Raw genomic sequence first — 255967 nt, 5'->3', positions numbered from 1 at the left:
CTACATATGCATAACAGCTGAGGTAGTGCAGAAATCCAAAGTGAAGTCCAAATCCCACAAACTATGTTTGTAACCATCTTTCTGCTGAACTAAATAATGCTACCAATAAAAAATAGCCCCTGGGATTTTTTGGGAGTGGGAAGGAGGATGGTGAGGAGGCTGAAGGGGGGAGGATGAGTAGAAGGTAGACGTAGCACCTCTCTAAGCAGTCAGAGTGCGTGTTCTGACACAGCATATGAACATGGAATTTAAGAATCCTTTAATGTCTTCAGAATGTTAATATGAAATGCAAAACGTCATGCTTTGGATAGATGGGTAGGAACAAAATGTTCAGATGCAATATGGTGCATTAAGAACAGTCTCCATTCTGCATTCCTGGCTTTTCCATTGGTTTAAATCAGGCTTGCTGTTTCTCCAGCCTCTCGTGTCATGTTGAGTTACTGCTGTAGTCATCTCTAAAAATAATTATGCTGTCATTCCTGGAATCTACAGTTGAGGCTTTGGTGTAACAATCTCTGGTTATTTTTTTTTTGCCACACTGTTGGTGTAACAAAGTTCTTTAAAATGCACATAGTTCTTAACGGGTTCCAACCCTGCAGAGCTCTCAATTTAAATCAGATCTTGTAGAAATGAAGGGAAGAGGTGTCATGTTCTACCTTCTTTGGTGGTTTTCCAGGGGTCAGAGGACAGACGAAACAGTGTATTTTCTCCTATATAAAGTATAATATTGATGCTTTTTAGCATTTTCATGGCAAAATACTGGTCTTTACTAACATTTTATAATGAGAGAGTGAACAACTAGTAATTATCTTCTAGTAAAAGGAAAGCTCTATTTTCAGGCAGTACTTTCCTGCATTATACTGACAGAGTGATGGAAGCTTAGATGGAAAGCAGGTTTTCTAGTAAGCTGGCTTGAAGGTGTTGGGAAAGGAGACAAAAAGAGAAAACAGTTTTTTACCTGTTTCATAGTGTTTTGTCATGACCTTTTCTTCTCAAGCCTTGCTTCCCTTCTTCTGTGCCAAAACTTGATTTGAATTTGAAAATTACCACATTGTTTCCTTCCTAAAATTGTAACTGGCATTCCTAGAAAACTTGCTTTCCCAGAAAAGCCACTGTGCGTAGGCTTCAAATTCAGCTTTTCGCAAGTGAGAAAAAGACATTTTCTTCAATAACCTCCACTGCCAACCTGACCACAAAACATGGGCAAAGTCAGCATTGGCCTGTTTAAATCAGGCTCCTCATTTGGCTGAATTCAGCATCACCCAAATGCATTCCTCCAGGTGTACCTGTTGTACTTACCTGAACAACCTCTGGAGCACCTCCGCTCCTCCACCACCCCTCACAAGGAGGTGACAGCAGTGACCAAGCACGAGCAACTCAAAACTGAATGTAGCATTTCAGCCCATTTTGTTGTAACCCTTTGAGTGTGCAGAGCAAGCTCTGGGCTCCAGCAGTTGAGGATTCAGATCACATGTACCAAAAAAAAAATAATCAAAGGATAGTTGCAGTGACTCATGTAATTGAGAGTCCCATTCAGATGCAGAGCATTAAACAGGACATAGAATTAGTAATGCTGCAGAAAGAACGGAATGTAATATATTTCCAGGGTAGAAACAACCTGACATTTTGCATAGTGGACTGCTTTAAGGCGTAGTGGTGCTGCTTTAAAGCCTGTGCTGTCGCTGACTCAACAGAGGGTGCATTTAATGGGAGGTTCGTTCTTGCAGAATTCTGCACTCACAGGGTTGCCTGGGCCTGCTGGGAGTTGTGTGTATTTTTAATATATTTTTGAGTGTTTCTGCAGCTGATTCAAACTACGAAAAAGGAAAAGGTGAGCTGCTACAAGCACCCCAGCCAGGTGGGGTAGGAGGAACAAGAGGAGAGACCTGTGGCCTGACAGCAGGAGGCTGTGAGGAAGAATGGTCCAGAAAAGTTATTCACCTAAATAAGTATGGTACTTCTGTTTCTGGAAGAAGCTGTATCAGTTTGGGATGCTGATGTGGGTGTAGATATTCATGGCAGGAGTCTCTGCAGGTTGGTTGAAGCACCTTTTAGGTGAGTCTGTTCCTTCAGTAGCTGCAAACATGGCCTCAGGATTTTTCCTCTCTTCACTCAGGTTGGTCTACATGAATATTTCGAGTTTTACTTTATCTCTTTTTAGCCCTTTCAGAAGAGGTCTCACGCAACATTTTCTTGACATTTTAATATCATGTCTTTAAAACTCCGATCAAGACAATTTTCCTGTCTAGTTTTATGATTGCATTGATTATAGCATAAGAAATGTCATATTGGGACAGAGCAGGATCCAAGGGTCCTTCTTTTGGCACTGACTATGGGAGAAGCTTAGGGAAGAGTATAGGAGCAGGGCATCCTGTTCCACTGGATGAAGGCACACCCTTCCACGCATTGGTGCTTTAGAAACTTGTGGAGCCAAAGTATGCACCCAGACTCTGTGGTGAGTTGAAATCAAAGGACATGATCTCTGTGAGTTTTTCTAGTCCTTTCTTGACCTCAGTTGTGCCCCTGCCCACCCCACTATTCAGTGGCAAGAAGTTCTACACTGTAATTTTGTGTCATTGATTAACCCCAGCTGCAGTGGATACCGGAGGCTCAAGTTTCCTCATCTCAGAGGCTTTCAAGATCCTCAGCTTTGCTGGTTGCTTGTGTGTGTTGAGATGGATAACCACGAAGACACTGAGTTTTCACATACAGCAAGAGCAGCTGAGATCCAGGTAAGAGAGAGCACGTGTCAGTCTCTGCAAGACTGAGACACAATTTTCGCTACCTGCGTTGTTACTGTTTGTCATTTCATTTCATGCCGTATCTAACTTGGATTAATCCTCTGTAGCAGAGATGCATCCTTCAGTCTTTATCTGTGTGTCACGGGACACACACATGGCCCTGCCTGAACAGAAAGATACTGACAAAGGGAGGAAAAATGACCATCTTTGGTCTGTCAGGCAGACAGCGAATAGTTTACTATTCTAATCATCAGAGCAAATTTCTTTGGAGCATGTAAGTCATGAATTACCACACAACTCCGAGAGGAAAACTTTGCCCTTTGATTGTTTTCCAAAGAAATGTTCTCAATTTCTTTTCTGCCAAATTCATATTACAGATCATGCTAACAAATTTTCCCAAGCCTTCTTGACCTCCTCCCTTCTTCCCAGTAGTAAAAGAAATTTCACTCATTGCAGAGACATGCTGAAGATTGCTAAATTTTGCTGATTTAGGGACTGAGTGAATGAAACAAGTTTAAAAATATGTAGATAGGCACATTGCAGAATGCGGTTGGCTCCACTAATGAGGAAAATGGAACTTGTGATGTTTCTGCTGTTTGGCAGCACGTTAGTAAATGGCCTGAGAGTGCAGTAGTAGGTGGGGTGTTGCAGGCAGTCCCTTGTGTTGAGGGCAAAAGTGTGTGTATGGCACTGGGGAGGATAATGGTTTTGGTTTGGTATATTTTTCTCCTCATTTCTCCCAGTAAATCTGTGCCTGGTCTTGCCAAAGACAGACAAAGTAACAGTGATGCTCACTGCATTGCTTTGAATGACACGTTTTATATCGATTGGAGTTTGGGGTGCTCAGTGTTTAGTAGGACCAGTTCCTCTATTACTGACTTCATTTGTAAACAACTGACTGGGCATGCCAAGCCCCTAGCCTGAGGTAGGATTTTGGATTGTTTCTCTGAATGAGCAAGACGAGAGAAAGCCGCCTCTTTCCTGTACTTCCCTGCTGTTCACAATTACGCTTGTGTGTAATTGTCACCGGGCAGTTTTGCCACTAACACCAGCTTTTCACTAGAGTTTCCTTACCAGGCGGCTGTTTAGATAAAAGAGGGATTCAGATTTTTGTGTTGGTTTTGGTCTGAGATCGTTCCAGCCTTTTTTTTGAAATGTCACATTTCAACTTAACAAATGGCCGGATCATGCAGCTCCAATGCCCCAGAAACCATTTCCAGTGACATACTATAAAAGCAGGACTAATACAGATCTCTTGACTGCATTTCAAAGACATACCTTTGGATTATAGGCTTGCAGATGAGACTTTAATTCTGTAGAACTCAGTGGAGAGATGTTCATTCGCTACCAAAGACTCTTGCTTTAATTTTTTTTATTTTCTGCTCTAATTTTCTGAGTAATATAGATATGGGGGCTGATCTTCTATTGAAGTAGTCAAATCAATTATTCATGTGAATTCAGTTACTATGAATGCCAATATTTCTGTGAAATTATTACTGTGTAGGGCTACATGAAGGTATGTCTTTGTTATATATGTCAGCTTTCAATATTGTCTCCCAAATATAAATTACAGGGATGGTTTTTAAGCCCTTAATCTCGGTTTTACTAACTCCCTACTCAGACAAAATGCTTCTTGATCTCAGCAGGCATGTTTACCTTGGCATGACTCAGATATGACAGAGGTGTGCTTGAGCTGGAGTAGCAGGAGAAGCGTGTGATGAGCTGGGGGAGCTGAGTATGTGCTCAGGAACCAGGAGACCCAAGCTGAGCCCCCTGCTCCTCCCACCACACGCTGAAAGGTGGATGCAGGTGCTTCCACTCCGCAGGGGACTCTCACATCCGCTGGTGGTTTTCTCTGAGTACATACAGAGCTTTAAACACAAGTCCATCAGGCTCAAGGCGAGAATTAGGATCTGTTTGCACATCCCTGCATTATGTTCCAGATGGGTTAAACACGTATGTGTGTGATGTTATTGAGAAACAGAGTGATTTAGGTGGATGCACATTATTCCTCAGCTCTGTGTCAACAATCAAAAATGAGCTTTTGGATTTATTAGTTCCCAGTCCTGCACCTATCTTAAATCATTACCATATAATAAGGACTCTATATGGTGCATTGTCAATAAAACCTAATATTGAGAGGATTACCGATCGTCTAGTGCAAATGGAGAGCACTGTAAATGATTTAGAGAATACGTGTCAAATGTTAAAGCTATCTAATACCTTCTAAAGTAGGTTGATACTCATAAATCTAAGATAAACGACCTGTAAAACCACTTAAGAAGAAATAATACTCATTTAATCAGACTTCCAGTGGAAAGACTAGGTAGGAGAGCAATTCATAAGGAATTACGAAATCTCTTCTAATTCAGGACTTTGTTGATAGAGAATGCAAACCTACATTTGATAAGCAGTTTTAGTTACTTGAAACTACTGTTGTGGTAGCACTAAATTATGACCCCACTGAAAAAAGAAAAGATCAAAGGGCATCTCTTTTATGGTTTATTGAGCTCTCGCTCTTCCAGATTCAGCACTGTGTGTATCGGATGGAGATATAAGGGGTATTTATTGGAATTACTGTTTTGCTTGATCACTGAGATGGGATATTGGATTGTCTTGTGTTGGTGTGGCTGTCCCTGTTCACTGATAACTGTAGATTCCTTAATGCATATCCCTGGGAGGAGCAAGTCATTATTTACTGAGACAAGCCTGGTAAAAATTGTAGTGAAACTAACTCTGTGTTTACACGTAGTTGAGTGCTAACTTGTACAGACTTTGTCTGTTGAGATTGGCAGCATTTCCAGTGTTTCAATTCTGATGAAAATTTTGTTTCCTTTTCTACTTTTTTTGTTCCCCAGACCCATCTGAAAGGTGGCTAAATTTGGGTGGCAGAAAAATTAGGTCGTGATTTTCACTACCATTCTTCAGTTCTTGCACAGACAAAACTCCCATTCTCTTCAATATGTTTTTAAGGCCACTTGTTAATTCCTATTCATCCTTTTGGCTTTATGGTTGCTCAGAGCTCAGCATCACTGCCAGCATTTATTAGAACTTGACGCAGAGCTTTTCTTGAGGCGACTGTAATGGTATATTTAGCCATGGAGCAATCTTTCCAAAGAGCAGCGTGCTGTGACTCATGTGACTCTGCTGCTGCTCTGCTGACCCTACCAGACTTACTCATCGTTTACATAGTGGCAAACAAGATCTGGTTCTGGCTTGATGCCTTATTTCCCTTGATGCAAGAAACATGCTACTTGCACATGCATTTTACTTCAGTTCACATTTTTTAAGATAAACTGGGAATCCAGCTTCTTTTCTCTTACTGTGAAAAATAAAGGCGCTTAACTGCTTCTCTGCATGGAATTGGTGAATGAAATGCAAATGCATCTCATCCATACATAACTCATTTATACTGCAAAAATAACTAGGGGGTGGCATGGTTGTGGTTAAAACCTATTGCTGTCCCCTTCTTTCTTCTTCCTTGCCCTCACAGAGGGCAAAACATAGATGCAAGCACACCTATGCTTCCTATGCAGTGGCTGTAGTCACAACTGAGTCATAGCAGTGATGTTTGAATTGGTTGGGTTTGTAATAGGTCTGCAGCCTCAGCAGCACATTTCCTTTGGTTGTGAATTTTTGAGATACTGAATTCTATCTGAAAAAAGCTTGTTGATTTACTTTCTGCTTTCTATTCAGCTGGCATAAAGCTAGAGTCATTTTACTAAAATACCAGTTAAACTGAGCATACGTTAGAGAAAGATCATTTCAGAAATCTGTCAGCCTTGGGAACATGGCTTTTCCATTTCCTTAGAATACCTAGGAGTGACTGCATTTAGTACTATGAGGCAGAGCAGCTGTTGCATGTGTGTGTTGTACTTGCATTGTGTGCATTGGGGGTATTTGCTATTAGTTTAAAAATATTAAAAGTCAGATGCAACAGTTGGACTAACTTTTACCTGGTAGTTACAGGAACTGCAGTGTCTGGCTGTTGTTGACAGAGAGCAGGGGAAAATTCATATGTGATTGAGAGCTGGAGAAGCTTCTGAGAACTGGGAGCTGAAGCCTTCAATCATGTAAAATGGCTTGTGAAGGGTGAAATTGCTTGGAGCTGATCAATTTTTATTTAGATGTCAGTGCTTTTTAAAATCTACGCGTTCTTTTAAACAAACTCTAAGGGACAATAGAAGGAGGGTGATGCCCAATGACTGGTTATTAGTTACTTTACAGCAGTCAGGTAACAGGTATTTTGTGGATGTCAGGTAACTAGTTAACTAGTTATTTTATGGTAGTTAACCTTGACAAGTCTGAGAGGTGCAGATGGCTCAGGGGAGCTGGAATTATTGGGATTTGATTAGGTATCAGTTGTTTGCATTGTTGAACCATGAAGGGCAGCTCGACAGGCTGTGCATGGGCTGTGAACACAGCACCAAGGGAGCCTTAGGAGGGCTTAACCCAGCTGAGGACCTGCCCCCTCCTCTTCCATGCATGGGAGAGACCCCTGTTCCTCGCTCATAAGCAAGAAAATCAGATGTGCACTCCTCGCTTATAATTAAATTAAAATCTTGCTAATTTGGCAGCATACCTATCGCGTTCTCTTCTAGGAAGAAATTATTATTTCTTCTTTTATTCTTTTCTGCTTGAATCCCAAGCTATCAATGGCTTTCAAAGAAAAAGGAGTTTTTCTTTAGAAGAAAGTCTATTCAAATTTTTCATGATTTATATCAAGAAGGGACCTTTCCTCTTTCAACTAACAAAAAAAGGGGGAGTTTGATCTTCCTCAAAATCATTTAAGAACCTTGTACGTTTCTTTCCAGAACTAAAACTTTCTTACAAAGCTTCGGATATTCAGCAGGATAATGCCTATGACATAATTGAAGCTCAATACAATACCTTGGGGCTAATAAATGGCCTCCCGTTTCTATAGAAAATGTAACAAATCATAATAGTACTTATTGGGACTACGCCAGGCACAGATGACAAAGCTGCTTTTGAAAGTGAGTTGTGGCCAGAAATACTCTTGGACCAAAACCGTTCTCTTGACTGTCAGGGGGACATTTACTCCCTTTAATTTTCAGCCTAGATTTTATGTTGATCCTGCACACTGAATAAAATCAAGTCCGACAGAGCTGCTACTGCAGCTGTTACAGCTGTAAATGTGAAGAAGGCCATTTAAGATGACTCTGTTTCCTGAATATGTTATTTGGAAAGTATGCAGATTATATTAAAAATAGCTTGATATGTCCTTATTGTTTGGCTTTTTTTTTTTTTAAAGGAAAGAAAAGATGCTGCATTATCGAGTAGTTTATTAACATTTCTGATCACAGCTCTTATACTTAGAAAATAATTGTTCTGTTGTGTGCTGTAAACCTGCCTGTAAACAACTGGCAAAGGAGTACACTGCTTTGTATTCTCTGTGAAGGAAAAATCAAATTCAATTGATTAATCAAAGGGGACATTCTTTGATGGAAGGGAACCTTTTCAAACTTTATTAAAAATATTGAATAAACCATGAGCGATCAAAGTTCATAATCTGAACTCCTGCTCCTACTTGGATACAGTAAACCTTCAAAATAACTCATGAAGCAGGAGATGAGATGTCTAATAAAAAGAAATGCTCAGAGCAGCATATTCCCAAACCTATATCTTGATCTGGATCTTGGCTACACCATTGCAGTCCCAGTGATTTTACTGGAGTCACCCTGTGTTTCCATTGGAGAGATTGGTAATAAGAATTGAGCCTTGAACCTTTTTTCAGTGACTAATTCAGAAGCATCTTTGCACTCCCTGTCTTTTCGTGGAGGGCTTTTCCCTTATTCTGAAAGAAGAAATGAGATTGCAGTCAGCAAAGCTGCACAGTGATTAAAGATAATCTAGGTATGACCTGCAGGCTGAATGACTGTCCCCTCTGTTCCAGGAGGAAAGCAATCATGTGGCCAAATGCAGGACAGCTGGTGGGAATGAAGATGAGTGAAATGGAAATTCCCAGAGCTGCAGGGAAAGCAGGAGTCAAACAGGTGGGATGGCATGTCTCTGTCTTGCAATCAGCACTGAAATCATGGGCCCTGTGTGAAATACTACCTGTAAAGCCATTGTGCTGTTCAAAAGGTCAAGTGGATTTTAGCAAATAAAATGCTCATATTGAGCAGCAGGAAAAAATTATCGTAATGCTTCCAGGGATTTTGATGTGAAGAGAAAATAATTGCGAGAAAAAATAATCGAAGGTATACAGGCAAAGAGTGAACGAGAGGAAGCAAACACACAGATTGATCAGGGCACAGTAACCTGATGTTAGTTTGGTCACAAATCTACGAAGCTTGGAACAAGAAATATTGAGACAGCACAGAGCAGAGAAGGGCATCCTCTGGGGCTGCAGGGGCTTGGGTGTACAGACATGAGCAGCTGGCTCAGGTGGCTGTCCAGGACAGCAACGACACAGAATGTGAGGCTTGGATGGGGATCCTCGGCAGTCTGTGTTCCTTGTAGTCCCTTCCTGTATTGTTCTCTCCAGTCCATATTCCAAGCAGAGATGGAAGGATGGAGCTGATCTCTGTTGCCTCAGTCAGCACACTGGCTGGACCTTGGAGGGGGATTTTCTCAGCTGCACCAGACAAGGAGGTGAGGGTGGGAATGGTGCAGCTCCACTGCCTGAGGTACCCTCTAGCTGGAAGGTGGGATGGAGAGCAGTGGGGGGATGAGATCTGATGGTGCCTAGCAGAGCCTGACAAAAACCTTTGCTCTGAAAGGAGCAATTTGTAGCTTTTTTAGAGTAGCACCCCTGGCATAATGGAGAGGAAAAAACCCAACCCAACCCAACAGAAAAAAACCCAGATCAAATTAAAACTTCATTCTGAGAGCTTTTGGGCCAACACTCTTGCCAACAAGCGTTGGGGGTCTGTCAGCAAAGCCTCTGTCCCTGGTGGATTCCTCCTTTGCTCTGGAAATGAAGACTGTGCTTAGGAGCAGAGGGATTTGCAGTGAAGACCCTTTGACAGTCCCCAGCCAGGGTAAATACAAAAACTCTAAAACTCTGATTAGTTGTTTGGGTCAAAAGAGATCATACTCTATAAAAAGCTGCCTTCCTACATGTCATCCCATCCTGTGCAGTACTGCAGTTGAAAGAGCTTATCCTAAATACTCCATTCTGATACAGGAGCACATTAAAAAGAAAAAAAGACACTTTATTAAAAAAAGAAGCCCTTTCACAGAGTGACAGATGAATGTAGTGACAGATTAAAATAAATTTTAAAACCTGAACATTATCCTCTAAGGGGAAAAGGCTCCTAAATACATATGCAAAACAAAAATGGTAGAGCGAGATCTCTGACAGTGCATTGCACAGAATCATTTATTAGGTGTCTGTAAGTGATCATTTACATGAAACTTGTATTTAATCTAGTATTCAACCATTCCCTTTTATCTTCTGGCTCCGTGTGTTTGTGGGAGACAGTGGTCTCTCAAGCTGCTTTTTTCTCCACTGGAGTTTATGTGCAGGGGACATAGGGCAGAGAGAGGAATTTGAATAGCCTCATTTCAAGCTCACATCTCTCTCTCTGATTCTCGCTGATTCCAAAAGAGGAAAATAACCACCTCTGCTTTGGAGTTGAGCAAATTCTTTCAAAACCCAATAAACCCTCAGTTGTCCTGTTGGCAGTACAGCCCTTTTGGACAAAGCACAGGGGAGCAGTCTGTGAGCTGCAGTGGGGTCAGGGGTGCACAGAAATATGAGCTGTGTGGATAGGCTCTTACTGGGATGGTGGCAATGGCATGTGGGCTCACTGCAGCAATTATTCACTTGTGCTGCTATTGCCAAAGCACCCAAGCAAGGGATTTCAAAACTAGCTCCATGTATCAGCCACACAGTGATGTGTGGCCATCACTGACATAGTTGCACTCTGAACTCAGCTTAATATCCTGGATTTCTGCCGAACACTGTTGCACACCTGGGATAACATCTAAAGCCATCTCCTTGACCTGCCCCTGGGATTATCTTGCTCAGGGAGGTTGGCATGATATGAAATCGTTTCCCCTCTCACAAGAACATGGCCCACTGCTTCTCTAGGCTGTGTTGACACCTCTTGACAAATGTGGGTTGATGGCACAAGTATAATATTCGCTTTGGAGATGTCCAAAAATCTGAGTGCTTTTTTCCCCATGTATCCCCTTGTGGTGTGTTCCCAGCTGCCCTGCTCATCCACACTGCTGCTTTCAGTGAGTGACAAAGGCATTTCAAACTGGAAGGAGGAATTTAAATACAGTCAGGAACAACAGATAGAATGACCTCAAACAATTCCACATAAAGTCCTTTGTTATTTTCAAAGCACCTTCCCAGCTTGACACCTTTTCTTTTTTATATCCAATATAAAATTCAAAATGTTTTATTCCAGTGCAGTACCTGAATATAAAATATAAATACATCAAACCTCAAACTACCTTTTTTTGTGCTACTGCTTTGAAAAAAGGACCTGAAGTAAACTCAGTGTAAAGATGCAGAAATTAACCAAGGAAATTCCACTTCTCAAACTTTTGTTCTCTGTTGTCCCATGCATGTTTAGAACAACCTTTCTGAAGCAAGTGTGCTGACAGCAGTGAGGAGCAGCCTAGATGCGGATGGCTCTGTGGGCAGCAGCTCAGGAGTGCTTGGGGATGAGCACACTGAGATGCCTCAGGTATCCCTTGCATGGCTCAGCACAAGTCAGCCTTGCTGATCAGGAGCAGGGGAGAGAGCTGGAGTGAGGAAACGCAGTCCCGTCTCCCAGAAGAGCATCTTGGTTTGCACAGTGAGGGCCAATACAATGGTGCAGGAGCTGGCAACCCCTTCTGTTTCCTGACACCCTTTCTCTGGGATACAGAAGGTCAGTAGAAATGGTCTGTTGTGGTACTGTAGCCAAGAGGTTGATATCTGGTTTCTGCTTTTTCTTCTGCTAATTGCTGTTATTAAATGGCTTTGAAACTAGCTCAGGGTAACTGAGTGCAGGTTTGGGGCCTGTGTGTGCTCAGAAATTGGAGTGAATCAGTTCAGGGATGTTTGGAATAGGCATAGCTGGCAGCAGGCAGCAAAGCAAATGGTTGAGTGAATTTGCATCTTGTTTAATACATCAAAAAAAGTTTTAAGCTGTGACTCGTAGAAGTCAAGCCAGGAACAATAAGCTTGTCTGGAGAATTTTGGTATTAGAAAGTAAAGGATACAGAACTGTGTCCAAGGTAAATATTGACATGACTCAAGATGAACTAGTAAAACATTTAATGAAGCTGAAAATAAGGCACCTGGGATAGATGTTTATTGTTAAAAAATGAAACATTCGAGCAAAAGTAGCATAGTGATGATGGAGGTTATTCATAGAGAAGCCAAGTTGGGGAAACAGCATCATCTGAAAGAAACTGACTTAAGCTATTTGTGAAACATGGAAGAAAATCAGAATTATAACAGAGCTAAAAATGGACATGAATAGCAAACAGTTATTATGGATATTCAGAGTGGATTTTGGAGACTGAATCATACCAAGGGACAAATTACTCAGGTGTCCAGAATAACTCTATTGATTTTGACAGATTTCTTGGTATTTGCCTTTGTGTAATTGAGAGTTTACTCCCTTACGCCATATGAGGACAGAATATTAAGAAACTTGAAGATAAAAAAAAAAGACATTCATTCCCCTATCTTTCTCCTGATGATAGAATAAGTCACGTCAACTTCACAAGGCATTTCAGGAACCCCTTAGGGAGCTTTTCCCTTTCATGCAGCAGAAAAAAACCCCAACCCTTGGAATACTGTGAAAACAATCAGAAAGGTTCCATTAAATGGGGAATGGGAATAAATTGTGCTGCTGTATTAGAAGTCTTAGATGTAAGTTTATGGTGTTATTGGGATGCTCTGTTATAAAATCCCTTGAGCCAGGCCGTGGTGAGCCAACATTCCCTTCACATGTTCACCAGTGGTAGAGATACTGGGGAAGAGATGCCAAAAGTTGAAATTGTCTGCGTAGGTGTGCTTCATAAGCCAGCCTTTTTCTACCTCAGAAATGTAGCACTAATGCATAAGGATTGATTATGTACAAAAGGTACTCTTGATCTGTTCTCCTGTACCATGCCTATAGTTGCAGTGGCATCGCTATGTTATATATATATACCAAAAAATCTCAATTCAAAACTATCTGGTGATTCTGCACATGCAACTGCAGTCCCCCAGATGGCTTCACAGTACAGTACGAGGGCACACATTTTTCCAGCCCCAAGGCATGGGATAATCCACAGGGCTGACCATGTGGCAGAAGGAGTAGAGGCAGGGTCAGAGGAGAAGCAGGGAGGGATGCCTGGGGAAGACAGTAACTAGGAGAGCCTGCCATGCTGAGGCAGTGCCTGTGTCCTTGCTCCTTGGCTGCTTCTGATGGTTCAGTAAAACTGTAATTGTAGTGTTTGGCTCTGCTCCATCTCTCAAAACCTTTATCCTGGGAAGAAGTGAGTGCTACATTCTCTCTTTGTCCTCCAAGCAGTCTTTTGGAAAGCTGGGGTCTAAAATAATTGAAAACTTGAGGCATAACCATCAGCTTCTTGGACTAGATTTAGAAAATCCACAGTCAACTTCCTTCATCTCCTGTTCACTGAGGAGGTTTCCTTTGGCCAGCCTTCTTGTTAGGGCCATGACCAAAAAGTAGTTGATGGTAGATTTTATTACTAACATAAACAAATAGCAGGTTATTTTGTTATTGTCCCGAGCTTCAAAGCTGGAGCTGGTCTTTGCGGGAGTAAGTTCTACCAGTACTGACATGCAATTGGAATACAAAGGGGATGTTGAAAATACAAAACATGTGTTGCTTATGCAGATCACTGAGCGTCACTTCAGTGCTCTCTGCAAAGCACCTCGGCCTGTTGATCACCAGCAGCCTCAGCCAAAACAACACAAGAGCTGTGCATTCTTTGAGACACTGCACAGTGGCACAGTGGCATTCCAAAGGGTGCCCTTCCCAGTGCCACTCACCCCGGAGAAGGAGGTTGACATAAGCAACAGATATGTGGGATCACTGCTGGCGTTGCTCTCCAAAATTCAATGCAGCAAAGGTCTTCTCTGGGCAGAGCAAGGAGGATTTAGTGAATGTAAAAACACATCAAGAGCAAACAAGGGATTTTTAGTGTCATTTTCCCTCACACCATTTTATTGGTTTCATACTCGTAAAAACATTAGCTAATTTATTCACTATCAGAAAGGCAAAGCTGCTAACCAAAAGATGTATGCAAAACCAGATACATGAAGTGCCTTTGATAGTGGTAGGGTGAGATTTTTCTTTTTCCTTCTTCCTTACTTTTAAACCCCAGCCAATATAACTCTTTTCTGTCATCGTAACATTTGGCACTATTCCCATGTGTACAGATTGCAACATCTGCAAGTTTTAAAAATTAATATAAAATTCCATAATTGTATAAGCCTGGCTCATTTTAGTGTCCTAAACAAGCGGCTTTGATGCAAAGTGAGACTCAGTCAGCAGATGAAGAGCTCTGCTTGTACCAAGCAAGCTGCTCTAATGGGGCAGGTATGTCCATGTAGTTGGTGCTCATGTGGATGATGATCACACTGTAGGATCATACTGTGGAGGAACACAGCGTGGATTTAGGTTGCTGTCACACAGAAATTTAGTAGGTTACTAGTATGTGCAATCGTGGGTGCTAAACTGCAAAGCAATTGCATTTATTAGAGCTTATTTCTGTCACCTGCAGTCCATGGAGATCCAGTGTGAAGGTATTCATAGTAGAGGGTGAAGTGTTGTCTTCTGCACTGCTGAGATTTTGTCATCATTATGTAATGATCACAAGGTGATGCACAAGCAAGGAAAGGCTTTAGGAGGCACAGACAGTCATGCAGGAGGTGAAGGAGCAGGCTGGGAGCGTCCTGGCTCTGCTCATTAGCCCAAGTCAAGGCACTGAGCAATGTTGTACCGATGGCAGAGGAGCTTGCCTAACATGAAGGAAGAGAAACCTCATTATCCTCCTGTTCACAAGTTACCTTTTGTTATCTGTGCTGCTTTTGGCCACATGGATGTAGTGTGGAAAACTGAAAGTTAAACATTTAAAACCTCTTTTAATTGTGTCTAAAATATGATGGCCACGTTGTGGGTGAGAGTTTGCCACAAGAGAGGGATCCCTGGAGCTGCCTGTGTGTTTGTGGCTGTGGGCAGTTAGCATCCTACCCCGGGCAGATGGCTCTTACCATGACACATGCTCGGGCTGCAGTGTGAGGCTCGGCTTCCCAAAAGCAGCTGCCCTGAATCTGCAACTCTACTACCATTTTTGGTTCTGTAGTCCATGTACTTTCCTCCAGGGTCTTTCTGTGAAGAGGGGGCATAGTGTCAACGTGGCTGATGTTACAGTCACGATACTTCAAAAGCTAAATCCAACGAGAGCAAAATTCATGGGCCATGTGGGAGACAGCACAAATAATTGCTGCTGGTGTGTTCCAAGGAGCAAGTCACCCATGGCTTGGCTTCTTTTTTTCCTTTAATTCCTGTATTTCTAGGCATGGTGTGTGAGGTTTCATTTTGTCAATTTTAAAACAACATTGTATGTGGATATGTACTTGACTTTGCATGTATCTTATTGAAAGCCATAAAATGAATTAGTCATTACATACTCAGATATGTGGGAAGCATGGGTCAGTATTTCCAGGTTTATTGAAATAATGGTCCCTTGTTTGTTTTTCTAGTAGCGGGCAAAGTAGAAACAGAGCTGTGAACAATAACATAAACCTTACTGTTACCAAGCACTTGGCAAGCAGTTTTAGGAATGCTTTACTTTTCCTATGTGTATATAGAACCTTAGAGAACTCTCTGACTGTGGCGTATTTCAGCATAAAGGAAGCAGAAATAAAATCCAGGCCCTATAATTCACATTTTCAGTAATGGAGGACTGAAGCAGGAAGAGACAGGTGCTTTTCTGAAGAGAATGAAAGATCTGAGGAGCTGATTCATGGTGAAGTAATATGCTTTTAGCTGAGAAGGTTTATTGTAGCTGAACCTCATGCCATCCCTCGAGCCGATATCTTAGATGAATCAGCAACTTGCGAGCTTTATCTCAGCTGTACCAATAGAGTTTATAATATTGTTCTGTCAGTGCTATTTATACATCATCACATGGCTGACTACTCCAGGCTGTGCTTTTTTTTACACAGCCTTGGATGATGTCACTGTGAAGTAGGCAGTGGTACTGAACAAAGGCTTCCTTCAGAGTAGCAACAATTAAAGCTGATGGCAGAGTACAACACCAGATCCATGGAAATACAGAAATAAGCTCCCCTGTTTTAAGGTAGCTCTAGACAGGTAGCTCTAGACAGGGCTTTCAGTGCTTCAGTAGCTGGTCCCCCTGGGGAATGGCTTCAAGTGATGTCCTACAGCTGTCAGTGCCCACCTGGCCTTGGAAATGTATAGGTAGCAGTGTGCTCTGAAGCCTGGGACTGCTCTGCACAGAGGAGTCGCTAACTGTGTAATTATTCAGGGGGGAAAAAAAGGAAGAAAGGAAGCTCCTCCAAGAAGGAAGATTTTCTAATGTGGACCCATTCTGCATCTTCTCCTCAGTCATCCACTAACAGAGAAACAGGGTTTCTCTTTTCTTCTGCCTGAATATGTTCATCCACCTTAAATGTTTTTGCTGCAGTGGGAGGCTTTGAGGACCCTGTGTGGGCCTGACCAGCCTGGAAGCCTTCAGTCTTGCCCTGTGTGTCTTCCCAAAGCCAGGGGACTGATGCCCATTGCATTATGAAGCAGTGAAACAACCTACAAATGATTTGCAAAGGAAGAATTCAGCATCCTCAGTTGATTGCCCTTTCATTTGCGATGTTCCAGTGAGCCTGAAATTGTTCACTCCATCCCACTGCATCACATGCATTTCCAGCTGTTTATCATCATTCCATAAGGGCAGCAACATGTCAGCATCAACAGCTATGTTCTTCCTATCTGCTGCTTGTACTGGAGCTATTGGAGTTCTAACCACCAAAACTGTTGATCAGCCCTGTTTGGACATGGCATGTGTAGCTTTTGTCTAGAAGCTGCTCCTCAGGAGCTCCTTCCATATGTCCTTCAGCCAAGCCATGACAAATGAGTCCCTGGGTCACAGATGGAGGCGAAGGACCCCACCCTCTGCCTATGGTTTGCAGTGTGATTGCAATAACTAGGTGGTTTATTTCGAAAGGACTCATCAGTTGGACACGATAAATGGCTACTCCAGAGACAGAGCTGGGACATGCTTACGCTGCAGGTTTTGGCCTCCCTTGATTTGAAGACCTCTCCCTCCATTTTCTAATGGAGTTTCAGACTCAGGAGTGGAAAGCTGCTGTCAACAAGGTTAGTTTTTTCCCAGAAAACTTCACAGACTCTACAAGTATATTCTATAAACCCTCAGGGATCTGCATCTCCAGGCAGGACAGCACTGACCTAGTCCTAAGGACTGGTCCGGTTGCCTTTTTGCACTTGCAGGGGCCACCCTTTGCTCGGGAATGGCCCTTCCCAGTGCTCTGACACTTTTTATCCCCACTTAAAATGACTTCTTTCCAAAGCCTCCTTCCAAAGTTTGGCTCTGTGTAAGACATGTCAGCATCTCATAAAGGCTCAAAACAGAAACAGAATGGTATAAATAGAAATTAAGTAAATTAGGAAGATGTGCCAAAGCAGCAAAGCCCTAATGATAGCTGAGGCTGCATGTGCATGTGCCATGCCGCTTCCAGCCCTAGCCAGAGTGCCAGGCTGCCCCTCGGTATTCTTGGGAACATATGCATCTGCTCTGTCACTGGCAGCGCCTGCCCAGCCTTGGACCAGCATCCTCATCTTCTCACAGACTCTTTAGAAAGCTTGGGTTCGTGCAGCGAGTTGGTGCCAGAGCCCCAGCCAAGCCAGCAGCAGCCTCTCTGTAGCTGGATAATCTTTTCTCACTTGGTAAACTGCACTTGTGCCATCTGGTCAGTGCAAACAACCTTACTCTTTCCAGCCACGTTTTGTGGAAATTGTGGTCTACCTGCATCATCAACTCAGCCATGATACTATATGGTTTATTTCCCTCATGAACCAGAGGAAACCTGGGCCAGATTCCCAGCTGGTAAAAATCAACATGACTAAGGTGAAGTAATTTGGACCAGCCAGTGGTCTTCGTTATAGGCAGGGCTGCAAAGGTAGAGCACATATTTTGCTACTTATTCATTATTGATGCTGTTTTCCTGTAAGACCATTGATCGCAAGTGAACAGGAGATAGAGAAATGAGTGAGAGCTGCTCCCTGTAAGCAGCATAACAACAGTGGGTTCCAGGCTGACATTCTTCTAGGCTGTGTGTGGTGCTGGGTGTGCTCAAGTAGCCCTGAGCCCCTCAGCTGGGCTCCTGCCATTTCATGCTTTCCCACTGTGTGCAGCTCGGTCCCCCCACAGCTGTGCTGGAGATAACCCACCCCAGCTTTATGTCATTCTCATTTTTCATCCCCAGTTCTCTTTATTCCACAAATTAGGACATTCTTAGTTTGAAAATATAGGCAAAGTTTTAGAAAACTTTTGGTATGAGAAGAAAATGTGGAGCCAGGGGGAGAAGGGATGTAAGAAATGTCGCTTTTGGGCTGCTCAGCCTATGAATATACTTTTCACTCTGCCATACATTGACCTCTGGGAACCTGTGCTTTTGAGGGAGAAAACCTAGAAAGTGGTGTTTTTCAGGTCTTTATGTATTGAATCTTTCTTGCCTTTTGCTGTGTCCTGATGTCCTTCCTTGACAGCTTGGCACGCAGATCTGTAGGAGGGGCGGTTTGAGGGCAAAGGAGAGATAAAATTTGCACTTCTGTGAAGAGCTGTTGGTCTCCTGAAGCTCAGGGGAACTGCCAAGTATGAGCACAGTCAAACTGGAGTTGTTCTTCCATGCCACAAAACAAATGGTGAAACTCTAGAGAGGTGGTTTAGGGAAAGGTAACATCTCCTGTCAGATCAGCTGACACACTCAGGAAAAAGGGGACAATGTTTTGAGGTTTAGGTCTGTCTGATCAAAAGGAGTGAACTGAATGAATGGGCCTGGAGTAGGGGAGGCAAAAAAATAGAACCAGCCATTTGTCAGTGTGCTATAGGATGTCTGATTGGGAAGCCTCAGTGCTCAGCTGCTAAATGTCCTCACCAAGTAGAGACAGAGCAACCTCTCTTGACAGGCTGGGCACAGCTCGGTGCAATGGGGTGTCTGGGTGAGCTCTCCCAATACTTCTGCAGCAGGTGGGATGCTGCTGCACGTACCAGGAGACATCTCTGTCCTGAGGACCACCATCTTCCTGTGGTCAGGCAACAGGAGAAGTCCTCGTGGTAGAAAAGGTAGGGCAGGACTTGAAGCAGGTTCATATCTGTCCTCTCTGCCTGCTTGGGTGGGAGAATTTCCTTCACAGCAAACATCCCAGCTGCAAAGCCTGAGACAGAGGAGGCAGCCCAGCTGGGGCTGTTGGATTTATCCAGAGAAGATCCTTACATTACTTTGAAGTGTTACCTCTGCAAATGGCACTTGAGTGTTATAAATGTATATGTAACATGTACGTAATGATTGATTTCATAGTCACCACACAAGTTGGAAACATTGTTAATGCAATGCTTATAGATAGGAGTTAGTCCAAATTAAAGACAGGAAATTCCAAGGTATTGTTCTTATGGAAACTGTGACAGCTGAATTATATGGGCTTGTTAAGGAACTAAAGATAACCCCATTCAGAGTAGATAAAAGCATTATGTATGAGCAAGGAAACTGAATTACAATTGCAGTGGGAGCCATAAGTCTGAATAGCTTGACTGTTGTGTGCAGTAAATGGAAACTTCACCGTGCTGTTATATTAATTTGGTACTTTTTATTTAGGGACAAATCTTCAAATTCTTTGCCTTAAAGCTCCAGTGGAGGCAATGGAAAGTTTCAAATACAGAAGGATTCAGACACATGGGGATTCAGTGCCTGGTTTCGTATAGGTAGGATGAATTTCCATCTTAATTGTTTTTGCTGTCATGATTTGGTGGTGGGTGTAGCTGTGAGAAGCATCCTGTGTTGTCTTCAGACTCACAAGGAGGAGACTGTAGGACTTGTAAACAAATACTGGAATTAATTCCTTGCTGGTCACAGCCTTTTCTGAGACAAAAAACAGGGCAGGATCCTGGAGAATAGAAGCCTGATCTGACAACATCCATGGCATACCTCAAGGCCTCAGTACCCTTTCCCACCAGAGCACGTGTCTGCTCACCCACAGGGCGCTGACAGGCTGCATATCCCTTCCCACACCTCTCCATTGGGAAAACCACTGGGATGAAGGACCCACCGTGTCCAGGGGCCATCAGCCATGCTGCTGCACCCTGGCAGCTGCCAGGTAGTTGGCTTGGCAGAGTATCTTGGCAGAGCATCCTCAGTTGAGTTCACTGCTGCCTTTGTTTGGGGACCACTGAAAGAGGCCCTGGGGTTTGGTGCCTGTTGCCCCTGCTTAGTGCCCATCCCGAGGGAGCATCCTGGCAGCCACTACCCCCTGCTCCAGGCAGGCATAGGGAAGGGACGCCCCTTCTGGCAGATTTGGGAGAGGATGCTCTCCTTTTAGCATTAAGTCAGAATTTTACAGTATGAAAATATGATAAAAACCCACATACTTCAGCTGGTCTTCCTTCATCCTGGCATCTGTGTGCTGGCTGCACTTCTGAGACCCACTGGAGCAGCCAGCCAGTGGATTGGGCTATCAAGGATGTGTTGGGGCTGAACTGGGGCTCTGCCCCACATCTGGTAGAAAACAATGGCCAGGTTTTCCAGGGTGGCTGTGGGACAAGTTTTTCTGTAATTTTATTGCAACACCCCTACCTTGCCACTAGTTTTCGTGCTCCGAGACTAATCCGTCTAGGTTTTGTTTCCATAATGTTACACACCTGGAATTTGAGACATTTTGCTTCTGCTTTGCTTAGTTTTAATCAGGCTTGCTTGAAATGTCATACTGAAATGAGAAAAGCAGCAAGCCTGTAGAAATCTCAGCCATAGACTGCAAGGCGGTAACTGTGTACAGAGCTTGGCAGGAGGTACTGGGACTACCTGAGAGCTCTAATTGGCACATATAAATATCAAATATCACTATATGTAGAGAAGGTGAGTGCAGAGGACAGAAAATAGCTTTATTCTATGCTGTAGTATGATTCATGCTTTTAAGATCAAGATTAAAAGTCTCTGTTAGGTTCCAGACTATGATTTTATTTTCATTTACCTCAAAAGATTTAAGAGCCTTCAAAATCCAGCATTTTTAAAAATAACTTTAAGCATGCTGTCTGGCAATGTGAGTCCCAGTTAGCACAGAAGAAGCCAAGCGCTCCTCGTATAAAGCAAATAACTGAAAAATCAGAATTAGAGAAATACATTGTCCTCAATTTAACTCTGACAGCTTGTATTATATTTTTGTTTCAGGACAAAGACTTTATGAAACATGGGCCCTTGTAGCCAGTATATAGCCCTGGGTGATAAGCCCTACAGATCAGCAAAAACCATGCACCACAAAAGCTTGTGCTTTTATGCAAGATTCAGAGCCTTGATTTGAATTTTTGGGCTTGTTTGTATTTCAAAAGCAAAGCTACTGAATTGCATCTTGAAAACCATATTCCAGGGCAAGTATCCTCAAAACACAGCCCAGGTTTGATCAAAAGGTTCTCAAGTCTGCAAACCTTTTGACAAACCTGATGAATGTTTACACTTTCTAAATAAACTCCAAACCATGGGCTGGCATCTTGCTTTGGAGTTTTTTTAGATTTCCTCCCTTCCTACCCCCCCTTGCCCTCCCCCTATCCCGAGTTCTTGCCAAAAGCCCATCAATGCCCTGGAACTGGACTTTCAAGGTGGGCATTCTAGTATTTTTATTGATAAACACATGAGCAGGCTCCATAAATAAATATCTACACACAAGCAAAATATTGAGCTGTATTTGTAAAATGCCAAATAAAGAGCAATTTTGTATTTTGGCTTAATTTAATGTCCTTTCCTGTGGATCAGACTGCACAGTGCTCATTTGTCCAAACCACTAAGACAATCCTTACCACATATAGAAATAGATTTTAATTACAGAGCAATAAATACTCTGGGTTTTGGTTTTTTTTGTTGTTTTTTTTTTTTTTGCTGTATGCATTTTTCTATCAGCAGACAAAAGCTGACATTTATTTTACTGATAGCCCTATATTTCCCCTCCCGCTACCACCGCAGCAGAATTTCCCTTGCCCAAGGAAATTGAGAGGATCAGAGCACATCTGATGTTCCATTAATTTAAAACGGCTGCCAGAACTTGCATATTGTAGCAGCTTTAAAGTGATTGAATTTGGATTATTTCAAACTCTGGAAAGTCCTGCCTTGCCTGACAGAGGTGTCTCGAGTGACAAAATAAAATATGATCCTGGGATGAGAATATTTCGTGTCTGTACATCCTCGTCCTCGCATGCAGCATTGCAACAGGCACATTAGAAGCCATGGAAAGAACAACCCTAATTTTTTTTCCCTTTTCTTTTATTATTTTGGTAGCAGGCCCCTTTTTTAAGCTGTAGCCCAGCTAAGTGGAGACACCTGGTGTTTGTTGCAGCAAGTTCACTAAAAATATGTTGAAAGGGGGAGAGGAGAGTGGGGCTGTGTGAGGTGCCCTGTCTGGGGCGTAGCCAAAAAGTCCCTCTACCCTGCCAGGGGCTCCTCCTGTGAATATATACCTGCCCTCTGATCACAGAAGGGTTGTTACATGCCAGCTCTGAGTGTCCAAGGTGGGGAACCTTTGCTCTGTCAGGTGTTAAATAAAACACCAGCTTTTGGGCAATAACTGTTTTTTAATGCTTAGTGAGTAGCTTGTGCTATGTAGTCCCGAAAGCAGAAAAAGTGTATGCACGGCCAAAGGAATATTAAAGTTTCACTACAAAAGAAATATTGTGGCTGCCAAGGCCTGATTACTCATAAAACCCACAGCATTATCACCATCCATCACTGCCGAGCTTTTAATGACCAAACTAAAAGGAGAGACATCAAAGTGGGGGGGGTGTCGTCGTCGTTTTTCGAGAGTAAGGCTCCCTAAATATAGGACCAATACTAGAGGTCGACATATTTTTTGACCAAAAAACTCGAAAAATCATTTGAATGAATCACAAAACATATGTTATGTTTTGCTGTAAAAGCCATGAAGTTTTATGCAGTGCTCTATTATGGTGACTGCTTGGCTTTTCATGCATTCCTAAATTACCATGTAATCTAAAACCTTGTTTTCAGCTGCTCTATATTGGAAAGTCCCTTGCAATAATCAGGATGATTACAGGCTAGTACGGAGAACAAAACTTGTTTGTATTATTGCAAATAAAAATGTAGTTTATCAGAAATTTTACCTTTCAAGGGAAAAATAAAAATAATAATAATAAACTTTCTCTTTTCCCTGACTGGAAATATCTTAAGCATGGGATTAATTTTGGCCACTCTACGACTTAAAAACACATGGATACTTGGTGTAAAAATATGTTTCTTTCCTGTAGGGACTTGACTATAATTGGTGTGCCAAAACTATCTCACAGAGATTTCATTGTCTTATCTACTTACATCATCTTAATGCGATTTTATTTTACTTTGTCAAAGTCATATTAATGTAAATGTGTTCTTGATAGCAAACAGAGTTCTTTTTTATGCTAAACAGGATTCAGCTGACTCTAATAAAACAGCTTGCAATCCATTAGACTATAACTGTAATATAGTTATTTTGTTTCCCAAATAAAGACCGTGTCAGAAAGCTGTATAAGGATTTTTGTCTTGTTTTTCCACAATAATTGCTTGGGTGGGGTTACATTCTGATCTTTAAATGAATGGTATCGCTTGGAACAAACACTTCATATATCTTTTATCTTCCCCTTGCAATACAGTTCTGAGTTTTCTTTGAAAATGCAAAGCTACTTTTCCAGATAAGTCATCAAAATGTTTCCAAAGTATTTTAACTGCCAGATTAACTATATCTTGAATACAAAGATAGATGGCTTACATTCTTTATGCAGAAATCCTGCCAATGCATAGCAACTACCAACAAATTAATTTCTTTTGCAACAGTGGGAAGGAAATAAAAAAAAGAAACCCTGCTTTGCTATGCAAAGCTCAAAAAGGTAAATAGATATTAAAAAGAAAATAAGGTTACTCGCTCTGAAAGGGTAATCTGTAAGCAAAGAACAGAGGATTAAATATACATTTGCTCTCTTTATGGAATCTGTGTTCCAGCCTTCTCTTAATGTATTCAGCTAATTAAGGACTGCGGTGACCTTGTGGTAGATTCTGAAATCTAGGAATTTCTATTTTTTATTTTATTTTATTTTTATTTCTTTTAATGCTGCCTCCCCCACAGAGCTTGATGCAATCTGTTTCAGGTCAAAGTCTGTTTATGTCAGCGATGTTCATACTACACAACTAAAATGTTTTAATGCATTTATCAACTGAAAATATTGCAAACATTTCATTTCCTTTGATACAGACACAAAAACCCCTCTGCCTTCATTGCAAATTCTTGTTCATATGAATCACTCTGAGTAATATTTGCTTTAACTTTCGTGTGGTTCTACAAACAGCCTTTATATGGCTGGACTTCAAAGCTGCTAGAAATAAAGGTTAGAAATGTGATAGGAGTAATCTATTATTAGGCATGAAACATTAAACTACTTTTAGTTATAAGCCTTAAAACCTGAATAATATGGATTTTTAACTTGCTGCATATTTATTGTGTTTTCAGTTACTTAAGTCATTTAGTGTGGAGGGACTGTTTGGAACAGAAATATTTTCCATAGGAATACAGACCACAATTGGGTTTAATTTTTCCTAATATTTAATTTAGAAAAACTGCAATATTGTAACAGTCGTCTCATATGTCAAAGCTGAAATACTCTGCTCGGTGTTTCTTGTAGTGTAAAATTAATCTCTTACCAGCACACTGACCCGAAAGGCAGGTTTCAGTGGAACAGGCACTGGGTGACGGGAAGGGGGTGGGAAAAGGAAGATAAAATCTCACTCTTCAAATAGCAGGGAGGGGAAAAAAATTAACATAGAGGAATGTCACAGCCTGCCATTGACATCAAATGACATCAACTGATCCAAACGTGTGTGTGAGGAGTTTCTCACACACCATACGTGGTTCATCCCCACCACCCAGGTGGGATGTTGGGTGTTGGATCTACAGGGAGGCATTGCTGGGGAGGGATGTGCCAATGAGCCCTTGCCTTCACCCCTTCCCTCCACTTGGTGAATTCACAACATCATGATCCAAGAGGAGCTGGACAGGGGGATCTCCATGGATTTGGGGGACTTCAGCCTGTTCAGCCAGCAGAGGCTGAACAGTGTTGTTAACGCCTTGCTCCTGCTTAGGTTTGTGTACTAACACAGTAGAATAAAAATAAGCTGAAAACATGTAACAGTTCAAGCCAAACAGGTCAGCCAGAAATAAACTATCATTTGAAATCCAGAATTTTAAATCCTCGTGAGCCTGGGAAAGAACAGGGGTGCAGCCTCGTCCCAATCCTGTTCCCACCAGCACCAGTGGGAATTTTACCATTGACAACACAAGACACGTGGCCTTTTTCTAAAAAAATTCAATTTTGTTTCCTTAGGTCCTGCTGTGCCAAGTTACTATGACTGCTGGCTGCCCTGCACAAGGTGGGATGAAGGGATTTGCTCGCTCCTTCCTGTTGGGCTCAGCAACACCATGTGCCCAGCCTCTCATGGAGATATCGGCCGCCTCGGGTCATATCACCTGGAACACCTCGGCAATGTGCACAAGGAACCCAAAACATCATGTGGAGTGGGTAATATTCAAATTTACAGCATGTGCCTGAGGAAGGCGGCATCTCTGAGCTGCCCTGCTCTCCCCTGGGTGTCATGGCATTTTGAGAGATTTGGTGGCTTCCCTCACAGCTGCCCGCAGGGCAGGCAGGGTCCTACCTGGGTTGGTTCTGAAGGAGGGAGGGGTCTTGGGACCTTCAGACCAACAGAGCAAAGTCACCCACATGTGAAACTGGGGAAGCCAAGCAAGAGCCCTCTGCTGTGGAGTGGGGAATGTCTTGCTCAGCAGTGATTTGCCCACTGGGGAATGGAAAACTCTCACTATTTATATATTTTGGTCAGTGGAAGAGAGGGTTCACACCCACCCATCTCATTAGTATAAGAAAGCATTGACAACACCATAGTCCCCAGCTTCCCTTCTCCCATGCTTCTCTAGCAAGCCTGATCCTGTGCCAGGGGGTTTAATAGGTTACCCTGCAAACCCTGGGACCATGGTGCTGTGCAAGGTTGCACATTCCCAGGAAGTGCTTGTGCACAGAGCCGTAACAGATGCGGACTAAGGAGGGATGGCCCTGGCCAGCAGTGGCAAGAGGTGTTAATATTGCTGGGGAAGGTGAAAACATAATTGAAACCGTTTATTTTGGGGGCTGTGCAGGACTGAATGAGGCGATACCTTCTGAGCAACAAATACCTGTAATTCGCCTGTCCTGATCTTACAGACTTTTAATTTGCTCTACAAATTTGGCTTGTTGGAGAATGTGTAAACACCCAGAACTGTACAGGGCAACCCATTAAACATTAACTTACTGTCGACCCTACTCATGATATTAAAAACATAAGGGGGAAAGAGATGCCAAGCTGGTGAATGAAGCCAGCTGACTGCTGAGAAGAGGCTGTGGGGTTTGCTCCGTAGCTTTGCTGTTTTCAGTAATCTGACTCACTGAGATATTTTTAGACACAGTAACAACTTCCATTGTTAAGTAATTTTTCATTTGAATTTTTCTCAAATTATGCTGTCCTCTTGGCCCTCAAATCCCTTTCTTCAGTGAGGCAGTGCTGCTCTCCATGCCCCAAGGAGGAAGGGGAGCTGTGGAGGACTCTTGATGATTTGGACCACATGGTGGAACAAGATAGATCTCAGCGTCAGGTTGGCAGGATATTTCCCTTTCTTCAAAGGTCTCCAAACCCGGAAAGATTTTCTTTGATACCTTTCCAAAGGGATTTATCAGCATTGGGGCATACATTTGTTTAGATTGTTCCTGTAGGGTGGGACTTTCAAAAGAGCAAAAGGGTGCCAAGTGCCAAATTCTCACCAAGTTCTCCATAAAGATTTCCTGAGCTTCCTTTGAAAATTCTAGCTCTGCTCCCCATCACTCTGTGCATCCCTGCTGGAAAGGTGCCCATGGTACCCTCACAACGTGGGCACAAGGGATACAGGAAAGATTGTGACATTTAAAAAAGCAGGCAGAGGAAGAACTGGCTGGAGACAGAGGAAATACCTAAAAATGTGGAGGTTGGGAAGGAGACAAAGAAGGAAATAGAGACCAAATTCCCTAGACCCATCATCTCTCTTTTTTTTTTAATCCTTCCTCTCTGCCTACTGTTTCTCTCAGGTTTTCCCCAACATGTCTTAGTTAAAAAAAGAGGTGAATGTGTGCTGTATATTGAGAGCGTGGGCAGAACTTGGGTCCCACAGTAAACTTGTGCTTGTGCTCTGGGCTTGAGACACACTGGGACAGACACAGGTGACCTGATGGTGCCAGGTGTTAGTCTGGTCCTCCTCGGGGTTCCTACAGGAAAAGCAGAGGCTTTGCCCTAGGAGAGAGCTATAGGGAAGTTGGGAGGTTTGCCAACTGGTCATTTTGTGTACTTTTCATAAAGCAGTGGCTAAGTCCTCCCTGGTGGTAGTGCACGGCCGTAGAAGTGAGCGGGCAAGGAGTTGTGAGGAGACATTCGGGCCAGTAGCTCCCAAATAACAAACGCACTGATGTCCAGGTGAGGACTGCCAGAGCAATTTGTTCTCCTGCCCTGGGAAAAGGGCCTGATGAGCACTGTTTGGAGAGGATGTCAGAGAGGGAATTTTTATTTTGTGAATAAGGAGATACAGAAGCTATTTCTGATCTGTTATAGGTGTGTTAATGATTTGTGAGCTACAGTAGGATTTGGGGTCCTCTGGTTGTTTCGCAGACTGAGAAGATCCTTCCAAGTTCTCTAATACTATATTTGTAGTCATGTACCTGGCTGGTTTTTTTAAATGATAAGTACCTAGATGTTGCTGAGAGCCAAACAATGTGTCTTAGACCTAGTTTCTACTCACTTGTTGGTTTCCAGATAGAATTTAAGATGTTGATTTTGCCCCTAAACGCCCGTGGCTTGCTCTTGCAAAGAAAAGTGGTTCTGTAAAAGTTTGTCTGACATCACGAGCTAAGTAAACCTCAGCACATCCATTCTTGCCCCATGTTGATCCAAGGATTAGATGTCAGCTCCCTAATTCAGTGAGGGCAGACACAGATCTGCTGCAGTGGCTGTCCCTGGTGCTTCTGAGGAGGGTGAGGGCAGTGGGGTGCTGGGGCAGGGAGGGTGCAGGGGCCCTTGAGTCCTTTTCTCTCACAAAGAGCTGGGGGGCAGAGGGGAAAGCCTGGAGGGAACCCCTGGAGAGACTTCCAGTTTGTCACTGGGGCACTGGACAGGGCCAGCATCCAGCCTGCAAAGTCCTTGGACCTTGGCACAGGAACTGATTATTGAAAGGAGCTTCTTTAGGCCCTCCTGACTGTGAGTTTCGGAAATCAGACTTTCACTTTAGTTTATTTCCAACATTCAGCTACCAAGAATAAAATAAGGGTCTTTCTTATGTGTTTTGGAGATCTAATAAAACATATCTACAAGTCTGCAAAAGGCCTTTGCCATGTGCAATCAAATCAGCATTGCAAATCTATCCGAACATGGCACTCCGGTGTCTCAGCCTCCAGATGACACGTAACATGTTTGCAGTTTGATGGTCTTCACTCAGAAGGCTGGCTAAAATATTTTTATATTTAGATTTATATTTTGAGTCTATGGTTGAAAGATTTCAGCTCTGGGCAGCCTTTCCCATGGCTTTTAGACATTTGCAGTTGTGTTTCACGTAATTAAACAGCCAACAATACTTAATGAAGAAATAAATAACATCGATAAAGTAGTAAATAATTATATGCAGGCAAACACCAAAGACATTATCCATCAGGCAACAGCTGTGAGCATTAGTTTTGATTAATCAATAATGTTGTACAATAGGAGCAGGAATGCTGGCCAGGCCTCTGGGGGAATCACCTACGCTTTTCTGAGCAGCAAGCATTGCGATTTTAAGCAGAACTTTCAGCAGAATCTTTAATTAAATGTAACAGCTAGAAGCTCCTCCAGCAGCAATGCCACACTTCTCAAAGCCCACCGAGCAGCTGGAGTTTAACCAAGACCCATTTAAGGCATCATCTGTAATCGGAAAGGTTTCTTGGTACATCTGTGCTGGGGGACACCGATGGGGTACCACGTCCATCAGCAAAGGCGCTGTTGTGCCAAGGGCGCTTTGGTGGGGTTTGGTGACCCTCTTGGCATGGAACTGGTTGTGCCTGGCTTGTGCCACCTGGAAAAAACGAGCTGGTGCTTTTGGCTCTGCCTCCAGCAAGGTGGCAGCAGGGCACTCCTGCCCAACCTGCAGCTGGAGCCTGTGGGGCCTCCTCACAGTCTGGGCACCCATTGGAGCAAGTGCCTGTTCTGTAATTTGTTTCAAAATGTAAATACAGTTCAAATTTCCCACATGTGCACCAGCTCCTCTGGAACCTGGTGTGGGCAGGTTTGTGATGAAATCAGTTTGTGATGAATCTCTTTCAAGAGAAATGGATCTCCTCCCAGGTATATCCCTCTTCCCGTCGCTCTTGCCACCAGCCCCTTGATTTCCGTGGCACTGCTGCCTGCTCGGGCACATCCCTAAATTGTGCTGAGAGGTTCTGCTCCCATTGGCTAGCCAGAGTGTGGGCTTTTCCTTTTCGTTTCGTTTTTTCCCTTCTTTAATGGATAAAGAGCTTTAAAAGAATGCAAACATTGAGAAAGGCTGATCTCGGCACCAGATCCCAACCTAGATAAAAGGCACAAGGTTTTATAGCCCTTACCCTATTGAAAGGGAAGGAGAAGAAAGGACAGGAAGGGTTTCTGTTATGTCAGGGACAGGTTTCCAGAGCCTGTGCTCGCATCTTGATGGTTTGTTCCTCAGGAAACCAATTGCTGATGACTTCTTGGCATCTGAATAAGCAACAGCACCATGTTGCTTCTACTGTGAATCCAGTGCTGGGGGTACCTCTCCATGAGCGGAGATGGGAGCACAAGGAGAAACAGGGGAGTGAAGTGAAGGGCTTGTCTTGATGTGAACAAAACAGCTGTGTAGACCCACACCTGATGGGTTACTTCAATTCCGTGAGAATTTTGCAAGCATAAGGCACATGGGTTTGTTGAGCTAGAAATGGCAAACCTTCAGAAAGGGAAAGCCCTCAGCTCTTGTCCAAGAAATGGAGGTTTGCAGAAGGCAGTGGTGGAAACATCCACACAGCTTAAAATCCCAAACACTGCCGAAAGACCACTGTTGAAGGTTTTTTCCCCCATACCTTATCAGCGGAAAAACCAGGAACAGAAATCTCGCATGATAATTGCTGGTAGCACAACAAACCCCAGAGGGTTTCCTTACCCGCTTCTCAACATGCAGGCAGTAATAAACTTCTGTGATAGCATTAATATTCCTGATAGTCTCTATGGGCTCCTTCTCCCAGACGTGAATCTCATTATCATCTGCAAGCCCAAAGTAAATTTGTAGGCGTTTAAAGGTGTAGCCTGTGAATTGTGGTGCTGGTGCCTGCTCACAGCCCCTCAAAGCACCTGCCAGCCAGGTATGGTAGCACCAACTGTGCTTCCAGAGCCTGGCATGGAAAATAGGTAGTGCCAAATCTATATGGATCTGGTTCGGTCCCAGATAAACAGTACCAAGTGAAAACTGCTCACAGTTCCCCTTTCAAATCAGCAGATATGATTACGGGTCTCCTCCTTCCCCTGTGAAGTTTACTGGGTTTGCTGATCCCAGCACCATGCGGAGCCTGCTCTTCGTTAATCACTCCCTCGATATTTGGGGTGTACCCAGAGGCACAGGGCACACATGAACATTTCTCTGTGGACATTGAGGCTGGTGAGGACGAATTGACTACATTTCCTGCAAAAACAAAATCTCAGTTGCATGTTTTTAAATAATACAGTGTAAGTAACATATAAAACTCATTGCTTTTCCCTTTCCTAGAAGACTGGAAAGCATATCAAAAAGCCACAGGTAAAAAGCAGGGTTTGGAGTTCATTTTTTAGTTCTTTGTCAAATTCTTTCACAGAATACCCCCACTGGCTTCAGGGACAGTATTTATGGCAGGTATTAATTTGTTCAGTGAGATAAATTAAAAAATTACAGAGAAAGAATAAGCTTTTGGTAAGACATGGATCCCTCTCCAGAAAAGCAGCATCTTAATAACAGATAACATGTTGACTTGACTTTAGAATAAAGCCTTATTCTCAGTTCAATTGTAAAGTACCTTAAGTACTAATTTTTTCCTAACTGAAAGAAGGTTTCTGCAGACCTTTTCTTCCCAAGCAGACAATATTTGGCATCTTGTGCACTGTATCAGATAAGACAAGTGAATGATATTCAGGTATTTCTCTGCAGTCCTGTTATCCCTGCTTTGTTTTATTGAGATGAATCTCTGGATTCCTAAACCCAGGAAGGGCAGATCTCATCAGACCTCCTCCTTTCTGGCTGTCCTGAGCTTGTAGTTCCCACTGACTCTGCTCAGAATGGGTTTTCCCTTTGGTTGCTGTTTTCTGGTTATTTTGGTAGGGGTGGAAGCACTGCCCCAGGGCACACAGTAACCAGCAACCAGCTCTCACCTCCCTGTGTCTGCCTCTGTCCTCTGGTTTCACCAAAATTCAGGGGTTGGGAGTGAAATCTTTTTGAGGGATTGCAATTTTTCAAGCCCTTTTTATTGCTAAGCTAGGTAAAGCACCTGTCAAAGTTATTATTCAAATGTGGCATATGTTTTGCTGTGAATTTTCAGTAGAACTCTTTCCAGTGATTTCCAAAATAAATGAGACTTTGCATAGTACTTTTTCCATATTTAACATTGCCTTTCTGGCTTTGCAGCCAAAGCTTCCTTTTAAAGGCATGTGCATGAGATTATGCAATCGTAGTACTCCGGATACCCAGAGCAATTAAAATAAATCAGGCTAGGTATAATGAAGATGAGCCAAAGCATCTGTTTCTCAAGAGGATTTAAAAAAAAACCCCACCAACTCTATCATCCCCAGGGGCTTGGATTCGTGGTGGTTAGACCTCAGAGATTCTTATACTTCAGAAATGTGTCCAACACTCACTTGGGTAAGCAAAGGAGGAGCTGGAAAGGAGGAGAAGACTCTCTGGTATGGCAGCTATCCCTGCTCCCTGGAAACAGTGGCTGGATAACCTCATGTGTTTGGCAAAGCTGGACTTGCAGATCACTTCCGTTTCCCTTCTACTGTTTTAGTTTGACGTGTGTACCTGGATGGAGAGGAGGAGGAATGATTTCTGCATCCTCTCCAGGATAACTACAGATTATAAACACATCTTGTGTTTATAATCTGTAGTTAATGATAGTAGGGCTGGCTCAGTAGAAGGTGCAGAAAAGTCCATCCCCCCTGATGCCAGTGCCAGGGACCAGAGCGACCTGGGACAGAGGAGCACTTGCTTGTTGAGCCACTTGTCTTGCAAGACAAGAAGCAGCCTTAAGGCTGTAGAGTTGAGGTACCAGGAGCTATTCTGATTCGTTTCCCCCTGTGCTGCCACTTGGCACCGGATTCCAAAAGCCTTTTTCAGGCAAAACCGTGGAGGAGGCAAGGTGCAGGCAGTCCCCAGCAGGTTGTCTGCTGAGCTGCCTTGGTTACGTACTTAGGCGGGAATGGCTTGAAGACAGCTTAGGCAAAGGTTAAATGTTGCTAAACTGTACCAGATGATTGACTCATCAGTTTTGTGACATCTGTAACTCCGGTAAAGGATGAAGACATGGGAGTAACTGCAGAAGACACTGCTAGCACTTCCAGGGTAAAAATCTGCATGCAAAGGGAAGAATGAGGTCATGATGGTGGATGCACCAGCCCTGCAGGTACTCAGGGGAACTCAGGAGCCCTTTCTTTGTATCACTGCATCTCATCCTAGTTTAGGTAAAAAAGATCTCAATAACCAAGAGGTTATTGAATGTCCTTGCACAAACCAAACTGGGGAAAACAGGAAAACTCAATCCTAAAACAGGCAAGCAAGAGTAAGAGCTTAGGCATCAGCAAGGCAGGCAAAGTAAATGAGGAGGTGAAGTCCCCTGCTTTCACATGAGGGCAGGGCGGAAAAAGGCAAATTTTGAGTTTGGCTGGTGCATCCCCTGCCCGGGGAGCCCACCTTGCCCTGGCTTGCTCCCCAGCAGCACTGGCTGCTCCCTCTGTGATAGCTACATACCCTTCTCTGGAGTTCACCAAGTCTATTAAAAAAGAAGGAATTTTCTCAGAAAAAAACCCACAACAGCTCAGACTTGCTAAGTGGAAAGAGGCCAGCTTGTTTACTTAAACCGATTTAAATCTAGCACACCGAGAATAGCAACTTGCTTTGACCACTGACTTGGGTAAATATGGCCTGGCATTCTTACGGTGATATTTCCAGCCCCTGCTATCCCCATCATGCAGACGTATATATATATATACGTATGTATGTTTTCACTGAAAACCATTGAGGTAAATTATTTGACAGGAGCTGGATGTGAAATGGCTGGTGTGTGTGTTTCCTGCACGTCATTTGGAAACTGAGGTTCATCTAAAGTCCTACCAGGCAGCATCCCCTTTTGAGCCTTATGATTATAAAAGAAAGAGTTTAGTCGCATTTAGGAACATTTCCGGTGAGAAATTTTATTCAGGATTTGTTGAGAAGGCAGGTATTTTTTGCAGATAAATTAGCATGTTTTCTGAAGTGATCCAGGCAGAAGAGGATAGCTGGGGATCTCTGGCTGGACAGTGATGGTGTTTCAGCTTTGAAATGACAATTCAGCCCTTCCAACACAAGATGAAATGATCTCTATAGCCTCGGCTCCCTCTTTTCTTTCACAGCCGTCCATGCTACCGCTGCACATAACAAGGCATAATTTTACATAAGTAGAGGACTGTGCTCTGAGCCAATATACAAGTCATACCTGATTGAATATTGCCATTTCAGAGCCACCATCTAATCACATTTTTCAGGCTGTGTGAACAAAATAATGTTGTTATAATTACACACAGTGTTTGTGTGTATGCGCACATGTGTATTATATATGTATAATGACATTAGGATGATAATATAGCTGTTTCTATTAGCTCTGTGGTATTAATAAGGTATGACAGAAAGTTATTTGATACCATTTGAAATCCCACTTGCATTTTCATATTGCTCTCAGATGTAATTCAGGGACTTGATTTTTATGAGTTATGGCTCTGATGTCACTTGTATTTTTGCCTGTAATAGGTCCCACCGGAGCAAAATTCATCAGACTCAATTAACAGCATCTGAAAAGTGTATCTTGGTTAGCAACCGATCAGGCAGAAACGGTGTGGGTTTGGTTTTAGCTGACCCATCACCCTGTGCCTCTGCACAGAACCAGCTTTCCAGGCAGCAGGTAGCAGCTGCTGCATCATACTGTTACTGTGAGGGTTAAGCAAATATTTTTGGGGCTACCAAAGCGTAGCCCCATCCCATGGCTTCACTCCTTGTTATGGGTCTCATAATATTCTACAACCATTTGGGCATCTTCCTAGTTTCTGCATGTGGAGGTTATCTGTCCTAACACAGTCACTTTTTTATCTCTTGATATTCAGTGATGATAATTTTCCTTAAGCAGCCTGATCCAGGAGCCCTAGGGCAGTCGGGTGCTTATTCCAGGCGAGCTCCTAGCAGTGCTACAGGGGAGTTAAAAACACGATGCCAGGGTGACAAAAAGAAGTGCAAGGTAAATAAAAATAACTCCAAATGCACATAGGAATTGAAGGCTGGGTTTTGAAAGCTGATCTCGTGTAGGGTTTTCTGCTCAGTTCGGTCACTGATTTGGGCTGGTGGATCTTCTGACGGGAAGAGAAACGCTCTGACTCCTGGTATTATTAATCCTTTGAACTGGTGATTCACACATCTGATCTAAAGGGCTTCCAAAGTGAGAGACTGATCCCAAAACCTGCTAGAGTGAATGCAAGGCCTCATGGCAGTTTCACAGGGCTGTGCATCCCATCCCATGTGCTGAGTGGGAGCAGGGGCTGGCGTCGCCCTCACAGCCCCACCGTGACTCCATCTCCCACCCTGGACACTCCCTGTAAAACTCCTCTGTGTCTTAAAAGGCTGGAAGGGAAAAGCTCTGAGTAGAAAATCACCAAGTGAAGTGGAGCACCCCCCAGCACTGCTGGCTGCCCACCCCCCCGTGCAGGCACAGCCCCCTCTCAGCGTGGGTCAGGCTGCGTTCCCTTCTAAGCACAAAGCCGGGCTTGAAGACTCCAATTGCTTCCTGTCTCCCAACATGCCTGACCACAACTATTTTTAATTGTAAGGCACGAAAATAAAGTTATTTAATAAATTAACGCTTCAAATGCTTTTTTGATTTCAACTTTGGTTGTTTATTAGGAGCAGTCTTATTTTGGCTTCTATGCAGTCATTTCCAGCTACCGCTCTGTTTGATCCCTCTCTTATTTCCTTTGTAATCTACTGATCTTCTGTTGTTATCATTGCTGTGTTTTATGGTTTTGCATTACTTTATTGACTCAGTATACTGTAGGCTGCCTTTTTTTTTCCTCCCTCCACTGAAAATAGCCTTTTATGAGAAGCTTAAGCAAAAGCCTGGAATGTCCAAAGGAAAGCACAGAAACATTACAACATTTTGCAGATTTCTTTTGGCCAGAGAAAGTTAGAAAATATTCATATGAAGAAACCTATCCAGTGCCTGCAGGAAAAAATCCAGCATTTGATAATATGTGGAATTTCAATTTCTGCTATAAACAGGCTCTGTATTATTTTTATTTATTATTTTGAAGTATAAAGAGTTTTTCAGGGGGAGAAGGCTCCTCTACAGTTGATGTCAGAGCAACGATGAGTACACATACCCTCACTGCTGGGAATATGTACTCTTCCATGCTGCCACAACCTCTGTTGCTATCCCATTCCAAATGCTACCAATTAGAAAGCAGGATGCTGATGGTCCTGCCATCCAGCAGCACTGGATGAAGCGACACCAAGGGCTGGAGCTGTGGGGACAGAGGGTAAACTCTCCTTTTGCTCATGCTGTGCCCCCTCCCCTGCCCCACAGATACTGAGCTCCTCTAGAACTGGCAGTTAGGTGGCGTCCTGGAGGAGCTCAATGCATGGACTGGTGGCTTGGGTCATCCTGCATAACCCCTGCCTCCCAGTGTCCTTCATGGATAAGCAATCCCTGCTGAGAGGACCAAAACATGCCCTTGCCTGGTTATCCAGCCTCACCACCTTCTTAATAGTGGTTTTAACACCATGGCTTGGAGGGAGGCTTGGAGCAAGACTGTGGCTGGTGGGAAGAATTGGGCTCTGCAACTCTCAGAGCCACGAGTGATTCTCTGTGCAGTGGGTGGGAGCTCAGGGTCAGCACCGAAGCTGCCAGCAATGCCTGGGCCCCAGCTGCTGGCATAGAAGCAGAGGGATTTGGGCACAGAGGTGGGTAGTTCTCTTTGATTTGATTATATATTGTGAGAAAGGAGCAGCCCTACCTGCCTGAGACAAAGAAAACGAATTAACAAATAAAAACCTGTTTGTGCCCAATATATTGTCACAATCGTTTGAGGACGGTTTTATCTGTGTGAGAATATAACCCTGATTAAACATGCCAAGGTCAGTGGAAACAAAGGTGAATTGCTGAAGAAATGCAAGTTATTCTGTGCCAGAGTTCGCTGGGGGTGAAATGGAGCAGCACTCCCTGTTTTGTGGGGATGTGTCGAGGTGTGGGTCCCACTTGCATCACCTCCCATACCTACCCAGCCCCTGCCAAACATCCTTCCCTCAGGGGACTGAGCTCCCAAGCACAAAGTGGCAGACTTTAGTGGCCAAAAGGGCTGGTATTTGCAGCTCTCCTTAGCTGTTCTGCCAGTTTTGCCCATCCAAGCCGAGCTTATGCAAGGTGGAAGTCCAAGCACTGGTACCCACTGGCTCCGTGCCTGCCCCATCCAGCATCTCAGCTCTCCCCTGGCGCTCATGGCCTTTTCACCCCTGTACAGCCAAGAGACTGTGAGGCCACAGACCAGACAGGCACTCGGCGTATTCCAGAAGGATACAGGACAGGAAAGATGAAACCTCCAAAAACTGGAAGGATTTGGTAATTCCTCCAGGGGAACCAGTAGAAAAGCAGCCTCCTTCTGGAGAAGCACTCAGCCTCCCAGTGGAGCCTGCAACAGCTGCCCAGCCAGACCCCAGCGCAGAGGATGTCGGGATGAATTCCTCACCTGTGCGATGCCAGTGCAAACCTTGCCCAAATTCCCATGTTCCTCTGTTCCTGCTGCCCAGGGCCAAGTGACCCTTTGCCCACACCTCGCACAGGTTGCTCCTCATTCCTGGTCACCGAACATCACACCAGGGCTCACAGTGGGGTGGCCCCTCGTGCCCAGCAGGATTTGTGCACCAACCGTCCCCAACAGCCCTTCACTGTCCCACACCACTGCTCTGCTCTGTTGGTCCCACTGTCCTGCACTGCTGTCCCCCTGTTCCCCCACTGCTGTTCCCACTGTCCCTCTGTCCCACTGTTCTGGCTGTGCTGCTGTTCCCACACCGGTATTCCCACTGTCCTGCTGTACCCACTATTCCCACTGTTCTGCTATTCCCGCTGTCCCCGCACCTCTGTCCCCGCACTGCTGTTCCCACTTTCTCGTCATCCCCCCTATTCCCGCACCGCTGTTCCCGCTGTCCCGCTATCCCCGCTGTTCCCGCACCGCCGCCCGCCCCACAGCCGCCCGCCAGGGGGCGCCCCCGCGGCGCCGCCGCCCGCACTTGTTGCTGCCCCCCGCGGCGCGCGCTGTGTCGTGATGCACGCGGCGCTGACGTCACCGCCGGCGTCATTATTAACGATCTCATTCATCTGTTTATTTATTTGCTCGTCTGTTTATTTGCCTGATTAATTATTTGTTTGCTTCCCTTTCACTGCGCCCCGCTGGGGCTGCTCCGAGCGTGTGCCCGCCCTCCCTCTTCCCCCCCCCCGGTACCCTCCCGGGATCAGCGCTCGCGGAGGGGGCTCGGGACGGGAACGAGCCAAAAAAATGGGGAGAAAGTGCCACTACTGAGGCACGAGGCGTGGGGAGGGGGGGGAAACGGGGAGGGGGGGATCGGTCCCCGCTTCGCAGCGCTTTCCTCCCGCCCCAGGGTGCCGGGGTTGGCTGCCGGGAGAAAACGGCGATTAGGTCAAGGTTCCCCCCGAGTCCGGGGATGGGCGGAGGGTGCTCCGCGGGGGCGGAGGGGGCCGCGCAGCCCTCCGGCCGCAGCGGCATCTACCTGCGAGGCTGCGGCTCCCGGGGCCCCGATGGGAACTTTCCGCGCCCGACGCTGCGGGCGGACCTTGCGCCGGTGCGGAGTCCGGAGCGGAGCCTGCCCCGCTCCCCGCGGCTGGTGCTCCTGGCGGCGGCCGGAGCTGCCCGCGCAGGGACCGCGGAGGCTGCGCGAGATGCGCAAGGCCCGCGGCTCTCCCGACGTGCGGTGTGGCCGCGGGGGGCGGGCGGGGCGCAGGTAAAGGGGCCGCCCCGCTCCATCCCCTGCCCGCTGCCCCGGCCCCTCCGCGCCCGCCCCGGCACGTCCCGCTGCGCGCCCACCCATCGCAGCCGCCGCGCTCCCCCTCCCCCGGCCGCACTGCCTGTTCCGGCCGAGCCGCGTCCCTCCGCGCAGCGCCATGAATATTGATGTGTTTATATAATCGATAACCCACTTTCCATCCTTTCCCGGGGAAACAGCGATAAATAAATTAGGGACGCGCGCCGCCCGCCCGCCCCTCAGCGGGCAGCAGCCGGGAGGAGGGGGGGGCGGGAGGGGTGGCAGCCCCCGCTGTCCGCCCTGCGGTGCCGGGCGGTGGGATCGGGCCGGGGCTCGGAGCGGGCGGTGGGACCGCAGCGGGCGGCCCCGCCGGGCGCGCGCGGACGAGCAGCGCCCCTCGCGCCGCAGGAAATGGTCTTTATATTAGACATATACGGGCAGGTCCTGTCAGATCCGCAGCGCGCCCGCCCGCCCTTTCGGCCCCCCAAAAATCGCTGGGCTCCCGTAGCGCCCCCGCCGCCGTCCCGCCGCCTCCGCGCCACCCCCCCGGGGCCCGCCGCCGCCCCGCGGCATTTTTGCCGGGCCGTGCCGGGTGTCGGGGGGCCGGCCGGCGTCAGGCGGCGCCGGCGGCGGGACGCGGCGGGGCGTCGGCGGGGCGGTGGGGCGGGGAGCGGGCGGGGGGGGGGGCGTCGCCGCGCGCGGTGGGGCGGGGGGCGGTGGCGGCGGCGGGGCGGCGCGGGGGCGGCGGCGGCGGGGGGCGGCGGGCGGCGGGGCCGGCTTCGCCCTGCCAGGACCTGCCGGGCTCCATTCACGCCAACAAGTTTGGGAGAATGTTGAGTTCAATCGCGCCGGAGCCGCGATGGAGCGCAGCGCACTGCAGGTACCGCGCCGCCCCGCGCCCCCGCCCCGCCCCGCGCCCCCCGCCGCCGCGGAGCCCCCTCCCTCCCTCCCGCGCTCCCCTCCCGCCGCCCTCCTCCTCCTCCTCCTGCCCCTGCGCGGCGCGGCGCGGCGCGGCGCGGAGCCGGCGCTGATGCCGCTGCCGTGTTGTTGTTCCCCGCAGTGGGTCGGCGCCCCGTGCGGCTCGCACGGCCCCTACGTCTTCTACAGGGCGTTCCGCTTCCAGCGCCGCGGCGGCGGCCGGGCGCGGGTCCTCTCCCTCGGCGACTTCTTCTTCGTGCGGTGCCGCGCGGAGGAGCCCGCCTGCATCGCGGAGCTGCAGCTGCTCTGGGAGGAGCGCACCAGCCGGCAACTTCTCTCCAGCGCCAAACTTTATTTTCTCCCCGAGGACACCCCCCAGGGCAGGACCAGTGACCATGGCGAGGTGGTAAACGCGGCGCCGGCCCCCTCCCCTTTCACCCCCCCGCGCCCGTCCCCACCTGCATGTCCGGGCTTGGCTCCCCCCTTCCCTCCCGTTTGCTCCCCCCACCCGCGCCCCCCTCCCCGCCGTGCGTGGCGGGGCAGCGCGGAGGGGCCGCGCCGTCGGGGCGCACCGGTGCGCGCTGCCCGGGAACTTGTGCGGGCGGAGGGAAGGCGGGAGGGGGTCGCGGTGCGGGGCGCCCCCGGCCCGGCGGGCAGTGGAGGGTGTGCGGGGCTCGCCTTGTCCTTCTCCCGCATCGTTAACAAAAAAACAAACAAACAAACAAAAAAAATCCGAAAAGCCCAAAAGACGCGGAAAAGCGGGGAGAAAAACACATCGGGGTGATTTCGATATTGTTCGGGGCTTTTTTTAAGTATTCGATATGTTTAAGAGGGCGGAAATTACGAAATGGAGGCAGAGGGAGATCAAACGCTCTCGAGCTGGCAGGGACGTGTTGAATAAAGTGATAAATGACAGGTACGGGAATAATACATTCAAATAACTTGCAGATATGCCTGGGCGTATTTCGGAGCCGCCGCGCTCCCGGCGCAAACGCGCTGCGCGCCGGCATCTCCGCCCGCGGCCGCGCAGCCCGGGATGGGGCCGCGCAGCCCCGCACCGCCCCGCCCCAGCCCCGAACCCTCCCGTTATCTGCTTCGCTAATTCATTGCTTCGGCGGTCCCCGGTCTGGGGCGGGGGATGGAGAGGGTCCCCGAGAGGGGCTGGAGATCAGGCGGGAGGGGGGTGAGATGTTTTGGGGTAACTTGTGTTGTGGATGCCGGGGGAGTGTGGGTTCGAAGGGGGGCTGTCCGCAGGAGCTGTTTTCAGAGGCACGCGTGGCTGTAGGTGCCGGCGTAGCCCTGTCCCCGCACACATGCGTACGCGGCTGAAACGCGTTTCAGAGCCACCTTCGCTCGCTGCCACCTCTTCACTTTAATTTTCTGTGCGTGCCGCTGAGATAAGGGAGCCTTTTCCTAAGAATCAGGGAGATGACAGTGAGCAATGGATGCTCTGAAATTGCCCGTGGTGACTATTTAAAACTGTGCCTCTGTGTGTCTCGTGTGTGTGTAAAATGAAAGATATTTGGAAGGGGGGGGGTGGGGAAAGGGACACAAATCATTTTAATATGCCTTAATGATCAGCTCATGTTACTGTGGTAGGAACATCAGAGAAAATTAATCCTTCCATTACGAGTAAAACACTGCTCTGGTACGAGAGTTCTCAGCTGCATGTACCCTCCTAATAATACGCACAATTTTATTTATTTTTACATGCAAACACCGCTAGTAATTAGCCGTGTGATTATACTTGTGCATTTCATTGGGGCTTTAACTGATGTCATTCTGCATTATTCAACCATATGAAAACAATTTTCAATTAAGATAATGGCACGCCTTGAAATTATGCAAATGCCGGCCGTATTGTGTAGAATAATTATGACAAATGCAAAGCAGGTAAAAAGTTTCCTAATGCAGTTGTGTTTTACACCCTGGTGATGTCATTTCCCCTCTGGCCTAAGTTAGTCATTCATTAGCAGAGTAGCAGCAGCAGCAGCAACAGCAACAGCTCTGAGTGATACTTCTCTGGCAGGGAGCCTACAGAAACCGGCACTGAGAGCCAGGGCCTAGAGAGGGCAACATAACACTCCCATTAAGAAATGTACTTTGTTTTCACTTACTCCATTAACTTGTTTATAGACATCAGAATGATTTTTTATGATCGATTTTTAATAGTTTGGAACAATCCAAGCTGCGCTTGGGGATGTGCCGGTGGACAGGAGACAAAAGGCTGGGTGCTGGCTGGGGCTGTGCAGGGTCCTGGCTGGGGGGTGACCAGCCTCATCAGGGCGCAGGGTGGCTGTTCCCCCTGACCACCCCAAGGTCCCGATCCCTTAGGTAAATGACACCCACATCTGTCCCCAAAGGGGCGTCAGGGCCACTCTGGGGTCGCAAGGCTTCCTAACTCCAGGCTGAGCTCCTTCTGCGGGAGGAGATGCAGTTGGTGGGTCAGAGGCGGCTTGTAGCCATCAGGGTAGACTTTATTCGTGGTGTGGGACTGCTCATGGGGTAAAACACCTTATCTTGCATTCAAGGAACGAAGTGAGACGGTGCTTATACGTGCATTGCAAATCCGCAGTGTCCGAGGCAAAGGGTGAGAGGGGCGCTCGCTGTCCGTGGATTTGTCGACGAGGGGAATGAGAGGTTGAATCGCGGGCTTGCGATGGAGCCCACAGGAGGTTTAGGCACAGTCACTGGCAGCTACCTGCGCTAGAGGCATGATTAATAGAAGCAGCTGGCTGCCTGCTCTCTGTAATAGCAGCACTGACACTATGACAGTATTCAGCTAGTGGCTGTGAGGAGGAAGGAGAAGCGAGGAGGTATGTAATGCTTCTGTTAGTCAGAAATTTCTGATGGCATATTTTATCTGATTGCCAAATGTTTGAGCTAATCAGCAATAAGCGTAAATATAAGTCTTTTTATAGCTAGCTGAATTCATCATCCAGATTTAAATATAACCCCGACTGCTGCTAAAACCGGATGTTTCCACGCACTGGGGCCCAGACCCAGGGAAGGTTCAAGCCCAGATGTGCCTCTGCTGCGGTACCTCTCCCTACACCTGAGGCTCAGCATCCCCATCACCTCCATGGAGAAACTCCTGTTCACCCCCAGGAGCTGGCCAGAGGTTGCTTCCCAGGGAGTCTCAGTGGATGGTGAGCGTGGGATGGGGCTGGTCACATGCAGCAATAGAAGTGCTCCTGGCCCTGATGCTCATCACATCCCAAAGAGATGCCTGCTCCCAGGCATGGAGAGCCTGGCAGCAGCTCTGGCATCATGCTTTGGCCAGGGGTCTTGCTGCGCAGGAGCAGCGGAGACATCTTTGTAAGAGCAACAGTGCCTTTGGGAACACTGTTAGGTGAGGTAGAAGAGGTTTGTGCTACTTCGGTGAAAACTTTGTTGCTGCTTTTAAGACACAGAGGCCCGAGTGTGCTGCCTCCCACCTTGCCATCCAGCCCAAACACTTCAGCACTCTGGTCAAAGAGGTGAGGAAGAAGTGAGAAAGAAGTGGCTCTCCTCTGTTCCTGGAGAGCCATTGCCAAACTGGAGAAAAGTGTCTTCTTCTGGAGGAAATCACCACCTTGCCCCTATTTTCTCGTCCACTCCTGGTCCGGCACAGTTCCCTGTGTCACCTCCAGCATAGGCTGGGAAAACCTGTGTGATGGAAGGTGACTCGCACAGGGTTCGAAGGAGGATGCTTGGGGTGATGTGAAGATCCTGAGGGAGTTGGCCCTAAGAGCACACTGTTGCACTTGAAACAGTTTTGCAGGGTGAGTGTGGAAAGCAGCCCCCCAGCTCTTTTGGCACCTGACTGGGAGAAGTACATGCCGGCCGAGAAAACCCTTGTCTGGTCCCCTTGCTCAGTGCCCTGGTCCTGTGGCGGTCAGGGAGCACAAGGTGGGCTCAGCCCCCAAGTCCTCCAGCCCACAGGGTCTTGACCAAACCCTCCTCCAGCTCATTTATTCCTCTGTGCTCCAAGGGGTAGTGTGGGGGTGTGGAATGACTGACCTTTGCAGAAGCAGTTCTAGAGCAGAATGCTTGTTAGTGCCATGTGTTTTCATGTTTTTAAAGGTGTTGGCATTAATTAGACTAGGCTTAAAAATATATCTCAAAACTGGTACTCATTAAATCCAGAGATGGTATTTGATGTGATGCATACAATTCCTAAAGAAACCCAAACAACCAACTAATTCACTTTGCATGGTCTGACATTCCCTGCATTGCCCTGCATTGTGGTGAATGGTGCTTCCACTCAGGCTGGACTGTCAGTGGGGATCTGCCTTTGGTTCATTCATCAGCAGTGAAGTTTACTACGAACTCATGTTGATTTCATCTCTTCTCCCGAACTGGGGATCTGATGCAATGCTTTTCGCCTTGCAAATAATCCTTACTCATGCAAGTAATTTACATGAGTAAGCGTTGCTCATACAGAGGAGAGGAGAGAGCTAGTTTCCTGTAATTATTTCCCTAGCAGTATTTTGCATTTTCAGACTAATTGGGGGAAAGGAAAAAAAAGAAGTCACTCCATAAATGTACGTCACTTTATAATTTCAGGAGAGATTCTTCAAGAAAGTTAAGGGAGGCAGTGGGTTTTTTCTTCCTTCATTTCGGGACAGATGTTCACAACATCCCTCGAAAGCCTGATTTGTTTTGGAGGGGTTCTCTGTGTGCAGAGGTCCTGCCCCAGTGCAGAAATGTAGCATAGGCTGACCTGAGCGTGGTGTCTTACACCCGCAGTGCTTTATTGCCACCCCCCCTTCAAAAATGTGCTACTCCCTTTGCGCAGTAATAGATCTATTTTTATTTTTTTTAAAAGATGTAGGAATCTGTACGCTCTTATTTGAAATGAGAACAGTCCTGTTTTAGTCTCCACGGTGTGTACCTTATGCTCGTATCTGTCAACACTGGTAATGGCAACACGTTTCAAACATGCAGATTATGATTATTAAAGGGTGCTTTAAAAATCATGCTAATAGCATCAATCTCCAATGTACACTTGCTCAAATTAATTCAGCTTTGTAAATCAGGCGCACTGTAATAGCAGTGTTAGAGGAATGGCATTTGTCATAAAATATCGTGGTTTTGGTAATTGCATATCCACTCTGTATATTTTTATCTCTCTTGCCACCAGTAGCATATGCTGGCAAAGGAAGGAGAGGGCAATGATATTACTCAGAGAAGCCACATGTTGCTAGCCATTAGCCAGCAATCTGGCATATCTGGTCATTTAAGGCAGATTTCCTTTTTTAAAAAAAAATTTTTTTTTCCTATTCCCTCCCCTTCCCAGTGCATTCAGACTGTAAAATACACCCACTGCTCTCCAGAGTTGCTTTTCCCAGTCTGATCAGTGGCACTAAACATTAAACTCTTGTCTTTGGAGAATAATGGGCCTCACATGGTACACCCTCAAGCATGTTGAGATACTGTGCAGGCTGGAAAATAAAAATGTTCTAATTGTGTCTTTTAAATAAGCATAGGAGTGAATTAATTAGACTATATTTTGTCTTTAGTTGCTTAGTTACACAATAGTATTCCGAAGCACAAGTAAGATAAATTGGCTCTTTTTGTGCTGCTTGTCCCTTAATCATAATTACTGTATTGCTCAGGAGAGTAACGCATACATAGATTTTGCATTTTTAATAATATTCAAACAATATGCGAATGATATAGAAAGTATGTTCTGATTCAAGCTCTCGCATGCTTTTATTCGGGAAGAAGTTCTACTGCTATGGGAGCAATATTTGCATTAGTTGCTCAGAGATGTAGTTCTGGGAAATACATAATTGAAATATTCTTGCAATGCTTGTTCTGGCCCTTTCATTCGCATTCAAAATAACAATGCCTTAAGTCTCTGAACAGTCATCCACTCTTGATTTAAGAGCGTTTTTCTTTGTGTGTGTGTGCATATGCAGTGTGGGTTCACACCCAGCGTTAACCCTGCAGAGCCAAGGCGCTCGTGTGATTCATGGTGTCATATCAAGTTGAGCTTTTTATTTGTAGCTAAAATGCAGTCAGAAGGTCAGATGAACATCGGCATTTTATGGCATTAATCCAATGACCTTAATGCTTGGCAGGCGTCCATGTTTCTGTGCGAAGGTGCCAGGGTTATAGATAATAAAAGAGTTTGTTTTCATTTTCTGGGTATTTTAATCTTTCTTTGCAGAGCGTAGCCTCGGGTTTGGGGGGCTTGGGGCTACTCCCGGGGGCCAAAACTTTAATGTCTTGCTGGGTTGTTGAACGTTTGCTGCTAATGATGGGCAGATTGATACAGATACTGAACAATGGAAGGTTCTGGCAAGAAACCCCCTAGACATGCTCAGTGGATGTATGTGAAAATTGGCTCCATTGTTCTGCTGTATGAAAAGCAAGTAAATTATTTACAGATATTTGCTAATTAAAGCACATATTGTTTTACCAGCACAATAGAACACAATATAACAAAAGACAAAAGAATAAGCTTGCATAATTTAAACCTGCTAATGCCATGTACTCCTTGTTAAGAAAAATATAATTATGTAATCTACGAGGAAAGCTTTTCGTACTGTAACTGTAGTAGGCAAAATTAGGAATGAATTGCTTGTCAACTTGCCTAAACTAAAACAGCTCCTCAAGATCTGTGAGCTATCTGATGGGGAAACATTTTGACTGAAGCCTATTTTCTCTTTGGTCAGGACTTCTATCTGCAATGACAGATATAAATTCAATTTGAACCTCTGCTTGGGAGTGGGAGGAGGGAGAAAAAAACCCACCCCAGACAAAAAGGAGGAGGCTCACAGTAGAAATGTCATGTCTGGCTGCTCACAGCCATCCCTCTGTGCACTCCATCTCCACCCCACTTCTGGCCCAGATGTACCAGTGTCCCACAGAGCATCCTATAAAGACATGGTGCTGCTCTGCCCGAGGTCATTTGGCATGTCTCGCTTTGGAATTACGGAATCACATGGAAAAAGCTGCTTGCTAGTACAAGAGAAAGTGAAAACCATAGGATTTCACATGCTTCACTGATGTCCTTTATCTTGGTCTCTTCTCTTGGTTTTGGACCCTGGCAGAAGGGATGAACACATCAGTGTGAGTTTCAGACAGCTCTGTGCAGCTGTGCTTAGGCTGGGGAAATACCTGTCACCTGAATTTAACAAGATTATTATAGCCCTTTAAAGTAATTAGCAGAGGATTAACAGATGAAAGGTTCTGCCTTGGCCTCTTTAAAATTCTCCTGAGTGCCAGGTAAATTCCTGATCTGTGCCTGCTTCCGTTCTCAAAGCTTTCCCCATAGGTGGAGAGTGGTGGTCTCTGTAGGTCTCTGCACACAGCCACCCCAGCAGTCAGGTGCGCTCCACAGATCCTTTGGGATCCTTGCTTCCAGCAAAACCTTTCTTGGGGTGCTGCAGATGTGGGGACTGGGGCACAGCTCTGCCAGACAGGAACCTGGTTCAGTGATCCTGTTCTGCAGGTGGGATCACTGAACCACAGGGAAGCCTCATAAGAGTCTCCAGTGCTTGGCACAGGCAGGGGCAGCTTGCTTTCCCCCCAACCCTGCTTTGAGTGCCTCATTTGGTTGCCATCTCCTCGTGCATCCCCTAGCCCAGGGCAGACAGAGGTGTCCCAAAGGATCTGTGAAGTGCACCTGACTGCTGGGATCTGGGCTTGCCATGTAATAGGGGACTGTATGGCAGTGTTCCTTGCAGGGAGGCTGAACAGGGAACGTCCCAGAGCCAGACCTTTTTTACAACACAGCCACAGTTTTTCTGCTAGTTTGTGATCCTGCAGTCTTAAAGCCCCCTGCTGTGTATTCCCAATACACAGCAGGCAGCAGGGAGACAGGACCTTCTTATGCTAGAGAAAGTCTCTGAGAGCAAAGCAGTCCTGTACAAATGCCCTTTTAGGGCTGGCTATGGTCCCTGACGGAAGTGCTGCTTGTAGGGGATGACTGGAGACTTAAGTTCAGGTTCCTGAGTGGCTTCTAGTGAGTGGGCTAGGGCTGAATTGACATGACCTGGTTTCTCCTGCTGTCCCAGAGCCCTGGTAGCATCTGTATGGCAGAGAAGAGCTCTGGACTAAAGGCTTTGCAGTCAGGGCTTTCTGGTTTTACTGTGCTGTCAAGTAAGGGTTGTGGTACTTCCCTCAAACCCCCAGGTAAATGCATTGCTGTGGGAGAGGTGCTTACTGGCAACAAGCCCCCTCCTTCCCTTCTCCATGCCTGCAACATGACCTTCCACTCCTCAAAGGGATCTAGAGCAGGAAACCAGATTCCTGAGGTGAGAACTGCGTTGTTACACAAAGTATGGGTAGGTCCGTTTCACCTACATGGCAAAAAACTAAAAAATCCATGGGATGTAAAAAGACCCCCTAGAATAAGACAGGCCTTTATGGCCAAATGAAATATGCAGTTCTATTATCCCTGGTGAATACAGTCCGTAAGAGTCACACTGTATTTTTTACTCCCATGGATGAATGTGTTTTCATCAGGAATGTACTGGGTTGTAAAATATGCATCCCCAGCTATCTACTGTGCTAAAGATTTCACGAAAAAGGCTTGAAGATGTTTTCTAATGCAAATCATACTGATCAGATAAATGACACGCAGGGTCTCCTGTAATTATCAGCAAGAGTTTTTACAGTACGTCTCCTGTTTTTCTCTAGGCCACGTATTTGATGTTAGGAGACAGCCAAGCAGGTGTTCGACTCACTCGTGCCCTCCAGAATTCCTTAAATGACCTCTGGAAGCACTGGAGTGAAAACAGTCTCAGCATGTCAAAATTTTGAGATATCTCAGTTGCTGTAATTCTTTTAAGGCTGCCTGGACGTCTCTAAAATATAAATCTTTCCTAGTTATTGGCAATGAGTGAGGAGTTGTGACGTACCGTATGCGAGTGTGCAGTCAAGATGTACGACCTCCCTGTGCTGCCCTGTGACTCCCGGCCTCGTAAGAGTTAATATTTCTTCTAAAAAATAATTATCTGTTTTAAACTATTATAACTACCTGACCTCTTTCCCTGAATGTAAGTATTTCAACCATCTGCTGAGTCAGGCAATATAGCATTCTGTGCTTTTGGGAGGCTGTGATGGTTGCTTAGACAACAGTGACATAATATTTAAGCATAATGGCTCTCGAGAAGATGCTGTCCCCTTCTCCCTGGATGACTTCTCTGGAAATGCAAATCCAATATGCTCTTAAAAAAAAACAAGAGAGGGATGAAAAGGGTTTGTGTCACCATCTTTCTTAACCATCTCCCCACATCCCACTTGAGAGGTGAAAGTATTGTACTTCTCTTAGAATCTTGTAAGATGTGCTAAAATTACAGGCTGAGTAGATACCCGTTTTAGAGAAGCAGAAAAAAAATGCCTCTTTCAGTAGTCAGTGCTTATTTCAAGACTTATACAACATTGTGGCTGGGAACGTTGGTCCATTGGACCACTGACCGTTGATTGGTCAGTGTCCATTAAGGTCCATCCGAGATAGATCTGATTCCTGAACTGGGCTGAAATCTGTGCCAGTTGTTTTCTCATCCTGCTGTAGCAGGAAAAAACGGTAATTAAAGACTTAACCGTGCAATGGAGATCTTATAAACATATCACCTCAGAGCATAGCTAATACATGATGAGTTGATTTTTGTATAGATATATATATATGCTCTGTAAGCCATGTGGGTGGTTTTTCATGTTTACACAGAGATATAATTATGAATGACATGAAGGTTATGCAGCAGATTTCTTTAATCTTCTAAAGGTTTGTTAGTCATGTGTCACCGTGTACCTGGTTTTTATTTATTCAACATCTGTATTCTCTGGAAGGGCTGTGGCAGTAGGTGCACAGTGGTTGATACAGAATGGCTGCGGGGGCTCCTCTGGCTGGCAGAGCCCTGCAAGGTCCCAGAGCAGCTTTTGTTGTGACACAGGGATTAACCAAAAAGGAGAGGAACCCTTTTGTCACCTGCTGCTCAAAAAGTACGTAATGAAAATAAAAACCACAGTAGTTCAGGTCTGAGTGCTTGGAAAGGTTGTTTAGGAATGTGCGAAAGCTTGGCAAGGGACATTGAAATTCCAGAGCTGGTGAAGTAGCTGGGTGACCTCTTGTTTGGGTGGCAGAGGGACAGGTGACCTCTTGTGTTAGCAGACTGCCAAGATACGGGGAAGACAACCCCTCTGGAGCTACCTGGGGCTTGGGCTCCTCAGAAAGCAGGAGCTGTGGCCACCTACCATGCCTTGCTGGGTGGCAGTGTTTGTATGATGAGGTGTCAGGGTGGGAATGTCTCTGGAGATGCGGCTCCTCACTGGTGAGATCCGTATTGGCAGCGGCGCTCGGAGGAGGACTGCGGTCTGACTCGTGACCTCTGTGGTGTTTGAGGAGTTGGGAAGGACAACTCTTGTTCTCTCTGAATTGGGCCAAAAATGAGCAGAGAGAGAGAGAGAGCAGGTGTGTTCAGTCCCGCTATAGGACGGACGGGGAGACCCAAGGCAGGCCCTGAAATGCACTGGGTAATTTTTCCATTTCCCGGGTAAAAGTGAACTTGGCTGTGTTTCCCTGGTGCAGCCGGGGTGATCCCTGGTGGTACAAGGGGTGAACAGGGATTTGGGGACCAGCTGGTTCCCCCTCCATGGCAGCCCGGGCAGAGCCAGTGAGTGCACCAACATCGCTTCACCCTTGTTACAGTAGGGTGTTGTTTTGGTTTTTTTTTAACTCCTTTTTTTTCTTCCTGTGTACACATCATGTGCATGTGTGCGAAGGTTGTATTCTCGAAAACAAGTTTATTCATTGATGATGTAACAGTGATTGTACTTTTCTTTTGGTTAATAAATTGTCTGCTCAGCTTACTTTGTATGCCAGCCAAAATTAGTCATACCAGTTCTTGGAAAGGATATGAAGAAACTAGTAATTGAAATCATAATCATTTGATCATGAGAGCTATTTGGAAAATAATATTTTAACCAAAAACATGTCTGATCTCCAAGTCAGGATTTTTTTTTAAACTACTGCTAAATAGATTTCTCTAGTGTGGAGTATTAGAAATTGTATAGTAGCTGGTGATGGTATTCAACACCCTAAAAGAGGACTTCATCCAGAAATTGCCGAGACTGTCTGCAGGCAGTCTGATATTTATATATATATGTATTATTTTTTTCCATCCTGACAGTTAATAATCACCATGTAATAGCTATAAAATGCATAGCAACTACAGCTTTTTTATTTCAAGTGGATGGTGTAATGAAATTGGGTGAAACCATCCATTGAAATTGTGCTTTGTAGTACCCAGTGCTTGTTTACAAAGTATTGACGTTTGTCATAAACAGAGATTTAAAGCATCACTGTTATTGTTTGTTGTTTGGTGGAAGCTCTTATGCTGTGCAGCGATAAAGGAAAAGATTTTATTACAAGCTTGCTTAGCATAGAAGCATGCTGTTCATTTCTGACCAAATATTTGTTATTGCACTAAATGTAATGAAGGTGCCTGCTTATAAAACAGTTTTGTATTATATAAGGGAGAGTGGAATATCAGATCTGTTTTTTTTACTAGAGATATTTCAGTATTGTGTGCAACTTGTCACAATAAAGCTTTTTTTTTTTTTCTTTTCCATTGAGCAGTATTTTATTTCCTGAGGAATGTGTTCAGTGGACAAAAAAAACACACAGAGAGAATCAATCATGCTTTTCTCTTTGTTTAATAACGCAAAGAATTTCTCTCCCCTTTTCAAATACTTTTGTTTATTTGAGAGAAGAATTGGATTCTGGTTTATTTATTTCAAGAACCTGTAACCTTATTCAGTGCTAGAAATGCGTGGTGTGCAAGGTGTAGTGTGCAGCCAGCTCCTGTTACAACATAAATTATTTCTACTGTTTTAACCAAAAAATCTGGAGTGTATCTTGCTGGATATGTATGCTTGTTTGTTTATTTTTTGAGGCTTTCTTGATCCCTTGCTCACTGGAGTCAGCTGTAAAACATTCTGCTTATTCATCATGACTGAGAGGAGTTGATTGTTTCCTGGAAGGTTAAAATCCAGCAATTAGGGCTGTTTTATTTGAGTATATGTTCTGGAGGCTAAACTAAGTTTAAGTGCTTTTCTTAGACTGTATGTTTTAGACGGGAAAAAAATTACAGTTCTGATCTTGAAAAAGGTTTTAAGAAACATGAGAATGTGCAAGTTTCTTTTGGTGGGAAGCACATAACATTTATGTAGTATTTCTTTTGGGATTACATCACAGTTTTATTTAATTTTAAGGACAAAAGTTAAATTCAATATTTGTATTTAAGCCAAGGGAAAATGTACCATAAACACAGGAATTTTCTGGTGAGTCAGAGTTCCAAGAATCTGAGATTTACTTAGTCCATTTATTTCAGGACTAGCTATAACCATTAGTCATCCAGCCATGAATTTTTACATTTGCAGCTAATTGCACCTAAAAAACAAACTTTCCCTCAGGGCTTTGGGTTATACAGGATGTGATTTGGCAACCTGCATTCCAAATGCCTTTTAGGATCATTGCCCTGGTCCTAGAAATTGTCTTTAGATCACGTATATTTGCTTCCAGTAAACAACTAATATTTCCACTTTAGATGGCAAGAGAAATAAATTAAGTACTAGCTATTCTGTAACACAGAAAAATTAGTCAGCAGCAAGATATGCTTTTCCAGGAGTCAGTGCGGGGCGGTGTTACGGGTTTGTCAGTCCTCGTGGAGCCCAGAGTGACATGTTGTGTTCTCATTTCACTGCCTCTTGCAGGATGAAGTTATTGCTGTTTCAGAAAAAGTTACTGTGAAACTTGAGGATTTGGCAAAATGGGCACAGTCCGATTTCTCCAAGTGGAAGTGTGGTTTCCGGGCTGAGCCGGTCCAGCCGATGGATGTGGGGAAGAATGGGCAGAAAGAGGCCTTGACAAGATACAGACAATCCACACTCAACAGCGGCTTGAACTTCAAAGACATCCTGAAGGAGAAGGCTGACCTCGGTGAGTATCCCTTACTTTCTCCTGTGGGGAGGGGCCTGTGGGTGAGAGTCTTTCGAAGACGGATGAGCTGATCCTACCACGCCATCCCCGATTCCCAAGGTACGTCAGAGCCTGGGGCGGAGGTGTGGCGATGGGATACCTGTGTGGGATGGGTGGTGGTGGTGAGCTCATCGCAGACTCCTTCGAGACTGGCGTGGGGTAACTCTGTGATACCTGTCTGCTCCCTAGACATGTCCCCAAGCACTGTGGCTCAGACCCTGAAGATGTGCACGCAAATAATTGTCACGGGCTCTCCCCGAGGCTCTGAAGGCTGGGGATCAGATCAGAGCCATGCACTGTGGAGAGAGGAGGCTGGTACGTCTTCTCAAGGCCTCCTACAACAGGCAGGGGCGAGCAAAGGCCTTTTACTTTTCCTGTCCCATCTTCTGGAAGCTCAGAGATGCTCCTGGTGCTTACCCTGCTCCTGTACAGTTGGCTCTGTGTCTTGTTCAGTAGGGAGGTGGCCCTTCTATGGCGTTTCCTTGTCAGCTTTATCTTACTACACAACATAGGGCTCTGCAAGCACCCCACTGTTGTCTCCTGTACTTTCTTTCCCTGTCTGTTTTTTTAGGAAGGGAAACAGTAGCTCTGCTACTTTGGATGGTTGCAGACAGGCTTGCAGCTCTGGGGCTCCTTTGATGCATAGACACTCATATCTCTAAAATCTGTGGTGGGATCCAAGGTCCAAGGGAGATGGATCGATCCCCTGTTGGTAAAAATGCCTGTTTGTGGTATTAGGCCCCTGGATGCATAACAGCTGCCAGAGATGGCACTTCGAAGTGCGTACCAGGGACATTTCTTTCTTGTGCCAAGCTTTTAACAAATGTTCCATGTTTGAAACAAGTTTAGGCTGTAATGTGTGGAAAGGTAAGAAATTAAAAGCTAAGGCTGATGCATTTGAGGAAATGCTTTTGTACCTTCATGAACAGGAGGTGCAGAGCCAAGTTCAGTTTTGTAGTGTCATGACTGTGTTGGCATTGAGACCAAGTTACATGAAGCTGAAGATCTGTCTTGGAGGATTTATCTTCTGCATCTCATTTTTCTGATCTTATCAAATGGTGAAGTGATTTTGTCAATGTCACATTTCACCATTAGATATGTAGGTTGGGAGATTAAAGTACAATTGAAAGTTGATCTTATTTTTCATTACATGTCCAGGAATCAAAAAATAATCCATGCAATTATTTATCTTTTCCTTTGCTTTTCTGTGTGGTTTCTTCTGGTTCATAATTATGTGCAGTAATTTTCTCTTGCTATTGCCCTGGTATGTTCTTTACACACTACATTTATTTGCATTTGTTTGTTGTGTCAGAAGAATCTTAATGTTTTTCAGACAGAACTTTTGTGTGCTAATGTTTTCTTGTTTTTGTTTTCAACAAACAAAAAAACCCTTGTGGTAAGTTACGAAATTGCTATTATCTACTCTAGGAGCCAAAGAAAATTATCTTTAAGCCTAAAGCTTATAGTTGCATGTTAAGCCTTTCAAAGTATGGGTTATACTGAAAACGTTTATGGAATGTGAACTGTACGGTATAATTTTGATAACCCCACATTCTGATGTTGCTCATTTTCAGTTGGTGGCTCTGGCTTTATTGTTGGGTTGTGCTTTTTCAGTAGAAAACAGAATTTTGGCTAATGTTTGATTATGATTGTCTTTATCTTTATAATGACCGGTTGACGAGAAGTGAAACCAAAGGTTCAAGGAGACATAAAGCTGACCAGATATGTTGATATAGACAATTGATCTAGCCTTTTAAAGGCAGTAAAAGAAATTTCTTAAACTTAGTAGTGAGATGATTTTTTAACTATTTGAAAGACCCGAGAATTTAAGCGTATTTTGCTTCCTGGATCTGACAAGAATTCAAAAGAATGGTGATCTTCAAAGCTTGTGAAACAGCTTGGTTTGGTTGTGTCCTGTAGGCAACCCATGAGCTCTGGTGTTTGTCTCAACTGTGAGACGGAGGTTTAACACCCACCAGATGAAGATTTACTTCTCTCATTCTGAGTGGTTGGTCAAGGTTGACATTGTGCTTTGGGAATCGTCATCTCCCAAGCTGTAGGCACGGGCAGCAGCACAATGTGCAGTGTCCAAGGCACAGGGATTTGGGCTGCTGGTGTTGTCTCTTCCCTGCTGTCAGAAAGGCAGGTTTACTGCGCGTTACGACATGTGCCCTCAGACCTTTTCCAGTACTCAGCATCTTGCCAGTGGAGCAGCACTCAGCTGCAGTGTGATCAAAAGATTTATTAGCAATAACTTTTGCAGCAGGTCTCCAGCACAATCGGATGGGGTAGTTTTTCTCATACTGTGAGGGAGCACAGTGCACTGTCGTGCAAAGGTCCCTCTGGTGATGCTCATGTTTAACCCTGGCTGTAGATGAGGAAGTTGCTGAACCAGGTGTTGAAAAGGCCTAGAAAAACAACGTGATCTCCTGGACCCATTTTTTCCTATGAAATGACATGTTTCCATTACAGAAAAATCCCATAGAAGTGAGTAGATTCTGCAGTTTTTCCTACTAGGTGTTTTTGAATCGAGCTCTAGAAGGTAGTAGGAAATTATATCCCTACCGAAGAGCTCAAAAAAACTTTACAGAAGAAACAAAATTATTTTTCACACACTGTCCAGGAGTGGGGACTAGTGAAATAACTCGGATGAAATGAAAACATGGCCGATGCAGAAACAGAAAAGTGTCACTGTGCAAACATACTTAATTAAACACGCTGCTGGGAGCAGGGCAGCTCCAAACAATAACCAGGCAAAGTGAGGCCTCGTGAGCAGTGTATGCTCTGTGCCATGCACTCTGTGGCACTTGCTGAGCCAAAACTAAGGCAGCCCTTGGTTAATCCACAACCTGGAGAAACCATGCACCTATAATTGAAAGTTGACCCTAATTCAAATGAGGTAGTTCTGTCTCCTTTTTTGTTCTCTCTTTTTTCTCTTTTTCTTTTCTCTTTTGTTTCTCTTTCTCACTCTTTTCTCTTTTTTTCCCTTCTTTCTTCTTTTCTCTCCTTCTTTTCTCTTTGCCTCTCTTTTCTTCAGAAACTGTGGAGTTTTTTTCTGTAAAATGCCATTGTTTTTATCCCTAGTGAATTATGCAGAACTTTTCCTTAGGACTGTATTAAATAAAAGATCTTGCAATGGCATTTTTTTGTATGAGCTTCAAGATTTCAACCTGAAAAATGATTTTTAAGAATTATTTCTTTCTGCCTGTTGAGATATTTATGTTATACATTCTATCCCTTTCTACAAATATGTCAATATTGAATGCTAGCAGTTTATGTCTTAAGACTATTTATAGCTTTCTGAATATTTCTTTCAAATGTTGAGAAAAATAAAGAGTAACAACAATGCAGCATATAAAAATAGAGTTGCTCAGGAATGTATTATTCATAATGAACATGAGAACCTGTTTTTCCAGAAGAATTGGTCTGATAAAATCATTCAGTACTAAGGCCGCTAGTTATTTATTTTTGTCTTTAGAATTATTTAGGGGATTTTTCTTTGTAATAAATGGACTTGTATATCCATATTTGGTAAACCAGTGGGAAAGCACCAAATGAGGAATTATTTCATTTTACAAAATTTCTAGCAACTAAGCAATGTAAACACTATCGGTTAAATATGGCAAAGTTGCATATTTGTATTCCTTGGGCTATAGTTCAAAAAAAAAAATTCAAATTATTTTATATATAACACTGCTTCTTACAGACTTCCTTTAAGTGAAGTATGAAAGCTGCAGTGTAAGCTTTATTGGCCTATAAATATGTCATTATAGTTGGACTACATTTATATGCTTTGGATTGTTGTTTAAGCCAAGAAAATATGTCTCTACAGGTTGACTTTTTATTGAAACCCTTTGAGGCATACAACAGAATGTATTTTAGGCCAAGGTTATTAAAACAGCATTTTCATTTTTGCAGCAGACTCATTGTCAATTATGCTGCCACAAACTGTCTGTGGATAGGCAGTTATGAATGGTTTCATCTCTAAATGTGTCTTTAGAAAAAGAAATAAAAGATAGAAGAGTCAGAGCTGAAATTGAGAGAAGAGACTGAGAGAAAAATGACTGAATTTAGTGCTCACCAGCTCTGGTGGTTTGGGTTAGGCTGGGCTGCGGTGCTGCCTGGGCGTAGCCAAGGAACAAGTGGCCCCTGTGCCTGAGGTGGGAGCTGCTGCCCTGGCTAGGAGTCTGCATCCCTCTGGCTCTGTCCTGACAGGAGTCTAGATTTGGTTCCCAAGCTGCCATTGACACTTTTCACCCATCTTTTATGGCTGTCATGCCAAAATGGACAGTTTGAGGTTGCTCTGCATCAGGCACTCCTGTTCCTGCACTGGCAGCGTTAGCAATGGGGATAAGCAAGTTCTGGTGCTTACTGAAGGGGGTTTGCTGCAGTTATTTCTTGTTTGTTTGTGTCCACTGGGGGGAAAACATCAATAAAATTTAGCAGCCAGTCCTGTCCTGTCTTTCATTTCCCACAGTCGTGTGTTTGAGGGTATAGAATCTGGATCTTTGTTCCCTGTGAAATCCATGGAAATCAACTACTGCTTCTAGCTGAGATGTATATTCTAGCAGTCACCTTTTTCTAGTCCCTAGGTGGTGGCTTTCCAGCAGTTGTTTCCTGCTACTCTTGAAGTAGCTCTTTTGAACTCTCCAGCAGAGCTTGCTGGGCAGGGCTGGATGCTCCAGGACTGGGTCACCCTCCCATTTCCTTCTCCATACCAGTCTTACAATTTGCATATCATCACTTGGAAGATCACAGCTCCTCGTCGGATCTTGTGTTGCTGTAGAAATGGTCTGATCCACGGCAGATTGCAGTGAGTTTGGAAGGACAAGCAGAGCGGGGATGAGCTGTCCTGCAGGAAGGTGCCAACCCCACGGCTGCCAGCGGGCACTGGGCTGCTGGATAGCCCTTCTGACTTCACTTGCCAGTGGTCTTGAAGCAGGCATGGCTTCTCCAGATGAAGGTTCCCCAGTCATAATGTAGTTAAACTGTGATATTATCGAAACTGATAATCTGCAGCTGTAGTGTGCTCAGACACTTGCGGTGACTTCTGGTCTGACGCCGACTCTCCTTTCGCATTGTTTGTCGCGTGCTGCTCAGTTCAGGCTCGCCTGGCTTAACTTGATGCAATAATTTTCTGACCAACTGATTGTTAGCTATTCAGAGTACAGCCACTGTGGATACTTTGTGCCTAAGTCATGCCTCTACCTCTTCCCCTCCCCTTCTCCCCTATCTGCACTCTTTGCCTCTTCCTTGTGCCTTCCTGTCCCCACTGCCCTAGCTGAATGCCATTTTGATCTTGATAAAGCTTCTTTAAGTGTCCCATTATCCCATTTTCCCTTCTCTACCCTTGTTCACCATATGTTGTTTTTTGTCTTGTGGGTCAGAGTGACCTCTCTAACTCATTTTAACCAGCCCAATTGATACAGTTCTTTTGCCATAGATGAGGCTATTACATGACTTGTCTGTTGTGCTCCATGGAGCCTGAATGGAGAAGGACGGCTCCCTTGGGAAAAAAAGACTGTGGCCTGGCTCTTTCTTCTGTGTTTGTGCAGCTTCTGGCACATGCCAGCACTGTTGCAGCAGGACGAGAGCACCAGCAGGCTGTGGAGCAGGGAGGTCTGTTGGGATGGCTGTTCAGAGAGGCCGTGGAGCAGGAAGGCTTCATTTGGTTCAATATCTTCTTTTGATTTAATTACTGCTTACCTTTGGTGTTAACATGTTTGGGATCAGAGATAACCTGAGGTGCTGAGCAGACAGACAATTTTGTCTGGCCTTGCCTAAAGAGGGCAAGATAAATATTTGTTTTAATATCTGTCAGCCAGTTGGTTTAACAAATACTTGTTGGCTTGTTGGCTTCAGTTACTGTCTGCCTTTTAAATGATGAAAGGGGATGCTGTTGTTAAGTCCAGTGTACCCCCAATAATTTGGTCCTAGAGGTGAGCCTTTCTCCAGTAGCATTTTGGGGTTCCCCCTCCTCACTTACCCTTCTCTTCTGAGCCACTGCTGCTCTCCTTTGCACCTTCCTCCACCTACTTGGGAGGAGGTTGGTGGGGTCCTTCCAAGGTTGTCTGTAGACACCTGGTCCTTCCTGAGGCCACATGTTTGCTTGAGCAATGCTGAGATGATTTAAGTGCTGTTAATTTCTTCCTTTCCCTGGGGAGAGCCTACTTCATTACAAAGGAAGCATATGGGGGTGACAAAACATTTTAATATGCAGCACTGGCTATGGAAGCCTTTCATTCACCACTGGATTGTGTTGAACCTCATCTATTTGTGGCTCTTGAAAGGAGTTTTAACACCACACATCTCAAACTTCAAGCGTGCCTTATCAAAGAGATAAAATTTGGATTTCTTATCAAGCTTTGACCTGCCTTTGAGCCTTTGTAAAAGAGGATGGAAGTATCACCCCTGGAAATCGAGGATGTGGGTATTTTGTTCTTTGAAATATAGAAGGTATACCAAGAAATGTAAACAAAATCCTAGGTAACTTTTCTCTAGGTAACCCCTACATCACAGTGCCTGTTCCCCACCCCCATGGTTCCTGCAGCAGGAACAAGCTTACATGATTATCAGAATTGTGCTGATAGTAGTTGTCACTGTGTCAGCGTTTTCAATTATGTATTGGTATGACAGGGCACTTTGTCGTCGGTGTAGAGCACAGCCATTTGCAATTGCAGTTCTGGTCTATTCAGAAACATCGGAGAAGGAATCACTACTGCACAACTAGAGGAGGAAGAGTTAAATTTTATTGCCGGTGAAGCTGAAGGGAACTGCCCCATGTTCTCTTAAAGCCGAAGTTGCAGCAGTCTGCACCATCAATAAGAGTTTTGTTGCAGCCTCTGGCTGGAACAGGGTAGCCTACATAATTACAAAATAAGTAGATAAAAAATAAGGAGCATTCACAGACAGCGTCAAAGCAGCCAGTGTGGGACAGTGTCCCTTTAAAAATGTTTGACAGCTTTTTTTATTTTTGTCTGTTTTTAGCACCGAGATTGACCTTGCCAGGCTGTGTAATAACCCACATGTGTCTGCTCTCCAGGATTTTTTCCCTTCTAGTCACTGTTGGATCTTGCATTTAATTCTTACTGACCATGAGTTTTTGTTCCAGTAACTGGAAACGTGTGCCTTCTGCTGCAGCGCTGCTGTGCTCTGAGCCTGACTTTATCTCAAGGGCTGCCTTTTTTTTTTTTCCCCTTTTTTTAATTTTTGGGTTTAGAGGGTGCTGTTTTCCTCCCCAGCCTTCCCTCTAGTTTCCATCCCTGCCCATATTGTTTCTGGGTCCCAGGGGGATCCAGTTTGGGACTTCTATTGTTTTGTGTCCCTGCGCTTCCCTTGCCCAGTGCCATGGAGGGAGGTGATCAGTGGTCTCCCCTGTGTGACGTGGTTGCTGGTTAGAGCTGTTGATCCCTCTTAGATTATCAATGCCTTTTTCCTGCATTGTATCCTTTCCACACAAGCAGCCAGAAATTGTCTGAATACCGAGATCTGTAAACCAAGCACCTATATAATGTTGTGGTATAGTTGGGTGGGCCCCAAGGACATCCTCTTTTTCCTGCTTGGCTGTTTTCCTGTGCTGTAATTCTGCTGGAGCCCAGGACTTGGAGTCCTGCAGTCATCTTTGACTCCAAATGCTCTGTTAATCAAGTCAAAGCTGTCTTCACACCAGCCCATGAATCAGGCAGAATTGTGACCTGTGCTGCCGTGCTGAGATGCTCAGCTGTGGGTGCTGTTGATACTATGGCCAGATATGGGTGTCATTTCCCTTCGGGGGGGGGGGGGAAGGAGAAAAGCCAGACTCAATTTATTCACCACCTCCCTTCCAAGTTGCTCTTCTTGAGTTGCTCTTTGTTACTCCCATGCCCAGAAAGACAACTTGCCTTTTGTTTACAGGCAGAGTATGATGTGCTTGGCCTGTCATTGTCTGTTTTCCTAAGTATTTTAGTTCACTTCTGGCTGGTGTGTTGCAGAAAGGCCAGTACTTGTTCTCTGAGATACAATATCCATCTTCTTAGAGATGACTCGTCTTGTGCCATGGGAGCTTGCCAGAGGGAGCATCCTTTGTGCATCTGGAATTGAAGGAGGAGACTTGCTTTTTCTTCCCTTTCTCTTCTTTTTGCAAAATTGTTTGGTAGGACAGAGGCACACAGGAGCAAAAGCTGGGCTACCCCCAAGATGTTTGGGGCTGTAATGCCAGTGAAGGGCCATGTCAGCATTTCTGGGCACCTCAGAAACAGGAGGTGGTGGGCCCTCAGCTTGCCAAGGTGGAATTTTGCTGGGCAAGCAAGGGAAGGTGGGAGATGAAACACTAGAAAGAAAAGGAAGGTGCTGGGCAAGATTGTGGAGAGAGGCTTGGCTCCAGCAGCTGAGTGGACAGTAGCAAATCTGCCTTCCCCGCATGGGCAGCCCAGGGATCTCCCCTAGCGTTACACGTCACCTTCGTGAGCACCAAGAGCTGCTGTGTGGGTAACCAGGAGAAGACTGCGGTTCTGGAATCCTTCCTTTGTTTTCTGAGGTTTAGGACTCTTGGTATCAATATTCTGACTGCTTAATCTCTTTTGGTTAATATGGGTCATGCTTGCCTTTTCTGGCATGGTGGTCCTTGTGTGATGAGAACACTGGGAGATGAGGGTGTTTGGGAAGGGTTAAACTTAGTGTGTGTATAAATTGGAGTGCAGTTTGTGGGAGAGGGTGATAGAGAAAGCGTATATTTAAAAGCTGTAACAGCATGAATTGTAACTTGCTGGGTAGGTTTTGTATTGGAGAACATAGTGGCATAACCTTTATTTACTTCATTTAGTAAAATCTGTACCATGTAAAATAAGTTCCTCCTTAATTTTACTGCCAATAATAATTTGCTTGTAAAAATGAATCCTCAGCACTGTAAACCTTCAGGTTGGATCTGTCTTGCTCTGATACATTGTGAAGGGCAAATAGTTAATGGTGTAAAGAAGCTTTTGTTAGTGATAGATAATGTGTATGATTTTAGCAGTATATTTTAGCAGCTTGTGAAAAATCAAGGTGAATTTTTACATCTATGCACTGCTGCATAATTGATATATGTAGAAGCTGAAATTCAAAATAAGCTTCTAGAAGAGCACACATATGATTTTCCTAAACATTTAAATATATTTATCACACCCTCATTTTAAGATGCCGGTTAATGACTTTATGAGCATGTTGGCAGCCAGAGCATTACATGTGGTTTGAGAAATGTGTTTGGATATGCTTGGTAAGCAGTATTGTTCTGACAGTGTACTAAAGGCCATCTTCAATTTGACTGTGCTCTACTTTGTTATGCTGTGAAAGAAAAAGATAATTCAGCAGAGCATTGTGCTGTCGGCTGGAGACGCCACACTTCAGAATACAAATATTACTGGGGATAAATGAATCATTAAAAGAACAGTAGCATAAAATATCTGATGAATGAACTCCAGGAGTCTGCGCTGGAATAAATTTAGCATTCACGGACGGTACCATAATATGTGAAATAATAGTATCAGTTCTACATTCAGATGCCAAAAACATTTATGGACCCAGAATAATTGTGAATTACAAGGCTATAAATACATAGAGGGGATTTGGTGATATCATAATAAACCATGAGAAATTCGCTAGACTGGTTTCTAATGTTACCAGAACCTTGAGATATATTTACAACCTTGTTCACACTCCTGCAGTTTTAGGGGGCAATTCTCCTCTCACAACATGGTCGTCATTCCCATTAGTGCCAAGGGGAGTTATGCATGTGTGTCATGAGTGGAATAGATCCCCACACAATTCAAGGATCCTATAGCAAACTGAATATCTAATTTAAGAAAAAGGTGGGAAACATTCCCTCTCGTCCTCCTTCAAGTTCCCCCACGTCCTGTTCTGCTCCTATGAACGAGGCTAGCAAAGGGAAAATAGGTAAAGGATGACAAGGTAGCTGTTGTGTTCCTGAACATTTTATCCACAGCTGCATCATTTTTTTCACTTTTTATTACTGAGAAGCAAAACAACCAAAGCCCAGATGTTCTGGTCCCAGGTTTCTTTAAAGTGCAGGCTAATGCATTTTAAAAGCCTGTTGTAAATACCCAGGAAACGCTGGGAGCCAGCCTGTCCTCCAAAAGGAGGCTTCACTGTTGTGATACCAGATCCGTGCCTGATAAGAACAGTTAATTAGGAACTGGGGCTGAACCTGACGGGATATCCAAGAGCACGTTAAGCTTTCAGCATGTCACACATCACCTGTTTGTAATTAATTCTGGTGTCCCCTGCCTTCCTGAGCTGGGGTGGTGACAGAGCCTCTGCAGGTACTTTGTGTCATTTCACACATCTCAATATTAGATATTAGGGTTAGATGGGTTACAAGCCCCAGTACTGCAGGACCCCTTCCCCTCCCAGCATCTCCCCCAGCCAGCTGTGTGGTGTTACTGGCCTCATCCTTCTTGTAAGTCATTGGCAAAATATGCATGTTCAGTGTGGTGCAGAGCAAGTCGGCTCAGTAATTCCACATTCCTCAGTGTTGCAGGAGGTCTCTTGACTGAGCAAGCTTCAGTCTTTCTGCTCATCCCTCTCCTGACTGTACATCCAGGCCTGCCAGGGGGGCATTTGTGGTATTTACAGTGGGAAGGGTCTGTGGCTTGGTTGACGTCCCTCCACGTGATTGCAGTTTTAGTTCTTGTGTCTTGGTGGGCTAACATTCTGATATCAGCAGATAAATCACATCCTTGAGATACATCTTGGACCTTCCATCCTTGTCAGCTGATGAAGCAAAGAGAAGATAGTTACAGGACCAAAAAAATAACAACAGTGAAGTGGTCATCAGCAAGAGGGGGGTCCTTGGCAGCCTTGTAGGTGATTTGTAGGCTTTAGTGTGTGTCAGTGATAGGTCCTCACCCGTTTAGTCACTGAGCCTCGATTTGCTTCGATCACTGCCTGTTTATGTCATTGTCTTTTCTCTCTTGAATCCATGCATGTTTTTGCTATGGCAAGGTCATGGGATTATTGATTATTTGTTTTAGTTAATTACTAGTGGCTTGATATTCTTAGCAATATCTGTGTGAGGTCTCGTGGCAAACCCAGCAGACAAGGTATAATGTAATCTTAATGCATGTTTTTCTCTTTAATTATTTTCAAACCACTGTCTCCACTTTTCTTTCACACTGAGTATTTGCAAATTAAAAGCTTTGTGGGATGAAAATTAAATGATAAGTTACTATAAAAATCTATTTCAAGAATCTCGAATGTTTTGGCTCCGTCTTTAGTTTTTTTACTCCCTGAATGACCCTTAGTTGTGACAGTGTTTGTCACTATAGATTTCTAGTTTTGTTGCCCAGAGAAAATAGCTGAAAAAGTCCTTTTACGATTGTGTTTTTAATCCTCTGTTCATAAAAATCCTCTGATACATAAAAATGTGGCCCTGTAAGTTCTGTGGTACAGTAAAAAAAAACCCCAACCCAAATAATTTTGGCAGTTCAAACGCAGAAACTAAAAATAATGTAATCTGCAGTGTGAACATAGTTTCATATTTATACTAGCATCTGGCCTCAGGAATTGAATACTCCATTCTTTAAATAGCTTCACTCTGGCTCTTGAATGCTTTGTGACTAGAACATTACCCTACAGTCATACACCTTGTTTACATATTTCTGTTAAAAGGCAAAAGAACTTACAGTACTTCAAAACATCGGTACAAGCTCCCTCCTCCCCTCTCACCCTGGAAAAGAGAAGTTAAAAAATAAAAAATGAAAGAGTAGTCTGAAAGTGCATTTTAAATTTAGTTCTCTGTTTGCTGCTGGGTACATATTTTACTGTCATTTGTATGAAAAACTGGGAGAAAAATTTTGCAAAGAAAATGTGTGCCATTCCAGATGCCTAACAGTAGTCAAACACAAATTTATGTACACTTTAGTTGTGTGTTTGTTTTTAATCTGGCAAATGTCTTTGTCTTTAAAAACACTTTGCCTAGAGACAGTGGGTCTTTTTTTGTTACCCATATAGAAATAAGGAGGAGGTCCCTGTGAAGGAAAAATATCAGAATAATGTAATAAAAAGGTAACCACTATAAACAGGTGGCTAATGATTAGCTTCTTGCAATCTTTAGGGACAAAGTATCTTTTTATAGTTTTATGGTCCTTGCCCAGCCCGACTTCAGGAGGAGTTGCATTTTCAGAATTATATATTTGAAACTTCAGCTAAGCTTCACAAATTTAGTAGATCCCTATTTAGTGTCTGTTGGTGAACGTAAGTCCAGCCTAATATTCTTACCTGCTATTTCTTCATTCACATGTCTTGAGGTGAACCTAGGAGCAGAAGAGAAAATATCCCGTTTTTAAACCTTAATCCAGAATCCATTCGTATGAGTCACTAAAACAAAATCATAGTGGTTTGGCTAAAAAAGGCTTCGTGTCCGAAGGGAACGTTCCTTAAAGTGCTGGCGCATTTCCCACAGTGTTTCTTGAATGTGTTTTATGTGTTGTCTTTGTGCTATTGTAAAACATCAAAGATTAGATGCTGCAGTTTCGTGTGTGGGAGGCTGCTGGTATGTCAGTGGACTGGTCAGCTTGAACGAGGGCAGGGGGCTTCTCCCCTGAGAGGAGCTCAGCCCCCTCGGCTGCCTGTGCTGCTCCTCCCATGGAGCAGCCTTCCAGCTCAGGTAGGGAGAGCGTTCCCCTTTCTTGTGGTAACTCTTCAGTGCTGTACCACGGGCTTAGGCTTGCTGCTGTGGAGCTCAGCAACAAACCCTGCAGCAGTGTGAGTGCCAGGGAAATAGGGCCCCGTCTGCCTCGGTGAAAAACTTACAGAATGAGTTGTTTTGTTTTTCCTACCCAGCTATTACAGCCTTCAACAGGAAAGAGCCTCTGGGATAATCATCCCACTTGGGTTTTGGGTGGTCAGTGCTTATTTCTGTAGACTTCAGAGTGGCCTGGGACGTGTGAGAAGGTCAGTGCAGAGGCCATACTCCACCATGACCTCCAGCTTTGATCTCCTTGTGATGGAGAGAGAAAGAGGTGGTACGAAGCTGGATAGGAGCAGGCGTGAGGATGGCTGGAGATAGCATTAAGGTCTGCTTCTTTACCTTGCCACTTTGCTTTTTTTGGTGGGTGGCTCAAGTTTTTTTGTTAGCCTTCCCTGCAGGGAAGGTTGGTGTTCACTTTTTACTTTATTTTTCAGACCTGGGCCTTCCAACTCACATATAATGAATGTGAATAGTGCAGGATTTAGCCTTTGGTGATTTCAGATACCATGTGATTCCAAGGCACAAAACATGTGATTTGTTGGGTAAAGCCTGTTTAATATCTTAAAAGCATAGAGTAGGAGATCAGATGTGAGCATAGCAGCCTTAAAGTATATTCCCTGACAACATCCTTAAGAATGTTTGGGTCTATATGAAATATACAGGAAATGAGGCCAATTTTGTCCCTGCTATTTTGATGGCAGGGCGTGCAGGAGAGACGGAGAGAGTGTGGACAGGAATTCATGTGTTTGATAACATGAGCCCAGCATATTTGCTGAAATGGAATATGAGCATTTTTCACCCTCTGCAGCAGAAACTATTGGTAGTTTCTCTGCCTCTTAGAGAGACTTTTAAGTGATCAGACATATCGGCAAATCCGTGTAAGTTAACATGAAAAGTCATTCCCTTGTCTCTGACCAGTTGTGTACAGTGTTTGCACAAAGCAGCACCTCTTTGCCATTTCTGGTGTCTTGGGGAAGCACACATAGCTGATTCTTAAGAACCAGAGATTAAGAAAGGCTACTGTCCTCCATCAGACCCTTTTTCCTTCGTCACCTTGTAGCCAAAGTCAGTCTAACAGTAAGAAAAGGCTTATATACATTTACTATGAGAGTACTTGTTAAGTGTTGTTTCTAGAACAGGAGACTTTCATGAACAGTGAAGCAGGAAAGCAGTTGCCAGAAGGACCTGTAATTATTTCTGATCATGCTAATGTCTGACCACTGTCTTCTGCCACACAAATAAAATTTTCTTTTTTCCCAAGAATGTCAGATTGCTTAATATATGGGTGGTTTTCTTAAAGAAGCACTTAACTTTCTACTTTTTAGGAGAACAATGCAATTAAAGTTCTTATTTGAAGAATAAGAATTTGAAGAATAATTGTTCTGTTGGAATAACAGTAGTTGGAAATTTTTATTGTCCAGGCTGTAAAAATCCATATTGAGTGTGTTTGTCTGAAAGAATCATTTATACCTTCCTGGGCGTGTGGCAAATTTCCTACTTAAAGTCATGTAACATTTCTTGAGCAACAGTTATTTTTAGTGGGGCATGTAACAAAAGTTTTGTAAATGCTTGGTTGAGAGAAACTCGGAAAATGTGCGGTGGTTGAGTTTTCTCTTGTTTTTCCATTGGTTTCATCACTTATGCTTCTTATGGTTGTAGCATCTCCAGCTGGAGCACAAGCTCTCAGGAAACAGGAGCCCTTGGGCCCAGTCCCACAATGTACTGAGTGTCACAAGTGGTACAAGGAATGCCCTAAGCTCAGTGTGGCTGGCAGGGCACTTCATCACTGAAGGTTATCAAGACATGACAGAATGGGATGGTGATCATAGATAAAATGGGACTGCAGTTTCCATCTGGGTGCTCCTTTTCCTTCAGAGCGTGTCTATGTGGACTGCACGTAGGACAGTTTTGTGTGTGCGTCCTTTGCCCCAGCTATCCATAAGAATTTCTTGCCATCTCCATTTCTCAGTCAGTTCACTAGCCAGGTTGCCCAAGCCAAAATAGGACAAGGCTCCTAGGAGGTGTAGCTGTGTACTGTGCATTCTTCTTTACCTGATAAAGTGATTCCAGTTTCATACCAATGACTGATGACTCCAAAGCCAGGAAGCCCTCTTTGAACGGAGAGACCAGATTTATACCAGAGTGGATCCTCAGTTTCATTTGATGCTATAACTTCAGCCAAAATCTGTCTTCAGGGTGGCTTCAAGCTTTCCCTTTTTAATTAGTTTACCTACATAGAAGAAATGCAGTTGCACATAGTAGACTTGACTTTTCCTTTCATGGATCAAAATGTTGAGGTGACAATCACTGCTAGGCACTCTGAAGCTCAGGCCATCCTGCCACAGTGTCTCGAAGTTAATGTCCTGGTGTATCATTCTGTGTTGCTGCCTGAGTGCTGTGTAAGTCCCATGGAGCTTATAGACCCAGTGCAGCATTGCTCTGGGGATGTGCTCTTCCAGTGTCAGGAATCCACAGAGCAGCAAAGAAGAGCAGCTTCTCCAGTACTGTTGCTAGACTTGACTGCGAGGTTGGGAGAGCATTGTTTCAGTCACTGTTTAACTGACAAAGTCACACTGAAGACTTTGCTGTGGTGCATGCTGGCTTTAGTGAGTAAAGATTGGTTATTTGCCCTTCCCCTACTAATTGTGACTTCTCCAGATTTTACCATTCCTTCCTGTTTTTCAAACGCTCTGATACTGCGGGCTTGAATTGCAGGGGGGCTGTGGTGTCTCCCAGGCTTGTCCTCATGCTGGTGCAGGAGGAGGCAGCCCATGGGCCAGGAACAAAATGCTTGGCGTCTCTCAGAAATTCCCATCTCACTTGCATCTGGTATAAATGCACCCTGCGGTTTATTGAGTTGCTTGTCATGAACACTGTGGTTACTGTGCAGTAACTATACTTTTGCATATTCTGTTCTTCCTGGGCATTGTAGGAATTAGTGCATCAGTTGAGTACTGATGAGACTGATTAGATGAGAGTGAAATGGTATGGGTCATTAAACAAACAAACAACTCCACTTTCATTTTACTGAAAGTACCTATAAATCTCATCAATTTTCTTCTTTACAGCTAGATGACCGAGGATCTGTGTGAAAGAGCAAGCTGTTAGCTTAGGCAACTCAGATTGCTTTAAGCGGCTGTGAACTAGTTTTATTGTGCTACCAGTCTATTTCATTTCCAGAAAGTGAAAGTTTGAAGTAGGTCTCGAATCTGATTTCTCACATGTGAGATCATTTTGCTACCCATGACCTAGAAACCAACAATGAATGTGTAAATTACAGACAAGAAGAAAATTCTGAATTGACTGTAAGGTGAATAGAAGTTGAATAATTCCCTGAACTTCAACAGTGAAAAGAAGAAAAGATCACTGAATTCTAAAACAGACTTCAATATAGACAAAGAAAATGTTATTTTAGTATAGATTAAACTTATGACTAAGATATAGAGGGATTATTGTGTCTGTTTCAAATGTAATTTCATGCCTGAGAATTTACACTGAAGGCAAACTGGTCTGGATCACATTAGCAAAGGCCCTGTTTTGCTGTCAGTTTAATTAAATGGAAACTGCTGGCAAGGAGACCTGGGTAGGTTTATAGAAGCAATACTATTTTGTATGTTGGAGCAGGGAACTGTTAGGTCTTCCAGTTTGAAAGGGACACAGAAATGAAACCTGTGATTCATTCTTCTTTACAAACTCCTAGCTAGTATACAATGACCTTAGCGATAAATTAGCTGCAATTACACGTTATATGAGGTGGGCTTTACAATAGCTGCAGACTTCATGGTTATGAAAACCATGACCCTTGACAGGGAGGTTAGAACATGAAGTTTTTCCAAACAGTGCCTAGATCTTCGAAAGTATTTGCATTTCCTTCCCCGTTTCACGCGAGTCGATTGACAAGATGTGTGGTGGGTGTTCTGTTTGCTCGCCGCGAGATTGTTGTCAGGCGGGAACCCCCCAACACAAAAAAGCCCGCCCTTCAGGAACATTGATTTATCTGTTAACTGTGGCTGGCATGCTGCCTTTTGGCTTTGATTTCAGAGAGAAGCATATTTGGTTACTTTAATAGGCAAAAGCGCTGAACCTGACTTGTAGGGGAAAAAATTGTTTTCTTTCCCTTTTTCAGTTCTGTTTATCGTATCCCGACGTTCTGTATCGTAATCATGCAACAGTTCCAAGTTGAAGTAAAGAAAAGTAGAACTGGATGTCAGGCTCCATCAACCTCATTATTTCAGAGCCAGCTTTTCTGGGTGACTCAGTGGGACTGCAAATGCATGTTTATGCCAGTTAATAGCCACCCTGTGACACCAACTCAGATGATATCAAATGCCTTTTTGTTCTTGAGAATTGTTCACATCACCTATTTATATCTCTTCTTTTTATTTATATTTGTTTTTGTCTTAAAAATTTTTGCTGAGCTGGAGTTGACTTGCCTCTTCCCCCCAGATCTGTTTGTTCATCTTTTTTGCTTCTTTCAGATATACTGAAATGGAAGGGGTTTTTTTTAACTTTATTCTTTGACTAAAGAAATTCAGGTCTTACCTATTTTCAGCTACTTCTCCAGTTTATGATGTCACAGTGTGCGAGAGTAAAACTTGGGAATTTGAGAAAGTAAGGTTTTAAGTGGTGTTACAATAATTTATTCTGTATGTATATACAAACATGATTACATAGACATGTGTAGATGACTATATAGTCATCTCAGGTGAAACTACACATATCTGTGTGTGTATACATGCAACTGTGTGTGCTGCTGAGCTCTGGTACCCATAAAGCACTTGGCCAAAGGAGTGTATTTATGAAAGTCTTAACATTCTTCACATAAGTATCAAAAGTAATAAAATACTTTGTTTGAGACCTACAAAGATCAGAAGAGAAAGAAGGGAGAAAAAGAGCTTTAAAAAACCCCCTGTAATAGCAGCAAGAAAAACAGAACAAGGAGATTATCAGGAGACCTCTGTCCCTGTGAATGCAGTGGGTTTTTTGAGTGAAGCTAGAGGAGGAGGAATCCACGTTTTAATATTAACTTCAGTCGTGCTGTAGCCCAGTGCCTCCAGTGAGCACGAAGCTCTGCATGACTGGAAGGTAGGTGGAGATGAGATTTGGAGAACAGTTGTGTAACTGCAGGTAAGGGGAGGGAAGAAACTCTTGAGCCACCACCAGTGCTTTTGCCTCTCCCAGTAACACAATGCAGCCCATCCCAAAGCACTTTGTGGTGTTTTCCTGCGCTGTGAGGAGGCCACATGTGCTCATCTCTGCTCTGTCCTCTGCCTCAGCTGGGTGATGATCTGCCAGGGCTCAGCTCCCAATGGCAGTTGCTTGGCAGTAATTAAAACTAAACCAACAAGCAGCAAACTCTCTTCACATCCAGGGTCTGTCCATCAAAGCTGACCCCCAGCTCTCATTTATAGGTCCTGGGGGTAGAAAAACAGCAAGAAATGATCAGTTAGTTTTGGTCCTGGCTGTGATGAGGTAAGAAGTGCAGAGAGATAGGGGAGGAGCTAGAAAATTATTTTGTGTGAATAAGCAGCAAAATATCCAACAGGCTGCAACAAAAAGTGCTCAGTTGGCTTTGCTTCCACAGCAAGGAGGGACTTCAGTTGTCTCTTCCAGCCTGGCTCCCTGTTACCCTGCTCTCAATGGCTGCAGTGGAGACCCATCCTTTGCACTGTGGAGTTGCAGGATTCCTCAGTGGAGCCCTGCCAGTTGTGTTGGAAAGCTGTAAGGAAGCAGAATCTTTCTGAAGGAGGTGCCTTTCAAGGCAACCAGGAAGGAGAAAAAGGCTTTCCCAGTTGTGGTGGTGGTAAGGCTCAAAGCTGGTAAAAAATTTCAGTCTTGAGAAAGCAAAATGAAATTCTTTAGCAGCTAGTTTATTTTAGTTTCTCTTTTCTTGTTCTGCTTCATGACAGAACTTCAAATAATTATGTTGATTTATGATTACAGGTATTTTAAAGCTGTAGTATGCTGAAACAAGGCAATGCCAGCTTATTGTTTCTGGCCCTATCCAATTATACAATTGAGTTTAGGCATGTAATAATGTTACAACAGAAATATCCATCATGATGGATTGAATTTCATGAAGTACAACATGAGAATATTTATAGCTCCATTCTTAAAGCCACTTTTGAGTCAGAATATGCCTCCCTCGCATTTAAAAAAAAGGAGACAATCTGGAACTTTTTTCAGTCCAGCCCCAAACCTACCACAACCCATTGCCTATGTGGGGAGATTGATAGTAAGCAGAAAATGATAGAATACCATAATTATTTCTGCTAGAAAATGAGGATCCAGCATTATTTGTACAGTAACGCAAAAGTCATTATTTGGCTATGCCACTGTAATGAAACAATAAAGATCATACTTAATTTAAGTATCATCTCCAAAGAGACTTCTTGCTTTCCCTCTGCCATTTTAACTGTTAAAACAAATTTAAATTGCTGGTCTAGTTTCCCGGTGTTTTTTAGGGAGCGGAGTGGGCAAAGCCTCCCCTCCTCCCAGCTCTGTTTAAATGTAGACCTTTGGCATTCCAGAAATCTGACCTTGTTTGTAGGGAATGGCTCATTTTTCTATAATGTAATATGAAGCACTCTTGTGTTTTGATTCCATGAACTAGAGAGTTTAATGTTCCAGCTTGCCATGATAAGGATACGATCTGGTTGAGATAGAAACACTAAAGGAAATTAGCTATTGTACTATTCTTTAACATATTGTTTGCTTAGCAGTTTCATTTAGAATCATTTGGAATAATCTTGAAGTACCTTTTTTAAAGGATTCTTTTTTTTTTCTTTTTCTTTTTTTTTTTTTTTTGTTGTTGTTGTTGTTGGCCCGGATAAAAAGTGGGGCTTTAAGATATTTCTCTTAAAATAAATGTGAGGCCGCCTCATTTATAGTCAGCATGCCTTGATTACTTGCAGACATGCTGGAAATTTACATGCGCTTTTCTCCATTATAAAACACTGATCTGTTCAGATCATTAGCTCCCTCGTGACTAGAGTTTGGCAGCAAGCCAAGGCAGGCTAAATCTGTAGCTGTAAATCGTGAGTTGAAATAGCAGAAAGTGGATTTGTAACTTAAAAAGTGTAAACAGTTTGGAAAATGAAGTAATTTTAGAGTATGATTGATTGCCTTAAAATTGCACTTTAAATTAGCCCAGGGTCTCCGCTGCAGATATAGGCACTAACTGCTCATTATATATTTTCACTTTTCTTTGGAACAATAGCATTGTTGGTAGGCTTTGAAACAATGTATGCTTCTCCTGGAGTGACCTTTGAGGAAATGAATAGTTTTATTGTGTGTCCATTACTTTGCCTGAAACAACATTTTTGAGTTATTAATTTGCTGTGGTCTATAAATAAAAGAATCAAAATGCAAGGCAGCTGTATTATGTTGCATATAGTTCATCAAACTCGTGCTTAAACACCACCGTTTGAGATTGATAATGCACTGTATAAATAATTTTTTTCCCCTCTGAAAAATAAGTAATGTTTTTTGTAGCCTGTAATTCCTGGAGATTGGTCCTTGAATTCCATACAAGCAAAAACTGTTATTTTTAGCACAAACAATTGGTGAATGTTCTGGGGGACTGGAACAGTGCATTCACCTTTTCAAGGACCCTTTTTCACTTAATTGTGTAGTTGAGAGTTAGAAATGCACTGACAGGGTATCTGGAATAAGAAAAGTGGGAGCTGTGTGATCAGTACTGTTATTCTCTCATCTCCGTGTGGATCTCATGTGTGTTGGTGCTCTCAGCACCTCTCTGGAATAGGAGCAATCCATGCAGCACCCTGGTTGAGAGGAGTAAGTGGAGGGTAATCCATAAGGCTTTTGAAGGAAGAAGCATGTGCCAGGTAATATCTGGTGTCTTGTAAGCTCTGGCTGTTTGCAGATGGTGGCTGAAACCATTTGCTGCCCTTTCCCAAAGAGATATAAAACCCATCGATAATGTTCCTGCCTGCCCGGGCAGTGTGATATCTGAAGTCACAAAGGTCTCTGGTGAACAGCACCACCTCAGTGTAACTTCGTGGGTGTAGGCACGTAACTTACATGTATGTACTAAGCATATCCATTGTGTGCAGCCAGGACTACTGCCTGCTGCCCTCGCATGCTCCGACCGTGCTAGAAATTTGGAATGTAAAGCTATTAAACTGACATTAGCAGTGGTTACTAGTCAGAGTAAACAGTTGTGACTGCTCGAAGAGAATATATAATAAAAACCCTTGCAGTTTTGTATCAGTGTGTTTCTCATCTCTCTCCTTGTCCTAGATTTGGTGTCTAGCATTCAGTAGATACGTGGCTCTGTTTTGTCGTTATTCTGGAAGCTCCTTTCCCAGAGAGTATTTTTTCCCAGTGTTATCACCCCTCCTTGATATTCTTTCCTTTCTCCCTCGACATTTGAAATGAAGATTTTGTACTTCTGAAAGAGGTATGGCTGAGAGGTCTGAGCACAGGCCTGGGAGCCAGGACCTGCTGAGTCCTGAGCTCAGTGACTCATTCAGTGGCCTTAAGCAAGTCAGAACATCTCCTATGAGATTATTTCATATGTAAAACAGGGGAAATAATACTTATCTATCTACCTGCCTCATAGGAATACCCTGAGGACTAATTAGCGTCCATTAAGTGCTTTGAAATAGACAGTGCTATCTATTATTAGAGCAGGTTCCAGACTAGTAGATAGTGTGTTAGGATTGTTTTCTACTTGGGAGCCTTCCTCTCTGCTGGGTGTGGGACCGAAGCCTATCGGGAGCAGAGCACGAGCCGCCTGGTGTTTTCTGGCTCTGCTGGGCCCTTCCTGTTCAGATTTACTGGAGTCTTGTCGCTCTCACTCAAAACTTGGAAAGAGAGTTTGCCTAGAGAAAAGAGTGGGAGGATACTTGCTTGTTCTCCTCAGCTCATAGGCATAGCTTGTCCTGAAATCCTTTCTCGCCCTGCCTCCACCTGAGGCCTTTTCAGATAATTCAGGTAGCCCAGCTTCTCTGCTTTTCCAGGAATGGTTTCCTGGTCTTGCAGAGGAGGAAGAGAAATCCAGTGGTTCTCAGGAGGAGTGTGGGGCTGGTCTGGTAGGTTCCCATCGCAGGAAGCCCTTTCCTATTCAAAAGACCATTCCTCTTTCCTGAAGAGCAAATGCTTCTATTCTTTCCCTTCACTGGATAACAGACTCCTCTGTAAAGTCCTTAGAAGGCAAAATCTAATTTTGGGTATAGGATACTAAACTCTGCAGGTATGTGTCTGCTGAAGTCTGGGACTCTTTTCATCATCATAACAAGGAGGGTTTTCATCTGACCGGCAGCTCCTTTTGTTCTTGGTGCATCTTTTCTCACCATATACTTTTGTACCTCTCTTAGAGATGCCATAATAATCTAGTTCAAAGGACCCAGCCTTGTTCTCACTGAAGCCCACAAGGCTGGTCTTTCTACCAGTGAGACTAGGACTCAGTCCAAATTCACTGGAGAGAAGCTTTATTTCTCTCCATTTGCTCCTCACACGTCTCACAGGCCATGAGTAATTTGCAGCGAGACGGGAAAGCCTGTGTGAAATTTTCCAAGGGAATTTTCTCCATTTTAATAACGTTAATGAAATTGCTTAACACTTCACCGGCTTTTTCAGCGTATGTTGCTGGGATTTTGATGCATTCTGCTTTTTTCTTCAGTACCAGAAGATGCTTACCTTAGAAATTGGACTGGGGGTTCATATGAGCATTTGGACCCACAATTGAACCTCAGTGCCGCAGAAACCTTTTTGGCACAGGTATTGGTAGATACCATTTTGAGGAGGCTCTCTGCACCTCCTCTCGTGCCTGCAGGAAGGGGTAGGAATCAGGAGCAATTGTCCCACGAGCTTTCACATGCCTGTGACTAATTCTTTTTCCACAGAAATGAGGCTGTGCCACGGAAAGACCTGGTGATACAACCTTGGTCACACACGGAGGCCCTGGCCTTGCTGAACTTCAGCACAGTTGGTTTGTTCATCTTATCCTGCATATCACTCTGTTTTTGGTCCGTGTATCCTAGACAGGGGAGTATGCTAGCTCCCTTTTCCTTTAGACCTCCTTCCTATTCCTCCTTTTCAGTTTGAGTCTACTTTGTTGTGATGCAGGATAGGATTAAATGGGCAGCCACAGACTTACTCATATACCCGTAACAGCTTTTAAAGCTACATTTGGTTTGTTTTTCAGAGCAACAGTTTGGGGGCTATTTGGTGCAACATGAGAAGTTGAGTTAGGAGATGAGAGTTCCCAAGTGTCTGGAGGAGTGTGGTGCAGGGCAGGTGGGTCAGTGGCCTGGTTTTGGCAACTCCCATGTGGCCTTTCCTTGTGATAGTCTTCATGTTGAGTTTCATCTTGGGAAGGAGGAGAACCTGAGTTAAGTTCGATTGGGGAACAACTGTGTGCTACATTGGGATGAGATAGAGGACAGCAAATTCTTGGAAAAATATATATGACACTGGCATTTTTGTTTGGTTTTTTTTTTAAAGAAATGGCATTGTGCTAATTCTAATTCTTCACCACTCCAGGATTTAAGCATTATTACACTGCAGATGATAACACAAGTTTATCTGTAAAATTCTTTAACTGTGGTTTTTATTTCTCAGCTTGACTTCTTTTTCTCTTCTTGTCTTTGATTGGCTTCCAAAAAAGTTATTAACATGTTGCAAAACAAATACAAGGGGCCACTGAAGCTTATTAAAAATGGTTTCTTTTGTTCATATCTGGCAGTTGACAAATTGTCTTGTGCTCTATCTTATCTGCTCCCGTGTGAAAGGTTACATGAGAAAATGGCTGCAAATAAATTGCTATTGAATGTTGTTGAAGACTAAGCATACAAGCTTCTCTATTAAGGACCTCTTTTAAAGCTCTCTATTCAGACTCCCCCCTGCATGTCTCTCTAACACTTGTCTGTTATATTATGTTTGGCACAGAAGGAAACATTAAATAGAAAAGCAACGTCTGACTGTGTTTCTAGACCCTATTATCCCTCTGTCAAATGTCCACATGAGAAGGGTACAATTTTTGTCCATATTGATGATAATTTTTGAAGGTTTTACTAACTGTCTTCAGAGCGAAATGCTAGAAACAAGCGAAATTGAAAAGCATATTTTTGCAGCTTTGGAAATCTTAACTTAGTGTAATGAGGCACACTCAGTAAAATGTAATTATTCTCACTTCTCCATGTGTCAAAGAAATCAGCAGTATGGTTAGGGAGCACAGGGTTACAGTGAGCTTGTTATTTTTATACAGAGCCAGATACTGCTCGTGTGTAGTAAATTGTAAATAGTAGATAATGCAGTTTTTATGTGTACTAAATACCCTGCCAGAATTAACGGGGTTGTTACTTCATTAAGGGTTTCAAAGAGGGCATAAACGTCAAAAGCAGAGCTCAACTGTTTAAATCACTGGACCATTTCCACCCTCCACCCCTCGTGTCACAGCTCTGGGACCGGCAGCTTCTGCCGTTGCTATTTCAGGGAGGGCGCAGTTCCTCCGAATTTTCAGAATGATAGTGAAAGGGCCTCGTGTGAGACACCAAAATAAGGCTTTTGACTCATACTTTTGGGTGCAATGGAAAATGAAGGCGGTTGATTCTGCTACATGGAAGAGGTGATGAAACAGTCCCTTATAAGTAAAGCTGCATTTGCTTCTCATTTGTCTTTGAATGGTGTGTGGAGCTGAAAGAGAGATGACAGAAGACCTAGCTACTCTGATATTAAGCCCAGAAGCTCAGTTTAACTCTCATTGACTTTCCACTTCTTTTCAGTTTTTCATACCTTAGAATTTTCCCACACAAGTATGGATTCGTCATGGGCCTCTTCAGCACAGAAGGCAAATAACAAACCACAAATTTAAAATTCATCAGTCCAGAGAATATCTTGAGAAAAAAACAGTTCAGTCCTGAGCGCTGGATTGGGGAAGCTGTTATGTCTTTGAGCTCGTTGTTCCAGCGGTTCATTATCATCGCTGTACAAATGTGTGCCCCTTTCTTGCCAGGGGCTCTAGTTGCATGTTTCTCTGCAAGAGTGGAGTTTTTCATCCTCCAGTATTTTCTCTGTGCAGTGCTACACTTCAGAAAGGGAGACCAAGACACATAATCATAGAAGTAGTAATAATGATACAGATAATGAGAAGGTGCTGTAGGGTAAGTTATTGGATGTGACCCCCCCCACAAAGGTGCTGTAGAGAATGTGTAACTTCAGCCTCAGCAGCAGTGGAAGTACTTGTGTTTGTAGCATAACCCCCTTGCTCAAGTATCTGCAGGATCAGGCTTTATGTGTAAGTATTGAAGCGTAGTTCAGTGGTATGTTGGATAGTGTTCAGAGATTGCTGAAAACGGTGCATTAAATAGCACTTTGAATTGCAAAGTACTGGTTCAGTTTTGTCTGTGAGAATGATAACACTTATTATCTGATTGTTCCCTGTGCAAATCTCACCTCAGGAAAAATTAAATTATGTTTGAATTCAGCTAAAGCAAAGTATATCATTATTTCCTTTCGTTATTAAAAGGGATTTTTACTGTTTGTTTGTTAAAACTGAAGCAGCTGCCATGTTAGAGCCTTAGATGATTTAAAAGCAAATACAGAGGCAGAGCCATTTACAGTACAATTGGCTTGTTTAATGTGATTTAATTCCTCTTCTTGGCTTCGTCATATTACCAAATTATGTTTTCAGCTCCCCTCCCCTTTTTAATTCTTTCTTCTTTTTGTTATCAGCAGAATTGAAGCTGCTTATCAGTAACCACGACAACCAGGATAAATACTTGTTTTAAAGCTGATGCACATTCAACCTGAATGGTCCACATGACCCAGAACATTCAAGAGGACAGGCAGCATGTGCTCCCTTCTACAGTCAATCTCCCCCTTCCCCCCATCTCCATCTGCTTTAGGAAGCTAATAGGGCAGTTTAAAAACCTTTTATATCAGAGTGGTTTTCTGTAGCCATCCGAGGCTGTTTGGACATGGGCTGGCCCACGCTTCTGACCTCAGGAGTAAGGAAAGAAGGAAATTTTGGGAGGCAGGGAGTCAATTTCACAGCCCAGCACTGAACTTGGCCACATCCCCATCATCATCTTGCTTTCCTCGTGCTCCTCCAGCCATCATAACGGCAGTCACCTGCGTCTAGCAGGAGGATGCTGCTCTGAAAACCCTTCCTGAAGGGGAAGGATAATCCCAGCTGGGCAGCAGCTAAATAAAATGAAGGAGTGACTGGAATCGTGCGGGACAGGGGAAACGGTTGTGGTAGGAGAGAAGCCTCAACATGGACCAGCCTGGTCTGTCCCCTGTCTCTGGGGGAGGCAGGCAGGCTGGCTGGGGTGGCCAGAGACAGTCACTTCTCTTCCTAGGAAACTTAGGGATCTCTCACTTACCCAGAAATCCCCCAACAAGAATTTCTGCTCTCTGCCTTGCTCTCTTAAGTTGCTTGATGCTGTAGAATAAATCCTTTAAGCTCTCTCTGTCTCAGTTTCTCTCTCTGTGTAATGGGGATAATAATTTTTACTCATCTCCATAAAGCAGTTTGAGGCCTGTGGATGGAAGGGTTATATAAAAGCTGGAAATGACGATTGTCAGTCACTCTTCTTTTGAGTCTAGAAACACCTCATAAGGTTTATGAGGCACTTCCTAAAGCACAGGAGGATCTTGGGAGCGCAGGGTTGGAGCTGCAGTTATGAGGAGCTGAATATAAGATTAGAGTTTGAAAAAGGATGTGGAATGCCTGGTTGGAAACTTTTTCAGTATTAAATTTCTTTCGTCTTTTTCAAAAATTGGATTTATGATCTGAATTTAAAGTGATTTAGTGAAATAAATATTATAGAAGTTTTGATTATGCAGACATACTTGTCAGTCATCTGTCAACATACCTGGTTCTGTCCCTGTTAAGTAGGAATAGAACAACTCAGATCCAAATAACTGAGTGTAAAATGTTCTTCAGCCATGTGCTTTAAGTACATTTTAGACTGTGCTGTCTTTTTTTTTTTTTAATGACTGTATTGCTGTTCGGTTGAACAGTAGTTTCAATCTCCAGTAGATTTGTAAGTATTCTCTTTCTTTCAAATGTTAAACTAATCTTAGGAATTCTTTGAACGGCTGATGCTCTGCTGGCACTGTGACAGAAAAAAGAGGGCTGGGGAAGTGGCACAAAATTCTGAGAATTAGCTCTGTCTCCTCCTTGAAAGGGGAGAAATATCTGACACATGCAGAAAGACTGCACATTTTATTCTCAGAATTGGCAGAAATGGCTTTTGCCTTTTGATCAATTTAAAAGCAAAATCAAGCAGGCAAATGTCCATGTCAGAATTACAGGCAACTTGTTAACATCATCATTATCTGGTAAACATAAATGTAATCACTGTGTTCCCTTGCCTTTGTTCTTGATTGCATTAGCATTCAAATAGAGGGGGGTTCTCAAAGCAAGGATGAGTAGAACGGGTCCTAAGCGGTATCCCTGTTGTGTCAATAATTCACCCAAATTTATTTAAACCCAAACCCACAGATTTCCTGTCCCATCTCATGTGGCTAAATCATTACTGTATTTGCATTTATCTGTGAGAGAAATACGATTCTTAGATTAATATTTTTCGGTCTTGTGATTAATTAGCCAGCTGAGGCACATCAAGTGGCTTTACTAGAGCAAATAAAGACCGTGGGAATGAAAAGGCATAGTGTCTTGGAAGAGCTATGTCTGAGAAGTCTTCCCTAACCACTGGAGAAGAAAGTGGATTGGTGTGCTGAAGCATGCACTGCGATGATGATGCAGCTACCTGAGCTCCTCAGCCATTGCTCCTCTTTCAGAGCAGCCTGGTGCAAAGGGACATGGATTTCTACTGCGGTTCTTAGCCTTGTGTCTGCACAAAGAATTGAGTGTGAGAAGTGGTCAAGCAGGGAGCCAGGCAGAATTCTCGAGACCACGAAGGTTATTTCACTGGGAGAGCTATGCTTTCTTGCGTGGGAGTACCCAGAAGTGTAGGTGATGATTGTTGTTGCTTCTTGGCCGGCTGCAGTTATCTGGGTGATTTGGAGGTGTTTGGCAGATTATAACTGGATTGGGATATGGCAAGGTGTTCTCATTGCATAATTCCTCTTAAAGATTTTGAGGTCATAAAGACCCAGTTTCTTTTTCCTCCTTGTGGTTACTCTTTCATTGTTCTGCCATTTGCGTTGCTTTTGGACTTTTTGAGAGGTTCAGGGTTTTTAGGTGGTTGTGTGGTAAGTTTGTTTCTGTCTGCTGGAAACTGGTATTTCCCTTTGGGATTGTATCAGAATGGGCAGCTCTGATCTGTGCAGAGCCTGTCTGACCTGCAGTCGTTGGTTTTGTAGGGTCTTTGCCTCATCTACACTTGTGTTTCTTTGCCAAAGGAGTAGAATGAGAGATCTTAAGAGCTGGAAGAGCCAAAGGCCGTTGTTATAGATGAGATCAACCTCTTTTATTTTGATGGCAAACGTATCAGCTGTGAGGGGATATTTTAGCACACATTTGGAGCACCACTTCAGCATAGGGCAGACTGCTTTGTCACTTAGGTGGAATTCATTTCACTCACTTAATTTGATCTTCAAATAAAGCTTTTAGACTAAGCCAGTTGTCATTGATGGGGTAGTAGTAGCTCCAGAGAATGAGTCGATCCATGTCTTAGAAGACAGCGGGTTGAAAGGAGATCTCTGACTTCAGAGGGATCTGCACAACTGTTGTAGATTAAAATTGTGTTATTAGATTAGTTGAGTCCCATCTTGTGTGCTCCACTGGATTGCTGGGGCTCTTGTGAGGGCAGTGACACCTGAACAATGCACTGCAATAGTCAGGAGACGCTCCGTGTTGGGAGTCGCAGCCACATTCATTCAGCACGGCTCACCTTGCCATTCCCAATCCCTCCAGCCATCCAGATGTATCCTCCATTACCTCCGTGTCTGCGGCGTATTGATGGTGTGGTCAAAGCCATGCATACAAGCAATGATAAACTAATTATGATGTGTGAATCCTCTGGGAGACCCCCTTAGTAACTGAGGGCAATGGAAGAAGGCAGAGCAGTGAGGGCACTGTGCAGCAGAGGAGCCTGACGGACAGAGCCTGCAACTTCCTTCATTTTAGCTCTGTATTCCAAATAACTCCCTTGCTCGATTTGCTACCCACACACCAAAGCATTGTCCCATTTTATCTCGTTCCCCTGATACTTCCATTGCTTATCTTATGAAGATCTGTGTCAACATTTATCAAAACAAATGGCAAGCCTGGGACCTTTTAAGTAGTTTTTTTAGTTAATAAAACCAATCTTCTACTTCTGTTATGTTAAAAGTACATTATCTTTTTATTACAAACTCTCTACAGCTCTGTCTGTTTTCCTTCTTGGCAATTTCATGACTGCTCCAGTTGATTGCTGTATGGAGAATTACAAAATCATTAAGGGTGGGGTTTTACCAGCTGACTTACAGTACAAGCCATTTCTCAAAATAACCACAACAGTGCAATACTGATGTGTAATTTACGTCACAGTATGTTTTTATGAAATAGTTTGTGGCTTATTCATTTAGATTTAGAACTGAATATCTCTTCTCTCGCTTTTTAATCAGGCTTGCTTTTTTTTTTTTTTTTTAACTTTTTAATATTTTCCACTCCAAGGCTTGGCTTGCCTCCAACTTACCAGCTACAGTGAGGAGGAAAAAATTGATTTTTTTTTTTACTCTTTTCCCTGCAGTTTAACTGCAAGTGTGTTTTCCCCTTTGATGTATACATTTGTGTTAACTGCCTCAGAAGAGATGGTAGATTTGTGGTAGAATATATTGCACAAAGGTAGAGCAGAGAATTGATAAAAGAGATGCAAAAGTTTGGAATTTCAAACCATATCAAGCAAGTGAGGCTCCTGCTCTAGTACATTTCCTTTATAAAAATTACTTTCTGTATAATGTCTTGCAATTAGAACAGGAAATCATTGAATAACTGTAAAAAGAAAAAGAGCACTTTAACTGAAATTTACCTTCCAAGAAATTATATGTACAATTTTTTTTTCTTGAATTTTTTTTTTCCTTTCCAATTACCAGGTTGGTAATGACAGTAACAGATGTACAGACCCTTATCTGTATCCTTGTTCTGCTTGTGTTTTCTGGGGGTGGGGGTGGGGAAATCATTTTTACAAATACAAAAAATGAATGGACAGAAAATGGGAAAAGCCTAATTGCAAAAAATATTCTGTGTCACAACAGAGTAGCAATTAAATTGAAACTTCAATATAATTATCAATAACAGTCGAGCCTGGAAGGGTGCCAGGCGCATAAAGTTGGTGCTCAGCCTTTATGTGGTTGCTAGGAGCACGGTGAAAAGTATAAAGCTTAGAGAAAGGAATGTCTAATATAATAAAGTAACAGAAGGTAGCATAAATCATTGTGAGAGCAGTTCATATTGACATTATTTTACTTAAATTGGGTCGAAACTAGACATTTAGTCTTACAAGAGGCACAAATTCATATTTCTTCTGCAAGAATAACTCTGTGCTTTCTGGGAAGAAGTGGAGTGTGCTTTCCTAGCACCAGCCTCGTACATATTTGGAATCTTTTAAGCAAAAATCTTTAAATGTTTGTTTCTGTTGGCATCCAAATGCATTTGCACTAATACGATTAAAAGAACTAAAGGGCAAAATACTTGGCAGCTTTTGCAGTTGAGGTAATTAGGTACAGGAAGGAACATGCATAGTTTTTCCATCAAGCTCTATAAAATCCTGGTGTGAAGGTCTTTTTAAAGAAAAAAATGCTTACTGATGTTGAGGGTAGATTATAGCAGTTAGCAATAACATTATAGGCTGATGTTTCTGAAACAAACAAAAAGAGTGTTACAGTTTTGTATTTCTCTCGTCTCTCCATAAATATTTCTGGCTCTAGATGGATTTGTTAGGAATTCATGCTCTTAGCAGGCTTTATTTTTTTTTTCTTTTGGGGCATTTAATTGTCTTGCCTTACATATTAAAAATGGTTGTGCTGATTTGAAAAGTCAGTTCTTGCATAGATTCATTGTGTTTGGCATTTCATGCATCTCTTACTTACAAAGACAACTTGAAGAACATGTAATCCAACATAAATGCCAGGCTGTGCCAAATCCCAGCTCTCTTTACCCCTCACAAAGGGAACTGTTGGATTACATCTATGCATATATAGGCAGTGCTCGGAAGGCAGGGATGGAACCTTGCTTCCTAATTACAGTTTCTCTGTTTTCAGCCTGAAATATAAAAATAAATGAAAAATTGACATTGGAGGGGGTTATTAAACCACACAATTATGCCATATGCATGGGATTAGAGTAATTTCAGTTGAGCTTTACAAGCAGCATACTGTAGGTATTATCTTTTACCATGTTCTGTCTGTTGAAGCTAAAATGAGATTCAGAAATACAGCATCTCCATTCCCTAATATCTCAGTTAAATATTTTTAGAAATTACATTGTTTTTCCTAATTTTATAAGAATGTGATCCACATTTTGAGCTCTTGCTTCTCCTAAGAGTAAACTCTTTCTGATCGTATCTATGAAAAATACTCGGCAATGGTCACTAAGCTCACCATTAAATGGCACGTGTTAGGTTTTGCTGGAAGGAAAAAATAGTTCTTCTTTGGGCTTTCATTTTATTAGGGATTGGTCTACTTTGATTTCTCTTTTTTCATGTGGGCGTGGTTGAGGAATAAAGTCTTTGTTCCAGGAACACTCTATTTGCCTTTCACTAAACAAATCTTCGGTTTATTCAGCCTTTGTTCATTCTTAGATGTATTTATTGAACTGGAGTGAAAAAAAGGAAAAAAAAGCATCATAAAGTACTCATTGGAGTTGCACAAGCATGTATAAAAGTGATCCTGTAAAAAATTACTTGATTTTAATTTATGCCAGGGGTTTGAGTTAAGTCGTCAGTTGTCAGGGGTACAAAGTTTGTGTGATTCTGTGCAGGGACTTACAGCACATTTGTCTAGAAACTAATGGTTTACTACAAAGGCACGTGGGACATACATTTATATACACCCTGTTTAAAAAGCTGACCACATCCTGGCATAAGAAAAGTGCTGTCAGATCAACAGATTCAGCTCACTGCTATCTACACAAAGGTATAAAGTAGTAATAACTGTCAGGCAGGCGTACGTGAAACTCTCGAAGGAGCTGAGGGACGGAACATGTGCTTGTTAATTCCTAGAACAGTTTTCCTGATCTGATTTTTAGAGTTTCCTAATAAAGAAGGGACAGCCTTATTCCCAGGAGCAGTGGGCTCAATCGTGCTGTTGTGTAGGCTTATGGGATACTTGTTGAAACGAAGAAAAGCATGACCACATCCTTATTGACCAGAAGAGGGTTTAGGGCCATAAATTTTATTTTCCTAGAAAAGTAATGTCAGTGCTGTTTACCAAAATGTATTACTCATACTCTTTTTTTCTTTTTTTTTTTTTTACACGAATTGTTTTATCTCCCCACCTACATCAGAATGGTGGGGAGAGTTCTGAGTTTTTAAAAGTGATGACTTTCAGGAGCTGTGCTTGTAAAAACAGTACTTCGCAAGTGCGTCTGCCGTGTTGATTTTTTTTTTTTGGGCATTGCATTCGTCTGCAGTGATGACATTCTAGGTGATATATCTGCTTCCAGAGACTTCTTAAAATTTAGCCTTTTATGTGTCAACATTTCCGTTGCCTCACATGAATCTAGATGAGTTGTGCCATCGTATTTAGTTGGGGAGAACTGATCTGACATTTCTCTCAGTGTCTGAAGTGATTTTTACTTTAAGGGTAAGAATGATGATTTCAGGATTGGTAATGGGATTAAATAGTAGAGCTTTTGTCTCTGGAAGAAGAAATAGCTTAGTTATTCAGTTATCAGAGTACAGCAGAAAAGGTAAAGTGAATGCTCTTACTTTGTCTTTATTGGCATACTTGGAAAGACATGCTCTGAGGAGATAAATGAACATAAGAAGAAGTGCTGTTAAATACTGGCTTGCATACCTGCAAATGAGAAATTTCTCATGTTTACATCCGTGGTTGGGTTTTTTTGCTCTTGGGTTTCCCGCTGGTTATCATATGATGACACTTGATTGTGATATTACAAAATCTGCTGCCTTTACCCATAATGTCATCTAAAACCTGGAGGAATGGAAAGGTCTGAGCTCTAGATTGCTTTACATTTTGAGCCCACATTTCAGCAGTACCAGCTGTTCTAAAATTCATTTGCTCGTTATGCTCTGTAGGTGTTTTATTGAGTCCTGCTGCATTTGCAGTTAATGTGAGGAAAGTTACTTCCACCTGTTGCGGTTTAGCAACAATGACCAGGTCAGACCAGCCCACCTCCCTGGCCAAGGGGCCCCTTGGTAGTACCAGTGCCAGGTACTTCAAAGCAGAGTTAATAGCTGTATGCTCTGGGGCTTGTATATTATTATTTTTAAAAGATGTTAGCTGCTGTAAACATGAGTGCAGTAAAGCTGTGTGGGGAACCGAGTGAAAATGACAGATAATATTTCTATCAAAGCAGCCAAGTTGGCAAAGTATGGAGAATGCTTTCATTCAGGCCCTTGGCCAGCTTCAGCAGAGCAGTGTTTTCTTGCTCATCCAGGTAGTCCTTGTGAGTAAGCATGGGAGAACTGAACAGAAAGCTAGAAATTAAGCTGTTTTAATAAACTTTCTTTAAGCTTCTATTTTTAGCCTTTAAATTTCTATATTTAACCTTTCTTTCCAAACTGTGCTATAAAAGATAGGCCTTGAGAAAAGACCGAACTGCGGGCTGTGCATTTTCTGAGATACTTGAGTTTTTTATTTTTCTGACATACTAAGAGGTTTTTCTTTTTCCTGTTTTTCCAGGTGAGGATGACGAAGATTCAAACCTGCTGATTCTCAGCTACCCCCAGTACTGTCGATACCGTTCCATGTTAAAGCGCATTCAGGACAAGCCTTCCTCAATACTAACAGACCAGTTTGTTTTAGCCCTTGGAGGCATTGCAGTAACAAGCAAGAACCCCCAAATCTTTTATTGCCGGGATACATTTGATCACCCCACCCTAATAGAAAATGAAAGTATATGTGATGAGTTTGGTAAGTCATGTTACAACTATTTTCTACGTCTCTCGAGTAAAGACGTGTCTTTTTAAGTGTCCACTGGTTTCCAAAGGGAAGATGTGATTCCTTTGAAGTGAACCAATGCTATTTGTGATTGAAATGTTAAATACCAAATGTGCTCTTTCCTCTTTGAGACTTAAGGCTTCTAGCCACCGGTGATCTCAGTATTGCAACTTCAGTTTTATCACAAACAAAGATACGTTACGTAAGTAGAGGATGTAGCACAGTTACTTGATATGAGTGAAAGGATACCTTGTCTGGGTTTGAAATTCACCTACCTTAACGATTCACCTATAGCCTATGTTTTTCCAGAAGCTTTACAAAGTGCGTTGGGGTTTTTTAAAAGTCATTATTGGTGCAATATGCTAAAAAATGCAAAATAGGAGAGAGTCCCTGTGCATCCAGTCGCTGTTGCAGAGCACTCACTAGCCGTGCTTACGCTCCCAGGGCCCTGCACAAATGTTGGCTGTAGCTGGTGTGTTTCAGAGAGAACTGCAAGATTTGACACTTGATAGCAGCCAGGTGATTTCACACGTTTTGTTTTTGGTGTCAGATCGACCCAAGGACAGCGGATGTGCTGCGAATGGGTGGCAGAATGCACCTCGTGTAGACAGCCCGGGTAACTCCAGTGATGGATGCAGGGTAGTTTCGTTAGCAGTGTTCCCAGGCTGGGAAATGAAGTTTTATTACCCATATCACCAGATGGATGAGCACTGCAGCTAGTGCTAGAAAAGTCTGTGTGCACAGTGGTGGGTACACCACTATGTGAGACCCCTACATCTCTGCAAGGAAGCTCTTGTGGTCTCTTAGAGGGCAAATTTCTGGTTATGCTTTTAACGTATAATAATGAGAACGAGAGGGAAGGGCTTCAGTGATTCCTGTGATGGGAGAGTCCTCTCTCTGTTTTTCCAAACTCAAGCATGCTGGCTATGAGCTTGGTGCCCAGTTCAGGCCTTGTTGTCTTGGCAGAGAAGCACTGACCCAACCTGTGGCATTGGGGCATTTTGTACGATGGTGCTCCTGTGCTGCTCTACTACTCCATTCCCAACAGGCAGATGAGAGCCTTCCTCACATGGTATTGCCACTGGAGCACATGACTGCTGGGAGTAGTTTTAGTTTTGTGCTGTCAAGCTTTTTCAGGATCAGGCCCAAACTGTCAAGTCTGCTCACACTCACACAAAACATTACAGGCTTTGAATGAACTATGAATAAAAGTGTTGGTTGCTCTTAGGGGGTGGGGGCGGTGAAAAAAATGAATTAAATGCCCTGGAAGTTTGGTCCAATAAACACAATAGTATCATGTTGATTTTTATTTACTCTGAGCTCCAGCTTAGAATATAAAGTTCAGTTTTAATTGACTCTCCTTTTTATATGGGAAAGGTTATTTTAGGCTTGAAGGCGTTTGATGAGTCTACCATCTGCTTTCTGTGGAGTATTTTATTCAGGGTCATTCCTTGATTACAGGTTTGTTGAAATAGTTGGATCCATAATGTAAGTGTATCATGGATTATTAGTAATAGATGAATCAAAGAGATGCGGAGTGATGCAGAAACTATGCTTAGTGAACCATAGCAAGTGCTTTGTTCAGTCTCTGAAAGCAAACTATACCATTCTCTTGACCTTTGCAAGGCAATTATCTCATTATCAAACCAGAGCTACAGACACCTTAGCCATAGAAATGAATAATATGTATTTAAAATTTAGTTTGGTTTAAGCAGCAGATTTTTTTAAATCCCTATTAAAAACAAAAAACAAAACCAAACAAAAAAACCCCCACAAAACTACTGTTTCAAAGTATTTGTTATGAAAATAATGATGTGGTAAAACTTGTGAACCCTGCTGTGTTAGGAAGAAAAAACTGACCAATGTGTGGTTCCCTATCTGTATTGCAAAATGTACAGTGTCAATTATACTACCTTTGTTGAAGACAACAGGCAAAATACTATTTTATCCATTTCCTTGCTGGCAGGACAATAAAATGTACCACACTTTGTTATACAAACAGTTTACATTGATACCATGTAGATTGATGTCACGTGTGGAAAGCAATGACTGGTAAGGCTAAACAGAGGCAGGGTGGGACAGTAGATAAATGGATTGCTCTAAGGCACTGGTATTTATCAGTCAAATCTGAGGGGATACCAGATTACAGACGTGTGACTAAAATTCTGAAAAGGTATCTGTAAGGAGTTCCAGTACACATTTAATTTGAAGGTTATTTTTTACCTTAGAGATGAAAGAAGGCTGCAGAAGGAACAAGATAGGAGCGTGTGTTTCATCATTGCCTGAAATTTTCCCAACTCTAAAGTGAATACAGAATTTAGGAAGTACAGTCTATTGATGTCTTTATGTGGGAAGCACTGGTTTCTGATATGGATGCCAGGTCTTCTTCAGAAACCTTGCTGCTGGGGAAAGTGTTACACGTTCTCTGCATGTTGGAGTACTGTGCAATAGATACAGCATGTCACAAGTGAGATACCAGAAACACCTTTACAGAGAGCCCCAGCTGTTGTCCTTGTTAGGCAGTTTTCATAGAGAGAAATGCTTTTCCAGGAAATAGTCTCTTTACTTTCATTATAGATTTATAACAAAAACCATTTTGTTCTGACTTCTTCTCATACTTCCCTGCCTATTTTTCCCTCTTCTGTAGGGTTTAACAAAAAAAAAAAAAAAGGCAGGAAATGAGGAAGAAAAATTAAGTTTTGTTGACAATAAATAATGCTGTTTTGGTGTGGGACTTTTTAAAGTAGAAGGTGTATGTAGATGCTGTCTGTAAACTCCCACAGATACGGCTGGAAGAGATGCTGCGATGCTTTGGGCATTCCCAGGTGGATGTTCTCTGTGTTTCCATAGAACTTCCATAAGGCTCAGGCTGTGCTAAGCTTCCCCTCCAGCTTCAGCTTGGGCTACCAGAGCCAGTGCTGCTGCTGACACCACATCTGCCTGTGCCAACCTGTGTCCTGCCTGTGCACTGCTGTATGGCACATACCCAAGGGGTTTGGCCAGGAATATTCGGGACCAATTTTCTTGCACAGTCCTTTTCTCATTCTCCTTTGCCTTGCTTCAGAGTGCCACCACTTCCCATCTAGGGGGCTGCTGGAGCTGAGGAAACAGCTCAGCAGCTGGAAGGCTCAAACATTTGCATCCATCTCATTGTAGCCTGCCAGGGAAGGACTTGCTTTCCATTTACAGAGGAAAGACTGCTGTGAGTGGGAAGCCTCCTGCTCCCATTCTTGTTAATACAACTACTGATTAATCTAACTGCCTTGGAGGGTTCCCCTCCAGAATGCAAATAGGCTCAAAGGCTTGCTTCTGTTCAGAAAGCAGAAGACATAAACCATGCTTGGATGTCTCGATGGCCCAAGTTCCTGGCTATGACCGCAGTCAGAGTGTACACGTGTTCCCCTCCTGAAAGAAGAGCAATTAGAGGTGAAGCAGTCCAGGTGGATAATGAAATGAACATGAACAATGAAAACGAATAATTTATTTCTCTTCAGCTCAAGACATTTTTCAAAATCCTTTGCATTTATCAGCTGCTTGGGTTACTGTTACTGAATAACTTTTGTAAATGCATATAATTTACTGGCATCTGCTGTGTGGTCATACATGCTGCAAGAGAGAAGGAATGAAAAAACAAGGTTCCTAATAATTTTCATTACAGACCAAAGAGCTCTAGCTGGAGGCAAAGCTGCCTGTGAGTGTTCCGAAGGTCTGTCTGAAGGTCACTGGGCATTAAATCAGTGTGCACTTGTTGCTAGAGCAGCACATGTCCTTTATGTTTGCTTGTCTGAGGAAGGTGACTTGTCCTACCAGGCTTGTGCCAGCTCCATGGTATGGAGTGACTTCCAGGGCACATTGACGAGTGTGGATCCTTCGTGATCCAGCTGTGGGCTGTGTTGCCAAATGCATGTGGGCCCTACAAAAACACAGATGTGTCTGTCAGCCCAACCTCCACTTCCTTCAGGCCTGGGGACTCACAGGGCAGTGGGAACAGGCGTGCAGCTTAGAATCAGGATTCAGGTGCTTGGGTGATGATGGATTTCTACGGCTCCATCAGCTTCACCAGGTGCAAATCTCTCACAGAGGGATTTATCATGGGGCTTTGCTAGATAAATATTATAAATCCTACCTGCTAAAGATGAACCAGAAGTCTGTCTTTCGTTTTGTGAGCATGGGGTTACTTTTTCTATAAACAGGAGTGTGAGAGAAAACTAAATACAGTCATTTCCTCTCGATTTTTAAAATCTATGTGATAAGTTTTGAATCCTTATTTTTACAGCATGCTGGGTCCAGTATGCCATTAAACAAGCTGTTTGGTCTCTGGGGTACTGTAAACATATGCTCACCCCCAAAAGAAGGTTAAGTTTTGATTTTACATATAAAGGCCAATTTTTTATAAAAAAATTCATACCAAAAAGGTGAGAGAATGACAGAACTACATCCTGTTGTGGTATTAATATAATTTTTTCCTCTGAAAAATTAAGCCTTCATTTTACCATATCACGAGCAATGCAACAGGAATTTCTCATTGAAAAAAAACTGTGTGTAAAAGGGCATTGCAGTCCCCCCTCTCCCTAGCCCAAACTCAATGATATATTACTTGCTAGGGGAAAATTAATCTACATTAAAAACAAAGCAAACCTCCAAACCTTCAATAAGTCATCTGTCCCTGTAAAACAATGAAGAAAGCAGTTTCTCTCACTTCCAGAACTGGCAAGGAGTGGTTAGGAATGAGGGGTGACTTACCAGTCCTCCCAGGCACTGGTGTTTCTGAGCCAACGATTTCAAAAGGACTTACCTTCTGTCTTGTCACTGACCAGGGAAGCCATGGCAGGACAGCGCCATGAAGGAGAAAGGACTCTTTAGGGATAGGTCATGTGCCAGAAAAATTGTGTGGGATGAAAGCTGATGACTTCAGGGTATAGAATGGTACCATTAGTCCTGGTATAGCTGAAATTTGGTCTGTCTTCTCATTATGCATCTCAGTTTACAGAAGTTTGTGACTCACAGATAAAATCAGTTGTTTAGGGGAAAAACATAACAAAATAAAACCTTGGCAGGGAATGAGACTTAAAAAAAAAAAAAAAAAAGACAAAAGAATGTTTCCAGTCTAAATGAAATACAGTTTTCTTGTTGGTGACTTTATTTGTGTGAGTCAAAGACTCAAAGTTGGCTTTTCTTTTTAAACTAGCTCTAGTACAAAGTTTGTACTTACGCTTGTATGGGTGTTTTTTTAATGCTTTTCAGCTGATATGAAGTATCACCATTATTGCTATTGACTGTTTTGGCTACCTGCAGGATAATTTATATCAGTGAAATTCAGAAAAACAGAAGTTTCCATATAGATGCTTCGGGCTTCTTTGTTTTAATACAGATGTGATGTTAGAGTGGGATTGATGTTAGTGCTTCTCTACACGGACTGGAATGTTTAAAGCATTTAGAAATGCAATAGGAAGAGTAAGGAGACTTTTTATTAGCGTGGATACTGGGACCTCCTCAGATGGAGCTTTACGGTGGCATCTCCAGCAGTCTGAAAAATATGCAAATCTTTTCCAAGGTCCTGGGCAGGGTGGCTTAGCTAAATATTTCAAATTTTAGGTCTCTCAAAACAAAAACAGGACATAGCTGAAGGGGAAGTAACGATTAATGCATAATAGTGCTATATACAATATAGATAAATGTACATTTCCTCTTCCCTCCCAAATCACCTCTGCAAATGTGCAAACATAAGCTTTTAGCTTGAAAAAGCAAATCTGGAAATGTTCTGGATTCTGGTCAGACCTCTTTCTTATTTTGATAATTCAACTGTGAAGCAAGATATTAATGATCCCCAGATGTTGTTTATAATGATTGATTTTTCAGTTATGAAAAAATACTTGCAGTTTTTTTAAACAATTGATATTTTCTAATGTGCTCTGCAGCATTTGAATAAAATGTCTGAAGGCAGAGCTGTTTATGTGCCCAACATAATTGCTTCTGTTAAGTGATTTCTTCATTCTTAACATTTTTAGCTCTAATTGCTTTTTCCCCATACATCTAAAAATAAATATTTGCAAGTTTTGCATTCTGTCACTCATTGAAATGCATAAAATATTTGTATACTCAAAGCAAAAAGGCACTGATAAGGGGTCACATTCTGCCTTACTTAGTGGCGTAAATCCAACATAACTCGATCCACTTCTGTGGCTGTTACTCAAGATTTTCACCAGTTAACCAAGGACAGAATCTCACCCAATGTTAACAGCAAGCTAAGTGAACATGAGTAAAGTGTAGTAAAGTAAGATAAAATACCTTCCTGTCTGCAAGAACTTCAATAGAAACAAATGCTGTTAGCTTCTACTCTTTTTTTTTTAAGTGCATTTTCACTAGCAACCACAGTTGTAACCAGGATAAATATTAAGATAGATTATTTTTCACTTTATAATCAGAACTCCTTTATGAAGGACACTGATTTAATTTGTGTTGCATGTTCCTGCTGCCCTGAGGAAGGCAGCAGATGCTGAGTGGAGGGCCAGGTGCTGCGTGTGTGGCTGTGACCTGGCTGCTTGAGGAGGCATCAGGGCTGTGAACCGTGGGGTGTCCAGGATGGCCTGGGCGGGGACAGCTTTGGGGCTCTCACGGGATGGGAGGTGAGATGTCCTCGCTGCTACGAGGGCCCGTGGCACTGCTGAGAGCCTGGGTGTGCCCACTTCTCACTGGCACTTTTAACTGCTTTTTAATTTTTAACTTGTTGACTATGTGATGGTGTTGTGGAGTTTACATGTTTTACCAGCCAGAGTTTGGCAGAGAATCGAATGTACAGTTCCAGCAAACAAAGGGTTTGCAAGTGAGCTGCTCTTCTGTGCCTGATAAATGTAACTCATCGCGTGTCTTTTGTCATCTCTTACGCACGCATCTGTTTTATGGGTGTCCATGCAATAAATGATTGTAGATATAAATTACTAACTCCTCCTGTATAAGATTTCCACTCGATGGTTAGTTTTGCAATTCAGCTGTCAGAATCACTTGTGATTATAGAGAAAAGTAACCTAAGCTACATTCATGGTGCACGTGAGCAATGACCATCATAGATGTTCTCATGTCTGGAGCCATCGATTTTACAGTATGTGTTCCCCTGGTTTTGGTGCCTCCCTTGGACCACCAGGCCTGCCCAGACTCCTGAGCTGTCTCAGAATTTTCAGTCCACCAGCATCCCAAACCTGGCAAGCAGCATCCTTGAGGTTCTAGGGCTCAGCAGTGGCAGCAAGCATGGGAGACCTTTGTGTCCAGGGAAGGGCCCCCATTCCCATTCCCGTATAATGGAAAAGTGAAGTGGTTTATGTCAGAATATGGTCACATTCTTCTGATTAAACCCACTCAAAAAAGACAACATTGTAATATTTTCCAGTGACTGTTTATCACGAATTACGTCAGCCTTAGTTTAAATTGCTATTATTTCTCCTTAATGCTTCTTGGTGCCTGCATAATTTACAGCATTGGCATCTGCGGGACTATGAAATAACCTTTCACAACCACCATACAATAGTAAAGAACATGAAGTTTTTGTTGTTAATTATTATGGGACTCCTTTAACTTTTTTACAAAGTGACATAAAATATTGTTGAGGTATTTATGGTTAAAGCTACTTTTACGTGGATCTATTTTGCTTCTGGCTAGTTCTTAACTAAAGCAGTCATTTGTGGTTATTATGCCTAGGGAGATATTATGTCAGAACTGGTTTAAGAGTATTATTATGTATCACATGTCATATATTACATGTCAGCACTTGAGGCTGTCTTTCAATAAAAACAAATGTAATTTTAGTTAATGGTCTTTTAGGTATAGGCCATTTGTAAACTTACCTGAATTCATTTGAAGGTACACTAAAAAGCTTTGTTCTCTGGGAGCGCACTTGGGTAATTTCATTTTGGCTTCAGAAGGAATTTCCAAAATATTTATCATTATTTCAATCAGAGGGTTCTGCCTCTAAAAAGCAAATAGTTTCCCAATAGCGAGGTTAATGTACACATTTTAAGGAGCCGTAACTGTTACTCATTACTTTGTTTACTTTTCCCCCTTCGGAGCTCACGCTTGGGAGGTTCCCCACTGGTCAGGCTGATAGGAGTATCCCAGGCAACTAAGCCACCTAATGATGATACTTCACTGTGCCCCTTAAATGAATGGTTTATACCTTCTAGATAATCCGTGGGTGAAGTGGGGGCAGGCTGGGGGGAGAAATTAAAGGTTGCAGGAGAGTTTTAGGTTTCCTTGAAGTTTCATTTCAAACTTGGAAAATGCAAACAAAGCAAACTTCAAATTAATGTGTCATTCCCCTTGGTTCCAAATTCTGTGCATATTTTCCAGCACTTACTTATTTAAAGCAAGAAATGAAGCATATAGGATGTGCCAGAAAGTTTACACAAAGAATGAAAACACATAAATGACTCACGTGAACTTTTTCTGTTGTTTCTTTTTTTTCTTAATGCATAATTATTTCATTACTGGTAGGAAAAGAAAAAAAAAGAAAAAAATAGACATGATTACATGATTTCTCTCTCTTCCCCCCACCCCCAAATCTGTGTTTGAGCACCATAAAAATGATCAAAGCCTCTATTTGTCTCTAGTTGCATTTTTCTCCATGGGACTGCTGGTTTTGGTGACTTTATTGTAAGGAACTGAAACCCTGCTGGGCAAAAAAAAATCAGTTTTCTGTCCCCCTGTAAATGCACAGACTGAAGATGTGAAGATGCAAACATGAAACTAAAACAGCGAGCAAAGAGCAGGGTGAGCATTTCGTATGTTGCTAGGGTGAAATTTAATAAGGGGAACATAAAATGGAGTTAAACTTGCCTGGATGCCGTGAGATTTTTTAATATTAGGCAGCATGCTTGATTTCCCTGGAAATGAGTGAGCAATCTGAATTTAGAGTTGTTTGGCAGGGGGAGGGGGCGTTTCGTTCTCTTTTTCAATCAAAGGCGTTTCACAAACCGATTGCATCTGAAAGGGGAATCTATCCTTACGTAAGAATGTAACAAACTTTTCCGTTTAATGAATGAATATTCGGTATTTCGGGAGCCCATAAAAGATGGTAAAAGAGGGAGACAGAGCTGACCTCGTAGAGATTTTAATGAAGATTGAAGTTAGTAGTGAAAAGGTCAAAGTGCCATTTGTTGAGCCCCTGCTCCTGGCATGGTTTCAAAGCTCGCAGTGCTGACTGGGGGGCTGTGATGTGTGTTAATGAACAGTTGTGGCACTTAACTGAGATCATGGGTTGGTCACATGAATATATATAAAAGATATGAGTGAACATTTTTCCCCCTTTTTGTGGCTGTTGGAAGGACTAAACAATTAAAAGAAATGTTTGAAATGTTTGAACACCACATTAAGTCCCCTAGTCTGTAAGGAAAATGAGCTATGAATAATAGAATACTGCTCTAGTTAAATATAGTTATTCAAAATTGTTTTTAGCTACAGATGTTATGCCATTTTAGAAACTTAGACTAAATAATGTCAGATCTTGTTTGCTTTTTTAGTACGTTATTCATTTATTGGGAGATTCAAAATTTAAAACAGCTGGGAAAGGGTTTGGTGTTCACTAAGAAATCTTTAAAATGTGTACATTTCAGACTTACTCTTACAGTGCTGTTTAGAAATGACTGAATTGTATATTATAGTTATAAAGTTCTGTAAACATGCTCTGCCGTGTAGATGACAGGGAAACGTGAAATGGGAAAATGAGATAATTCTGGAGCCAAATTTTATGTATTACAGACTTGATAAAACAGCAAATGGCTTTCTCAATTTAAATAATTTGTAACTTTCCAGGAACGTGCATGGATGTTATGAACAGTATGTCTAAAATAGCAGCAGAAAATAATGTTCATTCTCCTTTAATTCCCCCTTTGATGTTTATGTCAAAACGAAGGAGTTAATTTATCTAAGAGTTTCACTGCATGAGTTGGACTGTACAAAACCAATCATGTAGAAATAATAGACTACCATTGGAAGTGCTGTACTATTGCAGTTTTAATAGCTCTTCAGTTCTGCTCAACAATTAGTCCATACATTTTATAGCTGTGTCTTTAAGAAACTGGCACACTCAGCAAAATCACAGTAATTGGGAGATGATGCAATGTGGAGAGAAATCAGAGTAAGAAAATTAATTGAAAATAGTGTTTTGTTCAGGTTTGGGTTTGTTTTAAAATTTTAAACTCTGCAGTAGTAATTGCTGGTGGGTGAGACTTCTGCAGAATTTAAATTCCACGTGGCCAGGTTTTTGTGAATTTGCTTTTAAATCAAATTGCGAAAGAGGCAAAATAGGTCATTAAAATTCTTGCTATAGTTTACTCTCTCTGAAATCAGGTGAGGCCATTAGGGGGGATCCAGAGGAGGGCTTTTTCTCTCTATTGACATGAGTTCTGTTTAACTAAGTTCTCATTGCCTGTCAGCATCTTCATAAACCTAATCAGACAGATCACAGACAATATGTGAATTAGTTTGTCGTTTACACAAACAGCTTAAAAGACCTCAGCAATCCCTTTTTGCTTGTGCCCACTGGAGATAGTACCGAGGCTTTACAGTGTGAACATCCATCTTCCCAGTGATAGCCAGTGGTGCTGGTAGTTTCTTGCTAGGACTTTGTTTTTATACATAAGTACTGAAATTAAGGCAAATTAAAAAAAAAAAAAAAGTGGTGGTTTGTTGGTTTTTTGGGGGTTTTTTGTAGGTTTATCATTGGCAATTACAACCTCGTAGTGGTTTTTTAATTGCTCTATTGTCCATTATGGGCCAAAGGTGAGTGAAGCGGTGATAATTTACATTTCAGCTGAAGTTTGGGCCTTGTTATTAGATACAGGTGTATCTTGTGCTTTTAGTGATCAGACAAGCATTTCTGTGTGCCTCAGGGCGGCTGTGTTGGTCTTAATGCCATAAATTACTTGAAGGTAATGATAGATGACCAATTGACTAGAGTAGGAGAGCAAACCTGGTTCTTGGACTAATAAGTAGGGGAATAGAGAGAAGTAGTAGAGAGGTGTTACTGCTGCTGCATCTAATGCTAGAGGAAATCATTATCAACCCCCTAAGAGCTAACGTTTTTGGTAAGTCAGTCAAATGATGATGGCTTTCTGCAAAAAGGGTGATATGATTTCATGGAATAACTGTACTGCTAATACTCAAGTGTATTATTCTGAACTGTGAGCTGCAGAGGAACATGGAAGAGCAGGAAGAGTTTATTAGAGAGATTTTTCCCCTGCTTTCAACTTCGTGCCCCATTCTGATGCCTGTGCTTTGCACATTGTATTGAAATACTGGACAGGGTTAAGGAAGGACCCAGAAAGCAATTCGTGGTACAGAAAACCTGCTTTTAAGTGGAAGACTAAAGAATGTCAATCCGTTTAGTGCAGAGAGGGGAAGACTGAGAAGGGGCCCGGTCACAGTCTTTTAGTACTTCCGTAAGGAGAAGACCTATGACAGTAGAGGTCTCTGTAATTTGGCAGACAGACACATAGCAGGACCCTGTGCTTCAAAGTGGAGGCAGATAAATTAATGCTGAAACTAAGGCACAGTTATCTAGCAGCGAGGATTAATTAACCATGGGAACAACTTAGCTAGGAGCATAGGTTCTTTTTTTCTTGAATCCTTTAAATCAAGAGTGATTTCCAAAAGACATGATCCTTACTCAAGGAAGTCTTCATCCAGTAGTCATTCTGTTTATAGGCAGTATCTGCAGAAGGTAAACAAGACACTAATATCCTACTAATTCCTTCTGGCCTTAAAAACTGTTAACTGTGTTAATATATGTAATTTGTTGCATCTGGGCCAGTAAAGGCTACTTTGTGCTTGGATATTGTGTCCATTATACAATAAAAGAAACCCTCCAGAAAACTTGCTTGCAGTCTTACTTAGACAAGGCAGAGCTTTGCATCTGCTCTGTGGACTGGAGACTGAGGAACTGGAGTGCTAGGAGGAAGCTGGTGTGCTAGGAGCTAAATATCATTGTCTTCACTGATACACGGTGGTGGCTGTTGATGCCCCACGTCCCCTTGGTTCTCCTTACTCGACTCCATCCACCATGAGCACTTCCCTGTCTCAGAGCACTGACTGGGCAGCGCGTTCCTCTGCTCTGGTCTCTTGAGGGCTGGTCAGTCCCTTGCCCATTCTCTGTTGGGAAGATCAGCTCAGGGAGAATTTTAGGTCAATTTTAGGCCATTTTCAGTAACTTCTACGAAGGGCTGTGTGCTCAGGTGAAGTATGGAAAATGTAACTGAGTAGCATCTCATTTAAATGTGCAACAACATAATCCAGGATCATCTACAGATTTACATTACTGACTCCATGAGTCTTCCCTGGTGTCCTTCACAGACATCTCCAGTCACCTTACCTTTCTGTGTAATAGCTTTAAAGAGCATGTTAATTTAAAAGCAGGTGTTAGCAACAAGTGAATAGTAGAAGAGAATGAATTTACTTGAAATCAGCAGTTTCAGGCCACAGAAAGGGTAAGAGAATATGTGAAAAGGCTAATGGTGATCATCCTGCTAACACGGGTGACATTCACAGACACTGCCGCTGCTTCAGCAGAGATCCTGTGCGACCTTCCAGCTCTGTCATCTCCCTCCCGTGTTTCACTCTGGGTTTGCAACTGTGGTACAAGTTAAACTCCCAGTGGAAAAACAGCTCTTTGGTGTGGGGTGGCACGTTCACTTTGAGTAGGTGCTGATGATTCTACTTTTCACTTCGTTGATTAAATAAGTCCCTTCATCTTCAAATCTTACAAACCTCAGCTGAACTTTGCTGAGTTGGGCCTGTGTCCCATTACATGCTTTCACGGAGGTAGAGCACAAGGTTGAAAAATGGAAAGGATTATTCCCAGGATCTTGAGCAGCTCTTAGCTCAGAATACCAGGTACAAAATTAGCATTATAGATGCCCTCATTCTTTTATAGAATCCTGATTTTGCAATGAACCATAATTCTTCAACTGATTTACCAAAAAATTATGGTTCTTCAGGGGATTTTTTGTGCTGGTTGTTTTGAAAGGCAGCCTGTAATTAAGATGAATACATGTACATTGTGAATGTTTAGTTATGGTAGAGATGGGTTTGATATAAAACAAAAACCCCCTAAAAATTATCTAGCTGCAAATCCTTGCAGTTGCTTAGTTTAGAAGTTTAAGTCAATTTATGGAAGTCTGTGTTTACTGTCTTTAGAGCTTGATCATGACATTGGAATGTATTTTGGAAAAAAAGACCCTATAAAATGAAATCCACATTTATGGGTAAGGAGCACAGAGCACTTAGGATCAGCAGTGAGACTACAGTATCTCTTTGAAGTGTAGCGAAGAGGAGTATTTGCTGCTGCCATGTTGGGTTTAGAAGGTAGTGAATTGATACACTTGGTATGTTCTAACACTGTAACAGCAGCTGGACCCAATGCCATAAATTTCATGAAAATGTGGACTGTGATATCCTAATGACAGCAGTCAAAAGATAAAACTAGATCTGAAGTACTTAATTTAAAATAAAACTTTATTATAAAGTCAGGTCTCCTAAGGTGCTGCTTTTTGCTGCGCTGCATGTGAGTAATCTGGGTGACTCATCTAGCCTCTGACATACTGCAGCCATCAACATTCCCAGCCACGAGTGTTGCCCTTCATAAAGGAAATATCCTATTTTTGGTATGACAGTGTCCTCAGTTTTAAAGAATTTTCCTCTTTTAAAGTGCTCAGACAATTAATGCCTCATGCATGTATTCAACAATAGTTGCCTAGCAACCATCAGAAATATTCGGGAGAGCAAAGGAAGCCGAGATGAATGAGCAGTAACATCAGCTCCCATTTCAGGTGAGCTGGAGAAGGCGTCAGGGCTGCACTGGCTGGGTCCAAGCGCGTAGATCCGTGAAAATCAAACAGTCCCTAAGTAGCAAAAACGAGCTCCAACTGGCACATCGGCCACACGCAGAGATGAGTTGAGTTGTGCAGCCAGAAGCACTTGCAGGAGGCTGCAGCTGGTTGGGCTTTTGCAGTTTCAGAAGCCTAGACCAAAACAATGTAACAATGGTTAAAGTAAATTATAGAAGGTCAACAAACACTTCTTGATGGCTGAGGGAAGATTTGCCACCTTGTCGTATGTTCCACCTGCAGTTAGAGAATAAATGATGTTCCTGTTTCCTTTGATAGAAGTGTTTGGGCAGGATCTGAGCTCCAGGAAAACCCCTTACATGGGGCTTGGCTCCAGTCCTTCTCTTGGCATTGGCACCTGGTTCCCACTTATTCTCATTTTGCATTTTAATTCTAGTATAACTTTTACCTCACAGGAGATTTTTCTCACTCTAGAGAGTCAAGTTCTTGATGCCTTTTTTAGCACTGGAAGATGCTAATGAATGGAATGGAAATCTTTTCCACAGTAACAGCCCACAGCCACTATATGCCTGTTTGGATTTTGGTCTTTTATCCTTTTTTTTTAAATTCTTTTTTCATCAGAAAGGTTGAAATGAAATGCTCAGTCTAGGATTGGAAGGACTGAATTTTATCATCTATCTCTTATCATCACACTATCAGAGCTAGTGTGGCCATGTCCTGTGCCTGTCCTTCTCTCTGGATGAGGTTTGGTGCTGCTCCACATCTCCCCAGTGGCTATCCCATTGCAGCAGCTCAGGACTTTGGGACCCACAGTTCAGTGGGACACACTGTCTTGTCAAAACCATTTGAGATGGTTATATATACTTCTGCAGTTTTAATCTGTAGAAGTATAGTCAGTTGGTTTCTTTTCATTAGACACATAAAAATTAAAGTGCCTGATAGTTGCCTGTTAGTGCTGCTCAGAACATTTTTACCTGCCCCTTTTTGAAGAAAGTTATGAAATTCTGACATTCTCCTGTTGGATAGAAAAACCGGATTTATGATCATCTCTACTTCAAAGGTAAAGGTTAAGAACAAGATTAGGATCTCCTTTCCACTCATGTAAATCCACAGGAGTCAATTACTTTGAATTGACAGTGATGTGATTTAGATCAGAATCTGGCATTAAAGCCTTTTGGGGTTTGCTCTTATACCCATCGACTTTCAGTGCCACTTGACTGCTGACTCTTTGCTTTTGGTATGTGGTGGTGGTATTTGCATGTGGAAGTGCCTCAGGGGCCCCACATAAAACATTGGTTCACTAGCTTTAGTGGGATTTTTTAGATTAGATGTTAAAATGTTGAAATCAAAATATGTAGGGGGTGGTTGGGAAGTATCAGTCACACAATGGTAATCAGAATAATGCGATTTTTGAGGTCGATATCTCATGACTTAGCTGAAAAAAAATCCCTTATGTATCTTGGAGGTCTGAGGCTTTTACTCTTTTTGATTATAACAGGCATTTATTTCTGGCCTTGATGGCTGATGAGATATCAAACTTAAAATATGCCATGATCCTATAGTCTGGTAGTGCTTTCTGGCACTGGTCAGTGACTAAATATAGCTAGTTTTGAACCGCTGTGATAAACCTGGAAGTAATGTTCAGCAGAAAATTCTCAGACAATTCCATAGACAAATGTGGAATATGAAATTACTTTTCTGGATTGCATCTGGTTTATACTGTATATGTTTTTTTGCCCCATCTCTCTCATTCCCAAGTTTTCCAACTGCTATCCTACAAATGTTTTGTGGTACAAATAAATCTTAACTAAGGCATGTCAGTGGTTCATGTTGGTTCATGCTAAAGCAACAAATAACGTAAAGGGGTTTTAAACCCCAGCTATTTCATGCATTCCTTTTGGCTTTGTAAACCATTTTGCTTTGTTTTTATGAAAAGAAGGTGTATTTAAAAAAAAAAAAGCATGCATTTCTAAAAATCACTGATTGTCTTCTAACTGGCATAGTCCAGAAACATGCAGATTCTTGCATTGTATTATGGGATTAGTGGTATTCATCTGTCATGCATAATGTGACGGTGATAGTCAGGGAAGGAAAAGAACCTTTTTGAAAAGATTGTGATTTTTTGTTTGGGTTTGTTTGGGGTTTTTTTTAATGATTTATCCACAGACTTGGGTTTTTTTTCTCTTTTATTTTTTTTTTTCCTATTTTAAACTTCTACCAGGCTATCTTTAATTTCAAGATGGTGTCTTTGCTAGAAAGATAATCAAATGTAATGTCTTCCACAACCTCTTCATATGCATGACTGCATAAAGCTTGTGTAACAGTTTATTATTATAAAATTAGTATAGCATAGCATAGAGCAAACTGGGCCCCTGGCCAGATGAACTAGACAATGAATAGTTATATAAGGTTTTGAAGCACATGTATTAGAACACAAGCGCCCTGTATTTTCTTCTCAATTGTCTGCTGTTTGTTAATGTTTCCCTTTCAACGTGATTGCATCTCAATTTAATAGCACTTGCCATTTCAGGGTTTACTGTGCCAGCGCTCACATAGTTACATCCCCTCTGTGCTGCAAAGCCTGCATGTATATTAAAACTGAACTAGGCATGGTTGGCTAATGGGTACTTTGAGAGATATGCACTTATAGAATTAAGTGATGTATGTAATTGTTAATTTTGTGTTAACAAGTTTGAAAAATGTGTTTCACCAATAATTGTAATGCTCCATTCTGTGCAAAGTGTGACATTTTAATTCTTGTTGAACAGTTTCCTACCTCTGCTCTGTGTTTTCATGGCAGGGTATTATTTTGCAATCAGGATAAAAGCATTATTTATTAAAGTTCTAAAATATTACATTACTGGAAGTTTTAAACTGCAGATCAATCTTCTCTTTCATAAAAGCATTTCATTGATTTTATTTTTTTTAATTGGTCTTTGAGTTTAAACTGAAGTTCTGCATTATGGATTGCATATGATTCCAGAAGCAGAGGGATGTTTTAGTGGAGACTTGATGCTGCTTTAAGAGCAACGAGACGTACCTGTCACAGAACTGTGGGAAAGGCTTGCGTTTGGCATATGCAGCTTTGGGACTGTCAGATCCCAGCCTGCTGCATTTTTGGCACAGGGAGGCCATTGACTTGGGCTGTGGGAAACCTACATTCAGCACTATCGGTCCTTGTGTCTTTTTCTGCGCCTCCAAAGGAACTTCTGTTAGAGACTTCATGTCTTTGGGAGTCAATTAACAACTCCTCCTTGCTGTCAGTGGGGCGGGACAGCCTTTCCGTGGTGAGAGGCTGCTCAGTAGCCACTGGCTGTAGTAGCCTAGGTGTCCCTTGGTGGAAGAGTGACACTTTCACCTGCCTTGGGGATCCTGGATTTATTTGCTTTCTATGTGTCTTCCAAACAGCCCAGAAGTCTGAATTCCCCTACTACCTCTTGCTTCAGTCCTCCTATTCTTCAGTTCCTCGCCTTTTGCCCCCTCCTCGCCACACGGTCCCATTCCCATCCTGGTTCTTCTTTGTTATACCAGGGTGATGCCAGTTCTCCTGTGGCAGCTCTTGGTGGTTCACTCAGACCGTTGCAGTTGTGAGACCAAAGGCTGCCTATTATTCCCTTTTGCGGTAAATAAATTAATTCTTCGATCCCTCGTAGGCCTAACTACAGAACTGCACAAAGCAAGGCTCACATTCCTCTTCCAGCTAACAGGAGTTTATGTCGTTTGGATGTTCTGTGTCATCCCATCAGTGGAGTCTGACCTCTTGCAGCCTTACTGGTTGCCAGCCAGTGAGGGAAGACGGTTGAGAAGGGAGGACCATCGCCGTCCCCCACTGGACAGGAGCGCCTCTGTCTAGCATTTGCATTCCCAGTAAAGCAAGATTTTCTTATTTCCTGGTAAGGGCAGGATGGGAGGAGCATAATAGGCTCAAAACACAATAAAAATAGCAAAGGAAACAAACAGTTTGTGCCTAATTTGAGACCAACTGATCTCCATGGTGATTGCAACAAATCTGCTGTGTTCGACTGTTTAGTGAAGACAAAGGTTAGAAATAAGAGTTCACCAGCCATGCTGGACTGTTTGAATGAACATTAGAGTAGGAGTGTTGGTACCTTCCCAATGATGGAGTGGCCGTGTGAGGGTACCAAGGGGAATTCCACAAATAACCTCATTGAAACTCCAGGGGATTCAAGTGTCTTCCTTCATCATGCATCTTCAGAAAAATCAACTCGTACAAATTTTCTAGGATTTTTGCTTTCAACAGTACTGTTCTGTGGAAAAGAGTCCATAGCACTGTGGCTTCAGACAAAAATAGCGTGGCAGAAGACCTTTAAAAACCAGGCAGTAAGCTGGAAACCTTAGGTAAATAATAGGACTAATATACTTGCCACAGTAAATAATAGGACCATAGCTCCTCCAAAACTCTTGATTGGCATTGTTTCAGAGTAAATCCTTATGTGAAATAGAAGCCAGAGATAAAATTTCAGTCTCAATTTAAAGATATTTGAGACAGAGGAAGAGGAGACTGCATTAATCCTTACTAAAGAAGAAATTCCTGTTCATGGTAGTCTGAGATACTGTCGTGTGATGAGTCAGAAAGTTTTTATTGTTCACATCTTCAGGGTTCAGGGCTGCTGAGTTTTGGCATGCGGAATGGGCGAAAAGCATTTGTGGATCAACCCATCTCCTTTTGCTGAGGCCATTGGCAACAGAAAGCTTCCTATTTGCAGTAAGGGTGTTTGAGTTTCTATTTTTAAAAAAAGAATTTTAGAGGGGAGATTATACTTTTGAAATCCTTAGTCGTAATGAAAAGATCTTGAGAGGCAGCTGATGAAGACATTCAGAGTGTTACACTACATCAAGATTTAGAGTTTCTTGAGTAAATATTGACCAATTTGACCTTTGCTTTTCCTCAGTCAATATTTATCTCTTGGGACAATGAATCTTCATATTCACCTTAGATGAAGTCCAAATCTACTTAATAGTATACTTGGAAATCCAGGAGAGGTGATGATTTATCTTGGTACTACTTTTATCTGTTTAAAATTACATATACAGAGCGTTTGGCCACTCATGTCACTCTGTCAGGTTTCCTAAACAAAGCAGCTGCAGGTCATGGCTGATGGGGAGGCTTCTAGGAAAAACTTAAATCCGTCAGCAGGCAGAGTGGGTCAGTCTGGGAGTGGAGCAATCTCTTTATTGGAAATGAGGATGAGGATTCCTGTACAGTGTCAGAGCCCTTCCAAATACTGTCAGGAGGAGGGGACTCACCATGATTAGTCAATAAAATTCTTTCTGTGTATTTTATGAAGTAAAGAAAAGAAGTTTTTGAGGTTTCTGACCCTACCACAGTCTTCCAGCAGCCTAAGCCCGAAGAGCACAACATCAGGTATTGTGCAGAAGGCACTGCCCAAGAGACCTGTCTGCAGACAAAGGGGACAGTGCTTGCCAGGGGTCCCACACTACCCCTGAGATATGGATTTGGGAGCAGGTGAGCCTGACACAGCTCTATGATGCTGGGCACAGTGGCCAGTTGCGTCCCTAATGTAGTTTGCTTTTGTAGGTCAATATTAAAGTTATTCCCCAGCCCCTGCCCCCAGCCACTTGCCTCGTTATGTCCCTCTGGCAGGGGAGCCAGGGTTGGAAACCCTGTAGGCTTCCTGTGGCTTGAGAGCCAGGATTCAGCGCAAATAGTGTGGCCCTGACCAAGCCCTGTCAAAGAGGACTGTACTCCCCCCTTTATTATTTCAGGACTGTATTACCCCCTTTATTATTTCAGTAGCAACTGCAGTACTTGGAGGCCCTGGCTTAGGTGGAAGCTGAGACACAGCCTTCCCCTGGAGAGCAGGGTTGCTGGGGCAGCATGTGTGGCTGGAGCTACTGGGTCATGATTCCTGCACAGGCAGTCCTGGCACCTCCCTGCTGCATCCTTGCCTGGATGCACCATGTCACCCTTCAGTGTCCCACAGCATCCCTGCCTGCTGCTGGCAGAAGCCTCTTCTTACCAATAGGGGCAACACTTTGGGGTAGAAAGTGCAGTTACTGTGCTTGTGAGAGTTACTACTCTCGTGAGAGCGAGAGCAACTGGAAAGTGCTGCTCAGGCAGTGGAGAAAGGTGGAGCCTTACAAATATCTGCTTATGCAAATCAAATCATTTGTCTTCTGAAATGTTCATTTTGCCTTCTCCCTGATTATATTTTCTGAATTGCCATATGTACTTCTTGTGATATTTCAGTCTTGTCAAATTAAGAAGTGAAGGCCTTATAATTAACATATATACCAAATAAAGTTATGTTTATAATTTTTACAGTTTAATCAGTCAATAATATCATATGTGGCCTGTGAGATTTAAAAACAAAAAAAGTCTAACCTGTTTTTGTAACCCTATAACTATCAAAGGTATTTGTCTGGGGAGAAGGCATTGAGAAAGAAGAGAATTTTAAAATTGCACAATTACAGTTAAAAAAACAGGGCAGGCAACGTCATGCATTTCTGAAGAGCACACTGTTTAATTTTATAGTAACAGTATTTTAAGAATGCTGACGGTACACAGGAAAGCAGTGGATAATTCTCAAACCCTGATGGTTTGTTGTGTTCAAAATGCTGAGACTTAATCAGCTACGGATTTCTCTTAGTAAGAACAAGACATTTGGAAAAAAAAAATAGCCAGCTGAAGCAGTAGTGATTTATCAAAGCAGTATTCAAATATAATAAAGATTTGGCATCCTTACTTAGGATGGGCTGGAAAATATATTTGTTTTCATGTACCTTTTCTTTTTTTCCTGATGTGCCTGATTGACTTGTTTTAATACCGGTGTTATTTACATTTCAGGGATGGGCCTCTATTATGCAGGAAATTGTCCAAACCCCTACAGCTGTATTTTAAATTGAAATGATTTTTTTTTATGAAGTGATTGTGCAGACTTAATTTAGTAATCTATTATTAAATATATAGTTTCAGGCTGTATAAAGTCTTTATATAGAATGAAAATGGGCACATATGAAGATCTAGGCTATATATACACCTGGTTCTATATATTAAATCTTTTACATATGTTGTCCATTTTCAGGAACAAATAAACTGCTGCTTTTGAAAACTCAGCTTCTCTTCCATATTAGGGAATACTGCAGACTCCCTATGTTCCTTAGCTTCAGTATAATGCTAAATCAGTTTGTACATTAGTCTATTTTTAGTTATGAATGAACTTTATGGAGTGCAGCGCGCAGAGTGATTTCAGAGATTCTCGCTCATAAAACCCGTGTGTCATGCGCCGCAATTACAGCTGTAAACATTATGCAAGCTCTGGGCTTCCAGGGGCCCGAGCCCTGAAATTTCCAGGAGGGAAAAGCACACACCCCTCTCACCCTTTTCTACAAAATATTGACACGAATAGTAAATCTCGTGGCATGAAATCGGGTTAAATTGTGTGACCTTGGCTGCGGCGGGCGGGCTGCCTGGCGTGGCAGCAGGGGGACACTAGAGGGCAACTGAGAGTTTGCTTTAAACCAGCCAAGCTGGAGATGGTTTTAATATCAACTAAGTGTTTAAACTCGGTGAGGATTTATTTTCCTGTCTGCAGATTTCACATATGTAACCTCGGAGTTTCCATTGACAGCAAATAATAATCCGACTGAAGTTCTTCTAGGGGGAGAATGCAGCAGGAGCAGGTCCGAAGCCTGCTTTTGCCCAAATAAGGCTTTTTTTGCAGACCCCATGTGTTAGATAATGATCAACTGACAGTCGGTCATGAGTTAATAATGCTGGATGCTGAAATATGCATACCATGTGGTATACAACAGTTCTGCGGGGAGAGACAAACACGGCTATAATTAGACATCTGAAACACAAGGAAGTGTGTAAATTGTTTAATAGTCCTCCACTTAATTCACTCAGATAATTTCCTAAGAACCAGTATCGACTACGAAAGAATATTGCACAACTGACTGCATATTTAGTTTAAGCCCTGCCCTGCTCAGATAAATTTATGGATGCAGCTCGGTTTTATTTGGATTTTTCTGAGTGCTAGAGATTTACTGGGGCTGTAATGCAGAGATGGGCTCAGTTTTGTTTGTGTTGATGTTTGGGAAGATTACACTGAGTCCATGGGGTTTGGACTCATTTAAACTGGGCACATGATCTTACAATCAGAGCTTTTAAACCACCATTTTTTTTGTGTGTTTTGGGAGTTATACAGATTCCCTTTCTATTTGTGCACAACCTGACAGAATTACCACAGTTCCACCGCTGGTTTTCACTGGTGAATAAGTGCAGATCCCTCTTGTGCTCAGCAGTGCTGGGCAGTGTCACCTCTGCATTAAAGCCCCGTGCCAGGTGTATGCAGGTCTCCCAGGGTACAGAGGCTTCGTGCCAAGCTATCTGTGGAAGAAGAGTTATTCCTGAACCTCTGAACTATTCCTGTGTGCACTGTGATGGGGGGCCTGGCAAGCCAAGTGCTGTTGGTGAAGTTGGTGATGACCCAGAGGTTTGAATGAAGCAGGGCTTAGCTTGTGGCTGCTGCTCCTGCCTCCACCTAATGCCTTGTGTAGTCCTCATTGTGGTGGAAGCTGAATGTAGGCATCAAAGGGGGGAGCTTACTCTGTAGTTTCTGCTTGTCACTTTACTAATATCTTCATGCAGGTTGATTATGCCTAACAAATTTTGATTACTTCACAGTGCAATGATCAAGTGCAAAGGGAAAAAAGTGAAAAAAAATTCTTATATAATCAGTTACAAATCAGAAATGCAAGAGAATATTTAAAGAATATATTTGTAGTTTTCACATTGTGCACAACTCAATGATCGTTCCTTCTTACCTGCCGTTGTCATTCCCGAAAGCAAGGTCTTGCAAAGCTGTCATTTTATCCTTCTGGCATGAATTTCTGCCTGTTTATATTCATGCACGATGTCCATCAGTCAATTAGCCCATCTCATCTGTCTATCTGTGTGGATACCACTGGTTGCGTATCTATTGTATTTCCGAGGTATGTAGGTCACGTCTCCATTGGGTACTGCTGACTCTGCTAGACAGCAATTACACAAACGCTGGCTTTTACTGGAGAGAAAAAGAAACATTGCTAGGAAAGTCGCCTTAAGATTTGCCTTTTATTTTCTAAAGCCCTCTAATGGGAAGTCTACCTTGAGTGTTCTGATGAGTTTTGATCAGACAGGCTGACTTACATGGGTTTGCTGTGCATTTTCATTTCTTGCTACCCTGCTTGCACTGCTTTTGTCTTGGCTATTACATAATCTGTTAGAGCCTGTTCACTTTCCTTTCGTTGCTTGCTTGCCTTTTTTTTTTTTTAACCCTGACTATTCTGAGAAGTCAGTCGTGCACTTCTTGAGTATTTCTGTGACCTTCCTACAGAAGCTGAAGCCTCTGTCTGCTGGGTGCCACTTTCCAGGAGGTGACCTTTGGGGATGGAGGGCTTCAAGGCTGGAGATTGACTGCAGATTTCTGAGGGACAGGGAAATCTGACGAACCTCTGTCTGATCCTGTGATTCTGCCCAAGCACATGGTGTTTCATGATGAGATAGGACGATTTCTTTGTTCAGGGCTTGAATGCTTCTTTCCCACTAGTGACAGAGAGAGCCATGCTGGCTTGGTTGTGTGACTCCGTGCTTAACAGGCTTAGCCTCAAAGGTGTGAATAGCCCCAGTGAGGTCATCAGAGGTCTTTCCATGTTCCGGGTCTTTATGAGTTAGGCATGTACTTTGCTCAATCAGGGCTGCAGCTCTTCATGTTCCTTGTCCTGCATAGCTCAGTACTTCACTGTATTTGATCCTATACTCATGCAGTTTCTCACCAGAAGAACCACGGAGTCATCTAATCTGGTATGAACCCCAAGCAGTGGCTCATCAGCCAAAATTGCTGGCAAATGCTTTCATCCAATTCACCACCTTTTTTTCTGAAGGAGAAGGGAAACAGCTGTTTGAGCGAGGAGCACAGCCAGACAGCTGGACGCCTGCTCCGTGCATCCCGCCGGGCTGCTGAGCCCCCCGCAGCGCCCAGGCTCTCATGGCAGCAGCACGGGACACCCAGCCCCACTCTGATAACTTGACCTTCAAGACCCTCGAATTGCATGTGTTTCTTCCTGCCCTGTGCACACCAGCTTGTGTCTGGCTCAGGCTTTTCCTGAAGGGTCTTGAGAAAGCTGGTCATAGGCATGCCTCCATATTCTGCCGTGAGACCACCTATGGGGACTGCAGTGCCTAGGCACGCCTGGTTATGCCTCCTCGCTTCTGAGTGCCAGCTTTTTCTCACCTTTGAGGCACTCATATTACCTAGTGAAGTCACTTCTCAGTCATTTTTGCTCAAACCCAGAACAGCTTAAGTTGTTCAGACCTCCTTGAAGGCAGACATCCCATTGGCAATGGCATCTTCCTATCAGGGTGTGTTGAATTTCCAGTGGGGAGTGGCCTGTGAAGTGTCACTCTTGGCTTGGACAGTAGCACATGTAATCCTTGCTCGCAGGTTTCGTGCTGGTGCAGTACTGAGGAGCATTGTGTGTTCCTGGTCCGTTTTTCCTTCTGATTACTCATTTGTATGAGTCAGTCTTAGTGTTGTGCCAGTCCTTGTGTCAGTGTGAACGTTACTGTCAGGGACTTTATATTTATTTCACTGATAAAAATTTGTAATACTAGCAAGGCCAGGAGCAACCCCTGTGGAATCCCACCAGAAGTCTTTTCATTTGATAGAAATTCCCCACTGATGCCTGCTTTTAGCTCTATCATTTAGCCAGCTATTAATCCATTCAATATATGCTTGAATAAAATCATGTATTGCTGTTTTTTAATCAAAGAGTTATTTAGTATTAAATCAGCTGTCATACAGAATGAAGGTAAGTTCCATGTGTGCAGCTAGTTTCTCTAACCAAGCTTGTAGTTTCAAAGTGTAAAATAAGGTGCTTTGTTTGTTTTTCTTTTCTGTTGTTTTAAGATCTGGTTTCTGTAAAACCAAGTGAATTGACTGGCTTTAATTATATTCTTTTGCAAGCATATCATCTGGCTTCTTTGCAAATATGGAACAAATATTTACCAAACACCTCTGCCTCTTTTTTAATCATTAGTAACAATCCTGTCATCTGTAGCCAGTAATAGGCCTACACTGGATTTTTTTATTATTATTATTTTAATTTGCTCTAAGGTCCACTTGCATGTCACATATTTGTCAAGCATAGATTTTTCTCTGAAGTCTTCAACTTCCCTTTTCAATTTACCGCACTTCATAATTTCCAACACATGTATAGATTTTGTCCAAAAAAAAAAAAAAATAAAACGCAGCAACTTCTTTCCATTTTCTTTTAAAACCCACATTAGTCAGCAGGACATAACAAAGCCCAGATCAAGAAAAAGTCTTAACTTCCAGCCATGCTGAAATGAAGAAAAAGAAACTTCCAGCCTCATCCTGAATCTTGTCCCCATCTTCCAAAAAGAAACATTCAGGTTTTTTGCAAAATTGGCCAACCTGATATTTGCAGTTCCTCTAACTTTTCTATTAAAAGCAATGCTAGTCTGAACTGTAATCCATGAAAAATACTACCATTTTGCTTTTTTTCAGAGATTGTCTGGTCAGGAGGGGGGTCAAAACAACAGTCTGCAGCAAGTCATGTGTCTCCACATTAATCCACACAAGGAAGTGTCTGTTTCACTTATTTCCAAATGAGGAATGTTTTCCTTAGAGAGGTAGCAAATTGATTTTCCCCACATGGAGCATGGGATATCTCATTTCCAAAACAAAACTTTCAGAAATGGCTACACAAGTCCGCTCTTTCTCCGTGTGTGTTAGAAAGCAGCATGGTTCCTTAATGTTCCCTGTAAGATTGTTCACTGCTGTGCTCTGGGGTTTCCAGGTCAGGTCTGGCAAGTTCAGTTACAGAGAAAGGAATAAACAAATGTTTACATTTAGAAAAAATGAGTAAAAATAATTTTAATATTGAGATTGTTCTATGTGCAGCTTGAGTAAGCAAGAGGTGTGTGTGTTTGCAGAGAGGCTGTGTGACCTCCACAGCTTAATGAGAGCTTGAGCTGTTGTGGTAGATGCTCATCACTGACTTCTGTAGGTGTACTTAGGATCTTAATGAGAGCTTCCCCAAATTCAGTTGATATTGTTGTTTCCTAAACAAAGGTCTGGGGTTTTTTTAGTGTAGTCTGATCTTTTGCTTTATTTTTCAGCCACTTCAATTTCTGACCCTTGGATGCAGTGTTAGGTTAGTTACAACTTACTTCTCTTCACCCGCTCAGCTCAGCATGCCTGGGTGATAAATGCCCCAGGCTCTCCTTCTCGGACCCTGTTACCAGGAGGCAAAAGTTTTTAAATAAACTTTGAGGGGTGGAAGGAAAATAAATGAAATGTAAGATCCTGAACTCAGAATGCAGAAAAGGGTATGAGGTGAAGGAGAGAAAATAAAGAGATGGAGGTGACAAGGAAATCAAGGAAGCAGCTGGGACTCCAGAAAGTATGCGAGACTAAGTAATCTTTGAACAGCTTTTGAGACAGAGCTTAAATATAGCAATATACTTTCCTTAACTTTCAGATATTGCAGAATGCCAGAAGCCCCCTAGAGGGGTGAGTGTTAAAGCCATTAAACCTGTTAACTTTCTATTCATTACATTTTAAAAGGTGTAACATGTAACCATGATTTTCAGCCAAGAGCTGACTTTTGCCAGGCTGCTTTAGGGATGTCCTCAGCAACCAGCTATTTGCCACCTGCTAGCAGGCATGGTCAGTTCATGGATTTTGTGGAGATCTGGAACCATTCTTCTCACCTTGACTTTGATGGCCAGGCACCTCTGTATGCCACTTCCAGCTTCTGTTTGGCACCTGCATTGTGAATAGCTCTGTGATCTGACACATCCTGCCGTTTCCACCTGCCTAAGAGGAAAGGTCTCCTAGTCTGTTCTGTATGTACTGATGGTTTTGCAGCTTAGGGCCAAGGATTCTGGTGTCACAGCTTTTGTGCATGTGTGTGAAAGCTGGAAGGCATATGAAGGACTGGCACAGTGCAAAAAGATTCTATGAGGAGACATTCTGCAAGGTGTTCTTCAGGGAGGAGAGGCTGTTGATGCATTTAGCAGGTGTGCTGCAGCTTTGCCTCATGCGAGCGCACGGCTCCTCTGAACCCAGCACCACAGCACATCCCTGTTTATCAACTCCTTGCAACTTCCAGTGTTCCACCTTAATCCTGGTTTGTGATTGCTTCCCTCTGGTACACTCCCACCTCTGTGTTCAGAGCTCACCTGACTCTGTGAGCCCACCCTCAGTGTAGACCCAGATCTTCTGCTGGCCCTTCTTTGTTGATGGCCCTGGACATTTTTACAAGCTCGGTTGATTTTTTTTTTCTTGTATTGATTTTTGCAATTGGCAGAAATGCTGTTGTTCTTCCTTCAGCTTTCCACAGGACAGAAACATGATCACAGAAAACAACAGGCAGCCAGAATCTGGTTGGCACTGCAAGTTGTAAGTGCATTAGCAATGCTTAGCAGCTATCCTGGTATAGTCCTCAGCAAAACACAACAATGGTCTTCCTTTCCTTTTTTTTTTTCCTCTTTCTCTCTCTTTTTCTTCTCCTACTTTTGAAGTGTTTCTGAGAAACTGGAATGTCAGCAAGACAAAATCAAAAGTCATATCAGGAAATGGTCACACAGGTCAGAGAGGCTTGAAATGGAAAGAACTTTGATCATGAGCATCACAATTGCTTAGATGTGCTTTAGAGTAAGAAATGTGGAGCAAGCAATTAAAAGGTACATGTTTTAGGCATGAGTACAGTACTGTTTACTTACATGGTTTGTTGAGCAGCCAACAAGGTCCAAGGTTATTTTGGGCTCAGCATGAGTAAGTGATCCAGGTATGACAAATGAGGTAATGCATTCCAGGCTCATTAAAAACTCTTGGCTACACCACTGATTTTGACAGAGTGCCAACATAGCTTGACCTCAGCTGTGTGAAGGCCACTATTTTTTTTAACACCCTCCCTATAACAACACATCTTTTGCATTAGCCAAAATATATGCTCCAGTGTTATTGTGAGGGTTGAACTCACTGGAGTTCCAGTGATAATCAGACTCCTAAAAAATAGATAGTTTTACTGTAACTGACCTGCTAAAGTCAGGTACCCCAAACCCACAGTCATTGTCTCTTGACTTATTTGTGCCTCTAGTACATGGCATTCTTGGCATTTATGTGGCTCAAGGGAGGTTGACTTGATAACAGGGTAAGCCCAGTGATCACTTCCCCACCCTGGGGATGCAGGAAAAGAAGGTGGCAGGTGGAGGTGCTCTCTTCTTCTGGCAGCCTATGCTTTTCCACCATAGGTAGTGTTTAATCATGGCTGACCTTGGCAGCTCACATTTTTGGGTACTTCTCTTTCACCTGCGTAGAACTTGACTTCCTTGAGTTAGACCCAGAGCCAGGAGTTGTTGTAGGTGGTGAGATTTAGAAATGCTCCTCTTTCCCATGTGAGAGTTGAATAACTGAGTGTGGTAGTGACAGGAGAGCAGTGGCCACAACCTTATAAGTTTTCAGAGTAAGTGGGCAGGGTAGTTGCCGCCTTCTGCTCTTTCTGGCCTGTCCTGATCACCTAAAATATCCTGATGTTTGCACAGAGTGATGTGAGTGTTGGAGGGGAAGATGTAATTTTTGAGCAATGATGCTGTTTCGTGGCTTCATGAACAGAGAGGACCTCTAGCTTTGAGGAAACATCTAGCTAGTCTGAGCAGATTAGCCATGAGCTCCTCTCTTTTCTGTGTGCCTCTCTTACTCTGGGAGTCAGAGCCTGCTGCTGAGCTTCTCTGCGATTCCTGGTCTTTATTTCTGTGCAGAGATGCCTCTAGACTGTCCTCGTTTGATTGCTGTAGTCTGTAGGCAGCTCACAAGAACAGGCTTTGGGAGCACCGGGACAGCTTCTTACTAGAGTACATTTTAGTCAGCAAAGATTTTCCAATCTACGTGTACAGATAATCTAACTCCTTGTGCTGTGCATGACATGGGCTTTGCATTAACCTCTCAGGAGTGACAGTTTTTAGTAAAAACACATAGAGTATTGCTGGTGCTTTGGCACTACGGGATTGTAGCCATGATCTGGGGACTCCTGGACTCAAGTAGAGTTACCTTGTACTGTGCATTTTGCAGTAGCTGTGTTTTACCTGGTCGTACCTGAAATGTTTGCCAGGACTCAGCAGGTGAAATGGCTTTCCCAGCTGGGCTCTAGATTGCCGTAGCACAGGGAAGGCAATGTCTTGTGCCTTGCTTGGTTCTAAGTGAACATGCCCTTTGTGGTGACTAGCAAATTTGGGATGAGATGTGATCCCGAGAAGAGGCTCCTTGAAGCAAAACTTCAGTGTACAGGACACCTCTGCTATGCTAGTACTGATCCTTTTAATCACACCTGAGTAGAGGCAAAACAAGTTCCCAGCAGCCCATCAGGGGTCCCAGTAGATGTTTCAGTGGCTGAGTTTTCCCCTCTTTCAGATACAATAGGAAGCAAAAAGAAGGAAACAAGGGTGGAAAACACCACACCTTGGCAAAAGGCAAACAAGTTGTCAAATGCACAGGAAAGGGAAGTTTTTAAGCTGGTACTGTCCTGTGTCTCTCATACTCCTGTTACAGGCACTCAGACTGAAGAGGTGGCAAATAAATGCAAACTTTCTTCTGTACTTATGTATTCATTTTGTACTTTAATTTGCTTTGCTTATGTTCTCACCTTCTGGAAATGTGCAAGTTATCAGGTCTCACTGCCACAAATGCTTTCAGAAAATGATTTTGAAAGCCATATGCACAAACATGTGAAGAAATTGAATCATTTCAGATATTCTCAGGTAGTCATGCCAGAAGTCTTTCTCCACCAGAAAACAGAAAAATAACATAGGATACTCACTTAGCAGTCCAGTAAATACTAAGCATACAATGTCATCATGAAAACTGACTGAGACTAAGCCACAACATGTGTGTAAAATTGCTTCAAAATAATTATGAATAACAAATTCAAGACATTTGCAGTGTACTCATGAATATGTCAGAAATTAAACAAAAAAATGACAAAATTGAAACACGTATGTGACTTGTAAATGATTTCTTCGGTCCTAGTCATATTTTCTAGAGAACAAAATGGATGTCACTGAAATGCAATGATCTTCAAATAATGCATTTATTTATAATGATTTAGGGAGCAAATATTAATGGCTTAGTTTCAAGTGTGACTGGAACTATGTCAAATGTTTTCTTCTACAGAGTAGATGCTAGATGCAAGGACCTTGTCTTCTGGTATTAATTCCTATTGCTGCTTTCTTGTTAATTGTGTGTCAGATCTGGTAGGGCTTCAGGTGATTTAAAGTCATACCATGGGGCGTGTGGGATGGTCCTCGTGTGTGCTGCGCACAGACCTTCCCTGCTGCAGCTCCTGAGCCATGGGGAGAATGCAAATACCCCATTTCATAGTGGGTTTGTGCCAGTTCTGCTGTGGAAGGCTCCAATTCAAACAGTGTTTATATGCAAGCTCAGTATACCTGGAATTTAGAAACAAATGCCTTCTTGCTTTTAAAGCTTTTAGCAAAACATTAGCAGTGCTTTATAGTGTGATACAGAGTAGAGTGCCAAAACTCAGGATAACAGGTATGTTTGGAAAACATTGAGCCTTGAACTAGTTTCTTTACTCATTAAAGAGAAAGAAAAGAAAGAAAGAAAGGACAAGTAATTGATATGCAAGTATATTTGATGTTTGCTCAGCCACATCCCTCTTCTGCCATGTGTTGGACCAGGCCTGGGGATCCATTCATTCGAAGGTCGATCTTTCAACATTGTGGGCCAGGGTGTAGGAAACTCAGGGAACGTTACTGTTCTCTTCAGTACCTGCTTAAAGAAGATGCAACTGCTGGCACTGACGGGGGTTCAGGATCTGTCCATCCCATCCAGGTCATGTGCCAAAAAACAAGCAGGCACCAGGAATACACCAAAGGCTGAGCGGGGTTTATGAATAAGGCTGGGCGGCGTGGCCGGGGCTGGCAGTCTGGCAGCCGGCGCTGGATCCTCGGAGCTCATCCCACGCTCCCGCCGAGCCGCTCATCTCTGTTTATATGAGTAATGGAGTGGCTGGGGGAGGGGACTTGGAAGCACAGAGCAAATACTCTGAGTGTTCATTTTGTGTAAGGCTGACATCCACACCAAGTCGAGACTCCCAGCGACGTAGTGTGCAGTCACATGCTGTAGCATTCATGAGTACAGATATAAATCAGGCAGATGTTTGTCGACTGGAATGGGTAATAATTTCTTTCTCTCTTTGTTTGATTTTGCATGTTAGCCTCAGATGACAATTTCAGAATTGCTTTCTGCAGTACTTTTCAATAAGCAGAATGTGCTTTGCTGGAGATAGATGGAGATATTTCTAAAGGGAGATAAACATATTTTTAGATAGACACAAATATGGACTTACACCCATATGCACTTACACACATATATATATATATATATATACACACACACACACATATATATATTATTTTTTTTTACTATGTGCCTGTGTTGGAGGAAGAAAAAGGATGTGACTTTTGATTTTAAACCTGCAGCTTTTCTCTTTCTCTGAACAGACCAAATATGACAGTGTTACTCAAACTATAAAATCAAATTAGCACCCTGTATTGTGTTTGCAAACTAATTAAAATGTAAAATGTCCCGAAACCACTGGCTTGCTGTGTGACAAATGTAAGATTAAAAACAATTAGAAGACACTCAAGAGGTTTGTGATGTTTAGATTTCTGACATTGTTCTAATCATCCCTTTAAGTAATGAAAACAATGGTTACCTAGAAATTAAAGGTTTAAAGGAAATTATCTTATTCAGTACAGTTATTAGTTAATGGTTGTTTATCATTTTAAATGTTGCCATAGTAGTCAGAGGCCGATTTTTAAATCTGAAAGCAGAGAGGACACATAATAATGAGCAAACATCTGCTTCATCTCTTATTTCTATATATGATCATAGTTTATATTGTAATACTACTATTGAAAGATGAGTGTGATATTTTTTATGATGATCCATATCCCATTCCTCATATGGCTCAGCACAGTTAGGATTTAGTCACTGTGTTATTTCAGAGCTGTTTTATCTTAAGAATTGGACAAAACTGAAAGTGATTCATGTTAATTTGTATGTGTGGTATGTAACCCTTATGAAACAATCAATCACTTATTTCAGTACTTGTCAGCTTCCAGAACTAGTTGTTAAGGGTTTTTTTGATCCATTTCAGGACTCAGGAGTAATTTTTTATTTTTTTTTCCTAAACTTTTTCAGAAGAACTTTGACAAGAATGACAGGATATATAAACATTTCTTGGAGCTGTGAGGAATTTCAGTATTTCAGAACATTTCCAAAGCCAGATGTTTCCCAAAGTTGGAAATTGTAGTTAGTACTCTTGCTTGAAGATTAGAGATAATAAAGGCAGCAGGGTGATTAATGCAAAGTTACCCATTAATATTCAATTTTGTTCTTTTTTGTACCATGGAGAAATATTTGTGCTTTCTCTCAGAGTCCTTTGGAGACCAGTGTTTGACTTTATATTAATTAGCTATGTGAAAGTAGAATAGATTAGCTTTGGGGGATATTCTATAGAAATGTATAGTGTGTCAAGATATAACCCATGGAGGATGGGAATCTTGTAATAAGCATTTACTGTAGACAGATGTGTACATTTCTGTGACTGATTGTAGTGGAATTATTTATTATGCTTTCAGCTGTTAAGAATCCAGGATAAGACAATGTGCTCAAATTGTTCTCCATTAATTTTCAGCGCCAAATCTTAAAGGCAGACCGCGCAAAAAGAAGCCATGCCCACAGAGAAGAGATTCATTAAATGGCATTAAGGATTCCAACAGTAATTCTGAAAGCAAAGCTGTTGCCAAGGTAAATCACTTAATAATACTCTTTTCAGTACACTCTCCTTTTTTAGGTACAACCCTGCCTTTGTTTCCCAGCGTGCTGTTTCAAATTTAGAGTGTCACTTATTTTCTTGGGGATGAGAAATGTAATTTTTTCAATAGTTTTATTTTTCACTTAATCATGCCTGTGTTCAAAATTACCAACAACTATAATCACCTAACAACCTAATGCTATCAGCTTGTTGGTAACTGGTAATGCTTAAGCTTTCTTGGCATCTAGTGTTAGTTTTCACATTCTGTGACACACAAACATAGTTTGTGACAGTATCTTCGAATTAAAAATAAACCTGGGAGCAGCTCACTCTGTTACAATGTACTTCTAAATATAAGTTTGAAGATAAACAGACTGAAACAAGAGCTGCTTCGGTAATGGTTTCTAAGAAGCACACACAAGCGACATTACCCTGATGTTGAGATCTTGACATTTTTAAATTAGAAAAAAAAAATAAAAAAGATAAAGGCAGAAACTCAGTACAAAAGCTCAAAAAAAAAATCTGGGCTGTTTCCTTAATACTTAGTGCTGAGCTGCATGTTCCAGGGTTTGTTGAATAGTGCATGCTTTTACAGAGTCTTCTGTATGTGCTTAGCTCATACTGCAAGTAAAAATTGGATCATTGATTTGTGTTTATACACTTAATCTTTTAGATATTTATGGGTTTGTGTCTTTTCCTTAAAATATTTTAAAATGAAGCTTCTGTAGTGTAAATTGCATCCTATTTTCTATGTTGTCTGAGTGGTTTTAAATAGGAATTTGGTTTTCTCTTAAAAAAAAAGGCAACACAAATGGCTCCTTTCAAGATGATTTAATTTGAAACTCTGAGATGCAAAGATGGAAAATTACTTAGAGCACTACTTGATTTTTATCTGAGGCAGAACTTTGTCACTCTGAGCTAAACAGCTGCAGAGGTTTGCATATACTGAATTTTTCACCAACTCCTGCCAAATCTGTTTCAATAAATTAGATGGATGTGTATCTGAAAAACGTTTCCATTGTTGTGACCATCTCTTTAGGAAATACAGTGAATGTATAGACTCATTTGCGTTGGTATTGTTGTACACAGTGAATGTCCTGGGAGATTAGGAGGTTAAAGAGGTCAAGTGGAAGTGTTCTGCTCTCAGTTTCTCATAGGAAGGCAAATTAAATTCCACCTCCTCCTCCTCCCTAGGAGTTCAGTTAAAATTGTGCTTTCTGTTGATGACGATAAAAGAGGCTGAAGTTCATGATGAAGCTCTGCCCTTAAGTCACTGTTTCTCTTCCTTTTGTGCCCTATTGTGCTCAGTTGGAGTCTGTACTATCGTATTAGACAGGCATGGTAAGAGATGATGGAGCCTGGTGTGTTGAGTTGCGGGGTCCTGCCAGATACTATAGTTTGTCTGAATGTTTTCTCTGTGAAAGAACATGCAAAATTGGCAGTGTGAAAATGTCTCAATTTGCCTCAAGTCCCCTTCCCCCAAGACATTTTTCATGTTGAAATATTACCAGTGAACTGCGACGTGGACCGTCTTGTCAAAGCACCCTGGACTGTAGCACAAGTAGTTCTGCCTCTTCAGCACCTGATATATAGGTACTAGATAATTAAAAACTACAGTAACACTTCATACCAAATTGTTTATCCTCTCTGTTTATATTTGGGTTCACCCGACTAGTCAGATGGGAGGATATTTCAGATCAGAAGTAATTCCGCCTATTTATCTAGTCATACTGTGCTCATCATTGTGCAGATATTAATAGCATTAATTATCTTGGCCAGCTTAATTTCATTATAAATAATAGACATGCTCATGATATAATGTTCTTGCATGTAGTCACGCTGACTTCACTGTGGCTCTTCACATCCATCTGTGTCTCAGGGCTGTGGATATACTTTAATAAGAGGAGGACAGCGAATCAAACCCTCTACAGCAGATGTACTGCACTTCACACAGACCCTGCCTCTGGGTTACTGGGGAAGGAGGGGAAGTGTATTTGGGGAAGGGGGGTGAACAGAGACCCACCTACTGTCTTCTCATTGTTGGGAACAGTTGGGATGTTAAGTCATCATCTGAAGCTCCATGTTGGACTCTTCTGTTTATTATCCTCCTGTCAGTGCTCCATCTCCAACTAATGCTGACAATGGGTCCGTGGAGAGCAGGGTTGGACACTGCTGGTGTAAACAGGACAAATCCGCTTGTGTCAGACGCTGAAGCGTTTTGGCCGTGGTCCTGGCCATACTCCTGTTCCAGCTGAAATCCCTTTTGAGCAGAAGTTGTGCTGCTTGCATTCTCAGATCATGTCCCTCAGTGTCTGACAGCAGCCTCACTTCCCAGTGGCAGGGCAACGTCTCTGACAGAGTTGCAGTGGCTCTATGGTTTGAGTCAGGAAACAGCGGAAGTGGCATTCTGAATTCTGTGGATTTAAGCCTGTCAAGACCAATTCAAGCTGCACGGTTGTAATGACTTGCTGAATTTCACGTTCTCAGCTGCCAGTGACTAGAAAGCTTTGTACATCCTTACAACATAGTTCTCATTAGGCATGTTTGCCCTGAACCATCAGCAGATTGTTTTGTAGGATTTTACAGTTACCTGACATGGAAAAGCGTCTGGTTGGGTAGGAGCAGCTCTGAGTTAGTTCCACTGTAGGTGGCTTGTTAAAAATAGAGTGATAGCGGGACAGTCAATGTGGTCCTGGAGCTGCAGGTGCTGCCAGGGAAAGCGGGTCTTTCATGTGCCACTTCTTGTTAGTTGCTGCATCCATTTCAGTACTTCCGGGGGAAGATCCCAGGGGAGTGTCCTCCTAGGCTGGGAAGAGAATACAAGGCCATCTACTCAGGCAGGATCAGCTCTCCTGGAGAAGGATATATCAAGCTCTTCTCACAAAACATTCCCAGGACTTTGGAGGCTTTCGTACTTCACTCCTTCACGTGTCATCAGTGCTGGACAGGCTTTTGGGACTTGCAGACTCCAACATGACCCTCATTGTGCCTGCTTCATCCTCCCAAAGAGTGTTCCCATTCAAAGTGTGCAGAAATGCATTCTAAGGCTTTTTAAAACTGGCCGATCTGACCATTTTGAAGAACTGAAAGGATTAACTTGTTAAACATGGAAGTTTTCCCCAAATGAATCTACTCATTTCGTCTCCTAGCGCAAATGCTGAAGTAAATCTCTTGCTTCATTTGTACAGCAAGATCTAGGAAATTAGTTTAAAAGTCACCAGGATATGCTTTTCCTGTGGCCATAGGTGGCCTGGAATGCTCTCAGATGTGGAGATTTATTCTGAGCGCCTCAGCCATTATGTGATTGAAACTGTAAAATGCAGGTCTGTAGTGGTCTGTGTTGTATGTGACCTCTGGCAGGAGAAGACAAACACACGGGTGTACCCTTGAGTGTTCACTGGTCATTTAGTCATGGATGATCATGGCCGGAGGTGGTCAGATGTTCCAGAGCCCATCTCTGGGCACCCCCAGAGATGCAGCACTGGGCCTCAAACACCGAGTGGATGAAGCACTGCAACCTTCATCAAAGCTTCATTGAACCTGACACTGCTTGGAGTCCATCCATTGCATTTTGGCACCTCTGACTTCCACAGGTGCTTTGACCTCGCTTCTCTGTAGACAGGAGAGAGGGAGTTTGTGTGTACCACAGGTTTTTCTCACTACTGGTGGGTTTCTTAATATTATTTAATTTATTTCCCTTCATCCCTTGTCATTAGTTTGCTTGCACAGCAGTGAGCTTGGATTTCAGTTAGTGTTCGTGCCCAGGTTGTCTTTGCAAACGTAGTTCTGAGTTGTCCAGTTTGAAGAAGAAAATCCAAGCAAGCAGGTAACAAAACTGAATAAATGTTCCCACGTCCAGTGAATTTGTTCCAAATTTACAGCTCAAGTTGAAAATCCTAGAGTTGTTGAAGTCATGAGTTCATATTGGGAGTGCTAACCAGTCTTTGGAGAAACACTGAAACTTATGACAATGTAATCTAAACTTTATAAGAGGAAGCTGTTAAATAATTTTTGTGAGGAGCCAAAGTAAAAAAGTCAAGGGATTACAACTCTGACCTGAACAGTGGATGAGGAAATCCAAAGTTCATTTAAAAGGATAAAAATCCCGTTAGCTCCATTGAGTTTTGGATGAAACCCAGGATCTTTACAGAGGCTTAATGAACAAGCATATCTATTGCTAAAAGGCAAAGCATGGTGTCTCGTGCCGTAGGAAGACAGTATCTTTTTGAACCGTGCTGCTGGAGAATATCAAGCAGTACAGCGGACATATTGCAGCAGCAAGTGATCAGGAAAAATCCCATAAGAAGTCCATTTCCCAGTCCCTGCTGCATTGCCTGGGAGGAGTGAGCCTGTACCCTGCAGTGACCAACATGGAGGTTTTTCAGCAGCATCAACTACCATGGAAGACTGTGACCACTTGTCCTGTCTGGTTAGGAGCTACCACTGCTTTGTCCACCATCTGAGGAAAACTATGGAGGTGGATAACCTCAAGGCAGAGCTTTCTGCAAAGTTAATGCCTAGTGGAGTATAAAGATGTTGCTTTCCCTGAGCCTGAAATGCAGGGTAGCTTTATTAAGATGAAATGAGTGTATCATGGTCTTTCCAATGATATGTTTGTTGTTTGTTTACAAGCACATATGTAATGCTTTACACAGCAGTTGTTTCCAAAATGTCAAAAGTGCCTAGGAAGCACCTGATTTAGAACGGACAGTTCTGAAGGAGAGTCCATTGGTTGCTTGAGCGAGAGCTCCTGCTTTCCTGTGCAGCAAGACACCCTGCTGTCCTCAGCTGTCCTCTTAAAATACGAAATACTGGCTCTTACAGTCTCTCTGCTCCCTCTGGGAGCACAAAGGATGTGTCTTGGATGGGGTATGGAACTGCCAGAAGGCCCCTGACAGTGCTCAAAAGCCTTGAAGGGGCAGTGCAAATCCACTATCTTGTATTAGAGGACTTCCAGTATTTCGCTGGAAATGTATTGATTGCATGGTCCCAATGTCTTGATCACGTAGAGCTTTTACACATCAGTTTGCAAGATTGCTCTTTTTATTTTTTTTGTATACACACATCAAGTGAATGCTTGACTTATAATTTGCTTGATTCAGTGAGAGGATTATCTTCAGGAGGGACTGCAGGATTAAGGCAGTCTCACTGGATATTTTTCTCCATATTTGAATACTGATAAGAGGTAAAGTGGTTCCAATTTGTTGATTTCCTGACTGGCACACATCTGCTGGGCAGGCCAGTGGGAAACCTGAAGCTCTGGGACTCGTGTGCTTTTGGGGCTCCCTGTGTCTACCAGGACAGGCTCCAGCTACCAGCCTCTCCCTTCTGCTAAAGACTTAGGGCTGTTCTCAAGTTTAAGCTGATGCCCAAATCCACATGACTTGAGTCCATGCTACAGCAGAACCTCCGCTCATGTGCTGAGAGCTCTGCCTGGGTAAGGCTTGCCAAGGTTTGCATCTGTTTTGGTGGGCCAAAGGAGAGAAAAATGTGTAGTTTCAGAGCTGGCTGCTGAGCATTCCTGGAAGGGGCTGAGCACCCTCAGCTCCAAGGGTTGTCTATGGGAGTTGACGATGCTCGGTGTCAATCCTGGAACGAAGGTTATTATTAGACTTGCTAATGGCAAGTGTATGTGAGAGATGGAAGCTGTCTGTGACATAGCAATGTATAGTCATAAAAATGCAGATCTGGAGAGCATTACCAATGAGTTATAATGATTTAAAGATGTGGCTATTTAAAAATGTTGTGACTAAGATTCAGAACAAGACATTTAGCTCTATAAATAGCTTCCTTTGTTTCCCCTCAAAGACAGTCACATGGTTTGGCCTTCATTTTTTCAACAATCCATTCTGCTAGGAGAGGGTATTTATTCCTTAAGTGAAAATTAAAGGTTACCCAGATCTGATATGACATCTTTTCTTTTCCCAGGTAAAATGTGAGGCTAAGTCAGCTTTGCCCAAACCCAAGAGTAACAACAACAACAACAACTGTAAGAAAGGCTCAAGTGAGGATAAATCAAAGATTGCCGTAGGTGAAGAATGCAGAGCTGATGAGCAGGCTTTCCTTGTGGCTCTTTATAAATATATGAAAGAAAGGAAAACACCAATTGAACGAATACCCTATTTAGGTTTTAAGCAGAGTAAGTATCCTTTTTCTCACTTCCTTGTTGACATTTTAGAATGGTTTGGCTTCTCTGGAGAAAGTATTTGCACACGACGCCTATTTTCAAGCCTTACGGATGGGGGGGACCATATTTATATCTACACGTTTTCCAGTCCAGGCATTTCACTGTCTTATGCCTAGATTTGCATCTCTTCCTTCTGGGGTAGTTGCTGCCGGATATTTATAGGTTTAAATCCGCTGATTATGACTAGAAATAGGCATGTTGAAAACTCTCTAGTTTTCTGTTTTGTAAATCTGCAGCGTCTGTAATGCCTTTCTTCTGAGTTAATAATATGACGTATCTTTATTGTGCCCAGATGTTCTTTATGAAAGGACAAATATTAAAGGAAGATATTTAAAGGTGGTCAAGAAAGGCACAAAAGGGATCATATTCTTAAGCCCCAGAATGTGTTTATAGTTAATAAATTACTGACTTTGGAGAATATAAAACCAGACTGTATCTGTTTAATACAGAATGCAGTGTTTAGAATTGCTTTGACATGTACAGTTTGTAGTGCCACAATCTGTAAAACAATTGTAGGTGGAGAAGATACAGTTGTAACCCAATTTTGCATAAATATTGCGGCACAATGTAGATCTTTCACAGTTTCCAACAAAAGCTGTAAATGGGGGTATTTTTCCTCCTTATCTATAGATTGAATGGTACTTTATTTCCTTAAAGGGAAAACGCCATGGATTGAAATATTATTTACTCTAATTTATCTCCAGATTAAAACCATGTGTTATTTTGATGAAGAATGTCAAACCTGTATGTTTTACATAACAATTTACATACCTAATAGCAATTGGCACTGATTGCAACAGGCCTCCAGCAGCCATTATAAACTTATATAACTCCAAATGATTACAGTGTTTGTCTGAAAACTGGCTGCTTGAAATGGAAGTAAAATTAATGTACTATGAACAGCCTCATTGCATTATGCATTGATTCAGATTAAATCAAGGCCTAAGCAAAGCTCTCAATAGCTTTGAAACAGTACAAGGTTCAATGAGGCTTTCAGAACGTTTTGTGTTGAAGAAATTATTTCTTTCCCCCCCCTCCCCATTTTATTCTGCACTCCCTCAAGAATGGAGACAGGGTGGGCTTGAAAGACAAGCTAAAGTATTATTTCTAAAATTCCCCACCGAGATTAGGACCCTCTGCTAACATTTAGCTGAAATACACTGAGACTTGCCTGACATTCATTATAAATTAGGGGCCTGATCCAGCAAATACTTAAATACCAAGAGTAAGTATACTGAGAAGAGCAGAAATGTTTGCAGGATGGGGCTCTGTGTTTGTCCAGCAAGACTTGTGCAAACATTGCCAATATAAATAGCTTAGTGGAAAGAGACAGTGTGTACTCTGCAACAGAGCATCCCCCCGTGGAGAAAGAGATCCCATCCTCCGTGGTCCACAGCATTACTGCTGACCTGGAGTATTTGCGGCGTGTCCATGGGGAATCAGTGTTTGTTGGTGGAATCACGCATACACCTTTCATAGGGCTGACATCAATTTTTCTTGTAACAATTAAAATAAAATAAAAAAAATAATAAAAAAAAAAATAAAATAAAATAAAAGTGAAACACCAGCAGCAAGCAGTGGCCCCACGGACAGGATGAAAAGCACACTGGGGGAGGGGAGTTCTGCAGGAAGTAACAACTGTCTCCCAACACATCTTTTGAACTGAGTTGCCTCCGTGTCTCCAACCCCACAGCCATGGGCAAGGCACAACAAGCCACAGCATAATTATTATGGTAATGCTCATTTGTGCTCCATCTGGGTTCATTCACACGGGACCCGTTAGAACGCAGCTTATTGTTCATTGATTATGGAGACCATTATCTGGAGCCGCAGTAAATATTGGATATTGTTGTCTAATCGATAGGCTTTCTCTGTGAGCCAGTGTGTGGCTCATGCTTGCTTGCTAATGAAATCAGTATTAAACAAATAATTAAAAGCAACATTCTTCCCAATGAGTAACTTTTATTAGCAAGGTTGTGGAAACATGCTACAGTCATTATACTGTGCCTCTTATCAGCAAAGTCAAATGAGCCCATTACCTTTGTCTTAGTGTATTTTTCCAGTCCTGTTAAGGAATCTATAAGTGTGTTCTCTTATATGTAATTAAAAATATATATAGTATGGGTTAATATTTACTCTTCAGATTATGTAAATACCTCTTTGGAAAATGTTTCACGGGAGCTTTTTCAGGGTCTGTAAGCTTTTTTTTTTTTCTCTATTTTTTTAAACTGTTTAATTTACATTTCTTTGAAATATGTTGGCTAATGCAATGCTTATCTAAATACTTATTGTCCCTCTAACAGTTAACCTTTGGACTATGTTTCAAGCTGCTCAAAAACTGGGAGGATATGAAACAGTAAGTGTTTAAGTAACTTAAATGAAATAATTGTGCAATCTAACTTTTCCCTGTTAGAAAAAAAAAATGTAAAAGCAAACAATCATTTGCTGCATTTTAGGCTAGCTGTACACATTGTGGGTTTACTGGACCATTTTTGGAAACAGTCCCAATTAGTTCCAGGTTTGGCAAAATTGTAAACTTGTCGTAAAAACTACAAGTGGAAAACATATGTAACTCTTCCCTGTCAAGGAAATTAGTTAGGTCTGTAATTTTTTCCCATGTTGAGAAAGGGCTATTATTGTACAACAAGCCAAGATTGCATAAAAGAAATTTCACTTGGCAACATCCCTGACATCTGTTCATGTCTAATATGGGAAATGTATTAAAGGCTTTCAAAAGTAATCAGCATTGTCCATTTAGGAAGAGTATGCTGCAGAATCTCCTCTTATTCCAAGTGTAAAAGATCTTTATTAGACTAGGGCCAGTACTACATAAACAGGAAGTTATCAAAGAAATTCAGAAAAGTCTCTGACACTTTTTATCAGTTAACCATATCTGACAAGAGCAGTTTATTTTTAGCTTACAGGAAAATTTGATGGCCACGGATTTTACAGCATGTATTTTGAACCAATAAAATATTAGAGCAACAAACTTAGATTAAAATCTTGAAATGAGAAGAAAGAGCTGCATTAATGTGGCACATCGAGATGACATCTGTAATGAAAAAACAATTGACATAGGAAGATGTCGTCATTGGAAATATTTTCTTTGCACACAATGATCAGATTAAGTTGTTCAGTTCCTGCCGCAGTTGGATGAAAGAAATTATTTTTGCTTTGTTTACGAAGTAATCTGGGACATATCTGTGCTGTAGAGAAATGACAAGAAGAAATGCACTGTCAAGAAACTGAAAGTCGTTAGAACCAAAATGCAAAACTCACTGTTTTCCTTCCATACAATAAAGCACATTGTTCTGTACATCAGCAGCCCGGGCCGGTTAGCATGGGTGTGCCTGGGATTTTGTGAAACATGAAATATAACATTCTTAAAAAAAATATATGCTTGATTTGGCTTTTATTGTTCTTCTTCTGTCTTTCATTAATCAGCACATACCATGCTGATGTACAGGGGTGTGTGTAGGTGTGCTCATGGGTATGTATGAATGAATAGCTGCCATAGATAGATCGTTACAGCAATTAGCAGAATTGCCATGAGTTGTAAAGTGCAAGGAAAATGCGGGCTAAAATCTTGAATTTGATGCAGAGCACTAGGGAAGGCCAGGAGGGAGATTAAAAGGCAAGTGGTGTGACCGGGGTGCTTGTCCAGGGAGACGAGCGATTTTCACAGCAATGTTTCGGGTCTGCATGAAGGGATGAAGTATAGAAGCAGGGATGCCAAAGTGGTGACTTGCTGGAGAGACCTGAGTTTTAGTGGCAGCAGGAGAGGGATGAATTTAGGGATGCGGGAGCAGGTGAACCCCTGTGCCTGGGGAAGAGCAGGAATAGGATGGAGAGTTTGTGAACACAAGGCCAGGGCCAGAGAGCCGGGTCTGCCAACGAAAGCAGAAATGTGTGATACTATCATCCAGAGTAGCTTCAGTCTATCCTTGTCTGAGACCTCCTGTCCTTTTCTCAGAGACAGATATTCTCTGTTGTTTAGGGACATTTGTCACCTTTGATGAAAATGTACCAGTGGTGCTTATTATTCAGAGTAAACTAAGCAATTGCTTGCTGGTCAGTAAAGGCAAGGCAAGCATAGCTCATGCCCTCTGACATACCTGTGAGCCCAGCCTTGTTTGGAGAGTGACTCTGGCTGAAAGGATGGGCCTGATCCTGTTTTTATGATGTGAGTGGCATCTGTGCTCTTGGCGGGTGAGCTGAAGTTGGGAGGACTGCTGTGATGCAATTTTAAGTTGTGAATGGAGCATGAGGTTTCCTGACCTCATTCTCATCTGTTAACAGTCTCATCCTCAATATGGATCTGCCTTTGCTTTGAATTTCCTATTAAATTGATAGCTGTTGCAATACTTTGACCTGTGCACAGTCTTTTTTTTATTATATTATGGCCAGTTGATATTCATTGAGTTTGCCAAACTGCATTCATTTGTATATATTTTATCATGGTGAGCACTGCTGAGAGGCTTTTGTGTTTGATTTGTGTTTCATTTTTCACAATGGCTGGGGTGACATGTACCTCAGTATCAGTTCTAGCATCTTAGGCAGGTCTACTTAGATGCAGAAATTTCAAGTGAGTGCTGTAATTCAGTAATGACCAGAATCCACTGCTCACACACAGTACTACTATCTGTCAGTGAGGAGAAGTCATGTGCAGAGCAAAGGCTTTCTGAAACCTGCCCTGATTAATGCACATTTATCTCTATGTACCCTTCCATCTGGCTTGAACAAACCCTTTGTCCGTTATAAGGGCTTCACCATCTTTAACTTGTTTTAAAATGTCACAGGTTTCTGGTTTGTGCATCGAGATAGAAATAGGTCTTTTCTCTTAGAAGTATTGTAAAGAAAAGAATATTTAGAAGTAGATATTTGACTTTGGCACGTGACAGTCATTTTGTGAACAGGAAACAGATAAAACGTTGACATACGGAAACTTAGAGTGGTTAGATGACTAGTTTTTTACTAGTAAGAGAGAAACCTTCCCAGTTAAAGCAGTTGCAAACTTTATATCCTTGTGTTTGACAGAACAATGATAGTCTGCCCATTTTAAGTTTTATCCATTGCCGTGTCCACCTTGTCCATATATAGATGTTTCAGTGGGGTTTAAAAAACATTTTTGAGAAACAAGCAGAGGTGATGTGCAGTGTTTTCCAGCTTCTGCACAGATTCACAGAACAGTGTGAGACCTTTGAATCCAGTCCTGTTTCGATAAGGATCTAAAAGTGACTGAGAACAACCAGGGACTGGTTTTGAGATGTGGAGAACAACTTTCTTAGCCATCTGTCTGACTTTCCTTTATTGTCCTGTGTCAGGGGCTGGAACGGATCCAGCGAGACTTGACAGAGAGCATTACCTTTGCATATGGGATATACATGCAGGATATCTAATAGTGTCAACTCATGATTGTGTGCCATAAAGGGTTCTCCGGTCAGAGTACTCATAAGAGTAATTTCTCCCCCTTTTGATTACTAATTCTTAGTTAGTTGTCATCTTTAACTGTGTAATACCACACTCCCTTGTACTTCTTGTTGGACATAATACGGGCTTAATAAAAATAGCAACCTGTACAAATTAGTTTAAGTCCTTAAGAGATGAAGCTGTCTCTTCGGAGTAGGTGGAATCATGTTTCTCTTAAACAAAGATATGTGAAACGAGCATCTTTGTTACTAATAATAGGAGAGTGCATTGGAAAGCTCTCTCTATAGCAGATCTTCACAGTAGGAATGGTTTAAAATGTCTCCAGATCACTGGGTGAAATACAAAACGTTCAAAGGGGCTCAGCTGCAGCGGCATTTAACAGCCATTGCCTGGAATTCTGTCATCCTAAGTGAAGTGAGTGAAAGGTGCAGATATTCATAGATGGGAAACTTCCAGGACTTACCTGAAGAGTTGTCCTTGGCAAGTCATGAAGTAGCGTTTTTTCTTTTGAGCCAACATAAAAGAAGTGCCTTGGCATGTTTGCAGAAGGCTGTGCTGCTGAATGGACTCTACCTGGAGATGTCTTAGAAAGATAAAGGGTAGAAAGAAAATTAGGTGGAGCTTAACCTTTAGTGTGTAGCAGCTTAGATTTTGCCAAAGGTCAGTGGGATCCCATTTAGCTGCTGCCTCTTGGAAGCAACAATAAAGTGCTTTAGTTTTTAAAAATTAATGATTGACACACACAACAGTCCTGTGTCTGGGCAGGCCCAAAGAAACTGATATATCAGTGGAATGCAAAGCTACCTGAGTTTGTTTCATACAGAGCTAATACCCAGAGCTCTGTTTCGAAGAGAGCTGTGAAGATCACGTACCATGACCAGAAAATTCCTTATTATGTTTGCAGTGGGAAAAGCAGGAATCCTTTCAGGAGGAAGGGATCTGGGAACTGGGAGCGGTGCTGAAGACCTTAAGCCTCCAGTTTTTGCTGGTTGGGAAAGATGTCACAGGAGTTTTCAAAGATGCTGACTTCCACTGGGCCCAACTCTAGGATTGTGAAGCCGTAGGTTGGAGCAAATTGCGGGAGGGCTCTGCAAAGCAGACTGCTTTAAAACTAAAGCCAACATTGGAATGGGAAGCTGTCAGAGATGGCAATTGCACTGGCCTGTGCAATTGCCTTGATTAATAGGTCAGCTTGGAGCATCCTGCACTTCTAGAAACATGGCAGGCTCTGGGAGGGATGTATATACTGGTTAGGAGCAGGGAAGAACAAATTGGAAAACTAGTACAGCAAAGGCAGAGAATTTTGGTAGGAACCAGAACTGTAACCAAAGCATTGCAGAGCATTACCCTCCTCAGAAAGTTCTTGGTCACTGAGGTGTCTGGGAGGAACTGGTATGAGAAAGGAAAGCAGTCCTCAATTTGGATGTGGTCAGCATGGGCATCCAGCTTGAGCAGAGCTGCCCTGTATGACAGCAGTGAAGTTTCCTCAGTGCAGCATTTTGTTCAGATTAAGAGTGTAATTAATCGGTTCCTTTAGTCCTTTGAAGTGTATTAAGCATAAAAAATAAACTTTCCAGAGCAGGAGAAAATTTAACCCCAGGCTTTGTTAGAATAACAATTGTTTCAGGAAATGTCAAATTTAAACTTAGCTCTGTATGTAGGAGGGCACAGCTCTGCTAATTGCCAAGCAGCTCTAGTCCATTGGAGAGGTAGAATTGGATAAAGCTGGGCAAATGTTTGTGAAAATACTGTTATTCTAAGCAGCACAGAGGAAAGAGGCACCAAAAATGATCATGGGATTTCAAAGAGATTCCCTTTTCCCCTTAAAGTCGGTTATGTTTACCGGTGTTCGGGTGTGAGTGTCGCCTCTTGAGTCAGCTCATGGTAAACGAGACCAAGGCTCTAGAGTTAACATTTTCCTTTTGAAAATGGAGACCATGCTTCTTAGTCACATTGGGATGTTTAAAAAGGGGACTTGCAGTAGTCCTCTTGCTAACTAATCCTTGGCTTTCATTTAAAGCTCCTGCACAGCAATCACTGTTCTTAGCCAAGGCACCGGGTCCTGGCCCACAGCCTTGCAAGCCAGCCAGGCTGTGCTGGTCAGAGGGCCAGAGCGCAGACCCCAGATTGGCTTTGTGCACCTTTGTTCCCCTCGTCTGTGAGCCTGCCAGAGACTTGATTTAGTATAAAGCCACTTACAGCAATCCTCAGGAGATCTCTGATTTTTTGGGAGCTACAAGAAGGCAGTCTAGGTGGCTGTCTGGCTGTGCCTCTGTCCTCTGCCTGTCCTGAGGGGACTGGTGGAATGTGGGGGGCAGAACCAGAGGTAGCTTCCCATCCAGGCATTCCTCCACAGCAGGGTACTTGGTCCAACTCTGACTTGACCTCTTGGGTTGCATAAAGAGCATCCATTCATATTCTCAGGATGTGACGTTCTTTATGGCTCATTAGGACTCCAGTTCTTCAAACCCTTTAGTAGTAATAATAAGTAGAAGTGTGGGTAGCCTGGGGAGGAGACAGCGTGGGAACTTAAACCAAATAGACTTAGCATGAACCTTATCTTCAGATGAGTGTTTGATTTGTATTTCAGTAATTTATTTGGGCAGATTTTATCCTTGAATTGCTTGAATCCTTGTGCCTGTGGTGTCTGGGTTTGCTACAAAAGACAGAAGATAAAATTAGTGAATGAAGTCAGTTCATGTAGCTTTAAATAAGGTTTAAGATAAAATACTTTTTTTTTTCAAGTATCTATAGATGCAAACTGTGCTCAGGTGCTAATAGTGACTTGACAGTGCTGCTGTTTTCTGGAGAACTCTGCAGACAGTAAATTTGAAGAAATTGTAACATTATCAAATGATAAGTCTCCAGCCATGCTTTTGGCTCTGGAGAATAATTTCTGCAAAGGAAGGATTTTCTTTTTGTATTGAGCAAAAAAGAAACACCTCTTACCCTGTACTGTCTGATGATAGTAGCTATCTCCTCTTGTTTAGATTAAAATTACAGGCCTCAGATTGCAAGTTGTAATATTTGTTTTCTTCTGATTGCTGCCTTTAGCTTCTCAGTAAACACCATTGACTGCTCTGTGGGTAACTCCGAAGAAGCCTCCAGGGCTGAATATATTAAATCCACAGCATTCCACAGAAAATGACAAAATTCTCCCCAAATTGCCCCTACAGTTTTCCACTGGCCTTCTTTATGAGCTGCAGGCAAAAGAGGGTGATCTGTTGTGCTTGTCCTATTCCTGTTTTTCTTCCTGTTTTAAATATAGTGGAATATATAAAATAATGAAGTGGTATTCAGAAACAATCCTTTTGCCAGGTCTTCCATCTGTTATTCTGTATAATCCTAATTTCTGTACAAAAAACCATAACCATGGTATGCAACTCAATATGTTACGAGATGTTTATTTTCATCAGCACGGTCCAATAAAGTACATAGCTCAAATATTAACATTGGAGTATGTTAAGATTTCATTAGTATTTGATCTATATATTTTACTGACATAAATGGATAAAAATAAACAGCTTGTAACATACAGAGTTATGGACTATGCTTTTGTGGATTTTTGGAATTCTGTGGTGGATTTGGGTTTTGCAGCAGATTTATTTTTTCTAATTCAGTTAAAAAAAACTATGTAATCGTTATTTGTGCTGAGTATGGTTTGAGCTTCATTTTCATAATTCACCGTGGGATTTGTGTGCATAACTTCTGATGGTTAATGACCCCGTATTGATTGAAATTCTCTTTTGTGAGTCCGTATTGCTTGTGACTTGATAATGAATCAGTCAGATCACTCCATTTTAGAAAGAAAATAGATATAGTGCTAACTTACAGAAAAAAAAAGACACCCAAAGCTCTGTGCACTCTGTATATTCTGTAGGGGCTTTTATAGTGCTTGTAGTACATGCTGTTCTGAAAGTGTCATACGTGCATTTGTTGTTGTGAACTCAAACACTGTAAAATCTATAAAGATGCAAGATTAAATTTTCCATTGCCATTTTTACAGATAACAGCCCGTCGACAATGGAAACATATTTATGATGAATTAGGTGGTAACCCTGGAAGCACAAGTGCTGCTACATGTACTCGCAGACATTATGAAAGGTAAGATAACAAATCTGAAATGCTTGTTTAATAATGAAAAAATTAATTTGGAAAGCCTTCAAAGCATTTTATAAAGAATTAGAGAAAAAGAGAGAGAGGCTTCTTAAAGATATAGTAAATATTCCCCCAACAGTTTAGTCAGATTGTAATTTAAACCAGAGTGTCTGTCTCCAGTGACTAAATAAATAAAACAAGCATCTGATTCTTCTTTGGTATATATCTTAATTTTTGCAACAGCTTTCCAGTTAAAGAAGCTGAAAAACTGAGCAAAACATATTCAAGAAAAAATAAGAAATGACAGCTAATTGATGCAAACACTTGTCATCTGTCGTTTTTTAGGAATACCAATTAAGCAAATTGTGGTTGTGATCAAAATAATGGGGTGGCCCACAATGCAGGGTGCTGTTAATATTGTAGGTCATGCCGAGCGTTGCATTCCTCTTCTTCATTGCATTCCTTCCCTCCTCCCTGCCTGCGAGCTGCTGCCAAACACTCTTTCTCTGCAGCCATTGTAGCTGGTCAGAACTGTTGATTTCTTATTCTTCCCATGTAGATAATAACTTCCAGGGCTTGTGAAGCCAGCACACATTGAATAAAGTACTGGAGCTGGAACGTTGTTTTGGTTTGGTATGGTTTTTAGAAACAACTCTCTCTTTTTTTTTCTTTTTTCTTTTATCTTTATTCTTTCTTTTTCTTTCTTCTGTTTTTGATTTTTTTCCTTAGACAAGCAAATGCGAATAAAAGCTCAGCAATTTCAGACTCAGATAAGGAAAGTCCAGTCTCTTGTTCCTGGGCATAAACAAGTTAATTTGCTGGGGTCAGGAAGAGACTGTACTTGCCTGTGCAGAAAGCAGCACGGCTGAGCTGTGCTCAGTGGGCAGTTTTGCTCCTTATTTTAGTGCCTTCCATGTTGGCTTCTCCAAGGGACGTACTGCCATCCTCATGGAGGGAGGGGGAATTGATCATGCCCATTTACAGGAGACACCTCCCAACAGAAGGGCCCAAAGGAGTTGCATGTAATGAATGCCACTATAAAAGTTAGAGGCTTTCTGGAGACTGAGCCAAGCAGCAGAGCAAGCTGAGTGAGTTGCTGCACGTGTCAGGAGGGGCTTTTCCCTGCCCTCGTGCTGCAGACAAATGTTATAGATTGTTTTATTGACTCATCAGGTTGTGGGTATTCAGCTCTTCCCCTCCATCATTACAGCCCCGAGAGTCTCAGGGCTTCCTCTTGCACCCAAGCCAGCTGATGAGTTTCCAACTGGCAGTCTGGCTCTTCCCTCGCCAGATGTGCTTTGGAGGATGTTATTTGACAGAGGAGACCCAGGCACACATAAGCATTAGGTCTCTGCCGGTTTAGGTCGCAGAGGGAGCGAGCGTTGCTGAGCTCTGTGTTGAAATCCTGGAGTCACCGAGAGCATGCATGTCTTGTAGTTGTGGAAAAATAAATGAGCCATTCCAAATACTTCATGAACCCCTGTCTCTCTCTTCTGCTTTCCTGACAGTGTTTCATGCTAGTGTTTTATTTTTTTACTTGCAAACGCCCTGAATTGCACTCCCCTTCCATGCATAGAGATTCATCTTTGTGACTGACTCAGCAGTTACTCGAGGTGTGCTGCAAAGTACCACAAACCCCACTGTGCTCACTAGAAAACCTGAGCAGACTCACGATGCCTTCAAGATTGAAAACCCTTTCCAGGCTATCCAAAAGCAGTTCCGCTTGCCTCCAGCCAGTCTGAGGAAAGAGTCTTTTAGTTTATGGTTAGATTGGTCTTGGTAAACCAGAAAGCTCAAATCTGAGTTCTTGGATGGCAGCCTATCGTGTAGTTCTGAGTTATGTCTGATATGATGCAGCACATCTTTTCCAGGACTCTGGGAGGCTGTCAGAAGATGGCATTTGGAGAAAAAGTCTTGCAGGATTTTTAGCTTACCTAAAATGTGCTTTACCAAATTTGGTCTGAAAAACCAAAACACGTATACAAAAACCTCAGTGACTCATCTAGTCTCTAATTTTCTACTGTTAGATTTTTTTTTTCCACCACAGGAAAGCTGTATTAAGCCTCAGACTTGGAGAAAAGTAAATGAAATTGTCATGGTTTGTTTCAGCTGGTAATTCTAACTACAGCACCTGTAAATGTAATGCTCATTTATAGCCAAAGTGCTCAGATGACATTTAATCTAAAACTAGAACTGCAGTGCAGGAACACACGCTCATGATTCAGGACACACATATATTTTCAAACTTGATTGTGAGCTGTAAAGCTAAACTGGAAATTGAATTAAGCTGGAAAGTAAATGCTGAATAAACCTCATGATTTTTCCTTTTTGAATCCCACTGGCCTTTCCTTACTTACTGGAGGCAGAATAGGCAGTTTCCTGACTTCACTGACCCTGGTGCTGTTTGACTTAGCCTTGCCATTCATCTCTACAACCACATCTCAAGGGTGTCCATGTTGTGTTAGCCAGCTCTTTTCCAAGGTGGCAGAGGAACTCCTGTTTGCACTGGCTTTAGCATACCAAGGCTGTTTAGGTGGCAGCCACTTCCAGTGACATCCTTAGGATGCTGAGGAGTGGAATGGCATGTATGTCCCAATTCAAGCACTGCATCCCACCTTCCTGGCCTCTCCAGGTTTCCCTTTGAAAGGTGGAATTTTACACACGACTTCAAAGGGCAAAAAGAGAGAGAAAAACCAAACGGCAACAACAACCAACCAACCAACCAAAAAAACCAAACACAAACCACAACAGTTGGAGAGGCAGAATTGTCTCTCTGTCTAGCAAATCCCATGAAGAGATACTAGTTTTGTCTGAAGGTGTTTATAACCTCTACAAAGCCACCATGTTGCTGCAGACTCATGATAGCAAGGATGCCAAAAGCTAAAACAAAGCCAGATTTAAAGACTGTGGGGAATGTATTGCTCTGCATCCCCCTATTTGGAGCAGAACTTGTGGTGGTAGCTGCTGGTGTGCTGTAAGCAGGCAGAATGCTTCAGTTGGGGCAGTGTTTGCTTTGTTTCCCTGGTTAAAGGGAAAGAAAGGTTTTTGTGTGCATTTTCAGCCGATTCATTTATCATATAATATGGTTTGTGTTTCCAGTAACTGGTTTCATTTTAAAACAAGGCAAGGCTGCCAGTGTTTCAGTAAGTGTTATTTGTATATTAGTTAGACAACTTTTGTTTTATTAATGAGTATAATAATGAAAGTGCAGGTTTCTGAGTAGAAGCAATGGGTGTTTTTATTTAAAGCATAGCAGGCATCGCATAATGCCAGTGAATGCATTATTGTCACTGTAGGCATGGCTGGTCTGGACCTGCCTCTGATTGGGTTATTCCAAATAGGCCCAAGCACTTCATAAAAATGTCTTTGTCAGCCTAGTTTTCCTTCCAAACCTATTCATCTCTGTCAGTTTTTAGTATTAGTACCAGGCTCTTGGCTATAGTCCATTAGTACTGCACTTAATTGCTCATGTTACAGATGATTACCAATATAAAAAGCATTCATGTTTTCCCATCATGGGGCTGTGCTCTGTGCACGACTTGGACTGTACAGAGCTTATGTGTTGTTTTCGTTGTTGTTGTTTTGGTCGTTACTTTCTTCCTTTGTACTCCTTTGATGCACTTACCTTGCACGGTCACAGAAAGCCAGAGGTGTGTGTGGTTGGTATGAGCTGATTCAGCCTGCACCGTTCCTGTGAAACTCTTACAGCCTTTGTCAGTACCCTACATCTCTCTCTCCTATCGAGAAACCCTCAGAAACGGCTACTTTTCTGCGAAGCACTCTTCTCTGTGCCGTCTTCCCCTAATAAAGCAGATGTGGTTTTCACATGTAGGGTTTGAGGTCTCTTTTCGCTTTTACACAAAACACATGATCAGCAGCTTTAATTTGCTGGCATGAGCAATAGGCTGCGTTTCTGCAGTGCTGCTGATGTTGTTGTTAGGGATTTTTCATAAATATTACACCACCACCACCACCCCCAAAAAAAAAAAAAAAAAAAAAAAACCAAAAAACCCAACCTGCTATTTTGCAAGGTATGTAAAGTACCCAATAAAACGAATTGAACAAAACAAAAATCCTAGCAATTGCCTGTTGGGGCTTTTTTCTGTCTCCAGGTCTGGCTGTGATTCATCTTGGTTTCCTCCAGAGCAAGCCCTGTGCACAAGCTTTGCACATACACGCATGGGCTGGGGAATTGTGGTGTGCAATGGCATACAGTGACTCTCCTCAGCCTCTCTGGTAGGCAGACATGCCTGTGTTGGAAGGTGTCATGGCAAGCAGCTGGACCAGTAGCCTCCTGACCTCTTTGGGTGCTTCAGGAAGCTGGGCTCCCTTGGGATCTCCAGCAGGGATGGACCTAGAGACTCCCACAGGCCATGTCCTGCTCTTCAGTAGTGTCTCATATCCTGGCCCTCACGAGTCGCACTTGTAAAGCCACTGTGTCCTGGTCAAACCCAGCTGGAGAGGGATTTATTAGGCCTTGTGCTCTCGCCAAATTCAGGCAGCTGCGTGGGAGAGCTTTCTGCAGAGCCACAACCACTGGGAACTTGAGGAGGAGCAGATAGGTGAGATGGGTTGTGGTTCTTCACAGTGGGGCAGGGTGGCCGTGCCTGTGCTTTGGACACTGACTTGTGCAGGGTTTTATTCTGGCTGTGAGTGTGGCCCCTGGGTACTTGCAGAGCACCCTGCACATCTGTCCCTTACCAGGGGACTAAACCCCAGGAGATAAAGTGTCTTGTGCAATTCAGAGCCCAATCTGCCATTTTTCTTTCTAAATCGCTCACATAAATATTATATATTATCAGAAACACAAGGTAGGTCAAAATAAGTCCTTTACATGGTTTCCCTTTAACAGCTGTAAAATCTGTCTACCCTAAGGATATTGTGCAGTAATTCAATATGCAAGAGAGCCCTGTGTTCCATGCAAATGCTGTTTGGTTTTGTTAAAGCATTTGGATAACTTTGGTAAACGTGTAAGAATTTCAGTGGAGTTTTGTAAGAAATAGCAGCCAATTTTTAGAGAGAAAAAAAAGCAGGAGGCTAGTATGGCATCTACATGAAATTGCTTATGGTTATCTTTTAATACACGTTGTAATTAATAGAAGGTTTTGATTTACACTGTTAAGTGTGAAAACATCCTCGGGCAAAAATTAATCAAATGTTATGTCATGCTGTAAACTACAACTAGCTCTTTGTTTGACCCAAAAAAGACTTGCCAAGCAACAGTTTTTTCTGGTTGTTTTATTTTTGTCTTCACCCCATTTCCCTGCCCCCCTCACATTTCAGCTAGTCCCAGACTCCCAGAAAACTTCACAAGTTGCAAATTGTCTCAGTAGTTTTCCATCAAGCACGAATTTAAGCCTGAAGATAGATGAGGTGTCTCAGTTCTCTCTTTTTTTTTCCTGGGTTTTTAGTTTGGAGGTTTTTTTCTTTTTGATAAATAACAAGAGGTTTCTGCTTATGATTTTCTGCCCTCAGGGCTTTATCATTAAGATTAAATAACTGTACTCTCAAGCATACTACTGAACAAACATCTTTTCAATTATGTGAGTAACAGATGCTTTAACAAAGGAACTATTGAAAATTCAGAAAGCTTCCCCCCTCCCCAAAATTTAGAAAGTATCAGATGACAGAGGAACGTAATTGTTTACCATTAAAATAGATCCTTAGCTGTCCATTCAAAACATCTGAGAACACACATATTTTTCAAAATTTCTGGGGTTTCAGCCTCAGAGACTTACTGGCCAGCACTGGAGTCAGCGGGAGTCCTTGGGTGCAAAGTTCTGGACAGTAGGGCGCTGCCTTTTAGTGCCTGGAAACAGATGATCTCTCTCCTGGTGGGGAGTTGTTTTCCCAGCTACATCCTGCCTTCCACCCAGGAGTTTGTCCTAGCAGAATAGTGGCATACCATGTGCCACCCACTGCTTTTGGGGTCCCAGCACACCCAGTCACCAAGTTGAGTGCTTGGAGTTGGTCAGTATCACACCTGGTAACCACTTCTTGACATCCAGGAGTAGGGACAGGCTTGACACAAGTGGACAAGCCCCTTTTCCTTGCTGGGAGCTGAGTTGCCCCAGGAGGGTGCTGCACAGTGGGAGACGTGCCATTCTCCTTTGCAGGAGCAGCACCAGTGATGAAGAGTAAGATCTTTCCCCTCAGGTTCCCCAGGGCTGCTGGGAATCTCCACCTTGTACTTCAGGATTTTGCTAACATGGCGTGGGTTGCCCTGGTTTGTTTGGCTTTGAGCAATGGAGATGTGACTCAGAGCTCCCAAGGGAGAGTCAACAGGATTTTGGGGTCTCTCCAGGAGACCTGCACCCCACAAGCAGTGCAAAATGGCATCTGTAAACTTGTCCTGAGCATAGGGACCGAGCATTGCAGGGACTCTATGAACCTACCAAACAAAATGCATGTCTTTAGATGCAGAAATGGTGACTGGACAAACAGAGGCTTGTAGCAGTTTTGGTAGAGTGACCTGGGGAAGCCGCTCTGTGCCCATCACCTTTATCCTTAGAGTCTTTCACATGCAGTAAATCTGCACCAAAGGCAAAAGACTGGGGTTGTTCATCTCCCCCTGCTGAGCCCTAGGATCGGAAGTGCCTGAGCTTCCCTAGCCTGGCTGTGCAGCTAAATCAACAGCTGTGTTTGTAATGTCACTAATTTCCAGTTTACTTAAAACAAAGTGTCTTTGAATTCTCTTACATTAGCGCAGTTCCCACCTTTCAGCAGTGAGCCATTCTCATTACCCACCAGCACTCCCAGTGGGCTGTGAGGAAAGTTGTTGATGAAAGGATGAAAGAGCCATTTCTTTAAGGAAGGAAAGTTCTTTGGAAAGAAAATTGAACTCAAACATATTTTGTCTTTGCTGATAAAATACGTGCCAGTTTTGTACTTCAGACAAATGCAAATCAAGCCATTGCTATTGTGTTCTGCACAAAAGCATGTGAGGCTTGCTTTCGTAACCCCTCCATTGTACAATGCAGTCCAGGGAAATCAGACTTGAGGAACACTCTGCTTCATTTCCTCAATGTATTTTATATTTCCATTTTGAAAAACAGACTGAGACTTTGAAGTTTCCCTTCTTTGCTGGGAACGTGTCAGTGGTGTCCAGGAGAGCTGCCTCCTGCTCCTGGCTATCCCCACCAACTGATTGCTGTTGAAGGTGCCTTGTTTCTCTTGCCTACACCGACACCAGTGCTCCGAGATTTATCCTTTTGAAAAGCATCATGGTAAAAAAGACAAGACTTCTCTTGGGATCAGAGCTCAGGTGTTCCTGCTGGTCCCTTAAAACAGCTGAATTTTTGCCACTCAGTTTTGCCCCTGAGTTTCTAGGGGACAAGACTCCGGTTTCTCTCGCCAGGGTTACTAATGGGGGCCCCTTTGCCCTGCAGGGGCTGTTGCCAGAGCTGCCCCAAGCTGCTCTGGCTCAGTGACCACTCCTCCCAGCCCTGTGCTTGGACCCTCTGGCTGCAGGGGCTGTGGGCAGCTCTGCCCAGCTGCTGTGGGGACCTCTTGAACCAGATGGTTGCCCTCTGGAGCCAGGCAAACCAGCTGTCTTGTCCCCCAACTCCAGAGGAGGGAGTTGGAGCCACTGTGGCCTAAGGTGCTCAGGAGGAAAGCCTTTCCCAAATTCCTACCTGTAAAGAGTCCTGTTGCCTGTCCCTTTTCAGCGTTTTTTGAAGCTCTAACAGCTTAATGTTCTCATGATTTACATTAGCATCTAATCCTTGCATAATCTCACTAATCCCTTGGCCCCAAGATATCCATTGGCAGTGAGTTCCATGGGTTAACTGGTTGCTGGATTCATTTGGTGGAGCAAATTTAAATCTTTTTCCATTCCAGTTGCAATTAGCCTCCTTAACCTGGCCAAGCATGCGAATGGGGCAACATCTCCCAAGGAATGGCCTTCGGTACTTTGTCCTTCCAAGATTATTCTTGTGGCTGAGAGACTCCATTGCATGCTATTTGGTGTTGGACTTGAAGCCCTTGAGAAAGTACAATGATGTCAATGGGAGACATGCTGGAATATTTTATTCTGCCAAAAACAAAACAAAAATAAATACTGAAACAGAGATATAAAAAAATATTGTAGGGGTTGTGTTGAGCTGCCTCCTTCCCTCCTTCACCCTGTGTGTCCTGGGCATATGGTTCCTCCCTGGCCCCAGAGCCCCGTCATATCCATACACAGTAGGGAGAATTAAAGAGGAAACTGGCAGCCTTAACATTTAATTTCCTTCCTCTTTCTGGGCTGGTCAGATCCTTTGCATTATTGTAACTACTTTTTTTATCATGCCTATAAATAGATGTGCTCTCATGTGTCCTGTTAAGCAAAGTCGGGCCAAAAAAGTCATTCATTCTGCATAATCAATACATGTAGTGGTTGTTGGCTCAGATGAGATCTTGTATTGTTAGTTCTGTAGCTGGGAAAAAAAAATGTTGACTAATAAAGATTAAGGGCTTTTTTTTTTCCTTTTATGAAATGCTAATGATGAAGACATGTTTGATATACTGTGAAATACATTTCTCTAATGTGAAGTTTCTGCTTTTTGTTGGGGAAGAGATTCAGTCCCTGGAGGATTTTAGAATTTGTAAATATAAAATTATCTGCTTCAGTGTTTTTTAAAAAAACGTTGGCAGAAAGCCAGATTACTTACATTACTGTAATAGATTTGCTGACCTCTGACATCTGCTGCAGAGAAGTACATTGAATTTTTCATAATATCAGATGATGCAGATCTAAAAACTCAGTACACTGCACCATTATTTAATTCAGGACTTACTAAAAGAAAATCTTTTTTTGAGTAGCAGTTTATACATGATTAAACTTAATATTGCCGATTGTAATAAATCAGGATTAGTATAGTACTGATTTGTTAATCTAACTTGTATTGATTTTAAGTTGTCTTTATTTAAAAAAAAAAAAAAAAAAAAGAAAAAGGCTGGCTTTTCACAGTGACTGAATTTAATAAGAAGCCCTGTGATAGCAAAGACTCCCCTACTGTTTCTGCTCTTGGCTGGAAAATGTTATTCTTGTATTATTCCAGGAAAAAAAAAAAACCTCATGCTGCTAAAAATCTGCTGCCTGTGGAAAGATTTTTTTAATACACTAGTGCTTACATATTCTATTTATGTTAATTGACTTATAAATAATACATTTTATTAATCTTAATATCGGAATCTTGATCACTATAAAGACCCTTTTTTTTGGTCTTCTCCTAGGCTTTACAAGTAAATATTCTTTGGACCACAAAATATTCCCCCTCTTTTCCTTTTTTATGAATACTTTGATACTTCCCCCCCTGTCGTGAAATACAACCACAGTTCAAAGCAACGGAAAACACGGTTGTTGTTTCCAACGTACGATCCATTTGAAGTACCTCGATCCAGGTTTTTTGGACATTATCTTTACCTCTCCTTGCGCAAAGATTGATTAAATCTTCCCTGCACTGCAAATATTTGACCAAAAAAAAAAAAAAAAAAATCTTGTGCTGGTTTCAGACATGTCACATTCTGCTAAACTATTTGGCTAACAGCAGATCGCATTCTTCTGGTGTTGGGCAATATTGACCTTAAATTGGTTAAACCGGCTGCTTTCATGGCATGTGAGCCGGCTGCTTACATGTTCCGAGAGCTGTATTAGCTTTATTACTCCTGCGCTATAAAAACTTCTAATAATCAAATGATAAGATCATATCCTGTGGGTAATTGTGTTGTACCATGACAGGATAACTGAAAAAACATTCAGTGAAAATTGCAACCAACGGAAATCTCTATGTGAAGCAGCAATTGCTGGCGTTGCTGGGCTCGGTGCTGCTCCCCGGGGTCTCGCAGCCCTCGTTCCTGCCCGGCTCCTCGCCAGCCGCCCCCAAAAGCCACCTCGACCACAGGGACCGGCAGCCTGCCGGCCCTCCTTTCAGGCGAGGAGGGGAAAATCCTAGAACAAGCCATCCTTGTGTTTTGACTCAGTTTTACCTTAGTCATGCCGCCTCCCCGATACACGAAACATTTAATTCCAGATTTCCTGCCGCTGGCTCCAGGCCACTGACCGGCAATGTGAAATGTATTTTTACTGCTGTCGGCCTGCCAACTGCTGAGCTCAGTGAAAAATAACTAAAATGAAAACCTTGTACTCCCACATGAACCCTTAAGATCAGAAAAGGAAATTTAAGCCACGGTAACTAATTAGCGCCCAAGCTAATGAGTTCTGGTGAGGTGCAGAAGCAGGAGGAGGAGGAGTTTGTGTCCCGCGTTACCCTACAAGGCTCGACGGAGAGCACGCGAGCAGTGATTAATCGTGTCGGCCCAGGCCTTGCTCCCGTCCTGGCCGGAGCCACGGGGTTAATCACTTGGCGCCTTTCAGGGAAAGGCCCACTCCATGGGTTGGGAGCATCTCCGTGTCCCATGGGGTACCGGACAGCGTCTTAAACCTTCCTGGATGGAATATGTAGAGTTTTAATGGGCAACATGTTCCCATGGAAACAAAACAAAGTCAAACACTCCCCTTGCAGTGCTAACAATTATTGTAATAAAATGTGTTTTTATTAAAAGCGATTTTAAATATTTAACACATGGCAAAGCAGCCTGGATGCTGCCCTATGTGAAACCCAGCCTTGCCTCGAGTGAAGTCCAAAGTGCTTTGTGCAGTGCGGGGAGGAATTTGGTGTTTTCACCAATATTTGCACTTTGCGAATGAAATGTAGCAGCCTCAAGTATGAACAAGATTATTTTTTTCTTCTTCTGCTTAGTTATGCTTTTTATTATATAAACATTAACTGTAATATTACAGTGGGAAGCAGGTATTTGGCAACTACGTATTATTTTGCTAAGTTTGCATAGAGGGAGCAGTTTCCAGTTTTAGCAGCTGTAACATGTTTAAACTCAGTTTGTAATGGGATCTGAAGATGAATATTCCCCGTGGGCTCTGCTTAGCTTCATTACTGGAGCCCTGCCAAATTCAGGGCTAGAAAGTATTATTCACGCCTCTTTGCACATACCATGTCAGAGCATGCTCAGTTAATGAATTTTGTTTCTAATATAGCATAAATTAGGTTTATATTTTAACATAATTTATGTTGTATTTTATTAAAATGTAAAATATTATGATCACGAGCAATCTAATTTCTGCTCTCTTAAGCCCAAACTGTGTTTGAACATCTAAGTATGTAAATCAAAATTGCATGCTTAGAAACTGATTCTAGGATAACAAACGAATATCTGAACCAAAGAGGTTTCTGCCTTGGAGTCTTAGATTAAAGATAATTAAGGATTCCTGGTATTTGAGTAGATTTATGTTGTTTATAAGCAAAGTACATTTTCTTCATAAAGTCGACTTGTCTTTTTTTTTTTTAACAAATTATGTTTTCTGTATTAAAGTTCATATTTTTAAAGTCTGAGTCTTGTATTAATCCCACAGTGAGTCATTAATCATACCAAAATGCATTATAAAAACTTTAATCACTGAAGCTGAAACTGAGATTGTAATGCAATCCATCCCTTTTAATTATATCAGTTATTTTTCCTTTCAGATCAAAAAATGCAAAGGGAAAACAGATAGATTAAAACTTGGTGTGTTTGATGCTTTCAAGGGGAGGATATTTTTTGTTTGTGTTTCTTCCTTGGTTTTTTAGAGCTGTTTCGTGCACTTTGTGGCAGACAGTTCCACAGTGAAAAATTCCTTTGCTTTTAACTCTTTTCCTCTCCCTTTCTTCCTTAAAATAAGACTCCCTGGTGAAGGCAGGGAGCGTGGTGGCTGTCACTACATGGGTGCCTTGCACGGGTGGCAGCATGGCTGGTGCTGTGCCCACCCCTGTAGGGTTCCCACAGCCCAACTCTCCCATCTTCTGCCACATTCCTGGCACTCACCCTTGCACTCGAGGGAACCACCAGCCTGGAAATTGTGTAGCCGTTATCAAGTTGGCTGTGGCTTTGTAGGTGTTTTCCTGGGATTTGCTGCGTGCTGTTAGGGGCAAGGAGGGAAAACAAAAATAAATGGTGGATATTTTATTTTTTTTAAATCAGTCTTAAACATAGTGGTTCATATCCTCATCTGGTACAAATTGGTGTACCCACACAAACCACTGCGGCATTACTGACAACTGATCCACACCAACTCCAACTCCACTGATTTATGCCACATGATCATCTTGCCAAATAAATTGATGTCTTATACTTGGATTTATAGATGTAGTTTAAACTGTTGCTTTTATGGCATGGAAGAAAATGGATTTATTAAGTAAACTGCTCATAGTAGATACATTTTTTTTCTTTGCTAGAATGGCAAAACCTGATCAATTATTTGTTCCTTAATCCCCTAGATTAATCCTGCCATATGAAAGATTTATTAAAGGAGAGGAAGATAAGCCACTGCCTCCAGTGAAACCTCGAAAACAGGATAACAGTTCCCAGGAGGGTGAAGCGAAAACAAAAGTGTCTGGATCAAAACGCATCAAAAATGAAAACCAAAAGAGCAAGAAGGAAAAAGATAATGCACAGAAACCCCAAGATGCATCTGAGGTCGGTTGCTTCCCTGCTTTTCAGTTTTTCAATTAAAAATGCACAGCTTTAATCACATGAAATCCAATGATAAAATACATAATTTAAACTGGAGAATTCCAACCAGTTGGCCTGTAAGTTTGCTCAGCAATGGAAATTCAGTTCTTGTGGTACTGCCTGTGCTGGGATTCTGCTGGACTATGAATGGCAGCCAGTGAGCTCCATATTGCACAGCAGTGATGGCAGAAGACCAAGAGCTGGATCTAACAAGTACCATTTCTGCTCATTGTGTTATACAGTGGCCACCACTAAAAGATCAGCAGCTGCCAAAGGGAAACCACACAACTACCACAGTTATTTCCTAATCTAAGTACAGGGTGCAGGAACCTCTAATACTGTTGATAATACTGCGGTAGCTGTTGGACACAGCTGATTTTTATAATGGTAACCTCTGGATCAGCCCTTCTGTGCTCACAGATGTGTGCACGGCTGTCAAAAAACATATCACTCCCAAGGATTTTTATTATGTTATACTAAAATTCTTTTTGGACTTGAAAGGTCACATTTTGAGGGAACCACCTTCCAAGCCCTAACTGAGACCGACTTCCCTCATGGTTTTCAGCCAAGGTTCGTATTCAGACATAATGGGTTCCTGTTCTGTCACCTGCTTCACATGGTCAGGCCCCAATTTCCACATAGAGCCGTGTTACTTGCAGGCACAGGACAGTCCTCATGGAAGAGATTGTACATTCACAGCACAGGGTAGGATAGATGGTAGAATTCATACTTGTCTGCAAATAAGGGTAAACTTCAAGTGTTGTTAAGTGATATAAAATCAATGGGGTTTTTGCTCCGGTGTTACTTAAGCACTTTCCTTTGCACATCCTGCCCGCTCTCTCCTGTGCCCTGCCTGCACCCCCTGTGAAGGAGGTGGTGAAGCTCCTCACACACAACCCCTGCAAAACATGTTGCTTTTCTTGTCTCAGTCTGCCAGATGACAGCAGCCTTCAAGGCGTTGCAGTGAAAGTAAGTATTTAAAGAATGTCGAAACCCATGACGCGCCCGGCAGACTGTGGCTGCTCCTTTGGCTTCATTGCCGTCTGGCAGGTACAGAAGTCCTGTTTCTAAACCTCTGTGGAAGTTGGTATTGAGTCAACTACAACAATCCTCCTCTTCGTTGCTTTAAAAAAACAATGCAGGACCGGCAAACATGGATGCCTCTGAGACTTCATGTACCCAGTTCTGAGAACAGGAAATTTTGGTTTTCATGTCCCACTATGTCTTTAAGTTGTGCTTACAAGGGCAGTTGCATCTCCCATCCAAAGCAGAATTTCTGTTTTAGATGGCCTTGGTCAACAGTACCTTTAATATCTAATGTAAGAGCACTCCACAGAGAGACTTTTTGTTTTCTCTTGCATTGTAATTTTAAAACAGGGAGCGCTGTTGGGGTAAAATCCCCAAAAACGTATCGAGAGGAGACTGCGCACAAAGCTGCTTCAGTCACTGGAAGGTTGCAACACAAATTGCCCAAAGCAACGAGGAGAGAAGTGAAGTGAAGGCTTGCACTCCCTTCCCCTGTCATTCCTTCATGCCTGGTTATTTATTGAGGGGTCTTGGATCAGCAAGATGCATTACACATTATCTCTACCGCCACTGCTAAGCCCAGCATAACAAGTCAGCAACAGAGCAACAGCCTGAACTTTGAATTTCCTTGCTTTTGTTGTTCCCTATCTCAAACTTCCTGCTGCTTAAACTGCAGTTATTTTTGTGTGGTTTGCAGGAAGAGTTCCTAAGCTGCGCTTATCGGAAATGTAGGGAACCTAGACGAGACAATAAAAATGTACAGTTATGGCAGTTTCCTATTGTAAAATGGTACCTTTTATGGCAGAATTAATGTCTCCTCCCTGACTGGGGTGGAAGACGTGTTCTGCCTATATTTAATCAGGGTGAGCCATTAAGGACCTCAGCCTCCATGTCAGTCACTGTATACAGGTTGGTGGTCACACACCGCCCGCGCAGTGAAGGGGTCTGCAGGGTGGATGCTTCGACTTGGGGTGGGTGTAGGGCTGCAGAGCTCATCTGTGCTCTGCCATAGGGAGGCCTCTGTGCCCAGGATGTGGCACTTCACAGGGCTAGCAGAAAGGAGACATTCAGCTCCTTCGGGTGGAGCAAAATCCAAGTCTGCTGGAGCCCTGCAGAAGGTTGTATGTCTCTCTCACCTCCGCCATCCCCTGGCAGTGGAGCCCTGTTCCTGAGCCCTCATTCAGGCACAGCAGTGATGGCGTGTTGCTCGGAGGGACCCTCTGTAGCCACCATGAAGATATGTAGGCACATCCCCAACCAAGCCACTACTGAAACCATTTCTGCATGTGGCCTGGAAGCTGGTCTTAGCTGTGAGCTGGAAAAGGGTAATCCAGTTACAAGTGTGCAGTCCTCTCGATTGCATGTTCAACTCTCACCATGAGAAGTGTATTGGGAGAAAATATAACTTTAATTTATTAGGGTTGCATTTGCCTTTGTGCTCTTCACTGTTTTCCTGCCCTCACAATGACATTGTCAGTGTAACAAGACACCAGACAAAATGCTATTAGCCTTAAACTGCACATTTCCTCACAATAGCTGAAACTTCAATCAAGGTGTTGCTTAACAGAAACAAAGAGCAGAATGTACAGTTATTAAATATGGTTCTCTCTTTTTTTTTTTCCTCCTCCTTGCTTTGCTCATCTGTCTGGTATTTTCCTGTAATTTTATAAGCTCAAGAGACTAGCGATGGTACTTTGTAAAGGACCTAATGATGGTATTTGGCTGCAAAAGGCAGCTATGAGTTTAAGAAGAAGAAGTTAGGATGACTAACAGACACTGTAACTAATAGGCCAACCAAACAGACAGGAATATTTAAAAGCAGCTGTGAAGAAATAAATCTCTGAGAGGGTTGGATTCGTTAGGACCGTCTCTGATTCCCCGCTCCTGTGACAGACCATAAAGCAGCATTTAGATGATAACTTTCTCGATGCGTCTTATCTTTACAATGAAGGAAGAAAGAAAACAATAATAATAAAGGGCATGCACAATGTTGCTGTTTTATGACTGTCTTCCACCACAACGTGTCAGAGGAGAGTGACAGCAGTTTTGAAAAGGGCTGTCAGTCAGCTGGATCGCAGATGGGACGCTCTGGTGACCTCTGTGGGTCACAGTTCAGCCAGCTACATAATGAGATGAATAGTGTGAATTGTGCACACAAGCTGTATTAATGGGGGAGCAGAACGAGCTGCGGTCCCATTGACGATAACGCATAAAAGCCATGTTTGTAATAGCAGGCACACACACTTACTGAATGTTGACAACTTCATTTTAATCCGTTAATAAAAAAATGTGTGTCCTAGTTAAGCTGTGGCAGTGATTTGCTGCCTACAATAGGGATTCCTAGTATGCCATTTCTATCATTTTCACACTTTAATGCAGAAGTGGGTGTGAATGATCTCCTCTGTGATCACTGAATTTTTAAGATAGCTATGTTAGAGAGACTTTAAGTAAGAAAAAACATGGGAATTGTGTCATTTTCTTAGATGAAGTTGGCTACCAGGAAAAATTTCTATAGTCTTATCATTTGTGTTATGAAATCTGCTCTCCTGCATTTGCCTAATTAATTTTAAAAGTGTATAACCTCAGCATTTAGCTATCTGGTCAAACCACCAGTGCCTCTCGTCAGGTTACAAATATCTGCTGTTTTGAAATGCTTTATTGTAACCCTGGCAAGGATGGTGTATTTCTTAATATTTCCAGGAGATTCTTCTCTTTGTTTGATCCAATACGTGTATGTTCCAGAAAGGTGATTGGCACGTCCTTCTCTAGAAATAGCCAACAGTATACTGTGTATAATCTCACAGTCTGCTGAAATATACTGCATTCTTATTATTGTCTGTTGAATCATTTTATTAGGTTTCATCAGAACAAGAGAAGGATCAAGAATCAACAGACCAGAAAAACTTCCCCGAACACACTGCAGTGGGAGAGACAAAACAACCCATGCAAGGCCCTCCACCTCTTTTACCAGAAACAGCTCGAACACTGCCTCTGGAAAAGACAGACCTGGCAGAAAACAGCACCAACAGTGAGAAAACCAAGGAGGAGGCTCAGCACTCCTCCTCTTTCTCAAGTATATCTGTGTCCCCAGAAGAAGACACCGTGCTGGATGCCACTGTCACAAAGCGATTGCACCCCCCAGCAGATGCCCCGGAAGACACAAAGCCTGAACAAAGACTACACAAAGCTTTTACTGACAGCTTGGAAAGCGAACCTCCAGAAATGCCCTTCACAGCTTTCCCAGTCCACCTGCCCACTCAGAGTGACATGGAAGACGAGAAATTGCCAGAGATGGCCGATTACATCGCAAACTGCACGGTGAAAGTGGACCAGCTGGGAAACGAGGATATCCACAATGCACTAAAGCAAACGCCCAAAGTACTGGTGGTGCAGAACTTCGACATGTTCAAGGAAAAGGAACTGCCTGGGTCCATGAATGATGACTCCACTTTCGGTTACACACCACTGCTGTACTCCAAGGGTAATCCAGGCATCATGTCACCCCTGGCAAAGAAGAAGCTGCTGTCACAGGTCAGCGGGGCAGCGCTGTCGTGTAGTTATCCTTACGGTTCTCCTCCGCCTTTGATCAGCAAAAAGAAACTCAACAGCAGAGATGAACTGTCCTCAGGCATATCACAAGGTCCCCGTGCCCCTAATTCTGATCCTGTAGCAATTAATAGGCCTTCAGTCATACAACATGTACAGAGTTTTAAAACCAAGGAGGAAAGGAAATCAATTAATGATGTTTTTAAACATGACATGCTAAGTAAACCAGATCCTCAGCGCTGTGATTTTTCAAAACATCACCTCAGTTCTCTTGCCGAGTCATACGTACCGAAGTCAGATATCCAGGACTGCAAAGATAAAATGAGTGAGAAAAGGGCACTGCAGCACTCCCATGTGCCCACTTTCTTGGCAGATTTTTATTCATCACCTCATCTGCACAGCCTTTATAGGCACACAGAACACCACCTTAATAATGAACAGACATCAAAGTACCTCCCCCGGGACATGTTCAGAGAGTCTGAAAATATTTCTACTTTTACTCAACACAAACACCAGGAAAAACTAAATTTAAATTATCGCCCATCTTTGCATCAGCAAGAAAAAAAGGCAACGGTGGAGGCCTCTTCAGATGATCAGCCAACAGATTTGAGTCTTCCAAAGAGCATACACAAACAGACTGCAAAGGCTTCAGGCTCCAGCCTCCCTCATTCATCCATGGCCCAGCAAGAGTGCAAAGGTATCTCCGGGTTCCAGGCTGCGAGCAGCCAGGCAGTGAGCCTAGACTGTAACCCCAAAGCTTGCCGCGTGTCCCCCATGGCCATGACAGTCCCAAAAAAACACAGCGAGTTGCTCCATAGGTCTGGGAAGCAGCAGGCCCAGAGGCTGGAGAACTTGAGGAAGATGGAGGGGATGGTACATCCTATCATCAGCCGCAGAACGAGCCCACAAAACGTGGGGGCTGCCCGGCCTTTGAAACGGAGCCTGGAGGATTTGGACAAAGTCATTTCTGAAAAAAAAATCCGAGCTGTCTCTCCTCTGCACTTACCAAAGGAGACCCCAGTGAAAGACAAGGTTCCCGACCCAGAGGGGGAAGGCAGCAAGCCAGTGCATGGCCTCCATTCTGGCAACATGCTGGAAAGCCACAAATTTCCCCTCTCAGCCCCCATCTTCCCAGGCTTGTATCCGGGAAGCCTGTGCACAGGGCTCAACAATCGCCTCCCACCCGGGTATTCTCATCCCCTGCAGTACTTGAAAAACCAGACCGTGCTCTCCCCACTAATGCAGCCTTTGGCTCTTCACTCCTTCATGGTGCAGAGACAATTTCTCACATCCCCAGCAAACTCCCAGCAACTGTACAGACACTTAGCTGCAGCAACACCTGTAGGAAGTTCCTATGGTGACCTTTTGCATAACAGCATTTATCCTTTAGCTGCTATAAACCCTCAAGCTGCGTTCCCACCTTCCCAGCTATCCTCTGTACATCCCAGCACAAAACTGTAAACCCCCTCACTCGCAAGAAGAGGTCTGAGGAGAAAAGTTCAGTTAGAGACATTCCTCCCCCTGTGACGACGATGTCTCACAGATTTAGCGATCTGTATTTTTGTCAACCAGGACGCAGTCATATCCCACCAAGAGGAGCACTTCGGAGTTTTGATGGAGACAGGACTGCTTCTTTAATTCTGGCTCCCACATCAGCCCCCCCACCCCTTATCCCTGCCCCCACAAAAAAGAAAACCAAACAGAAAAAAAAAAAAACAAACAAAAAAGAAAAACAGGAAAAAAAAAAAGAAAAAAATCATTGAATTTTGCATATATGTTTTCTGAAAGGACTTGAACATGGTAAGAGCAGATGTTCAAAGGGAGCCGTGGAAACGCATGCCCAGTCCTGAGCTCACTGAAACCCTGGTGAGGGCTGCATTTGCCTTTCACTGAGCCAAGGACCAGAGGCTGTGCATTGTTGCCAATGAGTCAAGGACTTGAGATGAACCTGGAAAGGAGAAGCGGGCCGAGAATCTGTACAATCAGTGGATGTGCTTTTTGGGGTAACTTTTTCCTGATTTTTAAAGATTCAATCAATGCAATGTATAGTAAAATGGCAATAGATTTTTTCATTTTAACACTATTAGAACAGAAGGGTAAACACTGTTTAATTTGACTGTACATATCCACTTCGTAAACTACCAGTGTCACATTTGGTCACAATAATTTATATAGTTTCGTTTGTCCAGTATATTCTGTGCTCTTTATGTTTGTTTTTTTGTTTTGGGTTCTTTTTTTTTTTTTAAATTAAACAGTATCATTTTATCTGCAACTTTTTTAAAGGCTGTGGCTGTCCTAATTTTTTTTTTTATTATGTGTTTGTAATTTTTCCAGTTTCTTTATACTTTTGAGCAGCATTTTTGTTTCATTTTTGTGGTAACATTTACTGTTTACAAACTGAAGCAACTGGCTCAGATTAATCTTAATGGTTATAAACATACTGTAGGTGATGTTATGGTGCAAGGATGCGAAAAAGGTTCCTTTCCCCACAGCCCACCCCTGCGAGGTGCTGAGCACCTCTCGCCCTCCTCCCGTTGTTGCGATGGCTCCCACACCATTCCTCACCTCCCACTGAGCTTTGCTTTCCTGTATCGTGGTCCGTGAATTTGTCAAGCATTGTACTTAACCTTACCTAGGCTGTGAAACCTTCCTGCCTACCAGAGAAACGGTCTAGAAAACAAAACCTCCCTGGCACAAGCTTCTGGATGACAAAGGAGTGCAGAAAACGGATTTGTGGTTTGTGAGAATGTCGAGAATTTCAGAAATTGTGAGAGGAGCCAGTGCGGATTTGAATCAGAGGCTTATGGGTTGGGTCCTGTGCCTCACAAGCAGGCTGGGCTTGGTAGGATGGGTAGGGGGTTCCATGCAGTGGTCGGGGTGGTTCTTCCACACTCCCACAAGGATCTCGGCCTCTCCCTGGGCATCCTTTCACAGGGGGAAAGCCTGGGCATGGAGGAGCTGGGTTTTCCTGATGAAAGAGCTTCCTATGGATGTATATTCACTCTGCGGGACTTCACCACCACGCAGCTGAGCACAGACATCAGTAAAGTGAAGTGTGACTTGGAGGCTTTATACAATGTGAAAATTGGTTGTGATTCAAACCATCTCAGTTACTGTTCAAAGACAGCGTAATCAATACGAAAAGAAAAATGGGAACTACTAAGAAACGCTTTGCATGCTAGGCATGTCGTTAAATTTTCCCGTGATATGAAGCCAAATACAATATATAATGTATCATACATAATATCCAAAGGTGGAAACCAGAATAATATACTAATCTACTGTTAAAAATCCAGCTTCTTCAATTAAATACTTTATATTCCTGTGGTAAAACTATATTTAATTGATTGATAAACAGACTAGTAGAACTTAGAACATGGATGTGCCAGTGCAGAGCATCCTGCTGCTCCACAAGTCGTACAGGAAACAGAACTGCAGGCTCACCCAGGCAGAGGCCACAGTGTGGAGGACATCTCTAGTAAAGTTGCACTAGATCTGAATCACGTAAGAATCAGGGGTTTGGGGATGGGGGGGAGGAGGGCGGGGGGAAAGGGGGAGAGAATATAAAAATCTACAGCAAATGCAAACAGAAGCTTGTCGTGTGTTTGGCAAAGCAAATGCTTCTCCTTGTTTTGGTTAAGTTGTGTGTCCTGGAGTTGTGCATTTGTTTATGCGAAGTGTCCAGTGTCCCTTTTGGTTATGTCCCATTGGAGTTTGCTGGTAGCCTTTTTGGAGCCGTGCTGAGGCAACGCAGAGCTGGGGGACAGGGAGAGGGGAGGAAGGCTCCTCGCTTGCCCCACGAGGAGAATGGCCACTGTTGGCTGGGGAAGCTCATAATATACTGGGCAAAATGTCAGGGCAAAGGAAAAGAAATGGTAGCATAAACCCCCAACAGAAGCGGTGCATTATTTGTTTAAGAACTCTTAACAGAAATCTTGGAAATCTTTCAACAGACTATTGAATTCTCTATTGGCTGAAAAGTCTTTTTTTTTTTCCTTGATGTCTTAAATGGGGCTTTGTTTGCATTGTTTGAGTTCAAGGGGCCTTATTATTGAATGAAATTGCACAAGCCTTTCTTTGTGCAATCAGACCATTGTTATTGGTAGGTTTGTAAAGGAAACTGCGGAACCTAATTGGCAATAGAGTCATAAATCTATTTACTAGCAGCCAGTTCCAAGAAATGTTGCAATTCAAACACACTATGTCCAGGATGCATTAGGGATGCTGAAGGTTGTGAGATCCAAAGGAAAAGGCCCAGCAACAAACAGCTTGTGTGTAGCTTCTGGCCATGCTGTGAGCCGAGCTTCATGAAGCGTGTGCAAAGTAGGGCCCGATTCCTGGTGCGATCACCGGGTGGGTCCATGCCTGGGGAGTCATTTGTCCCAGCTGCAGAGAATTGGCTTGGCGGCTACTGGAGCAGGAGGCAAGTGCTGTGCTGCCTCTGCCAGCAGGTTTGCCCCGTTTGGGGGGACGTGGGGCTGCCACCTCCAGAGACACCTCTGGGGTCCCTCACCCTCCTCGCCTGCTCTCTCACTTTGCAGCGGTCAGTGAGGTCGCACCTGGTATTTGGTGATTTTGGTGAGCAGTGGGACTGCCTGCGCTGGTGTGAGGCGGGCGGCATTGGCAGCGCTGCCGTGGGTGCTGCCGGCGGTGTTTGCTGTACGCGTGGTTGATATTTCGCTCGTTCTCTTCCTCCTCCTTCTCCCCTCTCCCCCCAGCCCCGCAGTTTTAAATATGTTCTAATAATGGCAGCATAATCTACTAGCTGTTTATACTTTTTTAACTTTCTTTTGTTGTAAATATTGTATACTTTTTGTGATTCAAGTTATGTAGCCTATATGCTCTGTAAGGTGATGATTTGTATATACAAAAATGGCCCAGTAATATTATATAGTTTCCCATTTAAAAGGTTATTGAGTAACCTTTGCGTTAGTTTAAACACTACCAGAAATAAAGCTGAGCCAACTATAAACACTCAATTTTTGTATGTTTTCCAAATTGTACTTATTAATGCTTTTGATACTGTATTATGTGCCAATAGTTTCCCAATCACATAGCAGGCAAAAGATATTTTGTACTTTTTGATCCACTGTAATATTTAATAAAAAATGTTACTATCTGTTCCCTTTTGTGTTTGATTAATAATTCTGTAAACAGCCCTTATCGCAATGGATTACATATTATCCCATCTGACCTTTCAGCCCTCTTATATTGGCTTTACTAGAGAAGGTATCTCCTCCTGCAAATGATTAGATTAAAGAAATGGAAGTTTGCAATTTCCTAAAAGAGCAAGAGACAAGATCTTCAGTCAGTGCCCCTCTATTTTTGCAATGTGCTTACATTAAAGTGTGGCTGTGATCAGGCTGACTGTAGGAATAGCTTTTGAGGGCTTAACATCCATGCTTAGCCAGTAGCTCCACTACCAAATTTGCTGTGTTTGCATCTCAGAGTAGGATTTTTTCCACCAATACTGGAGGCCTGGGAGCTGGGACCTGAAAATTGCCCCCACTTCTTCCCAGCTCAACCATGGGTAAGATATTGGAGTCTGATGCTAACTAGTAATTTTGCTGATGACGCTAAACAACCACAAAATAAACTTAATTTTTACTGTATTCCTTGACAGGTCCAAAAAGCCCCCATAAACCTGGGGGCCCTTTGCATTAGCACAGCGAATGCTGTTAAACTCCTGGTCTCCGTAGATGGGAAAATCATTTGGGTGGGTGTGGGTCAGGATTGGGTACTGCCCTTGCTCAGCGCAGTTTCGCAGTGGGACAGGCACCCACTAATCCCCCATTAAGTTAAGTGGGTTAAGTTCATGGTTCTGGAGCAGGTGTGCAGCAGAGAAGCCTCCCCCACCCCTGGGGGTTGAGAAGCTGAGACCATGGGTGGCCCTGGGGGCTGTACAGTATGCACTGTGTATGAGCAGGCAAAATAAACCACCTTCTGGTTTAACCTGCTCCATTTTCATTTCCATTGATCGTGTTTATTCTTGTATTGTGAGAAACAGTAAATAATTATGCCACATGTGAAGCTATGGGAGAAGATGGGACCATCTCGCAAACCTTTTGCCCCATCCACTTCTGTCTTTGCCAAGCTGAGGTGTTTTCTTCTTTTCATGTTGAAAATGCTGTCAGCTGGTGATCACCTGAAGGCAGTGGATGCCAGCTTTTACAGGAGATGCAGAGATGGCCAAAGTAACTTGGTTTTCAATGCTGCTTGCTTCCTTGCTTTTCTTAGCCCTTCCTAATCTGTGGATTAATGTAAACTAACGCTGCCTGTTCCTGCTGTGCTGGGGGTGCCCGTTGAGCTGCCCTACCCACACCACAGAGTGTGGCTAGGAAAATGACCCCAGGAGCTTTTTATACCCAGATGAGCCTGGCCTGTGAGTGACACTGAGGGGGTCACAGCATCCTCCCTTGGCTGGGCTGGGCACATCCCAGTGAGTCTGTTGGGGTTACTTGGGTGTCAGTGCACCCACACACATGTGCAAGCATTGGAGCGAAGTAGTCTGTGTTGACAACACCCTCAGTGCTTGCAGGGCAACAGGGGCACCTCCTCAGGGCTCAGCACACCCCACTATGGGCTGGTGGGGTCTGCAGAGGGCGGAACTACACTCAAGAAGAGTTTGCCACCATATTAGGGACTTGAGACTGCTTTGGGGTTTGAGAGGGAAATGTCCAGTGACCTGAGAGAGGACAACGGATGCTGTGCTGCTGGCTTGCTGTGGACAAGGGGTTTGTCACCTGGTGACACCAATTTTTCAATTCATCTGCCAGCAGCAGTTTCAGGGGGGCTGAAGCAAAGCAGAAGTGCACAATGTGGTGTTGCTGGCTACAGTTTAGTTCTCCTGGTTGAGAGCTCTTAGTTCTGTCCCTTGCTGTCTCACCTTTCTGTAATTACAGAGCAGTGCCCTGTGCCAGGCTACTTGCAGGAGGAATAGGAGCAGTGATTCTGGATTCCTCTGGTTTCTGGGCTATGGTAGCTGTGTGCCTGCTGCACACACTCCTTGAGGACCTTGCAGGACCTTCACAAGTCTGGCACAAGCAGGCAGGGCACAGAGGGCTGAAAGTGGATGGAGGTCCTGGGGCAGGATCCCCCTGCCCTGGATGGATCTTGTGGGGTGTGGCTCAGCAGTAGCTGCATTGCCTAGCAGCATTTTGGGACCAATTGTAACCCCCTGGTGATGGCAACCTGTTGGGAATGGGGCCCTTCCTCTCCATCTCTGCCTCACCAGAGATCTCTCTGCTCCAGAATATTTCAGGAACATTTTCTAGGAAAGTTGCTGGTGCTAGGAGGAGCTGATCATGCACAGACATCACTGGTAATCCTCACTGGCACAGTAATTGCTCTGGGAAATGCAGCGCTCGCCCACAGGCTTTCCAGGAATATCAGTCAGACACCTTTTGCTCTTCCCAAAGCAAAACCAACAGAGCCTGTATGTTTGCCATCCCCAATTTGAGCACGCTCACAACTGAGATGCTATGGGTACATATTGCCTCTGCAGATTAAGAGAAACATGGCAGGGCTGGATGGCCTTGAGAAAAGCAGTGTTCCCCAAAGCATCCTCAGCCTCCCTCATGTGTGCCTGGACCTGTGGCTGCTGTAGGTTTGCATTCCGGCAGGAGAAAGCTATTGCCGTGGCCAGGCAGTGTCCCCTCCTGCCCCCTGCACAGGCAGCACGTGTCCAGCGAGCAGGCAGGGACGCGAAGGCTGCTGGATACAGCTTAATCTGTGCTTTCATTTAGCTTTTCAATTTATCCTTTATGATTAAAAAAAGGGTATTCGCGATGTCAGATGCTCCATCTAGTGCTCACCTGGGGAATGAACCCCCAGGGTCACAGGCCAAGCCTTGAGTGGGGGGATCCCCTGTCCTGGTGGATGGGTCATTGGGGATGGGACCCTCCACAAGGGCCATCAGGCTGGGGTGCAGAGGACAAACATGCCCAAAACTGGGTTGGACAAATTCATGAACACTTTCATGGCTGCTGAAAACCCAATGTTTCAGGTACAAATGCCTCATTCAGATGACCCACAAGTCCTGTGTGGTGGCAGCTGTGAAGATCTCCCCCTGCTCACCGGGGTGAGGGGTGGCCAGGGGCCAGCACGTGTGCCTTGTCCTTGGGTGCTGCACCGTGCTCCCTGGCTCCCACACCATGGCACCGGCAGGAAAATCCTGGTAACTCCCTCCTCCTCCTCTTGCTGCTCCTGGGAACAGAGCTGCTTGGCAGAGCTTGACAGAGCTTGGTGTTGGTGATGAGCATCAAAGCATTTAACAAACTGTCCTGGGTGTGGGGGGTGCTCTCCTGGGAAAGGAGGTGGCTGAGGGTGCCCAGCCCATAGGGGGCTACTTTAAGAAAGGAAGAAAGAGGGGCAAAAAAATCACAGAACTTGCAAACATTCCTCAGTTTGCTCTGAAATTTAGTCGGGAAAGGAAAAATATCCCCCACCCCACCCATTGCTGAGGCTGTCCCATGCCCTCCTCTGCCACAGGCCCTGCCACAAGGCAGCACCGTGTGTGAAGTGACAGTGTGAGGTGACATGAAGCCGTCAGTGCTGTGCCATGAGGCGATGCCATGCTGAGGCCTTGCCATGAGAAAATGCTGTGAGACGACGCCATGCAGTGAGGGGCTGCCATGCCATGAGGGGATGATGTGAGGGTCTGCCATGCTGTGATGCCATGCCATGCCATGAGGGACTGCCTTGCTGTGAGGTGATCCTGTGAGGGGCTGCCATGCTATGACACAATGCCATGCCATGAGGAACTGCCCTGCCATGAGGTGATCCTGTGAGGGGCTGCCACGCTGTGAGGGGTTGCTGTGAGGCAATGCCAGGCTGTGATGCAACACAAAACTTCCCACCTTGCACAAGCCGGTAAGAGCTGCTCTTCAGCCATTTTGGCACCAAAACTGTTTGTTTGTTGATACAGGCATCTCCTGACGCCCAGGGGCTTGGGCGCACCACAAATGCCGCCTCATGCTGGGAAACACCAGAGGGGTGAGCAACAGCCCCAGTTTATTTTGGGGCCACCATACAGGGGCGTGGGAGCCGCAGTGCCAGTAGGCAATGCCATATCCCTTCCATGAGGCAGGCGCTGTGATGGGGCTGAGCTGTATAAGTGGGAGCAGGAAGCAAAGGTGGAGGGCAGCCATGCTGTGCTCCCAGCACACACCCCAGGTCCTAAAGGGTATTTGAAGGACACAGTGGGATCCCATCCCATGAAGATGAAACTATTGCACCTCTCTTGTTCTGTGGATGGTTCATGGATACACCTAAACACAATTTCATTGAATTTACAGGCAGCCCAGGTGTGTGGAAGCAGGGGTGCGGGGGATATCTGCAGTGAGAGGTGCTGGATGGTGTTGCTCAGAGCAGAATTTGGCTCTTGTAACCTATACATCATGTGTGCACCCAGTTTGGTTTAGCCACTGCTGGTCTGGGATGGAAAGCCCAGGGGGTGCTAAATCCCTCGACTGCCCTGCACGTCGGTGTCTACACACCACTCAACTCCCACTGGGGTGGCTGGGCCCTTGGCATGAGCAGAATGTGTGGTCACACAAGGTGATGGCCATGTGGCTTTTCTGGACTGGCACCCTACGCCGGCCCCTCCACTCTTCAGTACCAATGGGGGGAATTATTTAGCTTCTGGCAAAGGAGGCACGCACAAGTGCCTTGTCTCCCCAGCACTGTCTCCCACACCTCTGCTCAAACCCTCCATCCTCTGCAGGGACCACAGGGCACTCCTCTCCTCTCACAGTGCTCCCTCATGTTTTCTGGCAATGCTTTTGTCTACAAGCTCCCCAAAAAACAGCCAGGCAAAGCAAGCTTTCCCCCTCTGCCCCCTACCAGTGTCTGTGGAGCTCTCAAATGAGGAATAAAGCCATTTGTTTCTAATTATATTTGGCAGCCACTCAGAGAATTTGGGACTAAAGCACGCAATTTTTTTTTTTGCTCCTGATTAAAGCACTTGACCTCATAAGCAAAAAGCAAAGATTTCAACACACCCCTACAAGTAGGCTAGGAACAAACTGCAGAGAAAAGACCAAAAAAGAAAACCCCCTTTGCTCTAGATACACAAAATAATTCATTATGAAACAAAAGGCAGAATATTTAGTGCATCGCCCAAGCTCGCCTAGGGCTCAGCTAACTGCCCAATTACTGCTTTTAGAGCTCTAACTCCGAGCACAGGCACACACAGTGAAGGCCCACATGCCCCATTGAGCCCACAGCATGCACGTGGCCAAGACCCATTTGCTGCCTGTGGGAAGAAAGCATCTTTCATGGGACAGCGCCAGCCTGCCGGGCCCCCATGCCTGGCTGACGGGATGGCTGGGATGAGGACCGGTGACAGTGGATATGTGAGTTGTTGTCATCTTCTTTTTTCCCCCCGTATTCCCAAGATGAAATAGATTTTACCCACCAGCTGCAGCATCCTTGGTGCCTAATTTCAAGGAGCGGATGCCCTGGGGTGCCATGGGCAGGCTGGAGGCTGCAGACCTTCCTTCCTGCCTTCAACCCAGCAGCATCCAGCTCCCGTGTTTGCTATTTTCCCTGTCTTTAATGCAGTGCAAGGATGTGTCGCAACTGCAGAAGAGTCAGTTGGCTCCCAACCAAGAGAAATAGCAATGATCTTGATGGCATCCTTTAAAATAGCAGAGAAACCAGCTCAAACAGAAATTAACTACCCTGTGAGGTTCCGTGGTCCATAAAATACTTCCCTCATCTCCATGGTTTTAAAATAACATGAAAGAAATACTTTCCATAAAAAGCACTTAACTAGCATACAGATTTTTTTTTTTTAGTCATAATTTTGAGAGTCATACCCAAACAAAATAGTTATACAAGCATTAAATTATACATTAAAGAAGGCTGATAAAGACAGTGGATTACAGAGCTACCATATAAGATTTCAGATATACAGATAACAGCATTATTAACATTTCTATTAAAGGTGACCTACAAAAAAGGGACAAAAATAATCTCTGATGCTTCTGATTTCTTGTGATGCAGGAGAAATGGCTCCAGCCCAAGTTCCACCTAGTCCCTATTATGATCCCTGTCTGCTTCCCCGCCCCATCTTCTCCCCCCAAAATTGAGAGAAGAGGGTTGCTTTTTTTCTGGGACAGAAAATATCCAGGCTAATGTTCTCTGTTTTACCTGTGAAACTTCCTTGGAGGGCATAAAATGGATGTTTTTCTCAGTGCTTACCTGAAACATTGAGATGGTGAATTTTTAGAGAAGAGATATTTTTTTCTCTCTGCTTGACAGGTACCAGGGGTTCAACCACGTGAGCAAAGATAGCAATGGGCAGAGGTGGATGCAGCGGGGCTTGGGCTTTTTATGCCCAGCGGGGCTTGGGCTTTTTATGGAGGGCTTATTCTGCATCTTCCCTCCAGTGGTTCTTCCCCTGGGGGTTCCCCAGTGCCTCTGAGGTTGTTCCTGTGCTTCAGCTTTCCCTGGGGTGGGGGCAACACCTGCCTCACCTCTCCATCCTCCTGCAGGGTTTCATAATGCCTGTGGGCAATAAGAAATATATAGTTATAAACATATATGATGAAGTGTTAAATACATTTTAATATAGATAAACATATAAATACAAGCAATAAATATATCAGAATAATTTATGTAGAAGTATGTATTTGTTTGGATACTATATTTTTTCTCTATAGGTTTACATACTTATATTTATGTAAATATATATGTACACTTTCATTGTATAAATAAATAATGTAAATATATAATTACCTCTGAGACTGCTGCTCCTCTGTCCCTGGTGGCTGGGATTGTTTGTCAGGTTTTTTGGTTGCTGTTAGTTTCAAAATTTATGTGGAAGAAACCAACAAACAAATTGCCATACACAGGCACACACAGAAACACACCACTCCTGCATAAGCAGCTCCTGCTCTTGCCATGCCCTGGGATTGAACACGGGCACTTTGGAGTCGAATACCCATCTATGAGTGGTGTCCATCCCGCTCTGTCCCTGCAAACAGAACATCTCTTCCAGGTTGAAGCTGGAATCTCATCCTGGTTCTTGATCTGCAGCAGCAAGGATCCTGCTCGTATAACCCATCCATATCCAGGGTTAGAGTGGCTTGGAGGAGGGTGAGGGCTGGGTGATTTTATGCCAGTTTCTCCATGCACTTGGGCTTTAACTTTAGGTTACTAATATACAATGACTCCAGATATCCAGCTGTAGCCTGTTATCCTATACCATTAGTATCTGCTTTGTCGTAAGCAATGGGTGACCTGGGAGCCAGGTGTGGCTGTGTGGCCCATCCAGCAGCCTGCCTTCAGCAATCATGAGAGGCCCTTTGGAGAAAGACCCTGTGAAGTGTTTTGTCCAACACTTCATCTTATAATACTTACAAAATGTGTCCCCCATCAGCAAAACCAGAAAAGGCTGCCGACGCGTGCTGTGGCTGGGCAGCCATCTGCTTTGCCACCATGGACATCTTGTCTCAGGACGTGACAATCACACAATAAAATCCTAGTCCTTGCTGAAGGGCAGGAGTGGGGGGTGTACAGTAAAAACTGCTGAATGGTTCTCTTTTCATTTACTGTAGTTTTTGAATTAGACAAAACCCCATTTCATGTGATGTGAAAATGAGAAGCTGGCACTACTCCATCAAGAGACGAACAAGAGTGGATTACATTTTCCCATCTGGAATTATATTGCAGCCCCACCAAACACTACCCATATGATATAAAATAAACTTGAAATAAATAAAGCCTGACAACAACCCACTACATTATGAGTTTACCTGGGTGACATCAACTGAATCTCTTTTGGTGTGGACGGGTTTCTGATCCAAACCAGATCTCCTACAAAGCAGCTGCAGATGCTACTCTTTTCCAAACTAGTAAAAAACACATAAAATTGGTACACAAGAAGAGTCTGAACTGCAGCAAAGGGCCTCTGAAGCAGGAATGAGAAGACAGGGAATTCACTACGTTGTTATGTATATCAGTGGGAAAGGGATTTTCGTCCCAGGAACTTAAAATGTGATGTGAAAGGCATTCAGGTTTCACCCCTTAGAGTACCTGTGTCCTGTGCTGCAGCAGACCCTGACACCCCCTTAGTCTCCACCCACCATGCCCTAAGCCACTGGCTGCCCAGGTCCTGGGGGGGGGGGGGGTCTCTGAGAAAGCAGCCATTATTCTCACAGTCCCTCTGTCTTCCCCTGCATATTCTGCTTTCAGCTGCTAATGGAGATGGAGGAACAACTCCAAGAGTGGAGCCACCAATTGTATTTTCCACTGGCTGCTTTGGAGGATGTGTTTGTTTATCCCCCTCTCTCCTCACTGGTGTGTGATAGCCGCGCTCGGAAGGAGCATCTGTTCTTCATTTAGAGCCAGTGCTAAGCTACTTTTGCTATGGGATTGATGGAGGCAGAAGGAGATCAAATGATTTATCCAAGTTCAGATGGAGTCCCACTAAATAGCTTGTCTGTAGCACCTATCGATTATTGGCCCTCCTCTGTTCAGAGGAATTACACGGATCAAAGAACTGAAATCAGCATGGAAGTAATAGGGGTTCCCAACTCAGTACAAATTCGGCTTTTCAGACAGGCCCTTATAAGGCTGTGTATGGAAAATCCCAGAGAAGGCCGAGGGAGTTATGCGCTATTAGAATTAGGATACATCTCCATATGGATCAGGCACAAAGGAATTACAACTGCATGCTGGATACTTCAAACAAAGAAACAAGGTTACTTGGACTAGAAATCCACTGGCCCCTCCATCTCTGGAGGGGATGGCTGTGGGCCTTGTGCTCTGCTGCTGCCACCACTCCCCTCAGTGCCACCCCCACTCTTCAGTGCTGCTCTCTGGCATTGCAGAGTTTGGATATGTTATTAATTTTCATTTTTATTATTTTTTCTGAAACCAACTTTTTTAAGAAGAAGCTATGCCTGGGCTAATTGGGCCTCCCGAAAGCAAACTGTACTTGCTGGAACAATGCAATAGAATGCATGATGCCATGATGGCTGCAGGGCCTCAGCTATCGCCACATGCCAGATCATCCAGAATGGGACAGAACACCACTGCACATCTCCCTGCTGTGCAGCACAAGGACCAGCACGGAAGATGCACCTCGCAAATTAGCACCAGTGTCCCTTGGCTGAGTGAGGATTGCTCCATCAACACAGCCGTCCTCACCAGGCGAGCAGCCCCCAGCCTAGACACTGGTATAGATGCCCATAGAAATTGGAAAAGTTGTGCTCGTGACATTTTGTTTTATTTTCCTTGCCCAGTTGAGAAGGTAGGAAGAGGGGAAAGGATGAACATATAATTTGTTGGGTGCACCTGGAGCAGAAGGAACAGGCGGAGAAGTTGGGTGTTGTGTTTTACAAGCCCAGCTGTCTGGAGTCCCACTGCGTGTGCCTTAGAAGGCTGCTGGCAACGTTAAAACTTATGTATACGCATGTGTGCACACAATAGACAGGACAAATTCCTTAAAATATCAGCCTCAAGTTAGTGGTTAATTATTATCTGAAGTGAGTATGGATGCAATATCTGTTCCTCCACCGCTCCTCTTCACAGCCCCTGAATTATATTCTGTAACTGGAATGGCAGCTTCTTAAACACTCTGTTTCAGATCATACTAACCTGTAACATTTTGATTTGGCTTTTGAACCTATTCAGAAAGGTTTGAAACCAGTAGTTACACCGAGGAGGAGATCAGGTGTGACCTCTGTCTGCAAGCTGAGACCTTCAGTGTGCAGATATCATCTGAGCCTGTGTCTTCCAATTACAACCAATTCTTCTATCAGTTATCCTGCAATATGTCACACAGGAGAGCTTCTGTGATCCACCCTGAGCAAACATGAGCTCGAGCTGCCCACAAACATGATTATGTAAAAGCCATGCTTTGCAGTGATTGGGCTTCTCCCAGCTTGTACCATCCAAGTCATCCTAGTGTTTAACCCCCTTGTGTTAGAGGGAGCTCAGTGGTGAAGAGACTACTTGGTGGAGAGTGGAGGGATATTACTCACATTCAGTATTTCATATGGGGACAATTCATTGCAAATGTCTTACCACTGATATTCTTCTCTGCCGAGCTCTCTCCAGAAAAAAAGACCTGCGAGGGAATATGTACTCCAATGATTTCTAATTTCAGGCAGCTTGGAGGCACCCTCACTGCAATTTGGTTTGTGCTCACTGCTGCAGGAGCAAGGGATGGCCACCTGTTCCCAGCCACAGTGAGAAACCTGACCAGCAACATTTAATCTGTTTCCATCAAAACTGGGAAGGGGATGGAACAAAAACTAATGCCTGACAAACCTCTCCAAGGTGAGAAGTTTGCTGAACATTTCTGACTGCAAGCTGGTTAACCTTCCCAGGAAAACTTAGATTTATCCAAATACCATGCTCCTGGAGCTGCGAAAAAACCAGATTTCTCTGTAGTGCCTGGTACGTGTTCCCCCTCCCTGGCTGTCCACGCGCCGGGCGCTGCTGCCCTGGGCGGCCTCTCCAAGCTGTGCTGCCGGCAGGACCCACCCTTCGCAGCCAAAAACCTTCCAGCTGGTCCCGAGTTACGCAGGCCTGGCTTTCTGTTTTCTCCTTACGTGTGTGAACAAGCCTTGCTTGGAGCCTGCGGGCATGGAGGCGATGTAAATGAAAGCGTAAACACGGCCATTTCTCTTTAATGGATGTGCCGAGTGCGGTGTGCTGCGGCTTACGCAACCCTCCTTTGAACAGTCTGCGAGGAATTCATAGAATTCTCATAAATCTTGATCGTTTCACTTTCATTGAGGGGTTTTATTATTCCTTTTTTTTTAATTTTGTTTGCTTTTTTTTCCTTCTCCCCCCATTAATCATTCTCTCGTTCAGAAGTTCCTCTCTCCAGCAAGAGAGAATTAAAAAGCTCTGCTTGGCAGAGCCAGTGAACTGCACCAACTGCATACTAACAAGGATGAGGATGGCTCTCGAGCAACGTGTGGGCAAAGAAGGGATGCAGCCACTCAATTCAGCATGTAGCCTTCCAGGAAAGCTTGGATGCTCTTTGTGAGCAATGTGACTATCCAAAGAAGTAATCTGGTCCTAACCCTGGTCTCACCAGCTCGGGGGATACCATTGTGAGCTTCATGACATTTGGCCATCTATGTCACGCTCCAGCTGCTGCAGTCCTGCAGTCAACCACGGCTTTGTGTGTATGATCTACCCTTTGGCTCCTTGATCACTTCTAGAAGGTCCAGTACCTTAAAACACTCTCTTAGAAAACCACTGTCCTTAGTTACTACACCAGAAAAAGCAGAGGTGTAAGGGGGAGGAAGGGGGAATCAGAGGAGCCTACTGTGACACCAGGAGCCATCCAAGAGGGAGAAGAAGAGTGGAACAGCCCCTGAAGTAACCTACAGAGGAAATGAGGCTGGAGGGATGTTGGAGAAAAATGATAGGATAAAGTTGCAACTGTGCCAACACTGAAGAACAGCAGCTTTGCATTAAGCAGGTAACTTGTGGAGTTGTGTCTAAAACCACCTTATTCATAGGTCTCAACTTTCATGGCAAGAGAGCCTTGGAGGAGAAAAGCCTCTGAAGTGTGAGCTACTGGACTGAACAGCCAAAATGTCAAAATTCCAAAAATATTCCATTAATGTTTTTTAAGTCAGCTGCCCTCAGTATTAGGATTTTGGGTTGGCAAAGAGGAATATTCTTAGCAAATAGTTTTGCTTATAAACCTGCTTTACTAGCATGTACTGGGTAGTCCTGGTCAAATGCTCATCTTGTGAAAAACATCGAGGAAGGAGGGAGAAGCTGGAGCCCTGCAGAGGGACTTACCCTTTAAATCTCCATTATCCCTTATGCTGGTGAGGTATCCCCCAAAGGTGGGAGTAATGCTGCAAGGGAGCCCAGGGACCACAGACAGTCCTGGGATGAGGACCCCGGTGCCCTTCCCAGTGCAGCTCCTGGGACCAGGGGAGTGTCAGCCCCCTCCTGAATTACTGCCCTCAGGGTATGTGTGCCTCAGGGGTGTGAGGCCTGGCAGCGTGCAGGGGTCTCATCCTGGCAGGCATCAGAGGAGATGCTCCTTGCTGAGCTCACCAAAGCTTTGCCTCTCCTGTCCTCCAAAAAGCAAACAAAAACCCAACAGGTTTGAGCCACAAGCAGCAATGGCCCTACAGCTTCCGGCCATACAGCACATCCCCAGTGCAGTGGCCTTAACAGGTCCACTGGTCCAGCATTATGTGCCCTGATTATTTTCTATTTAATAGTAGTTAGGTGGTTAATTACCTGAAGGTTGCAAGCTGAAGTCTTATTTTTCATACATGACTTAGTAATTAAATTACCCCAGTTGCTATTACATAATGTAAGTAACAGCTACTTGATTTTAAAAGAATAGTCAAATTTGGCAGACAGTTCAGAGTAATTTCATTTTATATTGGAGCCTAATGCTAAGAGATTGCACAGAAAGCAGAAGGCAGCTGCCTGCAATAGTCTGAAATTAGCGTGTGGTAACCAACAACTATTATTATTGTATTACTGTTTGTAATTCCTAAATGGAGAATTAAATTTCTATAATAGATACAGCTTTTAACAAAAACAAAAAATAGAAGTGTTTGCTTTTTCTGTCAAGGAAAACTCTTTTAGGAAATGTTACCATTGAATGTACATTTCCCAAGGGAGGGTGGAAGGAAAAACCCTCAGCCTTGCAAAATTCCTTTGCACCGGGCTTTGGCTTTCCACAGATGCCACTCCAGGATTGTCTTGGATTTCTTCTAAAGGGCTAGCAAAAAGGTAGATTTATCATTTAGAGATGAAAATGAGCTAATTAGATTTTTGAGCTATAATACACATTTGCTGTAACTGCATTTAGGTTGGAATGAGCATTCACTTGCCAAAAAATGATGTTCCCTCTTCCCCATGAAACAACGAGCCCAGGTGCTCCATTTCTGCTTCTTAACATGTGTCTGACCAAGCCTGACAAATTACAGGGGTAGTGACTAGGAACAGAGGATCACATTTCAGGGTCTTGGAGCTTATACTGGCCAGTAAATTTTTGACCTTAATTTTAAAAGGCTTTTAATTCTGCATATCAGTTTTTATATGGGAAGGCCAGCTGAGGCATGGGGACTTGGGCGCTAACCTGATCTCCCACCTAGACCTAAAAGTACCTCAAACAATCAATGTACCTTTAATTTGAAATGCTTGATGACTAATCTCTTGTTTTCTTTAATAATGATCTACAGTTAATCATTATGCATGGTAAATAGTCTATCGCAGCATCGATAGAAAGAGTTCCTATGGGAAAATTTTCCCCTATACCTTTAATTTAAATATGCATTTTCACATCACACTTACCAAATCCTTACCTTTATGCTATCGCGTGATTACAGGTCCATTAACTAATCACATTTGACAACTTGTTTATTGAGGGGAGCAACTATTTTACATCTCTTGCCTGGGAAAGAAAACACTCTAACAAACAATTATTCAGCAGCTGCAATCATGGAGCACTGAATTAATTGCTTTGAAGATCTCAGTCAAGAAGATCTTGATAAAAAAAAAAATCAAAGAAAATGTTGTTTGATAGAATGCATGAATGAGAATGCCAGGAGGGACTGCAGCTCTGTAAGCTGGAGCCCTGCTCCAGGGAGCTATGGATGAGGACCTGGAAACACTGCACTCAGCAGAGAAGGAGGCCGTGGAAAAGCTCATTTGCTTGTTTGTTCTTTTAAGTTTTAGTTTATGAAACCCAGAACTTACACATACGATTTGATTATAGGATCAGGATGCTGCTAAAAGGGCAAACAAACCTGAGCACAATCAGGTCTATAAGGGCTGATACATGGATATTTCATACATGTAACCTCTGTGGATGACTTCTCCTGCCATACAAATAATTAACCCAAAGGGTTAATCATTATAAAGCACTTTAAAACTTTCTCCCTGTGAGAACTGCGCTGGAGTGGGATAAAAAGCATGTTGGGATTTCAGCTCTGGACCTGGCTGGGCAGAAGTGTCTTGGTGTGCTGTGGCACTGGGGAAAGGCAGCAGTGCCAGTGCCATTTTGCTCCCTGACACGTGTCCAGGGCAGCATCAGCAGAGTTTGCATCTCAAGCGTGCAAACTGATGCTTTGTTGGGACTAGAGCCTTGTAGAAAATGGTGGGATCAGTGCTGAAGCTTGAGGCAGGTACTGAACATGTCGGTTGGAAAGGGGTTTCTGATCTCTCCAGCTTCTTTGTCCGTGACTGCTGCTCCTTCAACACCATGAGGAGGACCAGAGTGTCTCATAGGAGACAGTCCTAAACTCTGCTTCCCCAAACTCTGCTCCATGGACAAACTCTGCTCCAAGTCCCAGCCTGCAATGCTCTGGCCAAACCCAAGCCACACTTTCAGCTGCTGTAACCCCATGTGTCTTGCAAGTCAGTCGAGATTAAATATGTTCCTGACAGACAAGGCTAATTCCTACAGTGACACTGAAAAGGGAAGGAGAGCTTAAGGTTTCAAAGCTCTCTGTAGTAAGGGGCTTCAAAAGTGTAGTATGAGGACTAAACAATATCATCTCTGAATATTATGCCACTATAGAAAGCTGAAGAGGTTGCCCAGTAAGCTGAAGAGCAGCAATAACGTCAGGTGGCTTCTCAGAAAACATCCTAATTGAGATTCTGGGGGTCACCTCACACTTGTAACAGTCAACTTTTCAAAACTGCCCAGTTCTTACATTAAAAGTAGCTTTGCTAGCATCACCTCTCTAGAAACAGGGAGAACTAGAATTCTTTTTCCTTTCCTGCATGCCCCCAGTTCAGAAGGTCTGTGAGGATAGCAGTATTTAGGTCACAGTCATGAACTGTTTTGCCAAATCCAGCACCACTAAGGACTAACGTCTCAAAAAGTGTGATGGAAACTTCTGTCACAACTGTTCCTATCTATAAAGGAGGAGCGGAGAAGCCATGGCCCCTGCATTGACTCTTTTTTAATATCAGCAAGAGCCCAAACTGAATTTATACACTTGCAGCTATGTACCCTGATTCAAATAATTGTTTCTGCAGCAACCTCTTGGCTCTCTTTAATGCTTCAACATGAGACAGATGGAGCCTAACTAAATAATTGGCTCTATCTTTTCCTTCTTTTTTCTTTTTTTTTTTTTTTTTTTTGCAGGTATGGTTCACAGAATTTGCCCTGGTGAAGGAAATGTAGAAAAATGCAAGTAAACAAATTGTTGCTAAAATTTATATTAATCACTCAAGCAAGTTGTAGAGTAGCAGGAGACCAATATGTTTTGGTTTATCCTTATGAAAAATGTAAATAGCAGGTTACACATTAATGCTTGGAAATCACTAACTTTACTTGCCAAGGAATTATACAATTATTTTAAATGAATGAATGGAAAAGCGTGCATCAGTCTATAGGCTCAAGTGGCTATTGCATGAGCTGGGATAAACCTGAGGTGTTCCCAAGACAGCAGACCTTTATCCTTCTTTACTGTAGGGTAATGATCAAGCAAATATTTAAGAAACTTTCTAAAGAGGTCATGAGTAAAATGTGATGTATTATTAGACACACAAATGAACTCTTATTAAAATAATAGAAAAATCCTGATATATTAGGGCATGGTATAATAAATCCAATTTAACCTGGAACTGTGCATGGAATACCATTATTAGGATTTGTCCTTAATAAAAGGTTTTCCATTTAGTTAATAAAATTTGAGACTCTACTAACCTTTGAGCAGAGTTTCTTCCACGTCAAATGGTCCATGCTGTGTGACAAAGCTATGGTGGTGAAAAGAGCAGCCTCATCCTCTGGGTCCAGTCACTAAGTCGGGGTTCAGAGGAAAGGCAAAGTTGCCACAGGCCCTCAGTTTTCCCAAAAGCCAAATATGTGGGCTAAGAATCTGTCAGCTCAGTGCTTCGGCAACTGGCACCGCAGCTGATCCATCCACATCATGGGAAGGTCAGTTAAATTGCTCACAGTTTATTTCAAAAGCTCTCAACCCTCGCGTACAGACATGAGGGACTGAAGAGTAATGATCACTCAAAACCGGAGGAAGTAAAGCAGCTGCTGCCATCTGAAAAACAAATGCTGTGAGGACAAAGGAGCTCACTCATGCCAGCCATGCAGCCAGAACAATTTTTCCTGCTATTGAGAAATTTGTAAGGGAGATGTTAAGCTCACAATAACAGCACTAAGATCTTCTTCTCTTCCCCAAGTTACATCTTTATTTAAGCACAGACCATTCCGGCCACAGAGCGACGGAAACATTTTTGTTTGGTTTTCGCTAATGCAGAGTGAGCAGCTAAAACACAGACAATACTAATGTACATGTTCTGTTCTTGTAAATCAAGGGTTCCCCTGAGCGAGCAGTGTGTGTTCAGATCTGGGCACCCAATTCAAGAAAGATATTGTCAAAATACATGTGGGATTTTGAAACAGACGCTAATTAGAAAATGGAAAATATAATCAAAAAAAAAGATGGAAGAGACTGGGATGGTGCCTTCAGGGTGAAAAAACTTAAGTAGGTGTTTGTGTTTTGGAACCACCTTTATAGCCAGTGACAAAAAAAAAAAAAAAGGAATGTGATGACAAATGCTGACTCTTTCCCTCTCAGCAAAAGAAAATATACAAATTTTAAAGTTTGGAAAGAAAACTCTTGTGGCATATCATCAAACTGCAAGTGCTATGAGGCAACAGTGATGCCAAAATTTAAGTAAATTAAAAAATACAATTTTTTACTTTCAACTGCCACTATGAATTCATGTCCAGACAGAGACATACAGTGAAACTTTCACAGACTAAAAGGCTTCCCACGTCTGCATATAAAACAGCCTGTAATTACTAAGGGCTGGGAAGAAGCTCTCTTTGTATGAAACAACTCCACAACTTCTTCTGCAGGTATTCCTGTGTCATCTTCTGACACTGGACAAGAGCAGAAAAAAACCCTACAGATGAGAGAATGTGTACAATAAATAATATTATTTTGTAACTATTTTGCAAGAAGTTTATAGAACTGTGAAGAAAAGCCTTAACAGAATAAAAGACACTTCACTAGTTATTATAATTTTTCTCCCTTTGGGGAGGTACATAAAGAACATTTAAAAAGCTATCTTGATATAAAATCATGAAAGATTGTTCTTTCCTCATGAAAAGCAATTTGTTTTGATGTCTCACAAACTCTTTTTTCTGTGAGTATTTAATACATATATGGAACAATTACAGTTTAACCATTTGCTAATGGTTATATGAAAAGATCACCATATCTTACATTACCATGATCCCTTAAAGCAAACTGCAGCAGCTTTAGCTGCAGCAAGACTTTCATTAAATCACTCATCTGCGTTGCCTTGCCTTGCAATTATGAATCCCACTTTGTTTTTTTCATGGACTCTTAAAATCAGTCAAATATCCCAAAATTAAAATATCTAGCAATCCCCTCTACATTTATTACAGTTATTTTATAACTGGGTCAAAAGTTATAAAACTTTTGTGGCACAGTTGGCTTTGAATTAGCAAAGCCACACTGAGCTCCAGCCAGTGAGGCAAACAGGAGCTCCCCTTCAGCACAAGGCTGCCTGTGAAAGGAAAAACAATTAATGGATGGGATCAGTAGTGCCAGTGGCTCATTTATAAAGCCACCTTACAAAGCAGACAGAAATGACGTAAATCTGCTTCATGGCGTGTTTTCCTGAAAGTCCATGAGAGAAGTAAGATAGCACCTGAACTAAAATGTTGTGGAAACAAGGTGCTTCTCGGTAATGTTTCTGACTTTACCTATACACACAGGGACCCATCTGCTGAGTAAATGCATGGCAGCCAGCACTGATTGCTCAGCCAGTTAAATGGTTTTTCCTCCCTTCCTCCAGTTCAGAAAACTGAGGCTGATACTGTTTGCTGTTGCCAGTTCAAGCCTAGAGGGGCACAGTAACAACAGGCCCAGGGCAAAAGTAGCTATCCCTGAGCTCTCTGATTTTACAGCAGCCATCACCTAGGGTTTATACACTGGAGCAAAGCTTAATGTAGTTACAGATTGAAGAAAAGTACAGCAAAACCCTTTCATTCTAGAAACGTTTTTAATTTCACTTGCATATTTTAAAAGAACGACAATATGCTAGCAGCAAAAAATAGAAAGGAAGATTTCTGTTCTAACATTTCACAATACATTAGTGTCCAAATCTGCATTTTTCTATTAAGGCAATCTGCATTAATTACGTATCACCTGTGAATACTAGGACAGCATTTCCAAATATGTACAAACCTCTATAAAATGTTAGTTTTATTATCATAGGAAAAAAAAATCATGATACTAGTAAAAATGTAAACATTTGAAGCTAATGACTTTAAAATCAAAAAAGGTACCGTCTACCATTCCAAGACCAAGTAAACAGCTGAAAACATTAGCTAAATATAAGAAGTTACCACATTAAGGCTTTGTTCAGTCAATATTTCAAAAGTTGTTCATGTTCCATGAAATTTATATTCAAGTTTGGACTAGCAATTACTTTCAAGTTGTATTTCCTAAAAAAGCAGTTCAGGCTGACTCCTATCTCTGCCCGACTTCAAGACAGTAATTCAAGTACTTAATTTTGCTTTTAAGCAGCATTAACTCGTTCCAGCAGGTACAGTTTTCAGAGCAGGCCTGACATGTTCCTCAGAGAAGTACCTCTTCACGTGTAGTTCAGCAGATGCCACCAGTGTTTTCCCTGTGGTACACTGAGACTCTTGAGCCATTTGTTCCGGGCTCAGGGTCTCTGAACAAATACCATTTGTCTATGGAATTCCTTGTCAGGCAGCAGCACTCCAGCTTGCCTGCACAAATGTGGGGAATAGGATGCAAGGGCTGGGAGAAGCCACAGGCCTCCTGCTGTCCTCCAAGCCTCATCCCAGCAGGAGGCTGGCTAATGTCTCCTGCGCCTTTGTGAAGTATTTCCTATTTCATCATCATTTACATGGGTTATCAAGTGACTTTTGGGTTTTGATCCCTGATATTTTGAGTCATGCAGTCATAGCACCCTCACGATTGAGTGCAGGTGATAAGATGGTGTAATGGTTACATTCTCTTTCACTGCCCAGAAGTAGCATTTCCCCTATGGAACAGGCACCTTCTGCCTCTTGACTCCCCTCACCTCCCCTTGGAAGGACAAAAGTCAAGAGTTCTCTAGCTCCATGTGCTGCCAATAGATGGGATTCAATGACCATCACCCTTCAAACCTCACAGCCTGGGACCTGAACCAGTGCCAAATCTAAAACATTACGGTGTTTTACTGGTCTTAATTCCTGTTTTGAATATTCATCCTCACTATGGTCAGGAAAACTTGTGAAAGAACCCAATTGATAGTTCTAATTTCTGAAGAAGTCTATGCAATGAAAAGGGACCAGTACCAGTAATAAAGTACTACAATTTGAAACTATATGGAAAAGACAAACCCATCAATTTTCCTCACAGATGTAACTTCTAATTATATTCCTAAAATTGTGCTCTGCTTTTATTACTAATATCTATGTTCTCTTGCATAGACAAAAGCTGAGTACAAATGTATTTCCTAAAACTGACTTTACTGTACAGCTAAGACCAGTGTTGGCTGGTAGCCTGCAGGTTTTATTAGTTAAACCATCTTGCTTAACAGAAAATGCAAAGGCAATAATGGCAATACAGAATAGGGGAAAAAAAAGGAAGACTAAGTCAGCAACAATAAATACTAAAACCTGAAGTCAACTGTTGCTTCATAATAGGGATTTTATAGTTCTGAAGCAGGATGATTAGGGTAATTAATAGCCTAGTTTGTTTAGTGGTGATCACAGCAATATCATGAACTGGCCCACATGAGTCTAATTTAAGGATAGATATAAAATATAAATAAACATATCTTCATGGAGAACTGGTCTTGAACAACAGGTTGCATTTCACTCTCTGATATAGTAAGCTTGGCTTGCAAAGACACCTGCACTGAGGTGTTACCCACAAGAACCCTAAGTCACCTACTGAAAACCAGTGAACATGTAATTTCCCTAAAAATATCAGTACTAGATCAAATAAATATAGAATGTCTTCCTGAAGACAGAAAACTAATTTCAAAATACAGTATTAATAGGAATTCAGCAACAAGTATAGCTGTTTTCCATCTTACTCAATTTTCTAAAGGCTCTGGGATAAAAGCAACTCAGTGGCCTGTCTGTTTCCTTTTCCCCAACCTCCTACCCATGTCACTGATGTAATAAAAACTTACCACCTCTCTCTACAAACCTTGCCTTGCATTCAATTTTAAAAATCAATGATCTGGAAGAAACTGTAAAAATCACTTGCAATAAATTTGCAAAGGACATGCAGTCTGCTGGAGTAGTAAAGAACGAGGACAGGTCACTTATACAGAGCAATCTGGATCACTTCATGAGCAGTATTTTAATGCTGGTAAAATACAGTGTGTATTTCTAAGAAAATATAAGGTAGGATAATAAGAGGACGATGTACCGCATTCTTGAGAAAGACTCCGAAGAAGCCTTGAGCCATAAAAGTCAGCATCCAAGGCAATGCTTCCACAAAAAAAAGCATAATGCAATTTTTGAAGAAAGAGGAGAGGGAGATATTCATCAGAGTAAGAGGATCACGTTGTGTCTCTATACAGTCCTGATGGATCACTATTGACATGTGGCATCTCATTCAGATGTCAGCCTTAAAAATATTTCTATACGTGAGAAGTACAGAGAAGAACGTTAAGATTAATTAGTCTTGGATAACATTCACTGCAACAAGAAAGTTAAGGAATTCAGTACGTCTCATCAGAGAAAAGGTTAAAAGGGACATAATCATGATTTACAGCTACACACAAGCAATTAGAAAAGCTGATACTACAGAGATCAATATAAGCAATCAAATGCATAAAAAGACCAAAATAACTTAAGGTGGAGCTAGAAATGCAAATAGAAAATCAAGTGAAAAATGTACCTGGGGTAATTAACTATTGCAACAGGAGGCATAACTGAATTCTCATCACTTGAAGACTTCAAATTAATATTAAATGCCTTGCTAAAATATGTATGTTCAGTTCAAAACAAAGCCACAGAATTTAATAGAGAAACTGCTCATTGAAATTCAATGGCCTGTTGAATTTAAAAATAAATCCTCATTATGGTGCCTTCTTGCCTTATATATTTATGAGATTTATTTTTAAATATAACCACTAAATGGAAGGGGGTTACCAAGAAAAAGGTATTTTTTTCTTTCAGAGCACAGCAGCGTTTAAGACTAGATTTAAAGCTAAATAAGCTGCATTTTGGAAAATATGCTTTCCCCCCCCCCGTTTATTTTTCCTATTTCTTGTTCAGAGTTGTGCAGTCCACTTAGTCGACTGCCTGATTTACATAATCATGTAGTTATTCTTCAGTTTTTCTGTTCCTATTTATAAACCATTCACAAACCATCCACTTAAGTAACAGCATGATTTATTGTAAGAATGATTATGGTTGTTTCGGAGGGAAAATGGAATGTGATTAAACGAAGAATGAACAAGGACATTCTAGAAACAAAGGGCTTTAATCCCGTGGAAGGATCTGTAAATGAAACCTGCCTCTCAAGCCCTATCCCATATAGCCAATGAACTACTGAGGGAATTCAGCAGATACCTTTACAGCTGTGCAGCCAAGAGCTTAGCAGAAGACAAAAAAATAGATAAACCAACCAACCATGCCCACACTACCTTCTGGAGAAACGGTAAAGCTCCCAAAGCCATCCACACTTAGGAAAAAAAATAATAATTAATGAACTATATGTATACAGCTGCTGATATGATCCTCTCAAGACAGGTCTGAGTACCAAGGCTCTAAAGAGAGAACTGCAGGCAGACCTTTACTGGTGGATGAATTCCAGCATCTCAGATAAATGTATCAGCCAAGAAAAGGGTTGGGTATTTAAGCTGTGGATCCAGAAGAACACAGATTTTCTGTATGCAATAGATGTTTTGCAGGTGCCAGAGGAACCCTGACAACCCATGCGTCTTACAGAAACTGTGAACAGTCTGAGGGAAGAATATCAAAGTTCACCTGAAGTATTTATTCCCTGCTATTGCAGAAAGAACAAGTGGTGAAAATCCCTGTTTGTTTACCAGTAACATTGCCATGTTTACAAACCAGCTCCCTACCAGGAGCAGCTGAGGGGCTCCACAAAGGAGAAGTTGTGCTACAGAGCCACACTGATCAGGAAAAACAACCATGAGATGAAATCCTGAGTGCTCATACACAGCACTGCTTCTGAACAGTGTTAGTCCGAAACAAGCAGCAGTGATGGATCATATCCTTGCTCATAGACAGATAACCCTGGCCCATTCGGACAGCACATGAACCAGCAAGAACTTGGGAAATCCCATAATAATTGATAGAACTGCCTCAGAAATTCATACGGAGTGTTCAGAACGGCGCAGTAACTTTTCATGGTAGATTACCATATAAGCAGTGGTTCCCAAACAATGAGGGAGAGATAAGGATATTTTAGGTTAAGCCAAGCGTGGAGCCCAAGAAAATCAGCTTTGCAAGATCTGTGCTGAATGTGTGTGAACTCCCAATTGAAGTAGTCTCAGGAGCTGTGGATGGGCAAAGCTGTGGGACTGATAGAAGGCATCGGTAACACCTGGGCTGTGGGGACACTGAAGTTACCCTGAACACTGCTGGTTTTTTCAAGAGGAAAGTACCAAACCACTGTTTTCCTAAATAGCTCCATTATTCCAGATAGAGAGAACTTCCCCTGTTCTAGTGCAATTATTTAGATGTGAGTGCTAATGAGCACAGCTGAGACTGCAGCTACCAGTAATGCCCTGGCAAACACAAAAACACTGTAGCCTCAATTCAGAAAAGCTATATGCTAAAATCTATTTTTACCAAGAGTATTAGTAGAAGGCTGAGAAACTTTAAATTCCAGGGACTCTGTAAGTTAATTATGTCATCTATGGCTGCAACCAAGACCTAGGGTCTAGCAGTTCTGTGATGCCTTTCTGTCTAGGGGTTGGTACTGTTTTGGTTTCAGACCTGCTCTTGTTAACCAGAGAAATGGGATTCCCCTGACCAGCTAAACTGCTTTTTCTACAAGGACCGATTTTGCGAGGAGCAGCAACAGGTGTCTGCAGCTGCTGCATTTTTGTAGCCAACACTGACTCAAGGGAAGAACCACTGGTAGATGTGTGGTCAGGCTTCCCCCATTTTTCTTTGCCCAGTTGCTCTGTGTTCACCTGTGCTTTTGCACTGTATGGTGACTTATGGGAGGGTGGAGGTGGAGCTCTTCTTTTCTTTCCTCTGCTGTCATTAGGACTTGTAGTATCTCCTTTTGGGTCCAGAGGCATGTTCTTCTGAACAGTCATCTCATGAGATCTATCGAAGAGTGAAGCCCATAGGGCAGATGCAGACTCTTTTTGCTGGCCAAGAAGGAACTCACCATCACTCTCTTCAATTTTCCTTTGTATGATATCAGCTAAGCCCTCAAATTTCACTGGAGAATCAATGCCTGTAATTTTAAGGGACAGCAATTTACTCAGATTAAAGCACTACCAATGATTTTACTGCTACCTATTTTGTTATTAGTACTTAGAACACAAAACTGTATTAATTATGTCTCATGAAGTCTGGACTATTTTTAGGAGTATTAATGGATGAAAAGGAAAAGACGACATATGCTTTCACAGAGAGAACTGAGGTGACAGGAGGGAACTGTTTCTGTGACAACTGGCATTTAGGCAACAGGGTGGGCACTGATATTTCTTTCCAAGTAAAAGTAGAAAAAAATAATGTACTGGGAAACCTGTACATATCAGACATTAAACACATTTTGTTGTATAGTACTTTGAAAATTTCGTTTCACAGGAGGCTCATGAAAAAGTTTATGACTAAATATTCTTGTGCTGCTAGCCTGCTGAAAATGGGACACCTTTACATATATCATTTTTCTCTATGTGGTTTAAGACTGCCTTGCTCCATTTCTTATTCCTCTTTCTGAGTTTTCTATGTATACTGAAGTAATACCAGCCTCAAACAGCAGTAGTACCATCTCTGTTGCAGGCCACACATTAATGATTTTCAACACATTTTTAACACAGTGTTTTACTTATAGAATCACTTGGCTACAACCTCCTTTCACGTAGTGCTAGAGAGCAATAAGGTCTCTCCTGAGCCTCCTTTTCTCCAGGCTAAACACCCTCAGCTCCCTCAGCTGCTCCTCATCAGACTTGTGCTCCAGACCCTTCCCCAGCCCTGTTGCCCTTCTCTGTACATGCTCCAGCCCTGTTAGTCTTTCTTGTAGTGAGGGGCCCAAAACTGAACACAAGATTTGAGGCATGGCCTCACCAGTGCCAAGTACGGGGGACTACAAATACTATAAATAAACAGGAAAGAAAATGGGGTATTAAGAGTGAAGCAGAGTTTGTGTTCTGCTCCTCACTGATGTACTGGTCTATCAGTGGGATTATGCTACCATGGTACCTTTGTAAAACTTCCATGTGGTTCATTTACTGCATTTCTGCCCTGCATTCATAGCTTAGATAAGACTCTTTTGACTGTTCAGTGCTCTGATGCACAGTAACTCAATGACCCACACAGCATTTTGAGCATCTTCACAGTTCCCATCCCAAGCAGGAAGCAGTCAGGCATTTACAGTTGTACAGGGTTTCTCAGTCAATACTGCATTGGATCCATTAAAACAAAGTGACCTACTTTTTCTAGTCTGTAAATATTATTTCTGTAATGAAACTATTAAAATAATCCTGCTGCATACCATTTTGCTCTGTGAAAATACAAGTCTCGAATACACTCTAGCTAGGTTTTTCTAACATATTTTTCAGTATCAAAGACCAAATAATTAGGTAAGTTATGCTAGGTAAGCCTTTAAATAGCTTTAATATCAGCAGATTAATTTCATGCAATTGGTTTGCAGGACTATTTTACCTTTACATATCCTGAGCTTTGTACTACTCTTACCATGAATGTTTATTTCTAGTGACAGCTTTTTTGAGTGTGTTCAGGGCTCTCTAGTTACAGTTTAGATTGCAGAATTTTTAGCTCAAGGTATAAAAATGTATTCATTATTTGTGCTATTACAAATTCAGATTTAATATGAACTCCTTGGTATGCAATTATGTGCTCTTTCATTGTCTGAATTGTCCTTGAAAAACTCAGTATTTCAACATCAACACCAGAAGCCATTTGAACACAGAGAATGTTGTTTCTGTTACCCTGCAACATGAAAAGGCAAATCCCACTTACTCATATCATGGTAGACGGAGGTCGCTTCCTTTGTCAAGAACAAAGGTGGTTTCCGTGGTGACATAATCTCAATTTTCATAAGTTCCTCACAACAATGTTTCCACTGGCCTGAGAGAGAAAAGAGAACAATGACTGGAACTTAAACACTTCAGCCTGGAAAAAAAATGGAAGTTATTAGATTGTGTTAGGAAACTATCTCCAAAGCAATACTAAACAGTGAGCACTTATTTCTGTTTAGCAGGAACGCTCAGGATGCATTTGTATTTTCACCTCTGTACTCATTCTCTTAGCACAAAGAGCATGAGTTACTGTAACTTAAGCATCCCAGCACTATTGTTACACTATGCAGGGAATGGTCATAATTTGCCTGTAAAACTCCAAACAAAGTATAAATCCATCAGAAAAAAAAAAAAAAAAAAACACCACCAAAAAAAAATTTAAGGTTCAGGAAGCTTCATGAAGTTATGAGGGACAATATCAAATATCCTGCAAGCTGGATGTTATACAGCTGTGTAACAACGTTATGGCAAAGGAACATTCTGTCTTTAATAGAGGATAACTTGCCTTTTATCCATTAGCAGACAAGGAAACCTCTTTTTCTATTAATAGATTTTGACCTTAAGGAAAACAAGACACAGTAAAATTACTTTGTTCATACCAATCATTCCAAGTTTTCTGAGCACATTAATTTTAAGAGAATTTTAGAACCAGGGAAGAAAAAAGGCATTTAAATGCCAAGTGACCCATTTTTTCTGAATCTAAGGAAAATGTCTCAAAAAATCCATGGGTATTCTATCTATAATGAATAAGAAGTAGTTCTTTTACCCCACTCTACAGATAATTTAAAGAGGATGCCCTAGTTTTTGCTTGGTGTGTTTCTCTAATTGATAGTTCCCTTTCTCATTGTAAATCAGAGTTAGAAATAACTAGAACTACAACTACAATACCGAGTTTCCACAATCTCAATTCACTTATTTTATTGGTGTTGTCTCAGACTAAAGACTGGTATTTCATTAATTGACCTGGTTCTGTTTTCTGGCCTGATAAAAATGACTATCAGGAATCTACTCTACCTTGTCAATGGCAGCACAACAGCTGACAGTCTCTACTTTCAGTAACTCTATGGGTCAAACTACTAAAGCAGAGGAAAAAGACACAGGCAAATAAATCTGTGTAGTTTTTACAATGAATATTTGGTGTTAAACAAGCAACACACTATACTATTTTAATAACGTTTCACTGTTTCACACCAATAAATTAGTTTCTTCTCTCATGTAAGATCAGTGTTGTTCCAGAGGTTTGCCAAAGCATCAGGGTAACAATTTAAAATCTGTTACAAAGCCTCAGGTACAGCTTTTGCCAGGTTCAAGTAAGCAGCCTGTATTTGCATGACTGGACTGGAGTGTGGCTTGGTGAGCATATTCCTGTGTGACAAGGGGTACTGAAACCTTTGAATTACCAACAGAATCATCTCATCTCATCTCATGGCTGTTCTTCACGAACGAAGATTTGGGAAGGCTCTATCCACATTTGTTACAGGCACGTTGGTGGCTTATGAGGCCAATACGTGACAGACATGTCCGATTGCAAAAGGCACAACAGAAAGACTCCTTAGATGGTGTATTCTGCAATGCACGGTTCTTTCTGCGTTGCCTTTTCTCCTCGAGAGTGATCCTGCGGGCGTTCTCAAAGGAGACAGCTGCATTATAGATGGTGTGTCTCCAGGCCTCCCAATTTGAGGCCAGAGTAGACCAGTTATGGTGATCAATATGGCCAAGGCTGAGATGTTGTTTCAGGGAGAACCAACAGAATCAAGTAATCCCTATTATAACAAATTGCAATTTAGTTCATCCATAACACTGCTGAGCAAGGAAATCCCATGGACACACGCCTACTTGAAAGAGCTGGCTGAATCCACAACCTAGATGATTCCAGCATCCTCACCACTTCCCACTAAGGCTTCCATACTAAGGTTTCATGCTTGCAGAATCTCACAAAACCAACACACCACTGGTAGGATGCCCAGGCAGAAGTGGACTCCTCCCACCACAGTGAAGGAAGGAGATGGTGAGAATTTAGCGGTCCTTAAAAAAGAATTATCTAGAAAACTTCCAAAAGAGACCAAGTCCTTTTGAGATTGATGAGCCCATTCTGCCTCTGGTTTCCTGCAAAAAACCCAGACTGAACACACAGACTTTGGTTTAGTCAAATATTTGCCTTCCAATGGCTTAGACCACCACCCAATATTATCCCAGAGAACATTTTTCTTCTCATCGTTGCAAACAAAGGCTTATGAGGCAATTCCAATTCCAACTGCTCAAAGATCCCTTTGATGTTACATAACGCCCCACTTGGAGGGCACGCTGCCAGCACTGCCTGCTTACTTACTCAGATCATAAAAGTGCTGCCAGAAAGCCTCCATCCACTTGTGAAGTTCATCCCTACTGTCAGTAGCAAAGCGTTGCGTCACAGCCTCTCCAGACACGGGGTTGATAACAGAGAAGTTATTAGTTCTCCTCCTGGAGTCCTTATCCACGACTCGAATTCTGGTTTCCTAGGAAAGACAAACTGTGGTAATGAGTTATTGCTTCAGCTCCACGCTAGCATCACCTTATGGCCAATGACAGTGTAAGGAAGGTATCATTTGGCTTTGTATCTAATCCAGATTAATTGCCAATTAAAAAAAAAATGAACTAATGTTAGGAACTGATGATAAAAATGTTTTCTCATAAAACTATTCAAATGGCACAAAATATGTGAATAGTAATGGAATGGAGTGCAATTATTGCAGTTTAGTTCTGAATTACAGGATGTACATTCTGTGTTTCCCCTCCCTCTGCCTTCACCTGCTCATCTCACACTGCTCCCTTTTCTCCACAGCAGTTTAGCAAATAATCTAAAATAACAGCAAGCAGTTCCTTTTCTCCATATGATTCAGATGGACAACTACGTTGTTACAGCTACTACTCAGGTCTCCTACTGCATTTCTGTGGGATACTGTTTACCCAATTCTAAACTTTTATCCATTTTATGTTCACCTTAGTGAATCAGAACATTCAGGGCTGAAAAAAACAGTGACAGAAATTTAAAAAGAAACTTACCTAGTCCATTTCAAAATGGACATTTGAGTTTTACCTTAATTAGGGAGAGCTATATAGAAAGAATTAAATACATATAAAGAAGTATATGACAAGTCTATAAATTTCTTTAGCTAGAGTTAGAAAGGCTCTCAGATTACACAACACTGTTATAGCCAAGGTTTTCCATTCTGTTCAGGGATGTAGTTCAATTGATTTTTACCATCCAGGTTAGATCCAGTGGTATTTTCAGAGTATCTAGTTTCTTTGTTATGGTATTACTACGATTAAAAAAAAGGCACTTATCCCCACCTGAGTGATTTATTTTTTTGTGTGTAAAATGCTGAAAGACTTAAGAAAAAGTCTGATACAAAATGCAACTAAAAAAATTCCAGAACGCAACTGGTCAACATTGCTGCTCATCACAAACATGATGAGCAAATTAAAGTAACTAACACCACTTTACTTACAAAAGTAAAGCAGAAAAACTGGGAATATCTTTGCACGTACAGTTCAAACTGACTGAACAAGCAATGGTCCATTACAACACAGCTCTTCAGAGGAGTTTGACCAAAAGGTGGTTTCGGGGCATTCCTCAAAATACAGTGGGAACAGAACAATCAGTTCCGTTTTACACAGCTCAACCAGATGTCAAACATCTGCTAAAGATGTTAAACATATACCTACAGAAATTAAGTTTACGCATGGGATCCCACGGGGATAAGCCTAGTTCCGATACTCAGAAAAACAAAAATTATTCTACAGAACATTCCCCAGATTTTAAATGCATTACTGAAGTAACCATTTGAAATACCAACAGCTGCTTGTAGCATATCTGATGGATATGCTCATTTAAATTCTTCTGTCTAAAAATAGGAGATGAAGTAATTCATCCATAAGTGCTCTATATCCCATTAACTCAGGTAACCATAGATACCAGCAAAAAAATGAAATCAAATAGATTAACATTTGACAGGTAAGAACTTCAAGCATACCATACACACAAGTTTATTTAATGATGTTTGCTGCAGGTTTTATCCCACAACTGTGGGATTATTCAGAGGAGATAAATCCTCAAGCAACAATCTATATCTGATGCTTGGATATTTCAGCAGTGATACAAGATGCCATTACAGTAATGGGCTGATGAATTTACCAAGCTTGGGTGAATTACACTACATGCCCAGTTCCATCTAATAACAAAAAACCAAAACAACAACAAAAAGCCATTAAACAAACAAACAAAATCACTCACCCCACCCCTAAACAACAACAAAAAGTGTTTTAAGTTACCATGTTCTAATAATGATCAATCTCTCCCAGTCTTATAAGACAACTGAACCAACTCTGCTATAGCAAGTGTAAAGATCAGAAGAATCAGTGCATCAGAACAGGAAAAACAGCTGAATCTTGAACTCAAGCGACTGTTCTGGGAAAGCTGAAGCCAGTTTTATGTTCTATATGCAAATGATTATTCCTGTGAAGATGGGGAAAGACTTAAAGGGAAAATAATATGATTTTTGTAAAATAAGAACCTTCCTTTATACTTTTCCCCCAAAATAAAAAAATCTCTTTGCCTGATAATACCTCTCTGAAAAGCTCATATTTTAAGCTAAAAAGAAAACAAAAACAAGAGAGAGGTTGCTGAGGTGCAACACTTTCCTGCTAAGCCAGTCCTGACACAGTAAGAAGCACTGGTTATAAAGACTATTTGAAGACATCAAAACAAATTACAGTTCTTGAGAAAAATATTGAATAACCTAAGACCCAGTTCCATGTATCTATTTTAAGATTAAAACAAATCAAATAATATCTAACAAAATTCCTTCATGTTTTTAGTATCAAAAAAAAAAAACAAAAACCAACCAAGAAATAACAGTACAGCAATGGAAACCCAATATAACCTGTGCACACATTGGTTCCTGTTGTAATGTTAATAATTTCCATTTGTTTGGGGCAAGTAGGGAACTATTGTTAAATTTAAAATTGTGCTCTTCAAACACATTAATGCACAAGACCAAAATCACTCTATCAGGTAATATTTTCTCCCTTCATTGTTTTGTGAACTTGTATTAATGCAACATTCTCATGGCCACTGGACGGTAAGTACAACATTTAAGTATAACATGGAAAAGCAACCTTAGGATACCTGTGCCATTTTAGCCATCTGTGGAGCACCGCAGCAGCTGAAAACACAGAGGAGGAGATGGCAATACATGACCTGGCAATGTTCTGTGGAGCACCAGGGAGCCATAAAGCAGCTTCCAAACTCCTCGATCTGAGCACACGTGTGGGATGTGGGTATTCTCTCTGCTTCCCCTGCCCACATCCACAATCTCTTTCAAGCAACTGCAAGGCTAAACTGAGCAATGGGACACAAGATACCAGACATTTGGAGGCACCTAACTACTCTGTGCTTTTCCAAAATATTTTCACATGTATGAAGCAGTGGGACAAAGTCCTTACTACCAAGAATATCGATATTTTCAGGGCTGATCTCGTTTCCCTGTGCTGGAGTGCCCCACACATACAGAGAACATTGCTCACGTTGCTGGGTCCCTAAAAGCTTATATGGTCAAGAACTCATATACATATTCCCCTGCTTCAGCCCAAGGATGAACTCCCTGGTTCCCTAGAAACACTGCATGGCTCCCTCCAAGTTATGCTGCTGCAACCATCGCCACATTTTCCAGCGAATTTCTTTACCTGACCTAGTCCAGAACAGATGTTCCAACAGGAACTGTCACTCAAGGCAAGGCCAGCTTGATTCTGTCCTTTCCCTCCTGCTGCACAGTTTATCAACTGGCCGATGAACCCCTCAGTCACCAGCACGGACATGGAGACAGCTCTGGGCCTGCACGGCACCAGGACTACAACTGCACCAGCAAAATATACCAGGAAGGAAATCATGGGACTACAGCAATTTGAATCAACACCCCAGAATACTTCAAGCTTCAGGCATCCATGGCACAAAAAGAAAATTACAATTTATGAACAGAACACAATAGATTATGTATTCCAAACACTGAGAAACCATGTGAACTGCTGGCACATGTAACAATTTGCTAAGGTATCAGGCATAGGCAAGGTCCTTTAGTTTTCATTAGAAACTATAGAAAACTTGAAAAAAAAATCAGGAACTGGCCCATAAGGAATATTTCTTCAAACTGGATTCCAGTAAATTTTCTTTGCTACAGAAAATACAATTTCTCTTTTCCTACTTAGTTGTGCAATGTAATATGTTATAATCACATTTAGCTGGAACAATAATAGTAGCACTTGCATAATAGGAACTGCAGAACCATTCTTGCTCAACAGCAGTAGCAGTGAAGTCATCTGAAGCTGAAGTAATGACTTTGCTGGTCTTAATAGCTTCTTCAAGTCTCCATTCAAAGGAAATGGGAAATAAGACTATCAGTGTGAATATTTTCCAGAGAGTTTCTCATAAATCCAGATTTCATTACTTTTCAGAAAGTATCTTTCAATTACATGTAAAGGATCAGCTTCACATTACAAGTGAAAATGCCACATATGCAACCAGAAGAAATTTTAGTTAGAACGTCTGGAATTGGTGTTCAATCTCAACTTTCATTTCGAAATTGCTGTTTCTATAACAACATGAAGCAGACAAGCCCTTATGATTAGTCTGCTTTCATTTAATCCATAAGAGAAATTTCATAACAAAGGAATCAAAAAATATCTGCAGGCATTAAGTTATTTTCAAGAGAAACTGTTTAAGTAGTAAAGTATCCAAATATGTTTTCAACTGTGATTTCTTTTTTTCTAATTTTAATTTAAATTGAAGAAAGATTCACAGACAGTGAATAGCAGCCTGACACTTGTAAAATGGTATAAGATATATGATTTATGTACCTTCTGCATGTTAGCTTTAAGGATACTCTGCAAACAAAAGGACAGTCTCTCAGGAAAGGCTTATTAAGATGGATTTTAGGTTCTAAGTGTATTGGTAACTTGGAGGAGCGAAATATCTTAGCAGATATGGTTATTTTGTAAGGAAAAACAAAACTAGGATATAGACTCAAACAGAGACCTCCAAGGAAAAATATGAAGCAGTCTGATAGATAATTTTAAAAAATATTACTGTCACGATTTGGAACATGGATTTAGTCATTCTATAATTTACAGAAGTTTGCCATTTCTTAAGTGATATTGTGAAGAGCTGGAAAACAGAATTATGGCAGAGGCTGACTAGTGCAATTAGAAGTGACTGAAGAGGTAAGCAAGTAACCTACTTAAATATATATCACGATCTAAATATTTATTTTACCTAAATGTATGAATAGTTGGAAGAAATGGCTCCGTTAAAAGATATAGCACTAGAAAAAAAGGTATTTTCATTTAAGGAATAAATTTAAATCTTAGCCTGTTAAAAAATAAGTCCTAACACAAACAAGTCACATTATTATACACTGTTTAAACATTTGGGTTATATACCAGTCTCACTCTGGGTGAGATTGCAGCTGGCTTTTCCAGAAACATTAAAGCCACCAAAAGCTGATATTGCTGTTGTAAGAAGCAGTCCTTTATTGCTCCGTGTCCCTACATATTCCCAGTCACTGTTGAGCCCCTTCCCTGGACCACACCAGCACTTGTGTAGCCATGTAATGAACTGGATAAGAGAACTTATTAAAGGGAACCACAGTCAAAGCCACCTCTCCTCGTGCCCCCCCAGATGAACTAACTTTAACCCACATCAGTTCCCTTGTCCAATTCATCAGTCAGCTGCCCCAGTGCCTGCCCTGGCACGGAGCAGCACAGCAGCTGAACAAGCGACTGGACGGCAGGAATGCTTCCCTCAGAATTAGTGTTGGCACCAGGTGCTCGCAGCAGCACGGCAGCGGAATCCAGATCGACCTGTGCTTAACACAGCTTCCAAACGTGTCTGTTTAGTTATGTAAGATGAACCCAGCTATGTCGATTGCAAACAACATTAAATTCCTCTGCCCATCCTTATGGGAAATTAACCCTTGATGACTACACCAGAACCAGTTTTTGAGAGCATCTATTCCCTCTAACGCTCACCATTCTAGAAGGTCCCTCCAATAACACTCCTAAAGTGAACATTTAAATATTATTTCAGATTAAATACTTTCTGCTTCTTTAGCCAAATACTAAATAACACTTAACTTCATGTTTTAACACTTTAACTTTTAAGTTTTAAACTCAGCCTTTCCAATCAGGGTATATAAAAACAGCAGTAATGTCATCCTGAAGAACAGAACTTCCAAAGTTATTGTGCCCTGAACAAAACCAGTATTAAGAAAATCAGCTTATTTTAAGGCACTAAAATATTTTGAACAATTTTCCAGCTCTCCTTCTAATTAAGACTGTGGCCAAATAACAAACCACAACAAAAAAGCTTTTGTTAAAACTCCAACTTGCTGAGGACAAAAGTCCCTAGCATTGCTAGGGGACTGCAAGCAGGGCTGTCGTACGGAACTGTCATATAAGAAGTTATTGCTTGTCCTAAATAAAAACATCCTCCTTTTTGCCTCTGCTAACCAGTCTAATGCAATGGAAGGAGCTTACATCCACAGCTAAGAAATGTAACATCCCTGATAAAAAATTCAGTGACTGAAAATTTCACTGAAGCACATCCCACCCACGTGCTACCTATAAAGCATTCTGCATACGAGCTGCTTAGAGCCCAAATGACTCTATGTATGCCTTAAACCAGAAAGAACCTCCATCAAAATAAAAAAAAAGAAGACCCAAACAAAACAAAACAAAAAACCAAACAAAACAAAACAAAAAAACCCCACAAAACAAAAGACCAAAACAAAAAACAAACGAGCAAAAAAAACCCCCAAAAAACCCAAACCAAAAACTCCATACAACCAAATTTACCTTGTTGATGGAAACTGTCAATGCTGGCTCCAGCTTGGCCCCAATTTCTTCTGGTGAGTAATAACAAAAGAGTTTGCCACCTCTTAGTACACAATACAGCCTCCGCCAGCTCGTTAGACCTCCTACTGTTTGCTGAAGGGAAGAAGTCGCCAGAAATTGCCAAACAAACATAAAACAAGACCATATTACAAGGTATACACATATCAGACCTGATGATCAAAAGTTAGCCAGACCAAATTCATTCCTAAAACAAAGACTCTCTGTTGCAGAACACTTCAGTCACTGATTTCTGAAATGTTAGCAGTACTTTATATGTCTCCTGGTGTTTTACAGTTTTTGGAGATTTATTGCCATGTGACACTAACAGTACAGAGTCTGCTGGTTCACACAGAATGAAATCTATATCTGGTGTCTCTTGTAAGAAAGAAACTACCTTTATTAGCTACAATAATTGCACAATAAGAGAAATAAAAAGAGTACTTCACTTTGGAAATACACAGTACATTCAACAAATGTTAAGCAAAGACATTTGTCTAGAATTTCCACTTTCTCAAATGAATTTTCTGAACAGCTTTCATAAATGCATTACAGTTTCACAACCAGCTTAAAGCCTGTAATTCAGCACTCCTGATAATGACCCAGACCCTCTGGCCCTCCGCTATCACCTTCTCGTATGCCTAGTTGTGCAATGAACCAAAATAGAGAAGTAAAGTGAGTTCACATGAATCATTTCTGAAGGGATGAGTTTAAATACGGCTCAGTTCCCCAGCCCGACTCACCATGCTGTGATATGAACTCTTGTGCCAGCAGAGAGGTGTGCACAAGGATGAGAGCTGCAGGATTATTAGAACTGCTGCCATCAAGTACCAGCCTAAACCAATTCTGAAACAACAATTATACTTGATCTTTGACTAGCAGCCTAAATCATTTTATTGATAAGCACACCAAAGAAACATTTACTTCTCCATGCTTAGCCACTGAAGGTACTGTTTGTGAACACAGCTGTGAGAGTTTTCTTGCTCTAGGTAGAATGGGTGAAAAACAACAGTTCTCAATAAACCACTCTAGGTAAAAGCAAATGTTTTAGCAATTGACTCTTAGTGACAGCTATTAACAGAAGAGGATGTAAACACAAGCAAGGTCTTCTTACCTGCTGATTTAGAAATCCTGCCATCATATCCCTGGCCATGCAGGAGGGCTGAGCAACTAAACGGCAACACATGTTTCCATACAGGGGGAGCCAAAAAGAGGATTCCTCTGGGGGAAAAAAACACAGGAAAAAGATAGGCAAACACTAAGTTCTGAATACTGGCCCTAAATTCATTGTTTAGCTTGCTACCTCCATTTTTACATTAAGATTATGAATCTAAATAAGCATTTTCTCATATTCTAAGGAAAAGATTTCATCCTGTAGTATGACTCAAACTGATGTTTAGTCCTCAGTAAGATTTTTTAATTAAAAAAAAAATTCCAAACTAACTTCAAGTAAAAATGGAAATATCGTTCTTCAAGAACAAGTCGTTGTTACATAAAATATAGCTTTAAATCTCATTTCATAGCTAGAAACATTTTGAAAGATAAATACCCTGGCCCTCTCATCTAGGAGGATCCCAGAGCGTGTCCCATTGTGGCCCACAGCTACATTTACACTTGAGCACTTTGCTTCAGATTGTTACAGCTCAGAATTTGTATCTAGTTCTGTCTTTAGCACTAGAAGAGCATTTAGGATTCCAAGAAGTTTCTAATGAATTGGAATATCCCTCCTCGTTGCTAGTCATAGGCTCTCTCTCTGTAATTAGAAGTAGGTAATGCAATGTTCCATTGACGTAACTCTATCTCTGTTCATGGTTTAGAACTGCTTGCAATGAACCAAAATATGTCCTTTCTCACCAGACTAAATTAAGTAAATTAATGACAGAAAAAGGAACGTGAAGAAGAGAGAGTTTAAAGTACTAATGAAGAAATGCTTACAAATATCAAAGATACTCAAAATTATTCATCCAACCTTTCAAGAAACAAATGCCCCATAAATCTTCAAATCTGTACATATTCAGAATTACTGAAATGTAAAGTAGGAAATTCCCTCTGAGGTCAAGTTTATCCAAGTAAAAGAAAAGTTCCCCAAAGCAACAGTGAAAGTCCCATGCCTTAAACTAACAGTTAGAGGGTGGATTATGGGAGGGGCTATCCTTGCAGAAAACAACAGACAAAGTACCAAAAACTGTAACTTAACCACCATCAGTTGCACCATAATCACAGTCCCTGCAGTGGCAGCATCTCCCAACTTGAACTGCCCTAGAGCTTAAGTACAGCTTATGCCCTGTGTTAAATCTGGGCCTCAACCAACCTCACTGAACTGAAGATATTTTTCTTCTTTCCTTCTGACTGCAGAGGAAAAAAAGCTGTTCTTTAATCCAATACCCTTCCTTGGTTGTGAGGAAGGTGAAATAATTTGTATATAGCTACAACTCACGTAAGACTGAGATGCAAATGACAGAAGAAACTCCCAAAAGAATTAAATTGTCATATGGACTTGAAATTTTACTCAACTTGTAGTTTATTCAGCTGGGTACAGATGCCTGTTTTAGAGCCGTTAAGTATTTTATTAAAGTTGTTCTATATTAAGTATCAAGAAAAATAATCTCTTTAAGCTCCTTAGTTTACAAGGGCTTAATGCAAAATGTTACTGGTTTTTTATTTCCTTAAATTGGTACCATATGTACTTACCATTTCCTGTAATGGTAAGATTGTGGGTCCTGAAATTGTCCTCGGCACTCTCCAGCCCCAAAGTGGTATATGCCAGCAAACTGTACTTTGCTTCACTAAATGTGAACAAAAAGGCACGTTTAAGACATTTCTGCTTCATGTTGCTCAGGCAGTAATTAAAGGGAGTCTAGACAGGTCTGAGATATCATATTTGGGTACAAGAGAACTCCAAGGTGCAAGGCAGCACCTCTCAGTGACCACAGATTGCCACCCCCCAACCTCTTTCCATACAACTCCCATGTCTCTGGTTTTCCTTGTGAACAAACTCTGTTCCATAATCCATTCATCTCCTTGCTATATCCTTATCTCCTGCCTCCATGCTGTGTGTACCTCCAGTTCCCTTCCACCCCACAACTTCCAGGCCCATGCCAAGAGGCCCCATCAAGTGGCTCCTTCCATTGTCTCCTCTCTGGGACTTGCTGGCCAGGAGAATTCCCTTGAGGCCACTGCCTCCGAGCTGGGCTTGTGCTTCCTGGGGAGCCAGCAGCTGCCAAACCCAGGGATAAAGGCTGTGCCATCCAAACCCTCTGCACCCTGAGGATGCTCAAAGCATCTCCCTCCTCTAGGCAGATATCAATTAATTTTTAATAGTTTTTCAGCTCTTATTGCTAGGTCTAAAGCAATTAGATCTGGTAATAGGTTCAAAAATTCCTACAGTTAATAGAACAACTGATGAAATAAACTTTATCTGAAAATACAGGTTAAAAATTAAAAGGCATTAACTGCTTCTCCATGTTGCTCTGCTCTTTTACTGTGCCTGTGCAGACTACACTTTATAAAAAGAGTTGTTGACAAATGTATTTTTAATAGTATCTAATAGATGGATTCTTCCCATGCAGAAATCTGTGCAGAAATCCTACAGTCAGTTTTGTAGCATAAAGGATTTTTTCCCTTATTGTGTTTACAGGTTTCAGAATGTTTTATCTTTGTTTTGTGTTTTGCCTGGCGGGAGGGGGGGTGCAGGAATCACTCTTACAGTCCAGCACAGTGCACGTGGAATGGAATTCTTGGAATAAACTGGTATAAATTTGGTATGTTTCACCTTTTCCCTAAAATACTCATCAGACCAAGTAACAGATTTACAGCCCAGCAATGCAGTAAGAATTTCACCTGGCTAATGGCAGCTTGAACAGAGTTCATAGGAAAACAAACCCCTCAAAAAACACTAACTACTCTCCCTAACAGGATCTAGCACAAGATCCTTACGATATCTTCAGTAGTGCATAAGAAAGCCTAGTGGTGTAAAAGGTCAGAAGACACTACTGAACCAAATCACTAAAAAATAATTTTCCATCGTAATATTTTTCAAATCTTGTTTTTCCTAACAGCACAGTGGGAACATACAGCTTTAAAATCTTTGTCTCTGCCAATGAACAAGGCAGATGTCTGCCTACCCCTAACCCTAATGGAAGAGGAGGAGGAAAAGGAGCAAGTTTGTTAGCAGGGATGTCTGATACACATCTGTCTCAAGGGAATAAGAGAAAATTAAATATGTTATAACATTCTGGGTGAAAAAACACTGCTGTGAAGCATTTCAAGAGGGCAATCTGAACAAAAACTCATCAGCATTTGTATATATTCTCTGCTTGACTGTTCCCTAACAAAAGATTCTCCAGTGATTATGTTTGGGCATGCAGTTGAGCAATGCATTACCATTCTATCTAAACCGTACCAAAAAGTTCAGTTTCTTCTCACAGATAAAACTGCTGTGCTAATTTTAAAGTTGCTTTTTTTTCTAAAGCATGTCTAATTACAACAACAACCTTGCCAAAATAAATAGCTACTTCACTTTTAAAATATGCTTCACAGTAACATTTTCATTCTAAAATACAAGTCATTCCTTTCAGGTAGCTGCAATATAATCTAGAAAAGTTTTATCTACAAGTATTTTTCAAATTTAACTGGCTAATCAGGATTGTTGACTACGTTTTTCCTCTGTGTTTCACAGAATTAGCTAACTGCCTTAAATGGCAGTTTCTTTGTATAACAGAGAGTAATCTGCCTGCTGCATCTCATTCAGTATTTTGCATATCTATAGTATTTTTCCATGCAATAATTTCATTTGGAAAAAAAAAAAAGTCAGCTCATCTCCACAACATGCCTGTGGCAAAGGCTCGTTGTTTACTGATCAAGAGACACAGGCACTGAATTTGCCACACAGACACTGGTGTGGGAAGGTGTAACTATACCACCCTTTCTATAAATGCATGTTAATCAATGTATTTCCAATTTTAGAATCTGTTCCTGAATATTAAACCCAATGTTAGAAATCCCAGTCTTAGTTCACTCACTCAAATACATCAAGTGGAAGATCAGGGAGTCAAAGAAAAAAAAAAAATCCAACATCCTCATTTTTCAATCAGATCTTAAATAATAGAAAGTAAAACCAAATACAACCTTCAGGTATTAACGAGAACCCAACGATAAAAGTGAGGTCACTAGATTAGACTATGTACTTCCTGCAAAATATCACCAGGGATTTGCCAATTCAAACATAGAATATGGAAGCAGAGCTGTGCCTTCAGCCCAGTGGGGGACAATACATCAAACCCAACAGCAAGTGCCTGTGATGCCAGTTCTGCAAGTGAATAAACATGCACTTCTGGGAAACTCTCCAATAATTTATCCAGAGAGCAACGTGGTTACTCTGAAATTCAATAGTATAACTGCACTGAAGATTTTTCTTCTATGACAAATGTGAAAAGAAAAAAAACAATGTTTAAAATACAACAGAAAAATTAAGCAGGCAAAAGACTGTCTACAAATTAAAAGAGAGATAATTAAGAGATAATATAACTCAAGTTAACCAACCTAAGCAACCATGCAAAGCACTTTTTCACTAAGCTTTTGCAAGAAGTTACAAGTCTGACTGTTTCCTCACTAACCAGAGAGATTTCTAAGCCAAGGAGTTTGACAAAGAGGGATCACAGAGTTTTTGGAAAATGGAGAATTTCACTCATGTGTGCTCTGAAACGAAAAAGGTTTGTACAAATGAAATCTACAGAGAAAAGGTGTTCACATAATACAGAAAGTTCACCTTTTTGTTGCGGTTTAATTTCCCCTGCTGGACTGGTAAAACTCTCTGGGAATACTTGAAAGATCTCTTGTAATCTTGCAATCTCTTCCCCTTTATAAGGGCTACATACCAAGGTCTTACTAATATAAATCCTAAGGGGAGCCTATAAAAAAATTGACAACTTATTTTCTGCCTGTAATAACCCATTTCTTTCCAAGGAACTTTTTTAATCACCCAGCAAAGCCATCATTAAACACTTCGCTGTTCATTTAACTCTGTTAAGAAAGTAACAGTCACCACGAGACGATTATCCACAGCAGAAACAACAAACTTCCAAGGTAGAAGAAAGGAAAATTCAACTGAGAAACCAAAAGCAAAACCCAAGGGAGGAGGCAGCTGTTTAAATTGTCTGATGGTGCCTCTTCCTTAAAAGACAGGCAATCTATATTCAAGCAAACAAGCCAGTGGTTATATCTGATTCAAACTGTGTCTAATGATAGCGTGTCATGGCCCAGCTGAAGCTGGTGGAAAGCACAGCCACCTGACATGATGCAGATTGAAAAATACCTTGTCATTAGGTGGAACCCACTGGAAAGTTAGTGATAAAATTCCCTTTGCTCTGGTGGATAAGATCTCTTGGATGTCTATTTTTGAGTCAAACAGTAATATCAGTATACAGTAGTATCAGTTTGACAAAGACAGAATATGCTTGAATGTTTCCTTTCAAAAATCACAGGAAATAGATGTATGAAGCTAGACTAAGACTACACTCAACACCTGGCAAGCATTAAGCATTGATTCTTTACTTCTCAGCTGCCAAAAAAAGTAATTTCTTGAAAAAATTGCTTTCTAAAAAAGAAAAAAAAAAAAAAAAAAAAAAAACAAAAAACAAACACCAAAAAACCACCAGTATTATTAGCATTAGCAAATTAGGTATTTGGCCTTCTTAAATCTCAATGAAATTAAAGTAGCTGGAAAATATTAGAAGGCAGTTAATTGCATTAGAAAATGTATGCAAGACTAAAGATCATTTTTAAAAGGAAACAGGTAAATTATTGGGAACAGCACTTATATCTATGAACACTGAAAACCAGTAAGTCATTCTAAGACATTCTGTGCTAAAGGCAATTAAGAAATCTCCTGTTAAGCAGCTTCTAACTGTAAAGTGCCTTCAGCAGTCCAGAGTTTTACTGACAAGCCGGAAGGGGAATTAGAGGAGAGGGTACAAGGGTGGTTTCTCCTGCCTACATACACACCTTTTATTTCACACAACTTGTAACTTTTAGACACGTCTACCTGTCAACTGTCAAGTATGAGCAAAACCGGCCAGGTGCAAAAATAGAATGAGGGAGAGAGTAAATAGGAAAGGTGGATGGACAGAGGGACACAGACAGACTGACTGTACAAGCTTGACTTCTTCTAGAGATCAAACCAAAAATATTATAGAGTTTGCAAAGAACAGTGGATTTACCAGCTGCAGAGCAGAAAGATAAAGCCTACTCCCGTGTTTCAAGACCAGAAACAGGCCCCAAGGCTCAGTGACATGGTTGGAATTCACACCTACTTTCTCATTTCCTATTTAAAATGTAAATTTTTTTCACTTGGGCAAATACACAGAGAATGAGTTTCTTGGCAGTTTTCCAAAAATTTACAATATATTTGTCTTATTTCTATTTTAAAAGGTATAAAACCAGAATATCAATATATAGGGCTTACAGGATGACTGGGTCAGCAGGCAAAAGGGATTCAGTGCTGTCTTCTTCCAGGGCAGCTTTGAGTTTCTTCCCTGTAGCTTTGCTGAGGGACGTTTTAAGCTTCTTTGCTAGTTTCTTAGGAGTGTTTGTTATACATAAAGACTCCTCTGTGCAGCAACTATACACTTCAACCTTCACCTGGAAATCTGGTCTTGCTTCATCGCTGAAGGGGGGGGAGGAGAAAATTTCAGAACATTTGTTAATAAACTGTGCATGCAGGCAAGGAATGCTGCTGCTACTTTATGTATTAAATAACGTATTTACAATCAAGGGGAGGAATGCCATGAGATTCAGGCACAGACATACATTAATATGGAATTAAGGACTAGAGTACACAGCAGTAACTTAGTGTTGAAGTCATGAGATGAATGTTATAATTGAACCATAAACAATTACAAACAGGAAATTCAACGTTTAGGTTAAAAACTGAAAAAAACAGCCCATGTTATGGAAATACACAGGCAAGACATTCAAACACACTTAAATCTGCCCTCTACTGTTACACAAAAATCCCATGATTGAAAACCTATCGGTATCTATGGTCCTAAATCATATTGAACTGTTTTAAAGATATCTTAGTTGCACCCCACACCCTTCACATTACTGAAAAAGATCCTATCTTGCTTAGATCTAATGAAATCTGCCGTTCATAACGCAACTACCCACTGCTGCATCCTCCTGTCCACAGCCTTTCGCTGTTTTCAGTTCTACTGATTCTTTTGTTCTCAAGCTTAGTCATCAAACCAGAAGCCCAGCCTCATCTTTCAAGTACAAATCATGTCATGACAGAGATGCCCATAACAAAAGCATGCCAAAAGCTTTTATAACAAGTCTTTCTTTATCCTGGAGGACACAAGGCAAGTCAGAGTGCCTTTTCTGCTTTTGTTGCAGTATTTCACAGAAACTCATAATGATAAGTCTCATATCTTTGAAGAAGCTGATTTAAATGTTTGTCCCCACTCTTAACTGGAACAGATGTTTAAGAGAGTTTAAAATCTGATTTAAACTCAGGATCTTGATTTAAAGTTTGTGGTAGTTCTGGCTTTCATGTTCAGTCTTCCTCAGGAGATTGAATCTAAATTGTTGATATAAAAAATAAAGGGGGGGAGGGGAGTTAAGCACATGCTCAGATAGGTGTGACAGAACATGAGGTGTTACATGAGGAATGAGATTGTAGCCTGCTGTATAGAATAACACTTAAAATACTGGGTGCATTGTTGATGCCTATACTTTCATAATGCTTTCAGGTTTTAGCATCAATTTAATTCAGTCCTTGAGATATAAGTTTATCTCTTTATACGAAGAAAAAGGCTTCAGCATGGCAAAAATGAAAATAAAGAGAAGGAACGAAAACATTGAGTGGCACATCTAGAACCAGCATAATCCTGTACACTAAACCCAGTCTTCCAGAGGTGGGGATGCACCACCCACTAAAACGAACAGAATCTCTACCAATTCCTTGGCCCACAGCAAAACCTAGTGGACCTCAGCCAATCTTATTCACAGGCACTTTCAAAAGAAAACAGCAATATTTGTGCTTCATTCAACAGAAGTAAATTATACTCACAATATGGTTACATTTTCAAAACAGATGTCTGTTATTGCTTTATCCACAATGATCACCTCAGTGTCAAAAACCTCAGCTCCCATTCTGAACAAACAAAAAACTGCATAGCGCTGTGATTCTGGAGAGAGCCAAAGAAAGGTTTTATTAGCCCTATTGCACAACACAGTGCTGAACACTTCCAGTAAACAAAAGTATACTAAATGGTAATCCACACCTCTAAGGAATTGCCCTCAAGTTCTTCTCACCATAAATTTTCATCATAGGATTTTATGATAATTGACCTATCAAAGCTGCTGTACAGGTACAACAACATTCACAGAGGGAAAAAATACCTACCCCTATGAATAAAGAAAAAAAAACAGTTGAGTAATCAGGTGTAGTTTGTGCTAGCAACTTCAAAAATGTCAGTAAAAATGTAATTTTGTTTAATAAAACTAATTGTACCAAAAAAAAAAAAAAAGACCTAACATTTGATCCAAAGTCTGTATCATTTTATGAATGTGCTATGTAGGATTAGACTATTTTGCCATGCTTTGCCCCTCTGACCCTATTGAAAATCAAAGTGAAATCAATGCCAGGTGACAGCTGGAACAGATTTAGGGTTAATCTCCATGACACAGCAAAATGAATGTACTTGAAGACTACCCGATAATACACTCAACACCAACAGACAACTTTCATTTAAATTTCTCACTGGAAACAGGCTGCAATATACTCTCCCAAGTGTAGAAAAGACATAGAACAATGTGTTTAATCAGAAGTTTCTCAGTTAACCATTTAATAACATTTTTTTATTGCTTCCTCTGCAATTAGTCTCTTCAGAGACTAGAGTTTAAACATAGAGAAGAACAGGACTGAACTAACTCAACTTGCTACAACCAACTTCAAGTTATGAGCATTTACACAACAAAGAGCAAAATATGGACCTAATGAAAGGTCAAAGAAGGGGTTGAAATGAGTATGGACTTCCCCATTCAGTTCAAATTTACAGGCATAAGCAATTGCTTATCAGAGTAATTAATAATGATCTTACATACTTTCTTTATTGCTGAAGTGATCAGAGCCTTTCCACATTAATGGTATCCGAATATCTAAAGGGGAAAAAAAAAAGTTGGGGAAATTAAGTTACAGTCAATACTGTAGATCTGTGATCAAAACAAGTTACAAAAAGTTTCTTGTTTCTTTTTCTGATGTTCTGGTGGTAACAGGACCTTCCACCCAAAGAACAGCGTAATTATTTTAAGTTTATTAGTCATTTCAAAAGAAAATTCATCGATTTGAAGTGTCATTTTTGTTTAGAAATTGAGCTAGAATAAAGAATATTTTAAATCTCATTTGAAAGTACCTAAAATAACATTTCAGAGTGGCTGTGCAACATAGTTCTGAGACGTATTCTCTGAGGCCATTATTATGCATACATGTAAGCTGAAACTCTGCTTGCCTTGTGCTGGAAACTACTCATCCCACTGCAAGAGGAAAGCCTTCCTGTTTTAATGAAAAGACTGGGATACTTATACTGCAAACACTTAAGTCTTGCTTTGCTAACCACAGAGAAAATGCCACTTGTAATCACAGTTAGAATTGTCTTAGTCGGCATAAAAAGAGTTTAGAAATCTTTTTTTTTTTTTTTTACCTCAGAAACATCGTTCTACTTCAGAACCATAGCAGAGAGGCAATTACAGATCCATTATTTTAAATCATGCCTGTCATTTTAATATTGGGAAAGTATTTTCTACAATAAATTTTCCAGTTTATCTGCTCAATCCAACACAGCACTGAGTGACATTTTCCTCCAGTTCTGAGGAATCAGGTTTAGACAATGTTTCTTGTTAGTCCCTTGTCAAAAGACAAATGCAGCGGTGGGGGCTTTATAAACCCAAAGTTGGTTTCTGAAGTACAACGGTGCTGTTTAGAAGTACGTGCAATATATTAAGCGACACATGATGGCAGCAGTGAACAGCACAAGCTCAGTTGTCTTTTGATAAAACCCTTAAATAGTGTTATAAAGGAGCATTGCTGGCTCCAGAGTTGATCTTCATATGAGGCTGATGGAAAAATCCACATACAGTATGCTAAGCTGCAAAACAGTGGTGGCATTTTGGCAACACGTTGTCATGTATTCCTACAGGGGTTTACCCACAAAACTTGCTGTTGATTTAAGTGAAACCGCATAGTCACTCTGTCCCAGAAATTAAATGAAAAATTCAAATTTAAGTTAATTTTGATTATGAGACGTATTACTGCAAATGCTATTTCAATTCTGAAAATTTGAAATTCAGCTGTTTCTAACCATTCATGAAAACTAATGAATTTTCCAATGAACTGCCAGCAGGGAGCTTTAAACTGTCACAACTTCCTAAAAATCAATACGTCACCACGTTCCGAAACTGCCTTTCACTTCTAAAGATGCATTTGCATAGTAAGCATTTCTAATTATTTTTTTTAATAAAGAGAATTAGTTTCATTAAAACCATTACAGAAGCCTCTCTCAAACTTTTAAAATACATATATTTATGTCTGTCATTGATAAAGCACAGAATGTTTCTTTCTTAAAAGACGGTCTTAAATTTACATAAACACATGCAAATAGTTAAAAATAAAAGCCTTTTTTCCTCTTTAATCATAGCAAACTCTGAATGACAATTTCAATGCACTCAATAGGCCTTGTTAGCAATTAGAGTACTAGATTAAAGATTACTTCTGTATGCCACTTTCAATATCTTGCTAGCTGAAAAATTTATATCTTAGTCAGAAAATCATCAGGACATAGATAGTCTATCACTTGGACAAGTTTAACACAATAATTGTAAATCAGCTTTCAATTCATTCTTGGATTGAAAGAGCTGTCATTTATCAAAAACAAAGATCAATTTTCACACACCTTAATTTCAGTTACCATTAGCTGTAAATCCGTGTGGATGCAAATTGGATACATTCAAGCATCACATTTAATCAAATTTAAAGCCAATGATTCCTTTCTGAAATGACTGTAAACCATGATCATGTTTTTTGATCAACACTTAATATACTGTCTTCTGACAAACAAAATCGATTGATACAATAACATAAATTATGTCATTTATTCACACGTGTGGGGGATAAGTAAAAATGATACAAGTGTGAAAATCTGGATTAAAGAATACACTCCCCACACAGTATCCAACATACTTTCTATAGGAGCACTTTCCTCAGTAGTCCTGCAGAGCTATTCCAGAATTTTTGGTGCTGGTCACATGACTCCCCTTTTTTTTGGTAATAGTCTAAGCTTCAGGCATGTACTAACCGTATATGATGTGCTAATGGATTTATAAGTGGGTGGACTACTTGATGGTGGAAATTGAGGGCTTAATAACAGGAGATCTATAGAAAAAACCTTATTTCTCATACTAAAAATAGAGTCCTTAAAAAATCTGATTTTCTAAAGATAGCAGAAGTGTATTATTATGACGACCCTAAAGTCTTCACTGCAGATAACTCTGCAAATCCAAAGGAAGGTGCAACCACAGCACAGACAGTCAAACAGATGCTTTCATCCAACTACCATAAGGAGGAAAGACAGATATACATTCTGCAAACAGCTGTGCTGGCAGAAAACATTATTGAACCATGTGCTCATCACTCTTCTTCTACTAGAAGTTACCTTGCTTAAAGATATGACAAAATATTCAGAATTAACTGAAACAGTTTCAGGAGTCAGCCCTTCTACACTATTTTATTCTTAATGAGGCAGGTCAGAGAGCACAAACAGATCTGTTAGTAAAGCTGGCAGCACAGCCACAGGCAAACAAACTAATAAATCCACAGCACTGAAGTTTGAGAACAGGCTAGGAAACAGTGTACCAGCCCACTACAAATCACTGTTAAATATTCTTGTCACTAGCCTGCATTGAAGCCATACCACTATACCTTTGCTATAGTCATGTAACCTGCATTACCTGAGTAACATTTGCATACTAATTATAGTTCTGCCCTCAATTTCTTGGACATATACCCTGTACTATCACTTCAAAGTCCGTGGTTGTGGGGAGAAAGAAGTTTTCAGCACATTCACACTTATTTAGCTTTGAAATGCATTCAGTGTTTAGTGGCAAACAGAAAAAAAAGTCTTTCCCTCTGCGGAAGGCCTTGTAAGTAAAACAGAAATACAAGGTATGTATTTCACACACGTGTGTGACTTTAGCACAAGTTCCCTTGAAGCACTAGGGGATTTATACCTCTGAACCACAGACGCACTTTAAAAATCCCATATTGTTTGTATAGTTTGTATTACAAGCCACTGCCCAGCCAATTAGCTCCTATAATAGAGTGACTACTCAGCCACTTACCTGATATGGCAACCTTTGCTCTGCATGCCACCCGGTCTTTTGTCCCATTTTCTGAAGACCTGGCAAAAAAGAAGAAAAGAAAAACAAGATTTGAGGTCTGTGCATTTAGACATCTAAAACACAACTCTTTAAACACCAAAAAGTGTCAGTCTTCATATCACAGCTCATTTCAAGTGCTTTTTTTTAAAGTTAATTTTGGTATCTCTGGTCTAAGGCATGAGTCATTAGTTTCCTAAGGATAATCTAGAAGGAAGGTAAACCATCAATTTTCTTAATTCCCTAGAAGATTTTACTCCAAAGCTTATATAACCTGAGTATTAAAAGACAAGTAGATTCATCTTCCATGTCTTTTCCAGCTCCAACAGGACCAAATATCAGGTTTACCCTTCTGTACGCATCAGCAGAGATGCAACTTAATTAATCAGTTCTATTATTGTTTAGAGAATTGCCTCCTCCTCTATTAATAGAGACTTATTATAAAATTTTAATTTTCCATGCAGGCAGTTTGCTGTAGACCTCAAAGTCAACCTTAAATTGAATAAAAAAAAAAATCTGTGGATAATGAGTAACAAGAGTGCTCTCCTCACCTCTGCCACTGCTCCTAACACCTAACCAGATAAGGAGAAATGAAAATTTCTAGCTGCTACCAGTATCATGACTTCCAGAGGCAGTTAGAATATCTTTGCAACTCACTGATTACAGACCCACACAAGAAGTAACAGGAACAACATCCATTTGAAAACCCTAGAGTGAGAAAACTCAGTCACGATTAAGCTATAACCAAATTCCAGTCTTGAGCAAACACCAAAAGAGAGAACTGCAGATGGACTATCAACTATCAAAGATACAATTTAAATGATAGAGAAATAACACTATAGGATGCACCTCTTCTAACGATTTCCACTGAAAACTCCAGGAATTTCTGAAGCCTGAACTTTAAGCAGTGCATGACAGTCACAAATCAAGCAAACAATACAGCTGTTCACATACATCTCCAAATATCTCAGCCCTGTTCCAGATATATGCCATCACCATTCTGTGGTCACTGACATCAAAGACAAGGAGTTGAGTAAATCAGCATATATCCATAGCTGATATTATTCCATCACTAAAAACATAAATAGTGAACCACTATAAAGATCTTCATCTTAGTAGGCAAAAGCAATACATCCACAATAATTACAGAATACCACATGTATTACGTGCTAGTTTTCAAAATCAACTTTCAGATAGAAAGTTCTTTCCTCCAACAAATTTCTCCTATAAAACCACATTTCTGAAAGCAAAAAGTAGCAGAACTGTTCCCACAGATACAATTAACTGGAGCCAAGCATGTATCAAAGATTTTCTATGTTAAACTGCAATATAATATTCCATTAAATTAATAACCTGAGAGCAATAGTGTCTCTGTACCATGATTCTCAACATTGCATCCAAAATATTCGATTAGGCAAAAGAATTATAACATTAATCATATAAAACACGTATAATTTAGCTCCTTCAAGAGTTATAATGTGAAAATATTTTCAACTAATTTTTCTTCCTATTCAGTGTTGTTTTTATCAGTTCGCTGTAGTTAACACAAGTGGCCAGCAGAGGGTACCAATTAACCATGATGGTTCCCTCATTAAAGGGCCCTTAGTAGCAATAAAAGGAAAAGTAAAAATACTTCTATTCTGACCTGGATAGCTTTGTTTTGCTCCTTCAGACTTGGATAGGTACCTTTCTGTATGCTAAAGGTAATCAAGAAAATATGACTATTGTATTACTTGATACTGAATTACAGTTTAGTGTCAATAATCTACCCAGAAAAATATGACTAGTATTTAATTTTCTAAAGTAAAAAGAAGATTATGGAATGGTCTTATAAAGTAACGTTTTGAGGCAGCTGTAATTTATGGTTATGTGGGGGAAAAAGAAAGAAAGAGTTTAAAGGAAGGATTTAAATCCACTTTTCTTAAACAGGCTGCTAAAAATTCACATAAAAAAATGCCTGCTTCACACTTCTGCCTTTGCATTTGAGCTGTCATTAACTCACTGCTCTGTAGCTCTGCACGGGTCTGGCTCCTCTGCGTGGCTCTGTAGCTGTGTCCTGTACGCCCGTATCCGGGCATTGCAGACCATCAGGCTCTTGACCGCACGCAGGAGCTGGTCCTTCTGGGTGCTCACTGCCAGCAGTTTGCAGATGCCCTCACGCATCCGGATCTCAAAGTCAATCTTCTCCTGGATGTCACGTTCCTAGAGGTGCAAAAAATAACAAGAGGTTAAACAAAACAACAACTAACAATATCCCTGAATTTTTAAAGGCTCTTTTTATTTCACAGTTGGGATAGAAAACTCCAGGTTTTAATTATGAGCAGCTATTGCAATGATTAGTGAATGTAACAATGATAGTTCTCTCTTCGGGGACAAAAGAGTAAAACAAGGGATGCAACAGATTCACTATATCCATTATACATGAAAATTCCAAAACAGGTAGTAAGATGAATTCACTGTAGCATCTGAAAGTTACTCGTGTCATTCACAGAAAAATAACATATGGTCTTTGAGAGGCCTAACTGAACCAAACTTATAAATTAACACCCCACTTTTTGCAGTTATCCCTATTAAATAAACTTTAAACTGAGAAAAATGTCTTAAATATTTTAAATCAGAAATTCAATCTCATTACCTCTTTGGCCATCTGAAAAAGAGTGAAGAAATATGAGGGTTTTTCACTTCCGGTTGATGTAAAATTCAGGCAAGAGAAGAAGCAAAAATAAAGGAGACTATTCCAATATTTGACTGTTTCAGGTCATGAACATGTTTCAGGTCAGACAACTGTGGTAGCTTCAACCCTATACAGGGATCATGACATGCACAGTTTTCATTCAAAGTATGAAATAAGCTATACTTGCCTGAAAGTCATTAGAATTCTGCATCACTGTTTTTTGAAGGAGTAGGATGTTTTTAAAGGTATTATAAAAACTTCAGGAAAGTTAGCTTTTTCCTGCCTACTTTCAGAGAAAACAAACATTTACAAATGACTTGCTACTTCAAAGAGGTCAATCCACACCGATCCAGAAGATAATTAACGTGAAGGATCACACACAGTTTACTGTCTCCCAAAGGTGTGCTTAGATGCCACTGATGACTGATACAAATTTCCCTGTTATGTGGCCATTCCTGGCCAAACCAAATATTACTAGCACATGAAGAACAGTGTTATCACTGTATTGCAGGGTAGCACTGCAAATAAATTGCAAGTCAGTGACTAGTGAAGCTTTGTCAACACTAAGCAAGTGTCCCAGCTACATCTGGAATTGCCAGGATTGTGTCAGTTTTCAGGTTTACAGTCTGAACCCAAAACAAGCACTTGGGCGGTGGATCTATAAGCAGTTGTCTGAAACTTGCGGTACAGTTTCTCATTTTCCTCAGGTAATAAAGGAGGTGGGCTCCTCTCACCCATGATGATAAAGACCCCAGGCTTGTGCAGCCAGGCAAAGCAGGACAAATATATGTCCTATGAATCTGCCAGCATTTAAGGCAATTTAGTCACACAGTGAGAACGCAGATGGTGAGTAGACACCACCGTGACAGAGGAAACTAAGGTGTAGAGACCTCTCCAGAAAATAACAACTCTCAATCAGAGACCCCATGAGAAATGCCTGGAACGCACACGGGTTACCATGACACAGGCTCTCTGGCACCAGTGGGTTGTTTTGAGGTGAATAGCTCCCGAATGTCTTATCAGAGGTGTTTTCCATAGAAGTTCTGCTGGTATTCCCTACAGTTGATATATGAAGGCCTGGAACCAGTATGACACCATAGGCTATCCGAGTTTTCTCCCTCAGGGATTTGCTTTTTAAAGTTTCAATCACAATCAGAGTAGTATAAAGCAGGGCACCAACACCTCTGCATCCCTAGCATCTGCTTCTCTAGCCACATTTTTTTTCAGGACTTTTCCCAGGAAAAAAAAAAGAGAGCAATAAATAGCTTTTGTCAATCTTCTCTTATTCTGAGTCAAATTTTAGGTTTGAAGGGGGAAGGGGTTGAAACTGGGCTCTCCAGTGATCAGCCTAAGGATCGAAAGCCTGAGTTAAGAATTAAATCAACAGCCCACCTGAAGTGCATGTACACTAATGCACGCAGTATGGGCAACAAACAAGAGGAGCTGGAAGCCATTGTGCAGCAGGAAGGCTATGATGTAGTCGCCATCACAGAAACGTGGTGGGATGACTCGCATGACTGGAGTGTTGCCATGGATGGCTACAAGCTCTTCAGAAAGGACAGGCACGGTAGGAGAGGTGGAGGGATGGCTTTATATTTTAGAGAGTCTCTTGACTCTGTTGAACTTGAGATCAGCAACGATAAGGTTGAGTGCCTGTGGACCAGAATCAGGGGGAAGACCAACAAGGCCGACATCATCATAGGTGTCTGTTACAGACCGCCCTACCAGGATGACGAAGGGGATGAAATATTCTTCAAGCAGCTGGCAGATGTCTCAAAATCATCAGCCCTTGTCCTCGTGGGTGACTTTAACCCTCCAGATATCTGCTGGGAGCTCAATACTGCAGAGAAGAGGCAATCTAGGAATTTCCTGGAGCGTATAGAGGACAATTTCCTTCATAACTGGTAAATGAACCTACCAGGGGTAAGGCCCCGCTAGACCTGTTGTTTACAAACAGAGAAGGGCTGATGGGAGATGTAGTGGTTGAAGGCCGCCTGGGAAATAGTGACCATGAAATAATAAAATTTTCAATACTCAGAGATTCAAGGAGAAACAACAATAAAACTTCTATGCTGGACTTCCGGAGGGCAGATTTTGACCTATTCAGAAGTTTAGTCCAGAGCATACCCTGGGAAATAACCCTTGAAAACAAGGGGGTTCAGGAAGGATGGATGTGCTTCAAGCAGGAAGTTTTGAGTGCACAGGAACAGGCCGTACCGGTGTGCCGAAAGGCAAGCCGACGGGGAAGACAACCAGCTTGGTTAAACAGGGAGATTCTGAAGGAAATCAGGGATAAAAAGAGAGTTTACCGACTGTGGAAGAAAGGGCTGGCTACTTACGAAGAATTCAGGAAGACAGCTAGATCATGCAGAAAGAAAATTAGGGATACAAAAGCGCAATTTGAAGTTAAATTAGCCACTTCTGTTAGGGATAACAAAAAGTCCTTCTATAAATACATTAATAACAAAAGGAGGGGCAAAGAAAACCTCCATTCTTTGAGGGACTTGGAGGGAAACATAGTTAATAGAGATGAGGAGAAGGCTGAGGTACTTAATACCTACTTTGCCTCAGTTTTTACCAGTAGGACAGGTGGCCCTCAAGGCAACTGGCCTCTGGAGCTGGTAGACAGAGATAGGAAACCAAATAGTCCCCTTGTATTCCAGGAGGAAATAGTTAGTGACTTACTGAGTCATCTGGATCCTCAGAAGTCTATGGGACCAGATGGGATCCATCCTAGGGTAATGAAGGAGCTGGCAGAAGAGCTTGCCAAGCCGCTCTCCATCATCTTCCAACAATCCTGGCTCACTGGGGAGGTCCCATATGACTGGAAGTTGGCAAATATCACCCCAATCCATAAAAAAGGGTGCAAGGCTGACCCGGGTAACTACAGGCCTGTCAGCCTGACCTCGGTGCCTGGCAGAGTTATGGAACAGATTGTCCTGTGTGAAATCACACAGCAGCTACAGGATGGACAAGGGATCAGACCCAGCCAACATGGGTTTAGGAGGGGCAGATCCTGTTTGACCAACCTGATCTCCTTTTACAATCAAGTGACCCACCTGGTGGATGAGGGAAAGGCTGTGGATGTGGTCTATCTGGACTTCAGCAAAGCCTTTGATACTGTCTCCCATAGCATACTCCTGGAAAAGCTGGCAGCCCACGGCTTGGACAGGGGCACCCTGTGCTGGGTCAGGAACTGGCTCGAGGGCCGGGCCCAGAGAGTGCTGGTGAATGGAGCTGCATCCAGTTGGCGACCGGTCACCAGTGGTGTTCCCCAGGGGTCAGTGCTGGGTCCAGTCCTTTTTAACATCTTTATTGATGATTTAGATGAGGGGATTGAGTCCATCATCAGCAAATTTGCAGATGACACCAAGTTGGGAGGGAGTGTCGACCTGCCGGAAGGCAGGAGGGCTCTGCAGAGGGATCTGGATAGGCTGGAGAGTTGGGCTGACTCCAATGGGATGAAGTTCAACAAGGCCAAGTGCAGGGTCCTGCACTTTGGCCACAACAACCTCCTGCAGCGATACAGGCTGGGGACAGAGTGGCTGGAGAGCAGCCAGGCAGAGAGGGACCTGGGGGTGCTGATCGACAGGAGGCTGAACATGAGCCAGCAGTGTGCCCAGGTGGCCAAGAAGGCTAATGGCATCCTGGCCTGCATCAGGAACAGTGTGGCCAGCAGGAGCAGGGAAGTGATCCTTCCCCTGTACTCTGCATTGGTGAGGCCACACCTTGAGTATTGTGTTCAGCTCTGGGCCCCTCAGTTCAGGAAGGACATTGAGGTGCTGGAGCGGGTCCAGAGAAGAGCAACAAGGCTGGTGAAGGGACTTGAGCACAAGTCCTATGAGGAGAGGCTGAGGGAGCTGGGGTTGTTTAGTCTGGAGAAGAGAAGGCTTAGAGGCGACCTCATCACTCTCTTCAACTACCTGAAGGGAGGTTATAGCCAGGCAGGGGTTGGTCTCTTCTCCCAGGCAACCAACAATAGGACAAGGGGACATGGGCTCAAGCTCTGCCAGGGGAGGTTTAGGTTAGATGTTAGGAAGAAATTCTTTACAGAGAGGGTTATCAGGCATTGGAACGGCCTACCCAGAGAGGTGGTGGATTCACCATCCCTGGAGGTTTTTAAAAAGAGATTGGACGTGGCCCTTAGTGCCATGATATAGGAATTGGAGTTGGATCAGGGGTTGGACTCGATGATCTTGGAGGTCTTTTCCAACCCAATCTATTCTATGATTCTATGATTCTATGATTTACACAGTTATGAAAACCTAAGCCAGGCCTACACCTGGCCCTAAGAAATAATTACTTATTCTTTAAGCCCATGCTTATAAATCAGCTGCTACAAAGCACAGAAGAAGAAAATAGTACTCCCTCCTAATATTTCCCAGGGCAGTAGCCCCTGCTCCTCTCCACATCTATCACCTGATACATAAATATGGTGAGGAAATAAACACTCCTAGTTTGGGGCATCTGCATGTATCCATACTGGGACTTTCAGAACCATGCAAAGCATTCAGTCCACATTACATGTCACATAAAAAAATTCCAGACTAGCAGTAAATGGCTGTTGGGCCACAGCTTAAATAACCACACCATATAAATCTCATCTGAAGGAAGAACTTAGGAGCCTGATTTGGAATATATAAAGTTCTTTGTGCCTAGCAAAAATGATTGGTCAGCTTTTCTTTCTTTTCCCATTCCTTCTAAAAATACGAGCACACCATCTGGACTTGGAGGAACAACTCAGCACTGTTTTGCCATATGCTGTCTACTAATGCACTGTTTCCCTCGTGGTCTCCATCCTTCCCCACCAGCAGCAGCACAACACAGACAAGATTACTAACAGCTGCTGAAATTTTCAGCCCCATACTCAGGAACTACCTCAGCAACACTTCCAGAAAGTGTCTTTATATTTCCCACCTAACTATACCAAGTATAAGAAATTTCAAAGGATTTCTAGTTTTACATAGGTAATGCAGTCACAAAACAACCAAAGAATTCCAACAAGAGCTAAGAAAAATTATATGGATACTGCTGAAGGCAGGACAAATTGAAATTTTAGTTCATTTAATTGGTAACTTAATCACAGGCTTTCAGAACCTTATTCCAAGGTACACTTCTGATTTACCACCACAGTGGCTTACATCTAAACCCTGTAAGCAAGTAGCCAGGCAGTGAGTATTCTTCTAAAACAGAGGCTGTGAAGTCAAGACATCAGCTTGTGCACTTCGCAGCTCAACACCGGAATGAGCGCTTGCTGCAATCGGCAGCCACTTTACAGCGCTTTACAGGCGCTGCCGAGTTCAACCAATTCAGATTTGTAACTGATTCCAGGTTTAAAAAGACACAACTCATTGACCGGAAAACCAACGGCTGAAAGACCGAAGAGGTGGAAGGACCAGCTCCGAGCACGGGCAGAGGGTGAGCGGGGAGCTCAGCCCTGCTGTGCCGGGGCAGCCCGCGGCCGCCACGGACCCGCCCAGCTCGGGGGCAGCGCAGCTCCTGTGCCCCGAGCACCGCCCGCCACACCGACACCGACATCGTCACTACTCCCGCGGGCATCGCGGTGCGGGGTTGCGTTGCGTTGCGTTGCGTTGCCCTGCCCTGCCCGGCCCGCCCGGCCCCGCCGCTCACCGGCCCGCCCGGCCCCGCCGCTCACCGGCCCGCCCGGCCCCGCCGCTCACCGGCCCGCCCGGCCCCGCCGCTCACCGGCCCGCCCGGCCCCGCCGCTCACCGGCCCGCCCGGCCCCGCCGCTCACCGGCCCGCCCGGCCCCGCCGCTCACCGGCCCGCCCGGCCCCGCCGCTCACCGGCCCGCCCGGCCCCGCCGCTCACCGGCCCGCCCGGCCGCTCCATCCTCATCAATGTGCTCAGTCTCGTTCTCCGCCGCGCCGCCGTTCAAACCTCCCGCCCCCGGCAACGGCCGCGGCTGGACCGCCCCCGCACCGCCCCGCACCGCCCCCGCACCGCCCCGCACCCCGCCCTGCCCCGCACCGCCCTCCGCACCGCCCTGCCCTGCACCGCCCCCCGCACCGCCCCTCGCACCGCCCTCCGCACCGCCCTGCCCCGCACCGCCCCTCGCACCGCCCCCCGCACCGCCCTGCCCCGCACCTCCCCGGGTGGGACACTGCTCACGGCCCCGAGCACCCGTGTGGCTCTGCGGGGACACCCGCAGCACTGCATTAGCGCTACGGGCTGCTACTGACCGCGGCATTAACCCCGGGGTGTTTAGCTGCAACAGCGAGTGCCAGTAATAAAGGCCGGGACAAAACCTCCCTTGGCTCCCTTGTTCCTCGTTAATCTGCTTTTCTGGGAAAGGGCGATGACACCTCTTTCTGGCGAATACTCTTTAGGGGAGCTGGGAGGAGAGGCTCATGGCTGCTTTGCTGATCCAAAGCACGCCATGAATTTTTAAATGTGTTCTTGGTTTTCTGCAGTTCATCTAATTATGCATCTTTAATGTGCTGGTACTTCCAATAGCTGCACTAGTAGCATGCATTGTGAAAAGTATATTATACTGTTATATACTGAATAAGTGCATTAATTATATTATTATATATTACATTAATAAGTGCAATCCAATTATTCATTGGATTGACTGGAGCCGAATGGGAGCCATCTCTCTCTTCTGCTGCCAGTTTTGCAGCTCTGTCTTCAGCAGATGAAACAAATGAGCCAAAACAGTGTCTCCCATCCATCCCTCATACCCAATTTCTTGGCTTTCCTCTCTGAATTCCTCCTCGGCAGGTGATGGTCAGAAGCACAGATCCTCATTGCTTTGCACATGGTTGTCAACATTTGTGGGAAGTAAAATGTGCTGAAATGAGTGAGATATACAGTGTTGCTAACAGCTTTCTACAGAAGACAGAAGTCTCCAGGCTAACATATGCTTATTTAAAATATAAGAAAATGCAATTAGAAGGGAAAAATTTTAAAAACCTCATTGCTTGATCAGGATTTCACATAGCTGCTCTGCAGCTCTGCTTGCCCCTTGACATTTACAACTGGGGCTTAAATGCAGGAGGCTAGCCTTGATGGAAAAACAGGAACTTCTGGACCAAAGGTATGTATTCCTTGTTGCAAGGCAGAGGACAGGGAGCTCTGCTTCCCTCCAACTTGCTCAAGTGTCACCTGGAGGCAGAAGCAGCAGCAGCAGCTGTTCAGCAGTTCCTGTCTCCATCTTGGGCCACGTTTCTTAGTGTAAGGAGGCATTCAGAGCTTCATTAAATACCTTCATCCCGTCCTGAGGTCCTCTGTATACCACTGGCAAGATGCATGCCACAGCTGGGAAGCACTACCCTAGGTTATTTATTTATAGGCACTACCTTTTTTTCCCATGTTTAGATACTCCCTTCTGTTCTTTAGGTACTGTGACTTTCCCAAAATTAGTCTTTCTGCAGTACATCCAGTGGAGAAATCCCATCAGAGAGCCAAAAGGCTTTTGCTTAATCGAAGTATGATACTTAGAGCTGTATATGAACAGCCAAGATACCTAAGAGTGAGTTTGAGGGAGATTGGAAGGAAAGTCTCCATCTAATCTTGGTGCTTCCTGTGTCCCAGCATGAACCTTGGGTTTCCATCTCTGCTGCAATGTTCAAGATTTCAGACACATCAAGAGAAACCCATCAAACAAGGGGAGAACATGAGATGCCAAATCAGAGTGCCCTTTTGAATCACAGTAAGGCTTATCTCTTAAGATGTGGTCTGGTCTCCCCTGAATCAGTCAGGGATGGGATTTGAGGCTCAAAAATCTCCAAGTGATTTTCTAGGCTACAGAAAAAACTAGAAACAAGAGCACGTCATGTAGTGGAATTGAACAAAACAAGTGAAAGTCTCAAGTTAACTGAACTGCATCATCCTTGAAACAATGTTTGACCAAAGTAAGTGAAGGTACAGACTCAACAAATATCGATGGCTGAAACCCTTTGATGAGTTTGATGTAAAATCTGGGAGCAGCTGGAAATGATAACCTTACTGTAGAGATAAACAAATAAGGAAAGAATTACTGTAACTCTACCTTGCCAAAACTCACTCACCAACTCATAAAATGGTGCACTACCTCAGAAAACGAATGCAACCTGTGAAAAAGACACATCAGAACACTTCCCACACAGCACTATCCCAAGCAGTTCAGGTTAGACTCCTGGTTCAAGCCTGGAACCCACTGGTTCAAGCTTTCCAGAAACGCTCCCTGCCAAACTCCTGAGAACAGCACCGAAAGGGTTTTGTCAAAAACCAGAGTGGCTACACAGATGCAACAAAAATCACTGCAAAAGGACAAGTAATGCCCAAAATTATTCCAGGCAATCAGCATCTTTAAAGCCATTTTCGCTGGTGGTGTAGATGGTTCCCAGGAATCTGTGGCAGCAGTTCAAGAATTTTAGGAGCTAATTAGCGTGGTTTTGCAGTACAGTCTGTTCAGCGAATCCTAGCCTTAATAAAGCCCAAAAATGTGACTGCTAGCAGCATAAAGAGCCCATGCCTGCAGCCCTTACACGTTCCTGCTGACATTGACTTGAATTGGAACCCTTAAGAAAGCAGTGGGAGCTAAATGTGTAGGACTCAGCCCTAAGCAACACAAATAGTGTCTTCCCAAGCTCAGTGCATACCTGCTCTTCAGCTGCTTCAAATGTCCAGTTTTCCACTACGTTAGGAAAACGTTACTGCAAAGTCTGGCTTTTCACACTCTTGTACCTGCTTCTGCTTTGGTCCTCCTTCGTATTCACTTTCTGGAGACATTCGGGTTTTTTGTTATAAAATTCAGTGGATCAGAGGTTTAATTAAAAAATTAAACGTTTCACCAGACTTCTAGCTCTATCTTTTAAGGGAACATGAGACTGAGGCTTTAAAAGGCATTTCTGCAGGTTTTGGACGAGGCGAGATGTTCTCTCCACACTCCAAGTCTGACTCCTGCTGCTGCTGCAGCACACAAAGTAACTTAAAATGAAGAAGGCTTTGTGCCATCTATGTTATGCAGAGATTTGGGATTCAGCTAGCAACTATTATGCTCCCTAATTGAAGAGTAATTCCAGCAGACAGCAACAATCAAAAAGGAAGCATTGTAACCATGTTTTTTTTATCTCCAGAGAAGCCTCCACTGAAGGGCAAAGAAACCCAAGGCACAACCTACAAAACAAGGAAAATCCTGCACAGTCACTGCTGCTAGAGCAGAGAAGTCATAATGGGGGCATAGGGTGAATTAAATAGAGGATCTATATCCTGCCTTCTGGGGTTTTTAAGTGAAACATTTTTTTCAGATGAATCACACCATCTTTTCATTTGCCACTCGATTTGCATTGCAAAGCATTTGGCTTCCTTCTAGTATTAGGGAAACTGGATAGCAGAGGAAAGATCACTGTCTATCTAAATCACTGTTCTGTTCAAGTGTTAGATCAGCATATTATTTTAAATGTTAGGCCCATCATTTTGGTTTAGCAGGTACAAAATATCTACACCTACTCTTGACAGCACTGCAGTATTTTTCTTAATTTCTTAGTTCCCACAGCTTGCTACACCTACTCCTTGAATATCATCAGAGTGTGCCAGTAGAAATCTATTCAATTCCTCTTCAGATTTATCCTCTTCAGATTTAGCCTAAATGGAAATATATGAAGATTTGTACTGGACACATGGGAAAGAATTTGCAAAGGCTTTTTATAATTGACTTATTTAATTTTAAACCGAAAAGCAAACTGTTGCCATTGATTGCCATTTACTTTGATTACCATGGTATGTGACCATTGTAGATTGCTCCAATGGGCAGAGACTGGAATTTAGGGTGTTTACCTCAATGCTTACTGGAGCCTCAGTAACTAATTTCTCCATTGCAGCCTGCTGAGGTCAGTTGAAGTCTTTCCATTCTCGTAGCTGGGCAGAAAGGCAACATGTAGACCTACAAAACAAATTAAGTATGGGTAATACCTTACTGTAATGAACTTCAGTTTCAGTTTTGATTAGATAAGGTGAACATTAATCACCTGACCAATGACAGTGAGCTAAAGCCCAACCCCATCAAGGTGAAAGCAATGATAAGAGAAAACTTCGTGAGCTCCATCTTACCTACCTGAGCATTGTGAAGAAGGTATCTTCTCTAGGGTAGTCATGGAGCCAGTCGTTGAAGGCATCATCCTGTAACATACAGGTGTCTAAATCAGCTAGGATGCATCATCCTTACCTTTCCTGGATAAATAGACACAGAGGCCAGAACATCCTAGAATAAACTCTTACTATTTCTGGTGTTCTCAGATTAATTTTACACCGAGAGCTTTCTCATCTTCTGCTCAAGGTTTTTTAATGTTCTGCAGTCCTCCATCAACTGCTCCAGTGCTCCCAATGGCACAGGGGTCGCATCTCTCTATGATGGCACCAGCAAAACTTCGATGCCAGGTGCTTCAATGAACTATTTTTCAATCATTTTATGTTCCCATAGGATTTCTAAAAGAAACTGTAGAAGGCTAAAAAAGTATGACGAATTATTTTTCCTTTTTCCAGATAAGATTCCAGAAACTGACTCCTCAAAGTATTCCTGACATCAACCAGATCTTGAAATGCCTCCAGATCGAATTGCTGTAGCCTTTTTAAGTCACCATGTATGAGATAAATGCAATCAAAATACTTTTCATAACAGAAATTGTAAGTTACAAAAAATCCACCCCCATATGAATTTGGAAAACAGTTTCTGAGATCAAACCTGAAAACCTTAAAAATCAAATTAAACACTGCATGACTTTGAACTGCAATTTGATCATCCTCTAGGTCTTAAAGTTGCTCCTGCACAAGACAGGTGATGAAGGGTGGTTGACTGAGGTAGACCAGTCACATGTGTTCCTGTGTTTCTGCTTGAGAGAACTGGGGCACTGGTTTTGAAGCCAATTCACATGTGATTCCCACACATGTACAGAATCAACCCCATCAGTAGTATCCTGTTGGACAAGGATCCTCACTGGTGACTGACAGCTTCACTAGAAACCTTTCTCCAGCTGAGAAGACAATATGCACGCACAGTGTCTAACAAAGCATGAGTTTTTGCAGCCTTTCCCTAAGCTTAGAAATATATATGGTCTCTCTTTTCAATTCTACTTCCTATCTCAACAGCTGTTGAATGAATGAAATTATCTTTAGTTCCTTTCAAAATCAAAGCTGGTTGAAATTGGCTTCTTGGATCCACTGCTAATAGGGGGACATTTATACAGACAGAGAAATTATGGTCATGCAAAGATGATACTGCTGTGGAAACGCAGAGAGGTCCTTTCAGCTGCTCCATATTAAGGGGATGTTCAGTACAAGAAGGATTTCCTAGAGATTCTACAGTGTCACTCCTATGGCATGCTTTTGACTAGGATTCCTCTGTTGAGTGAAGAGTCCTGCTTTGGTTTCTTGTGCATTACTGCAGGTGGTGTTTGTTGTATAAAGTCTCTATCTGAGACAGCTGCATCCAGCTGTTTGCTGGGCAGCGAGCTGCTGGAGTCACCAGTTTGTGTCATGGGAGAATCTAACTGGGCATTCTTTATTTTCCGGTTTCAGGATCAGGTCTGTTATGATTTTCCCCAATTGATATTGCACAGGCAAGTTAAAAGTCACTGGGTCATTTAAATGGATTTCCATTTTGAATTTGAAAGGGGGATTAAGTGCACTGAGAAAATCATAGATCTAAAGATAGACTCCCATATGAGAAAATAATGACAGAAAATCACCATCCTTTTGATAGGCAGAGGACTACCGTGTATTGCTTGGAGAGCAGATGCAGGCCCACTTCTTGCAGCAATCTCCCAGGAAAAAGGAGCAATTCTCCAGGTTGGCTCTGGGATTGACTTTTTTCTTTTTTTTCTTTTTTTTTTTTTTGTCTGGAGGTAGATACAGGCTGAGTATCTGCAGATGGTCTCTGTTTTTCCCACACGATTTAGAATATCTCTGCAGAAAACAATACTTGGCAAACAGACTCTGCCTGACATGAGTTTGTAGTCTGGTCTGATTTTTTCCAAGTACTGGAATGTAGGTGTCTAGGGAGAGAAACATGGCACTGCAACGTGCTCTGAAGGCCAAGCAACATAAGCTGCCCTCTGTGCAGCCACAGACACTCAAGCTCCCCCTGCACTGCAGCATTGCTGAGGAAGAAAATTGTGATTGTCCCTTACCAAGGCACATCTTGGGGTGACAGCTGTTGTCCCAGGTAACTGAGGCACAATAGCCCAGTGGACTAGTGAATCCATTTCTTTGCATTTCACACACTTTTTGGATTGTTTTGTTCCTGCCTCAGGGAGGATATTCGAAGGGGCACGGGTAGAGATCTATACTTCACTGCAAAATCTCACTTTGCCCCAAGAAATGTTCCTCATCAGTAAGAGATTGGCTTGTCTCAATAGTTTTCCCTGTTACACTTTGGGGCTATAACCATCTGCAGCTCTGCAGTTTTTCTTGCCTTGCCACAGAGCTGCAGTTTTTCTGCATTTTTCTAAGTCCTGAGTTGGGTTCCTCTGGATCCCTTTCCCCACCCACGGCGTGGGGTGGCCCAGTTCTAGTTCCATCTCCATCTGAGGAACCATTCCGACGTCTTGAAGGATGGGGAAAGGGAACTCCAGCATCAGGGGTTTCTTCAGGCCCTGAGCCTGCAGGGGAGAGGTGCCCTCCCGTCCCCCCACCCACGTGGCTCCATGGCCGGCAGGGAGACAGCACACCGGGCGTGGAGAGGAGGCAAGAGAGAGTTTATTGTTGGGGGGGTTACATTTATAGAGTAACCAATTAGAAGTCTCAAGGGGCTTACAGGAACACCCAATCACAGGAAGGGGTTAACAAGGTCCAATGAGAACACCTCAGGACACCTTCTCAGGACATTCATGAGATAACACTACCATGGGGGGTCTTGGGAAGAAGAAACACATGTTTGCAAAGAGACCACAAAAAGCCATTTTAAGACACGTTTAAACAACAGTTTTCCCATATAATGGAGGTTTAGTGCCACAGGTTCCAACTGCATAAACAGACATTTGTCGTATGGATCAGGCCAAGGAAGAGCAAGCCAAAGAAAGAAGGCAAATGTTATTTCATGAAAATATAACAGTAAAAACCAAATAACTATCTATATAAATAAAAACCAATACTATCAATATAATTATTGATATGTGCAACATAATAACCATTTGTGGTTGGAAATTTCTATCCGAGGTTTTAAAACCTCTGGCCCCTAAGGAAAATCTGGCTTGCAAATTATGTCCTGTTTCTTACAGAAATAGATACTGAAAAAATAGTGAGCAGTTCATCCACTCAAGTGCTTGAAGAAATACATCCACAGGGATAAGAGGATTTAAATTTTTTAGATCTGACAGTTAATTTTCCATTCTGAGCATCCCTAGTCCCTGTGTCTCCACCAAACTTCTCCCTAAATCCAATCTCTGCCCCTGTGTGGAGTGCAATACCTCTGTGAAATAACTTGCTTCCACGAAACCTCAAAAGAGCCATATTGTAACAAAAACTATTTGCCACGGCACAGCAGATTCCGGGACCCCATTAGAGTGGTAAGGCTGTTCCTAGGAATAACCCCAGTGTCACAGACAACAGCTTTTATACAGGTGATGATTTTTTGCTGAATCATTGCAGAGTTGGATTGAAGTTGTCCATTCACATGTACGAAGAACTAAAATATTGTTTTATAAGGTGGAAAGATCTAAGGAGAGAAACTTGCTGCAAAAGACACTATGTCCTATGAACGTCCCCCAGCTGAGGTGATGGGCCACACACCTTCTCTTCAAGCTCAACATGGCTTCACAGAGGAAAACCAATCCAGCTACTTCTTCCCTTACTCCAGTTCCCCTTGAAGTCAAACCATGGGAGAGGATGGAATTGGGTTGTACCTGTGCTCTCCTCAATGTGAGACGGAAACATTTCTTGCAAATGATAGTATTTTTTCACCTAATAATATGACCCGTTTTTACTCACCATTATGAAAAATCAGGGGTTGAGTAGCAAATATAAGTAACTGTATTTTACCTGAACTTGGTTTGTCAGAGATTTCTGTCATTCTTCTAAGCATCTTACAGCTTGTAATGAGCTGAGACAACACTTCATGTCACCATTAGCATTTTAAATAATGAATTATGGTAACAACAAATAGCACCTCATGTTTTACAGACAATTTTATCTAGAAGAATAAAAATAACTAGTTCTGCCTGGGTGCATGCATGACTTACACACATGCACATATTTATTTTCTTATTCTAAAAATCAAATTCAGTTCTAGGAAGTTATTTCTAGCACTTGACTCTAACGATGTGTTTGTACGGTGTCATTAGAAAACAATCAGGCTGTTTAAAGAAAGACCAACAAAGAGCAAGTAAATTTTTAATAACAGGTTCTTTCAACAGCTAAGGCAGACCCAGAGGGGAAGTTATCCAAGTGTGATCTGGGACAGAGAGGATCAGCTGTTTAAGATAATTCCCAAATACTTTTGGGCAAACTCTGTTTGTGCACTAAGGCAGTTTTACCAAACAACTTACAATCTCCGCTTTCTTTTATTCTTTCCCTACTGGGAAATGTCTTTCATATCCCTGTCCATCAACAATCTCTGCAACATTGAGTCATCCTACTTACAGAGATAAGGCATTAGGTAGTGCCTTGCTTTTTTGCTAAAGCTTTCTCTCACCGAATCTAACTTCATTTATCTCATAGTGTGGACACTCAGTACAGGGAACAGCAGCCCTTTGCCCCAGACAGAAAGCCTGTGAGCTTTGGCTTTCAGGTGCAGTTGGTGGCGCAGCCTGGGCACTCCCTGGGCAGCCAGAGCTTTCTGTGCTGGCACCTTTTCCGTGGGAGGAATCCTCGTTTGTATAGGTTTTGGTTGGGGGGGGCCGGCAATTGCAGTGCAGGGCTGAAAAAGGGGAACAGCGGCCCTTTGCCCCAGGACAGAAAGCCTGTGAGCTTTGGCTTTCAGGTGCAGTTGGTGGGACAGCCTGGGCACTCTGTGGGCAGCCAGAGTTTTCTGTGCTGGCACCTTTAGTTAGGAAGGAATCTTCATTTGTATCGGTTTTGGGGGGCAGGGGGGCCAGCAATGGCAGCGTGGGGCTGACCAGAAGGGACAGCAGCCCTTTGCCCCAGGACAGAAAGCCTGTGAGCTTTGGCTTTTCATCCCTGCACTGAAACTGCCTGCCCGACTTCCAAAAATGCATACGGACAAAGATTCCTCCCACACCAAAGGCACCACGACAGAAAGCTCTGGCTGCCCATGGAGTGCCCAGGCTGACCCACCAATTGCACCACAGAGCCAAAGCTTCCAGGCTTCCTTTCCTGGCCAGAAGGGCTGTTGTTTCCTATTCTCAGCCTTGAGCTGAAACTGCCAGCCTGACACCCAAAATTGCATACGGATGAAGATTCCTCCCAAATCAACGGTGCCACGACAGAAAGCTCTTGCTGCCCATGGAGTGCCCCGGGTGGGTCACCAACTTCCCCAGAAAGCCAAAGCTTCCAGGCTTTCTTTCCCGGGGATAAGGACTGTTGTTTCCTGTTTTCATCCCTGCCCTGAAACTGCCAGCCCGACTCCCAAAATTGCTTACGGACCAAGATTCCTCCCACACCAAAGGTACCATGACAGAAAGCTCTTGTGTCCATGGAGTGCCCCGGGTGGCCTACCAACTGCAACCAAGATTGCTCTCAGAAAGAATAGGCTAGTCTATGAAGCTCTTGCTGGGCTGGACAGGGGAGACCTCCGTCGATATGGAGGATGTAATTGCCAATCAATTTGCAGAATGCTGCTTATTTTTTAGTTATAAAATGTGGTCCTCGATCTGAGGAGATATGTCGGGTACTTTGAACTTGGGGATAATTTCATTAAGTAGTACTTTGAGAACTTGTCAAGCCTTATTACTTCGGGTCAGGAAAGCTTTTAGCCAACTTGAGAAGGTATCTTTTAGAATCAAGAGGTATTGGTACTTCTTTTTCTTAGGTAATTCTGAAAAATCTATTTGGCAGTGTTGCTTTGGGAGGTTACCCTTGACAACTGTCCCTATTTCTATTTTATTGGTTGTGTGAGGATTATTGTGTAGTGTATTCTCTAGATGTTTATGCAGTGCATTTGTCCCAAATGAGTTTCTTTTTTCTCTTTGTACAACTTTCTATAGTACCTTTTCAGGTATTACTACTTACCCTGTTTTTAAGAGGTATATATTACCTTTGAGTTGACTTTGTTGATTTTTTAATTTTAAATTTTCTTTTGAATACGATACATTAGAGCTTACCTCTATGATTTTGCCATCTGGGATTACGGATGCAAATCCTACCTGGCCGTATCTGCTGCCTTTTTCCCACTCGATCTGCTAACCGATTGCTTTTTTCCTGGTTCGTATTTCCTTCTTGATGTCCTTTGCAAGGCATAATGGCAAGCTTTTTGGTATTTCAACAGACTTTAAAGATATCTTCAGCATGCTTTATCTGTGTTCCTTCTGATGAGAGTTTGTGTTGCAGTTGATGGGCCAGCCTGGGCACTCCATGGGCAGCAAGAGCTTTCTGTCGTGGCACCTTTGGTCTGGGAGGAAGTTTGGCTAGAAGTTTGAGAGCAGAATTGAAAAAAGGAAACAGCAGTTATCCCCAGGAAAGGAAGCCTGCAAGCTTTGGCTTCCTGATACAGTTGGTGGGCCAGCCTGGGCACTCCATGGGAAGCAAGAGCTTTGTAGACTGGTCTATTGTGTCTGGGAGGAATCTTGGTTCGTGTGGAATTTTGTCAGGGAGGAATGGCAGTTTGAGTGCAGGGCTGAGAACAGGAAACAATTGCCATTATCCCCAGGAAAGAAAGCCTTGAAGTTTTGAGTTTGTTTTGCAGTTGGTGGGCCAGCCTGGGCACTCCATGGGCAGCAAGAGCTTTCTGTCGTGGTGCCTTTGATTTTGGAGGAATCTTCGTCCATATGCAATTTTGAGTTTTGGGCTGGCAGTTTCAGGGCAGGGATGAAAACAGGAAACAACAGTCCTTATCCCCGGGAAAGAAAGCCTGGAAGCTTTGGCTTTCTGGGGAAGTTGGTGGGCCAGCCTGGGCACTCCATGGGCAGCAAGAGCTTTGTAGACTGGCCTATTGTGTCTGGGAGGAATCTTTGTTTGTGTAGAATTTTGTCAGGGAGGAATGGCAGTTTGAGTGCAGGGCTAATAACAGGAAACCATAGCCATTATCCCCAGGAAAGAAAGCCTTGAAGTTTTGAGTTTGTGTTGCTGTTGGTGGCCCACCCGGGGCACTCCATGGGCAGCAAGAGCTTTCTGTCATGGCACCTTTGAATTGGGAGGAATCTTCATCCATATGCAATTTTGGGTGTCAGGTTGGCAGTTTCAACTCAGGGCTGAAAACAGGAAACAACAGCCCTTCTGCTCAGGAAAGGAAGCCTGGAAGCTTTGGCTTTCTGGTGCAATTGGTGGGTCAGCCTGGGCGCTCCATGGGCAGCCAGAGCTTTCTGTCGTGGTGCCTTTGGTGTGGGAGGAATCTTTGTCCGTATCCAATTCTGGGAGTCGGGCTGGCAGTTTCAGGACAGGGATGAAAACAGGAAACAAGAGCCCTTATTCCTGGGAAAGAAAGCTAGGAAGCTTGAGCTTTCTGGTGCAATTGGTGGGTCAGCCTGGGCACTCCACGGGCAGCAAGAGCTTTGTAGACTGGCCTATTCTGTCTGGGAGAAATCTTGGTTTGTGTGGAATTTTGTCAGGGAGGAATGGCAGTTTGAGTGCAGGGCTAAGAACAGGAAACCATAGCCATTATCCCCAAGAAAGAAAGCCTTGAAGTTTTGACTGTGTGTTGCAGTTGGTGGGCCAGCCTGGGCACTCCACGGGCAGCAAGAGCTTTCTGTAATGGTACCTTTGATTTGGGAGGAATCTCTGTCTGTATGCATTTTTGGGAGTTGGGCTGGCAGTTTCAGCTCAGGGCTGAAAACAGGAAACAACAGCCCTTCTGGCCAGGAAAGAAAGCCTGGAAGCTTTGGCTTTCTGGTGCAATTGGTGAGCCAGCCTGGGCACTCCATGGGTAGCAAGAGCTTTGTGTACTGGCATATTTTATCTTAGAGGTATCTTGGTTCATGTGGAATTTTGTCAGGGAGGAGTGGTGTGGGAGGCGTGTCCAAGGCACAGGGTACATGCCGGAGCAGAAGAGCCCAGGGGAGCATGCGCCGACATAGGTAACCTAATTGGTCAAAGAAGTCACATGGTGTTAAAGGATAAAACAGTGCTGATTTTAAAATAAGCTCTCTTTGTTCACCATCACACGAGGAGGTGTTTTTCCTTATTATATAAGGCATACACCAACCCTACATATGGCGCACCCGAACTTGGGACTTTTTTAATTTATATTAAGTCAGATTAGATTATCCTGAATCAGGAAATTCGCCGGTAGATTCCGTTTATCGAGTCAGTTGTTCCGACGCGGGAATCTTTTACCGCAAAAAATGTAGATGTCTGTAATCGTTGTCTCAGTGGCGTCTGAGAAACGGAAAGTTAGTTTAGGAGTTCCAAAATATTAGAAAAAGTGCACAATACAAGAAGAAGAATGAAGAAAAGAAGAAGCCGACAGATCGGGGCAGTTGGAGAGGTGGAACAGGGTCCTACATACACCGGAGCGGTAAGTTAGACTGAGAGGCAGCTTTAACATCTAACACGTGGCAAGGACTTTTCCCTAACCGGTGCGGTGCCACGCAGCTCGGAAACCCGGGTGGCAGACCACCTTAAAACCTCCAGGGGAAGCCCCGCTACCTGCCACTTGCCACGGCTCAGCCGTGTGCGTAAAAAGCGGCTCCGCCGCTGCTGCATTCCAACATCCTCAGCTACCGCCGGACCCCGCGCAGCCCGCATTGGTTTCTGCCTGCCTCCCCTACCGGCTCTGCGCCACGCTTAAAAGCCGTGCCGCGACCCCGCCACGACCCCCCCGGTGCCACATTTAAACCGCGAGGGACCTACTGAACCGTGCCGTGACTTTCCGCTGCAGCGTCCGAACCCCCGCACCGCCCAGCAATCCGCGGGAACCCTGGAGCCGCCGCCAGACACTGCTGCCACTGCCGGACACTGCTGCCGCTGCCGGACACTGCTGCCGCTGCTGGACGCCACAGACGGAGCCCGCGCCCACTCTCGCCAGCAGCTGCCACACCGCCGACGCCGTAGCCCGCAGTCTCCGCAGCGCCGGCAGACGCCGCTTGAAGACACCACCAGCACAGGCCGCCACATGCTGCCGCTGCCGCACACCCGCAGACGCTGCCGCCGCTCGTCGCAGAAGCCCGCGCCCACGCCGATCGCCTGCCGCCGCTCGCCCATAGCACCGCTGCCGCCGAGCCAGTGCCTGCTGCTGCCCGACCGATGCCGAGCCTGACTGCACCTGCCACTGCCCCGCGCCCGCCGCTTGCAGCCCGCGCCAAGGACCCCAGCCACCGACACCGGGACGCCGCAGCCTAGCCTCGCAGACCCAGTCGACAGAGAACCGGGAGAAACCAGCTAATAGACAAACACCTTCCAGCAACGCACGTGTACAGCGCTGAGACTGAAAGGTAAAATGGGAAGTTTTCTTTCCACTGAGGTATCACAAGACACAGATGCACTGGCTACCCTGCTAAAACCATATCACATACGGGTTACAAGGGCTGAATTGACAGAGTTGGTATGCTTTATTAAGGCAGCTGTACCCAAACTGCCATTGGTTGAAGCCCTCCACATAGAAATATGGGACAAATTATGAAACCTTATAAAACTCAAAGCTCAAGGGGGATACCCCCAAGCGAACAACGCTTTCCCAGCCTGGCAAGCCATAATGTCTGCATTAAGCAGAGCACATGAACGGACAACACACGCATCCAACACCAACACCCCACCCCCCCGCTCACGCTGCTGGCAACAGCCCAGCTTTTAGGTGTGGGAACTTAAACACAGAAAGCCCGGCGGGGGGAGGGAAAGGAGCCGTTCGTGATTTAAGTACTGGGTCAGGAACCAGGAGCCCAAGGGACGCGGGTCAGCAGGAAGGGACGGGGCCTGTGATGCGAGATCCCAGTCCATGGGACCACCACAGGGGGCCCCGTAATGGCGATGGGGGGGGTAGCCCAGCACATTTGCCACTTCATACCGCGGGTGACCGCCGACCACGTGCCCAGGGGTGGGTGTCACCATCTCGCCCGCCACATGGACCGGAAACTGACCCGTCCCTTCCTGCTCCAGCGCTACCCCATCCCACCCACAGGCACAATGGGGGATGTAAATCCCCCCCGCGCTGCCTCCACCACCCACCACCACCCCCCCACGGGGAACCGGGTTCACTGGGGCTACAGGGGGGGAGGAATGGGGGGATGAGGAGGAGGAATTCGGGACGATTCTGCCGGGGGAGAATGAGGCAGCAAACGGGGAAGGATCGATTGGTAGGTCTGGTTTGTGTAGAGAGGAGGCATTACGAATAGGGGACTTGCAAGTAATAAATGCATGTCCTGTCGTTATTGGCCCATGACAGAATCGCCGATTCCAACCCTTACCACACGAACTAACAAAAGAACTGAAACAACTAATAAGGGAAACTGGTGTGTCCTCCCCTAACACCCTTGCGTTTTTAGAAACACTGAGCTCCACCTACATTTTCATGCCACACGATTGGAGAACCCTACTAAAAATAAGCCTTACTTACACCCAGTACAATGTGTGACTGAACGGTTTTAGAGAAAATTGCTCCGCTTATGCTAATGACCCACAGGCAGGTGTAACAGCACATCAACTCACCGGGGAAGGTAACTACCGTTCAATAGATTCTCAAACGAGGTACAATAGGGAAGTATATGAAGTAATAGCCAAACATGCAATGCGGGCTATGAGGAAACTACCCACATCAGATAAAGATACCAATTTATCATTTACAAAAATAATGCAAGGCCCAGCAGAACCATACACCCAATTCTTAGATCGGCTGCAATCTGCCCTAGATAGGCGGATTGAAAACGAGGAAGCCAGAGAAATACTTAGCAGGCAACTGGCTTTGGAGAACATGAACCCTGACTGTAAAAGAGTTCTACAGACCCTTCCCAAAAGGGAGACCATTGCAGAACTGGTTCTTGCCTATCAAGGGGTTGGCTCTATGGCACATCAGACTGATTTATTGGGAGTAGCACTGAGTGCCCAGTTAAGAGCACAGGAGGGAGCCAGACCCAGAAATGGTTGTTACATTTGTGGTGCCCCCGACCACTTTCAAAGGGATTGCCCTAGGAAACTCCTAGCAATAGCAACCCACAAGCACCCAAAAGCAAGGAGGGTGCCAAAAAACTGGAGGTGAGAGGCGCTGTCTCACGCCCCAATACAGCAAACAAATGCGACACAAGGGAACAGGCTGGCAATTTGTGTCCCCCCGCATCAGCCAGCACTTTGTGCCCCTCCAACTCAGCCAGCGCTGGGCTGGACTTTTCCAGCCGAGACACAGTCTTCATAACTTCCACAGTGGTAGTGCTAATCCTGACTGGGCATTGGGGTCCCCTTAGCCCAGGGGTACACGCACTACTGATTGGAAGGTCCTCCACTACCAGAATGGGTTTATTTGTGCTGCCTGGAGTGATAGACTCAGATTCTCATAGTGAGAGTCTAATAATGGCCTGGACCCCTTCACCCCCCGTTTCATTCCAAAGGGACAGAAACTAGCTCAACTAATCCCCTTCTACAGCGCATCACCTGCGGGGGAGGGGGAGAGGGAGTGGGGTTCAGGGGCCTTTGGTAGCACAGGACAGCCACAAGTTTACTGGGCAGCAGCCATCACAGCCACACAGCCGCTCATGATGTGCCAGGTTAATGGGCACAGATTTACAGGCCTTGTGGACTCGGGAGCCGATGTTTCCATCATAAAGGACTCCGAATGGCCACTTGACTGGCCCACTGTTTGCCCAGCTGCAACCATTCAGGGGGTGGGAGGCACACAAAGGCCCAGACAGAGTGCCCAAGTACTCACTGTCTTGGGGCCAGAGGGACAATTAGCCAAAGAAGCTCCTTTTGTTGCTCCAATTCCTTGTTCACTGTGGGGGAGAGATGTTCTCGGGCAGTTTGGCACTGTCATGCAAATTCCTCCTCCAAGCAGCCAGATTTTTCAATAGGGACCATTGGTCAGCCGTCCCAAGCACCGATTAAGCTAGTCTGGAAAAGTGACCAGCCGGTCTGGGTAGACCAATGGCCCATGAAAAGGGAATGGCTTGAACATTTAAAAAAGCTTCTAAAAGAGCAATTAGAAGCAGGACATATCGTGCCAACAAACAGTCCCTGGAATACTCCTGTGTTTTGCATCCCCAAAAAGAGTGGCAAGTGGAGGATGCTGCAGGACCTCAGGGCAGTAAACGCAGTCATAGAGTCGATGGGAGCATTGCAACCAGGGTTGCCCTCACCCACTATGCTCCCAGCAAATTGGCCGCAAATAATAATTGATTTAAAGGGCTGCTTTTTTACCATCTTTCTGCACCCCGAGGATGCGCCAAGGTTTGCCTTTTCCATCCCAGCCTTGAACAATGCACAGCCCATGCAAAGGTATCACTGGGTTGTCCTTCCTCAGGGGATGAAAAATAGTCCTACAATAAGTTAAACAGTAGTGGCAAACGCTATTCACCCCATCAGAAAGCGTTTTCCCTCTGCCATCATCTATCACTACATAGATGATATTTTAATTACCATGGCCACAGAACATGAACTGCAAATTGTTGTTACTGCTCTGACTGATGCTGTCCAAGAAGCAGGGTTGCAGGTTGCTCCAGAGAAAATCCAGCGATCGCAGCCCTGGACCTATCTTGGATGGAGGATTACACAGCAAGAAATTTCCCCACAGCCACTGCAGCTCGAGGTAAAAGACACTTTAACTTTACATCACTTGCAAAAACTCCTGGGAGCCATTAATTGGTTAAGGCCTATTTTAGGCTTAACCACAGAGGAGCTACACCCTCTATTTGAGTTGCTAAGGGGAGACTCTGACCTAATGTCTAACAGGTCTCTGACAGCAGAGGCAAAGCAGGAGTTAGAGATTTGTGCCAGGGCGATAGAGAATAGGCAGGGCAGGAGGAGAAATCCTGAACTGCAAATCTGCCTGGCCGTTGTTCCCAGCAGGTACCAGCCATTTGCAGTCTTGTTTCAGTGGGATCAAACTGAGAAAGACCCGCTGCTGGTTCTGGAGTGGCTGTTTCTGCCCCACACACCACCCAAAACTGTATGGACTGTTAATGAAATGTTTGCTAAGCTTGTCATTAAAGGCAGAGGACGACTACAGGAACTGGACAGAAGAGATCCAGCTATCATCTACGTTCCAGCTATGAAGGACAATTTAGATTGGATGCTGGCTGAGGACGCAGGATTCCAAGCTGCCTTGGCAAGTTTTGATGGTGACATTTCGGTCAATCTCCCTAAACACAGATTGTGGACAGAAATCGGTAATTTACCTTTAAAAGCTACGACCAGATGCAAAAATGAACCAGTGAAAGGCCTTGTGGTTTTCACAGATGCATCTGGAAGAACACAAAAGGCTGCAGTGACTTGGGTAAACCCTGATACAGGACAATGGGAACGAGAGGTACAGACCATGAACCAATGCTCTGTGCAGGTTCTGGAAGTGGCTGCCATTCGTATTGCCTTGGGGAAATTTTCTGATCAACCTGTTAATATTGTTACTGATTCTTGTTATGTTGCGGGGTTAGTCTCACGTCTGGAATGTTCGTTTCTCCGAGATGTTTCTAATCCTCATCTGTTATTTGAAATTTGGGTTCTGGTCAATCACAGAAAGTTTGATTTCTACATAATGCACACCAGATCTCACACTGACATGCCAGGGCCAATAGCTGAAGGGAACCAGGAGGCTGACAAGGCAGCAATGTTTAACACAATACCCAGGGTCCTAGAACAAGCAAAATTGTCCCATTCATGTTTCATCAGAATGCACACTCTCTAAAGAGACAATTCAAAATAACAATCAATCAGGCTCGAAACATTATTATGACATGTCCAGACTGTCAGAAAATCACACCCATGCCATCTCAGGAAGGCGTTAACCCCAGAGGGTTAATGGCAAATGAGATCTGGCAAACAGATGTCACACACATCTCCGAATTCGGCACATTAAAATATGTACATGTAACTGTAGACACACATTCACAATACATAACAGCTACAGCACACACAGGTGAGAAAGCCAAGGATGTAATGAGACACTGGCTCAGTTGTTTTGCTACCCTTTGTACCCCAAAACAAATAAAAACCGATAACGGACCAGCGTACGTCTCAGAAAAGGTAAGAAATTTCCTATCAGAGTGGGGAATTTCACATGTCACAGGTATCCCATACTCACCAGCTGGACAAGCAATTGTAGAAAGGGCACACTGCATACTGAAGGAAATGTTAGCTAAACAAAAAAAGGGGGACAATCTGTATAGTCTGCAAGAACGTGTGTGGAAAGCCATGTATGTTATCAATTTTTTAAATTGTGACAGTGCTGAAAGACCAGGTATGAAAAGCAGCACAAATCTCAGGCGTTTGCCTCTCCCAAGCCACTAGTCATGGTAAAGGATTTGATTTCAGGACAGTGGACAGGACCCCTAGATCTTATGACTTGGGGGAGAGGTTATGCCTGCATGGCTACAGGAAAAGAACTAAAGTGGATTCCTTCCAGGTGTGTTATACCCTATTTAGGTACACAGTCAGAGCAGCAGGAACCAGAGTAACGCAGAAGTTTTAAAAAGAGTTATGTTTATGTTTCAGGTTTACATTAAGGAACGACCAATGTGGTAAAAAGCAGTCTGTAAAGTATCTGTGCGTGTGTGTGTGTGAGTGAATGATGGCCGTCAGTGAATGAGAAGAGTGAATGAATAAGAGAGTTGGACTGGACAAAATCAAAACACTGTCAGGCTGGCAGTTTCAGGGCAGGGATGAAAACAGGAAGCCAGAGCCCTTATCCCCGGGAAAGAAAGCCTGGAAGCTTTGGCTTTCTAGGGCAGTTGGTGGGCCAGCCTGCGCACTCCATGGGCAGCCAGAGTTTTCTGTGCTGACACCTTTTCCCTGGGAGGAATCCTCATTTGTATCAGTTTTGGGGCAGGGAGGCCGGCAATGACAGCGCAGGGCTGACCAAAGGGGACAGCAGCCCTTTGACCCAGGACAGAAAGCCTGTGAGCTTTGGCTTTCTAGGGCAGTTGGAGGCGCAGCCTGGGCACTCCGTGGGCAGCAAGAGCTTTCTGTGGTGGCATCTTTAGCCTGGGAGGAATCCTCATTTGTACTGGTTTTGGGGCAGGGGAGCGGCATTGGCAGTGCAGGGCTGACCAAAGGGGACAGCAGCCCTGTGCCCCAGGACAGAAAGCCTGTGAGCTTTGGCTTTCAGGTGCAGTTGGTGGCGCAGCCTGGGCACTCCGTGGGCAGCAAGTGGTCTGTGTCCTGGTGTTTGACCAAACCACATCAGCTCACTTGCTGTTAAAGACCTTCTGAGGTAACCAGGGTAGGAGTTGAGGTTCTCCCTCAGAGATTTTTACTCCATGGAGAAGCTCCTCCTAGCCCAGCCCAGCTCAACACAGCTGCACTGCAAGCTCTAATCATCTGATCATTGAATGGAGCTGAGGGCGTTTGTGGGAGATTTAAACTGCAGGGAGAAACTGCTCCCGGCCCAGCCCAGCTGCCTTGCGAGGCCTAATCAGCTCACCAGGGGATGGAGTCCAGGTGGTTTCTGGGTGATATAAATTGGAGCAGGCAAACAGGGGTGTGGCATGTTAGTAAGGCAGGGCACTTTGAGCATCAGGTCACCTAGGCAGAGAGAGCAGAAAGAGGACAACCACCCTTCCTCTGAACTCTCTTTGGTGGCCTATGAGGCAGGTCTGTGGCTAATGGTGTTTTTCTGGAGTAGGACTGGCATTTTAAGTGGAGTACTTCAAAACCAGAATGAGGGCAGTTCAATACTGGAAAGAAAACCTTTACCATGTGTCTCTCATGTTCAGCTGGTGGGCCACTTTTGGTATTCCGTGGGCAGCAAGAGCTTTCTGTGGTGGCACCTTTTCCCTGGGAGGAATCTTCATTTGTATCAATTTTGGGGAGGTATGACCGGCTATTGCAGCGCAGGACTGAAAAAGGGGAACAGCAGCCCTCTGCCCCTAAAAATAAGCCTGTGAGCTCTGGCTTTCAGGTGCAGTTGGTGGTGCAGCCTGGGCACTCCATGGGCAGCAAGAGCTTTCTGTGGTGTCACCTTTCTCCCTGGGAGCAATCTTCATCTGTATCGGTTTTGGGGAGGTGGGACCGGCTCTTGCAGCGCAGGACTGAAAATGCGGAACAGCAGCCCTGTGCCCCAGGGCAGAAAGCCTGTAAGCTTTGGCTTTCAGGTGCAGTTGGTGGGGCAGCCTGGGCACTCGGTGGGCGGCAAGAGTTTTCTGTGTTGGCACCTTTTGTCTGGGATGAATCTTTGTTCATATGCACTTTTGGCTGTGGGAGCGGCAGCTTGAGCTGAAATAAGCAAACGAGCCCTTATCCCCAGGAAAGAAAGCCTGCAACCTTTGGCTCTCTGGTGCATTTGGTGGGCCAGCCTTGGTACTCCATGGGCAGCAAGAGCTTTCTGTGGTGGCACCTTTGGTCTGGGAGGAATCTTCGTCCAGACGCCATTTTGGGACTACAGTCTTAATTTTTTAAAAACACCCCTGCTCTGTCATATAGTCCCCTCCTGACATGTATTAACTTCCACCTTTAAAACACCACTCCAGGAGTGAGCTTTGAAAGGTATGAGTGGGCTGTTGCTCCTCAACTGCCCTTTGTGTTGTTCCATGTCTCTCCCCAAATGTACATCTCTCACACTTTTGAGTTAGGGATGTGTTCTTTTGCTGTCATATGTGTGTTGTTGCCTCTGCCTGCTACACAAACAAGTACCTGCTCTTGCTGGATGGATTTAAACAGCTGACTGGCACCAGCAGGCACTGAAGCACCCAAAACATCGTTGGCAGCTTTCATGCAGGCAGTACACTCGTTACTAATCAAAATGGGTTTTTCTCATCACCACCCCAGTCACACAGATTTTTAGGCATTCCTTCCAAATTATCTTACTACATGGCATCATCAGGTTGGTGGATAACAACTACATCTTTGACCATTTTAGGGGTAATAAGTTTCATACATACTTGGCACCATGCTGGTTTACATGTCACCAACTGCATTTTCCTGTCAGTCATCCCAATAGCCGGTTAGAAAGTCATCCATGGTAAACAGGCTTCTCTAGGCTACGGCTCTGAGGGATCAGATTTCTGTAAGGGATGAATCATTCCCTCTGTTGCCAGTGGTTTCACCTCTGGGCACGTCTAAACTAAATCTACTGATCTAACCAAACAGCCTGAGTTTAAGATAAAATGTTTCAAGAGAGAAGGAGCAGCTGAGTCTAATCCTGGGTAGCATGGCAGCTTTCATGTAAGCCTTGGAGAGAAACTGCAGGGGGAATTTTGCATGCTGGGAAGGCTCACCTGAGTTTAACAGAGGCATTCGTTAATCTGGAGATGGGACCAAGCCCCATTTGGATGAGATAAGTTTGGGCTCAGTTCCTGCTCCGTGTGGGAGCATCCCTGGATGAAAATTATATTCAAGTTAGCAGTCATCTGGGGGCAAGAAATTTGAGAAAAAGAGAGAAAAGCAACATGCCACAATACATTTTTTTTCCTTTGGTAGAGACATTCCTTCAGTTCCTAGTCTCAGATGGAGCTAGAAGTGTCTACTCACACAGCCTTCAAGACCTGCTGCCTGAAAGAGAGATGAACATGTGAAAACATCTGTGTTCAGGAATCTTTTTACATATCAACTGTTACTTATCTTTCAAATCGTAAGTGGGTGTATGTTTTCATTGCAGATGTGACAGTGGCAGGAGCATAAGATTTCCAAAGGACTCTGCCTTTTACTTACTTAATTTTTTCAAGGTTACATATCTGTTAAATTTTAAATTACCCAGAGCGTGGTGTTGTCTGGTTTTTTGCTACCTGCATACACATCTTCAGTTCACTGCACTTTTTAGCCCCTGTGATGTCGTTGACTTCAGAGCCTTCTTTTGAAAAGAATCTGCTTTGTGCATAAAACCATTGGCAGAACCTTCTCACATGCTCAACAGGCAGTGCCTTCAAAGTGGTGAGTATTAAAGATGATCCATCATCTTGCTCTCAACACTGTAGATATGGCAATTCCAAAAGGTAGCATTTATTATAACAACAAAAATAAAGTTGTCCCTTGAAGGACAACAAACTCATGCCCCACTTTGCACCACTCAAGACATTGCTTTAACATAGGCCATTTCGCACAAAATACTAGATGTAAATAAAGGCCTATTTCTGCATCAAGCTGTGAAAACCCCATTAATTCCCTCATTCAGTGTCCTGCCCAGTTGCAGGAGCCTCCAGCCAGTCATTCTCCCAGGGCAGCAATAGCTGATCCTCCAGACCTTTACATGTAATGCAAACATAAAAATTAACTGCTCACGTGAGTATCAGAAAAGAGGAGAAAAGAGGAAAGAACATGAAGGAATAGAAGCAAGTTGACCCTAAACATCCAGTAAAATCAATATACTTTCAGATGGCATTAAAGACGCAAGTCTGAACTGTCCTCTGTGTTCCTCTGTGATATTTGGGGTGCAGGTACCCTGAGCAGAGAAAGAATTTAATATACGGAATATGTGACATCAATGTGAAAAGCTGCAGAGCCAAGTTTTCTAAGGGACTAGAAAAAACTGCATTCAGGCTACAGAAATGTTTGTAGCATTCTACTAAGTTTTGTCAGTATTCTTCTGAATCCAAGCTGAGGTGTCCCTGTTGGTTTGAATTTATTACCATTCTATAATACAAACAGAAAATAAAAAAGAACACCTTTTATTGCCCAAACAGGCTTTTTTCCCCTCTCCTCTCATTTTGTTTTGGTTTTCCCCCTTTTGAAAGAAGTGCTGTGTACTGGTGTTTCATGATTTGGGTATTTGGGTATTATATTTTGTTTGTGTTCCTTCTGAGTTACTGCATTATCATATGTGCAGAAAAGGGCCCCAAATTTAGTGTTCCTTAAAAATCATATGTTAAGACTGAAGACCAAGCAGCCCATCCCAGCTGCTGGTTGGCAGGCAGGGGTGTACACAGAACTACTGATTCCACTGCCCAGGGTTGGGCACTTTGCTTCTGGTTCCTGCAACATGGCCAGTTCTGAGATGCATTGAAGTTCCTGGCTGTAGGAACCAAAATGAACTTGAGATTTTACTTAAGAAAATTAAGTGAAATAATTTTAAGTCATATTAGTATGGATAACCACACAGGAAATGTAATGGTATTTTCTTCATGATTTAAAAATTCTTATCTGAATGCAGAAAATGCCTAAAGGACATTTGAAATAGAATTGAAATCTGAATCAAAATTGAATTTGAATTGAAAGGACCATAAATACTTCCGAGGCTCTGTCTTTCCAGTGCTTCGTTCCAGCCAGTACCTGTCAATTGTTCTGCTAACTGAAACTCCAGAGGACACATGATTGTGCAAAACTCTATCATCATTCATATTGATATTTTAATTTCTAGAAAGAGCAAAGACAGAAGAACTGTGAGCTTTGTACATTTGAATTGATAGGTTTGTATGGCCAGATGTTGTGTGGAAACTTGCTTGCTCATGCTGTCATTTCCTGTTAATCCTATACCCATTTCAGACTATGTGACAGCACTAGTTGGCCTGAGTATAGGAACAAGCAGCATTTTCAAAGAAACTAAAACTGAAGTGGCATGAGCTGTGGATTCTTCTCTCCATTACTGAGGCTTTAATATCAGCCATATCAGAAAGTGCATCCCCCCCAAAAGTCTTTGACCTGTGACCTCTGGACCACATTTACCTTTTGTGACCTTCGACCTTTAGATGACCTTTGATTTTTTTGTGTCATTTGACCTCTTTGTGACCTTTTGGCCTCTCAGTGACCTTTGAACTCTTGGAGTCCTGGCACAGATGTCAAGGATGTGGCAGAACAGGGGCAGGGGAAGCCCAGCCCCACTGTTTCCCACAAGGCTGGAACTACTCTCCCACAGGCTGGAATATGGCAGAGGACTGAATTTGCCACCACAACTTAACACTGTTCTTTTTATGTCTCTGCTTATGTAAATTAAAAACTTTTCAAACCCCAGTGCATAGGATTAGACACCGAATCAGCTAATTAGATATAGATGGCAATTCTCAGGCTTTTTATGGCCTTGTGGGCACTTTTTTCAGCTGGGAAATCTGCGTGATTTATTTCACACACAGCTCCTCAAACATGGAAGGCATGTGGTATGAACTTTTAAACATGGTGTTCCTTACCATCCAGTGCCCATTACAGAAAGAATGCTCTCCAAATTAAATTACTTGAAATTCTGCTTTGATGGGAGGCTTTGTGCTTTTCTTTTCTTTGGAGAAAATGTCTGTATTTTAACAAGTCCCAGTGAGGGAAAGGCTTTGCTTTTGGAGAGATCCAAATGGAGGAATCTTTCTTTAAAGACATCTTGACTTTTTTTTTTTCCCACCTTTCAGTATCTTTTTTGGAGTGGGGCAGCTTCTTTCAAAAACAAATTTTTCCCTTTTTGCTGCAGATTCAGTCTTGTTTCAGAAGAGCTCTGGGAACAGCAACCTGGTAGCTAATCCCACAAGGAGTACCTGGGCAGGAACTCATCAGCTGCACAGAGCTGCCTTACACCAGGCCAGTTTGTTCCAACAACATATGACATTCTTTTTGAAGAGCCATGCTAGGTTTGTCCCTTGCTGCCACCAGGGATGTCCTGACCTTCCTCAGCTGCTGCCCCTTGTCCCAGAGTACCAGAACTCAAGGTCCCATTGCTGTTGCCAGCGCTGCTGCTACACTGTGGCCAATAGTGTGGGGAGCAGCAGCAAGACAGCTTCGTTAAAAGACTCCAGTTTATTCTTGTGCATATTACAACTTAGAGCCTAGACTTCATTCTCAGAAGTAGAGGCACTGGAAACCTGGTATGTTCTTCTTCCCTTACAAAATAAGCCCAGAAAAGAGTAACTCGGTGGAAGACAAGTTTCCCCCAACTTTTCCTCTCAAGAGGCATTAGTTTTATTTTGTTTATTCTTCTAACTAAGTGGAGTAACTTTTTTTGAAGAAAAATCAAGATGGCTGAAGTTTAGGCCGTATCTGTTGCTGACACTTCTTTCCACCTCCTCCTGTCTTTTGGAAAATATGCCCACAACTATCTCACACCTGACAACTCTCACCAGGTATGGCCTACATGGTGCAAATTAAAGCAGAAGAGATTAATTAACTAGAAATCAACTAAGCAGCACCCAACGGTCACATAAACTCAATACATACATTCACGTTCTCCTCCTTCCCCTTCACTCTCTCTGCCAGCAGAATGCTACTCAATAAGTGTGCTAAAATGCACCACCAAAAGTCTCCTTCCTGCTTGGTGGGTATGAGTGCCTGTGGCAGCAAAATAAACATTGTTGTATGTTTGATAATTCCTGAATATATCTGCATGCAAAGTTAACATGAGTCCCAGTCTAAGGCACCACTACCATAAAAGTCACTAAACCACTTTTTACAAGTTTCTAAGGTCATTCCTTAGATTTCACTACTCACTTGTTACTTCCTTCCAGTAAATCGAGAGATGGTAAATATTAAATGCAGGTAGGTTTCAGCTGTTGAAGTCGTCATGTGCATTTGTGGTTCATGCTCAAACACCAGGAAAAACACGGCACTTCCCAGCATAGAAATAAGCTGAGCTGAACAGACATACCTATTTCAGGCCCAGCTTTTACAGAATGGGGAGACTGTGCTACTTGCCAGAGCCAAACTCCCAACCCCCTCTGCATGCGCTGGTAAGGGATGTGCAGCTGTGTGTCTTTATATGCCCATATATAGTTTAGTAAAACTTCCCCAACAGTAACTCCCTACATCTCCTAAAAACTAGCTCACTGGGTGGGGAGCGTGGGCATGAAGGGGAGAGACAAAAATTTCTGATACCCCTTTTTCAAAAGCAAACCACTACACAAACAAGGAAGTCAGAGGCTGCTGGATGCAGCCAAAGTGATCATAGTGAATCCAGTTCTACACCACACAAAAATGGCTCCCTCGAACACATCAGCATTGCAAGCCTGAAGGGGAAAGTGGCTGCAAGTGAAAACAAAACTGACTCACCTATTTTCCTTGTTTAGCATGAGAAAAAAAAATCAGAAGATAAACAACTACAGTAACTCTTGAAATGCAAACTGGTTTTAAAACAGTCCCTTTTCTATCCACCTTCAGTAAAGTGGAATTATCAGCCAAACAAAATTTACTTCACTTTTGAAGTGGGATTTTTAAGCTTGTAGGAACCCTCAAAATAGGAAGAGGTCAGATGGGACCTGTACAACAGATACAGATCACTACCTGAAAAAAGGCTGAATATTATGAATATTCCACCTTCCTTACAGCACCAGCAGGTTGGTACATGCTGGTTTTGTTTAAGTAACTTTTATCCTTCTGGAAATCATACTGCAACGTGTTTAAAGAGATCTTGAAAGAGAGAGATGCATACAAATAAGCTGGATAATGCCTCCCCAGCACTTGGCAAACTTTCACAAATGAGTCATGCATTATGGCTGTGTCAATCCAGGCTTTGTGTTAGTGATGGTGTTAGATTCTACCCACTCCAGATTCCAATCACAGGGGATGAAGCTCAGACATATAATGGTTGATGTACATCCTCCACTGTACAATGCACACTTACTGGTATATAAAAGGAGGGCTGTTCCTATCCAAACGCTGAGAGAATAGCTGAACTGGGCATCCAAATGGGAGCATCAGGAGTAGGTAACTGAAGAGATGAGGAGCTGGATCCCAATCCAGCAAAACAAATACTCAGAGTGCAGTAAACCCTGAGAAACCTTGAAAGAAGAATTGCTGGGACTAAATGGTTGATGGATTTCAGACCTAACCGTCCGAACCCATGTAGCTGAGGCTGCAGATCAATGGACTCCTTCAAAGTCATCAACATTTTCTGTTCCTAAGACCATGAGGTCTCTTGTTACCATTGGCTAGAGAGGGTAGGAGGGTGTCAGCTCTTCTAAATGTGGATGGAGCCTCAGGCAAATCCCACCATACTAAGTTCACCTCACTTGTACAGCATCCATCTGCACCTTGGAGCCTCAGCCCCAAACACCTTCCCCTGATGTGGGGAGAAGGTAGGAAGGCTATGGGCACAACAGAGAAAGATAATGGACAATAGAGGACAACAACCAAGAAAACAGGAATCAGAGCAGGGTCACATCCTGCCAGCGTTGGCCTCCTACAAAGAAATAGTCAGAAGCCCTGAATCTGGAAACAAACAATTTAAAAGTATTCCCTCATGATCTCCCTTCTGGTTTTTGGTACTGCTTGAGGACAAAAGAAGGGAAAATCACCACATTTAGACAAGGTGATACAGGACAACTAACTCATGCAAAATGTTGCAGCTTGGATGGTAGCCCACACACTTTAGAGATTAGCTGAAGCTCTGAAATGCAATTTGAGTATCTTCCTTTGATGTGCCATCTGGTGAATAATTTACTGGGAATGTCTTAATTACATCAAAGGCATCTATCAATGTGCTCAGATTTTCTCAGTGTTTAGGACTCTGCCTGTATATTGCACTCAAGGAACAGACATATTAGTACAGAATTAAACTTTACTGCAGTGCTTTCTCCCACAGTAATAAAAAGAATCTGCAGCATATTACCACTATGGCCTCAAGCACTAGATTTTGGAAGTGCAATATTTCACTATTAGCTCAAAAAGGCTGCTACTCTACAACCAGCCTTGCCCATGTTTCCAAAAATTTATAAAAATAGAAACACATCTGTGGCATAAAAAAAGTTTAGAAGCATATTTCCCTATTGAGAGAACATATTGGCTGTGTACTCTAACATCAATCACATGGATTTAGACCTAGAGAAGACTTAGACTTTAGATTTAGTAGATAATGAAGAAATTTTGTACAGTGAGGGTGGTGAGACACTGGCCCAGGTTCCCAGAGAGGTGCAGGATGCCCCATCCCTGGAAACATTCAAGGTCAGGTTGGACAGGACTCTGAACAACCTGATCTAGTTGAAGATGTCCCTGCTCACTGCAGGGAAGCTGGACTAGATGGCATTTAAGGGTCAAACCAAACTATTCTGTAAGTCTATGACATCCATTCCTCATACTCCAAATGGAAATCCCATTATTACTGCTCCCCCTCCCTAAATACTGAGACTAAATTAGGGTCATATTTAAAAGAAATAATAATAAAAAACCAAACCAAGCAAAGAAACAAACAAACAAAAAATCCACAAAGCTTTCTGGCTTCTAAATATGTATTTATATAAACCCAGCACAGCTAAATGCATGAAACTGATCCAGTAACGTGGCTGCTTCACACCAATCTGAGGTGGACACCAGTGTCTGATGCACACTACTATACTGCATTTACTCCTTGTATGCTTGGATAGTTACAAGGGTTATTAAGACGGTTTGAATAATTGCATGATCCAGTGTGAGGGTCCAAAACTGAATGCTTTATTTGACAAGCTTATCAAGGTAACTAAACATGCTTATCAATGCTTTGATGTATTGCCTTAGAATGAGCTAAGAACAAAATTCTACAGCCTTACTTTTAACACCATAAGTGAGAATTCATTTTAGCAAGAAGACTCTTTTTTCAAGGCAATGTGTAGCTTTTTCTATACCTGAAATGGAAAGTATGATTATACATGTCAGAATAATTTGAGCCACAAAGCTTGGCATTATAAAGGTATATGAAGGAGTCATAGCTGTTTAAAGGTGCCTGCATATCTTTATAGTCAGTTTTAAGAATCATATGAAAGTCTTGCTATTCACTTCAACCTGTAAAAACTTTGCTTTGTTGGACCTGTTTTTATTGCATAAACCTAGAAAACTCTTTAAATCCAATCTGTATGTAAACACAGTGCCTTTTATAGCTGTCACAGTGATGTGGTCTTGTTTGCAACTTTCTAGTCCTTTTGTATCTCTGCAGTTTGTCAGTGATGTATGGTGTGTGTTGGGTAAAAGCAATGAGGCAAATATGTGTTTAAAGTGGCAACTTATTAAAAGCAGATGCTGTGAGCTTTTTTGGTATAACCTGATTCGATTATTCGCATGAAATCCTGCATGAACCTTAATATGAATTATTAGGGAATCTTTTCTTTTGCTGAAACAATTAGGAAACACAGGCAAACATTATCTTAACAACAAAACAAAATTTAATATTATCTGTTACACTAAGAGGTTCTGCTGCAAACACAAAAGGCAAGGTATTTGGTGATTTTTACTTCACAGTTTCTGGTCTGTTGCTGCTTGTCCAAGTTCACGTTCCGTGTGGTTTTTGAAGTCGATTTCATTTCTCATTTGCAGATATCGCAGGAATCTGGTAACAGTTCTTTTCCTTTTTGCTGAAAGCAGCTTGCCTGTTCAAGCACACATTCAGGGTTCTGGTTTGTGAGACAAACTTAGACTTTTACGGTTAATAACTTTATAAATTTACAATCTCATCTTTGACTTTTGTTCGTAGGAGTATCTTAGAGGGTGACAGTATAAAGGCAGCTTGTAGGAGCTTTACTTGGTTTCTAAACTTTCTTTGAAGAAGGTAGCCTTTTTTTTCTCTTTCCCCAGAGGTTTTGGGTTTGCCCTCCCCCCCCCCCCAAAGGGCTTGTTAGAAGCTAGCTACCGATAAGGGAACTGAGTGATATAAGGGCTTTCCGGTTGCAGTGCCTTTCTTCCCCCATCCTACACGGCAGGGAAACTGAAAGCCAGAGAGGAGAGGTTTTAGGATTTCTGTCCTCCCCCCCCCCCCCCCCCGCCCCGGGCTGCAAGGCGAGATAATTTCTTTCCCCAACCAGAAGGTTGCAAAGTTGCAGGTTTTGTGTTTCCTTTCCCCAGAACAGGGGCAGAAAACGAGAGAATCTACTTCTCCCGAGAAATTGGCAGTTCAAATTTTTCTGGGTATGTAGTTTTCTCTGGCCGGAGAGATCCAAATCTCTCACCTGGTTACTAGGCAACAAGTTAGTCTTATTGTGTGACTACTAACAGCTTATCTCTCACTCTGCTAAGGCTGTCTGTAGCAGAAGGGTTACCTTTTTTTTTTTTTTTTCTCCTAACAGAAACTGTTTCTGTAGGGGCTTGTTTTCCTTTTCCTAAAACTCTGGGTTTTTTTGTTTAATACGATATTTTGGCAGAAGGTTTTCACAGGGGCAAATTACAACCAAGACCGATGCATTTCACTACAACTTTTAGCACAAAGACCCATTCCCCAGGAGAACCCCCTAAAGCTTTTTGCATACCCGTTTTTTAGTAAAATGCAATTCTTTGGTTTTAAGTTACCCGCAAGTGATTAAAAGGACTGAAGAGTGAGAGATTTTGCTTTTCTTTCCTGATCACTTACGTACGGCCCCCCCCGCCCCCCGAGCTGGTCCTCCTTGCCGCCCTCACCCTCGGAGATGGAAAGGCAGGTCCGGGGCCGTGCTGGGTGGCTCGGAGTTGCTGAGGGAGCCGGTCTCGTAGTTCCCCTGGTCTGCAAACGAGTTCGCGGGCTGGGCGGCGCGTCGGAGACGGCCTCATGTTGTTTAAAGAGGCGTTTTATCGCTTCGTTAACTCTCTTTTGCTCTGAGGACATATTTAGACCCCATTCCCTGTGCAGTTTTTGTTCCGGGCAGGTATTCCTCCCGTCTTTTTTTGTTTCGGCGCTATTTGCTTCCCCTGGTTGCTTAAAGCAGCCTTGTTTCGATCTGGAGGCTCTCTTACCTCCGGGCACTTACCTAGCCCTGTTCCTGCAACCGCGTACCTCCTGTCCAGCAGAGAGGACCTGTAGCGCTTTTCTTTCCGTTCGGTTGTGAACAGTCCTGGAGCAGGACCTCCTTTCCATCCTGGCCTCTATTCCCGTTAAGGCCCCATTTAAGACGGTTGGAATAATTTCTCGGCGGTGGGGGAAAACCCGGACTGGAATTTGTCTGGAGCACGGAAAGGGGAAAAACCCGGACTGGATTTTTCCGGACTACGGAATGGGGAAAACCAGGACTGGATTTTTCCGGAGTACAGAATGGGGAGAAAACCCAGACTGGATTTTGGCCGGAGTACGGAATGGGGGGAAACCCGGACTGGATTTAAAAAAAAAAAAAAAAAAAAAAAGAAGGGTTGGACTTGATCTCAGAGGTCCTTTCCAACCCAGCTGATTCTATGATTCTATGATTTAAAATCACACAAACAATTATACTCCCCCAAAGCCAAGGCCAGGTTATACCTATTTGCACGTGCCAGTCGTATCTTGCCGCTTAAGTGCTTTTAACTGCGTTATCCTTCAGCATCTCCCCGACACACCCCGCCCAGCTCACTCATTGCTTTGCTGTGACAGCTACTAGCGCCCTGCAAACACCCCCCCGCGGAACCCCCGGCCCGGCGCCCACGGCAGGCAGGGGCAGGAGGAGGGGAGCGACCCCGGATGCTGCCACCCGCAGCATCCCCCGCCGGGCATCCCCGCTCCGCATCCCCATCCCCGCCGGTCCCCTCTGCCCATCCCCGCCCCGCCCGCCCCGCCCCGCGGCGGCGGCGCCGCGCCCGGGCTGATTTACGGCTCTGCTGAAAACGCCGCCGCCGCCAGCAACAAGTCGGGTGAGTGCGGCGACCTTGCGGGCGCCGAGGCCCGCGCCGCGCCGAGCTCCGGCGAGGCCCGTGCGGCGGCGGCAGAGGCGAGCGGAGCCGCTCCGAGCAGAGCCGGGCGGAGCGGCCGGGGCCAGGCGGCTGGAGCGCCGCGCCGCGCGGGCGCGTCCCCGGGCGGAGATGGCGCGGCACCCCTGAGGAATCGCCGGGAAAGTTTCCCAAGTTTCCCCGTCGGGCGCGGACCCGGGCTGTTCCCTCCTGGCGAGGAATGCAACAGACGGCCCGGGATGAAGGCGGGCACCCCTGGCCGGAGCCGCTCGGCAGCGTCAGCCTCCCCTTCCGCTGCCCGCGATGCGGTGACCACACCAGGTTCCGGAGCCTCTCCTCCCTGCGGGTGCACCTGGAGTACAGCCACAGCTTCCAGGAGAGCAGCTTGCTGGCCAGGAGCAGCCTGTTCTCGCCGCTGAAGGATGCGGAGCTGGTGTCCCCGCCGGAGCCCGCGCCCCAGGGCAGCCCGGGGAGCCCCGGCAGCTCCGCGGGGCCCTTCCTGAACTTGGGCGGTGCGTCCTGCGGGAGCGGGAAGGGCGGGCAGCCGCGGGAGCTGCCCGCGGAGCGCCCCGGCTCCTATCTGGCCAACTATGTGTCAGCTGAGTCTCCCAGCGAGCAGGTATCCAAACCCGGGCTCCCAGCCACTGACTCCAAAGCCGCCTTCGAGGCACATGTCCGGGAAAAGTTTAACAGGATGGTGGAGGCCGTGGACAAAACGATCGAGAAGCGGATCGACAAGCTTACCAAAGAGCTGTCCCAGAAGACGGCGGAGCTGCTGGAGGTGCGGGCGGCGTTCGTGCAGCTGTCCCAGAAGAAGCAGGAGGTGCAGCGGCGGGAGCGAGCCCTGAGCAGGCAGGTGGACGTGGCGGTGGAGATGATCGCAGCCCTGAAGCAGCGGCTTAGCGAGTCCGAGGAGGAGCTTCACCGCAAAGAGGAGTAAGTGGGGAGGCGAGAGCCAGTGGCTTGGCGCAGGCTGGCCTGGCCCTGTGTGAGTCACAGCCTTTGGAGGACAAGAGAGGGGTTGGCTCAGCTGCCTGCTGAGTTTGACAGGGCCTGGAGCTCACCAGCTCAGAGCTCTGCATTTCTAGAGCTGTAGCCTGTGTGATTGTGTCCCTGCAAGGCAGTGGACAGCTCCCCGAGCAGGTGGTTTTCATGGTTGACTCTCCAGTGACTAACAGGGCAGGGGACAGCTCCCTGTGCAGGTGGCTTTCATACTTGACTACCCCATGACTGACTTTTACACTTCCCAATGCCTCTTGTGCCCCTGGTTTCATGACGGTAGGGAGAAGTAGAAGCTCTCATCGGCATGTCATCTCTAATGCATCATCTTTTTAAGAAGATATAGGTGGATAAATCTGGAGGAAGTATGGGAGAATATCCAGTAGCACCTTTTTCCTGAAGCCATCCCACCATGGTCAGCAGGCTGCCTGTGGAGTGGGATGGTCTCCTGTGCAACAGTGAAGCTGTACTGGAGACAGTACTGAAAAGGCCATGTCCAAGTAGTTCATGTCTAATGTTTTAGATGGACGCAGAACTGTGAAACTGGAATTGGGATTGAGAAGCAGATGCCGGAGCTGTTCTGAATAACATAAGCTATCTAAAAATATGTTCATGATGCATCCATTAAAAATGTAGTGATAGCTGATATATTATTTATACATGAACTACTTAGTTTATTCAGCACTTGCTAAAACCTTTCAGGCTTTTCAGAGCAACACAACTTATTTTAGAGAAATGCAAATAAAGAGTATTGGTAATGGAGTGCCTCTAAACCAATTCATTGGCTTACAAAGGGAAGATGAGAAGGGCTAGTTGCCATGACACTGATCTTAGAAGAAATAAGGAAGGTGGTGTAGGAGTGCAGTGTAGGAAGTTTGGAGAGCTTTCATCATTCCTTCCTGTAGTCTAACGACTAAAAGAAAAGACGATGATGGCTCCCACATCAGTAGGAGCATCTATCTTGAAGCAGTGCTATAGATTTTCCAGAAGAGAGGACACATAAAGGGGGTGGGATTTTGAGCCCCTGGGGTGTGCATCTTCCTTGAGGGGTTATTCAACAGAACCTCTGATTCTTGAAATATCAAGTGATCCTTGTGGAAGATTAAAGGATTTAAGGTGAAACTAAAGATAATAGTATAACTTAGGCAGATTTAAAAGTATGCTGGAAAGAAGCCATGAAGATAACTTACAGCTTGAAGCAGTATTCCCATCTAGCCAGACTGCCCTAATGGGCTCTTTCACAGTGTGATTCATCCTGTTTGTTCTAGAAAAGTATTTTAGAGGAGGAGGGATTGTTCTGTGAAGGTCCTTCTCCTCTCTTCAGGCTACAGGGGCTCTCCGATAAGCAGCTGTCTGGGCTAGATGCAGAATTTCAGATATCTAAAGTTCAGTGGTATGAATCTTAGCCCAAACTAAATGCAGAATGTGTTTTTGAAATTTGAGGTTAGGATCCAGAAAGGAAAAACAGGAATGTCAGGAGAAAGCCGGAACCATTCAGTGGAGCAAAAACAAAGTTCTGCAATGCTGCAGAAAAACAGACATGGGAAAAGAGGAAGAGGGAATGGAGTTATCTGGGTAGAAAGAATGGGTATAATATGGGGAGGATGGCAGCAGCCTGTTAATTCCTAGAGGTCAATGTGCCTAATGCATGTTAGAGGACAGGATAGAAGAATATCAGCCCAGAGTACCAAGAGGTAAGAGGGGAGTCTGAGTAGGTTACTGCCTGTGTCTGTGATTGGCCCTGTAGCATTGCCTCTGAAGGTTCTCTGAGGACACTGAGAGGATAGGCAAAGGGTGTAAGAATAGGTAGAGTTCACCTAGGAAAAGCTGGAAATGTGTTGGGTTCTTTTCTTGTTCAGATGGTTCCTGCATTTCCCATCATGAGGGATAACATAGAAAAATGCGCTGTATGGCTTTCCAGTTGACAGGTCATTGTATAATTAGCAAATTGAGAAGGAAGGTAGATATAAACAATGCTTTGTAAGAGCAGGACTGGTACTTCTAGAGTAGCCTTTCAAATCTGAACCTCTAAAAAGGCCTGGGACGCTTAGGTTTGCTCTGGCAGCAGGGAGGCACTAGATGGAATGCTGTGGTAGAGGAGAGAAGAAAGGATGTTCATGACTTTGGTAGCATCAGTGACACTTGTCTGGCTTTCTTATGCACTGTTGGTAAATTCTGAGACCTGTTTACATATTCAGTGTGTGTTCAAAACTTACTCGGTGTGCTAAAAAGACTTTCTCCTTCAAAAAAGGAAGATTTCAACTTTGGCTTTGATTTCTGGAAGAAGTCCAGATGATTAGAAAGCCAAACAAGGCTGCTTAATGGAAATTGCAGAAGCCGGAGTTCTCACTGCAGATTGTGGAAAGTCAAAGGCATCCCTTAGGGACTGCTTTGATACTTGCTGACCTTCAGAAATAAATGCTTTCGTCAGTTTCTTTGGATTTTTTTTTTCCATAAGTAATCTTGTGAATATGGATAACTTTTCCTAAAATTAGCACTGATTTACTGTTGCTGAAAATTTGTACCTCTTTCCAGGAGAAAAAAGAAAACACCTTCTTCCCTGAAACACCTCCTTATCCTATTTCCAAGAAAGTAAAAGCAACTAGTCTTCCCTTGGTCTCTGAATGGTTGTCCCTACTACCACATCATAGAATATGGTGCATGTGAAGGCAAGACAGGGTTTATAATTAATATGCATTTCTAGATGTCACAGAGACTGAGGTAGAGCTAGTCTAGATCAATCTGAGTGAGAGTAAAAAAAAAAACCAACCCAAAAATCCCCCACAAACCATCCAAAAGAGGGGGAAAAAAATTCTACTCTGAATCTTACATAAGGTCAAAAAACCTCTTCTTTGGAAGCTCTTCTAGAGAAGAAGCTGAAAACTTTTATGGGGACCTTTTCAAGTAACTCTTGAAAAGTAACAATATCCTGATAAAGAAGTTTCAGATGTTTATGTTGTGCCCTCTAAATTGGCTATGGGAAAAAAAAAGTTGGTATTTAAAAAACTTCCTCTTTAGAAGGGTATACAGGAAAATGACAGAAAATAACAGTACAATTGCAGTAGGTAACGGCTCTGATTTTGGATCTGATTGTAAAGTCGAATAGGAAGGCTGAGGGAAAGAAAAAATGTGAGTTAGCAAGAATAATTTGGTTAGGAAGCCCCAAGAAGGCCTAGGCAGAAAAAGTTTAAATTCTTGGTTTAAATGTCTGGTTTGCCAGAATAAGGGGGTGGAGCTGTTCTAGGCCTCACACAGTTCCTTTGGGCCCAGCCCTGTGAAGGCAGACCTTGCACTGCTGTGACTCTGGCCCTCCTCGGCAGGATCTTTGCACCTGAGGGCACTTTCACTTGGTGGAATTTCATTTCTAGTTCTCTGTTCTACCAGTAAAAGCCCACATGTCCTGAGCCTTTGCCGGGACCAAGCACGTGGGACAGAGACATAAAAACTGAGACTTACCATGTGGCCTTGTTGTCAGAGGCTGGTTTCTCTGATCTGTTCTCCAAGCAAGCAGCACCTCTGCAGACTTCTTAACTCTACAGGGAGTAAATTCTTAGAGTTACACCGTTGTTGCAAATCCAAGCACTAATTTCAAATGACAGCACTCCCAGGTTTTAAGGTTGACCTCTCATTCCGATGAGAGGAGGAGTGTTGGTTTAGGCCACCAGCAGGAACAGGGCTGCCATTTGAAGAGCTTGTAGGGTCAGTAGGGTTATTTCTTTAGATGTGTCAGTTGATTATTTTTTGTTTGTTTTAAATAAGGCTTTTAGTAGTCCAATAGAGGCAGTGATAAAGTGAGGGTATGTTTGTAGTTGAATTTTCTTTTTGTTTCCTTACAAAAATGGCAATGCTAATATGCACGTGGGTACGTGCTGTGATACTTGTGTTATGCCTCTGGGGAGATGAACTGTGTTGGGCAGGACAGGTGGAGGTGCAACACTGACTATACTTATACATAGTCGAAGTAGTATTAGTCTAAGCACAGAGCTGCTGAGCAAAGGAATGATTTAATTAGAAAATGTGCCCTGAAAGGGATTATTCAATGTTTGATAAAGGAGAGTGCAACTCAGAGTGAGTACTGTGATCTTCAAGATAATACAGAAGCATGCCCAAAGGGAGTAAGACTTTGTTGAATAAGATATCAAGAAAAGCTCTGAAACTAAAACCAGCTATGAACTTAACTTCTAGAGGACACTGAGAGGCTTGTTTCTGGAATTTATGTAAGAAAATGGAGACTGGTAGAGTTTGCTTTTCAGTAAGTCTGAACAGGGTAAACATTTGAAGTTATGGTCTTCAGCTGGAAGCTGCCTTTGATGGTGACTTAAACACTTTCACTTTGTCTCCTGATTATAGAATAAGAGCATTAATGTAGTATACTGGCCCGTCTCTGACAGTAATTTCTTTAACCAGTCTAATGCATTTGTTTTGAGGTTGGTCATGCCTCTGCTCTGACATAGCCTGGAATGCGAGGGTTGTTTCAGAATAGCTGTGGTGGGCAGTAGTTATTCTTCCCAGTGGCTTCATTCTAAATTTGCAATTAATGAAATTATCTGTGCAAATAACATCTTGACAATGGCATTAAGAGCTGGCTTTTAGAGGTCATTGCAATTTATGCTTTAAAACAGCTTTCCTTAAAATGTGAATTACAGATGTGCAGCAAAACAGTTTTGATTTGCTTCAAGTAGAATACAACTGCTATTACACATTGTTCTTCCACTCTCAGTTTTAGGTAGTCCTGCTCCCTCTTTCCTTTTCTTTCATCTTCCCACTGGAGAGATTACTCCCCTGTGGCAGCTGCACAGCTTCAAGCGTGGCGTGACTGTCCCACAGAATGGTTCTGCGAATAAAGTATTTTAATCTTCAGTGTCACCCCAGTAAGTTCAGGGCTCAGATCTAGAGCACAGCCCACTGAATGGGTGCAATAACTTTCTGAGGCGGAGGTTCGAACCTCTTAAATCAAACGTGCTGATAGTGGTGTGGGAATGTGAAACCACAGCCTAATGAATAACAGAGAGCAGCCTTCAGGCAGTAACACCAATTGGGTGGTGGATAAGGTCAGTGGCATTAGTACTTAATGAATGTACATATTAAATATTTTACAAGTAAATCACTTTACTGCTTACTGTAGTAGGAATTTTCCCATCTTCAGGTAAAATAATGTGTTTGGTTTTCTGTTGATTTTTAGGCAGAGTTATTCTAAATGTAATTCCCTAAAGGGATTTGATACATGGGTGCAGAATCTGCATAGAGCCTCATGCTTGTCTCCACCTACAGAGCAGTTGCAGGTGTCAGAGTTGCTGTAATTAGTCCTGGGATCAGTACTATGCATCAGTAGGAGGGCTTGGTTGCAATGTGAGAAATCATTAGCCCTTCTTGTCAGGTGTTAAGGAGCTGGAGCTGTCCCCCCCTCTTCATCTACTCAGTGTATCACATGCTTAGCTGCCGAAAGCCATACAAGTGTATCCCAGGGTCCATATGCCAGCAACTGCTCCAGTAAACAAGAACTGCAGCTCACTCATCCTGCAAGAAGCACTGTATAGTCTAGTGGTAAAGCCAGAAGAATAAATGTCACCTAGTCAGCCTGTTACTTGTAACTTTATTGACCATATCTCATGCTGTTTCATGGTAACAGCCCCCATAAAGAAGATTTGAGAATAGGTTTCAGTGCAGGTTGTCTGCAGCTAGGCTGCAGTTGGAATGCAAAACACCAAACTACTTAAGTTTGGTTAACTATAACAGGTTAACTCCCTGGCAGAATCAGATTAAAATAAACGCTTGGGCAGCAAGTCTTTCTTGCCCATAGTGTGTCCTTCCCCCTGCACTTGTTTTTGCAGCTGAACACCTCTGAGTTGCCTGCTGCACTGCTATAAATTTCCCTTGGGCTCCTCTGGCTCTAGGAACAGCTCGTCTCTGACGCTCTGGCAGTACAGGCACCTCCTGCTCCTCTTGGATACCTCCCAGGTTGCATGCCCCTTGTCTTTCCCTCTCACCTGCCTCATCCTGCTGCTGGCAGTTCAATGCGCCCTCTGCTCTCTGGGCAGCAGCAGCAATTCCCTCTTCCTGAAAGGTTTTGTCTGACAGGAGCACCCAAGACAAAGTAAGAAACCCACCTTTCTCCCTGCTGCTCAGTCACAGCCCTCTAACAAAACATTTTCCATACAACATACCTTAGTGTTGGTGTAGCAAACTATAAGCAAAGAGATGAGATCACTGTGACATCCATTACAGAAATTTAAGAGATCTAAATTTAAGAGATCTAGCATCATCTACTCCACTCAGAAAATTCAGTGGCAGGCTCTATTGCTTACAGAGCTACAACAAGTGCCAGGGTGCAGCTGAGTGAAAGGGGGCAGGAGGCTGCTGGGCAGAGGAGCAGAGCAGGAAAGAGATGGTGCTGGGAGCAGAGGAGTTCACGAGGGGAGTTAATGACTCCACCTAACCTTTTCTCAGTATAGCAGCAGTGCTCCTGATGTAGAATAGTCAGCACAGGGTAGCAGAGACCTCTCATTAGAAAGGGCAGTGCTTCAGGTCTGAGCCAGGCTTTAACAAAATGACTCTTTGTTGCAGGTGAAGGCAGGACAAGGGTGTTCTGTCAAGACACAGAGCCCAGTGGGCTGGTGCTGCTGTGCTCTGGTTTATGCCTGTGCCAAGAGGGCCCCACAATATTCACAGCCTCAGCTTCCCCCAGACTTCATGAGGAGCATGTCTGGCCTCTCAGAATATCCATCTTTCCACAAGCATAGGAGCTGAGAGTAAAAGATATCGTCTCACATAATCCTCAAAAACTTGGCAGAGGCCTGGAGAAAAATTGAAAGTAAAATAAAGAACATAAGCAAAAACTCATCATAGGTATCCAGAAATAGAATTGAAGGGAGAGGATCATCAGTATGGCTAAGAAAAAGTTGGTCAAACTACAAGAGACAAGGAAGGCAATTAGACAGATAAACAGCAGCTGCAGGAAGCTATGAATTCTTTGAACCATTTCCCTGTTGTTCACAGTGAGAGGAGGGTAAAAATTCTTCTGGGAACTCCCTTGAGGTAACCAAGGCACAGGAGTGGCATGGAGCAAGCTCTATGATGAAGAGGCGTTGGAGCAAGTAGGGAGAGTTTATTAGCAGTCATTCCTCAGAGCTTGATCTTGTTCTTCTGAGAGATGAAACAAAGAAAGTAGCTGAACTGACAGAAGTGCTGCTTATCAGGACAAGGTGTGTGACCAGTGTGTGGGTATGTTCTGGCTCCTGTCTTTCTAAGGGGAATTTACAGAGTGCATTCAGCCCAAAGGAAAATCTTTAGATTAAAGTTATTAAAGGCAGGTTCATAGGCTGTACTGAGGCAGCTAAACAAACACAGGGAAGTTACGGATATGCTGTTACGGCTGCTAATAACAGTTCCTAACAAATAATGGCATGTAGGATGCCAAGTTATCTTTACTAATCTAGAAAGCAAGGAAAATACTAGGGAATTTATTGCCATTATGAGTCTGTTCTCCTCCTGATAGTCATCTAAATCTACCTGAAAAAAACACTGCTTCCCCCCTGGCCTCCTTATGGCATATCTAATGAGATATTTGTAGGAAAGGAAAATCTGTTGGTGATTATTTGTGCCATAGAGCAGGCAATTAATGAATGCTTTATAATTACCTTTGCTGAGACAATTACAAATGTTAGCATTCTTGAAACTGTCACCCTTCCAAAAATAAATGCCAGGTATTCAATGTTTGTGGTTTCCCACTGCAGTGAGACACACAAGCTGGCTGTGTCCCTGGGAGGGACATCCTCAGGGTGTCCCAGGCTGATGGCTCCCTGCGCTGCCCACCCTTCCCTCCTGGAGGGCCAGAATCCTTCCTGCCAGGCTATGCACAGCTTTTCCTTACCCAAAGGGAAAGGGATTTGGAGCCAGCCTGCTGAGTTTCTGTCCTTTTGTGCTTCCTGTCCCCTGTGAAAGAGGAGCCTGATAGAGCACCAAGGGCTTCAGGTTGCTCCTATGCTAACCCAAAACCAGAGTGGCATCATGAAATTAAAGAAGTTACAGTGCTGTAAGTGCGGTGAGAATAAAGCCCTAAAACTGACCTTAATGAGTTTAGGTTGGCTTGTTCCTAAGCATTCCTCAGTGGCTCTTTAGGATAAGGTTGCTCTGGGCAAGCTAATAGTCACAGAAATTGCACAGAGCCTTGAAATGGAATGGAATAGCTGAGTTTAGCAAACAAGGTACCTCTCTGTTTCTTAAGCCAGGTTTTGTGGGTGAGTTAATGTAAACTAACATTCATCAATATTCTTCATCCAAACAACACATCCTTGTTTTTACCTCATTCCTGCCATTAGATCAGCCAGGCAAGCAGCACTCTGCTGTGGTATAGAGCAGGCAGGCACAGCCTGAATCCTAGACAGTGAATTTCCATGGCTGACCACTTGTGCCTGACTCTTCTTAGTACGAAACTGCACACTGTTAAAACAACTGTACTGTGTTAAACCGATTACCTCCACTTATACCGAGTTAAAACAATGAAACACAGAGAAACTTAGGATTTGTCACAAACAAGCTAAGCTTTGAAAGGTTATTTCTGCTACAAACTGTTTCCTGGTTTCTACTTAAAATGGCTTTTTCCTCAGGCAATGTAATTCTACCAAGCAATCCTGCCCTTTCTCATTTGGCAAGAACCAGTTCCCTCAACTCCCACCCGCTCTGCTCTGTACAAAGCAAAAATTAACATTGTTTCACTGCCAGAGTAAGAAATATTTATCCTGGCATTTATTAACCAGGGAAGTCCTGCATGTTCAGATTTGCCATTTTTTGTAATACATGCTTCAGTCTGTAACCACACTTCTCCCACCCAGGTACTCCTCTGATATCAGAGGTCCAAAGGGTGGCCTGATTACTGACAGTAAACTGATAGTATGCAGAGGGGTTCGAAATGAGCAGTGTCTCAGTACAGAGCTGGGAGCTTTCACAGTCACTGGTTCTGTCTGTTCCTTTCAGTTGTGTTACCACATAAGACACATTTCTAAACTCCTGACCTAAAACTTCCCATGCATGCACTCCTTGGTCTGTAATCTGTAGATTATCAATTAATCTTCTGTGCTCCCACCAGCTCCAGATCATAACACTACACTTTGATGTACTTGCAGGATGGCAGCCAAAATGAAGCTCAGTGGCCACAGTAGCCCTTTTAAGTTAGGAACCACCCCAGTAGCAACATTAAACTACTACTGTAAGATTATGATGAAATGGGAAGATGAATTTGGGGGTTAATCTGTTTCTCGTGGTTAAGTAAAAAAAAAAAAGAAAGCAGATATAGCTGTCTCCATCACCTCGAGAGGTGATACTTAATGACATTTCTATCCTGTGGACCCCTAAAGACTATTTCCAAGAGACCTAATAACGGGAAAAAACCCCACCCCAAACCCACTGCCTATAAACTTAAATTCAGCTTTTGGGTTTCCAGATCTTTGCCTTGTCCACAAAAAAGTTGTAATATTTTGATAGAGTTTAAGGACAGTAATGAGCCACCACAGGCTGTCACCATGAAAAACAGGAGAAGCATCAGTAATTTTTGACAGCGGTGAGACCAGGGCCCTTCTGTTATTTAAATGTGGCCTCTTTGCAATGTTTCCATCTTGCAGAGAAGTTGTTACTTTCAACCACTTCCTGGAAGAAGCAGCAGAAAAAGAAGTGCGGGGGAAAGCCAGGCTGCAGCACTTCATCGAGAACCTGTTGCAGCGCGTGGATCTGGCAGAGAGGCAGCTGGAGTATTACCAAAATCAGCAGATGGTGTGCCACCACACTGACGGCAGCGAGCACGTGGTAAGCCACCAAAGTCCTTCCCTGCCCTGAAACCCTTCCCCAGAGGGAAAGTACTGCAGTTTGAATATGGGTGGGCTCTGTGGGTCGGGCTGATTGCTACTCCAGGCAGATGTGCATATGTATAGTGTTTCTTTAGGTGTGTTTTATTTAGGTTTTAAACCGCCACTTCCCATGAGTGAAAGGAGCAGAGAGCGTAAGAGCAGCAACAGCCAAAGATGGCAAAGGGAGAGCAGAGAAAAATGAAATATTTGACAGATATTTAAATTTTTTTCCAGTTTTGGCTACTGCGGCTGTTCCTTTTGCCACGAACACTTTTCTTTATGTCACTTAGTGACTTGGCAGATATTTTGGGATGTCTAAAGACTTTCAGGAAAAACACAGATCCCTATAGGTGACATATCAGCCTGCTGGCAAATTGGCTTTAGTTACCTATCATGGGAGACATAGTAATGGTGAATGGATTCCCACAGGCCTGCCCCCCATGGATTAGAAGCTAAAGATGTCTGAACATTGCTTTTAAAAATGCATCATTTCTCTAAAAGCCCTCATTTTTAATACTTACACTCAGTATTTTTCCTACAATGCATTACATTTATATGGCAAGTTTTAGGCACAGGATTTCCAAAGAACATTTCATTTAAATGAATACCCCGTGCTGCCTGTGCTGAGTAATTGCTCACCCTGGGGTGCGAGAGGAAGGCATTTGATCATGCACAGAAATGAACAGGTAAGCAGTGGTGGAAAGGAAAGGTTC

At 43.0% G+C, this 255967-nt stretch overlaps 3 protein-coding genes across 10 annotated transcripts in view; 2 read left to right on the top strand and 1 right to left on the bottom strand.

The window, feature by feature from the left end:
* The first annotated feature begins 39112 nt into the window (after nt 1–39112).
* On the top strand, nt 39113–156689 carry ARID5B (AT-rich interaction domain 5B). Of its 5 annotated transcripts, XM_064662362.1 has the most exons (10): nt 39113–39227; nt 39408–39668; nt 51977–52202; nt 85750–85980; nt 118614–118726; nt 124662–124872; nt 127224–127276; nt 134357–134454; nt 146760–146958; nt 150877–156689. In XM_064662362.1, exons 1-10 carry the CDS (start codon nt 39207–39209, stop codon nt 153025–153027), a joined length of 3564 nt encoding a protein of 1187 aa, XP_064518432.1. In that variant the 5' UTR covers nt 39113–39206; the 3' UTR covers nt 153028–156689. The 5 variants fall into 5 exon arrangements, with proteins under 5 accessions (XP_064518432.1, XP_064518434.1, XP_064518433.1 ...); XM_064662364.1 differs by lacking the exon at nt 39408–39668 and having other exon boundaries at nt 39180–39227; XM_064662363.1 differs by lacking the exon at nt 39113–39227 and having other exon boundaries at nt 39322–39668; nt 127248–127276.
* A 17868-nt stretch (nt 156690–174557) lies between these two features.
* Nucleotides 174558–219546, bottom strand: RTKN2 (rhotekin 2). 4 transcript variants are annotated; one of them, XM_064662369.1, is made up of 14 exons: nt 217048–219546; nt 216884–216965; nt 216537–216712; nt 206153–206352; nt 204115–204173; nt 200827–200880; nt 199790–199907; nt 198185–198385; nt 193414–193508; nt 191837–191943; nt 190687–190818; nt 184130–184295; nt 181742–181849; nt 174558–179990 (listed from the first exon to the last, which is right to left on the bottom strand). In XM_064662369.1, the coding sequence occupies exons 3-14, from the start codon at nt 216546–216548 to the stop codon at nt 179437–179439; spliced, it is 1806 nt and encodes a 601-aa protein (XP_064518439.1). In that variant the 5' UTR covers nt 216549–216712; nt 216884–216965; nt 217048–219546; the 3' UTR covers nt 174558–179436. The 4 variants fall into 4 exon arrangements, with proteins under 4 accessions (XP_064518439.1, XP_064518436.1, XP_064518437.1 ...); XM_064662366.1 differs by having other exon boundaries at nt 216607–216712; XM_064662367.1 differs by having other exon boundaries at nt 216607–216712; nt 216884–216948.
* A 24790-nt stretch (nt 219547–244336) lies between these two features.
* The window catches only part of ZNF365 (zinc finger protein 365), a 17912-nt gene continuing 6281 nt past the window's right edge, over nt 244337–255967 (top strand). The window contains exons 1-2 of the mRNA XM_064662359.1: nt 244337–245352; nt 255033–255213. Of these exons, the coding sequence (XP_064518429.1) occupies nt 244637–245352; nt 255033–255213 (897 nt within the window). The 5' untranslated portion in view covers nt 244337–244636. The remainder of the gene's footprint in view (nt 245353–255032; nt 255214–255967) is intronic.

Source organism: Pseudopipra pipra, chromosome 8, assembly GCF_036250125.1.
Source record: "Pseudopipra pipra isolate bDixPip1 chromosome 8, bDixPip1.hap1, whole genome shotgun sequence".
Taxonomy (NCBI): Eukaryota; Metazoa; Chordata; class Aves; order Passeriformes; family Pipridae; genus Pseudopipra; species Pseudopipra pipra.
Note: the sequence above shows the minus strand (reverse complement) of the source record. Positions and strands in the feature narration are given on the sequence as shown.

Coding starts and splice junctions, on each gene's coding strand:
- ARID5B (XM_064662360.1), top strand. CDS start 39,378: ATGCCGCTGCCGTGTTGTTGTTCCCCGCAGTGGGTCGGCGCCCCGTGC. Junction 39,669..51,976: donor GGACCAGTGACCATGGCGAG/GTGGTAAACGCG, acceptor TGCCTCTTGCAG/GATGAAGTTATTGCTGTTTC. Junction 127,277..134,356: donor AACTGGGAGGATATGAAACA/GTAAGTGTTTAA, acceptor CCATTTTTACAG/ATAACAGCCCGTCGACAATG.
- RTKN2 (XM_064662366.1), bottom strand. CDS start 216,645: ATGGAGAAATTAGTTACTGAGGCTCCAGTAAGCATTGAG. Junction 198,386..199,789: donor TTTGAAAATGTAACCATATT/GTGAGTATAATT, acceptor CCCCCCCTTCAG/CGATGAAGCAAGACCAGATT. Junction 181,850..184,129: donor GCAGCACTTTTATGATCTGA/GTAAGTAAGCAG, acceptor TTTCTCTCTCAG/GCCAGTGGAAACATTGTTGT.